General features: G+C 44.9%; 2 protein-coding genes across 3 annotated transcripts; one reads left to right on the forward strand and one right to left on the reverse strand.

Moving 5' to 3' along the window:
- Positions 1 to 41,476: 41,476 nt before the first annotated feature.
- SLC18A2 (solute carrier family 18 member A2) lies at positions 41,477 to 106,034 on the forward strand. 2 transcript variants are annotated; one of them, XM_077455445.1, is made up of 16 exons: positions 41,477 to 41,621; positions 51,260 to 51,400; positions 69,606 to 69,945; positions 72,125 to 72,183; positions 72,814 to 72,897; positions 76,496 to 76,588; positions 88,626 to 88,715; positions 89,325 to 89,368; positions 89,531 to 89,591; positions 91,136 to 91,231; positions 93,195 to 93,273; positions 97,810 to 97,861; positions 99,387 to 99,450; positions 104,190 to 104,309; positions 104,524 to 104,657; positions 105,179 to 106,034. In XM_077455445.1, exons 2-16 carry the CDS (start codon positions 51,280 to 51,282, stop codon positions 105,281 to 105,283), a joined length of 1,542 nt encoding a protein of 513 aa, XP_077311571.1. In that variant the 5' UTR covers positions 41,477 to 41,621; positions 51,260 to 51,279; the 3' UTR covers positions 105,284 to 106,034. The 2 variants fall into 2 exon arrangements, with proteins under 2 accessions (XP_077311571.1, XP_077311572.1); XM_077455446.1 differs by lacking the exon at positions 41,477 to 41,621 and adding an exon at positions 45,991 to 46,090.
- A 16,805-nt stretch (positions 106,035 to 122,839) lies between these two features.
- Positions 122,840 to 207,327, reverse strand: PDZD8 (PDZ domain containing 8). The gene is made up of 5 exons (XM_077455447.1): positions 206,575 to 207,327; positions 193,702 to 193,827; positions 170,287 to 170,389; positions 136,585 to 136,741; positions 122,840 to 133,227 (listed from the first exon to the last, which is right to left on the reverse strand). Exons 1-5 carry the CDS (start codon positions 207,276 to 207,278, stop codon positions 131,102 to 131,104), a joined length of 3,216 nt encoding a protein of 1,071 aa, XP_077311573.1. The 5' UTR covers positions 207,279 to 207,327; the 3' UTR covers positions 122,840 to 131,101.
- Positions 207,328 to 288,358: the final 81,031 nt, after the last annotated feature.

The raw sequence follows: 288,358 nt of genomic DNA on the forward strand, positions 1-288,358 counted from the left end.
TGCTAGACTTGGTGAGAGAAGGACTGTCCAACTTGAGTGAACATCCAGTTGCGAATGGCTATTCTCTGGATGCAGTCAAAGTTAGCAAGTTCTTCAACATTTTGACTTTGACATTAAGAGTACCTGAACTTCCTTTCCAACCTGCTCATCCCAATTTAAGAGACTGTTCATTGTCTACCTTTTTGCAAATAAAATCCATTCAAATGGATCTGTTGTCAGTCTCTCAAGTTACTGGCCATCTACCACAAGACACCCCTAGACGTGAAGCGAGTGGAACAGAAGGTAACGGTAAGCCCAAATCTAACCAGCAGCTCCTTCGGGGTAGTGCTACATTAAGTTGATATCTATTGTTACATTATTTACTATGAATCTCTGTATATGGACGAGGAATCATCAAACATGTCTTTGCATACTTTCCTTGCAGTTATGCTTCATATAAAGTGCCACAACCTTTTCCCCTTTTAATTATTAGAAAACCTGTTAGAGTCTGCAAATGACTTGAGACTGGGGCGAAGGTTCACATCCCAGCAGTGCAGTGACCCTAAACATACAGCCAGAGCTAAAATTAAATGGTTTTGATTGGGGTCTCCAAACCCCAGCTCGCAGGTGTGATTTGTCTGGCCCACAGCTTACCCAGGCTCTGCCAACACATCACTGCCGATTTGCTGGCTTTTAAAAGCAGCTGCTGTTGACGGCAGTGTGTCTGGCAGGTCCTGGGTGCAAAGCCACTCCCGCCACACCCTCCCGTGCTGCCAGGGGATTGGCTGCTGTGCTGTGGTTTGGTTGCTAGGCTGTGACGTCATCAGCATGGCACCTCCCAGCTTCCTGCCCCGTTTACAGAATTCCTTCCACCATACAGCCTACATGTGTAGCAGTGGGTGGAAGTCGGGAGGTGCAGGGGAGCTGAAGTCAGCTCAAACAGTGACAAGAGGCAAATGGGCACAAATCTGCAGACAAATGTACAGGGGACTCTGCTGGGGACACTGATAATTGAAAAAATTCTGCTGGAGACACTGATAATGGAAAAAATTCTGCTGGGGACACTGATGGGGAAAACTCTGCCAGGGACACTGATGGGGAAAACTCTGCCGGGGACACTGATGGGGAAAACTCTGCCGGGGACACTGATGGGGAAAATTCTGCCGGGGACACTCATGGGGAAAACTCTGCCGGGGACACTCATGGGGAAAACTCTGCCGGGGACACTCATGGGGAAAACTCTGCTGGGGACACTGATAATGGAAAAAATTCTGCTGGGGACACTGATGGCGAAAACTCTGCTGGGGACACTGATAATGGAAAAAATTCTGCTGGGGACACTGATGGCGAAAACTCTGCTGGGGACACTGATAATGGAAAAAATTCTGCTGGGGACACTGATGGGGAAAACTCTGCTGGGGACACTGATGGGGAAAACTCTGCTGGGGACACTGATAATGGAAAAAAATATGCTGGGGACGCTGATAATAGAAAAAATTCTGTTGGGGACACTGATGGGGAAAACTCTGCTGGGGACACTGATGATGGAAAAAATTCTGCTGGGGACACTGATAATAAAAAAAATTCTGCTGGGGACACTGATGGAGAAAACTCTGTTGGCGACACTGATAATGGGAAAACGCTCCTGGGGACACTGATGATGGGAAAACTCTGCTGAGGACACTGATGATGGGAAAACTCTGCTGGGGACACAGATAATGGAAACAATTCTGCTGGGGACATTGAGGGGAAAACTCTGCTGGGGACACTGATGGGGATAACTCTGCTGGGGACACTGATAATGGAAAAAAATATGCTGGGGACGCTGATAATAGAAAAAATTCTGCTGGGGACACTGATGGGGAAAACTCTGCTGGGGACACTGATGGAGAAAACTCTGTTGGCGACACTGATAATGGGAAAACACTCCTGGGGACACTGATGATGGGAAAACTCTGCTGAGGACACTGATGATGGGAAAACTCTGCTGGGGACACTGATAATGGAAAACCTTTTGCTGGGGACACTGATGGGGAAAGCTCTGCTGGGGAAAACTCTGCTGGGGACACTGATGGGGAAAACTCTGCTGGGGACACTGGTGTGGAAAACTCTAATGGGGACACTGATGGGGTTAACTCTGCTGGGGACACTGATAATGGAAAACTCTGCTGGGGACACTGATGGGGAAAACTCTGCTGGGGACACTGATGGGGAAAACTCTGTTGGGGACACTGATGGGAAAAACTCTAATGGGGACACTGATGGGGTTAATTCTGCTGGGGACACTGATGATGGAAAACTTCTGCTGGGGGCACTGATAATGGAAAACTCTCCTGGGGACACTGATGGGGAAAACTCTGCTGGGGACACTGATAATGGAAAACTTCTTCTGGGGACACTGATAATGGAAAACTCTCCTGGGGACACTGATGGGGAAAACTCTGCTGGGGACACTGATAATGGAAAACTTCTTCTGGGGACACTGACAATGGAAAACTCTGCTGGGGACACTGATGGGGAAAACTCTGCTGGGGACACTGATGGGGAAAACTCTGCTGGGGACACTGATGGGGTGAACTCTGCTGGGGACACTGATGGGGTGAACTCTGCTGGGGACACTGATTAGGGAAACAATTCTACTGGGTACACTGATAATAGAAACAATTCTGATGGAAAAACTCTGCTAAGGACACTGATGATGGGAAAACTCTGCTGGGAACACTGATGATGGGAATGATGATTCAATCAATTGATTTTATTTCGGCCCCTCGAATACTTGTAAAATCTACAATGTGGCCCTCGTGTTGAAAAGTTTGAAGACCATTGGTTTAGATGAAAGCATATTCATGTGTTAGCCCTTGTACACACGGTCGGAGAATCCGTCGGAATGTGTCCTATCGGACCGTGACGTCGGATAATCGGACTGGCATCGGACTGATTCCGTCGGAATATCCGTCGGACCCAATTTTCCAACATGTTGGAAATATTTCCCGACCAACTGGGCCGATCGGACATACTCCAATCATGTGTAGAGAATTTTGATCGGACCAAGTGCCACGCATGCTCAGATCAAATTCCTACATCAAAGCTATTGGCTACTAGCCTGAATGTAGTCCCATTGTAATGAAATGACGTCATCACGTTCTGAAAGATCGGATTTTTCGCCAACTTTGTCCGACCGTGTGTATGCAACAGTTTCGGACAAGATCCGACGGACAAAATCCGACGGACAAAATCCGACGGGCAAAATCCGACGGATTTGGTTGTGGAAATCTCTGACCGTGTGTACAGGGGCTTAGAAGGGCCCAGTCAGAGTCCAGACCTAAATCCAATTAAGAATCTGTGGAAAGACTTGAAATTTGCTGTTCACAGATGCTCTACCTCCAGTCTGACAGAGCTTGAGCTATTTTGCAAAGAACAATGAGCAAAAATGTCACCCTCTAGAAGTGCAAAGCTGGTAGAGACATCCCCAAAAAGACTTGCAGCTGTAATTGCAGTGAAAGGTTGTTCTACAAAGTATTAACTGAATACAAATGCACGCCTCACTTTATGGATATTCATTTGTAAAACATTTTCCTTCCACTTCACAATTATGGACCACTTTGTGTCGGTCTATCACATAAAATCCCAGTAAAATATATTTAAGTTTTTTGGTTGTAATATGACTAAATGTGGAACATTTCAAGGGGTGTGGATACTTTTTCAGGGCACTGTAGATCGATAGATTCATCAAAACAAAAGTTAAACAAAGTCTTCTTTAGAAAGGAGCCAGAGTAGAAAAGACTGCTGCATAATGCAGAGAAGGTGGGTAAGCAGTAGACATGTGCATTCGTTTTCGTCCGAACGCATTTTCGTCCGAATTTCAGCTATTTTCGTTTTCGTTTTGACAAACGATAACGAAAGCACAAAATCCGAAAAAAACGAAAATCCGACATAAATAAATGCTTTATTTTCGTTCGTTTTCGTTGTTACAACAGTTCGATATAGAATAGGAGATTGGGTCCTGCCCCAGGGGACATGTATCAATGCAAAAAGAAGTTTTAAAAACGGCCGTTTTTTCGGGAGCAGTGATTTTAATAATGATTAAAGTGAAACAATAAAAGTGTAATATTCCTTTAAATTTCGTAGGGGGGGGTTGTCTATAGTATGCCTGTGAAGGGGCGCATGTTTCCCATGCTTAGAATTGTCCCTGCACAAAGTGTCATTTATGCAGGAAAAAAAGTCCTTTAAAATCACTCGCGGCTATAATGAATTGTCGGCTCCGTAATACAGAGAAAACTCATTGAAAGTCATTGATAAAAAAATAAATAAATTAATTAAAAAAAAAGCGTGGGGGTCCCCCAAATTCAATTACCAGGCCCTTCAGGTCTGGTATGGATATTAAGGGGAACCCTGCCTCAAATTTAAGAAAAAATTTGACGTGGGGTTCCCCCTAAATATCCATAACCAGACCCTTCAGGTCTGGTATGGATATTAAGGGGAACCCCGCGTCAAATTTAAAAAAAAATTGACGTGGGGTTCCCCCTAAAAATCCATACCAGACCCTTTATCCGAGCACGCAACCTGGCAGGCCGCAGGAAAAGAGGGGGGGACGAGAGAGCGGCCCCCCCTCCCTCCTGAACCGTACCAGGCCACATGCCCTCAACATTGGGAGGATGCTTTGGGGGTCTGTGACCCCTCAAAGCACCTTGTCCCCATGTTGATGAAGATAAGGGCCTCATCCCCACAACCCTGGCCGGTGGTTGTGGAGGTCTGCGGGCGGGGGGCTTATCAGAATCTGGAAGCCCCCTTTAACAAGGGGACCCCCAGATCCCGGCCCCCCCCCTGTTTGAAATGGTAAGGGGGTACAAAAGTACCCCTACCATTTCACAAAGAAAGTGTAAAAAATGGTTAAATAAAACAAACACACTTTTGAAAAATTCCTTTATTAAAAATAAAAAAATAAAAAAAAGATTCCAGCGGCGGTAATCCACTCTTGCTATCCAGCGACGGACGGTCATCTCTCCAGCGATGTCTCATCTCATCCAGCGCAGCGCAGCATCCTTCTTCTGTCTCCGTGGAGGAGACACTGCAAGGATTCCGGCGGCTGACGTTTGTTATATACGGAGGGCGGGGCCACCCGCCACCTGACCCTGCCCCCCTCTGACGCAAGGGGAAACCCGGGGTTCCCCGTGACGTATAGGTGACCCGCACCCCTCTGATGTAACACAGGCAGGTTTCCGTTACATCAGAGGGGGGGCGGGGTCACCCATACGTCACGGGGAACCCCGGGTTTCCCCTTGCGTCAGAGGGGGCGGGGTCAGGTGACGGGTGGCCCCGCCCTCCGTATATAACAAACGTCAGCCGCCGGAATCCTTGCAGTGTCTCCTCCACGGAGACAGAAGAAGGATGCTGCGCTGCGCTGGATGAGATGAGCCATCGCTGGAGAGATGACCGTCCGTCGCTGGATAGCAAGAGTGGATTACCGCCGCTGGAATCTTTTTTTTATTTTTTTATTTTTAATAAAGGAATTTTTCAAAAGTGTGTTTGTTTTATTTAACCATTTTTTACACTTTCTTTGTGAAATGGTAGGGGTACTTTTGTACCCCCTTACCATTTCAAACAGGGGGGGGGCCGGGATCTGGGGGTCCCCTTGTTAAAGGGGGCTTCCAGATTCTGATAAGCCCCCCGCCCGCAGACCTCCACAACCACCTGCCAGGGTTGTGGGGATGAGGCCCTTGTCTTCATCAACATGGGGACAAGGTGCTTTGAGGGGTCACAGACCCCCAAAGCATCCTCCCAATGTTGAGGGCATGTGGCCTGGTACGGTTCAGGAGGGAGGGGGGGCGCTCTCTCGTCCCCCCCTCTTTTCCTGCGGCCTGCCAGGTTGCGTGCTCGGATAAAGGGTCTGGTATGGATTTTTAGGGGGAACCCCACGTCAATTTTTTTTAAATTTGACGCGGGGTTCCCCTTAATATCCATACCAGACCTGAAGGGTCTGGTTATGGATATTTAGGGGGAACCCCACGTCAAATTTTTTCTTAAATTTGAGGCAGGGTTCCCCTTAATATCCATACCAGACCTGAAGGGCCTGGTAATTGAATTTGGGGGACCCCCACGCTTTTTTATTTATTTATTTATTTATTTTTTTATCAATGACTTTCAATGAGTGTTCTCTGTATTACGGAGCCGACAATTCATTATAGCCGCGAGTGATTTTAAAGGACTTTTTTTCCTGCATAAATGACACTTTGTGCAGGGACAATTCTAAGCACGGGAAACATGCGCCCCTTCACAGGCACACTATAGACAACCCCCCCCTACGAAATTTAAAGGAATATTACACTTTTATTGTTTCACTTTAATCATTATTAAAATCACTGCTCCCGAAAAAACGGCCGTTTTTAAAACTTTTTTTTGCATTGATCCGTGTCCCCTGGGGCAGGACCCGGGTCCCCAAACACTTTTTAGGACAGTAACTTGCAAATTAGCCTTTAAAATTAGCACTTTAGATTTTGAACGTTGGAGTCCCATAGACTTTAATAGGGTTCTAAAGTATGCTATATAGTTAGCTCCGTCAAATCTTCTTTATACATTGACAGACACCATAAGCCTTCCAAGACAGATTCGAACGTAATTCATGAGGATTTTCGGACGAATGAAATTTTTGAACGAAAACGAAATAAATAAAAACGATTTTCGGGAGTAACTAAATAAATTAAGTTTTCGGACGAAAACGAAATTCCGAAACGAAATATTTTACTCTGCACATGTCTAGTAAGCAGTGGTCTATCTGCAGTCAGCCCAATAGCTCTCCAATCAGTAAAGCTCATGCTCCCTGTTGTTTGGACTCAGCAATGCAGCATGGGGAATGTTGGAGCTCTGCAGGAGGGCCCTTTTCTGCAGGGGACAGGCTCAGTAAATGTATACAATAGATAGAGGGTCAGCAACCTGTAGATCGTGATCTACCAGTAGATCGCGGCCAGGTGACTGGTAGATCACGGTCTGGGCTTGCTTACCCGCCATTCCAGAGCATCAAACAAAGTGCTATGCAGAGGGACTACTTGTAAATTTAGAGCCACATAAGCCAATGGCTTCTCTGTAGTGTTGGATTCTGTCCCATGCAGAGTGATATCAACTGCACTCCATCTCAGGAGGTGATATTTTGCCTCCTCGCTAACTGATTTAAACACGTAACTGCAACATGGTAGTATGGCAATTAGAGGATTACATTTGGTGTGAGGTGGCGACACTGTGCCCGGTGATCTAATCTTTGGCTTCTCCTATGTTGTTCAGATAGATCTCCACCTCATTAAGGTTGCCTACCCCTGCTATAGATGATTGCAAATACAATGTTTTCATCGTTGTACCTTGTTGCCTGGTTTACTTTCCAAGGCCGGAACCCTTAGAAATCCCCACATTATTGCTGCACTCCGATTTATGTTATGCTGATTTCTCTTGTTATTCTGGTAACCACTTTCCGACCAGCCACCGTCATTATATGGTGGCAGGTCGGCACGTTTCCACAAATCGCCGTAGCTGTACTTTGGCTCTTTTAAGGAGCCGTAGCAGGCACGCGCGTGCCTCCGGGGGACCTGATGCATGTGGCCACAATCACGGGAATGAGAGTCAGAACGGGGATCTGTCAATGTAAACAGACAGATTCCCGCTCTGACAGGGGAGGAGAGACAGATTTGCTATTCCTAGTGATTAGGAACAGCGATCTCTCTCCTCATCCAGTCAACCCAGCCCCCATACAGTTAGAAACACTGCCAGGAAACACACTTGACCCCTTGATCACCCCCTAGTGTTAACCCCTTCTCCTGTCAGTAACATTTATACAGTAATCAGTGGCTATTTTTAGCTCTGATCACTGTATAAATGTTAATGGTCCCAAAAAAGTGTAAAAAGCGTCTGTCCGCCGTAATGTCGCAGTCTCGCTAAAAATTGCAGATCACCATCATTACTAGTAAAAATAAAATAAAGAATAAAAATGCCATAAATATATCTCCTATTTTGTAGACACTATAACTTTTGCGCAAACCAATAAATATACGCTTATTGCGATTTTTGCAAATAATATGTAGAAGAATACATATTGACCTAAAATGGATGAAGAAATTAGGTTTTTTAAATTTTTTTGGGGGGGATATTTATTATAACAAAAAGGAATATATATTTTTTCAAAATTGTCGCTCTTTTTATGTTTATATCAGAAAAAAATAAATAAATAAGATCGCAGAGGTGATCAAATACCACCAAAAGAAAGCTCTATTTGTGGGGAAAAAAGGACGTCAATTTTGTTTGGGTAAAACATCACACGACCGCGCAATTGTCATTTAAAGTGACGCAGTGCCGTATCGCAAAACATGGCCTGGTAATTAAGGGAGAAAATCTTCTGGTCTGTAAGTGGTTAAAGACAAACCCAACAATCAGGAAGATGGGCCCCTGTACACAGATATCAATAATGTATCCACATCACACATTCTGAGGGGTCTGGGAGGGTGTAAAACTGTTTTTTTTAGAGATTTTGGTGTCGGGTCCGCCATCCTGATCTTCACCCAGGGCTGGAGTAAGAACATCATGGGCCTGGTGCTGAGGATTATGGTGGGGCTTATGGAGGGTATGACAGTGGGCATTATGTACAGGAGAGGAGTGTGGAGGGTATGACAGCTGGCACTATGTACAGGTGAGGAGGATGAAGGAATCTGGGAAGGAAAAATGTAAAGGGTTGTTGAAGGATGTTTAGGGACTGCGTAGTGGTTAAGCGGGCCATACATGGATTGAAATGAAGCCAATCAAGCAGAGACCAGCCGTAGTCGATCTATGTATGGGATATCTGGTTGTTCATAAGTCAATCTATTAATCGACTTGAGTACAACCAGCTTGTCAGTCTTTTCCCAAAACAATCAGTGCTGCCAGCTATAGTTAGCAACAATGATCATTGTATTGTGTGGGTAGGGAAGGCTCCCCACTGGCAGAACACAATAACACTGCGGGAGTGATTCCCCCATCCACAGGTCAGCAGGTGAGAGGGTGTGTGGGGATAGGCTGGGGAGGGAGGTCTGTCAGCAGGGGGATGTTCTAATCCTTCTCCACTCTAAACAACCAACAGGCGGGGGGGGGGGGGGGGGGGGACTATTATGGACTGCCTAGAAGTATAATTATTACAATAATCATAAAAAGTATAAATTTTATTTTGCACAAAGAGATAAAACAGATACAGCTTGGATATATTGGTTGTACACAAAGGCTTATTACAGCACTTGGTTCAGGAGAAAGTGATACCCTACATGTTTCGAATTCCCCTTCTTCCTCAGGGGTGCCGGATGAAGATATATATAATAAACTATAATTAAGAAATACAACATATTAATCTCAATATATTAAAAAATAAATGCAATGTAAAAAGATCACACATAATTTCATAGTAAGGCGAGAAAGTACGTAGGGTTCAATATTGAGTCGGCCCACCCTTTGCAGATATAACAGCTTCAACTCTTCTGGGAAGGCTGTCCACAAGGTTTAGGAGTGTGTCTATCGGAATGTTTGACCATTCTTCCAGAAGCGCATTGGTAAGGTCAGGCACTGATGTTGGACGAGAAGGCCTGGCTCAGTCTCTGCTCTAATTCTTTTTGAAATTCTTTATTTTGTAAAGGATATAACAGGCAGCCAACAAATCGCTTCAAAATCCAAACAGCATAACTGTAGTCTGATAAAATAAGTGTCTCGAATAGACAGTGACAAAAAAAAAACTACTATTTTGGCTAAAATGGGATTATGAAATAAACACAAGGTTAACTACCCAGATTTATAGTATAACAGGTAGAAAGGAGAGAATAGCAGAGAGGAGAGGGGTAGAACAGATGGGTGTAGGGGGGAGGGAAGGAGAGAAAAAAAAAAGGGGGGGGGGGGTTGGTTGGATAACGAACAAACACATGCACTGGCCAAGGTGGTAAATTGGTAAATATAAGGTGGCTGTATGGGGCTATCCAGTAGGGATCTGCCCTCATCTGAATATGTGAACATATTCCAGAGAAGCCACGTTTTCTTATAACGTTCATGTTGTTTTTATCTCTTTGTACAAAATAAAATGTATATATTTTTAATATTATTGCAATGATTATACTTCTAGGTAGCCCATATTAGTCCCCCCCACCTGTTGGGGGTTTAAAGGGGATCAGCATGAATGAAGCAAGGGATCAGGATGACTGCTCCAGAGCCACTACCTTTAGGTCAGCAATGGCCACCAGGTGAGGAGTACAAAGACAAGTGTTTTGCCAACAGTCAAGCATGTTGGTGGGAGTATCATGGTCTGGGGCTGCACGAGTGCTGCTGGTGTTCTGTCAAAAAGTGTCCAGCCATCGAATAGTTTCCGCCAGTTCCGAAACCCTCCTGGCCGATGTGATGGCCACTAGAAAGACCACCTTCTGTGAAAGGGTCTGGCTTCTGAAGCACCAACAACACCAGGTTCAAATCCCACGGAGGCAACGGAGGACGCACCGGAGGGACTACATGGCGCACCCCCTGAACAAAAGTACTCACTAGTGAGTGAGACGCTAGGCGTCGCTGAAAAAAGACAGCCAAGGCTGAAATTTGCCCCTTGATGGTGCTCAACGCCAACCTCTGGTCTACACCTTGCTGAAGAAACAGCAGGATCCTGGATAGGGATGAGCTTCGAGTTTGAGTCAAACTCATGTTCGACTCGAACATTGCCTGTTCGCCTGTTCAGTGAACAGTGAACAATTTGGGCTGTTCGTGGCCGGAAAACCCTGTACAAGACTATGGGAGAAATCTAAAGTGCTAATTTTAAAGGCTAATATGCAAGTTACTGTCCTAAAAAGTGTTTGGGGACCTGGGTCCTGCCCCAGGGGACATGGATCAATGCAAAAAAAAGTTTTAAAAACTGCAGTTTTTTCAGGAGCCGTGATTTTAATAATGATTAAAGTGAAACAATAAAAGTGTAATATTAATATTAATATTTCTCATTGAGTGTTCTCTGTATTACGAGAGCCGACAATGGAAAGTGATTTTAAAAGACTTTTTTTCCTTGCGAAATGACACTTTGTGCAGAGACAGTTCTAAGCACGGGAAACATGCGCCCCTTCACAGGCATACTATAGACACCCCCCAGGTACGAAATTCAAAGGAATATTACACTTTTATTGTTTCACTTTAATCATTATTAAAATCACTGCTCCTGAAAAAAACGGCCCTTTTTAAAACTTTTTTTTGCATTGATCCATGTCCCCTGGGGCAGGACCCAGGTCCCCAAACACTTTTTAGGACAGTAACTTGCATATTATCCTCTAAAATTAGCACTTTAGATTGTGAACGTTCGAGTCCCATAGACTTTAATAGGGTTCTAAAGTTCACACAAAGTTTAGGTCTGTTCGCAGGTTCTGGTGCAAACCGAACAGGGGGGGTGTTCGGCTCATCCTTAAATCCTAGATATAGAGAAGGAGTGCGGATGCCACCCTTTCTCTTCCCACATGGAGATATAGGCCTTCCAAGTACGATGGTATATCTTCCTGGAAGAAGATTTCCGCGCTCTCAGCATAGTCGGAATCACCGAGTCCGACAGACCCCGGTTCCTCAATACCTGGATTTCAACAGCCAGGCCATTAAAGCCAGCGATGGTAAAGCAGGGTGAAAGATTGGACCTTGAGATAGGAGGTCCTCTCGCAACGGCAGCCATCAGGGAGTGTCTGCCACCAGGCGCAACAGGTCTGCGTACCAGGCCCACTGAGGCCAATCTGGAGCAATCAGGATTACCAGAATCCCCTTGGCTCCCACTCTGCGAAGCAGACGTGGCAACAGTTTCAGCGGAGGAAAGGCGTAGATCAGCTGGTACTGATCCCACTGAGCCACCAGAGCGTCTAACGCGTCTGCCCATGGATCTCTTGTCCTGGACACAAATTTCAGGACCTTCCGATTGACCCGGGAGGCCATTAGATCCACATCAGGTGTGCCCCATTTCAGGCACAGCAGCCTGAATACCTCCGGATGCTATGCCCATTCTCCTGGGTCCAGCATCTGTCGACTCAGATAGTCCATCTGCCAATTTTCCACCCCCAGGATGTAAGTGGCTGACAGGGCCGGAACGTGTCGATCTGCTCACTGAAGTATGTGAGCGACCTCCCGAGCAGCGGCGGAGCTTCTTGTTCCCCCTTGTTGATTTATGTATGCCACAGCCGTGGCGTTGTCTGACTGTATCCTGGTCAGACGCCCTTGAAGACAGGAGGCACAGCCTGATCACTCTCAATTCGAGCAGATTGATCGGCAACTTGGATTCTTCCGTCGACTAGAGGCCCTGAGCCGACTGAATCCCCATCACTCCACCCCAGCCGGCCAGACTGGAGTCCGTAGTGACCACCGTCCATTTCAGAGGAAGGAACGATTTTCCGGCCGGAATCACCAGGGACCTCAACCACCAGATCAGGGAGTCCCTGATTGGCTGGCTCACCTGGATCTGCTGATCCAGGGACAATGGAGATTTGTCCCATTTTGTCAAGATCTCCTTCTGCAGGACTCTGGTGTGGAACTGGGTATAAGGTACTACCTCGAAAGAGGCTACCATGGGCCCCAGCCCTCGCATGCAAAAGTGGAGTGATGACCCTTGCGGATCATCAGTAGTTTGACCGTAGATCTGAGAGTCTGCAATTTGTCTGAGGGGAGAAAGACCCTCGCTTCCCTGGAATCCAATAGTAAACCCAGGGACTCCAGACGCTGGGTCGGCACAACCACCGACTTCTTTAGGTTCAACAGCCAACCAAATTCTTGCAGAGTCTGCATGGTGATCGCCACATCCTCCTCTAATTCTGAAGTGGAAGAAGCTCTCAGGAGGAGATCATCTAGGTAACCCACGATCGCGATCCCGCGTTGTGGCAGCAATGACAATACTGGAGCCAGTACTTTGGTAAAGACTCGGGGTGCTGATGACAGGCCAAAGGGAAGAGACACAAACTGGTAATGGGCTTCCCCGACAGCCAAACGCAGAAATTTTTGATGCCGAAGGCATATAGGTATGTGCAGGTATGCATCCTGGATGTCCAAAGACGCCAGGGAGTCCCCTTGATGGAGTGCAGCGACTACTGAGCGAACTGATTCCATTCTGAACCTCTGCACTTTTACAAAGTGATTGAGGGCTTTTAAGTCCAAGATTGGACATACCCCTTCCTTCTTGGGAATCACAAACAGATTTGAGTAGAACCCCTGGAAGCGTTCCGAGTCCGGAACTGATACAATCAACCCCTGATTCAGCAAGTCCCTTACTGCCCCTAGCAGGGCCTCCCGGCGAACCGGGGACGTGGGTATGCTGGAGGGGAAGAATCTGTTTGGCGGCCAAGAGAGAAATTCGGTGCAACCAGTGCGGTAGCACTTTTGTTCACAGGCTTGTTAGGCTTGCGGTTCCAGGGACGTGGATTTCCGGTCGGGCTGGTGTCCTTTTGGCAAAGTAACGGGCGCAAGAAAAAGCCACGTGTGAGCGGAAAAGGAGGGCCCTTGCCTGCGGCGTGGCTCCTTAACCTTCCTGGCCTGTGGGAGTAGTGTACTCTTACCACCCTTGGCGTTTTTAATAATGTCATCCAACGAGGCTCCAGAGAGCCATTCGCCAAGGAAGGGAAGATCCATCAGGGCTTTCTTGGATGCCTGGTCAGCAGACCAGCATTTCAGCCAAATAAGGCGCCTCAGCACCACGGCTGACACTGAGGCCCTGGATAGCAGAGGGAGAGTATCCAGGGCCGCGTCACAAACACACTTAAGGCCATGCACTAGTTGGTCTGCTGCTCTCCCAATTCGTGGTGCAAAAGATTTGCCCAGTCAGTCAGTGTCTGCGACACCAGTGCGGATGCCAGTACAGGTCACACAGCTGACCCCACAACCGTAAACAAGGAACGAGCCACTGCTTCCGCCTTCCTGTCCATGGGATCCTTGAATGCAGGAGTCTCCTCAACCCGGATCGTGGTTACTTTATTTAACCTAAATACTGGGGGGTCCACGACCGAAGGAGCTGACCACTTTTTGAGAAGCCTTTCCTCAAAGGGGTAACGCACCGCCAAGTTTTTGGGGACCAAAATGGTCCGTTGCGGGCGACCCCATTCCCTGTAGATGAATTTGTCAAAATAAGTCAAATACGGGAACACCTTAGGTGAACGTGCTGGCTTGTGGGACCCAAAAGGGACCGGTACATCAGCAGAGGAATCCGCTGGCTCCTGAATCTTCAGGGTATCACGCACAGCTGTGATAAGTGCTCCAACAAGCGCCTTGTCGTGCCCGGACCCGGAATCATCCTCACTGTCCGAACGGTCCTGGTCAGTCACATCTGATAGGTCAGAGCAGGGGTCTCCAGCTGCAGCAGGGCCCGAGTCTGCATCAGAGCTCTCCCCAGAGGACGGGGGGGAAGGTGCCTCTTATGTGCACCTTTCCTGCCACGTGCCACCTCTATCTTAGCAACATAGGAGTCAAGGAACGCTGTCAGGGTGTCCATGCGCACCGTACTAACCGAAGGTGACCCGGTTGCTATAGCCTGGATTTCGGGGGAAGAAACACCAGTTTCTGAAGCCATGCTGACCCTATCCTGTCTGCCACCTGCATGGGGACTTAGGACAGTGAAGGTCCCACCCTCCTGCTGCCGCCACGTGGGGAGTGGGGGGGGGACTTAGTGCTAGACTCACCACCCTGGGGCGTTCTGTGAATGCCAACAATAGTGTCTGTAGTCCCTAGGAGGTTCCCAGATGCAGAGAGGAGAAAAAACGGTGTCAGCAGCAGCATCTCCAACAGAGGTGCAACGATCTGCAGAACAGCTTCAGAGTTCAGCACAGAGCCATCCAGTGTCCCACACACACAGTGGATACAGGAAGTAACAAGAGAAAGCACATGTCATGCTGTCACAAGAGGCCAGCGGTGAAGAAAGCATTCAGGCTTTCACAAAATGGCCGCAAAAAGCAGCAAACCTGCAGTAAAAATATTTACCGAGAGGCCCGCAGGGTTTCCTAGGTCATTCTCCTTGCTAGGCAAAATAAAAACTGAAGCTGCTAGCAGCAGGAGGAGGGTTGATAGTTTAAAGTTCTGTGTATTGTGTAACAATTTTGCCTAGTTTCTCCTAATGGCAGGCTATACAACCCATGTAGTTACAGAGAGGAGCTGTGTCGGTCGGTGAATATAAGAGAAATAGCCACATGTATGGCTGGCTTTATGGTCACCAGCCACCAGGAGCCCCACAAGTGTTATTGCCATTTTTGAATTAGCTGAATTCTTCCATAAATCTGTCTACTATGGGATACAATTATATGGACGTTGAGAACATTCTGGAACATTTCCGTGTGATGTGAATTGCTCCCCTGTCATCATCCTGTGTATCTCATGTCATTTCCATCCCTCGCATCTCACAATGTCTCCTTTCATGATCTCCAATAACCCAACAATCATTCCCGAAGATAAAAGATTCAACCTCCAATCCTGACATCAAAGTCCCCTGTGAGTCTAGAGAAACACCGCAATTTACCCTCATAGGGATCATTATCCTAAAGATGCACTCCGCTAAGTGTGATTTGTATGTAGAATGTCCCAAAGCAAACAATCCTTCTATGCCACTCTGAAAACCCACCTGTACAGTCAGACAGTTCTATTCTAACTGACAGCTACATGTTCAGAATTATAATGTTTAGTACCTGGCCTGGCCCGAATCTGGAGCATGCAATTCTGCTGCCAATCAGTATGAAGTAATGGAGTTCATGGGCACAAACACAATGTATGTGAGGGTGACGGGTACAGGATTAGCAGAGTAACTGGTCCCCCATTGTAATGAAGGGAGTAAAATGTACAGTATGTAACTTACCACTTCAATATTCTACGTTTATTGCTCATAAATTATTCTTTATATCTGGCCACATGTTAGGGGTGATGGTAATAAATGTACACAGTTTAAGGGGTAATGATAATAAATACACACACTTTAGGGGTCATGGGGTGATAGTAATAAATATTCACACGTTAGGGTTGATTGTAATAAATGTACGTAAGTTAGAGGCAATAGTAATAAATATACACACTTTATGGGGTGATAGGTATAAATGTACACACTTCATGGGTTGTGGTAATACATGCATACACTTTCATGGGTGACAATAACAAATGTACACATTTTGGGGGTTATAATAATAAATATACAATATTTTAGGGTGACAGTAAAAAATGCACACATTATGGTTGATGGAAATAAATGGACACACTTTGGGGATGATAGTAATAAATGTACAAATTTTATGGGTGATGTAAGTAAATGTATGCATTTTAGAGGTTATAGTAATAAAAGTACACACATTTGTGGGGACAGGTAATAAATGTACACACTTTAGGGGTGACGATAATAAATATAGGCACTTTAAGGTTAATGGCAATGAATATACACACTTAAGGGTTGATGGTAATAAATGTACACGCTTTAGGGGTGACGATAGTAAATATATACACTTTAACGTTGATGGTAAAGAATGTACACACTTTAGGGGTTGATGGTAATAAATGTACACACTTTAGGGGTGACGATAGTAAATATATACACTTTAGGGGTTGATGGTAATAAATGTACACACTTTAGGGATGATGATAGTAAATATACCGGTATGCACTTTAAGGTTGATGGTAATAAATGTACACACTTTAAGGTTGATGGTAATAAATGTACACACTTTAAGGGTGATAGTAGTAGATGTACACACTTCAGATGGTGATAATAAATGTATAGATCTTAGGGGGTGATAATAATAAATGTGCACAGTTTAGGGGGTGATGCAAATAAATGTACACACTTTAGGGGGTGATGATAATAAAAGTACAAATTTATAGGGGTGATAGTATTAAGAATACACTTTTGGGACAAAGGTAATAAATGTGCACACTTTAGGGGTGATAATAATAAAAGTACAAGCTTTAGGGGTGATGGTATTAAATATTCACACTTTTGGACAATGGTAATAAATATGCATTTTTTTAGGGGTGATGATAATAAAAGTACAAACTTCAGAGGTGATGGTATTAAATGTACACACTTTTGGGTTGATGATAATAAATGTACACTTTGTTATTAATCATATACATTTTCCAGACACATTACTTCCACCATTCAATTCATCAATATTTTTTTATTCCATTTTTGCACCATACCCCAACCTCTGTACTGGTAACAGTCGCTCCATATGTGTCAGCCTACGTGCTTTATTATAGATAATTTCAGCTCTTTGCAAGTAGACGCTCCAATTATTACCATAACAAAACGCAGAGATGTTCCAGCAGCTGAATAGAGCTCATTGTCTCCGCCACTGTCCAGGAGGTGCGTTCAGAGCACAGCAACAACAAGAAGCTAAAAATACACCCCTACAGGTTGAACTAAGACCGCATGACGCATCTGGACCAGGGAAAAGATGGCCATCTGTGGTGGGACTATAAATCCCAGCATGCACAGCAGAGATCCTGCAAGTCAAAATCTGCTGCTGACCATATGTGACATAACCAGTATGAGAAGATTTTGGGCTTGTGTCAGCAGTCAATGTTTTCCTGCATCTAAAACATACATCAAACGCAACCCAGACAATTCCCATTGACCACCTTAGGATAGTATAGATGACAGGTCAAAGGCTGCACTTCATATGCTATGCATTACATATTATAATGTCCTATTGAGGTGTGTTTGGATAACAGTCAGAGCAGGTCAATTGCCTAAGGAAATATGAGTTTGAGCAGTGTTGCGTTCCAATTACATACAGTCTATATTCAACAAGAACATCCCATCTAAACTTATAAAAAATAAAGTATTCGGTGTGACAGTGACACCACATTGCAGATATGGAGATCCCACGTCTCTACCTCTACTTACTACAAAGACTAAAATTGGTATTTAATAATTTTAGTAGGTTCCTACGTATTTGAGATGAGAAGAAAACTCGCACAATACAGACTGCAATGAGATCGGGCACCCAATAAGCCATATACTCTGCTTCATTTCCGAGCCATCTGCGCCCACAGAGGATGATAGCATTATAACCCTGCAATGACCATAAAGTCTGCTTAATGCAATAACAGGACTTTTATTTCTCTATACACAGTATCCGATACCAAATATGATATACGGTAGATCAGATGCAACTTTTTTTCTAGGAAGTCCAATGTTTCTTAATAGCCTTCTGGACTTTGTATCTTCTTTTACATTTATGTAACTGCAGAAAGGCTTATTCATAGTAAGAGCTGTGAAAATGTAGAATAGATTCCCTCAGGAGCTGGTTCTGGCTAGATTAGTAGATTGTTTTAAAAAAGGCCTGGATTCTTTCCTAGATACGTATAATAAAACTGGATAGTAATATTTATAGGTACAATTATTCCAGGGAATATCCAATTGCCTCATGGGGAATCAGGTAGGATTTTTTTCCCCTGCTGGAGCACATTGGATCATGCTTTATTGTGTTTATTTGCCTTCCTCTGGATCAACTGTGGGTGTAGGATTGTGTATATATCATTGTATATCCCCACTTTTCTATTGGTTTAACTAGATGGACTTGTGTCTTTTTTCAACCAGACTAACTGTAACTACGTAACTATGTACCTTCTTTTTTATAAAAGTAATCCCATCGTAGCAGGAATTATGGCTTATATATAAAGAGTAGTTCAAAGAAACAGACTCATGGATGTGTATTATGCTGCGTACACACGTAGCCGACTATCCGGCGGACTTAGTCTGGCGAACTTCCCGCCGGACTTTCCGAACGAGCTACTTGCCAACACACGGCACTTTTTCAGCGGACTAATACGGCGTACTAAGTCCGCCGGACTATCCGCCGTACTTTTGAAATGAACGGACTCGCTCACACACGCGGAGGAAAGTCAGCTCATTTTGAGCACGTCTCCAGGTAGCGGGGACCAGCGAAGGAGGCGTCGCTGGTCCCGTCACCTGGTATGGACTTAAAGGGGAATCCCTACGCTGAAAAATCGGCGTGGGGTCCCCCCCCCAGGTCTATATCAGACCCTTATCCGAGCACGCTACCCAGCCGGCCAGGAAAGTGAGTGGGGACGAGCGAGCGCCCCCCCCCCCCAGCCATACCAAGCCGCGTGTCCTCAACATGGGGGGGTGCCTTGGGGAAGGGGGGCCACGTGGCCCCCCACCCCAAAGCACCTTGTCCCCATGTTGATGAGGACAAGGGCCTAAGGGCCTCTTCCCGACAACCCTGGCCGTTGATTGTCGGGGTCTGCGGGCAGGGGGCTTATCGGAATCCGGGAGCCCCCCAGATAGCGGCCCCCCACCCTATGTGAATGAGTATGGGGTACAATGTACCCCTACCCATTCACCTGTGAAAAAAAGTTAAAAAAAAAACACAACACACAAGGGTTAAAATTGTTTATTGCACAGCTCCGGGGGACTTCCATCTTCGGGGGTCTTCTCGCCGGACTCCTCCGCTATCTTCTGCTAGCTCTTTTACTAGCGGAGGAGCCCGGCTTTCTTCTTCACCGCCGCCCTCTTCTTCCAACTTCGGGGGTCTTGTCCCCCTCTTCGTTTCTTCTTCCCGGGCCACCGCACCTTCTTTTAGCTCTTTTACAAGCGGTGGCCTGGTCTTCTGTCTCCGCTGCTGCTGTCGCCTTCTTCTGTTCTTCTCTTCTGGAGATGTTGACTCGTCGCTGCCTCCGGTCACAATGGCAGGAACGTGGCGCGCGGCGACTTATATAGGGATATCACCGGATGATGTCCCCGTCCATTATGATGTCACAATCCCAGCATCCTCTGGGACTGAAATGAGTCCATTCATTTCAAAAGTACGGCGGACTGGCATACACACATCCGGATTGTCCGCCGAAGTGCGAGTCCAGCGGACAGATTGAAGTGCAAAAATACTTTCTTAGTCCGCCGGACTTTTGGGTAAAAAAAGTCAGCCGGAGCCCACACAGGGGGGGGATTGTCCGCCGGACTTTTCCACCGGATTGTTTGATCGTGTGTACGAGGCATTACTCAAACTATTCTCCAGGCCAGCTTTTCCCAACCTTTTTACCTTATGGGAACCCTTGAAATAATTTTCAGGTCTTGGGGAACCCCTGCTAAAACCAGTTAATTGGGGGTAAGTGGGAAGATTGCATCCTTAAAGTGGTGGTCGGAATGCCACCCTTTAGAGATACCTAAAAAAATCTGCCAGGTGGTGTTGGCCCTGGAACTATGTATGGCACCATTATATGAGAGGTCATGGAACTCCAAGCAACCTGTGGAGTAACTCTGGATAAGACTGGCTGTTTCAGACTTTTTATGACAGGGCCATTTACAGCAGGCCTCTTTAAGAGTATGTTGTTGACTCTGCTAGTGAAAGTTAATTGAAGTTTTAAATCTGATTATTTGTATTACTGTGTTGCAAGTTTTGGGGGAAATGAGGGTGGCACAGTGTTCAGTACAACTGCTTAATTCTCCCCACGCAGTTTGGGGCTCTTCAGACCACACAATCATAGCACACATAAAAACATTTTTTTACTGCAGCACAACTGCTCCCCTAAAGGCAAAACAACAGCTGGAGGAGGCTCTTCACATGCTGCAGCAAGTTTAATGCAACATGCCAAGCTGACATGCAGAACCATCTTTCAGACTCAACCATTAAAGTCAATGGGCCCCTGAGCGGTTGTGGCACATTAGCTCCATTATAAACTGCAGAAAAAAGGCATTCAAGAGGCAGCAGGATCACGTCCTAAGTGCATGATCGTGGCTGCTTAATCTCACTCAATCCACTGTGGATCGCTTTTCAGAGCATTGGCAGTCAATCCTGGGTACTGGATGATCTTGTCCTGGTGTAGCGCTACTCCTGTAGGAGCCACAGGAATTACTTGAAATTCAACCCACAGCCAGGCACATAACAGGCTCAATCAATTTCGGAGAACTTGGATAGGAAGAGAAGTGGTGGGATATTTCAAGAGAAGAACTATGTACAACTGAGGACTTGATCTTCCTTTCTGCTTAAGTGGTACTTGTAGTAATGCCAATAAGTCTCTTTAAGTAGCAAAGTATCTAGGCAGAGCTCTTCAGTACTCCAGTCAGTGCCCCCTTTAGCCACTTGACATCCGTGCTATGGCGGAATGATGGCCCACCAGTGGTGTCAATCAGTGCCACCTAGAAGTGCTGCCTATCGGTGTAACCGATCAGTGCCCATCACTGCCCATCACTGGCACCTATCGGTGCCCATCAGTGCCGCCTCATCAGCGTACATCAGTGACAGAAAAAATTAAAAAATAAATTTAATTTTTTTTAAAAAATTCGGTCTTTTACATTTAAAAAATAAAAATAAAAATCACACAGGTGATCAAATACCACCAAAAGAAAGTATATTTGAAAGTATTGGATAAAGATTAGTTCCATAGCTATAATATATGGTACCAACATCCCAAAGTTTAAGAAACATAGAAAAATTTTGGAGATGCGGGACTTTAAAAGGTACCTAATAATACAAGTAACACTTGGTAACAAATTAAAACAACAGATCATTTTTATTTAGAAAAAGTTAAAAAGAGAAAATGTACTGACTGCAATCATGCCTGCTAACATAGGTCTACACATAAAACCTATTACAAATAAACAGGAATTACAGCACTTAAATACATAAAACACTCTGTTCCCATTTTTTCGACATGTTTTGCCTATGTGGCTTCTTCAGAAAAAGGATGCAGAGTCCTTTTTCTGAGTGTACGGAGAAATATATCTCACTCTAGATGTATATGACTAGAAGAAAAAAACAATAATTAATACATAATAATGCATAAAAGCTATGTTGACACAGACAAAATAGAATAGGCATTTTTGCAGATGTGTGGCTTCAAACTACATACCCCCAAGAGAAATACTGAAAATATGTCCCACTACAAAACATGATATTGCATGTTCCCCCTACCTCCAAAACGGAGGGCATAAGGGTCAGATCCAGTATGAAAGTAATTCCTTAAAGATCTCGTTGTACACGCGAGCCAAAGAATGGTCCATAAAAAGAGCCAGAATACCCGTAGAGAGGGGTAGATTTGTTACAATTTTTTTCTATACCATGCAAGCGCAATACCTGTAAGAGCTTTAGGCAAGAAAAAAGAAAAAAGAAAAACAATCAAAAAGAAAAAAGAAACCAAAGAAAGAAAGAAAAACAATTCCTAAGACCATAGTTGGGTTTTAGGGGTAATTGTAATAAATTATAGTCTCAGTATCGGTTTGGCTGGACTGTATTGTGTTCTGCCTGGTAATAGGTGTGGGTTTCACCTTTGGCAGGCATCGGAAAGCAGTTCGGTTGGACGCATTGGGTGCCAATCTTTCTCGGAACCAATCAGTGGGTGCGTTGTCTCGCTGTGTATTCTGGGAAATGGTACTTAAGGTACTGAGGTCACGTGGTTCGAGGTTCCGGTCCAGAAGTATGTTCTGACTCCATGGTCCTGGTCCTTCTGACCAGCCCCCAGAGGCCCTCATGGCCTGGGGTGTGGATCCATCCTTTCCGAGTCTCGGGGCTGGCTAGCCCAAGGCACAGTAACTGGAAGGAGGGTTCCAAGGTGGTCCGGTGCCATCTCGCTTTTGGAGAGGCCCAGCAACTGAAAACGCAACCAGAGAAGGACTCTTCAGAAGAGGGTCATGCACAAGACTGGCTGCTCAGCAAGAGCCTGGAATCTAAGCTGGAAAGGACACCAGGTGTATGGTATGGTATTGCCGGACTGGCTGCAAGATACTGGTACTGTATGAGAGTTCTCTAATTTCATCCTTCAGTTACAACCAAGTCTGTGAGCGAGGCTTTTCATTCTAAACTTCTACAACCAAGTCTGTGAGAGAGGCTTTTCATTCTAAATTTCTACAACCAAGTCTGTGGCAGAGACTTTGCTTTATCTGAATCACCCGTTGGTTGCTAAATTCACCAAAAGGGGATTTATCCGATAGTTGTAATATCCAAACAGGCTGTGCATTTTACAAGTGCAGTTGCGCCAAAGCTTTGTAAATGAGCGGAAGCTGTGCCGATTTTCATCATACAATCATGTGCAAGCAAATATGCAGTTTTTTTTAATTTTTCTTGCATGTGATTGGGTATTTTTGGCAAAGTGAAGCTTTACTTAATTTACTAAGCACTGGAGCAACTGTACTTGCAGAGGTGCAAATACACTTGCAAAGTGCACAGTCTTTTTGTCTTAAAGCGGAGTTCCTTTTTTTTAAAAAGCCAGCAGCTACAAATACTGCAGCTGCTGACTTTTAAAATATGGACACTTACCTGTCCAGTGCGCCTGTGATGTTGGCACCCGAAGCCAATCTGTCCCTCGGGTGCTGCCGCTGCCATCTTCGGTAAGGGAATCAGGAAGTGAAGTTCCCACTGGTCCCTGCTGTCTCCTCGCGAACCGTGTGTCTCCCAGAAGAAAGCAGGGGGGGGGGGAGTGGCGTAGATACCAGCGGATGGCGCAGATATCTATGCCCGGAAGAGGGAGTTAGACAGGTATCTGCTCCCCCATGAAAGGTGCCAAATGTGACACCGGTGGGGGGGAGGATTCTGAAAAGCGGAAGTTCCATTTTTGTGTGCAACTACACTTTAAGTAAATCCACCCAAAAGTGTTATGGCTGATGGGTATATGTAGTAGTTTTCAATGTGCTGGTCCTCTGAGTACCCAGCTGTTGCCCAAGTATTGCCAGGATTGCTATTCTCACATCTTGTAAGGCTCCCATCATACCAAAATATTTGATTGCACATTAACACATGTACACAGAGCAGCCTGTTATGTGCCAAAAAGGTGCAAAATACACAATAAAAATCCTATTATTAAGGACAATTGTATTTAGTGTACTGGTTTTACACGCACTGCTCTGGCATCTCTCCATCCTCGCTTTTTAGGTAGTACAGTATATGCACACTTGGCCATGTTCCTCTCTCTGGTGGGTCAGGCGACCACTTTAAGTGTGTGTCGCAGACATCTATTAGTGGGGTTAATTGCAGCAGCTGCATCTGATGATCCTCTGCAAAAGTTAATGATTTGTGAAGATGGAGGAGATTGGTGCAGTTAGCAGTGATAATAGGTCTGCTGTAACCAGATTACCGCTGGACTGAACCTGCTAACTGTCACCTCAAAATATCCCACTAAAACCAGCAGATGAGAGGAGGAAGGATGGAGACTGCCTGGGCTGCTCAAAACAGCCAATCAAAATCCAGCTCACACCTCGCTATTCATAACAGCTCATTAAATTATGAAAAATCATTATTTCCTGCAGGATGTGTGCTCCGTCTCTGCACTGAATGCTTTCCATCACTCCGTGGCAGCTGAATAGACCAGTGCTTAAAGAAAGTGATAAATATACTATGTTCTCCAGCCCGGGTAATATGATTAGGAAGACAATGAGAAGATCAGAGCAGAGCGAGTCCCCAGGTAATACACAATGCAAATTATAAAGACATTTTATTACAGTCCGCTAACACAGGGATCAATGCAGCCAGCACTCTGCAATGTAGGGATGGAATCAATGGCATCTCAGTAAACTGAGTGTAAATTTTTGTTTATTAAAAAAAATCATACAAAACATACAGCTAATTAATAAAAACATATTTACACAAAAATAAACAACAACTAAACAAAAACAAGCATGCTTACATCAGCAAGTAAAGAAAACAGTTTCCCGACAAGATAACATAGAAAGAAACATATTTTAATAACAACAAAAAAAGAGGCTACAAACCCCCAACCTGAACCTAAACACAATCCAGACTAAGAAACATTTTGAAATTTAATCGCCATCAGGATGCGATTCCAACCCCAACCCCATTAACCCCTCCCCCCACATCATTCACCTCGACTTCCACATCATTCACCTTGTATTCTGCACCAGCCACTCTCATCCACTTCCCCTTCCCACCTCCCCCTCCACCATCATCCAATCCATCCCTCACTCCACCCCTTGATGTCTGTTGACCTCCAGGCGCACTCCTGCCATGCAGAGGAGGAGGGGTTAGCACCACCATACACGCTGGTCCAGCACCCTCCACTGCCTTCACTACACTAGGAGAAAAAATAGGTGCAGACACAGACCTGACAACCACACTTTGATACCGATTGGGGAACCACAGACTGGGGGGACACTGACACCATGTCTGGCCTCACAGACACAGATTCTGACAGGACAGAGACACTAGGATTTCCTGGTACAACCTCCGCCACCCCAGACTCTTCTCTATCCAGACGGAAAAGTTCCTCCACCAACTCTGACTTATTGTGCAAAGCACCAGGGTAACAGCTATATGGGTGACCAACCTTATCACATAGGTTACATTTAATGATGTTACAGCCCCTTGCCAGATGCCCTAGTTCCTGACACAAAGAGAATTTTTGTTCTGGACAGTTAGAGGAGAAATGTCCCTTGACTCCACATTTATGGCACAGCTTAGGTTGACCAGGGTAGAAGACAGTAGTCCTATCTCTACCAATAAAGGCAGAGGAGGACAAATACTGGACCACATTGCCACACACACTCCACCTCAATGACACTGACGCCCCACCCGTCCAGATTCCTCTATCATCCACAATATTTTTTAGGGCACACAACGTTTCACCAAACCTCCTCAACCAGACCCATAAATCCTGGGGGGGGGGGGGGTATAGACTCATTCCTTGTCAGGATAGTAATTTTTTTTTATCAAGGGCTGACGTGAGATTACCTTAGGGACCGGCTGGCCCCCATATACATTCTCAAACCGCTCCCAAAACAGATCCAGCGATTCTGGACACACAAATGACAAATCATATTCAAAGGAACCAGCCGGGCTGAAAATAGCATAAATATACCTCACCTTAAATTCCATGGCTAGGATCTTATTCACAACCACCCTCCTGATAGGTGGAATACCTCCTCCTTCCCACCTGAGCTGTACCACAATCCTGCGTTTAATGGAAGAAGGTGTGTTAGGTGAAAGTCGTACAACTGGCTCCCTTCCACCACCGGCAGCATGACTTTGTCCTGGCACAGCCTTAGCATAATTCCTAACTGGGACAGATGACACATTAACTGGTTGCACAGGAATGTTAACTGTCTGCATAGGAACCTCTGAAATCTGGTTTGGTAAATTACCCACCACTTGATCCTCCCTCCTTCCCTCCAGCACAACAGTCCTGCTCACCATAGTCCCAGAAGTATCACAGATACCAGCAGTCCCATCATTAAGTAAAGTCTTCTGTTTAGAAAAATCACCAGCTGTTTCATCGTTCATACGGCCCTCCTGCTCTGCACTGTTAGTTTCCATGTAGGACTCCTCGCAGCCAGCTAATCCTGCTTTCCCTGCTGATTGCAAGGATCTGTTGCCAGGTGCAATCTCAGAAAAGTCCTCCACACACTGAGAGAGATTTTCAGCAAGCACTCCTTTATCATAATCCTCATCTGATGAGTCGGTGCCACTCAAGGGAGATTCCATTCCTGTAATGTCCTGCAGCAATCCACCATTTTCCTCAACCTCCTCCTGAGATGACCCAGGCTGCTGGGGAGGGAGGGGGGGAAGATACTGACTCAGACATGACAGTACTGGGGTCATCATGTGAAGCCACTTCCTTACCCACCATCCATACTGTTGCCATTGCTCTGGCTGGTACTGGCACAGGCACTTTCTTCATCTGTTGGACTCTTTCCTCATTCTCACACTTTTCTCTGAACACACCGCTGCTCTCCTTCAGAGAGGCGACCAACTTCTCCTGCTTTTTCAAAACCTCTTCCAGAGACTTCAGCTTGGAGACTTCCCTCTCACTGTTTCCAGACTTACTGTGTAGCGATTTATTTTTCCTGAGATCTACTTTCATGACAGCAAGTTTCTGTTCCTCCTTAGCAATGCGGCGAAGTTTGTTCACCACTTTATCCTGGAAGACTGGTAAGGACTCCTTTAGCATAGGGACAGGCCCAGGATCCATTGCAGCTTGAGCACATGGAGTAGGCCTCAGTGCCTCTGGAGAGATGCCACCTTCATCTACCCCCACCCACTGCATGGTGGTTGAGAGAGAAGCCTGCAGGACAGGCTTGATGTTTTCTCCAACTGAGAGCAAAGCAGAGTGAGCCAACAGCACCTTGCAAAACAGCAACACTTGGTGGAAAAGCTCCTCATGGTTCAGAGACTGATGTAACTGGCTTAGTGTTTTCCGTGCAGCACTGCAAAATTTGTCAGAGCTATATAAATCTAAATTAATAATAATAGTTTTTGGCTGTGGTGAGACATTAGAATGCAAGCTCCCCTGTTGCAGTGACTAATATGATTGGTTAAGTGTTCTCTGTACAGCAGAATATATCAGAGCTATAGAAATGTACAGTGTGCAGCATAAATGAGTACACCCAAACAGATTTGTGAGAAAACCTTTAGTTTCCTTTCAGAATCAATGTTTTCTATGGGACACTATACTACTAAATACTCCCACAAATGCTGGCCATTGATTGCAACCAAGATTTGTTAATTTGCACACATAAAAAAGTATTTTCCTAACAAATTCATATAAGGCCATGTTGCAAAAATGAATATATCCCAATGAAAGTTTTAGGAGCAAAACTAAATTTTAGCCCAAGTTTACACTGCTGCGGAATTGAAATTGTGTGAGTTCAGCTGAATTCGCACAATTTCATTATCCCCATGTCAGTCTGACGATTTCAGAGACATCTGTGCGGTTTCCTGCACAGATGTCTATTGAAATTGCACCTGAAATCGCCAAAAGTAGTACAGAAACTACTTTTGGGAATCAATGCGGCGCCGCTAAGTCGTCGTTGCACCATTTTCGCGCAGTTCCATTGCGGGCAATAGCTGCCAATTTGGCATACAATTTGACATGCCAAATTGCATCAATGTGAACCAGGGCTTAGACAACAAAATCCTAATTAACAACAATTCAACTACAGGTGAGTCTAATTATTCATTAACAGGTGTCCAGCAGACATATACTGCGGTAGCTCAGCTCTATTGTGCAAAATGCAATAGATACTGTGGGCGAGCCGCAGGAGCGCACGTGCGGGTCTGGCAGATGTGATCACTCCACAGAGGCAGAACAGGGATCTGCCTATGTAAATAAGGTGGATCCCAGTTCTTACAAGGCACAACATGGAGATCTTCTGTTCCTAGTGATCAGGAACAGTGATCTCTATGTTGTCCCAGTGAGCCCATCCCCCACACAGTTATAACACACCCAGGGAACATAGTTAAAGGGGTTGTAAAGCCTCAAGGTTTTTCACCTTAATGCATTCAGGTGAAAAACCTTCTGTGATGCAGCAGCCCCCAGAGCCCCCCTTTTACTTACCTGAACCTGGTCTTTCCAGTGATGGGGACGAGCACACAAGCTCCAGCTGGTGTCTCTGATCCTGATTGGATAGATTGATAGCAGCGCAGCCATTGGCTCCTGCTGCTGTCAGTCAAATCCAATGATGTGGAAGCCGGAGGACAGGGCCGAGTCCTGCTGTCTGTCAATAGATGCAGCAGCAGGACACAAGAGTAAAATGTGCAAAATGCAATACATACAAATGCCCCGAGGGAGAGCACTTCTCTGACGTGGGGACTCAAGAGGAGGAGGAGCCAGGAGTGCTGCTGAGGGACCCCAGAAGAGGAGGATCGGGGCTACGCTGTGCAAAACCAACTGCACAGAGGAGGTAAGTATAACATGTTTGTTATTTAAAAAAAAAAATTAAGCTTTACATATCCTTTAACCCTTTGCTCACCCACCTAGTGTTAACCCCTTCCCTGCCAGTGTAATTTATAGGTCAGTGCATTTTTATAGCACTGATCACTGTATTAATGTTCCAGGTCCCCAAAAAGTGTCACTTGGGGTTAGATTTGCAATGTCGCAGTCCCGCTAAAAAATTGCAGATCGCCGCCATTACCAGTAAAACATTAAAAAGAAAGTCCAAAAATCTATCTCCTATTTCGTAGACGATATAACTTTTGCGCAAACTAATCAATACACGCTTATTGTGTTTTTTTTTACCAAAAATATGTAGCAGAATACATATGGGCCTAAACTGATGAATACATTTGTTTTTCTATATTTTTTTGGATATGTATTATAGCAGAAAGTAAATTTTTTTATTTTTTTTCTAAATCGTCTGTCTTTTTTTGTTTATAGTGCAAAAACTGCAGAGATCAAATACCACCAAAAGAAAGCTCTATTTATGGGAAAAAAAGGACATCAATTTCGTTTTGGGTCAAACAGCCCATGAACACGTAATTGTCATTTAAAGTGACGCAGTGCCGAATCGCAAACAATGGCCTGGTCATTAGGTTGGTAAATCCTTCCGGGGCTGAAGTGGTTAACAAAGAAAACCCCTTCCCATTTCATGCTGTCAGCAATGGCACCACATAGAGGAGAAATGTCACAAGGCCTGAGAAAGTAAATAATTTCTTTACGCAAGAAAGGTGAAGGCTACAAAAAGGTCAGCAAAGCTTTACTTATTATTTAGAATACTGTAGCAAAAGTGATACTAAAATGTAACAAAGATGGAACTGCAACCATCTCACAGGCTGTCCACAGAAGTTAACACCTCGACAGGAGCGTTTTTTCATGAGAAGGGTTGAAGAAAATCGCCATGCAAGTTCACTGCAGTTAGCTAAAGAAGTAGAAAGGCAAACTGGGGTGATTGTTTCCCGTGACACAATATGGCATACACTGCAGAGGAATGGCATGCATGGGCATTGTCCACAAAGAAAGCCTCTCCTAACGCCCATGCACAAAAAAGCCCACCTAGAATTTGCCAGGGCTCATGCTGATAAAGAAGGACTACTGGGACTCTGTACTCTAGACTGATGAGACCAAGATAAATGTTTTTGGAACTCAAAGGTAAGGAGATACAAAGACAAATGCATGGTGCCTACAGTGAAACATGGCAGTGTCCTTCTGTGTGATGCATGAGTGCTACTGGTGTCGGTGAGCTGCATTTCATTGATGGTATCATCATGACTTCACAGATGTACTGCTCTATATTGAAAAAGAAGATGTTACCATCACTCAGTGCCCTTGGTCGTCATGCACTTTTCCAACATGACAATGATCCAAAACACACATCTAAGGCCACTGTTGGATTTCTGAAGAATTCCTGAAGAAGAACAGGATGAAAGCAATTCAGTGGCCAAGTAGGTCTCCTGATCTGAACACAATTGGGGAACACCTATGGGGAATTCTAAAGAGACAAGTTGAGCATCACTCTCCAAAAGATTGTTGCAATATGTCGCCGACTTGTTCATTCCATGCCTAGAAGACTTGGTGCTGTCCTTACAAATCATGGAGGTCATACAAAATACAAGATGTAGTAGTTTTTGTTGTGGGGTGTATTCATTTTTACATCATCTAATTTGAACAAAACTGAAGATTTAACCTTTCTTTTATGTAATGAGCTAAACAAATGTTCTATAAAACTAGTTTTATCAAAAATTTGAAAATTGTTATTGTGTTCATTGAGATATTGTTTAAAATCTTGAGCACTGTATAATCATAGAGTGTAAGCTCCATTGGTGCAGAGACTGTATGACAGACTCAGCGTTCTTTGTACACTACTATAGATAATGTCAGAGCCATATAAATGTATAATAATTATAATGTGTGACTATGGTGGGACATTAAAGTGTAAGCTCCTCTGGATAAGACTGATGTGACTGGCTCAGTGCTCTATGTACAGAATATGTGAGAACTATATAAATATATAATATTACTAGGAGTGTTTAACAATGGTGTAAGCTCCTTTGGTACAGAGACTGATGTGACTTGCTTACAGTTTTCTGCTCAACACCACAGATTATGTCATAGCTATATATACATTAAATGTATAATATTAATAAGTGTGTGGCTTTGGTGGAGATATTAGAGGCTAAGCTTCTCTGCTGCAGAGACTGATGTGACTGGCTCAGTGTTCCCTGAACAGTGCTACGAAAAACATATTATTAGATAAAGTATTGGGCCGCCTGCCTGCCTTAGTCCGTAGGGTTCAATATTGAGTTGGCCCACCCTTTGCAGCTTTAACCATTTCAAATGGGCCACAAGGTTTAGGAGTGTGTCTATGAGAATATTTGACCATTCTTCCAGAAGCGCATTTGTGAACTGATGTGGATGAGAACAAGGCTTATCGCCGAAATTAGTCTGCTGCTGACTGTACTCACTGTGAAGGCTTGAAAATAAATACGCTTAATGGTATGGAGTTGCCAGCTGCTTTTATTCGATAACCAATGTGGATGCGAAGACCTGGCTCTCAGTCTCAGCTCTAGTTCATCCCAAAGGTGTTCTATTGGGTTAAGGTTAGACCAGTCAAGTTCTTCCACCCCAAACTCGCTCATCCATGTCGTTATGGACCTTGCTTTGTGCATTGGTCCAAATCATTTGGTGGAGGGGGGATTATGGTGTGGGGTTGGTTTTCAGGGGTTGGGTTTGGCCCCTTAGTTCCAGTTGTAGTAATATGACTGAACAATAGTGACCCCCATCTCTGCAAGTTCATATAAGATTAAACTTGGCTTAACCTACTAGTCAGTTTAAACTCTGTATTTGCAGACTGTGGCAGTTTTTCTGTAGACATGCATATAGGAAAATATAGCTTGCATAAGCAGTTTTATTCTGTACTGTCTAAATAGAGAAATTGTGTCACAATATGTCTGGGCCACATATCTCATGACTGTGATTCAGAAGCAGATGACATAATTAATGATATGTAATGATGATATGTAGTGTACGCCTTTGTATTAACCCCACCCATGTTCTATGCAATGATTGGCTGATAGGGGTGCATATAAAATGCAGCCCCTCCCAGAATAAACCAGACAACCGCTGAATTTTAATATTGACCCATCTCTTCTTGTTGTCTCCTTAATACTGCAGTGTTAAGTAAAGGGTTTCATGAGTATTGTAATTGCGTTAGTTATACCTCTAGCTGGTCTTTGTCAGGTATATAGAAATACCATTTTAATCACAACACCAGTGAAGGGAATTCTTAAGGAATCAGCATACCAAGACATTTTGGACAATTTCATGCTCCCAATTTTGTGTGAACAGTTTGGGATGGCCCTTTCCTGTTCCAACATGACTGCGCATCAGTGCACAAAGGTAGGTCCATAAAGACATGGATGAGCGAGTTTGGGGTGGTGGAACTTGACTGGCCTGCACAGAGTCCTGACCTCAGCCCGATAGAACACCTTTGGGATGAATTAGAGGGGAGACCAGGCCTTCTTGTCCAACACCAGTGCCTGACCTCACAAATGCGCTTTTGGAAGAATGGTCAAACATTCCCATAGACACACTCCTAAACCTTGTGGGCAGCCTTCCCAGATAAGTTGAAGTTGTTATAGCTGCAAAGGGTGGGCCGACTCAATATTGAACCCTACGGACTAAGACTGGGATGCCATTACATTTCAAGTGCGTGTAAAGGTAGGCGTCCCAATACTTTTAGTAATATAGCGTATGTCAGAGTTATGAGCATGAGTACATCCAACCTTGTCCTCAGATTCCGAGAGATCAGTCTTATTTCTACAAACAGCCTGAGACCCAATAAAATAGCCACTGCAATGGATAGGCACCTTAATACAGCCCGTCCCCCAGATCTTTGCAGCAGTGATAACCTGTATGGAAATGTGGGTATGTCAGGGGGTGATTCCATCTTATATTCACTAATTTGTCTGGCTGCTGCAGTTCAGCAGTTGATAAAGTAAACACAGGAAAGATTGTCTTCAATAGAGTAAATTGCTGCAAGCCCAGTATATGAAATCAAGCCATATCACACCATGCAATTGCTTTAGGGCCCGGAGCTGTCTGATCAGCGCTAACTTTGAAAAAGAAGACACAGTTTAATTTATTTATATATAAAGTTCAGGAATCTATAAAAAACTGTTCATATTACTGGAGATATTACCCTTGAGATGGAGATTAGACAGGCTGGGGGCCCCAGAGTGGCTTTTTTTGTAGGACCCCCAGCCCATATAGGTTTAGCCATGTTGTTCACTGTCCATTCTGATTGGCTGACCCAATGAATAGGCGTTTCCTGACTCCAATGATTTCTCTGGCTCCATCCTCATCGCTCAGTGACCCGCACTTTGGACATTTCCAACACAAAAATTATGAATGTTTCTCACCAGAAGGAGGAAAATTAGTGAGATTAGACGGAGGGGAACGCCATACATTATTAAATCATCTCATTAAGGCTGATTATTCATAGCGCGGCTAATAATATTCTGTACTATTCCCGCACCGGCTCTGCTGGGTTCAATTTACATAGAAGGCAGCGTGATGTGCATGGGGTGGGGGATCAGTGCCGCACACACACCCCTCACATCCTGGCTAATATCAGTCTAATTAGAAAAATCACCAAATACTAAAATTACTACAAAAGGGAAATACAGCCACCTCCGGAAACCTCAAAATAAGTTACTCCGCACCGTGGGAAATTGCACAAGACCAATAATGTTCCATTCTAGATTCAAAGCGGCTCCAATTAATGAATAAAAGCACTCCTACTCCTTGTCTTATGCCGCGTACACACGTAGCCGACTATCCGGCGGACTTAGTCCGGCGGACCCAGCGGACTTACCGCCGGACTAAGTCCAGCGGTAAGTCCGCCGGACTGTCCGCCAGACTTTCCGAACGGGCTACTTGCCCACACACGACACTTTTTCAGCGGACTAATATGGCGTACTAAGTCCGCCGGACTATCCGCCATACTTTTGAAATGAACGGACTCGCCCACACACGCGGAGGAAAGTCCGCTCATTTTGAGCGCGTCTCCAGGTAGACGGGGCCAGCGAAGGAGGCGTCGCTGGCCCCGTCACCTGGTATGGACTTAAAGCGGAACCCCAACGCCGAAAAAATCGGCGTGGGGGTCCCCCCCAGGTCCACATATGACCCTTGTCTGAGCACGCTACCCAGCCGGCCAGGAAAGGGGGACACGAGCGAGCGCCCCCCCCCTCCTGAGCCGTACCAGGCCGCGTGCCCTCAAGAAGGGGGGGATCCTTGGAGAAGGGGGGGCCGCACGGCCCCCCCACCCCAAAGCACCTTGTCCCCATGTTGATGAGGACAAGGGCCTCTTCCCGACAACCCTGGCCGTTGGTTGTCGGGGTCTGCGGGCAGGGGGCTTATCGGAATCCGGGAGCCCCCTTCAATAAGGGGGCCCCCGGATACCGGCCCCCCACCTTATGTGAATGAGCATGGGGTACAATGTTGTGGTTCGAGGTTCCGGTCCAGAAGTATGTTCTGACTCCATGGTCCTGGTCCTTCTGACCAGCCCCCAGAGGCCCTCATGGCCTGGGGTGTGGATCCATCCGTTTCCGAGTCTCAGGGCTGGCTAGCCCGAGGCACAGTAACTGGAAGGAGGGTTCCAAGGTGGGTTCGCCGCCGCCCTCTTCTTCCGACTTCGGGGGTCTTGTCCCCCTCTTCGGTTCTTGCCGGGCCACCGCACCTTCTTCTAGCTCTTTTACAGGCGGTGGCCCGGTCTTCTGTCGCCGCCGTCGCCGCTGTCGACGTCTTCTGTTCTTCTCTTCAGATGTTGCTCCGTCGCTCTCTCTGCTCACAATGACCGGGACACGGCGCGCGGCGACTTATATAGGGACATCACCGATGATGTCCCCACCCAGTATGATGTCACAGTCCCAGAGGATGTCACAGTCCCAGAGGACTGATCAACATGGGGACAAGGCACCCCCCATGTTGAGGGCACGCGACCTGGTACGGCTCAGGAGGGGGGGGGGGGCGCTCGCTCGTCCCCCCCTTTCCTGGCCGGCCGGGTAGCGTGCTTGGACAAGGGTCTGATGTGGACCTGGGGGGGACCCCCACGCAGATTTTTTCGGCGTTGGGTTTCCCCTTTAAGTCCATACCAGGTGACGGGGCCAGCGACGCCTCCTTCGCTGGCCCCGTCTACCTGGAGACGCGCTCAAAATGAGCGGACTTTTCTCCGCGCTGGAAAAGTCAGCTCATTTCAAAAGTACGGCGGGCTGGCATACCAACGGCCGGATTGTCCGCCGAAAAGCGAGTCCGACGGGAAGATTGGAGTGCAAAACTACTTTCTAAGTCCGCCAGACTTTTGGGTAAAAAAAGTCTGCTGGAGGCTACACACGGGGGGGATTGTCCGGCGGACTTGAGTTCGCCGGACTTTTCCACTGGATTGTTTGATCGTGTGTACGCGGCAGTAGTGTAACTCACCCAAACTCTTCCCCTTCTCTTACATTCCTACAGCCAGTCCTTGTTCTTTAAGTGTCACTTATGCCACCGACGCACAACCGGACTTTCCGGCAGACTAGGTCCGACGGAATCAGTCCGTCTGACAATCCAATTGCGTGTGGGCTAATCCGATCATTTTTCGCTATAAAAATCTGACGGACCTAGAAATAGAAACATGTTTCAAATCTGTCCGACGGACTCAATTCCTATCGGGAAAACGCAAGGGAAGCTATTGGCTACTGGCTAGTGAACTTCCTTTTTTTTTCTTACGTCATCACATTCAAAATGAACGGACTTTCGAACGGACTTAGTCCGTTCTTGTGTGGCCAAGTCCGTTAGTTTGGAAGTCAGTCGGAACTCCGCTGAAAAGTCAGTCAGGAAGACCGTCGGACCTAGTCTGCCGGAAAGTGTGTACGCGGCATTATACCCACTCTTCCTCTTTTCTCCCAATCTGCAGAAGATCCTTGTTCTATCAGAGCTACTCACCACTGCTCTTCCCCTTCTCTCCTTCATCCCTATGGTCAGTCCTTGTCCTGTCAATGTCATTCCCCATCGCTCTTCCCTTTCTCCCTCATTTCTACAGCAGATTTGTGTTCTATCAGTGTCACTCAGCCCTTCTATTTCCCTTCTCAGTCCTTATACTGATCCTTGTTCTATCAGTCATGCACATCCACGCTTCAATTTCCTTCTCAGTGTAACCAGGTGCTGGGCTACTGCAATATAGAAAAGGAGACATTGCCTTTTATTTTTCTCTCCTTCTTCTGAAATAATGATGTTATCCTGCAACATTCTACTCTGGTCTGCAGGGGGAGACCTAAAGCCAAGCAGGCCCATAGACATCTATTCAGAGCACTGAGAATCCTGGGAGTTGTAGTTTGAGGCAGTAGCCAAATAATGGGACCCATAGACTCTTTGGAACACAGATCCCAATGGACACTGTCCAGCAGGAGGATTGGCAAGACGATTTTTGTCAACCTGCCCAGAGAAAGTTCTTCCCCTACGTACCAAGAAGAGAGGGAGAACAGAGCACCTTTATCTGAGTATTCACCTGCCAGCGGAGATCCCAGCCTGAGAGTGAGAACGAGGACCCCCCAGGGAAAGAGCAACACCAGATCCTGCACCTCTGTGTGCTGGAACATCCACTCACCCTCTGATTCCCACCACTGATCAATGGAGGGAGACTGAGGGAGCCCCCTTCTACAGTGAGTGTCCACAGCAGCATCCCGGGAACTTGTGAAAGGGCTATCTGCCCATTTTTAATAGTGCTAGCAGTGACAATGAGTAAGACACCAAGTGTACCCAATCCATACCACACTCATACTGCACTCTATGCCACAATTATTCCGAACCCAGACTGCACCTATACCGCATTATATCAGACCTTTATTGCATCTGAACCATATCTACCCTGTACCGAGACTATATCGTATCTATACTGTACTTATACTGCATGCAGGTTAACTGGGACTGTTAAGTGCAAATATACTTATACAGTGCCCCAACGATAGCAGGCAGGAGAACTTCTCGAAGGAGATTCTATCAGTGTCACTTGCTCCCACCTTACCCCTTTTATCTGTGTCACTCACCCCCACTCTACCCTTCCTATGAGTGTCACTAATCCCCACTCTACCCTTTCAATCAATGCGATATGCCCTAACTCGTCACCTTCACTTTCATATTTCCAAATAGTTGATGTGATTCAGTGGTGTCTGGTGCACTAGGACCTAAGGCTGCAAACTTCCCACCGTGTAATTTAAATACTTATTAATTAGTTGCAGATACTTTTCCCTGGGTTCTTGAGGAATCCAGTGCTCCCACCTCCAAGCTTGTTCATATGTATTTCTACATTGATTGCTTATGAATGGGGAGGCAGCCAGGATGAGATCCTAAGAATTGACCACCCCATCAATGTTAGGGGACAAAATGATCAACACTCTAAGAGGACATGTTGACCACTAATTTAAGAGGAAACACTGACCACCAATGTAAGGGTACATATAATGACTACCAATGTAAAGGGACACATTGACCACTAATGTAAGGAAGCATAGTGACCACTTACATAAGGGGACATGTTGATTACCAACGTAAGAGGACATAATAGCGACCTACGTAAGGGGACACACTGACCACCAATGTAAGGGGACACAATAATTACGGACCACCAATGTAAGGGAACACACCGATCATCAGTATAAGTGGGAATGCTGAGCAATGACTACCACTGTAAGGAGGAACACTGAGCAATGACTGCCAATGTAAAGGGCACACTGATCACCAATATAAGAGGACACACCAACCAACAATGTAAGAGGCACACTGTTCACTGACCATCAATGTAAAGGGGAATGCTGAGCACTGATCACCAATGTAAGAGAAACACTTAGCACTGACCACCAGTGTAAGGAGGCACACTGGCTATCAATTTAAGGGGGTGCACTAAGCATTAGCCACTAATGTAAGAGAACACATTGAGCACTGACCACCAATGTAAGGGGGCAGGCTGAGTGCTAACCAAGTATGTAAGGGGGCACTGTAGGTGGACATGCTAGAAACCAGTGTAAAAGGGCATGCTGAAGAAGGATGCGAGCTAAGCCTAAATGCAATCTTATCCCATCTTATATCAATGCAGGCTGATGTGATAGTCTTAGTGGAAACTCATATTACTGGCCAGCTACAGCTTGCACTTAAAAAGACTTGGGTGGGCTGCGTGTACCAGGCCCCCTTTACCGCTCCAATTCTCAAGGAGTAGGAGTTCTTGTTGCGAAAAATATACAATTCCAGCTCCTGACAATGGGATCGTACTCCTAGGGCAGATTTATTTTTTATATGTTAGGATGGAGCGGGATTTAATTGCAATTACTGCCATATTACCCCCCCCCCATCCCAGTTTTCTGTCCTGCGTGTTGGCTTGAATTTAATATATAATTAAATTAAATTATAATTATATTAAATGTAATATTTAATGGCCCAGCATCTGACAACTTCAGCTATTTTGTTGGGGGACTTCAACATGGTGATAGACCCTTTCCTTGACAAATCGGGCCCTGATGTTCCTGCCCCGTGCCCGTCTACTTTAACAAGATTTGGTAGGTTGTTGGCGGAATTTGCCTTGCACAATATATGGAGACGCAGGCGCCCCACTTCCCATAGGTATTCCTCCTTTTCCGCCTCTCACTTCACTATGTCACGTAAAGGAGAACACTGAACAAAACAACATGGACACTTACTCCTGACTACTAACCTGCACAAACTGTGCAGTGCAATTACATCGTTTTGATGCTTTAGTTCTGTCTGCTGCACTATATGTGCAGCCATTGGCTCCTGCTGCTCTCAATTAAATCCAATGATGCGGGTGCCAGGGGGTGGGGCTGAATCTGGAATTCATATCTGTGGATGCAAATGCTGGACTCGGGAGCACGCCCACATGGTAACCCCCTCGAGAGAGCACTTCTTCTAGGGGGTTATCTGATGCGGGGAGGAGCCGCGAGCGCCGCCGGGGGACCCCAGAAGAGGATATTCGGGGCCACTCTGTGTAAAACGAGCTGCACAGTGGAGGGAAGTATGATATGTTTGTTATTTAAAAAAATAAAATAAATAAAACGAACGATCCTTTACAATCACTTTAAGGCATGACTCTTGTACTTTATACACTATATTGTACATTACATAGTTTTGATCATTCACTTCATATGTTATGTTGTATATTATATAGTCCTGACAGCTATACTCTATTCACTATGTTGCCCATTATAAGGACCTGACTGTTGCACTTTATATGCCGTGTTGTACATTACTTAGTCTTGAACAGTGCACTTTAAGTTTTATGCCCTGTCCTGACTGCTGCACTCAATATACTATATTTTGCAACATATACTGTAGTCCTAACTGCTCTACCGTAGATACTAGTTGCTCCTTACCTAGGTGTTTTTTTGGTCTCAACAGTCGCTGGTTGCATAGTAGCGCCTAGTTATTTTAACCACTTCAGCCTCGGAAGAATTTACCCCCTTCCTGACCAGAGCACTTTTTGCGATTCGGCACTGCGTCTCTTTAACTGATAATTGCGCGGTCGTGGGACGTTGCTCCCAAACAAAATTGACGTCATTTTTTTCCCACAAATAGACTTTTCTTTTGGTGGTATTTGATCACCTCTGTGGTTTTTATTTTTTGTGCTATAAACAAAAAAAGAGCGAGAATTTTGAAAACAATTCATTATTTTTTCCATTTTGCTATAATAAATATCCCCCAAAAATATATATAAAAAAAACATATTTTTTCCTCATATTTGAAAATGTTGGATAAAGATCAGTTCCATAGCTGCAGAGTATAGTATCAACATCCCAAAATTGAGAGACATAAGAAAAGCTTGGAGATACAGGACTTTTAAGGTACCTAATAATACAAGTAACACATAATGACAGATTAAAACAAACAGGTAATTTTTATTTAGAAAAAGTTAAAAGACCATGTAATGACTGCAATCATGCCTGCTAACATAGGTCTATACATAAAGCCTATTACAGAAAAACAGGGATTATAGCACTCAAATACATAAAACACTCAGTTTCCCATTTTTTCGACATGTTTCGCTTATGTGGCTTCTTCAGGAAAAAGGACACAGAGTACTTTTGCTGAGTATACAGAGAAATATACCCCACTCTAGATGTATATAACTAGGAAAAAAGACAAAATGTAATACATAATAATACATAAAAACAGTATTTATTGTTATTATGTATTCATTTTTGTCTTTTTTCCTAGGCTATATGTATAGACCTATGTTAGCAGGCATGATTGCAGTCATTACATTTTCTTCTTTTAACTTTTTCTAAATAAAGATTACTTGTTTGTTTTAATCTGTCATTATGTGTAACTTGTATTATTAGGTACCTTAAAAGTCCCGTATTTCCAAGCTTTTCTTATATCTTTTTTCCTCAGTTTAGGCTGATACGTATTCTTCGAAAATATTTTTGGTAAAAAAAAAAAAAAATCGCAATAAGCGTATATTGATTGGTTTACGCAAAAGTTATAGCGTTTACAAAATAGGGGATAGTTTTATGGCATTTTTATTCATTTTATTAATTCTTTTTTTTTTTTTTTTTACTAGTAATGGCGGCAATCAGCGATTTCTATCATGACTGCGACATTATGGTGGACACATCGGACATTTTTGACACATTTTTGGGACCATTGTCCTTTATACAGCAATCAGTGCTATACAAATGCACTGATTCCTGTGTAAATGGCAGTGAAGGGGTTAACCACTAGGAGGCAGTGTATGGGTTAAGTGTGCCCTGGGGAGTGTTTCTAACTGTGGGGGGCGTGGCTACATGTGACACATCACTGATCTCGGCTCCCGATCACAGGGAGCAGAGATTAACGACACTGTCACTAGGCAGAACAGGGAGATGCTTGTTTACATTAGCATATCCGCGTTCTCTCCCCCCCGTGATGCAATTTTGAGTATCCCCATGGCAATTGAGTCCGTGGGACCCGTTACCCAATTCACAAAGCTTGCCGCGCGCGCCCACTGGCCGCCTCTTAAAGGGCCATGCACAGGTACGCTAGTTTGCCTGTACGAGCCCTTCTGCCGACGTATATCGGCTTGAAGCGGTCGGCAAGAGGTTAATGAAGATCAGAAGTGTAAGCTCTCTGGGGGTTATTTACTAAAGGAAAATCCACTTTGCACTGCAAATGCACTTGGAAGTAAAGTCGCTGTAGATCCGAGGGGGAAATGCAAGGTAAATAAAAAACAGCATTTTAGCTTGCACATGATGGGATGATAATATCAGCAGAGCTTCCCCTCATTTCAGATCTACCCCTTTAGAGCGAGTGCAGTGCAAAGTGGATTTTCCTTTTGTAAATAACCCCCTCTGTGTATTATTATGTGTGCAGAAAAGAATATGTAATGGAAGTTTAGTTTTTATAAATGATTCTGAGCTTCACTTGCGGCACAGTAATAAGGCATATTTTGCACATGCAAAGATTTCGGCAGATGTGTGCAATGTCAGTGTATACAGCAATGGGCTCAGACTCTATTTGCCCCAGAGTGCCCCAGGTCTTTTATCATCCTAGTAATGCTAATGAAGTGACTCCATTTTCTAAGTATGTATGTATTTGTATGCCAGTTCCTTTCTGTCACAGAATATGATGGATGTATCCAGAAAGCAGCCTTTGACTGCAGGAACTGGCTGAAAATTTCCTATTCAGATGACTGATAGTTTCTATATCTAGAGTCATCCTGTGACCATTAATAATAACTGACACAGTGCGGTGTAAATGATGAGAGTCTGCCAGGTGCTCCATGTGGCTGCTGGCAGTGAACACACAGTTTGTGCTGTGCCAGTCTCTGAGGGGTTAAGTGACTGAAGTGCAGAGTGACGTCAGGAAGGAGCTGGGTGGGGGGGCTCCAAGTGCTGCCTCCCCTCCCTCTCCAGTCTCTCTCCGATCCCACTCTGCTACACTCACCTCCCATCTGCAGCCAACAGCTGGAGAGCAACTTCCAACAAGCTCAGGTAAGAGTCCTTCCTGCGCAGACCTCCAGACTGCACCTTCCATGGTCCCAGATCATCCGACCTATTCTTATCTGTCTACCCCACATCATCCGCCTGCTCCAAACCCTTATCCACCTGTCCCAGATCATCCTACCTATCCTTATCCACCTGTCCCAGATCATCCTACCTATTCTAATCTGTCTATCCCACATCATCCGCCTGCTCCAAACCCTTATCGATCTGTCCCAGATCATCCTACCTATCCTTATCCACCTGTCCCAGATCATCCTACCTATTCTAATCTGTCTATCCCACATCATCCGCCTGCTCCAAACCCTTATCCACCTGTCCCAGATCATCCTACCTACCTTTATCCATCTGTCCCAGATCATCCTACCTATCCCTTATCCTTCTGTCCCAGATCACCCTACCTATCCTTATCCATCTGTCCCAGATCATCCTACCTATCCTTATCCATCTGTCCCAGATCACCCTACCTATCCTTATCCATCTGTCCCAGATCACCCGACCTATCCTTATCCACCTGTCCCAGATCATCCTACCTATCCTTATCCATCTGTCCCAGATCATCCTACCTATCCTTATCCATCTGTCCCAGATCATCCTACCTATCCTTATCCATCTGTCCCAGATCACCCTACCTATCCTTATCCATCTGTCCCAGATCACCCTACCTATCCTTATCCATCTGTCCCAGATCACCCTACCTATCCTTATCCATCTGTCCCAGATCATCCTACCTATCCTTATCCATCTGTCCCAGATCATCCTACCTATCCTTATCCATCTGTCCCAGATCATCCTACCTATCCTTATCCATCTGTCCCAGATCATCCTACCTATCCTTATCCATCTGTCCCAGATCATCCTACCTATCCTTATCCATCTGTCCCAGATCATCCTACCTATCCTTATCCATCTGTCCCAGATCATCCTACCTATCCTTATCCATCTGTCCTAGATCATCCTACCTATCCTTATCCATCTGTCCCAAATCATCCTACCTATCCTTATCCATCTGTCCTGGATCACCCTACCTATCCTTATCCTTCTGTCCCGGATCACCCTACCTATCCTTATCCTTCTGTCCCAGATCATCCTACTTTACTTCATTCTTATCCATCTGTTCCAAGTCTTTCTACCTCTCTTATCTGTCTATCCAAGATACAGCTCTCCCCAACCAGTCCTTTTCCCCATTGCAGGATCACGATGACTACTTCCATATCTGGACCACATTCTACTCGTTGAACATAGACCCCTATTCACATGCCCCACATCCCTCCAACCTGATCATTCTGCCTAACTCCAGATACACCAGCAAAAGACTCTTCCCAACTTCCTCTGTTACCTGGGAACTTAATGTCTGTGCAAACTCTGACCTCCCGAATTCTTCCATTACCTTTTTGCTTCTGCTATTGATTATTTCAATTCTTTCCCCCCGGGAAAGACCACCATGTAGGGCTTCCTATCCTGGACAGGATTCTGTCCTCAGATCCCCCAAAACCTGTCTTTCTTTCTCCCTTCAAGGAAAACCCCCACATATCTTTCCTTAGTGGACTCCTCACTCTTTGCTATAGATGCAACCCTGCCTCACCCCGATCCTAAGGTTCCTAAGCAGAAAATCCCCTGGGAAAAGTTCCCCAACACTATCAGATCCTTTCCTTACTGCTGTGCCCCAAACCCTGATCGCCCACTATCTGCCTTACTCCTGCCCCTCTAGTTATTTTTCTGGCTCCCCAACAGAGTCCCTCTAGACGCCTTCTTTTGTAGGACCAAACCTTTACCTCTGCCGAATCCTCTTTTACTCCACCGTCTATTAGCTACCTCTTTCAGTCCTTTCAGAGTCATTTCTGATTTTCCAGCAGAATTGTTTTAGAAATTTTCTCCTGTAGCACTAAAGACGTTTAACCCTCTGCTCCATCTCCTTATTCTCCACCAACAACTCTACTCTAGCGCAAGTCCTCCCAATTTTGTTTTCCTGATCCCCCAAAAAAGATTCACACCCTAACCTCTCTGCACCACCTGCTGATCCCACACCATCCACCCGACTCCTGTTCCAGTCCACCTTGATTCCCACCAGATGTTCCAGCAGAAGTGCCCCCCCCCCCGGACTCCTACCCCAATGACTCACCTCCTCATCTTTAGCCAAGAAACCTTCCACCCTTATCCCTCTTTTCCAATTCCCCATCCTCTATTCTTCTCTGGCTTCATTGCTTTTATATCCCCTTCCAATACCCTGTTAGAAATTCCTCAGCCCTGTACCCCTCTTTCCCATCTCCTAGTACATCATCAGAGAACCCCCCTAACCCATACCCCAGACCTAAACTTTCTGTACCTTCTCCTGACTCGCAGCAGAGATCCAGACTTTCATACTCCTGCTCCACTTCCAAACCCGCAGCAGAGATCACCACCCCTAGCTAAGAGGTGAAAGACCACAGCACAGATCTCCCCACTCTTTTACTCATAAGTTCCATTCTTTGACCCCAAGAATGGATGCCCCAAATGCTTACCCTCTGCTTCATCATCTGACCCCCAGTACAGGTCCCCCAGACCCCTATCCCTCTGCTAGGTCCCTTGACACCAGTAGAGATCCCCTGACCCTTACCCCTTCGCTCCATGCCCTGATCCCCAGAAGGGAGGTCTCAAATGCTTACCCCTCTACTTCATAAAAAAAAAAACAGAAATGGAAGGCACGCACACCTAGTGCATTACCAGAGATAATCACCTGACCCCCACGACAGGTCCCCGAGAACCCTATCCCTCTGCTTTATCTGTTGTCACCAGAAGAGATCCCCTGATCCTTATTTATACCTCTGCTCCATCTCCTGACCAGCAGCAAAGATTTCTCTGGGTCCATATCCCTCTGCTCCATCTAACACCAGCAGAGATCGCCTCCGATCCGTAAACCTCTGTCCAATCTCTACAGATCCCCCAGACCCTTATCCCTCTGCTCCATATCCTGACCCACACCACAGATCCCCCAGACCCTTATCCCTCTGTTCCATATCCTGACCTACATCACAGAACCTCCAGACCCTTATCCCTCTGCTCCATATCCTGACCCACACCACAGATCTCCTCAGACACTTATCCCACTGCTCCATATCGTGACCCACAGCCCAGATCCCCCAGACACTTATCCCTCTGCTCCATATCCTGACCTACAGCACAGATCCCCAGACACTTATCCGTCTGTTCCATATCCTGACCCACAGCAGAGATCTCCCCAAATCCTTATCCATCTGCTCTATATCCTGACCTGCAGTAGAGATCTCCCAGACTCTTATCCCTCAGCTCCATATCCTGACCCAGAGCATAGATCCCCCAGACCCTTCTCCCTCTACTCCATATCGTGACCCACAGCAGAGATCTTCCAAGACCCTTATCCCACTGCTCCATATTACGACCCACAGCAGAGATCTGCCCAGATGTTTATCCCTCTGTTCCATATCCTGACCCACAGCACAGATCTCCCCAGATCATCATCCCTCTGCTCCGTATCCTGACCCACAGCACAGATCTCCTCAGACCCTTATCCCTCTGCTCCATATCCTGACCCACACCACAGATTTCCCCAGACCCTTATCCCTCTGCTCCATATCCTGACCCACACCACAGATTTCCCCAGACCCTTATCCCTCTGCTCCATATTCCAACCCGCAGCAGAGATCTCCCCAGATGTTTATCCCTCTGTTCCATATCCTGACCCACAGCACAGATCTCCCCAGATCCTTATCCCTCTGTTCCGTATCCTGACCCACAGCACAGATCTCCCCAGACACTTATCCCTCTGCTCCATATCCTGACCCACAGCACAGATCTCCTCAGACCCTTATCCCTCTGCTCCATATCCTGACCCACACCACAGATTTTCCCAGACCCTTATCCCTCTGCTCCATATTCCAACCCGCAGCAGAGATCTCTCCAGATGCTTATCCCTCTGCTCCATTTCCTGACCCACAGCACAGATCCCCCAGACCCTTATCCCTTTGCTCCATATCCTAACCCACAGCACAGATCCCCCAGACCAGGGACGTCATTAAGGCTGGACAAAAGGGGCATCTTCCCTGGACCCCATCATTGTTGTGGGGCCCAAAGCAGCTGCCTCATACTTGCCAACTATCCCAGTTCAAATTCCCTTGTCCCTTGAAGTTTTAGTCCCATGTTGTGTCCTCATATCTCAGTGTGAAGTTTTTACTAATGCTGCTCAGCTCTGCCTATTCCTGTGTTTACATGTAAATAACATGCATTGATATGTAAATAGCAGGGTCATTAATATGTAAATAGCAGCGGGCTGGCGGCATTGATATGTAAATAGAGGTGGCATTCATATATATATCATGCCCCCCTGAGGTCATATCTACCATCACTTCTGCTGAATGCTGCCAACCGGGGAGGTAAAGGTGCATGCTTGAAAGTATTGCCTACAACTGTGGTCATTAAGCCTAACATCAACCTGTCCTGCAAAGGTAAGCAAATTGGAGATGGAACCCTTTTTCAACATAACATGGTGCCACTGCACCGTGAATTTTGGTGCATGTGAATACGCACATCTCAGCAGATGCATGAGGGTGTCATTAACAATTAATGGAACTGCTGTGTATCGGCTAAAGGGCAGTATGTTTCTGTGGTGTTAGGAAAGTGATTTTGCATGTGTTCCCGAGACACACAAATGTGAACGCAGGCTAAATATCTCAGTTACATTAGTGGTCAGTGTAAATCTTCTCATTACATTGGGGCTTGGTGTACAATCTTTTCATTGAAACTAGCAGCCAATGCGAATGTCCCCCTTACATTGGTGGTCAGTTTAAATCTCCATTACATTAGTGGTTCCTGTGAATGCCATCATTACATTAATGGTCGGTGTAAATCGAAATTACATTAGTGGTGCATGTGAATCCCCATTACATTGGAGTTTTCTGTCTATTGATGGGTGCCCTCTCCTCCCCAGTCCATGGTATGCAGGCAGTGAGGAGATGATGTGCTGTAACCTTTAGCAACCAATCAGTGAGCAGTAATGATGTGCACTAACCCCTTGCAACCAATCATTGAGTGGTAAGGATATGCAGTAACCTCTAGTAACCAATTTGTAAGCAGTAATGTTGTGCAGTAATCTCTAGTAACCAATCAACAAGCAGAAGTCATGTGCTGTAACCTCTAGCAAATAATCAGTGAGCCATAAAGTGTGCTGTAACCTCTAGCAGCCAGTCAGTCAGTGAGCGGTTATGATACACTGTAACCCCTGGCAACCAATCACAATCGCTGCCTGATCTGATTCCGTAAACTGATTTTAAATCTAGCTGCTATTTATTGTAGACTCAGAGCAGGTGGAGAGCGACCTTGCATGTGGGGCAGCCCAAGAAAATCTTTGCCCAGGGTCCAATCAATATTAAAGATTGCCCTGCCCCAGACCCTCATCTCTCTGCTCCATATCCTGACCCACCATAGCACAGCTCTCCCCAGACTCTTATCCTTCTGTCCTATCTCAAAACTTCACCAGAGAAGCAGAGATCCCCCCCAGACCCTAAGCCTTCTGCTGCATATCCTGATCCCCTGACAGTCCTCCCGAATTCCTGGTCCCCCTGTCCCAGCTGCTCCAGCCTCCTTCAGAGTTTGATGTGGAAATCTCTGAATAGAGCCTGCAGCATCCTCAGGAAATCTCCAACCTGCATTGCCCTATATTCCAGCTAACCTCATTTCATGGCTCTTCATTCAACTGATCATATTCTGCAGACATCTTCCCTCCGCTCTCTTGTCTGGAGAAAGGAATGAATCTGGGCTGCTGAAGGCTTTCTAATTGAATTGTTTGATTTTCTTATCTCCCCCTCCTCCGTAATAGATCCCAATGTTGACTGATATACAGATTTCCCGCACCTTGCGGAGTCCCAAATCTCATCAATAGTCTTTCTGGAAAACTTTTATCCGCTAACTTCTAATCAGTGAATTCTTCTATTCCTGCCAGAGATTGCAGGGTGGCACAAAGTACAATACGGTGCCCCATTTCTGCAATAATGATAAATTACCTTTCAACCACACGTGCAGCACTGAGCCTGGGGTCACTGGAAGAATGGGCACCTCCGATGGGGATCAGTGCCCTCCAGGGATTCACAAGACTAGATTTATACAAAGAGTGTGTGTGTGTGTGTGTTAGATTTCACGGATCATTCTATTTATATATTATCACACTTACTACCAATAGGCAGACAATGGATCAGCCTTGCTAATGTTGACCATGGTTGCTATGGGTTATGAATGATATTGATGGTAGGTTGCTATGGGTTAGGAATGACAGTGGTGATTGGTTGCTATGGGTTACAGTTCATGCTGATGTTGTATACATATTGGTCACAATTTATGCTTAGAATAGGTTACAATTGATGCTGATGAGGGGTTGCTGTGGTTTACAATTGATGCAGATTAAAGATTGTTATCGGTTGGGAATTATGCTGATGGTGGGTTGCTTTGGGTTTTGTTTGAAGCTTATGATGGGTTGCTATTGGTTAGGGATGATATTGATGATGGCTTGCTATTGGTTACAATTGACGTTGATGATGAGTTTATGACTGCTGCTGGTGATAGATTGCTATAGGTGATGATTTATGCTGGTCATGGGTTACCATTGATGCTATTAATGGATTGCTAATGATGAGAATTATGCTGATAATGGGAGACTATGAGTTATGATTGATTATGATGACAATGGGTTAGGTATTGATCTCAATTTATGCCTATGAAAGTTTTCCAAGGTTTACAATTTATGCGAATGATGGGTTGCTATGAGTTACAATTGATGCAGAATAAGGATTGCTATTGGTTGAGAATGATGATACGGGTTGCTGCGATAATGGAAGGTTGCTCTGAGTATGGATTGATGCTAATGATGGGTTGCTATTGGTTAAGAATGATGCGGATAATAGGTTACGATTAATGGTAATTATGGGTTGCTATGGGTTATGACTGATGCTATTGATGAATTGCTATAGGTTGTGATTTATGCTGGGGATGAATTGCTATGGGTAACAAATGATAACGTTGGTGGATTGCTAATGGTGAGAATGATGCTGATAATAGCTTGCTATGAGTTATGATTGAAGATGAATTGAAGCTGATGATGGATTTCTAATGGTGAGAATTATGCCAGTAATGAGTTATTATTGATGATGATGATGGGTAGGTATTGGTCACAATGAACTTATGAAAGGTCTCCAGGGGTTACAGTTGAGCCTGATGATGGGTTGCTATGAGTTACAATTGTTGCAGATTAAAGATTGCTATTGGTTGAGAATGATGCTGTTGATGGGTTTCTATGAGTTTTGATTGACACTAATGATGTATTGCTATTGGTTAATATTGCAGCTGATGATAGCTTGCTATGGCTTACAATTGGATGTTCATGGTGGGTTGCTGTGGGTTATGACTGATGCTGGTGATGGATTGCTATGGGTTAAGATTAATGCTGGTGATGGGTTACTATGGGTTACAATTGATGCTAATGATGGGTTTCTATGGGTTATAATTGATGCAGGTTAAGGATTGCTATTTCTCAAGAATCATGCTGATGGTGGGTTGCTATAAATTACAATTGAGGTTGATGGTGGGTTGCTATGGCTGATGCTGATGCTAGATTGCTATAGGTTTATAATTAATGCTGATTATGGGTTACAATTGATGATGATGATGGATTGCTATTGGTGAGAATGTTGCTGATAATGAGCTTCTATGAATTATGAACAATGCTAATGATGGGATGCTATTGATAAGGCAGAATGCTGATGATGGTTTGCTATGGGTGATGGGTTGCCATTAGAAATGATGATGGGTAGGTTTGGGTTATGATTGATGCTGATGATTAGACATCGGCGCCGTGAAAAAATTAGTTTTGCTTCGTTCCATTTTGTTTCATATGAAAAAAAAAATGTATTTTGTAATTCGTGTACGAAATTTAATTAAATACGAATTTTCGTTAGATTCGTAAACTTGTCGTTAAAAGTTTGTTATGATGAATTTATCATTATGAGGGATTCCCACCATCCCTGTGCTGTGCTGACTTCCTGGGTTTTTAACTTTTAGGTTTGGGCGACACAGTGGTGTAGTGGTTAGCACTCTCGCCTAGCAGTAAGAAGGGTTGCTGGTTCAAATCCCAACCATGACACTACCTGCCTGGAGTTTGCATGTTCTCCCTGTGCCTGCGTGGGTTTCCTCCGGGTACTCTGGTTTCCTCCCACAATCCAAAGACATGCAGATAGGTTAATTGGCTTCTGTATAAAATTGGCCCTGGTATAGGACTGGGGACCTTGGATTGTGGGCTCCTTGAGGGTAGGGATGTGTGATGTGAGTGTGCAATGTACAGGGATAGGGGCGATTGTAGACACTCACTCAGGATGGACTGGTGTCTTTATTCAACCTTACTAACTATGAAACTATAACTATGAGGTTTGTTACATTTTCGTAAAAATAACGTAAGTTTGTTATGGTGAATTTATCATTATGAGGGGCTCCCACCATCCCTGTGCTGTGCTGACTTCCTCTGATTGGTGAACAAAACACCAGTCATGTTTCTGTTCATTTGGATCCGAAATTTGTTAACGAAATTTCGTATTTCGTGTGAAATTCGTAAGCATAAAAATTCGTATTTCGTATTCGTATGAATTTCCGGAAATTCGTACGAATTTTCGATTCGTACGACACTAATCACACATGTCTACTTATGATAGTTTGCTAAGGATGATGGGTTGGTTTGGGTTATGACTGATGCTGGCTTGCTATGGGTTAGAGTTCTTCGAATTTCAATAGACATGGTGGGATACCTTTAATACAGGCTACCTGTCTATTTTCACCTACACCAGAGTTCTGGCATTACCAGGTAGTTTATATTCCATTGCTGCATCTTCTGGGGGTCAGTTTTTTGTTTTTTGTTTTTATGGCCAAACTCAAGCCAATATTTTATTATTTTTTTGGGGGAAGGAGTGGGACAGGCCAGCTTTGTTAGGTTGTTATAGCTTTGTCCTCATTGATGAGATTTCTTCAGATTTTAGTCCCAGTTACGGTAGACATCTAGGGGTGGATTTACTAAAGGAAAATAGATTGTGCATTCTTCAAGTGCAGTTGCTCTATAGCTTAGTAAATGAGGGAAAGCTCCGCTGACTTCCATCATCCAATCAGGTGCAAGCAAAATTATTTTTAATTTTTTTTCTTACTTCCTTGCACGCGATGGTGCCGGTTTTCTTTGCAAAGTGAAGGTTTACCTCATTTACTAAGCTCTGGAGCAACTACACTTGCAGAGTGTACAGTCTAGTTGCCTTTAGTAAATCAAGCCCACATTGTCACCAGGACACCGTACATTTTTCCAGCAGAACACAGCAATAAAAACCTGACAGGCTCTCACCATTCAGTACCCCATATTTCTATACAACCAGCCCTGCTAGCCCTGTCAGTATGGCAGATTGATGCTCTATCTATGAAGCGTTCTGCGTAACAGAGTCAATCATGTATTTTCTATGGGGTCTGTGGTGTTAGAGGGGTGCTGGGTGGGAAGGATTGGACAACTTATTTGAATATAAATGAGGGTTATGGAAATCCCAGACCATTTTGTGACCACCTTTCATTGGCGACTCTCTAATCTCTCTCTCCATTTATAGGTGTGGTCCGGTTCTTCGCCATGTCGGCCACGGAGTTCAGCCTCTTGAGATGGCTGCGGGAACGGAGACAGTCACGGAAATTAATCCTCCTGATCGTGTTCATCGCCCTGCTGCTGGATAACATGCTGCTCACCGTAGTCGGTAGGCGCTACTCGCTTTGTGTGTGCTTGAGTGGGTGTGTGCGTTTGTGTGTAGGTTGTTGCACTTGGTGCAGGTGTGTGTTTGTACATGCGCATGCTTGTGCTAGCGCCACAAACTCTAGACCATGAAATTTTTAGAACGCACAGCATAAAAAATTAAATAACCACCTGAAATGCGTTTATAACCATACAGAAAGATTGAATCTTGTCACACTGATGTCAGATCTGTCCATGTCCTGCAATACTCACAGGCTAAACTTGCAGATCACACTGGTCCATCATTTATACACAATATTTCATAATAAGTCTACAGTCATTTCCCATTGCGATGAAGATGCTGGTTACTGACATTTGCTGCTTTCCATAAAGTTATCCTAATTCAAATCTGTTACATGTTGTGAAAGTCACATAAGGAGCCCCCATAGACATCTGATCTGCAATCCGACCACCACATCGCAGTCAGCTGCGCCTCATATTTAATGCTGCAGAGAGGTAAGACACGGACAGTGTTGTTCAGCGTGAAGAGGTACTATGAGGATTAAGTAACCAAACCAACTTCACCCTGAAAAGAGAAAGGGCATTTCCAGAACAGAATGTCATCCTTTCCTCTCACCCCATTGGAGAATACTGAAGACTGCCATTATTCCGTCCCTGTAGTTACCCATATCCAGATCAATTATTGAATCAGTAACCAATGTCGATACTATGCCAAACTCCAAAAGAAGCTGCCACGATGAATGGATATTTCATTAAAGCTTGCCATAAATATATCCAAACGTACTTCAAGCAATAAATGTCATCATCACAAAATGCCACCATCAATAGATACTACATTCAGAAGATGGTATCATCGGGAAATGCCAGCATCAGAATATGCAATCATCAGAAAATGCCATCATAGGGAAAAGTCTTCATCAGGAAATGCCATCATTGGGAAATGCCATTATCAGGAAATGTCATCATCAAGAATGGTCGTCTTCAGGAAATTTTGTCATCAGGAAATGCTATCACAAGGAAATGTCATGATCGGGAAATGCCATCTTGAGGAAATGTCACCACCAGGAAATGCTATCATAATGAAATATCATGATTGGGAAATGCCGTTTTGAGGAAATGTCACCACCAGGAAATGCTATCATAAGGAAATGTCATGATCGGGAAATGCCATCTTGAGGAAATGCCACCACCAGGAAATGCTATCATAAGAAAATTTTACCATCTAGAAATGCCATCTTGAGGAAATGTCACCATTCACCAACAGGAAATGCTATCATAAGGAAATGTCACCATCCAGGGATGCCATCTTGAGGAAATGTCACCACCAGGAAATGCCTCCATCAGGAAATTACACCAGCAAGAAATGTCACCAGGAAATGCCTCCATCAGGAAATGCAACCAGCAAGAAATGCCAGTGCCACCCTCAGGAAATTACACCAGCAACAAATGTCATCATCAGGAAATAACAACCTCAGGAAATGACACCCTCGGGAAATGACACCCTCGGGAAATGACACCAGAAATAAATATCATCATCAGAAAATGTCATCATCAGGAAATGCCATCATGATAAAACGTCATCAGCAGGAAAAGTCTTCATCAGCAAATGACGCCATCAGGAAATGTCACCCTCAGGAAATGTCGTCATCATCAGGAAATACTATCATGAAGACGTTTCACCAACAGGAACTGTCTTCATCAGGAAATGTCACCATCCTGAAATGACACCATCAGGAAAAGTCATCAGCAGGAAATGACGCCATCAGGAAATTACATCATCAGGATATGACACAATCAGGAAATATCACCGGGAAATGTCACCATCAGGAAATGACACCAGCAATAAATATCATCAGGAAAAGGCATCATGACAAAATGTCACCAGCAAGAAATGTCTTCATCAGGAGATGCCACCAACATGAAATGCCACCATAGGTCATAAATGTCAGAAAATATAGATCCCTTCAAATTAGTTTAAGAGGTCCAAGTTTTCTTCCACAAAATATTCGTAAACTTGATTTGACAAAAGAGAGGGTATGACAGGGTCACGTAAATTTGTTGTGCCACATCCTAAAACATCACAACAAAGAAAAGGGGGTCCCCTGGGGGTGGACTTTTAAGGCACGTACAAATTATAATAGTATACAAATTATTTTATTACATAAAACCAAACAAAAGGTAATTGAATATACAGTATATATTAAAAAGTACACCAACAGGTATATATACAACCAGTATTGATGCTATGTCATATCATTCATTTGAACAGAAAACACCCTACGTGTTTCGGAGCTTGGAAACGCATGTCCTTCTTCAGGGGTGTGTGGATACAATGTTTCTGTAGAATAATACTGTTAACATATATGACAATAGCCGCTGGGCACCATTTGATAAAAGAACAAACAATTGTACAGGACCAGGATGAGAGGTCTGTCCAGCCGGCCTCCTGCCAATAAGGTCCTGCAGACCTTATTGGCGGACCTTATTGGCAGGACGCCGGCTGGACGGACCTCTCATCGTCTCCCACAACTCCATATGGTGAAGTGTTATTCTGGGTAAAACAACTATAAAAGTCCCAGTTCATATGAAAAAAATCTTCTTCCCCAATAGGGGACTGCAGACCTGTTTTCACACCACTCCAGCAGGATCTCTACAACACTTTATTGAATAGAGATAGACTGGGGCATATACCTCGAGCATTGGCGGAGTCAAATATACCCATATGGTCCTGTACAATTGTTTGTTCTTTTATCAAATGGTGCCCAGCGGCTATTGTCATATATGTTAACAGTATTATTCTACAGAAACATTGTATCCACACACCCCTGAAGAAGGACATGCTTTTCCAAGCTCCGAAACGCGTAGGGTGTTTTCTGTTCAAATGAATGATATGACATAGCATCAATACTGGTTGTATATATACCTGTAGGTGTACTTTTTTTATTATTTTTTTTGCTACATCAGCAAATTGATCCGTGAGGCTCTAATCAACTTAAAGCGGGAGTCCACCGGGACTCCGCGTTTTTTTTTTTTTTTTAAAAGCCAGCAGCTACAAATACTGCAGCTGCTGACTTTTAAATAGTGACACTTACCTGTCCAGCGCGCCCGCGATGTCGGCACCCGAAGCCGATCGCTCGCTCGGCTGCCGGGTCCCGCCGCCATCTTGGGTATGGGAATCAGGAAATGGAGCCTTTCGGCTTCATTTCCCGGTTCCCTACTGCGCATGCGCGAGCCGCGCGGCGCAATCCGGACCGTCCCCGCTGCCTCTGGGAGCTGTGTGTTTCCCAGCAGGCAGCGGGGCACTTGCTGAAGGGGGCGGGCGCTTGCGGAACGGGGGCGTAACCCCCGTTCCGCAGAGAGCTAGCCCGGAAGTGGGTGCAGTTACCTGGATTATCCAGGTAACTGCACCCCCCTCCCCCCTGAAAGGTGCCGATTGTGGCGCCGGAGGGGGGGGGATTCCGATGAGCGGAGGTCCATTTTAGGGTGGACCTCCGCTTTAACGTTCATTTAGTTTTCCTCGTCTTCACATCATTGTAGCTTCATATTTTAATTATTTACATTAATATTACAAACAATGGTCTTTATTCAAAATCCAAAAGAGACCGACTATACCATACTATCCACGCTAGTTTGACCAGAAAACTATCTCTCTTCTTCTTTACATTATTTTCCCCCCACCCCCCCCCCTTTTATTTCCTATGCGGAGAAAGAACAAAAATGAAACTGCCTCCCATTATCCTTTTATATTCTGACATGCTCTGCGTAGCTCCAAGTTTTTTTTTTTTTTTCCACTTCTGCCAGTTATCTATCGACAGGTCCTTATCATCGTATCTGTCCCTACGCCTAACCATTCAGTAAGTTTCTTCTACTGCATTGATCCATTCCCAGATTGGTGGGCTTTCCTCTTTTTGCCAGTTCTTAGGTATCAGTCTTTTTGCTGCATTTAAAAGATGCGGGACTAATGACTCGATACTTTTTTATTTCTCCTTTGGTTCCATGGAATAAAATTATCCACGGGTCCTCAGGAATTATGATGTTAGTAATTTCTTTTACGTAATATAAGATCTTTTTCCAATAGATGTTAATTTTTGGACAACTCCACCACAAATGAGTCATCGTCCCTGCCACTTTACACCCTCGCCAACAGTCCCCTGACCTACTCGGTTGGAATTTATTAATTTTTTCTGGTGTAGCGTACCATCTTGAAATACATTTATAATTCATTTCTGCTGTAAAGCTATCCGCTGCCGATCTATGAGTAAGTTTAAAAAAATTTCCCTGTGTGCATTTATCACATTGTGTACCTAGTTCCCTTTCCCATTTTTGTATAAAAGGCGGACTCTCCAGCCCCTCCTCCTCGGTCAGGAGCCCATACAACCTAGAGAGAGTCCCCTTTGGGTTGTCAGTTAAGCACAACTTCTCCAGAGGAGATAGCTCGCTTTCCGTTCTCAATGGCTGCGGTAGGCTCTCGACAAAGTGGGCCAACTGGAGGTACCTCCACTCATCTATTTTTCCTATTTCTCCTTTGTGTTTTAACTCGTGCAATGACAACATCCTCCCATTTTTTTGTAATGTCTTTTACCTGTACCTTCCCCTTTTTTAACCAACTCCCACTATTCATTTTTAACCCAGGAGGAAAATATTCATTCTCTGTTAACTCTATAAGTGGAGAGTTATACTGACCGTTCAATTTCTTATATACCCCATTCCAAACCTGCATTTAGTGTCAAAACATTTGTATTCAAATCTAGTGTCCTATACTTTGGTGGATTCCACACTATCTTATTCAACTGTGCCTTACTAAAAAAGTGTTCTCTACATCAACCCATCTCTTCCCCTTATTATTTTCCCTAACCCACTCAACTACTCTTGATAGCACGATTGCTTTATAGTATTTTTGAATATCCGGTACCACTAATCCCCCTTTTTCCTTGCTTCGTTTTAATATAGTAAAGGGTACTCTCGGTTTCTTATTATTCCAGATGAACCCCATTAGTAAGGATTTCATCTTAGTAAAATAATACTTTGGTACCGCTTAAGGGGATCATCTGAAATTTATATAAAATTTTTGGCACAATAAACATCTTCAATGCGCTAATACGTCCCATCCAAGTTAATGATCTATTTACTAATCTGTTACTTTCTTTCTTGACTTCGTCTAATAAGGGGATGTAGTTTAATTTGTACATTTTCTCTATAGAGGTCGCTAATTTTATTCCAAGATAATTCAATTCCTTCAGCCAGGGAAACTCGAACTTTTTTTGGAGCTTCCCTTTTTCCAATTTACCTATATTTAAATTCAAAATTTCTGATTTTGCTTGATTAATTTTAAAATTCAAGAGTTGGCCGTATTGTACTACTACTACTTCCATTAATTTGGGCATGGAGACACCAGGGTTGCTAATGTAAAATAAAACATCATCTGCAAAAGCAGCCAATTTGTGTTCTTCCATTCCTATTTTAATTCCCTTGATCTGTGGATCATTGCAAATCGTGGCAAGCAGTGGCTCCAGGGACAGTACAAACAAAATGGGTGATAGAGGGCATCCCTGCCTCGTTCCGTTTTCCAACTCGAAAGGTGAAGACAACATACCATTGACCTTAACCCTAGCGGTCGGGTGGCTATATAGTGTCCTGATCCTCTTAACCATTTTGGGGCCCACCCCCATCACTCCCAATGTCTGAAAAATAAAGCCCCAGCCTACTCTGTTGAAGGCCTTCTGGGCATCAATCGACAAGAGCAGGCTGGGGCTTCTCCTCTCGTCCACCTGGGACAGAAGGAGCGCCGTTCTCACCCCATTATCCTTTCCTTCCCGCCCTGGTATAAAGCCCACCTGGTCTGGATGTATCAGTATACCCATGAAGGCCTTCATTCTCCCTGCCAGCACCTTAGCAAAAAGCTTTGTGTCGGCATTGAGCAATGATATAGGCCTATAATTAGAGAATATCGTCTCATCCTTCCCCTCCTTCCGGATTATGGTTATAGAGGCTGAAACGGCTTCTTTGCTCATCTCATATTCCATACCCAATCCATTCATATAACTGCATAAATACGGAATTAATATTTTCTTATATTTCTTATAATAATATAAAGTAAACCCATCCGGGCCTGGGCTTTTCCCCGTAGCTGAATCCATAAGTGCCTTATTTAATTCTTCCTCTGATATGGGTCTTTCCAAACTCCAACTCCGTAATTTTTGTTAGCTGGGCCTTTTCCAGGAACTCTGCTCTTTGTACTTCCTTTTCCTCCCTCGTCAGTCCCTCAGGCTGCTCTACTGAGTATACTTTCTCATAGTAGTTTTTAAATATTTCCGCTATCTCAGTTGATCTGAAAACCATATCACCCTTGCCTGATTGAATCTTTTCTATAAAGTTCCTAGATTTTTCCCTTTGTAACCTTCTTGCTAGATATTTGGTAGGTTTATTCCCCCCGTAATACCTTTCCCAGGCTCTCTGACTGAGGGTTTTTTGGGTTTCTTGTTCCATCAAAGTTTTCAATTCATTCCGTTTAGATATTAATTTTTGGAGGATCGTTTTGTCTTGATTCACACATTGTTTATGTTGTTTCTCGGCTATATGAATTTCCTCCAATATAGCACCTATTTTTACTGATCTCTCTTTTTTCTTCCTGGCTCCCAGAGATATCAGGATCCCCCTGATATAAACTTTGTGGGCCTCCCATAAGTTTTGCCTAGCTATATCCCCCGTATTATTTATCGCAAAATATTGTTCTAGTTCTTTCTCAATCTCTTTTCCTACCCTCATTCAAACGCCATGTAAAAGGTATCCTTTCATCTCCCCTTATTAACATCTTCATTCCCACCGGGGAATGGTCAGATAATGTAGTTGTCTCGATCCTAGTCTCCACTACCCTTTCTAAAATTCTATGGTCAACATATATATAGTCAATCCGGGAGTACGTCCTGTGTACAGGGGAGTAAAACGTATAATCTTTCTCGTTTTGATGTTGTACACGCCATGCGTCCACTAATTGGGATGCGTGTAATTTTTGTTTAGTTCTTTTAAGTTGTAGCCTACTAGTCCCCTGTCCACCGGACGTATCATCCAATCCCGGTTCCATACAGAAATTTAGATCTCCCATAAGAATTACCGGGCCTTTCTTAAAATCCATCAGCTTGCCCAAGAAATTAACCAAATATTTTGCAGAGTCACGATTGGGTGCATATAAATTAACTAAGGTGCACTCCATTTCTCCCAATTTCCCCTTTAAAACTAGATACCTTCCCTCGGGATCAACCAATCTATCTTCCAATTTAAACTGTATCTTCCTTGCGAACCCTATTGCCACTCCCCTACTCCTATTTGTTATAGTGTCTCCATAATACCATACTGGGAAGTCTTTGGAATATAGTTTAGTATTCGCTTCGTGGGAGAAATAGGTTTCCTGTAAGCAAATCACCTCAGCTTTATAATATTTAAGCTCCTTTAAAATCTTGTGCCTCTTACTCGGCGTGTTCAGCCCTTTGACATTATACGTCATAAAATTTATAACAGACATCTAATATCTCCTTTTTTGCCCTGTCGATTCACCTTTCCCCTTCTAAACCGCGATTTATTTTCTTCCCCCGGATAGGTTTCTCCCCTCTCCCTCCCCCCCAACTCCCCCTCCCTCCCCTCCCCGGCCCATACTCGGCCTTTAACTCGCTGATGGTTCTATACAACTTAACCATCGTTGAGTCTCCTCTCCAGGGTGAACTCATACATGTGTCTCCTCCCCCCTCCCGACCCCCAACATTAGGGGGGGCCGGGAGGGGGGATAGAAGCCCACCGGCTTTCCCCCCCCTCCGGCCCGTCCCCCCCCTAAGACCCCATCTCCCCCCCATCTCCCCATCCCGGAAGATCCGGCACCCGCAAACCCAATTTTTTACAAAAATCCTCTAATTCCTCCAGGAATCTCAGTCTCGCTGACACACCATCCCCAGTACCAATTAAACATGCCAGGAACCCCCAGTTATATCTAATATTTTGCTTCTTCATCTCTTCCAACAGTGGTTTTAATAATCTTCTCCTGGCCAGCGTCTCGGGGGCCAGATCCGTATATATTTGCAGTTCTATGTCCTCATATCGAGGAACCACTCCTCTCCTCAACTTCGCCCCTATATCCTCTTTATCCTCGTAAAACCTAAATCTCACGATTATATCTCGGGGTCTACCCGAACTATTATTTCTCAATTGACCGATCCGATGTACTCTCTCAATTGCTGGAAATTCTTCCTTTCCTTTATCTATAATGGACTAAATATTATTTTAATAATTTTGTTTAAGTCTTCCCCTCTGGATTCTGGTACTGATCGAATTCTCATGTTTTGTCGTCTGTTGCGATTTTCTTGGTCTTCTAATCTATATGATAATCCCCTCTGGTTTTGCTGGGAAAGTTTAACCATTTCCTTCAACTTCATGACCTCCTGGGCCTGGTTCTCTAATCTTTCCTCCGTCGCCTCAACTCTTGTTAACAGATGCCCCAAATCGACCCGTAGAAGGTTGATATCTGCTTTAATAGAATTTTCCATTCGTGTGAACATTTCCATCAAATCGCCTTTTGTTGGTAATTGATCCTCCGTTCTTCCTTCCTCTAATTTACTTATTTCTGTGTCACTGCCATTTAATGATTCTTCTAAGGACTGATCTGGGGTCTCCCCGGGTTTATCTTCCCGTCCCTTTCTCCTCACTGTCTTGGGGTGTTGGTGTCTGGTTCCTTCCTGGTTTCTAGGACTTAAGCCTTGTGTCATATACTGTCTTATTGAACTATCGTTCCCTCTATCCTTTGAGGTTTTCGGGGGGGCCCCCCTTTATTTTACTTGTAGATTTACTCATTATAACTTCCTTTACCTTTCTTATTCGCCTCCCCAGTTTCCCCCACCAATGGGCGTCTTTCCCCTTCTTGGACCAAGGGGGCCTTTTCCTTGCTTCTACTTTCTCCCCTGCATGCAGTCTTTCTCAACTATGTGTTGTTAGACTCAGTGTCTCTCTCGCAGGGGCCTCCTTAATATTAATAATTTTCCTGCGGTCTCTTTTTTTTTTTAATGGGGCGCTATCCAGGTACTTCCAATATCCCCTTCTTATCTCCTGTTGCTGGGCCACAGGGATTTAATAGATTGCAAAACAGTCCTCTTATAGATTCACCTCCTATATCCTTGAGCTTTTGGATGTTTAGACTTTCACTTCCTAATTCTTTTATTGACGGACGTGTTTTACTCGTCCAAGCAAGGTTATTTTATATTTTTACTTGTGAAGGGTTATTGGACGTCCAATTCTTTAGAGAGCCCTTAGAATTGCAAGAAACTTTAAAGTATACTAATTCCTTTCCTCTGTCCTTTTTTCCGTACCCTCTGCAGGAGAATCTAGGGCGGTGGGTTTAACTACAGTCCTTTAATATTCTGTCGGAGTGAAAGCAAAGACCTTCAGCTAGACCTCTTTTGACTTTCCTGTTTTTCTGAGCAGTTGGTGTACTTTTTAATATATACTGTATATTCAATTACCTTTTGTTTGGTTTTATGTAATAAAATAATTTGTATACTATTATAATTTGTACGTGCCTTAAAAGTCCACCCCCAGGGGACCCCCTTTTCTTTGTTGTAAACTTGATTTGAGGTCAGTGTGTGAAGATGTACTACAATGATGGATGGACTACAAATCCCAGCAACTCTAGAAGAGCAAAGACAGACAGCCAACGATGTAATATAAGCAGACCTGTGAGTGACTCTGTCTAGGATGAACTACAAATTCCAGCAATACTTATCCTAATAAACATCAAAGCAGAAGGCAGAGATCAGTTACAGGCAATGTCAGGTAATTTGATGATTTACAACACTCAGAAACATTGTTCTCTGTGGACAGCACGGCCCATAATAATCTGAATTTGCGTTTAGTATTAGTCTGGGATCACACTGCCACACGGAACGGCTCACAGCAGGGGTCCGTTGTGTCCCTATTCACCGTTTGAGGTCCGATTTCAGTCTGAATTTGGACCTGAAACGGACCAAAAGACGCACAGGAGTCATTCACAATCTCCTGCTATGCAAATTGAATGCGGTGAAACCCACATCAAATTCTCAATAGTGTGAACCCAGCCTTAATCAATACCATGAAATCTACAACTACCTGAAATCTTTATAATACCTTCCCACCATCAAACAGAAGGAACAACAGTGACATTAGGGGCACACACAACCCTCAACCAAGAGGACCTATTTAATCTGTTTCTAGTATAAAAACAGAGGTCTCCACTGCATTTGTATCAGAGTGTTAATCTAATCAGAAAGAGCAGAAACATCTGGATTTTCCCACAATATACACTGGCAGTATATTGACTTTACCCTTAAAAACCCAAGCTGGACATTTTCTACATGCTGCTGAAAAGAAGACACGACAGCAATTCCTAGAACACCAGAAATCAGGCTGATGGTGGGAGGCAACCACTGCAAGTTATTCAGCTGCTACTTCACAGGTGTGTTAATAACATGTTTTAGGCACTGGGAGTTGGAAGGGAAGGGACTTTGGTACTGGGGTGTTTCTGAAGATTACTGGGGAGGACTATGACCAGCTTTAGTGAATTGTCTTTACAGAGCTTGGTTAACTCTTCTTTCAGCAGTGAGTGGGTTAATTCTGCCGCCCTTCCTCCCCCCGGCTCGGCGTTTGTTTCCCGGCGGCACCTTGGATGTTTCCCTTTTATCTGAGCTTCTCTCATCATCTTCATATTAAATTCGTCACAATTTCCTGGCTGTGCCAACAAGCCTCAGTCAGCGCTATTGTGTGTCCATTGTGTACATAGAGCACAAGCGGCCCGACCCCCCCAGACCTAATCCTAATTCAATAACGCACAAACCGCTACAGACATCACATCCCCAACCAACAATTTCAGTCCAGGATTTTTATTTATTCCCCAATTATCAGAATAATAAAAAAATTATGTTTGATTGTAGTTACATTAGAACTTTCTTGCTGCTTTCTCTGCGTAACACATAAAACATCCCAATTTTCTGCATTTCTAGAGACAAATCACTACTTTTGATTTTGCCAACAATCGATCAAATCTGCAAACAACCGAATAGCCATAAAATTACCTTCCAATTGCTTTAGACTTGGTTCGGTCAAACTGAGTTGTTTGGCCAAGGTGGAAAATTATTGCTCAATCCGCAGCGATAATTTGTTTACAAAAATGATTGTATTATGAGAATATTTGGTTGAAACAGAAATGCAATTGATAACTAAGTTACGATTGTAACGAATGTAATAACTATTGATCAAAATCCCCTTCCCTGTGTGGTATGCTGATCGAATAGGTTGTCAGTTATAGATCAATTATTCCTATCAGAAGAGATCAATTATAAAATAAATTGGTTATTTATCAAAATGTGTATGGCCTCCATATGGCAGATTTCATCAAGTACAGCTTGGAGAATATTTTTTTTCTGTTGTATGTTTTTTTTTTTTATAGCATTTTAAAATAATGTTTGAAACCATTTACGCAGGCTTTGTAAATGGAAACATTTATTATAGTATAATGAATAATAAAATAGTCAGTAATTGAGCAAATATAGAGTTGTAAACCTTGAATTAAATGTTGTAGGAAAGAAATAGGGACGGGAACCCCACTACAGGGTACCTGCAAGTATATACTGTATCTACAGTATATATTTATATATAACTAAACTAGAGTTAGGAATGCCAAGGGTGCCTAGGTTGTAGGCTGGTATCTGTTTAAGATGGTGTGTATAGAGGTAAATAGTCTATACTTAAATCGAATATGAAGAGTTTTTTTGAAAACAATAGATTCATTCTGCATGAATCAATCTTTAACATTCAGAGTATAGGAACTCTTAAAGATTCCAATTAATTAATATAGAGGTAGGTCTCCTTATGTATGAAAGGAGACCGGATCCCTTTTGCAAATCGACTGCCCCCTTATTAAGAAGTGGGGATGAATTAGATGGCAACAGGAAAAAGAATATATATAGTGAAGCTAGGAACAGATTCATTTTAAATGAGGCTAGATTGATAAAATGCAGCAGCACACAGAAAAAAAGGAAAGGGGAGAGGAAAAGAGAAGACATTTTACTGATTTACTTTGCTGTAAGCTAGCCCTTGTGGTGTCTGATAGGGTGTGGGTGATGGAGGAGTGTATATATGTGTGCACACACCGTGCGAGTGATATCCAGCATCAACGTGTGATGCGAAGATGTACACGGCGCAGCACAAATTACTAAGTGGCATGAGGATCGGACACTGACAGCAGTACTACGATACCCATAAAGCCTTACGGCCCGAGGGCGGATAGGGAGGTGATGCAGCAGGAGCTGACATGCCCCAATCTGTGGGCGTGCGTCTTGCTCCCTTCCGCTCATAGGGCGACAAGTGACAAAAAAAAATCCCCCCAAAAAATCTTCCCTTGTCTACATATGCTTACAGGGATGATGGTGCCATATTCTTGACACTGTCCCCTATGCATACCATCGCTTCTTTATATACAGTATATACACACACACACACATATTATAATATTAGGGTTGCACCAATACCCCAATACCGAGCATTTGCAGGGGTACTTGTACCCCTGCAAATGCTCCCGATGCCTAGTCCGATAAATTGACAGCCACTTCTCCTCCTCTCCTTCTGCAGCTTTCAGCTGCTTTATTGTTCCTGAGTGTCCCCTATAGCCTCCTCCAACTCCCCTCTGTGTCCTCCTCTGAGCTCCTCCATGGACTCCTCCCCCTAGTGCTCCTCTGGCCCCCCCCCATCCCAGATCTTTCAGGATGTAGAGCAGAAGAAGGAGTCGGTAAATATGTAATTTACCAGCTCCTTCCTTTTCTGAATGGACAGAGTCAGTGATCATTGACTCTGTCCATTCATAACTGAGCATCGTAAACTGATGGTGTTATGATGCTTCAGTTTATGAATAGAGAGGTGCCGCTATCTCCTGTCCAGTCATATCCAGTGCAGCTGAGGTTGCTGAGAAAGGGACTAGGGAAGCTCTATCCTTAGTCTCTTTCCATGTCTCAAAGGGGAGATGTCAGGGGTCTGTTTAGACCCCTGACATCTCACCAAAGCCCCCCTACCCCCCAACAGGGTTGAATAAAAAAAAAAAGGAAATGTTTTATTAAATATTTTAAAGTAAAATTTAAAAAAACAAAAAAAAACAAACACAAACAAACACGAATTGTCCACCCAAAAAAGAAAGCAGGAAGTGGTTAAAACGCATTTTTTTAACACAAAGTTGTCCATTTATACAATATTTCTAACACATAGCATGTACATACCAAAAATGACACCCCAAAATAGATTCTCCTACTCCTCCTGAGTACGGCGATACCACAGCCTGGCCACATACAGAGGCCGAGTACAGCTGAGTATGGATGAGCATGGCTGGGTATGACTGGGTACGGCTGGGTATCGCCAAGCATGGCTGAGCATGGCCGAGCATGGCTGGATATCACCGAGTATTGAAGATTATGGCTGGGTATTGCAGGGTATCACCGAGTGTGGCTGGGTATTACAGGGTATCACCGAGTATGGCTGGGAATTGCAGGGTATCACCCTGTATGGCTGGATATTGCAGGGAATCACCGAGTATGGCTTGGTATTGCAGGGTATCACCAAGTATGGCTGGGTATTGCAGAGTATGGCAGGGTATGCTGGGTATGGCAGTGTATTGCTGTGTATTGCAGAGTATTTCTGGTTATGGCAGAGTATTGCTGGGTATGGCATAGTATTGCAGGGTATGGCAGGGTATTGGCAGGGTATAGCAGAGTATTGCAGGGTATAGCAGAGTATTGGCAGGGTGTTGTTGGGTATTGCAGAGCATTGGCAGGGTACTGCAGAGTATTGGCAGGGTATTGCTGGATATTGCAGAGTATTGGTAGGGTATTGCTGAGTATTGGCAGGGTATTGCTGGGCATTGCAGAGCATTGACAGGGTATTGCTGGGTATTGTAGAGTATCGGTAGGGTATTGCAGAGTATTGGCAGGGTATTGCAGAGTATTGGCAGGGTATTTCAGAGTATTGGCAGGGTATTTCAGAGTATTGGCAGGGTATTGCAGAGTATTGGCAGGGTATTGCAGGGTACTGTAGCATATTGGCAGGGTATGGCAGAGCATTGCAGAGTATGGCAGAATATTGGCAGGGTATTTCAGAGTCAATTGTTATAGAGCAGCGCTGTGGGCACTACAGATCTAGCCCACAGCATTGCTGCCACCAATCACTCCCCTCTCACACTGTACTGATTGGTACAAAGAGGGGAGAGAGGAACTGGCGTCATCATTAAAAAATAGTTTGTTTACAAGTGACCGCTACGTCATTTGACGGAGTGATCACATGGTAAACGACCACGGATAAACGGTCACGGATGTTCTCGGGTGCGTGTGAGAGTTGGATTCTGGGTGGACGTCACTGTATGCCCTCCCAGAGTTAAGCAACTGCCCTGTAGCTGTCATTCAGCTATGGGCCGGTTGTTAAGTGGTTAAACTATGTGCATGCACAGTGTGCTCTCTCTGTCTTTATCTGCAGCTGCTGAGCTCGGCTCAGCTTGTATTATTATTATTACTTTTTTTTTTTTAAAGATATTTTTATTGAATTATTCATCAACATACAAAAGAAAAACTTTGGTTATTCATAGCATTGTAATATTGCCGAAATACACTTGAGTGGTCAATAAACAGTTTTCATGTTACATGACTCTTGTAGTTATTAAGTGTAAAGATACAAGGAATGATCAATATGCACTGCTCTAGCTACGTAGCCACCAGGAAGGTGTGCATGGTTTAAGGTGCACTGCAATGTTTAGGAACATTATACAGCAGGTTATTTATCTGGTGAAAGGGTTAAAGGGCTGGCCAGCCATTTGACCCATATTTTATGAAAAGTTTGGGTTCTTTTCCTAACCTCAAATGTGAGTTTATAATAGAGGTATCAAGTCATTAATCAGTTTTAACCAAAGGGATTTTAGAGGTACCTGCAATCCTTTCCAGGACAGTAGTATGGCTTTCTTTGCATAGAAATGGAGGATACGAAGAAGTCTCTTTGCATGAGTTGAAATGTGGCGATCCCCAAAAATGCCAAGGAGGCAGTTTTTGGGGTAGAGAATGTTTGGGAGGCCCAATGCCGATGAAATGAAAGACCCTATCTCTATCCAAAAGTTCTGAACTATTGGACAGGTCCAGAAGCAATGTAGAAAGTCTACCGCTTGGCCACATCCTCTAAAACAGTCCGTTGTGGGAGCCAAACCCATTTGATGTAACCTAGCAGGGGTTAGGTGGGATAGATGAAAAATTGTCATGTCATTGATACGGTCCTTGGATGAGATCACTGAGGTCTTGTATGTATCACTGAATTCCGACCAGTCATCCTTTGTAAGTGTAGAGTCCATAGAGGTCCATTTTGTCTGGGCCACTCGAAATCTAGGGTTGCAGTCAGTCATATGGGCAGCATAGTATGTGGAAATAAGTTTAGTTTAGTGGCGTCGCAGTATTTTCTCTAACTGAGATATAACAATGGGATTTTCTAAGAGCCAAACTGGGTACGAATGGCGTATCGGTGTTGGTAGTAGTAGAACATATATGAGCGTGGCAGGTCAAAATCAGCCCCCATCTGTTGGAAGGATTTAAATCCCTGTGTATCATACCCCTTTGGAGTATTATTATTATTACTATTATTACTATTACTATTATTAATATTAAACAGCAGAAATGCATTTTAAGTATATGTAAACCCTTCACCAAAATCTCATATAATCTTCAACATGTTAATGTCATATTAAAGGTCATTTTCAATATTTTTAATGTGTAGATTTCATTCATATAATTCTGGTGATCCTGCCTGTTCAGCTTCTGTCCCTGTCAACCAGTTGTGCTCTTGGTTTGTCCCCCAGGCTTCTCATGGAGTCTACAAGTGGCTGTTTCAGCACCCATTACACAAGCATGGTCCATTGCTGTCACCATCAGGAAACCCAAGGGGAAATCAAGGGGAAAACCATAACTTTTCATGTTTATAATACACAGAGCGAACTAAGAGTAATTTAAAGCGGCGTTCCGACCTCCAGTTATAGTCACCGCTCGTTCTTCTACAATTGGCCATCTTCAAAACTGTCCCCTTTTCAGTAGTTGTGCAGCATTGATTACTTTGTTGTTCTTCTGCACAGCGTAGCCATCCTGGCTGTGTGCATGTGAAGCCCGCTGGGTCTCTCTTCCAGGATTAGGTGCATGCTGGCTACCCATGCTTATGCATGTGCGGTGTGAAGGAAGTGTGCCCCACTGCATGTAGATTACTACATGTGCAATACTACATTCCCTATTTAAAAATGGCGCCAACCTCTGCCTAGCATCATGCCACTTACGGTTATGAAATAATACAATGCTAGTGGAAATGACGTACCTCACGAGGTTAGGATGGGAGTATACATTCAAAACGCTAAAAGAAGATACAAAACAAATAGAAAAAAAAAGATATCCAAAAAAGGAGGGCAGTGGTCTATTGTTCAAGACCTAGTTGTATTTTTGCCTGGAACTCCACTTTAAGGCCCGTACACATCGTGCATCATATTTTTTCTGATTTTGTTATGGATTACTTTTATGTTATTGATTCCCCTAACTCAAAGCAACTTAAATCTAATACTGGTTCAAATCTTGGGATGGATAGATGTGCATAAGCAGAGCTCCACGTCAATAAACTTATGCTAGTCTATTGTTTTATTAACAAATTAAAAAAGATTTATTTATTTTTTTCAACTAAAAAAAGAAAAAATTGAATAGAAGGAAAGGTAAAGCCATTTTTGTGAAAGTGGCAGAAAAAAAATTAGCAGGGGAATTGGGGTTAAATTGTTAAAACCTGTTAAAAAGAAAATAGCTAAAACCAAATAATAAAGCATTTCTTTCTAATTCACTGGGCAGGTTAGATATTAGATAAATGCCCTTAACACTCTGCAAATCTCTTTGCAACATATTCCATCGCTCCACATAGCTTCTGGACTGAAAAGATTTTTCTTACACATATGTACAACAGGTTCAGTGATTACTTTTCCTTGCTACTTTATTTATATATTTTCTTTTTCATATTTTTATTTTATTTTTATCCTATTTTATTATACTCTAAATTACTCCCATTAGAATGGGTATTTGGCAAGAAATCTAGAATTGTTAAAATGTTAAACTGTAAAATGGTTCAACTGTTCATCCATGTTTAATGATAACCATTATGTTAAGAGTTCAAATTATTATCAGATGAACTGCACATTTGGTATTTACCATTTATCCATTATAAATGTTTGACACATTCTGTATGATAACTTTTTGCTTGAACAAATTATCCAGAATATAATAAAAATGTAAAAAAATATATTTAAAACCAAATTTCACTACATTGGCTGTGAGCGATCACATGACACTGCCAGTTTTCCCCCACAGTAGGATTTGAGAGGTCACAATCACCATCATACTACTGCCAGTACTCACTCTGTAAGCATCATAAGCACAATAAGAATATCAGACAAATGATTGTCCATTTTTTTTTCTTTGCATGCTAGTCTCCTATCGAAAACGAATAGGTTACTAAACTTATGAAAATTCTCGTACGACAGAATACAACTTTGGAAGTGATGTAATGTATTCATCATTTCTGAGCTTGCGTGGTCTTGGTCACACATTATATATATATATATATATATATATATATATATATATATATATATATATATATATATATATATATATATATATACACACACACACACACACACACACACACCATACTAATTACATGCAAATCGATCATACGAGAGAAATTTTCATGCTTGTCCCACAGCATGACTGTGTCCCTTTGGATATTTTCACATGAATGGTCATGATCAGCTCTTGAAAGCTGTGTACTAAGTGATTATTGGACAATTGCTCCGATTGTCCAATTTTCTCATCGTGTGAACTAGGCATTAGGAACAATAAGTCACATGACACTGCCAGCTTTTTCCACATTGGCTCTGAAAGAACACATGGAAGCATCATGCTGCCATTACTCATGCTATAGACTCTGAAAGGTCACATGACAATGACAGCTCTGTCTACATTGGCTCTGGGATGGTCACGTGACATTATCATGTTGCCTGGTTAAACTCTGCAGGCTCTGAATGCTTAAACCCACCTCAGCGAAATAGTTTAGTAGGTATGTATCTCTAATTAATGCCTCTCTGTTATTTCTGTTTACAGTTCCCATCATTCCCAGCTACTTGTACACCATGATGCATGAATCTAACAGCAGTGTCCACGAACAGGGGCCAAGTAGACTCTCCACACCAAGCAGCTTCCAGACCATCTTCTCCTACTACGACAACAGCACCCTGTTCATTGCAAATGCCACGACTGAGTCACTGCTCCAAGTCAAGGAAGCGACTCAACAACCTGCACTCCCCAGTGCTGTGCCAACATCTGACTGCCCCAAGGCTGACTCAAACTTACTCAATGAAAATGTCAAAGTGGGTTTATTGTTTGCATCGAAAGCCACCGTCCAGCTGCTGACCAATCCCTTCATCGGGCCTCTGACCAACAGGTATGACAGGAGTGCCACGTTCAACAAACAGGACTGAGAGGCCCTCATTTATCAATGTGCCTAATGGAAAAACCGTCTGTAATGCCTTTTGCCAATCTACCTCTCAAGCCCCAACTATTACAGTCTTCATTTTGATTGGTGGCTCTGTTGTTCACCACCCTTGGAGTCCAATGAGGATTACATTGGGCCAAGTACAGAGTTTGAGTTCTGTAGATAAAAATCTCTAAGCACAAAAATTCTGGGAGAAATACTATATGGAATACACTATATGGCCAAAGTATTGGGAAAGGTCCTTTTCTGTTTCAGAATGACTGTGTTCCTGTGCACAAAGCCAGATTCATAGAGACACAGCCTGACCAGTTTGATATTTGGAGCCCTAACATCAACCTTATTGATAGGTTTGGGTTAAACCAGAATGCCGATTGTGAGCCACGTATTCTCATCCAACATTAGTATCTGACCTCACAAATGGGCACAAGTTTCCATAGATATTCTCAACATTTTGTGGAAAACCTCCCTAGAAAAGTGGAGGCTGTTATAGCCACAAAGGTGGGGGCAATTCCATATTAATGGACTTGGTGTGATGGTCAGGGGGTACACAAATATTTGGCCATATACCGTATATACTCGAGTATAAGCCGAGATTTTCAGCCTCTTTTTTGAGGCTGAAAGTGCCCCCCTCGGCTTATACTCGAGTCATCGCCGTCTGACTGCTCGATCAGCGTATCGAGCAGACAGACGGCGGACATACTACAATTCGAAAGCCGCGCCTCCGCCTCCGCCTGTGATAGGCGGAACACTCAATTTCCCAGCAGTCAGTGTTCCGCCTATCACGGACATCCGCTCATCCTCGTACTACGGACGAGGATGAGACGATGTCCGTGATAGGCGGAACACAGGCTGCTGGGAAATTCAGTGTTCCGCCTATCACAGGCGAAGGCGGAGGCGCGGCTTTTGAATTTTAGAATGGCCGCCGAGGCGCCGACGAAGAGCGGCGATCCTGGCAAGGCACGGGACGGAGGCAAGGCAAGGCACGGCACGGGACGGGACGGAGGCAAGGCACGACACGGGACGGAGGCAAGGAGGCAAGGCACGGCACGGGACGGAGGCAAGGAGGCAAGGCACGGCACGGGACGGAGGCAAGGAGGCAAGGCACGGGACGGAGGCTCGGGACACAGGCTCGGGACACAGGTAGGCTGGACACACACACACACACACACACACACACACACACACACACACACACACACACACACACATGGACACACACACACAGGGATGGATGGATGGAGACACACACACACAGGGATGGATGGATACACACACACACACAGGGATGGATGGATGGAGACACACACACACAGGGATGGATGGATGGAGACACACACACACAGGGATGGATGGATGGATGGAGACACACACACAGGGATGGATGGATGGATGGACACACACACACACAGGGATGGATGGATGGACACACACACACACACAGGGATGGATGGATGGATGGACACACACACACACAGGGATGGATGGACGGACACACAGGGATGGACGGACACACAGGGATGGACGGACACACAGGGATGGACGGACACACACACAGGGATGGACAGGCATGTCTCACCCTCGGCTTATACACGAGTCAATAAGTTTGCCAGTTTTTTTGGGGGTAAATTGGGGGCCTCGGCTTATATTCGGGTCGGCCTATACTCGAGTATATACGGTAGTGTATCTATCAGAGTGTGGTCAACTGTATTTTACAGACATGGAAGGATTAAATTGTTCTGAGCCCATCAGTTTTCTGTTTTGAATGTCAAGGGGCCATACAGAGCAGAAAACTGATCGTAGGAAATAGAGGAAGATGTGCATTTATCTATATTTAGCAAAATGTGTTTTCTTTGTAAGACCATTAGAAGGGAAAGCTGCTGGCAGGATGGAGATAATGAATGGCCATGGCAGGCTCTTGGGCTTCTCTACTTCTTGGGCTTCTCTACTTCTTGGACTTCTCTACTTCTATATTAATTGGTTGGAATAAAAATATTGAGATAAACTCAACATCACATGGTAATCCCCAGCCTTCACCCAGTGAAGGATTGGGCTGACAGCTCCAGAGCTTGCAACTTTATCAAGTTAGGGCAGGAAATTGCATTCACCATACTATGTGTTGTATTGGCAGGATTGGTTACCAGATACCCATGTTTGCCGGTTTCTGCATCATGTTCCTCTCAACAATAAGTAAGTATTGCTCTGCTTGCCATCTCCTTCCAGAACATTAAATCTGATACCCCTAACAGGGCAATGCTGCAGGCATATTGCCTTAAGTTAGGTCATATCACATTGTTACTGGATATCAGCAGCAGATACATTGCAACATCTATTGTGCCTTCTTTATGACTCCCAAATGGAATTAAATAGATCCATTCTGATGATAACAGGCCATGTACTCCAGCTCTGGTTTATTGCCCAGAAAAGGTCTAAACAGAGAGCAAATTATCACACCATACACCTAGAGCCACTTGTTTATAGCCCAGATACAACCACAATACATAGAACATTTTATCCAATTGTACACCTAGAGCCACTTGTTTATAGCCCAGATACAACCTAAATATAGAGCCATTTATCCAACTGTCCATCTATGCTCTAGAGCCTCTTGTCTATAAACCAGATACATCCCAAACATAGAGCCATTTCTCCAACTGTCCATTCAGAGTCACTGGTTTAGAGCCCAGATACAGCCCAAATACGTAAACATTTATCCAGTAGTACAACTGGAGTTACTGGTTTAAAGATATACAACCTAAACATGGAGCAGTTTTTTACATGACATTATTATTTATACAAATATTTTTTCTCTTTCTACAGTGTTCGCATTTTCTGGGAGTTACGTTTTACTTTTCATAGCGAGATCCCTGCAAGGAATCGGGTCATCGTGCTCTTCTGTCGCAGGTTGGCTGTCAGTCATATAATGTTAATGTAAAATATCCATTATTAGAGAAACACAATTCTGTGCAGGAACAGAGCCTCCTGTTCATAAAGAATGTTCACTGCCCCCATAGAGAACAGACCCATGAATCGGCAGCATTGTGTACTACTATATGGCTAAGAGGGAGAATATATTATAATTTATATATATATATATATATATATATATATATATATATATATATATATATATATATATTGTGAGGGGTTAGCTCGGCAGCGGGTGTGTGTGACCCCCTGGATGGGTTCACAACACAAAATCAGGCACAGCAGACAGCGTTGTAGGTGCAAAAAAACAAAAGATGCGGTTTATTTATGCTACATGCAGTGAAACATATAACAGCCAAACAAAAATAAAACATGAAAATAAATCCTTGGTCAGCTTGGCCTCTAAATACACACATAGATTCCCTATCTAACAACTGAGTGCAGCCTTGTGCAGCACCAGTCCCTGTCTCTGTTGTAGAGGTTTGCCACACAGGCGTTAACTCACCGCACAGAACAAGTGTCACACTCCCCAGTCTATACAACACAAAACTGGTTCCAGGATGGAGCATCTCCCTAAGCATGCTGGGGTTTTTTGTAGAGGTCTTAATGAGCCCACTTACTTCAGCTGGGCTCATTAACTCTTCCCCTCTAGTTTTACAAGTCTGCATAAAGCCTGAATCTAGGGCACACATATTTCCCATCCTGGATACAACCAGGTGACTTTACCTGCGTGCTGCCACAATATATATATATATATATATATTATATATATATATATATTATATATATATATATATTATATATATATATATATATATATATATATATAGATATATATACATACACACACACACATACACACATATACATACATACATACATACATACATACATACATACAATCTCACAAAAGTGAGTACACCCCTCACATTTTTGTAAAGATGTTATATCTTTTCATGTGACAACACTGAATAAATTACAATTTGCTACAATGTAAAGTAGTCAGTGTACAGTTTGTATAACAGTGTAAATTTGATGCCCCCTCGAAATTATTTAACACACAGCCATTAATGTCTAAACTGCTGGCAACAAAAGTGAATATACCCCAAGTGAAAATGTCCAAATTGGGCCTAATTAGCCATTTTCCCTCCCCGGTATCATGTGACTTGTTAGGGTTACAAGGTCTCAGGTGTAAATGGGGAGCAGGTGTGTTAAATTTGGTGTTATTGCTCTCACTCTCTCATACTGGTCACTGGAAGTTCAACATGGCACCTTATGGCAAAGAACTCTGAGGATCTGAAAAAAAAAATTGTTGCTCTACATAAAGGTGGTTTAGGCTATAAGAAGATTGTAAAGACCCTGAAACTGAGCTGCAGCATGGTGACCAAGACCATACATCGGTTTAACAGGACAGGTTCCACTCAGAACAGGCCTTGCCATGGTCAACCAAACAAGTTGAGTGCATGTGCTCAGCGTCATCTCCAGAGGTTGTCTTTGGGAAATAGACATATTAGTGCTGCCAGCATTGCTGCAGAGGTTGAAGGGGTGAGGGGGGGCTCAGCCTGTCAGTGCCCAGATCATACACCGAGCACTGCATCAAATTGGTCTACATGGCTGTCGTCCCAGAAGGAAGCCTGTAAAGATGATGCACAAGAAGTCACAAAAACAGTTTGCTGAAGACAAGCAGACTAAGGACATGATTACTGTAACTGTGGTTTGATAAGACCAAGATAAACTTTTTTGGCACAGATGGCTTCAAGCGCATGTGGCGGCAACCAGGTGAGGAGTACAAAGACAAGTGTGTCTTGCTTACAGTCAAGCATGGTGCTGGGAGTGTCATGGTCTGGGGCTGCATGAGTGCTGACGGCACTGGGGAGCTACAGTTCATTGAGGGAACGATGAATGGCAACATGTACTGTGACATACTGAAACAGAGCATGATCCCCTCCCTTTGGAGACTGGGCCGCAGGGCAGTATTCCAACATGATAACGACCCCAAATATACCTACAAAACGACCACTGCCTGAGGGTAAATGTGATGGACTGGCCAACATGTCTCCAGACCTAAACCCTATTGATCTGTGGGGCATCCTCAAACGGAAGGTGGAGGAGCTCAAGGTCTCTAACATCCACCACCTCTGTGATGTTGTCATTGAGGAGTGGAAGCTCTGGTGAACTCAATGCCCAAAAGCGTTAAGGCAGTGCCGGAAAATAATGGCGGCCACACCAAATATTGACACTTTGGGCCCAATTTGGACATTTTCACTTAGGGGTGTACTCACTTTTTTTGCCAGCGGTTTAGACATTAATGGTTGTGTTTTGAGTTATTTTGAGGGGACAGCAAATGTACACTTTTATAGAAGCTGTACACTAACTACTTTACATTGTAGCAGAGTGTCATTACTTCAGTGTTGTCACATGAAAAGATAGAATAAAGTATTTACAAAAAAGTGAGGGGTGTACTCACTTTTGTGAGATACTGTGTGTAATATATATATATATATATATATATATATATATATATATATGTAACATTGTTTTTATTACCTGTTGATCCTGCCAAGAGATCTGTTATCCACTTCCTGTAATAAGGTGTCAATGCTGTTCTTTTTTGTAATGGAATCACATGGTAGTGTGGCCACCTGTAAGCAGAGGTGCCAAAGATAGACATGACATTTTGAAATGACTTTACATAAGTAACAAATTAATACACAACAGTTAATACTTTTTAGGAAGTTACAAGTTATTTTCTTTCCCAAAAAAGGTTTACATCCAATGAATGCAGTATTGTAGTAGTTTCTCTCTACACCTGTAAGGCTCCATTCACACCAGCTATAGTATTACAATACAGCGGCTGGTGGGCGGTGTGATCTGATTGAAAAACGACAGTGCTGTTCAGTTTTCTTTTTTTGTTTTTTTTGCATGACCTTTATTGAAATGTTACAGTGACATTTTATTGAGTTCTGTTGGTCACCACATAATACAAGGCGGTGGATTGCCACCCACTGCGCTGAAAAAAAAATGTATTGGTCGGCACATGTGCACCACACAAATGTAATTGAGCCTTTAAAGTGGGCTGTCAGTGCCCACACAGCCGCTGCAGCAGGCTGGAGATTTGATATTTCTGCTCTTCTCCTTTCTGCAGCACTTGTGAGGGGTGTACTCACTTTTGTGAGATACAAAATATATATATGTATATATTTATTGATTTTGCACACTTGATTTTGCACACTTTAAAGCTGGGCATAGATTAATTGAATGTTATCCAGGACAACAGGGACCAGCCGAATTATAACCTGTGTGTGGCACTTCCTATTAGATAGAAGTCGACTTCTGTCAAATGGACAATCTGGAAAACTGTTGTCAATCAGCTGCAGCCTCTGATTAGTGTTTTCTTACAGCGCTGTCAGAATACAATATCCTGGCGGGGGGGGGGGGGGGGGGGATTTTGTGTGAATGGAGAAAAACACTCATCTATAGCCAGCTTTATATCCAGATCTGATTATGCAGAACAATAAAAAATCAGCTGTAGCAGGATCCTACTGTGCACCCAGGACTTCCCTTCTCTTTCTAGGTATGGGCATGCTGGCCAGCATCTACACTGATGACGAGGAGAGAGGGAATGCCATGGGCATCGCGTTGGGAGGACTAGCGATGGGCGTATTATGTGAGTCAAATTATATCAATGTAATGGTCCTCAGACATGAAAACTGTACATTATACTGACCAACGGCTCAGCAGATCTTATTCTCATCCTGGTGGCCCCTGTCCTCAAGCTCTTGAATCTAAGACTATCCCCGTACAGCCTCTATGATCGCTGTATGATCGATCCTTCCTCATTTTGCCTCACTTACCAACACTGCAGCAGGAGAGGGAGGTTGCACGGTGCAGAATCATCTAACATAAGAAAAAAAGACCTTCCCCGAAGCAGGGAGAGAAGACAACTGCGGCTGAAATGGATTCTAGAATCTTTACATGGGGTGAAAAGGTTTCTAATTTCCATAACCGTGTGTCACAAATCAGGCAGATAATGGGGTGGATTTTATATTTTGTCACAGGGCTTCCATTACACTGAAGTGTTATTTTAGATTTTTAATTGTTATAGAAAAGAGAGAACGTGAAAACCAACCGGCAATAAAAAGCATCTACAACCCTGAGCAATATTAAAGGTGAATAGTGTTGCGCTAAAAAAAAAAAAAAAAAAGGAAAAAGAAAAAAAGGGGGGTATATATATATATATATATATATATATATATATATATATATATATATATATATATATATATATATATATAGTTCCCTAAGTGTATATTAAATAAGATAATTCATTTATTCCTAATTTATATATAATTTTTAGGGTGTCGATAAATGAATTATCTTATTTAATATATACTTATAAGTGTATATTAAATAAGATAATTCATTTATCAACACCCTAAAAATTATATATATAAAAATTAGGAATAAATGAATTATCTTATTTAATATACAATTAGTGCACTATATATATATATATATATATATATATATATATATATATATATATATATATATATATATATATATATATATATATATATATACAAACACACACACTTTTATTTTTTTTATTTTTTTGCACATTGTTCACTTGTGATACTTATGTGATTGCAATCACATGTTATAATTTGAAGGAGTATTGGAATACTTTTGGAGGTGTATCTTTTTTTTTTTTTTTAATATATTAGAACTTTATTTGCGATTTTGGCACTTAGCACTTTTCTAGCTGTACAGGCAGGGTTTTTTTGAAGATAGCACAACACTATTCACTTTTAATATTCAAATTTTTTGGTTGACTGACCTTTTGGATTGTTTGCAGCTGCTTTCTAAATAGGTATTATTTTCATTTATCATCCACATTTGCGCTTGAGTGTTTTCGGTTTTTGATTTATAATGTATAAAAAGAGAACCGAGTCTGGAAAAGGAAGAAAGAAGGAAACTTACAGGGAACTCCCAGAGGAGGGGGAGGGGGGCATCTCTTCCACTTCCAGCATGGTCTCGTCGGAGTAGGGTACTTTTAGAAATTCAGGAAGGCAATCCTTAAAGGGGTTGTAAACCCTCGTCTTTTTTCACCTTAATGCATCCTATGCATTCAGGTGATAAAACACCTGACATTCACCGCCCCCCCCCAGCTCTCCCGTTTTACTTACCTGAGCCCCTTCATCTCTTCGGCGGGGATGCGCTGTCCCTCTCTCCACAGGGTCCCGGCTCTTGCTTGGATAGATTGATAGCAGTGCAGCCACTGGCTCCCGCTGCAGTCAATCAAATCCAATGACACGGGCGCTGGGGCCGAGTCCAGCATTCATGTATGTGGACGCAAATGCTGCACTCGGGAGCGCGCCCGCAAGGTAATCCCCCAGGAGAGCGCTTCTCCTAGGGGGTTATCTGATACAGGGAAGAGTCACGAGAGACGCCGGGGGACCCCAGAAGAGGATGATCGGGGCCACTCGAAAATGAGCTGCACAGTGGAGGTAAGTATGATATGTTTGTTATTAAAAAAAAAAAAAAAAAAAAAGATCCTTTACAATCACTTTAAAGCTGAACGCCAGGCAGATATAAAATACATAAATAAATGCAGCTCTGTATGCATCAATACATTGTTCTTTTTTCTTTTCTTTTTTTCTATAGCCCAACTAGTATACCTGATTTTCACTTACTATTAGCCTCCTGCATCCATGTACAACAGAACTGTAATGCCGCGTACACACGATCGAATTGTCACCACAGTATGCCGAACAATTCGATCGTGTGTGGGCTCCAGCGGACATTTTCATCGTAAAGTCCGGCGGACTTAGAAAGTAGTTTTGACTCAAAATTTTTCCATCAGACTTGGCTTTCAGCGGACAATCCGTTCGTCAGTGTGCTAGTCCGTCAGACTAAGAATGACGCATGCTCTGAAGCAAGGACGAGAAGGAAGCTATTGGCTACTGACTATTGAACTTTCTTTTTCTAGTGCCGTCGTACGTGCTGTACGTCATCGCGTTAGAAATCGCCAGATCGGAGCGTCCGTGTGTGGCCAAGTCCGTTCGTGTGTACGCGGCATTAGAGAAGGAAGAGCAGGACTGGAGGCCAATCAGTTTTTATGCATGCATGAGTACATGACAAGTGTTGTATCCATTAGTCTGGGAGGGAGGGTAGTTGTAGAATGCTTTATTAACAAGTCCAGGCATCCATAACATACATGCAGGCTTCTGAGTATACCATAAGGAACATTTTGGGAAAGGTCCCAGAAAGAAAGCAGGTACTACAGGCAATCCTATTGGTTTGACTAGGAAAATGAATTAATTAAAACGGAACTTCAGTCATTTTTTCATGTTTCCATCTATTATATCTTCTGTTGTTTTAACTTTGTTTTTGTTTTAACTTTGTTTTAACTTTGGATAGTAAAACATTTTTTTTCCGCCATTAAATACCTTATACAGCCCACTTCCTGTTTCTTCTCTGGTCATTAGTCTAGGCTTATGAGATCATGCACAGCTTTCTCTCTCTCACATTCTCCTAAGGGTTTGCCAGGAAGGGAGGGGGGATGAGTCATAAGAGGGCCAATGGGAGCTGCAGAGCTGGAGGTGTGCCTCTGTGTAAATCCAAGATGTGAACAGGCAGGAGCTTCAGCTGCCCACAGTTAAAATGGATGCAGCCACACTCACTGGAGGGAGATTGCTGCAGCATGTTTGGCAAGTACAGAATCACAGTATACAGTTGTGCTCATAGGTTTACACACCCTGGCAGAATTTATGATTTCTTGGCCATTTTTCAGAGAATATGAATAACACAGAAACATTTCTTTCACTAATGGCTGGTGTTATTTTATTATTTATTTTATTTGATTTATTATCAATCAACTGTGTTTACTCTTTTTAAATCATAATGGCAACAAAAACTACCCAAATGACCCTGATCAAAAGTTTACACACCCCATTTCTTAATCCAGTGTATTGCCCCCTTTAACATCAATTACAGCTTGAAGTCTTTTGTGGTATTTGTGGATGAGGCTATTGAGGTCAGGAGCAGTGGCGGCTGGTACTCAACATTTTGGGGGGACAAAAACAGAAATATTCAGAAAAAAAAACCCCATCAATTGCAGCCTCACTGTGCCCATCAAACGCAACCACTGTTCCCATCGAATGCTGCCACTGTACCCACCAAATTCTGCCAATGTACCCATCGAATGCTGCCACTGTGCCCCTCCTTACGCTCGCCGTCTGCCCGACACTTACCCTATCTCGGTGGGGCAGTGGGTGAAGGTGGCGAGTGGCATCCTCCATGTTCCTTGATGTCTTCTCACGTCCTCTCCTATGATTGGACGCCTGACAGTTGTCCAATCACAATGCCTGTCGTTCTAGCCAATCAGCCAATGAGGAGCAGACCCAAGCACCTGATTGGCAAAGAGGCGGTTCAGTGTTAGGAAAGCCAATATTCATTTGCTTTTCTAACACACCTGGGTGAACTGCGAGCGCCAAGCAGCAGCGGCCATGGATAGATTCATACAATGCATGAATCTATCCATTGGTCATATGGGGGTGGCTGGGGAGAGGGGGCGGTGCCAGTGCGCACTTATGGATGCACCGCCACTGGTCAGGAGGCTGAGATGAACCTTCACTTTATTCTGCTGTAGCCAATGACAGGTCAACTCGGCCTTGTGTTTTGGATCATTGTCATGTTGGAATGTCCAAGTACGTCCCATGCGCAGCTTCCTGGCTGATGAATGCAAATGTTCCTCCAGTATTTTTTGATAACATAATGCATTCATCTTGCCAAAAATTTTGACCAAATTTCCTGTGCATTTGTAGCTCACACATCCCCAAAACATCAGCAATCCACCTCCGTGTTTTACAGTAGGAATGGTGTACCGTTCATCATAGGCCTTGTAGAGTTTATGGTTGTGGCCAAAAAGCTCAATTTTGGTCTCATCACTCCAAATGACTTTGTGGCAGAAGGTTTGAGACTTGTCTCTGTGCTGTTTGGCATATTGTAATTGGGATACTTTGTGGCATTTGCGTAGTAATGACTTTCTTCTGGCGACTTGACCATGCAGCCCATCTTTCTTCAAGTGCCTCCTTATTGTGCATATTGGAACAGCCACACCACATGTTTTCAGAGAGTCCTGTATTTCACCTGAAGTTATTTGTGGGTTTTTCTTTGCATCCCGAAGAATTTTCCTGGCAGTTGTGGCTGAAATTTTAGTTGGTCTACCTGACCGTGGTTTGGTTTCAACAGAACCCCTCATTTCCCACTTCTTGATTTGAGTTTGAACACTGCTGATTGGCATTCTCAATTCCTTGGATATCTTTTGTAAAGTTTGGGGGTTGTTTAGCTCAAGTGTGGCACCCGCTAGCGAGAACAGTCCACACAGATGATTCCTTTTCAGGGCTTTTTGGCCCACTTTAATTACAGAAAAACAAAGTTCCAGAAATTAAAACAAAAGTGGTTTCCCTCACAGGGGGTTTTCACCATCAGCTTTAAATAAAAGGATATTCAGTCTCCTGGCTTACACATGCAGCATTGCAAACAAAAATACAGAGCCACCTGGCTCTTTTCAGCAGCAGACGCACCACCGCTCAGAGCTCTCCTGACTACTGTCAGCAACCTCAGACTCGGGTCTCTGGCTTTCACAGTGCAGTCTTCACTCTCTGGCTACTCCAGTGCACACCTGCACTCTATGGGTTCTCCCTTGTAAGCCTGGACTCCTCAGAAGGGTGGAGCCCAGAACCATGGTACTGACTCTACTATCAGGCCCACACAAGCCTAAACAATCAGTGTGCTGGTGAGTCTCAAATTCCGGACCCAGGACTGGGGATTTCATCCCACCCGGATCTCTAAGAAATCCCTGGTAACCAGGTCCCAAAGCGGACTTTACTAAATGAGTAAACTGAAAAGCCAGTTTCCGCTCAAGCAAGTAAATACCCTGGAGCCCCTCAACCTGCCTGGTTGAGAATCCTGGACCCATATACTGGTGGGGTACCACAATACCACACTATTTATATCCCTTTCCTGTTGTATACAGTTCAACTACCTTTTCCTTCAGATCCTTAGACAATTCTTTTGCTTTCCAATGACTCCGAATCCAGAAACGTCAGTGCAGCACTGGATGAAAGATGCAAGGGTCTGTCAGGAGTCCAGAAACTCGTTGAGCTTTTATACACACACACACTAATTGCAAGCAAACAGAGCACAGATGAGGATAGTTACCTTAATAACCATCAGGCCAAAACCACCGGGGTGTGTAAACTTTTGATCATTTGGGTAGTTTCTGTTGTGATTATGATTTAAAAAGAGTAAACACAGTTGATTGATAATAAATGGCTCCAGCCAAACACTAACCATGAGTGAAAGAAATGTTTGTGTGTTATCATTCATATTCTCTGAAAAATGGGCAATAAATCAAAAATTCTGCCAGGGTATGTAAACTTATGAGCACAACTGTATATAAAAAAATAAGCAAAGTGGTCTGAAGCTTCAGAATGTTTCTATTACAAATTATGAGAGCAGGCTGCAGTTCCTCTTTAAGGACATCAAAATACTCAAAAATAGGTTAGTTAATTGTAGCCACCACCCAACATATACATTTAAAAATGACAGCAAAAAGTCAGAGCCTGGACTCAGATGTTAAAGGCTTGATCTGGTTTCTCGGAACAAAATTGTTCACTATCAGGAGAGGAAACCTCTGCAGAGAAACAAAATATCAATCCTGCCAACCGCTACAATTGTTTACAAATTAACCACTTTAGGCTCCATTCACACTTGTGCAACTTGTCATGCAACTTTGGACATCCATTATCACTGGCTTTGACCACCATTGGGATGAATTAGAGAGCAGACTGCGAACCAGGCCTTCTCATCCAACATCAGTGCCTGACCTCACAAATGCTCTTCTGGAAGAATGGTCAAACATTCCCATAGACACACTCCTAAACCTTGTGGACAGCCTTCCCAGAAGAGTTGAAGTTGTTATAGCTGCAAAGGGTGGGCCAACTCAATATTAAACTCTTTGGACTAAGACTGGGGTGCCATTAAAGTTCATGTGTGTGTAAAGGCGGGCGTCTCAATACCTTTGGTAATATAGTGTATGTGTTATGTGGGTGGCAAGAAGTTAAGCATATCTAAACCCCAAAAACAAAAATGTCATATATTGCAGCTCTCCAATCATTAGATGTGGTGGCTGCATTTGTTTTCTGTTTAACACTCGCAAAGCACTTCCATTAATCACTTGCCAACCGTTGCACGCTAATATACGCACAATGGCAGCGGTGGGCAAATGGGCATACTTGTACGTCCCCTTTAATTGGTGGGGCTACATACAGTGTGACCATGCCCGCGGACTCGATGTCCACCAGTGTCCCGTGATCATGTCACGGAGCTGCAGAACGGGGAGATGCTTATGTAAACAAGGCGTTTCCCTGTTCTGCCTAGTGACATGACAGGAATCTACTGCTCCTTGTGATTGGGAGCAGTGATCGCTGTCATGTCAGTGGTAGCCCACCCCCTCCCCCCCACAGTTAGAATCACTTTCTAGGACACACTTAACCCCCTGATCGTCCCCAAGTAACCCCTTCCTTGCCAGTGCCATATACACAGTAATCAGAGCATTTTTATAGCACTGATCACTGTGTAAATGACAATGGTCCCAAAACAGTGTCAGAAGTGTCCGATATGTCTACCATAATGTTGCAGTCATGATAAAATAAAAAAAATAAAAAAAATCGCAGATCGCCGCCATTACTATTAAAAAAAGTTAAAGCGGTTCTTCACCCTAAAGGGGAAGTTCCGCTAATCTGATCCCTCCCCCCCTCCGGTGCCACAATCGGCACCTTTCAGGGGGGAGGGGGGTGCAGTTACCTGCACCCACTTCCGACCAGACCGCTGCAGACCCCTGCAGATGCCCCCCCCCCCGTTGTGTTCTGGGAAACACACAGTTCCCAGAGACACAGCGTGGACCAGAAGAGACGCGCAGGGCGACTCACGCATGCGAAGTAGGGAACCGGGCAGTGAAGCTGTAATGCTTCACTTCCCGATTCCCTGACAGAGGATGGCGGCGGGGGCAGCAGCGAGATGAACGATCGCTCGTCATCTGCCACCGACATCGCTGGACCCTGGGACAGGTAAGTGTGATTTTATTAAAAGTCAGCAGCTGCAATATTAGTAGCTGCTGGCTTTTAATATTTTTATTTTAGGTGCAGAACTGCTTTAATAGCAAAAATACCATAAATCCATCCCCTATTTTGAAGACACCATAACTTTTGCGCAAAATAATCAATATACGCTTATTGCGTTTTTTGTTTTTTTACCAAAAATATGTAGAAGAATACATATTGGCCTAAACTGAGGAAAATTTGTTTTTTTTATATTTTTTTTTGGGGGGGGGGGGGGGTATTTATTATAGCAAAAAGTAAAAAAATATAGCTTTTTTTCTAAATTGTCGCTCTTTTTTTTGTTTATAGCACGAAAAATAAAAACCACAGAGGTGATCAAATACCACCAAAAGAAAACCATTTGTGGGAAAAAATGGATGTCAATTTTGTTTTGGTGTAACGTTGCACGACCGCGCAATTGTCAGTTAAAGCGACGCAGTGCCGAATCGTAAAAAGTGCTCTGGTCAGGAAGAGGGTAAAATCTTCTGGGGCTGAAGCGGTTAAAGGCAAATGGGACCAACCCGCAACCCTATGCCAAATGTTTGGCTTGCAGCATAGTATTTCAATGAAAAACCCCCATGTGATCCAAAACAGAAAAAAGTATTGGCCTCTGAACACCTGTATAGTAGCCATGGATCACTTTTCAGAGGTGTTAGGAACCACCACATGTGTGAATGAGCCTATAGTTGAATTTGTGACGCTCACATAGCTGATTCTCCGTATTCCCGCTTGCTGCAGATTGGATATGAATTCTTATGTCTGTCTAGGACTCTTGTGATTTCCTCTCAGCACCTGAGACTCAACTTCATTATTGGAAACGTATTGCAGCAAGAAGATGGAATTTAGATCAGATCTGGGCATTGTATTGGCTCCAATAACCGAGTTTATTTAGCTGAGAAGACAAATCCTTCCAAAGAGGTTCCTCCTGGATGTTTATTCTCCTAACTAATGACGGATTTACTAAAGGCGTCTCCAGGGAGTTTTCACCCAATCCAGCAATTTAGTCAGATCAGGGATTATTCATTTTTCGGCAGGCCCTACCAAACTGTGGTCAGGATTGAGCCTCCAAGGGGGCAATCAATTAGATTAGATTTTTTTTGGTTGATGAGTATTTTGCCCTTTAGAAGGCTGATGAACACATTATCCGCTAAGCGCTCCACTTCCCTTCTCCATAGGCACACATGTTCATCCAATCCTGATCTACTGGTAAAAGGATTTTTAGTGACCAAATCATGAAGGTCTGCATCTACATTAGGTAAATAAGGTCTATGAACCCCTGACCATCACACTTAAACAAGGTTGTTGGACATGCCATCAATATGGGGTTGGTCCCTTTTTGTGGCTATAAGAGCCCCCACTCTTCTGAGGTTTTCTACAAAGTTTTGGAGTGTGTCTTTGGGAATGTTGGATGAGAAGATCTGGCACACCATAGGAGTTCTTATTCATCCCAAAGGTGTTCAGTCAGGTTGTGACCAGGTCTTTGTGCAGGATAACCAAATTCCTCTACAGCAAACTGGTCAAACCCTCTCTTTATGGAGCCCTCTTTGTATAGAGAGGCACAGTCATGGTGGAACAGAAAAGGGACTTCCCCAACTGCGCCATGAGGTTGAAAGCCCACATCTGTCTAAAAGGTTTGTATGATGTAGTAGTAATGCCGCGTACACACGACCGGACTTTTCGTCGGACTAGGTCTGAAGGTCTTACCGACAGACTTTTGGCGGAGTTCCGACGGACTTTGCGAACGAATGGACTTGAACACACACTATCAAACCAAAGTCCGACGGATTCGAAGGTGACGACTGGACTAGAATAAGGAAGTTCATAGCCAGTAGCCAATAGCTGCCCTAGCGTCGGTTTTCGGCCGTGGGATTAGCATACCGACGAATGGATTTTTCGACCGGACTCGAGTCTGTCGGAAAGATTTGAAATATGTTTTATTTCTAGGTCCATCTGACTTTTGGAAAAAAAGTCTGCTGGAGCCCATACACGATTGAAATATCCGACAGACTGATTCTGTCGGACCTAGTCCGTCGAAAAGTCCGGTCGTGTGTACGTGCCATAACAGTTCCCTTCACTGGAAACACCTGAACTCAGTCATGTAGAAATGTTCCAAATGCTTTTAGCCATATAGTGTTGCTTAACACAGAGGAAGATCCAATAGCATATCAGAGGTTTATGTTGGATCTGATACCTCTATATGGTGGCAGATAATGCAGTCAAAAAACTGTGATCCCTTCATGCACCCTTTCAGTCTAATTAAAGAGCATTTCCAGGTAATCAATCAGTCCAATCAGTGAACAGTTTATTCCTTCAAGCAAACAATGCAGTTGTGCTAAAGTCAGTGAGTTCCTTAATTCCTTAATTAAAGCTCCATGAAATTCACTGTAGCCAGAGATCCCCTTACCGGTGTTCTGAGGGGGGAGTCGGCTTTCTGTATCTGTCCTCTGACTTTCTCTTTCTGCTCCATTTGTCGACGAGATTCAAACTTCCAAAGCAGAAATGTGATTGATGGCTGTGAAAAACATATCTGTATACTTTGATACATCAAACGTTTTGTGTGTCGGTAGCTGCACCGTGGTGCGGTGGCAGAAAACACAAAGAATCTCAGTGCAGAGATACAGAAATATATTGTAACTTAAGTTCGGCAATACAGAACAGGCCCGGCAAGAAGGCAACCCAACTGGGAGAACTCACATGGATGATTCAGTAGAAGTAGGCCTCAGGTGTGCCGACACCATCTGTCTTGAGGAGCAGTATACAGCCTGGCTGGTCTGTACCCAAGTGGGGAGGCTTCCCGACAGGATGATGGGTCCCAGCACTTTGCCTACTCCCCCGGCACCTCATCCTAAAGCTATGCTTTTTCCCTGCCAGACTGGTAACCTGTCCAACTCTAGCCACATGCAAAATGAGCACCAAGCCCTGGGAGCCAAGGTCTTAAACAGACTTCGACTGACCCAAGATGGCCACCAGGGTCACATGGGAAGCCAGGATACAATTAGATAGCTGCCCCCTGTGACCAGGGAACCATAGAGAAACTAAGTTGCTCTTGACTTCCTCTCCCTTGGCAAAGCCGCTGCAGTTGAGCTCCACCTGCAGTGGGGAAAGCAGACTGCACCTGCCTATTCCTATATAAGAGATGGCACGGAGCATGAAGGGGAGAATGTCTGGGAGTCCTTCTCACAAGCTGGGGTCCCCAAATCATGGATATAAGGCATTGGGGTAGTATTCTACAGCAATGCAGGGATGGGAGATGTTACCCAGAGTAGGTTGTGCTCCCTTTAGGTACCTTAGGGTTTAAAGCCCAACTCCGGGCACCATCATTTTGTTCATTGTATATAGGATATTATCAGTTGCCTTTTAGCAATACCATGCTGGCTTTTCTATACTCTCCCTCCCCCCCTCCCTTTCTGTCATCAACTCAGCAGGTATGATAGACCCCAGAGCTGGTGTCAAGTCACCTCTCCCATTCACATTTCAGCTATTCACAAACGACACAGCATTAGCATCATCAAATGAGTTCTGTGAATTGTCAAATGTAGACGGGGACGGGGGCATGGCACCAACTCTGGTGTCCATCACACCTGGAGAGCTGATGCCAGCAGTGGGTAAGCTGCAATATCTAGAAAAAGCTCTTGTTAAACTATATGATGAAAGACACCATGGAATTACTCAATGGTAAAAGTAAACAGATATTGTCTTCTCTAAAACTGAAAAAAGGGGAGGGTTTCACTTTAATTCTCAATTTTAAATGGGGTGTTTTCTTTAATACAAACCCTTCTGTCATATAGGGCTCAGATTCTTGTTTTGATTTCTATATATTGAGACTGACATGGAGTGTTGAGTAGCTGAAATGGTAGCAGGGAGGTTATATAATAAATACATATTTCCAGATGAGAGGTTGCATTGTCTGCGGGAACTCTTCATAAATCAAGAATTGGAGAATGTTCATGGGATTGTTACAGATGACTAGATTGCAGGAGAAATTGAACAATCAGCCAATTATTTCAGAACATAAATAGATGCCAGATGCTAATCCCACAAAAAATGGACACTGGGAAAGGGTTACCTCCATTATGGGTGAAAAACCCACACAGGTATAAGTCATCACATTCAAAGGACAATATCCATAAATCCAACAGAATTCCGCTGCTAATACGACTGTTACCATAGCAGCATACAGTACATATATGAGTGTAAAAGAACAAGTTGGGATTTTTCATCTGGTAGCCTATTATGCTCCAAGGTTAAAAGCAGCAGTTGAGCAGCCTCTTGGCCCACAGACATACATTCTTTTAAGATTACAGCATCCATGTCTAGATGCCCCTTCTGCAAGTTAAAGATACATCATTGGTCAGATTGTTTTGTTAATGTCCAACTAGCAACTGCGGTTGGTGGGTGGTATAACATCTCCTGTGATCTCAGGAAAAACCAAGCCACCAGGCCTATAGGCTAGCAGACCCAATCTCCTTTGACTGGGTGATGATGTAGGTAGATTCAGTCCTCCTACTCTACACTGATGACAGTTTTACTTGGCAGTGGGACCACCGTTTGGAAGCATCTTGTACGAGTTTGTGGGGAAGACGGCTCCATTCCTGGTGCTGGCAGTTCTGGTTCTCTTTGATGGTGGTAAGTCCAATTCTAGTTGTATGATGGAACAAATGTTCTTAACTTTTTTACCCTGAAGGAACCATTGAAATCATTCTCAGGTCACTGTTAAAATAAAATCACTGGGGATCAGCGGAAATAATGCTCCTTACATTGATGGTCAATGGGAATAATGCCCCCCTTATATTGATGGTCAGTGGGAAGAATGCCCCCCTTAATTGGTAATCAGTGGGAAAAATGCCTCTTACATTGGTGGTCAGTAGTAAAAATTCCCCCCTTAACTGGTGGTCATTGGGAAGAATACTCCTTACAGTGGTGGTCAGTGGGAAGAATGCCCCCTTGTTTTGTTGGTTAGTGGAAACAATCCTCCCCACCTTCTTGCAGTGGTTCAGCATGCCACCCTTACAGCTCAGAAGATCATAGGTGTCATGCCATTGGCTCTGCCAAGTGGCATTGGACCCATAACTATGCAGGCACCATTAGAAGAGAGGTCAATTAGCCACAGCTCAAGGAGCCACAAGCAGCCTCTGAAGGAACCTTAGGTTTCCACCGTACACCGGTTGAGAAAAACTGTTTTAGAAGGCAATCCATATCATTCTAAATAATTAAACAATTCTTTCCTCCCTGCAGCTCTCCAGCTCTTCATCCTGCAACCCTCCAGAGTTCAGCCAGAGGTGAGTTGGCCAACGTAATCACCACAGTGATCAAAAATAAATTCTTAAGTTTACACAAGTTGGCCAACGTAATCACCACAGTGATCAAAAATAAATTCTTAAGTTTACACATGGCCCATGTGTAAACTTAAGAATTTATTTTTGACTCTGTTCTTCTTTCAGAGCCAGACTGGGACCTCGCTGTTCGAGCTTCTAAGGGACCCGTACATCCTGATTGCAGCAGGTAGGTCTTTGTTGTGGTGGGGGTCACACCAGATGTCATGTTTGTGAACTGTAGATGGCGTCACTTCCACCCCTCCCAGATCAGATGTAGACAACTTTTTCCCTGCGTCAGTTTGTGTAGCTTTCAGTTCTATGCTAAACGATTTCAATTGAAAATCCTAGCAGTAGGAGGTGGAGGGGGGATTTTGGGAGATTCTCACAGTGTCACTGTTCATTTACTCAATAGCAGTCTAATGTTCCATATAGAAGAACGTTTCATGTAGTAACTGGCACCTCCCTCACCTCTATTTCCTCTAATATAGACACTCCAGTTAGAGACAGATGATGTTGGGTCTCTTTACTAGTTATCTTGCTTCACCCACCCAGTCAAGGATTCTTACTTCTAATGGCAGAAAAGTCATTGTCATTCTGCAATCTCAATGATGTTTTATTAATGAAACATACATCAGGCACTGTGGGTTCTCTAGTTATGTACCTGGAAGGTAGAGAGATAGAAAAAGCCACCAACCAGCCCTAACAAAAATGTTTTGGTGGGCTTACCCTTTAAGTATTATCTGAGATATTGACAGTTTTCCTCTGTATATGCTTAGGACTTTATGGTGGCTACAGTCAATTATGGGGTATAATAATATCAGATAAGGCCATGGGACAAAAAGGTGTGGGGGTGACTTTTAATATCCGTTATATATTAAGAAGAGATGCTTTATGTTTCTGCGTTGGCTTGACAACATTATGGTAGAGATTGCTTAGATATGACATGAAGGAAATTGTGAAGACATTTTTCCATTAAGATTAGAACACAAAACTATATCATTACAGGGTCAGTCAATAGGGAGTGCAGGCAAGCAGGGAGGCCAAATACTGGAGAATTTATAGCGAATGTTCCTTAAACAGGGTCACTTAGAATTACTAAGAAAAGTCTCCAACAAATCATCTTTAGCAGATAAGAACACAGATAGTCACACTCATATTGCACAAGACCAAGGGGGAGATTTACTAAAACTGGTACAGCTCTGCATAGTAACCAATCAGCTTCTAGGTTTTATTGGCAAAGCTTATTTGAACAAGCTGAATTTAGAAGCTGATTGGTTACTATGCACAGCTGACCAAGATTCTGTGTGCTCCAGTTTTAGTAAATACCCCCTTAAGCTCTTCTTGTTCACACCAATTGGATCCACTACTTCAGTGCAACTTCATGGGCTTCATGGGCTTGCAACTTCATGGGATTGCTGACATCTGTGCAACTTCATCTACACAGATGTCAATGCAAGTTGCACATGAAATCGCACAGAAATAGTGCAGGAAACGTTTGAGTTGCTGCGATTTGAACAGTATCCATAGTGACTGTCACCTAATTGGCTGGACTGATCGGGGTCAGATTTGGTACTGACAGGGCAACGGATGGTAGTCATAGGTGACAAAAGCTAGGTCAGGGCTCTGGAAGGTGCACAAGGCTCACAGAGGAATCAAAGACAGTTCTGGCACAACAGATGGGATTGGCCAATTTTTGGGGTGATTTCTAATTTCGATTCATTTATTTTTCAGGCTCCATCTGTTTTGCTAATATGGCAATCGCTATGCTGGAACCGGCACTGCCCATCTGGATGATGGAGACAATGTGCTCCCGGAAATGGCAGTTAGGTGAGATCTTTTCCCTGTCCTGTTACATCTTCTAATAATAAGATTCATCAGTAATTGGAGAGGATTCCTCTAGAGGTCCTCCTATTCTGACGGTGATTAAGAGTTCTCCTAATTAAAAAATCTTTCATAATGGGCAATCTATCATCAACTTCTTGGTCTGATCGTGATTGGCAGATTGGGTGGGCATTGGGTCCAGTCAGATTTCATGTGCCCACATATGGTGTCAGCATCCAATTATGTTCTGTGAAGAGAGCTCTTCATGGTGTGGCTAAATTTCTAGCTAAATTAACCACTGTCACGCTAAATCACCATTGGCCACAAGGTGCAGGCAGAGGCCACGGTTTTACTCCAGCTATAGAGATAGCATTCATTATTCAGATATATTTTATGTAAAGTTTTCTTGCAGCATTTTAGGCCTTTGAGAAAAACATTTCCTAGAAATTCTATATGACATACAGATGAACAGAGCATACTGACAGCTCCATATATATCACATATACAGAGTTTGTTAGATCACGCATTGAGAGCACACTGTGCAGATGGAAGCTGACAGAGGAATATTGTCAGAGCTGAGCGCACATCGCTTGCTGTTCCGAGAAGGACGCGAGATGAAGAAAATGCGTGGAAGAAATCAACCAAAGTGCCTCCAACCTTCCTTTGTCCCCAGTCAGTGAGAACAGGGCCTCCAATCTTCATCTACCCCAATCCCCAGGGCCAGGGCCTTTGACCTCCCTCTATCCCCAATTGAAAGAGTGTGGCCTCCAACCTCCACCTAAGCCCCCATTCACAGGGCCAGGGACTTTGACCTCCCTCTATCCCTAGTTTAGAGAGCGGGGTCTCCAACCTCCATCTACCCCCCCATTCACAGGGCCAGGGCCTTTGACCTCCCTCTATCCCTAGTTGCGAGAGCGGGGTCTCCAACCTCCATCTACATCCTCCGTGATAGCAGAACCTTCAACCCTTATGGTGAGGGGTTGCTTTTCAGGAGTTGGGCTTGGCCCCTTAGTTCCAGTGAAGGGAACTCTTAAGGTGTCAGCATACCAAGACATTTTGGACAATTTCATGCTCTCAACTTATGTTGGAACAGGAAGGGGTCATCCCCAAACCGTTCCCAAAGACTGCGTACCAGTGCACAAAGCAAGGTCCATAAAAATATGGATGAGCGAGTTTGGGGGTGGAGAAACTTGAGTGGCCTGCACAGAGTCCTGACCTCAACCAAATAGAACACCTTTGGGATGAATTAGAGCCGAGGCTGCCAGGCCTTTTCGGCCAACATCAGCGCCTGACCTCACAAATGTGCTTCTGGAAGAATGGTCAAACATTCTCACAGATACACTCCTAATCCTTGTGGACATGCTTCCCAGAAGAGTTGAAACTGTTCTAGCTGCAAAGGGTGGGCCAACTCAATATTGAACCCTACAGACTAAGACTGGCCATACACCTATAGATTATCTGCAGATTTTCTATGGTCAGATGGAAAAAATGGAACAGATTCCTCCATCTACGCTGAACTGTGTGGATGGAAGAATCTCCCACTTTTTCCATCGGACCATAGAAAATCTGCAGATCATCTATAGGTGTATGGCCAGTCTAAGACTGGGATGCCATTAAAGTTCATGTGTGTGTAAAGGCAGGCGTCCCATATAATTTTGACAATATAGTGTAGATCTCCTGACCTCTTCCCCCCCCATGTAGTTAAATCTGAGTATCAGCACCATGCGAAGTTCCACATTCTGAGCTGTAATTGGTGCAGACAAGACTGTCCCGGGGTTGGCGGTTATGTACTGCGCCGACTCCGCCAGTCACTCAATAAACATCAGTGAGATGGATGGTCGGTGTGCCGTAATAAAGCTCAGGCTCTGCTGCTGCAGGGTGATGGTGCTGCCGATAAGACACGGCGGATATGAAACCTTTTCATGAATGTTTCATCAATGCTGATAAGAGGAATTTTCTCCCCTCTCAGGTGTGGCCTTCCTCCCGGCCAGCGTGTCTTATCTAATCGGAACCAATATCTTCGGGCCTCTGGCTCATAAGATGGGCAGGTGAGTCTTTTCATTAGCTGCATATTGCTGTCTGCTGCAGATCTAATCAGCGGAAGGACGGGGAACATTCATGGTGCAGTGGGAGAGCGATGGGAGAGCGATTTCTGTGCGGCCGTCAGTCCCATCACTTCTTTCTCTTTATTGAAACAGTAGGGGAATGCTGCATGGCCCACTCTGGGGCAGGAAGGGTTAATGCGGAGACGGAAGCTGCGGTCGATGTCCGCTCAGCGAGAGGCCGCTCGTACAATCACAGTTTTATTGATTGGAGACACAAAATAAACAAATCGGACGTTTGACGAGTAAAGTGCTTGTAATTCGGAACGTTTCACAGCCGGAGCCGATCAATAAATCACAAATGACAACCGTAATGGGCGCTTTCTGCGGGAACATATTTACTATGCGCTGCTAACAGGCAAGATTGTATGGCAGGGCACTGAGTACATGTAAATGCACATGCATTGGTAGACTGCGTTGCTTTTTACCTTGCACTTTACGTTTTAGTTTTTTTACCAATTTTAGCAAGCTTTATTTGTTAGGTCCCCTTCACAGTGACTGCACACTAAATGCTCCATTCAGTTCTGGGCTGTAGTGAGGGACAGTGGGGATTGTTTTAGGGCATCACAGTTTTCTTTTTTTTAACCACTTCCAGCCCAGGCCAATTCTAACAATTCTCTCCTACATGTAAAAACCATCAATTTTTGCTAGAAAATTATTCAGACCCCCCAAACATATTTTATATATATCTATATATAGATATAGATATATATATATATATATATATATATATATTAGCAGAGACCCTAGGGAAGAAAATGGCAGCTGTTGCAATTTCTTTTTAAGTCACACGGTATTTGCGCAGCAATTTTCCCAAACGCAATTTTTTGTAAAAAATACAATTTAATGAATTTTAATACAATAAAACACAACAGATAATCAAATTTTTGGGTAAAATAGAAAAGATGATGTTACGCTAAGTAAATAGATACAACATATCACACTTTAAAATAGCACACACTTGTGGGATGGCGCCAAACTATGGTACAAAGTGATTGTAAAGTCTGGTTTAAAAAAATAAAAAACAAACATGTTATACTTACCTCCTCTGTGCAGTTGGTTTTGCACAGAGCAGCCTGGATCCTCCCCTTCTCGGGTCCCTCTTCGCCTCTCCTGGCCCCTCCCTTCTGGCGAGTGCCCCCACAGCAAGCAGCTTGCTATGGGGACACCCGAGCCGAGTCACAGCTCCGTGTGTCCATTCAGACACAAACCCCCGACCCGGCCCCAACCCCTCTCTTTCCTGATTTGCTAACTGACTTTGATTGACAGCCGTGGGAGCCAATGGCGTCGCTGCTGTGTCTCAGCTGGGGTGGCTGATACTCACAGGAAGCTGTTGCAGCAGCAAGCCGTACAGGGCATTGGTTCCAGTAATTGCCCCCCGCTGCATTGATCGCCCTGTGTGTGCACGAGCCCTAAAGGGAACTTCAACAGACTGTTTTGCGTTTATGCATGTTGCTGTTGGTTTACAGGCGTTTACACACATAGTGGGTTGCTGAAAGTAAAAGTAAGGGCTGTTCTACTTTATTTTTTCAGTGCAGGGCGGCGCACATCACACAGTACACAGGCATGAACTGCTCCTATTTAAAGCAGTATTAAACCCAAACCCAAAAATGTAACCTATTGCAGCTTACCAATCATTAGATGTGGTGGCTGCATGCGTTTTCTTTTCTTGTCACCAAAAAAAAAAAAAAAATCACACAAGACTTTTTGTCTCCTATGTGATAAAAAAAAAAAGAAAAGAAAAAAGTTTTTTTAATAAAAAAAAAAATGAAAGTTACACCTAAACACATATAATCACCCCAAAGGCCCCCTAATCCCCACATATAAGCACATACGAATGTAAATGCAAGTTTGCTGATTGTGATACACGCACACCTAAATGAAAGAAATATTTCTGGCACCAGACCAGCCTCTGTAACACTAAACACTAAACTGATGACCTATAGCAGGCTTTTAATGCGTCGCCTATGGAAAATAAAGGGTACTTAAGTTTGTCGCCATTGCACAGGCACACGAAAATTTAAGGTTTGACATGTTGGGTATCTATTTACTCAGTGCAACCTCATCTTTTATATTTTTAAGGTTGTGCCCTAAAATTAACTTTAGTGTAATTTTTTACAGAAATTTTGCATTTCTTTTCAATCACCCCATAACCCTCTTCTATCCTATCTACAAAACCCCACTTTTTATCCTGCACGAACGCCCCCCCCCCCCCTAACCTAACCTAACCTAACCTAACCTGGGCCCATAAATTCACGTCCCCTGACACCTTTAAGACATTCCCCACTCTTTATGAAACAAACGGAATCCCAGATTCTGAAACCTTTAAGACATTCCCCACTCTTTATGAAACAAACGGAATCCCAGATTCTGAAACCTTTAAGACATTCCCCACTCTTTATGAAACAAACGGAATCCCAGATTCTGAAACCTTTAAGACATTCCCCACTCTTTATGAAACAAACGGAATCCCAGATTCTGAAACCTTTAAGACATTCCCCACTCTTTATGAAACAAACGGAATCCCAGATTCTGAAATTTCCGCTACCTCAAACTTAAACTTTTTTTCTCTTAATGCTTACGCACAGACCCCTCCTTACCCAGCATGACTAACTTTGAACATAGATGCAATAAATATCCCCATGCACGGGGCCTAATCTCCTCTTTCTACTTACAGTTGTTAGATCCACCACCCCACACATCTCTATACTACGTAAACAAGTGGGAATCTGATCAGGGCCTTCAATTGGATGCTACTGACTGGTCCAACATTTGGTGCTGCTACAAAATCGGCCTTGCAGAATGTGGTAGCCTCTGAAACTAATTACAAAGTATTGATGCGCTGGTACCTGGTCCCATCAAGCAGTGGTCATCAACCCTGTCCTCAGGGATCAATAACAGGCCAGATTTTATGTATTACCTTGGGAAGATGCAGACTAAAATGCTGCAATCACTGAGCAGCAAATTAGATCACCTGTGATGTATTTCATTTATCTTGCAAAGCTGGCCTATTAGTGGGCCCCGAGGACAGGGTTGATGACCACTGCCTTCAAGGATTGCCAAATATCTTCAGTCATACTCTCCTGCTTGTTTCCACGGTTGACCGGACAAAGGCAAAGGCACTCACCTCCATACCTGGTGGAGTTGGCCGCTAGCTCAATCGTTTTGGGCCGACATTTTCCACATCCTTATTGGTAATACCATAGCCCCCGACGTAGATGTAACCTATCTCCAATTCAAGCTACTTTTGCAGGTTAAGACTGCTGTGACGCAAACCATTGCAAAAGCCTGGAAAACCCTCCACCTCACTGTCTTGGAAACAAAGAATAGAGTTACCAGAGCCATGATTCATTCAAAAATAGAAGCAGTTCTCTTAGACAGGGTTAAAACGTTTGAATGCCTTTGGAAACCCTGAGTCAACCATTACTTACCCCCTGACTTCGATAACGCTTTACTGCTACCTTGAATAACCCTATTTATCACTTTGTTTACCCATAGAGACCAGATCTCTATCTCCTCCCGGTGAGCTCCCTCCTTGACCTCCACCTCCTCCTGAGCTACCCTCTCCCTCTTTCTCAACTCCCCCCTTCTTTTCTCCTCTCCTCCTCTCTCTTCCCTCCACCTTTATCTCTTCTCCTCTGGATGTAAACCTCCCAGCTCCAACCAACTTAACTGCCCATCATGCGGAGACTGGATATTCCCCACTAACTGGAACCCCCCTAAGATCTATAAATGCTTTCAATGTCTAGCACACAATTTAATCTTTATCTGTTACGAGGACTCTTAGACACCCGTCTATTTGCGAGGCTCGGGGAAACGCCGTCTGGAGTCCTCTGTAACCAAACCTTTTTTTTACAGGAAACAAACTGGTTCCTGGCTTTCACTTCTCATTAATCCCCTAAGCATCCTCAAACTAACCCACAGCGTGTATCCCTATGATTTTTTAGTGCTTGCTGTTATTTTTTGTATGTTGTGATGCAAAGGGTTGCGTCCCTACCTCAGCATTGAGTTACTTTACCACTATTGCCTCCCCTTATCCAGAGGGAAGATTTTTCTGATGCATCCTGTTGAGACTTCTTGTTTTTACCTTCAATAAAAAATTTGAACAAGAATTTTTGCGTTTTTGTTTTTTGAATTTTTTTTTTTTTTTTATATCTATACAATAAAGTTTTGCCTTTCATTTCTATTTTTAACTAAATGGGTTGTTTTACAAGATGATCGTTTTCAATCACTTTAAGGTGTTTAAAAACAAAAAATAAATAAAAAAATAGCACAATATCTAGCACTACAAAATAAAACAGATCATAAAAAGTTTTTGGGGGGGTTTATGCTCAGTACCCTATGTGCACTGTAGATTCTCCACGTACAGGGAATAACCAACATAGCCACATACACAATCCTTCTCCTTTTCACATCAAAGCTTTAGCTGGCTGTGTGCACATGGATGTGTAATATGTGGCTGTCCGTCTTGTCTCTCTGCAGGTGGCTGTGCGCCTTTATCGGGATGATACTGGTGGGAGTAAGCATCCTCTGTGTAAGCAAAATTCTGAATATTTCTGTTCATAATTTCCCAGTCCAGGACCCTCCCTGCCCTTCACTCTCCATTGTATGATCGAACAATTAACTCCTTCCAGATTGTCAGGAAACCCCATTAAACTGCTTCTAGCATTAAGACTAGAAAATCAGAGATTTTCTGGTGCTCAAATTTTAAACATAAGTGAGGCTGCATTGCAACACATTACAGAGAGCTGCACAAGTCAACAAGTCATTACTGTTTAATAGTTATAGTTCTAGAGCTGGTTTTAAATTCAAAATGACCCCTCCAAACTAGCCTGGGGTCAGCTATAAATATGGATGACCAAAACTGAGATTTTTCTCTATTTCACAGAAATTTTGCTGGTTTGGAAAAATGCATTGGAGTTAAACAGGAAGGCGAAAATTAAGTGGAACTCCAGCATTTAAGGAGCATACCGTCACCCCTCCAAGCTCTAAAGCCCCATCACATGCCCCCCCCCCCCAAAAAAAAATATCATATGAGTGTCTCTTGTTTAGGGAGTACTGGGAGCCCAGCCTGTGTGATGGTATGTACCAGCAACAGGCAAGGCTCTCAGGAAATGGGCAAGATGTCGGTTGTCAGTCCTATCTGTATTCCCATTGCACATGTTCCTGGAATACAGGCTCACCGGTAGTGGGTGCTGTAGTGATTACCAGTTGGACACTGGATATATTACAGATCAATAGACATTGACTGGTCCACAGCCCAACTCCAGGATGATACTAGGGTGATGTCAGCAATACCAATACCAGGTGATGTCTGGTATACATGAGCACCATACCGATCCACAGCCCAGTTCCAGGGTGATGTCTGGTATACATGTGCACCATAGCAATCCACAGTCCAATACCAGGTGATGTCTGGTATACGCGAGAACCATAGTGATCCACAGCCCAGTTCCAAGAGTGATGTCTGGTATACATGAGCACCATAAATATCCATAGCCCAATTCCAGGGTGATTTCTGGTATGCAAGAGCATCATATAGCTATACAGCCCAACGCCAAGGGTGATCTTTCGTATACATAGGCACCATACCTACAGCCCAACTCAAAAGGATATGTTTGGTATGCATGGGCACCATACAAACCTACAGACCAGCTCCAAGGGTGATTTCTGGTATACATGCCCCCCAGAACAGGCCACAGTCCAAGTGTAGGGTCATGTTTGGAATACATTTGCAGGACCAATCCACAGCCCCACATCAGAGAGATGTCTGATATACATGGCCTCCAGACTGACCCCCAGCAAAGCTCCAGATCTACCAGAGCAATGCACCAGCCAGCTCCAGGGCAATATCTGGTACATATCTGCTGAACCACACCACAGCCTAGCTCCAGGGTGATGTGTTGTAAACAGGTCTGCCAGACCAATCCACCAGCCAAATCCAGGGTAAGGTCTAGTATACAGCCCAAAGCCAAGGTGATGTATGGTATACATATGCCAAGCAAATCGATCCACAGCCTGGCTCAACTACTAACTCTGAATTGTATGTTCACATTTAGGTGCCATTTGCCAAGAACATCTACGGATTAATAGCACCAACGTTTGGAGTTGGATTCGCTATTGGTAAGACCTGAAAACACAAGGGGCGATTGGGATATGTAACTTTAATTAGGACATCTCAGATGTTACTTACCATATAAGCACCTTAAAGTTATTAATAAATGTCCTACCATATACATAATTTAACTGCACAAAAACAAATTCATTATAATTTCCCCCTTTTTCGGAAAAGTGTCTAAAGCAGGAGTCTCCAAACTCTCAAAAAAAAGTGCCAGCTTACTGCCTTTCAAATATTAGGGGGGCCAGACTGTGACCAATGGGAGTAGAAACTGTTCCAGCATCGGTCGGAGTAAACAATGTCATAGGCTTGATGGTCAGCAGAAGTAAAAAAAAAAATACATTATTGGTTTCAGTGGGAGGAATAGTGCCCCATCACTGGTGTCAGTTGGAGGAATAGTGCCCCATATTTGGTGTCAGTGGGAGGAATGGTGGCCTATCATTGATGTCAGTTGAAGGAATGGTGCCCCATACTGGATGTCAGTGGGAGAATTAGTTCTCCATCGCTGGTGTCACTAGGAGGAATAGTGCCCCATTGTTGGTGTCAGTGAGAGGAATAGTACCCCATCACTGGAGTCAGTGGGAGGAGTGCCTCATCATTGATTACATAGTTAGTCAGGTAGAAAACAGTCACAAGCCCATCTAGTTCAACCATTAAAAAACAAAAACAAAACATAAATCCCATATAAACAATCCTTCACCCACAGTTAATCCAGGGGAAGGCGAAAAAAAAACCCTAGCAAAGCATGTTACAATTTGCTACAGCAGGGGAAAAAATTCCTTCCTGATCCCCCGAGAGGCAATTGGATTTTCCCTGGATCAACTTTACCTATAAATGTCAGTACCCAGTTATATTATGTACATTTAGGAAAGAATCCAGGCCTTTTTTAACTGGTTCCCGACCAGCCGCCGCAGTTATACTGTGGCAGGTTGGCTCCCTTGGGCGAGTCGTCGTAGCTGTACGTCGGCTCTATAAGACACTGTAGGAGGCACGCACACCCGCGTATCCCTGGAGCCGATGCGAGTGCCCGGCAGCACGATGACCACTGGGCATCTGCAATTGCTCGTTACAGAGCACAAATCTCGGTTCTCTCAAGGGAGAGAAGACAGATTGTGTGTTCATACCAAGTATGAACACCGATCAGTCTTCCCCCCTTAGTCAGTCCCATCCCCCTTACAGTTAGAACACACCTAGGGAACACGGTTAGCCCCTTGCCAGTGACATTTATACAGTAATTCGTGCATTTTTATAGCGCTGATCGCTGTATAAATGTCACTGGTCCCAAAAATGTGTCAAAAGCGTTCGATTTTTCCGCCGCAATAACCCAGTCCCGATAAAAATTTCTGATCTCCGCCATCACTGGTAAAAAAAATGAATAATAATAAAAATGCCATAAATCTATCCCCTATTTTGTGGACGCTATAACTTTTGCGCAAACCAATCAATATACGCTTTTACCAAAAATATGTAGAAGAATACATATCGGCCTAAACTGAGGAAAAGATTTGTGTTTTTTTTTTTAAACTAGAGATAATTATGATAGCAAAAAGTAAAAGATAGTGTTTTTTTCAAAATTGTTGCTCCTCTTGATTATAGCACAAAAAAATGAATACTGCAGAGGTGATCAAACCACCAAAAGAAACCTCTATTTGTGGGAAAAAGAAGAAGTAGATTTTGTTTGAGTACAGCGTCGCATGACCGTGCAATTGTCATTTAAAGCGACGGAGTGCGGTATTGCAAAAAATGGCCTGGTCAGAAAGGGGGTAAACTCTTCCAGGGCTGAAGTGGATAAAGCAATCTACTGAGCTGGCCAGAACCACCTCTGGAGGGAGTTTATGCCACATTTACACAGCTCTTACTATGAATAAACCTTTTCGTATTTGGAGATGACATTTTTTTTCCTCTAGATGTAAAGAGTGCCCCCTTGTCCTCTGTGATGTCTTTAACCGCTTAAGCCCCGGACCATTTGGCTGGCCAAAAACCAGACCACTTCTTGCGCTATTATTTTTTACCTCTTTGCTATAATAAATATCCCCAAAAAATATATAAAAAACATTTTTTTTCCCTCAGTTTAGGCCGATACATATTCTTCTACATATTTTTGGTATAAAAAAAAAAAAAAAAAAAATCGCAATAAGTGTATATTGATTGGTTTGCGCAAAAGTTACAGCGTCTACAAAATAGGGGATAGTTTTATGGCATTTTTATATTTTTTTTGCTAGTAACGGCAGTTATCAGCGATTTTTTTCATGACTGCGACATTATGATGGACACGTCAGACAATTTTGACACATTTTTGGGACCATTGGCATTAATACAGTGATCAGTGCGATTAAAATTGCATTGATTACTGTAAAAATGTCACTGGCAGTGAAGGGGTTAATATGTATCCTAGGGAGTGAAGGGGATGTGGATTGTGCAGGGAAACTAACAGATCGCTGTTCATACTCTGTATGAACAGAAGATCTATCAGTTCACTGCTCAAAGAACACAGCTCCCAGTTCTCCGTGTGCCTCGAGCGATTGGGGGAGCCCGGCGGTGATCGAGACCGCCGGGCACTCGCATCGGCTCTGGGAGCGAGTGAGGGGCGTGCGCAAGCGCCCCCTAGTGCCCGTTTATGTTACCGACATAGCATAACGGCGATTCGCACAGCCGAGCCATGCTGCCGCAGTACAACTGCAGCGGCTGGTCGGCTAGCGGTTAAAGTGAATAACTCAACACCAAGTTAACTATATGGACCCCTTATGTATTTATACAACGTGAGCATATCCCCCCTTAATCTCCTCTTCTCAAGAGAATAAATTCAGTTCCTCTAATCTTTCGTCATAGCGGAGTTCCTCCAGGCCTCTTATCAGTTTGGTTGCCCTTCTCTGCACTTTCTCCAGTTCCCAGATATCCTTTTTGAGAACTGGTGCCCAAAATTGAACTGCATATTCCAGATGAGGTCTTACTAATGATTTGTACAGAGGCAAAATGATCTCTCTCTTTGGAATCCATACTTCTCTTAATACAAGAAAGGATGTCTCACTTTGGAAACCGCAGCTTGGCATTGCTATTAAGCTTATGATCTACCACAACCCTCAGATCCTTCTCCACTATGGATTCCTCTAGTATGTATGATACATGCATATTTTTAGCCACCAAGTGCATAACTTTACATTTATCAACATTAAACCTCATTTTCCACACAGTTGCCTAATTAGACAGTGCATTGAAGTTGGAGATATCCTGTAAGGACGTTATCCCCCTCCATAGCTTGGTGTCATCTGCACACTGAAATGGTACTTTTAATCCCAGACCATATATAATTTATAAAGATATTAAAAAGTGTCAGTGGAAGGAATTGGCGTCAGTGGGAGGAATGGTGTCCCATCATTGGTGTCAGTGGGTGGAATATTACCCCATCATTGGTATCAGTGGAAGGAATCGTACCCCATCATTGGCATCAGTGGGAGGAATAGTGCCTTGTCTGTGTAAGGATTAGTGCCCCATCATTGGCATCAGTGGGAGGAATAGTGGCAGATCATTGGCATCAGTTCCAGGAATAGTATCCCATCATTGGCATCAGTGGGAGGAATAGTGCCCAGTTTTTGATGTCAGTGGAAGCAAGGTGCTTCGTATCAAGGGAAGGAATAGTGCCCAAGGGCCACATAAAGACAAGCAAAGGGCCAGTTTGGAGACCCCTGTTCTAAAGAATGTCAAAGTGTCTGAGGATCTGATTCCCACTGACCTGACACCCCTTCTTACATGAAGATTGATACCCTCTTTTCTGTTTACCAACCCAAGAAAATGATGCACTCCATACATGATTCTCTCCATACAAATCACTAATGATGATTATACCTTCCTGTCATAGTTAGTCTATAGATGCTTTGCCATGACAGAGGGAGGAAAAGTTCCCCTAAAATGGGAACCTTTGACTTTATGTGGCAAAGCTGCATACTTCCCTTCACAACATTAGACGCATTTTAGGATGTGCACACCTGGGTAACTGATAGTCACGCAAATAACAGTAATTAAAAGTCAGTATGGTCACGTGACCATGCTGACCAATGAGAATCTCTTCTGAGCCTCATTTCTTCTAAGAAGTTCTCATTGACTGCGAGCTGTTGCAAACATTATGATTCTACACAGCCTCCAGGGTTATGTAGTAAAGCCTTCAAGTGTCTGGCACATTAAAAAGGTTGGCATGAGCAACGAGGGATGAAATTTACAGCTGCTAAATGCAGCGTGATACGGGGGAGTGGGGAGGGTATTGTGAGTTATTTCACCTTTTCATTTTTTACGAAAAGGTGAAAGTAACAAGCGTATGTCAAGCCAAACACATTATTTCTAGCTTTACTATTATCCATAGCTTTGTTAGAGAGCTTTCTACTCTCCTCGTGACAACTGTTTCACCAGGCGGGACGTAAAAGAAAATCTGCAACAGGGACACAGACAGAAATAAAAACCTGACAGATTCCCCACTCCACCCAAAATTAAATAAAGATTTGTCAGAATTTAAAATAAAAAGTAGGCTTGTTCAAACCTACAAAAAAGTCATAATGGCCTACAAAAGCAAAAATGTCTATCCAGAAATGTTTTTTCATAATGCAAAAAAAACAAACTTGTGATCTTTAGGCCATGAAATGGTTAATACTGAAAGTAATTTCCCAGCATGCTGTATGATGTCACATGTGTATGTTCACTGTACATGGAAGAAACCATCAGCTCCAACAGCTGTGTTTGTTTTTCTGTTCCGCAGGCATGGTGGACTCATCAATGATGCCAATTATGGGTTATCTGGTGGATCTACGCCACGTCTCCGTCTATGGCAGTGTCTACGCCATCGCAGATGTAGCCTTTTGTATGGGGTTTGCATTAGGTAAGCCTTGTATCATCAGAGATGTCTCTAGCACACGGTACAGGTGACTAAAACCCATCAAACACTTCTTAATCGATGATAGATATTTGCACAGCAAACAGGCTGCGAGCTGAAGGCTGGAGCATCATTGTACACACATGTTCATGTTCCCACAGTTGGAGATACTCAGGTACCATTGTCCCATATGCCGATCTTCCTTTGTCTGACCTTACAGGGCCATCTGCTGGGGGCGCTATAGCTAAATCTATCGGATTTCCTTGGCTGATGACAATCATCGGAATCGTGGACATAGTATTCGCTCCTTTGTGTCTGTTCCTCAGAAGTCCTCCCGCCAGGGAAGAGAAGATGGTGAGTGACGAGCCATCCTTTCTTTGATTATACTGTATGTGGTTTTATGGTTCCTTCTCAGACAGACAACAAATCATTATTTTGTTATTATTTCTCACTGTTGCCTATTAAAGATACCGAACACTTTTTAATAGCACCAAAGTGTGGATTCAGCCCCAGATGGTCATACCTTGTCCTGTAAATATAATCATCGAGACAATTTTAAGAACCACTTCTTTATAGCTAGGCCTTATAGGAGGGAAAGTGGACCTGTCGCAAACATGGAAACTTAACAGAGCATATGATGTAGATATACATGAGCCAAGGTAATCTGAGAACTGCATGCCAACACCATCAGCAGATCTAGAGGTAGTGACAGCTAATCCTAATCTCAATTTCACTTGTAAAACATCAAGGTGAACCTCCTCTCGTGTCTACAGGTTCAATTGCTTGACTTTAAGGGTCAGTTTACATCATCGAAACGCAGTCCAGATGCATTCTTGATATCATTGTAGGGTAATGAAATGCTTTTATCCGTGTAGGCCATCCTCATGGAGCAGAATTGTCCGGTGAAGAAGCGGATGTACACCCAGAACAGCACGCAGTCCTATTACGCCGCTGCTGAGGAGTCCGAGAGTGACGAATGAGTGCCAACTCCACATTACGCAGCTAGTTGTTTCTACATTTCATTGTCGTATCATTGGTCTATCAGTGACTTAGTAACAAGCCAAAGGTCCCGTGTTCTAACCCGGCGGAGCAGCGTCTATATTGAACGGAGAACTGCGCACACACCTGGGGTAAGACTGAGGAGTCATTACACAGCATGTAGAACTGTATGGGGACCAATATTGTGCCACAATCCGCCGCGGCCTATGAAAGTGAACAGATCTGGCTACAATTTTAGATTTACTAGGGGAAGGGGATATACAAATTTCATTCTGTGTTATGTCTACGATTCCTGTGCTGTATACATGGCCAGCGTTTGTAAGTCCCTTCTGAAATGATCCATTGTTTGGTCCTCAGGTGTGGCCATGTTAGGCTGGATAGTGTATACAGGTACCCCCTAGGGAGGTCACTGGTGACCAATGGCCTCTGTGAAACACCAGAACCTCCCCTTAACGTTCAAGAAAAAACCCGCCACACTCGCTCTCCGCGTGCGCTCCGCTCCATCCATGAATACAACCACTTCTCATCTACGCTCCCCAATGTGACACATAAGAACTACACATTATTACCAACCGCCTTACCAAGTTTAAAGAGAAACAGACTTTTATAGACTCATTGCTATAAATATTGTTGAAAGATGTTATTTTATGTATTTAATTTTATTACATATTATGCAATATATTTTTAACTACTGTAATTGTAATGTAAATGTGTATAAAATGCTAAACGCCTGATCATTTTTATTTTTCAGTCTGAATGTGATGTATGAGAGAGGTAAAGTTTGCCAAGGTGATGGGAGATAAGTTCCTGGTTGGCTGATGTGTAGTTTTAGGATCACTGCATTATGCAGATCCGGGTTATCTGCAAGGCAACCTAGAACATGATGGAAGTCCATGGGGCCCAGCTACATCCTTCATGCTCCTGCAGTAATGACGGCAGATACTGCATTTGACGAAAGCTGTGCACCTGCCCCTGAGGTGTAACTAGACCCTTCAGGGCCCCGATGCAAGAAACCATGAAGGGCCCCTCCTGACCCCTGGCCAGGGCCCTTCCCTCCAAGCCTGGTGGCAGAATGCCAGGGACCAGTCACTAGTGCAACCTTTGTGACCCTGGTAGTTCCGCCACTGGTGTCAGTAGTTTTTTACTTTTATATATATTTTTTTATCATTTTATTTTTTACAATATTTTAGGAGGCTCGTTGGGGAGCTTTGGTGAGATATCAGGAGTATAAACAGACCTCTGATGTTTCACCTTGGAGACAGAGAAAATAGATTGAGGACACAGCCCTCAATCTTCATCTCTGCAGCCTCAGCTGCACAGAATGAATAGACAGGAATAGCTCTGTACAGAGCTTCTCATTCACCCACAAACTGAGGTATAGTAAACACAGTTTACTGTTTCAGTTATGAATGGAGTCAGTGATTGGTATGGATCACTGAAACTGTCCACGGAGACAAGGAAGTGGCCGGTAAATGACACATTTACCTGCTTCCTTCCCCGCTCTCCAGCCTAACAGCATCCCCGCAACAGCCGGCGGGAGAGGGAGGAATCCAGCAGAGCTATGGGGGGCAAGGGGGGAGTGACATCACAGGGTGGCCAGGAGAGAGGGCCTGGGGTGCATTGGGGAGATGGATTGGAGGGAGGGGCAGCATATGGATGAACTGGTCCCCTCGCTCCTGCATCTGCTGAATGCCTGCTGGAGGGAGAGGAGAAGTGGGCATTCAGCAGATGTAGGGAGGAGGGGATTGGTTCCTCCACCATCCCCTCCTATCCAGATGTACAGGGGGCCGGGTCATAATTGTGACCCCTGTAGGTAGGCCCCTGACCTGCCCATCATTCACAAGGGAAGATGAACATGCAGGCAGCTGGTGTCTGAGGGGGTCAGTACATATAACATGAAGAGGATGGCTTCTCTGTATTTATTGCAATTCTTCTCCATGTCAGTAGTAAGGATTGGGGGGGGGGGGGGGCTCCATTTTGCCTTAATCCATCTTTGTTGTTATTTATTATGTTTTCATGGAGAGACAAAAGCTGCTATTAATGAATTTTTAGCAACCACCTAAAGCAGCTGAACATGAATTGCGATCAGTTAGCATGGACTTCAACACAGTACTAATTATTATTAGGGATATTGTGAGCTCTTCAAAAGAAAGATTTTGCCTACTGTTTCAGTGACAACTATAACAAAAATTTCAGATTCGTCCAGAACAGGAAGTTGTAAGGAGTGGGGGGAGATGATCAAACCCTTCCTGCTTTATTTAAAACAGGATATTGCAAACAAGTGTTTCAGTTCCTTCCACCCAATATCTTCATGTCAATGGCCACAGAGGGAGGAATCCAGCAGAGCTATGGGGGGCAAGGGGGGAGTGACATCACAGGGTGGCCAGGAGAGAGGGCCTGGGGTGCATTGGGGAGATGGATTGGAGGGAGGGGCAGCATATGGATGAACTGGTCCCCTCGCTCCTGCATCTGCTGAATGCCTGCTGGAGGGAGAGGAGAAGTGGGCATTCAGCAGATGTAGGGAGGAGGGGATTGGTTCCTCCACCATCCCCTCCTATCCAGATGTACAGGGGGCCGGGTCATAATTGTGACCCCTGTAGGTAGGCCCCTGACCTGCCCATCATTCACAAGGGAAGATGAACATGCAGGCAGCTGGTGTCTGAGGGGGTCAGTACATATAATATGAAGAGGATGGCTTCTCTGTACTTATTGCAATTCTTCTCCATGTCAGTAGTAAGGATTGGGGGGGGGGGGGGGGGCCTCCATTTTGCCTTAATCCATCTTTGTTGTTATTTATTATGTTTTCATGGAGAGACAAAAGCTGCTATTAATGAATTTTTAGCAACCACCTAAAGCAGCTGAACATGAATTGCGATCAGTTAGCATGGACTTCAACACAGTACTAATTATTATTAGGGATATTGTGAGCTCTTCAAAAGAAAGATTTTGCCTACTGTTTCAGTGACAACTATAACAAAAATTTCAGATTCGTCCAGAACAGGAAGTTGTAAGGAGTGGGGGGAGATGATCAAACCCTTCCTGCTTTATTTAACCACTTGGGTACCGCGCTATTGCCGAATGACGGCATTAGCGCGGACCTAGATTTCCAGGACTACGTCTATTGACGTCGTCCTGGTTACGAGCGGCCTGCGCGCCCTGTGATCGGCGAGTCCGTGAGACTCGCCTGATCACCGATCCGTGTAAGGGGTCGATCCCGACCCCTTATCACGTGATCAGCTGTCAGCCAATGACAGCTGATCATGTGATAGAACGGAGCCGGTAATCGGCTATTATTCCTCCTCGCGCTGACAGCGCGAGGAGAAAAAAAAAAAGCCGATCACCGGCGGCCGTGATCGGGACATCAGTCCCGATCACGGCCAGCAATGAAAGGCACCACATGCCACCTGCCAGTGCCCACCTGCCTCCCGCAGTGCCATCCTGAAATATAACAAAGTAAAAGTAAGTGCCCCCCGTCTGTGCCCATAATGCCCACAGTGCCACCCCACAGTGCCACCCAATCTGCCTCAAAGGTGCTGCACCCCAGTGCCGCCCATCAGTGCCGCCCATCAGTGCCCAGCAGTGCCGCCCATCAGTGCCCAGCAGTGCCACCTATCAGAGCCACCTATCAGTGCCACCTATCAGTGCCCATCAGTCCCATCTATCTGTGGTACCTATCAGTGCCCATCCGTGCCACCCATCCGTGCCATCTTATCTGTGCCCATCTTTGCCCATCAGTGCCGCCTTATCTGTGCCCATCGGTGCCGCCTTATCTGTGCCTATTAGTGCCGCCTTAACTATGCCTATCAGTGCCCACAAGTGCAGCCTATCAGTGCCCACCAATGCAGCCTATCAGTGCCCACCAATGCAGCCCATCAGTGCCCACCAATGCAGCCCATCAGTGCCCACCAATGCAGCCCATCAGTGCCCACCAATGCAGCCTATCAGTGCCGCCTTATCAGCGCACTTCAATGAAGGAGAAAAATGACCCGTTTGCAAAATTTTATAACAAACTATTAAAACATGATTTTTTTTTTTTTTTTTTTGCATCTTTTTTTGTTTGTTTAGCAAAAAATAAAACTCCGAGCTGTAACTAAATACCACCAAAAGAAAGCTCTATTTGTGGGAAAAAAATGATAGAAATTTCATTTGGGTACAGTGTTGTATGCCCGCGCAATTGTCATTCAAAGTGCATCAGCGCTGAAAGCTGAAAATTGGTCTGGGACTGAGGGGGGTTTAAGTGCCCAGTAAGCAAGTGGTTAAAACAGGATATTGCAAACAAGTGTTTCAGTTCCTTCCACCCAATATCTTCATGTCAATGGCCACAGTTCCTTCCACCTTTTCTGAAACATTCTCATATTAACCAGAAACGTGACCCTCAGCCAGATTTGTAACTAGGACCTAACCACAAATCAATGCAATATGGGTACATCTGCAGCACCCTCGTGTAAGCCATGCAAAAGTCTGAACTAATATTTAAGGATACGTATTCAGGGTGTAACATGGATCTACAACACCCCCCCCCCCCCCATCAGCCTGAGTTCTCCTCCCCATGACAGCGGGTAGGGGTTCCTCTCCCCTGCAGTCACCGTCACATTTAAAATTGGTGCCCACATAATAAGATCATTCAGAGAGATCTGTGAATGAATGGGCTACAAGTCCCATCTGCCACAGTGGAAGACAGTCTTGTAGTTCTCAATAAGCTAGGCGAGCATTGATCAGCGCTCTTGTAGTCCATAGACACTTCCTGCAGGTTTGAAACCAATAGCCCATACAAAGGTACAAGCAGGGAGCTGTAGGAAGTGTCTGTGATCCACTGATTGTGGTTGTAATGCTCTGCAGGTTCCCGAGAAAAAAAAAAAAACATAATTAACGCACATTTCTTAATTACTTGCAAACTCATGTGCATTTTTTTTTTTAAATAACAGTGAACATAGCTTTTAACTGACAAAAAATGTGTGTGATATATTGTTAAAAACGTGTCCTCATTTGCCAACCACAGTACCCAGATCCAAATAATTGGCAAGACTAGCTGGATCAGAGAAAAGATAAGGACATGCAACTGTTTTTTTTTTAAAAAAAGCTTCAATAGTCATCATACAGGGAGACGGAGACGGCTCCCAAAATACCACCATGAAAATCATTAGGTGTCGTGAGAAGCCAAAAAAGCACCGTATAAAAAGAAAATTAGAAAAAAAAATTACAGTTTGAATTATGAAAAAGTTTTTCTTTACAATATCTTCATGTCAATGGCCACAGTATAATTCTGGTGTCTCCTCCACAAAGGCTACAAGAGTACAGAATTATCAAGTAAAATATATTGAAGATGTTGGATGGTTTCTAGGGACAGATCAACAATTCACATCCCTTAGTGAAGTATAAAAAGGAAGAAGATAAGAGAAAATCTCTTTTAGAGAATCTAAAACTAAAATCCAATTATTCTCTCTCATCTTCCTTCTAGAGCTGCACGATTCTGGCCAAAATGAGAATCACAATTTTTTTGCTTAGAATAAAAAGATCACGATTCTCACGACGTAAAATCTTTCACATTATACAAAAAAAAAAAAAAAAAAAAAGGGCTAACTTTTCTGGATAGTTTATTTTTTTTAATTCATCAAAATAATTTTTTCCAAAAAAATTGCACTTGAAAGACCGCTGCACAAATACAGTGTGACATAAAATATTATAGCCACCATTTTATTCTCTAGGGTGCCTACTAAAAAATAAAATTGTTATATATATATATATATATATATATATATATATATATATATATATATATATATATATATATATATATATATATATATATATATATATTGGGGGTTCTAAGTAATTTTCTAGCAAAAAAAACAACCAGTTTTCCTCTTCCTTTCTTTTGATGGATATGTGGTTTCAGAAGAGCAGAGAGAAAATTCTGTGCATAGAACGAATTGTGAAACACTTTAGTCGAGATCACGATAATGATTCTTGATGATTAATTGTGCAGCTCTACTTCCTTCAGAATTATCAAGTCATTTTTCCATACTTTTGTTGGGTAAACATTTCTATTATGGTGATTTGCATGTCACAAAATGTCAATGCGTGAACTAGCAAGTTTAATTTATCTAGGAATGTTCATTTCACACGTTGGGATTGTGTTGATTGACAAAATGTAGTGTGTTTCTGAGATTAGGAATTTATTGTAGGTGCAGTTGACTTGCTTCTGACCTGCTTCAAGCAGTTTTTTCATTATTTGGATTGTATGGGGAGAGGAACTGTTCTGGCACGAACAAAAGCTTGGAGATACTAGTCCTAAATCTGCCATTCTTGGGGGTCAGGAAGGAATATTCTTGCCTCACTGTTAAGTTGAAACAGTCTCTGCTGAGCTTTTCTTTACCTTCCTCTGGATCAATAGAGTTAAAATAGATGGAACTTGAACTTTGGTCTATGCATTTGTTTTGAACTAAAATTGCACCCATACTTCAAATAGTAACCTGCATCAAGGAATTCTGATAGGTGGATTTGAGGAGAAGGATGTTTATAGGCACTCCTAAGTTCAGTCAATTCATCCTATTTCCTGGTATCACCATTTTGAGAAACTCAACTGCGTCATTTGTTGGGGGAGAGAATAGAATAGTGTACTTAATCAGTGAAGGGCAGACAATGGAAGAGGCAAAATTCCTCAGCCTGCTTAGTGGAGACTAAAGTGGAAATAATACAGCAGTACAGTCCTTCCTGAGGCCTGGGGGCTTCTTGTGCAAGCCGCAATGGTCTTCAGCCATCAGTCGTCTACTGTTAGCCATGATTGACCAATCAATATCTGTCCAGCCATGTGCCCACTTATAACTAAATCAAGAGGATGTTTTCTTTCCTGCAGCTCAAATATCTTGTAGAGGAGACCTGACTGCACAAATGAACAGTTTTATATACATAAACATGGAATATGAACTTAAAGGTGACTTAACATATTTGATTTTTAATAAGCATTTTTTTCTTAATTTTTTATTTTTTAACACTGCCTTTTCAGAATCAAATTCAGTGCACATTATAAAAAACAAAATAAAAACAAAACAAGAGGCTACCACTTTGAAAATGCAGATCAAACGCTTCTTACATGATAAGATCATAAAGCACCTGCTATCTTAAAGTGGAACTTGAGTCATTTTTTTTCAACTTTCCATCTATTAAATCTTCTGCCCTTGTTTTAATTTTGGATAGTAAAACATTTTTTTTCTGCCAGTAAATACCTTATATAGTCCACTTCCCATTTCTTGTCTGGAAAAAAGCCTAGGCTTGTGACATCATGCACATCGCTCGCTCTCTCTCTCGTGAGTGTTTGCCAGGAAAGGAGGGGGTGAGTCATAAGAGGGCCAATGATAGCTGTAGTGTGCCTCTGTCTAAATCCAGGAAATGAACAGATAGCAGCTTCAGCTACCCACAGTTAAAATTATTGCAGCCAGACTCAGTGGGAGGAGATTTCTGCAGCATATTTAGCAGGTACAGAATCACAGTAAATATAAAATAATATGCAAAGTGGTTGGAGGGAAGCTTCAGTATGGCAAGTATGTTTTTATTAGAAATTATGTGAGCAGACTGCAGTTCCTCTTTAATGCTGGAAATGCACAAAGTACACTGCACCAAACAAATTAAAGGAACACTTTGAAAATACATAAGATCTCAATGGGGAAAAATATCATGCTGGATATACACACTGATATGGACTGGGTAATGTGTTAGGAATGAAAGGATGCCACATTGTTTGATGGAAATGAAAATGATCAACCTACACTACAGAGGGCTGAAATCAAAGACACCACGAAAATCAAAGTGAAACAAAAGATGCAGCATCCTGGTCTATTTTTCTGAAATTTAATTGCAACAACTCAAAATGGTACTCAGTAGCTTGTATGGCCCCCACATGCTTGTATACATGCCTGACAACGTTGGGGCGTGCTCCTAATGAGTCCGGGGTTATTTCCTTTTAGATTTGGACCAGGGCACCCGAGTTCCTGAACAGACTGAGGTGCAATCTGGCGGCATCGGATGGACCAACACATAACGTCCCAGAGCTGTTCTATTGGATTTAGGTCAGGCGAGCGTGGGGGCCATTCAATGGCATCAATTCCTTCATCCTCCAGGGACTGGCTGCATACCCTCGTCACATGAGGCCGGGCATTCTCGTGCACCAGGAGGAACCCAGGACCCACTGCACCAGCATAGGGTCTGACAATGGGTCGAAGGATTTCATCCTGATACCAAATGGTGGTCAGGGTGCCATTGTCTAGCGTGTAGATGTCTGTGCGTCCCTCCATGGATATTCCTCTCTTCACCATTACTGACCCACCAAACTGGTCATGCTGAACAATGTTACAGGCAGCATAACATTATCCACGGCTTCTCTAGACACTTTCAAGTCTGTCACATGCTCAGGGTGAACCTGCTCTCATCTGTGCAAAGCACAGGGCACCAGTGGCGGAGCTACCAATTCTGATGTTAAATAACAAATGCCAATCGCATCGCCAGGCAGTGAGCACAGGGCCCACTATAGGCTGTCAGGCCCTCAGGCCACCCTCATAATGTCTGTTTGATTGTTTGGTCAGAGACATTCTCACCAGTGGCCTGCTGGAGGTCATTTTGTAGGGCTCTGGCAGTGCTCACCCTGTTCCTCCTTGCACAAAGGAGTAGATACCAGCCCTGCTAATGGTTTAAAGTGGTTGTAAACCCTTACAAACCACTTTGACCTACAAGTAAGCCTAGATTAAGGCTTACCTGTAGGTCTATGAAATATCTCCTAAACCTACATGGTTTAGGAGATATTTGCCGAAAGACAGGCACTGCTGTCTACGGCACATGCGCTGTAGACAGCGGCGCACAGGCGCACTGAGTGCGCCGCAGTTAACGGCGATATGCCGCGAGTGGCGGCTCCCGTGCACATGCGTGGGAGTGACGTCATCGCGGCTCCGACAAATAACAGCGCCGGAGCAGCGAGACCCACCAAGAAGATGGAGGCTCCGGACTACAGGGGACAGCGGTGACTTCGCTGGCTCCTGTGTCAGGTGCTGACACATAATGGACTACTATGCGATGCATAGTAGTTCATTATGCTTTACTTTTGCAGGGAATCAAAGAGGAAGTAAACCCATCAGGGTTTACTTCCTCTTTAAGGACCTTCTACAGCCCTTTCCAGCTCTCCTACAGTAACTGCCTGTCCTGGAATCTCCTCCATGCTCTAGAGACATATTGATGTGCCATCCTGGAGGAGTTGGACTGCCTGTGCAACATCTATAGGGTCCAGGTATCACCTCATGATAACAGTAGTGACACTGATCCTAGGCAAATGCGAAAACTGTCAGAAAAGAGTAGGGGGGGGGGGGGAGGGGGTGTGGCAGTTTCATCCACCTGTAAAGCCATTCCTGTTTTGCAGGTCGTCTCATTGTTGCCCATTTAGTGCCCCTGTTAATTTCATTAACACCAAAGCAGCTGAAACTGATTAACAACCCCCTCTGCTACTTAAAGCGGGGTTCCACCCTAAAGTGGAACTTCCGCTGATCGGAACCCTCCCCCTCTCCGGTGTCACAATTGGCACCTTTCAGGGGGGAGGGGGGTGCAGATACCTGTCAAAGACAGGTATTTACACCCACTTCCAGGCATAGACTCCCACGGGAGTCTATGCCATTTCCTGTCCTGCCGCGCTGTCTGCTGGGACACACACGGGTCCCAGAGACAGCGCGGACAATTCCTATTGCGCTGCGCGACTCGCGCATGCGAAGTAGGGAACCGGGAAGTGAAGCCGCTTAGCTTCACTTCCTGATTCCCTCACCTAGAATGGTGGCGGCAGCAGCCGAGAACCGAGCGATCGATCGGCCTCGGCTGCCGGCATCGCTGGACCCCGGGACAGGTGAGTGTCCATTTATTAAAAGTCAGCAGCTGTAGTATTTATAGCTGCTGGCTTTTAATATTTTTTTCTGCAGTACAGTCCCGCTTTAACTGACCAGGTCAATATCCCAGGAGTTGAATTGACTTGATGCTATACTCTGATTAAAAAGTGTTCCTTAAATTTTTTTGAGCAGTGTATTTTGGGGGTTATCTGCTGCATTTAAAAATCCTTTGTAGCAAACAGTTATCTTACCCTGAATGGGCAAAAGATAAAATGCTGCAATTCCAAGCCACAATGTTTGTAGGGCTGAAACTAACAATTACTTTCATAAATCGATTAGTTGGCCGGTTATTGTTTCGGGTAAAAACCCTTAAAAAAAGTGTGGTGTATAATTTAGTTACCGTATCTTAGGTTACCCCTAAGTTTAGGAGGGAATTGTAACCACTTACCGACTAGCGCACGCCGATGTACGTCCTATTTTTGAAGAGGGATATCTCGGTAACGGCAGCAGCTGCTGCCACAAGCCAGATATCCATTTCTTCAGGCGCCGGTCATCTGTACGATAACGGTGGTCCCCGCGGCGGATTCGCTGCGAGATCACCGCTATCGGCGGTGGGAGAGGTGCCACCCCCCCTTCCGCCGCCCTCCTGCACCTTCCGCCGCTTACCGGAGCCGTCGGTAGCGGCGGAGGCGATCGGGTCCTTTTGCTAGCTGGGTATGGAGACAAGTGAGGCTAAGATGGGCACCACTCGTCTCTATACCATAGGAGGGCGGAAGCGACGTCAAAATGTCACTTCCGCCCATACCTCTTAAAAGGTATATATTTTTTTTCAATGTCATTTTTTCTTTTGTTGCATTTAGGCCAAATATGAGCTGAGGATTTTTGACCCCAGATCTCATATTTAAGAGGACCTGTCATGCTTTTTTCTATTACAAGGGATGTTTACATTCCTTGTAATAGGAATAAAAGTGATCCATTTTTTTTTTTTTTTTTTTTTTAACAGTAAAAATAAATAAAATCAATTAAAATAAATAAGAAAAAAAAGGGTTTTTAAAACGCATACGTGAGTAGCGCCCGCATATGAAAATGGAGGTCAAACCACACATGTGAGGTATCGCCGCGATTGGTAGAGCAAGAGCAATAATTCTAGACCTCCTCCCTAATGCAAAAAATGCAACCTGTAGAATTTTTTAAATGTCGCTTATTGAGATTTTTGAGGCTAAAAGTTTGACGCCATTCCACGAGCGGGCGCAATTTTGAAGCGTGACATGTTGGGTATCAATTTACTTGGCGTACCATTATCTTTCACAATGTAAAAAAAAATTGGGCTAATTTTACTGTTGTCTTATTTTTTTATTCAAAAAAGTGAATTTTTTCCCCAAAAAGTGCGCTTGTAAGACCGCTGCGCAAATACGGTGTGAAAAAAAGTATTTCAATGACCGCCATTTTCTTCTCTAGGGTGTTAGAAAAAAAAAACAATATAAAATGTTTGGGGGTTCTAAGTAATTTTCTAGCAAAGAAAACTGTTTTAAACATGTAAACACCAAATCTGAAAAAGAGGCATGGTCCTTAAGTGGTTAAGGAAAAAAAAAACAACTTACATTTAAATGTCCATCAATGCAGCCTTATCAGTGTCCATTTGAAGCCTTGTCAGTGTCATTTGCAGCCTGTCCATCATTGCAGCATTGTCATGCAGCCTGTCCATCATTGCAGCCTGTCTATCATTGCAGCCTTATGCATCGTTGTCCACTTGTCAGTGATAATTTCAACTTTTTAAAAATGGCGCCGCCGAGATGTCCTGTGTATCTTGGTGGCGCCTGGTAGTTCTCGGGCCACCTTCGGCCGTTCTTGGCGGCTTTCGGCCGCGCTCAGCGGCTTTAGGCTGCCTTCGGCCATACTCGTCGGCCGAAGGTGGCTGAAAGCTGCCCAGAGGCTCAAAAAACGCTCGGAAATCACGGAGGATCAGCGTATAACACGCACCTGCGTTTTCCCCCTGATTTTAAGGGGAAAAAAGTGCGCGTTATATGCCGATAAATACGGTAATATGTAAAGTAAAAAAAAAAAAGACAATTTATTCTTAAATATCTATATGCAGTGGTAAATATAAATAACCAACTATATGGTTAGGGAGCAAAATCTCTAATCCACTCTGAGAATACCAGACAGAAGAGATATACTGTATATACTACTAGAGGTTTAATCTGGTAAATATCATCAGACTCAGAGATCAAATTTTTTATTTAATGAAAAAAATAATAATTAAAAGGCGGTTTTGCAGATTTTGCATTTTTTATGCTTCGTTTTGTCCAATTTGTTGTTGGGCAGATTAAAAAAATGCAAATTGCTGCAAAAACACACTACTGATTTATAGCAAAAATGAGGGTTTCACCATATCAGGTTGACAGTGCAGTAGCCACATCCCTGGGATATGATGGAAAAAAAAAAAAAAAAAAAAAAGGAGAGATCCCCCTTCAGTGGGACTTTAAAGGCCACATACACTGATGTAATATGAAAATATAGTTTATTGGATATACATAAAAGTTTGCACTCAACTAGAATGATCAATATTAAAAAACATCAAAAATTCTTACAAAGTGTGCATGTATACAGTATCTCACAAAAGTGAGTACACCCCTCACATTTTTGTAAATATTTTATTATATCTTTTTCATGTGACAACACTGAAGAAATGACACTTTGCTACAATGTAAAGTAGTGAGTGTACAGCTTGTATAACAGTGTAAATTTGCTGTCCCCTCAAAATAACTCAACACACAGCTGTTAATGTCTAAACCACTGGCAACAAAAGTGAGTACACCCCTAAGTGAAAATGTCTAAATTGAGCCCAAAGTGTCAATATTGTGTGTGGCCGCCATTATTTTCCAGCACTGCCTTAACCCTCTTGGGCATGGAGTTCACCAAAACTTCACAGGTTGCCACTGGAGTCCTCTTCCACTCCTCCATGATGACATCACGGGTCTGGTGGATGTTAGAGACCTTACGCTCCTCCATTTTCCGTTAGAGGATGCTCCACAGATGCTCAATAGGGTTTAGGCCTGGAGACATGCTTGGCCAGTCCATCACCTTTACCCTCAGCTTCTTTAGCAAGGCAGTGGTCGTTATGTTGGAACACTGCCCTGTGGCCCAGTCTTCTAAGAGAGGGGATTACGCTCAGCTTCAGTATGTCGAAGTACATGTTGGCATTCATGGTTCCCTCAATGAACAGTAGCTCCTCATTCCCGACAGCACTCATGCAGCCCCAGACCATGACACTCCCACCACCATCTGGCAGAATTAATAATTTCTTGTCCATTTTTCAAAGAATATGAATAACACAAAAACATTTCTTTCACTCGTGGTTAGTGTTTGGCTGAAGCCATTTATTATCAACTGTGTTTACGCTTTTTAAATCATAATGGCAACAGAAACTACCCAAATGACCCTGATCAAAAGTTTATATACCCTGGTGAGTTTGGCCTGATAACATGCACACAGGTTGATACAAATGGGTTTTGAATGGCTATTAAAAGGCAACTATCCTCACCTGTGATCCATTTGCTTGTAATTAGTGTGTGCGTATATATAAAAAGTCAATGAGTTTCTGGACTCCCGATAGACCCTTGCATCTTTCATCCAGTGCTGCACTGACATTTCTGGATTCTGAGTCATGGTCAAAGCAAAATAATTGTCAAAGGATCTGCGGGAAAAGGTAGTTGAACTGTATAAAACAGGAAAGGAATATAAAGACATTCAAGGAATTGAGAATGCCAATCAGCAGTGTTCAAACTCTAATCAAGAAGTGGAAAATGAGGGGTTCTGTTGAAACCAAACCACGGTCAGGTAGACCAACTAAAATTTCAGCTACAACTGCCAGGGAAATTGTTTGGGATGCAAAGAAAAACCCACAAATAACTTCAGGTGAAATACAGGACTCTCTGAAAACATGTGGTGTGGCTGTTTCAAGATGCACAATAAGGAGGCACTTGAAGAAATATGGGCTGCATGGTTGAGTCACCAGAAGAAAGCCATTACTACGCAAATGCCACAAAGTATCCTGCTTACAATACGGCAAACAGCACAGAGACAAACCTAAAACGTGGGACAAAGTCATTTGGAGTGATGAGACCAAAATGTAGCTTTTTGGCCACAACCATAAACACTATATTTGGAGAGGAGTCAAGGCCTACGATGAAAGGTCCACCATTCCTACTGTGAAACACGGAGGTGGATCGCTGATGTTTTGGGGATGTGTGAGCTACAAAGGCACAGGAAATTTGGTCAAAATTGATGGCAAGATGAATGCCGTATGTTATCAAAAAATACTGGAGGAACATTTGCATTCATCAGTCAGGAAGCTGCTCATGGGACGTACTTAGACATTCCAACATGACAATGATCCAAAAACACAAGGCCAAGTTGACCTGTCATTGGCTACAGCAGAATGAAGTGAAGGTTCTGGAGTGACCATCTCACTCTCCTAACCTCACTATCATTGAGCTCTCAAACGTGCAATTCATGCAAGACAGCCCAAGAATTTACAGGAACTGGAGGCTTTTTGCCAAGATGAATGGGCAGCTTTACCATCTGAGAAGATAAAGAGCCTCATCCACAAATACCAGAAAAGACTTCAAGCTGTCATTGATGTTAAAGAGGAAGTAAACCCTAATGGGTTTACTTCCCCTTTCATTCCCTGCAAAGGTAAAGCATAATGGACTACTATGCATCGCATAATGGACTACTATGCATCGCATAGTAGTCCATTATGTGTCACTTAACTGACACAGGAGCCAGTGGCACACGGACATTGTGTGCCACTATTAGAGGAATTGGACGTTGGTTTGCGTGTTCCCTCCTCTCAATCCATTCCAGGAGTTATTATATACGCTGTTTAATCTTACAGATGTCAGGTAATTGTTGAATTCATACACTGGTTGGTGAACACTCTGGATGTTTTTGGCACTAGTCACTTGGTTTGGCCCAGATGAATAACTTCTAGCAATAACTCAAGGACTTTTCATTGATTGCTATATATATTGTTCTGCACTTTATGTGACACTGTTTCCTTTGCACTTATTGGGATGTATATCACGATATATACCGTATATACTCGAGTATAGGCCGACCCGAATATAAGCCGAGGCCCCCAATTTACCCCCAAAAAACTGGAAAACTTATTGACTCGTGTATAAGCCGAGGGTGAGACATGGCTGTCCATCCCTGTGTGTCCGTCCATCCCTGTGTGTGTGTCCGTCCATCCATCCCTGTGTGTGTGTCCATCCATCCATCCATCCATCCCTGTGTGTGTGTCCGTCCATCCATCCCTGTGTGTGTATCCATCCATCCATCCATCCCTGTGTGTGTGTGTGTGTGTGTGTGTATTCATCCATCCATCCATCCCTGTGTGTGTGTGTGTATCCATCCATCCATCCATCCCTGTGTGTGTGTGTGTGTGTGTGTGTGTGTGTGTGTGTGTATCCATCCATCCGTGTGTGTGTGTGTGTGTGTGTGTGTGTGTGTGTGTGTGTGTGTGTGTGTGTGTGTGTGTGTGTGTGTGTGTGTGTGTGTGTGTGTGTGTGTGTGTCCAGCCTACCTGTGTCCCAAGCCTCCGTCCCGAGCCGCCGTCGTCCCGAGCCTCCTCTGTCCCGTGCCTCCTCTGTCCCGTGCCTCCTCCGTCCCGTGCCTCCTCCGTCCCGTGTCGTGCCGATGGATCGCCGCTCTTCTCGGCGGCCATTCTACAATTCAAAAGCCGCGCCTCCGTCCTCCGCCTGTGATAGGCGGAACACTCAATTTCCCAGCAGCCTGTGTTCCGCCTATCACGGACATCCTCTCATACTCGTCCGTAGTATGAGAATGAACGGATGTCCGTGATAGGCGGAACACTGACTGCTGGGAAATTCAGTGTTCCGCCTATCACAGGCGGAGGCGGAGAAGGAGGCGCGGCTTTTGAATTTTAATGTCCGCCGTCTGTCTGCTCGATACGCTGATCGAGCAGTCAGACAGCGGTGACTCGAGTATAAGCCGAGGGGGCACTTTCAGCCTCAAAAAAGAGGCTGAAAATCTCGGCTTATACTCGAGTATATACGGTATTCACATTTTATTTATTCTACAGTTTTTTTTAGCTTATTTATTCACTATTGCACTTTATATTGATTCCTGGTATTTTTAGGGTTATATATTTTATTTACTTATTACCGTGTGTTTATTTTTACTATAGTTATTGTGTAATTTTGGTATTCTATTTTTTTATTCAATTGAATTTATGCCAGAGATGATCTTTGGATCCCTCTGAGCTTTCATCTTCACGGCAGAAGCGCAGCACCATTTCTATTTATTATTTAGGAACTGGGGTATATAAACTTTTAATCAGGGTCATTTGGGTGGTTTCTGATGCCATCATGATTGAAAAGGAGTAAACAGTTAATTGATAATAAATGGCTTCAGCCAAAACACTAACCATGAGAGAAAGAAACGTTTTTGTGTTATCATTCATATTCTCTGAAAAATGGCCAAGAAATCATAAAATTATGCTAGGGTATGTAAACTTATGAGCACAACTGTATGTGCTGGAATCCCCAAGTACATTTTTAAGGACTCCGAGTTGTTCAACATCCTTAAGTTCCCATTCACAACTGAGCATTTTGTAGCTTGAAGCCTAAAGCTACAAAATGCTGGGAGGGGAAAAAAATCTATTATTCTCTATAGCAGTGGTTATCAACCCTGTCCTCAGGGCCCACTAACAGGCCAGGTTTCATCTATTACATTGAGGAGATGCAGACTAGAATACTGCAATCACTGAGCAGCAAATGATATCACCTGTGATGGATTTCAGTTATCTTGCAAAATTGGTCTGTTAGTGGGCCCTGAGGACATCGTTGATGACCACTGCTCTATAAAGTTGGTTCACATCTCCACTCCAAAAAACGGCAGAAGCCAAATACCTGAAGCTTAAAAAAGTCCAGGAGCTCAGAAAAGTCCAGGAGCTCAAAAAAGTCCAGGAGCTCAAAAAAGTCCAGGAGCTCAAAAAAGTCCAGGAGCTCAAAAAAGTCCAGGAGCTCAAAAAAGTCCAGGAGCTCAAAAAAGTCCAGGAGCTCAAAAAAGTCCTGGAGCTCAAAAAAGTCCTGGAGCTCAAAAAAGTCCTGGAGCTCAAAAAAGTCCTGGAGCTCAAAAAAGTCCTGGAGCTTTTTTTGTAGCTCAACTCGGGCAGATTTGGGCGTTTTTCTTCTTTTTACATTGGTGACCTTTTGACCGGTACAAAAACGTGGCAAAATCGTGCGACTTTCTGCCTGAAAACGCTACGCTCAGGTGTGAATGCAGCCTGACAGCTTAGAAGAAAACGGACAGTAGAATGAGAGCTGCTCAGCAGTTGAGGTGTGCACCGAGAAAGTTAAAAAGTAAATTCACCCGTAAAAAGTAGCAAATATAATTCAGATGGAGTATACCTTTAAAAAGAAGCAAAGATCATTTTCTGTGGAAATCGCTCCTCGCTCTCGGGGGGACATTTTCAATAAAAGCTCCTGCAAAACACAATTCTCTGCATTCATTTTATAATCAAAAAGAATATAGGTTAACGCCAAACCCCTCTGTAATAACACAGATAAGGAGTCATCTAGATTACGTTGTGTTCATTTCCTGGCAGTGTGACAGCGAGGATACAGCAACAATAACGACAGACACAACACATCCCGCAATGCCTTTATTATTGAAGCTATGTACAATACAGCATTGTTGCAAAGGTTACATTATACATTTTTCATCCAGTACAACCCAGGGGTTAGAACCGCAGAAACTGCGCCATTTGTGGACATTCCCTTAAAACTTCTATTCCTCACTGCATGTTTATAAAAAATATTGCACTACATTTATTCTGCACTGTACAAAATATTAATGGAATTAGCAGCATTAAATCAACCGCAGATAACTTTTACCTAGCCCGTCCTGATAACACAGAAACATCTACAAGAGGACACAAAGTGACAGGTTCGTTCCACAGTGCCGGACCGTGATGGCAGAACAGCACGTAGAAAGAAACTTCACACCAGACAAGGGAACATGGAAGACAAAAGCCACAAATACACAAGTGTCCACTCATGCAATCCTTCCGACAAACACCATTGCAACTAGATTGGTCATGTTTGCTTTAACAAAGGGTGTTATACAAGTTGACTCGGCAAAACCAGAGTATTACGAAGGCCTCTCAGCATGAATTATCTAAGACATATGACTTTACCCATCGAATCTTCCTCCATATTATGAAGATTCTCTGAGAAGAAGATGACCAGCACACATAAGGGCTACCAATATAGAGAGCAAAAGTGGGTCATATAATACATTAAAAATATTTTACACATTCTTTTGATAGACATTTCTGATTTTCAGTCCTCAAGAACCTGAACAGGTACCGCTTTCTACATCTGCCCAATCATGGTGTGGTGAATGAAAGGAGTGCGCCATGTTCATAATTAGTCTTGTCACAACGTCACCATCTGCTGAGGAGCTATGAGGCCTGGGCATCAGAAACATTACCAGAGACTAAAAACTCATGTATCAAACTAGTCAGCCCAACTGAACTCCACTTTGCTTTTAGCTTTACTGGAAAAGGGGGAGATCATGTTTTAACTGCCAATTGTGTCCCAGTTTCAGAGGTTCCATCTCGCTTCCTGCTGGGTGTCACCAGGACTGAAGAAAGGAGAATCCAAATGGGATACTTGGCAAAAAAAAAAAAAAAAAGTTCTAATCTTTCTCCTTTCCGTCAAAACTGAGGAAACAAAATATCTTGGCTAGAGGTGGGCTTTGGCATGAACACATTTGTACAACATAAATGTCTAGAGACTCTTCCAAAAGTGTTTCTTAAAAAATAAAGGAAATGTGGTGTAGTCGAGAAGATTCCAGTTTTGCAAGGCATGTGTAACAAAAACATCACAAATATAATGCATTGGACAGTAGTGACAGATGTTAGCAGTGGAAAGAAGATGAAATGTAGTGTAAAGAACTTTTAACTACCCACCGCATAGGAGTGAGGAGGACAGAAAGAGTGAGGGCAAGAGGAAAGAAAGCAAGCGCGGGAGGAGAAAGGTAGAATGGGAGAGAGGAGGAGAGAAAGCGAGTGCAGGAGAGAAGAGAGAAGGCGAGAAAGCGAGTGCAGGAGAGAAGAGTGAAGGCGAGAAAGCGAGTGCAGGAGAGAAGAGTGAAGGCGAAAAAGCAAGCATGGGAGAGAGAAAGAAAAAAAGTGAAGGAAAGAAAGAAAAAGTGGAGAGAAAGAAAGAAAAAATACTGATAAAACATGGAAAGGGAAGGGTAGGGGTGGACTTTAAAAAAGGGAACAGAGAGGAAGGGGAACAGAGAGGAAGGGAAGGGAAAAAAGAGGAAGATGTAAGGGGGGGGGGGGGAGAAGACCGAGAGAGCAAAAGACAGAGATGGAGACAGGCAGGAGAGGAAGAGTAAAAATATGACCATAGGCGGGTCAAAATTTGGCAGGTGCAGCAGGGGCCGACTAAATTTAATCCGTGTGTATCTGTCTCTCGACTTCTGGCAAACGGTAAAGCCGGAAAACTTGGGCCGCTGATCAGTGTATTCTGATGGTGGAGCCTCGCTGTCAGAATACAATGTCCCTGCGGGGAACAGTTTCTCCCATCTACCTCACTTGCGTGGATGGAGGAAGTAAAATGAACCATCTATGGCCAACTTTAGAGAATGCATAGGGAGAGGCAAGGGATAAGTTGGGGGGAGAAAATGAGAAAGAAAGAGGTAAGAGGAGAAAACAGTCTGACATGTGTAGAAGAGACACAGAAATTGTGGTAGCGAGATCTTTCTTTTTAGTGTTTTGACACACGCAGCGTGAAGTTTTTAAAGTGGTATATTATAATATATATATGTATGTATGTATGTATGTATGTATGTATGTATGTATGTATGTATGTATGTATGTATGTATATATATATATATATATATATATATATATATATAAAAAAATCTAAAAAACAGGTCTTCATTTCTTTTCATGCAAAAACTGAACTAAAACACAATTTTCCACTACCTCACCCATTAGAATTAAATCTGCCAAATAACAGTATAGAATGCATTGTTTTTGTACCTTTTTATGGCAGTTTTTATAAAGCAGTAAAGGTGACTTTCTGCAAACACTCACTTGTGGCGGATCAATCACCCTCATTTAAAACACATGCGCCTACAAGATTTACCTGGTGTAATTGTTTGATGAATTTCAGTCTCACTGCTATATAAGTATGCCCCTTAGTGTGAAGAACTCTGTAGGTATTTTTTCACCGATTTGTAAAACACCAGATGACCCTCCTTGTAGCGTGCAGAAAATTACCCCATTGTGACAAAGACAGCCCCGCTCATAGTGGCCGAATCTGATCATCAAACAAACATTACAGCAGCTGCGGATGGGACTGGAGACACAGTATGTCAAACCACTCAGACACAACAATATGAAATTAAAGTGCAAGAAATTAAATAATGTATAGTAGATTGTTACAAATTATGAAAACTAATAAAATGATGTATTATAAAACTAAAAATTAAAACAAAAATTATAAAAAGGATCACATCCACCCATACATAAAGTATTATGCAGCTGTATATATCTGCAGTGTTTTCTGCCTCCACTGTAAAATGTATAATGCCAGAGGTGCCACTGACCCGTTATAATAGTAAGATTGGTACAGATGTAGTCTGAGCTTGTATTTTTTTTCTGCATCAAGTGGTACAGCAGACCTCAGAGAAGTTGGACATTCTGCTCTTAGAAACATGAGTACACCTCAAAGCAAGAAGATGCAAGCCCCAACAGGCAAATCCACCTTTCCAGAAAAAAGCCAATGCAGTTAAGGGGCCTCAGTAGATATTAAGAAAATGTGAGGCTTTGTAAAATGTTCAATAATAACTATTGTTATATCTGATGGCCATTTGGGTTCCTTCAGAAGCCTGGTGGAAACACCCCCATGTCACGTCTTGCTTCTAGGATGTGAAAACCACTGGATGCTCAATACCAGCATTACAGGAGTGAAAACCAATGGTTTTCACATCCAAGCAACAAGCCAGGACATGGGGGTTGCTAACCGGGAGTTTTTAAGCCAGGCTTCTGTGGTCCCAAATGGTATACTGATATGATAAAATTTCTACTGAACGTTTTACAAAGCTGCACTGTTTTTCAATATCTAATGGTACCCCTTGACGATATAGTATATTCTCTGGAAAAGGTGAACTTAGTCTTGAAGATCTTTCAACCATAAAGCAGCAGAAGTCATAATTTGCTCCATAAAATATTTGTTATAATTAGTCCCACGTTACTAGGCTGTAGTAAAACCTCCCGAATGCCCTGTAATTGTTAGTGGGACTTTGCGTAGTAAAGTGACTGATTAATTGTGCATAGGTTTCATTTCGGCAAAAACAATTTATTGAATAACCAACTACCTCTATAGCTATATATTTGTTTGTGCATAACAAGGGCTCCTTGGAAGCTAACAGACAGCCCTCCAAGTCTTCTTCATGGGGAGTGTTTGGTCTGTATGCGACGTAGATTGAGCAGCAATAAACAATTAAACCTCAGCCAATTACTGTATTCAGAAGCCAAAATGAAAGCAGAAGTCAGAGTTTTTGCAAGGAATTGGAAAGATACAAGGCAACCATTGCTTTCATTGAATGTTACATTTCAAAAGAAGAGAACATGAAAATTTAGAAGCATCTACAGGAAATTACTGTATTCGCAGGCAGGACAGGCAGAAGAAAACCATCATACAGTCTTCTACCTTCCCCTGAACTGCCCCAGAACGTCACTGCAAATCATCATGGACGCCACAATAGTCCCATCTTTAATGAGGAAGTAAAGAGATGAGCCGGAGCACACAATGGGTCACTCATCCTGAAATAGAAACCTTTTAAAGAATTTTAAAAACATCTATGAAAAGAAAAAAATAAATAAATTTGTGCTACCCCCGTGAAATTTTTTGTCGCTTTTTGTATGTCGTAATGTTACGACATACAAAAAGCTATTTTTAGATAATGATGTACTTTCAACCTCATGGTAGTAGATTGGTGAAGGCCCTTTACTGTTCCAGCAAGACTGGGTTCCTGTGCACAAATCTAGCTACATAAAGACATGGTTTGTCCAGTTTGGTGTGAAGGAACATGAATGTCCTGCACAGAGCCCTGACCTCAACCCTACTGAACACCTCTGTGATGAATTGGAACATGGATTGTGAGCCAGGTCTTCTAATCCAACATCAGTACCTGAGCTCACAAATGGGAACCAAGACACATTTCAAAATCTTGTGGAATGTCTTCCCAGAAAAAGGGAAGCAGTTAAAGCTACAAGGGGTGGCTGCTCCATATTAATGGCCATGGGTATGGAATGGGATGTCCAAACTTATTTAGGCCTACTGGTCCACAAACTTTTGGCCACATAGTGCAAGAGAAGAATTACATTTACGTGTAAGAGGTTAGGTGGAGCTTCAATAGAAGTTCTCACTTCTGTGGGACATGCTTGAAGAGCTTTAAAGGGAACCTGTAAAAATGGACTGTGCAGACTGCTTTTTAAAGGTTCAGGGTCCAGGGCTGTGATTCTAAGGCAAGCTCCTGTATTCTGTGACTGGTTCCCTTTAATGATTCCACTTTGGTCACTCCAGACTTTTCCAGTTCATGTGAATAGGATATATGCAGTACAGTAAAACACAGCTATTAAAAGGGGATTCCCAAATGGTTACTTATACTCATAGCACTACCCACATGACATTATTATTTGTGCGTTATAACCTAAACCAGGTGCAATTTCTGCCCACGTTACAGCAGAATTCTGGTCTAAACAAAAACCTATAGTTTGTAATGATGCGTCTGTTTAGATGTCCAAATAAAACCTATTAAAAAGGCTAATATTCTGAAGTTGATAGAAGTGATAATATTCAAAATTAGCTGATGTCCTGGACCAGAAATCCAGAATAATGGTCCTATCGCATACTGAACATCTCCGACACACTGAGGAGGGAGTGATGGGGTGGGGGAGCGCAGAATATTTCATTTGTATAACATAAAAATTTCAAAGTGTTTTTGTTAGAGTTTAGTTTAGAGGGATCTTTAATGTGAGATTAATGGCAGTAAAGTGCACCGGTCATGCTAGTAATGCAAGGATCTGTAAGCAGGCTTATTCTCCTGTCCTATTTACATGTTCCCTGTGGAAGGGCCACCTCTGTACTGAAGGCTTAATTTAATTCTGTCTGTAGCATCCGCCCAGCTGAATAGGAGAGTTCTCTGCCTATAAAGCTGTGCGGTACAAAGAAAGAAAAAGGCAAGCTAAGGAACAGAAGTGGTGCCCGGTGCACCACAATACCCAATCAAGACTCCACTCTCTTCATAAACCTCCATCTTCTGGCAGGAATAAAGAACCAGAAATATCTGACACCAACAAATGAATAACACAAATAACACAAATGCCAAAGCAAACATTCTTGAATACAAAATGTATCAAAACAGTATGTAACAAAGTGTAAAGTGCAAAAAGTGCCAAGTATAAAAACATGAATGGTTACAAAGCAACTAAAAAAGTCCAAAAGGAAAAAATATAAGGATCCCAATGCAATCACCGTGATCAAAAGTAGCAGTACCACCTTCCGTGCATCAATCACCAATATGTGACAAGCCACCATCGAAGGGGATAATGAGCTTACCAGAGCATGTGGACTTACCGTAGCACCACTTGAGTGTAACCTGAGTATGATGTTCAGAAGGCAGATCTAAGGGTCTCCCCATCATCTGGGAATGTCTGAGGATGAAACGAGTCAAATTTACACGCGCTTCAAGCCATTCCAATCCATAGATTATTTCTTGCTGGATCTTGGATAAAGACGTTTTTATCTTGGATATGATGTAAGTGTTCTACCTTTTTTTTTTTTTTTAAATCTACAGTTACAGTTTTACACCATGTGGTGTCTTTCTGTGTTTACATAGTCCAATGCAATAAATGATACAACATTGTGAACGGTGGTCCTGTCGTGAGGCTAGGACATCACTCAAGTGTTACTGACTGCTACTTTCGATCACTCTGATTGCACCAGGATCCTTATCTCTTTCCTTTGGACTTTTTTAGTTGCTTTATGGACTTTGTAACCATTAATGTTTTTATACTTTACACTTTATATGCAACATTCTGTTTTGATATATTTTGTATTCAACTATTTTTTGTATTCTTTAGTACTGCACTTTCACTTTATACATGCCATCACGTTTTGTTGATTGTAGTGTGAGCAGCTTCTTATATATTTCGATTTAGCGTGGTGTTCCTTTCACATTTAATCAAATCAAACATTGCCATATTACAGGCTCCTATCAATTCAGAAGAGGCCTTGAGGCTCTACTCCATACAACATTTTGTTTGGCTCTACATATAACGAGGAAGGGATACAACCTCCCCATAAAAAAGTGTCTTCTCTTACTGTCACATGTGTCACCTGATCAGGAAGTGAGGAAAAATCTCACTCACTCATGGTGACAGCAATATACTCCCGACGGAGATTCCTCACTCTTCCTCATTCTAATAGAAATGCAACCCATGTCACCTCACTGCCTGCTTTGTAACCCATCAAATCTTCTAAATGGGGACACAAATAGTAATAAAAAAGTATAATTACATAAGCTTCTCCATATGCTGCCTTTCAAGAGTGGATTGGGTGATGATGCAGCTTCTGGTAGATTGGTGGAGGGCATGACAATCCCAAATCAGTGCTTTCGGTGGACCAATGATTGGCAGCTTAAAATCTTTGCCCAATCACTACACATGGCCTCCCCTTTCACATAAATGTGACCACATCATCTCAAAATAGGTGGAGAGACCAGCCCAGGAGACATGGTGACCATCCCGTCATATATGACCATTCAGCCAGTCTCTAATATCTATGGCAAGCTTTATTCTAAAAGCAGCCAGTCAGAAGCCAGCTTTTAACTGATCTGACTACATTCACATGAAATGTGATTGGTTGTTATGGGTTCACTCGATCTTACATAGACTGCTCTCTTTATTGAACAGGTTGGAACTTCTCTTACCAGCCAGGGGAATACATACAGAATGACTCAATGGCAGCGGAACTAGAACAAATCTCACATTATCCTAAATAAGAGCAGACTGCTTTGCACATACCGTCTCATCTATACTCCTCTTTTCTGACACAGAATCTGATTGGTGAACATGAGAAAAGGTTTAGATAATGAATAGCTACTGGGCAACAGGCCACTTTCTGCATCTTTCTATGGAATGAGTTTTATATTAAATTGTCACTGGCCATCACACAGTGTGTAACATATCTGGGGCAGAATAGTTTGAGATGTCCCAGGAGATGAACACATATCAAATATTGAATATTTTCCCTTTAATAAGCCAACATATATGTGTAAATATATTATTGTGCCTTGTACAATCTCAGGGGGGTTTCTGTTCAGCTTCCTCCACAAACAAGTCATCTTTGGTGTTTGTGAATGAAGAATGAGGAAGCATGGCATCACACAAAGCTCCTTGTGTCCCAACAGCCTCCAATATATCCTCCTCTGCCAGCAAAGGTTAATATATTGTAGAAAGTGTCCGATTCTCCCCAAAAATACATTTTTCTGAAGACATGGACAGACAGGCAGACATAGTAAAAAATGGCAGCTGCAATGTAAAGGATACATTTATCAGCGCTGGACAAACAGTGTCTAAATCGGCTTCCATCATCCTCCCTTTTGCCTAAAGTTGGCCTAGGGGCCCCCAGTCTTCTAGCACCTGCATAACCCGAACAGCAGGCTGGCTGAGCCTTCGCTGAATAGCTAGTGGTGTCAACGTCCTTCTTTAAGTCCTTTAATTCAGTGTAAGTGAAAGCAGGTCAAGGTGCAGATCCATTCTTCCTCTCGGGTTTTACAGTGTACAAGCGGTGAGAAGATGCAATTTTTTTGGCCAAGTTTAACTACTCTGCCTCAAGGGCTTCTGGCAGGTTATCCTCAGTAGGGTCACTAAAAGTTGCCTTCATCTCCAGTGGTAGATCATCATCTTCATTATCAGCAGCTTCAGACACCACCACAGAGTCCTCCTCATATTTCGCTGTTTTTCTAGGCTGAGCTAAAGACGAGTTCTCCAGAGACTCAATGTCCTCAATTCCTGCCCGGTAATGAATCATGAGCAATGTGAGAGCCTGTAGTCTCTCACCAGACTTAGACAGTGCCGCAGACAAAAGGGCTTTCCTCCTGGCTTCTGTAGACTCTCGCTCTTCTTTAACAAGAGAATTGTTATGTTCCAGTTCCTGATCAATTTCGTTCTGGAGTTTATCCAACATGAACTCTAACTTTTGTGTCCTTTCATCAGTTGGCAAACCACGATAGAGATCGCGTCCGATCTCCTTGACAGCTATAAAAACACTGTCATCCAATCCTCCCTCTTTGCGAGCTAATTTTGATGAGCTGCCACTAGACCGTTTGGAAGGACTACTTGCCCCACCAGTCTCTGTGTCACTGCTTTCATTGTCTGAAGTGTTCGGCGTTTGCTTTGGAGAAGGCTCAACCAAATCACATCCTTGTTCTGGCTGTCTCGTTTTAGGCCCTGGTCTTAGGTTCAAGAGCCGGGAACTGGTGTTGATGATATGTCTGGTAATGCCCGCTGTTCTGTTCCCCACAGATTTAGACTCCAGGTCGGGTCTTTTCTCTAGAGACACACAGAATGGGTTTTCAGTAAGACACTTTTCTTGACATTTCTTATGGCAGACATAACCACAGTTCATGCACTGTGATGCAGCTTTGGTCCACACCTTCCTCTTACAGTGATCACACAAGGTGGAATTCTGAAACTGAGTGTCTTGGAAATTATGCTTCGATTCAGAAAAATTCACAATCGGGAGAGGAAACTCTTCTTTCGGCAGCAAGGTCGCATCTTCTGTAAAATCAGCATCTTTCTCTTTCTCCAGCAGAAGGCTTGAGTTCTCAGACTCGCCTTCCATCAGATACTTGAAGTTCAAAGTGACATCACCATAGCACAGTTTCTCATTGAACCCCTTGTGCATGCTCAAACTCCTCAATGCAGTTCTGCTGACATTGGCTTTGGGTTCTGGAGCATTTAACCGGAATCGTGTATGGTACTCCAGAGATGAGGTGGAAAGGCATTCTAAGGAAATGTCTTCTAATTTGATGCTGACATGCCCAACGCAACACAGGCTGCCAGTTTTAAATGTGTCCCGGCACCAAAGAGCTACATTCAAATATCTGTGGTGGTTTTCGATATCAAAAATGCAAGATGCCCTTGTCCATCGACCTTGCCGATTCTTGTACAAGGTCTCTGGAGATTCCCACACATATTGGTCTTCTAAACTCTCCCTGGTACTGGTAGAACCTTCGGAGGTCCTGTCCTTTGCCACCTCTGGCTTCAGGGAGCTTGGTTTCTGAATGGAGGGCTCTTCACCAACCTCTGCTTGTTTCCCAGACTTTTCAGATGGTTTGTCACCATTCACAGAGGGTGGAGGAACTTTATCCACTTTATCAATAGAGGGCTCGACAGGTTCCACAGTACTCTGAGCTTCACACGTAGTTAGGGTTAGCTTAACTTGAGGTCTCGGGGGTACAGGTGGCTTGATGCCAGATCCTGATGAAGTTCTGTTGAGTTGGGTAGTTTCTTGGTTCTCTGGACTTGCTTTCCCCGATTTTGCTGGAGCCTTTGCCGCTGTTTGGTTACTTGCTGCATTTGGTTTGCGGCTTAGAATGGGTGAGATAGACCCCAGAGATTTTGTTGAAAGGTTTCCTACAATCTGTTTTGGACTTTGATTTACTGACAGGAAATTGTCATCTTTAGTTTCCCCAGGCGGTTTCACTTCACTCGCCAGGTCTTCAAACTCTGAATCCAATTCTTTGTTTTCTGCATCTATCAAGAGGCCTGCTGCATCATCATCAAAGGTCTGCGGGAAAGCTGACTCTTCTAATGTTCCCATGTTCTCCTGAAGGTTGCCTCCACCTTGGTTCTGACCGGCTGGCCTCTCATAGAAGAGTTGCACTCTGTCCCCTGCTTGCTTGATTAGCTTGAATGCATGAATAGAGGAGGTAACCTTAATATCTGCAAGACAAAACAAGGAAAATGATTGGGGCAGCTTGGTTAAACAATTCCAGACAGCACTTATAACCATAAGACCCCTTTCACACGGAGGCGTTTTTTCAGGTGCTAAAGGGCTAAAAGTAGCATCTGTAAAGCGCCTGAAAAATGCCTCCCCTGCAGTCCTAGTGTGAGAGCCCGAGTCCTGCAAGCAGCGTCTTTCGGGCGGTGTGAGAGCAGTCTATACACTGCTCCTCCACCACCCCTGGTATTAAAATCAATGGGCACCGCTGCCGAAGCTCTTTGCAAGCACTTTTAACCCTTTATTTGGCCGCTAGCAGGGGTTAAAATCGTCCCACTAGCGGCCGAAAAGCGCCGTTATAACAGCAGTAAAGCGCCACAAAAAAGTTGAAACACTGTAAAATCTACTAAAAGACAGAATGCAATGATTTGCAAATCTCATAAACCTATAGATTTTTTTCTCACAACAGAAAACATAAAATTTTTAAAAACTGAGAAAATGGCAGCCTCTTCCCAACAACAGTATGCAGATATGGGGCCTCACAGAAGTGGGTCTTTATCCATGAGGCTGCATATATATAAAAAAATAGATCGATTCATCTAGGTCAATGCCTGTGTAAATTCTTATGGTCAAAAGGTTAGGGCCAATATTTTTTGGGTACTTTTTTTTGTTGGTTAGTGTCAGTGTGTTTTAGGTAGTATATATATATATATATATATATATATATATATATATATATATATATATATATATATATATATATATATATATATATATATATATATATATATAATGTGCACTATTGTGTCTGGGCCTTGCCTTACTACAGGTACATACAATATCTAGCATACACATATGTGGTATCGAAAGAAAGATGTGAAGGAATGAGTGGCATGGCACTACCTATATATCAAATAGTGCTCTACCAAATCACTCTATAGTGACCAATTATTAAAAGACACACTGTTATTGTGGAATACATTTTAACAAAACAGTTACCATAAAGGTGATAGTGTTATCACAACTCACCTACCCCAGTAGGCGAGTACTAAAACCCTCTAGGTGTGGATACCAATCCTACACAGGAGAGGTTATCTCCAAAAATATAATAGCTTAAAAATTAGTGTATAAAACATCCAGACATGAGTATCATAATAGTATAGTGAGCCTCTACTTGTAACAGAGTCTTTGTCTTGCAGGTTTTTTTTTTTTCTTTAGGGTTTACGACCACTTTAAGATGCCGGCGCCTCCACCCGGAGCTGAGGGACGGGTCGGCTTTGGGTGAGGACATCACGGGTGCCCTGGGCAGGTAAATGTCCTCATTTTAAAAGTCAGCAGCTGCAGTATTTGTAGCGGCTGGCTTTTAAATTATTTTTTCCCCAGCGGAACGCCACTTTAAGTTTAAAAAAAATATATTTCACACACACGTTACAGGAGGGCTGGAAATCATAAGAAAAGGGCCAAGAACTCTGCCTATTGGATAAATGCAAGAATACATCACCTTTATATAAAAGGTTTTACATTTACGTGACTAAAGGGCAAGAACATATTTTTTTATAATATTTGTCCTAACTATAATAAAACAAATACAAATTCACTATACATTCCCTATAAATAATAACTATGGATGTGTATAACTAGAATGAGACAGTTCTGGGGTGTCGGTATCTTCAGCGGAGTGGATTACAAAATTGAAACAAATCAGGAAGCAAATATACTACTGCTAGTAAATACACTATATTACCAAAAATATTGGGACACCTGCCTTTACACACACATGAACTTTAATGGCATCCCAGTCTTTGTAGGGTTCAATATTGAGTTGGCCCACTCTTTGCAACTATAACAGCTTCATCTCTTCTGGAAAGGCTGTCCACAAGGTTTTGGAGTGTGTCTATGGGAATGTTTGACCATTCTTCCAGAAGCGCATTTGTGTGGTCAGGCACTGATGTTGGATATGAAGGCCTGGCTCGCAGTATCCGCTCTAATTCATCCCAAAAGTGTTCTTTTGGGGTGCAGGTCAGTCAAGTTCCTTGACCCCAAACTCGCTCATCCATGTCTTTATAGATCTTGCTTTGTGCAGTGGTCCAAATCATTTGGCGGAGGGGGGATTATGGTGTGGGGCTGTTTTTCAGGGGTTGGGCTTGGCCCCTTAGTTCCAATGAAGGGAACTCTTAAGATGTCAGCATACCAAGACATTCTGGACAATTTCATGCTCCCAACTTTGTGGGAATAGTTTGGGGATGGCCCCTTCCTGTTCAAACATGACTGCGCACCAGTGCTTGACGCAAAGTCCATAAAGCCAAAGGCTGAGAGCTGACCTTGCTGTGCTAACATCAGATTGTTAATACAGCGGCTCCGACCAAAGCTGTCAGTTTTTTTTTTTTAGTTGAACGGAAAAAAAAAAGTGGTGTGTGTACTAGGCTTTAGACTGGGAACTGAGCAATCAAAGACCACTGATCACTCAGTTCTTGGTCTTCAGTGAGCAGAGAGCTGACTGTCAGTCACTGCCTCTCTGCTCTGTAGTATCTGGCTGTAGAGGAGGCAGGAGTGGCTGAGCTAGGTGCCACTAAGGGATCTGGGTGGATCCTGACATTCACGTCGGGATCACAGCACAGCCTGGAGCACCTGAGTGGCGTCAGACTATAGCAGACTTTAGCCCACTGTCGGCTGAATATGTATCACATGAGAGCAGAACGAAAGGCACTCAGGAGGAGAAGTATGGCCAACAGAGCTTTGGCCCTACTTCTCTTTTAAGTGGTCTGTACAGAGCCCTGACCTCAACCCTACTGAACACCTTTGGGATGACTTGGAATGTAGGTTGTGAGCCAGATCTCATCCAACATCAGTACATGACCTCACAATGGGCACAATTTCCCACAAACACACTCCAAAATCTTGTGGAAAGCCTTCTGAGAACAGTGGGGGCTGTTATAAACGCAAAGGAAGGCCAAATCCATATCAAGGGTTATGGTTTTAGTATGAGATATCCAACAAGATCATACAGGCGCGTTGGTCAGTGATCCACAGACTTCTGGCCTATACAGTACGTATATAGTGACTAATTGATATACCTTTTTTGTTCCTCCGTCAGCAATCCAGAATATATGAAAGACAGACAGCCAGGAAATAGGCATTTCCAGCCAGGCCTCAGGTAGGGGCAAGCCCCTATTTTGCTGCCAGTACCCAAGCAGGCAAAACATGACTACACTCATATGTTACCGGCAGAATAATGGTGGCATCTCCTACCTTGGCCTGTCCTCTGCTCTCTATGGGCTCAGACAGAAATTCAGGCATGAGCGGAGGCTTACAGCCTACACCCAATCACAGGACAATTGACAGCAACTTCCTTCTCATACCTCCAATTGCAATTATGCGATCGCCTTTCTTCAGGTCCATGCCCGCAGCGGGGGAATTTGGCATGACCGACTCCACACAGACATGTCCAGTGTCTCCATCTCTGGCCTGTACCAGGATCAGCCCAATGTTCTGTGATGTCCCTTTAATTAATGCCACCTGGAACACAAACACAAAATGGAGAAGTCTTTTAAAGTGTTATAAACAATAACCTGTAAATACTGAACACTATAACCAATCAGCAAAGTGAACGCTCCAAGAAAGGACTGAAATATAAACAAATGCAGTGAAGGTTTTTAGGGTCATAGGAAAGACACGCAACAGGGACAGCAATCTGGATTGAGATCTTCCATCCAATCCAATTGCTGCCGGCTGATCTGACGACACAATATAAGCGTACCGATAGGTGGGGGCATGTTTCACCAAGAGTAACAGGTGGTAAGACCTTTGCCTTTTCCCAAGCCTGCCATGTCATGATCCTCTAGGAGGTTGTACTGTCCTGTGGCAAGGGTCTTCTTCCATTTCCTCTGAAGCAGGGGTCTCCAAATTTTCTAAGCAAAAGGCCAGTTTAGGGGGGCTGGACTGTGGCCAGCGGGAGTAGAAAATGTCCAGACATCAGTGCCCCATCATTGATTTGAATGGGAGGAATAGTGGCTTTATATTGATCTCAATAAGAAGAGAAGTGTCCCATTGATGGTGTCAGTAGAGGCAACGGTGCTCCATCGTTGGTGGAGTAGTAGCCCAAGGGCCGGATTAAGGCAAGCAAAGGGCCACATCTGGCCCCCGGAACACAGTTTGGAGACCACTGCTCTATAGAAAAGAGAAGAAAAGATGCTCCCTCTCACGGAGATTTCCAATAACTGAGACAAATCTATGTTCCCAATTACTAGTGCTTCCACGGGTCAGAAGTACCGATTACCTCACTCTACAAAAAGAACGTTTTACAATGACCATACACAAGGATTGAATTGTTTGCTATCAATCTTTGCATTGAGATAATCCTCTGCTTTCTCACTGATCCCTGCACGCTGGGCCCTCTCCTGGATCTGCTGAGGAGCGCCCTGTCCTTGCTAATAAAGCTGAAGTTCAATCATTTTATATTTATCCTTTACTGGCTCCTCCCTTGCTCAAAACACTAATGATTTTTTAATAAAGCCTGTTTTTATTACATACCTTATTTTAGATCCAAAAATGTCATCACTGGGTCTCTACGCTTCGCTATGCAATGCAAGTAGATCATTGCTGGGGGCAGTAAGGTGGTTTACAAATTTTCCTGAAAGCATCACTGTGCCGTTCTTCAGTACTCCTCAGACATCAGCAGTGATGCACTTAAGAATTATGCAAATAAAACGCCTTGAACCGCAGATGTCAGTTTGAAGAAATGGCCATTCCAGGGCAAGTTGTATTCACATACACAATAGCCTAGGTAAAGCCCACATTAAGGCCCCTTTCACACTGGGGCAAGAGAGGCGTCGGTGGTAAAACTGCGCTATTTTTAGCGCCGTTTTACCGGTGGTATTCAGCCGCTAGCGGGGCGGTTTTACCCCCCTGCTAGTGGCCCAGAAAGGGTTAAAACCACCGCAAAGTCCCACTGCAGCAGCGCTTTCCCAGCGGTATAGCCGTGCTGCCCCATTGATTTCAATGGGCATGAGCGGTGAAGGAGCGGTGTATACACTACTCCAAAGATGCTGCTAGCAGGACTTTTTTTATCGTCCTTCTAGCGCACCACTCCAGTGTGAAAGCCCTCGGGGCTTTCACAATGGAGACACCGCAAAAAGCTGTTTCAGGGCCGTTTGCAGGCGCTATTTTTAGCGCGATATTGCCTGCAAAACGACCCAGTGTGAAAGGGGTCCTAGAGCTCATTTACACTTGCTTAGGCTTCAACACTCATTAACGGCTTGTTTACACTTGCTTCAAAACAAGGCTTCGGACAGGCTTTGTTAAGAGCCGGTTCACACAGGGGCGACCCGTCAGGCTACTTAGCCGCCTGACAAGTCGCGTCCCGCTCTGTGCAATGGACTGAAGTCGCTCTGACTTAGGAAAAGGTTCCTGTACGACTTTTGGCGACTTGCATTGACTTCTATACAGAAGTCATTTTGCAAGTCACCGCAGTGGTCGCATCCAGGTCGCCTGAGGCAGCCGCGCTGTAAATCGTGCTGCCTCAGTGTGAACCGCACCTAAAGCTCTCTGAATGTCAGTCAAAGCACTAAATAAAATGGTTAGCTTACAGTCCTGTTTACACCTTTGCATTGCTTCAGCTTCACTTCAAAAATGATACCCCACGTAGCTTTAGTGGTGCTTCAAAGCATCTTCAAAGCCTCCATAGAAGTCTATGGCAAAACTCGCTTGAAGCCCCACTGAAGCTCCACGAAGCACCAAGCAAAAGCAAGGTCTAAACAGGACTGTAAACTAAACCATTTTATTTAGTGACGGGGGGGTTTGACTGGTGTTCAGAGAGCTTTAACAAAGCCTTTCCGAAGCCTTGTTTTGAAGTAAGTGTAAACTAGCCCTTAAAGTGTTACTAACCCCAGGACGATTCACTATATCTGGTCTCCCACAGTACACAGAACATGGAAATAGTTTTTGTAAATATAAACTGGTAAACCGCTTTTCTCATCAGCAGTAAGAGCAGTCTTGCAACTTCTATCAGTGTCTGGTTAAAGCTTTAAGGAGGAGTTTTCCCGACTGTCCTATGAGACTGCAAAACCCCTGACCCTCTGTCTGGACAGTGCTGATTGGCCCTGAGCTGATCACACGCACCCTCCCAAGAAAAAGAAAAAAAAACTCTAGCAATACACAGCAAACTGAGCATGTGCAGCTTGTACCCAGCTCTGTACTATCAGGAAATGATTGGGGGAGGATAGAAGGGGAGGATCAGAGAAGACAGGATCAAACATCCTTTTTACACAATGTAGAGGATTGACCCCTTTAGGCTCCACAGCAGTGTTGCCAACCGCCCGTAGATTTATGGGCAGCCCGTAAATTGAACCCCTTTTTCAGGCTGCCCGTTAAAGTTGGCCGAGAGCCAACCATTCAACTGCGCATGCGCTGTTCTGAAGCCGGCCGGGCAGCGCATGTGCAGTAACGCAATTGTGCCACCCGGTGCCGGAGAGAGAGAGACCACCTCCTGCATCATGTCCGCAGCCTCTGCCCACCTCCTGCATCATGTCCGCAGCCTCTGCCCACCTCCTGCATCATGTCCGCAGCCTCTGCCCACCTCCTGCATCATGTCCGCAGCCTCTGCCCACCTCCTGCATCATGTCCGCAGCCTCTGCCCACCTCCTGCATCATGTCCGCAGCCTCTGCCCACCTCCTGCATCATGTCCGCAGCCTCTGCCCACCTCCTGCATCATGTCCGCAGCCTCATGCCCACCTCCTGCATCATGTCCGCAGCCTCATGCCCACCTCCTGCATCATGTCCGCAGCCTCATGCCCACCTCCTGCATCATGTACGCAGCCTCTGCCCACCTCCTGTATCATGTCCGCAGCCTCTGCCCACCTCCTGTATCATGTCCGCAGCCTCTGCCCACCTCCTGTATCATGTCCGCAGCCTCTGCCCACCTCCTGTATCATGTCCGCAGCCTCTGCCCACCTCCTGTATCATGTCCGCAGCCTCTGCCCACCTCCTGTATCATGTCCGCAGCCTCTGCCCACCTCCTGTATCATGTCAGCAGCCTCTGTCCATCTCTTGTCTTTTATCATGTCTGCAGTCTCTGAGGGGATCCTAGAAAGGAGTCAGGAGTGGGAGCGCCGCCAGGATGGGGGTTACGGGAAGAGATATACATGTGTGGACTGTGGAGGAGACTATATAGAATAAAACCAGAGCCGCCAATCTGGAACCATCTGACTGAGCCCTACACAGTGCTCCCGAGAGGAAGTCAGCCCTGCCAGGCCAGTCTGAGGGGGGTCACTGATGTAAGGGGGGAGTGAATACAATAATGTAAGGGGGCACTTTATCTTTCACCTTATCTTAGTTGCATAGTTAGTCAGGTTGAAAAAGACACTCCAACCTTACTGTATTCACTCTGAGGAAGGTGGTCTCTGTTCACCATCCCGCAGACTCTGATGTAAGGGGGAACTCTGTGCTGGCTGCGTTATAGTATCCTGACCTTCACGTGAATTGAGAAATATGTTTTTTGACTTGTTTAACTTGAACACATTGCTAATAGCACTAGCTATGTGTTTATAGTTCAAATATTGATATTTGCATACTTTTACGTACCTTTTTTTGCAGTGCAAGTAAAGAATGTGTATCCATTAGTAAATTTCACGATTTTTTTTGCCAGTGTCATTTGTAAATTTTGGTGTTCTGTCAGCAAATTTCACTTTGGGGGGTTGGCAACACTGTTCCAAACTGAGTATAACAAGCATGCTTTACTGCATATGCAGACTGATTTTACTGTTGCAGGTTTAGTAGCAGTTTAAAGCCTTCACGATTAAAAAAACTGAAATCCAATGAAGAGGCAGGCCAGGAACAGCCAGGATGAGGAAAGCCCTAGACCAGGGGTCAGCAACCAGTAGATCTCGGACAGGTGACTGGCAAGTCACAGTTTGGGCTTGTTGACCTGCCATTCCAGAGCAAAATTCCCCCTTCTCCCAGTACAAAATCAGCCCCCATGCTGAAATCCCCCTTACCAGCACAATTTTTTCCCCCCTCCAAGCTCAGATCCTCCCTCTCTGCAAATCCACTCAGCACAAATCCCCCCCCCCAAAAAAAAATCACCCCTCTCAGAACAAAACCTCTACCCCACAATTGTCCCCTTAAAGCACAAATCCTCCCCCCTCCAAATCCCCCCTCCTACTCCTAACACATTCTCTGCCTACCAAGCACAATCCCCCCCCACCAATTTCCTTTCCTAGCATAAATACCCCAATCATTCCTAATAGCATGAATCACCCCCCCCCCCACCATATCACATTTTTTAGCACAAATCCTCTCCCCCAACTACAAATCCCCCCTCCTACTCCTAGCACATCCCCCCCACCAATTTCCTCTCCTACCAAAAATACCCCCCAATCATCCCTAATAGCATGAATTCCCCCCCCCCCCCCAAACATATCACCTTTTCTAGCACAAATCCCCCCCCCCCTACCCACTAATTTCCTCTCCTAGCATAAATACCTCCAATCATCCCCAATATCATGAAACCCTAACCCTCTACCAGATCACCTTTTCTAGCATAAATCCCCCCTCCTAGCACAAATCTTCTCCCCCCCCCCCCCCCCATGCAAGGGCTCATTCACAAGTGCAGCAGGCACTGCGGCTGGCCTGAAAAGTGGTCAGTGTATGTTTGACAGGTGGTGTAGAAACGATATGTTGCCTCCTCACCACCTGATTGCTGTACGATGCATGCGATTGCAAAACGGTAGTACTGCAATTAGAGGTTTTAAATCAGGTGTGAAGAGGCAACACTGTGCCCGCTGATCTTTGACTTCTCCTGTGCAGGTAGATCTCCACCTTTTTAAGGTTGCCTACCCCTGACCTAGACGATGCTGGACGTCCTCCAGCCATGAAATGAGGCGGACTATCTGGCTTGCTGTAGCTTTTTATGCACATTGTGAGAAGCTCACAGTGTGCAGTGAAATCAAGGAATTTCAGTACAGGAGAGGAGCCTGTACAGAGGAAGGTTGGAGTTCAAATAGAAAAACAAACTGTACAAAGAATTCTATATATATATATATATATATATATATATATATATATATATATATATATATATATATATATATATATATACATACATACATACACACACACACACACACACACACACACACACACTGTAGATGTCAGGTCAAGAAGCTCCAAAGACTAGCAACTCGCCAGCAACAGAAATCACTAAATAAAAGCCTGACCTGTTCCCAAGCCCTCGCCCTGTTACTGGCTGAAACAATGCAGAGTCTCACTAGCCGGTGAGGGAGTAGCAGAGAAGTGGCACCTCGTGGGTTGGCCCATCAAGGAAGCAATGTCATAGAAGCAGGTCAGTCTCCACCTCTTAAAAAGAATTTTGAGTTGCCACTCAAGGCAATACAAGCCATACATGAAATGGGCCCACTGGTTATTTTAACCACGTGTGATTTTATGTATAAAAAAAAAAAAAAAAAAATCCAATAAAAATCTTTGGTTTGGTGGGAGAGAACGAAAAAAAAAAACAAAAAAAAAAAACGTGTTAAATATCTAAAAATTCAATAAAAATCTTTGAATTGGGGGAGAACGAAAAAAAAAAAAATCTTTTGTACACTAAGACCCCTTTCACACTGCCGTTACTTCGAAGTTGTACGATTTTGATGGGATTTCAGATAAGGCCTGTGTAAACTGGAGGTCTATGGACCTCAACTGGCATCAATGTCGGCCCAAAGTAGTACAGGGACGACTTTTGAAGTCTCCCAGGTATGAATAAGAAATGGTCATCATTGAGAATCATGGGCTATGACTTGTCATGCGACTCTGTCCAAAGTCGCAGGAAAAGTCGCACAAGTGTGAAAGGGGCCTAAAACTCTTCAGGTCATGAAGTGTACAGTTATTGAATTTTGATCCATCTATAGCCAGTCGATAGATAAATCGAATTAGGTGCAATTAGTCTGCCCATATATGGTTCAAATCTCAGTTGGTCCATGCTGAACCAGTCGATTCGAACCATCTATGGCCAAATTAAATGTGTTGCAGTGACTTTGAAAATGAATTGCACTGCGATGCATGTAATGTGCGTTGCCACACATTACTGAGATACAGAAGTCAGAACTGGCCCTAAGAATGACCACGATGTCCACTGTCTGGAGACCAGATTCTAGGAGTGGAGACTCCATCTACAGATTTCATATCAAAGGGATTTTCTTATCACTAAAGTACATGAGACCGCCCATGGTCTTCCTGACGGTTTGCCGCGGTGGACGTAAGAGATGGACTCTGCTGGCCATTCTTGTTGCCGTATCACCAATTAACATCTTAAGAAATTGGAATTCTGGGAAATGAGAGCGAGGGTCCCGATCTGAACACATGGGGAGTAATTATAGGGAGGATGCCCTGTATGAAGACAATCTGTCACTACACACCCCCCACCCAACCCCCTACATAATTCACACCAAATCTTTTCCGGGAAGAGACAGATCTCCGCCGCGTCCAATTCACTCTAAAAAACAACATCTACTTTACACAATTGCCACCAATCTCGTCTCCAAACATGTCATGCTGCAGGAAAATAAAACGTTTAGCAATTATGAAGACATTTTAAATAAAAGCCAATTACAAGAGGCAAGTCAAAGGAAGCAGCTGGCATTTATCATGTTCAATAATCCGCAGACGGAGACCCTCCCCTCCCCCCCTCTACACTACGTGCCCCCATCCCAGAGAGAGCAATTTACAGAGCACTGCCAGCGGCTTCTAGAGGCCGGATCCTACAGGCAGCTAATCAGCGTACCGGCCACTTCCACCCAGAGCCGCGGACGATATTGATCTCCGCTATATTGTGTCTGCATTCACATTACTCGTCAGTGGGAGGACAGAGGCACCAAATCGCCCTCCTCTGATGCGGCCAGGACTCCATCAAGGCGAGAATTCGGAAAGAGGACTGTCACACATAAGGATGTGGTCACACCTGCTGGAAAGTGACACACAAACATACTACACATCCTATATGTACAAATGTATAGAACAGTCAGCAGGCCAGTGTGGCCAGGCGACGGGCCCAGAGGCAGCAGGCCAGTGTGGCCAGGCGACGGGCCCAGAGGCAGCAGGCCAGTGTGGCCAGGCCACGGGCCCAGAGGCAGCAGGCCAGTGTGGCCAGGCCACGGGCCCAGAGGCAGCAGGCCAGTGTGGCCAGGCCACGGGCCCAGAGGCAGCAGGCCAGTGTGGCCAGGCCACGGGCCCAGAGGCAGCAGGCCAGTGTGGCCAGGCCACGGGCCCAGAGGCAGCAGGCCAGTGTGGCCAGGCCACGGGCCCAGAGGCAGCAGGCCAGTGTGGCCAGGCCACGGGCCCAGAGGCAGCAGGCCAGTGTGGCCAGGCCACGGGCCCAGAGGCAGCAGGCCAGTGTGGCCAGGCCACGGGCCCAGAGGCAGCAGGCCAGTGTGGCCAGGCCACGGGCCCAGAGGCAGCAGGCCAGTGTGGCCAGGCGACGGGCCCAGAGGCAGCAGGCCAGTGTGGCCAGGCGACGGGCCCAGAGGCAGCAGGCCAGTGTGGCCAGGCGACGGGCCCAGAGGCAGCAGGCCAGTGTGGCCAGGCGACGGGCCCAGAGGCAGCAGGCCAGTGTGGTCAGGCGACTGGCCCAGAGGCAGCAGGCCAGTGTGGTCAAGCGACTGGCCCAGAGGCAGCAGGTCAACTGGTTAGTCACTAGATGCTCCTTATTCCTCCATATCAAATGTTGATATCCCATAAAGATTAAATGTACATCACAGTATGTTTGATATGGAGGAATAAGGAGCACCTAGTGACTAACCAGTTGGAGGAACACCAGGCTAGTGGAGTGGTTATCCCTATATGAACCAAAGGCAAAAAAACTTTTTCTAGGCTCTGGTGAGTGACCATTTTAGAAGGTGGTGGTGGCACATGAAGCGGTGAAACATTTTAAAAGCACAGATGAAAATTGAAGCGAATGATCATATGGAACGCTTATGACTAATGGCATTGGAGATTAATAGCATATGTTATATTCTAACATTGTGATAGATGAACGTTATATTGGCACCTTTTTGTCAAGTTGCATTTTATACATTTAAAAGAGTTAGGCTGGTATGCAACACACCAACACTGCACTAGTGGAAACATGCCATGGTATGAACCCTTGCTTGAACAGCGCAGTTACAGTTAGTATTTGAATTTATTGGTCAGATGAAGTGCCCAGAGGCAGCAGGCCAGTCTGGCCAGGTAATATGCCCAGAAGCAGCAGGCCAGTGTGGGCGGGTGATGGGCCCCCAGAGGTTGCAGGCCAGCGTGGTCAGGTGTCATGTACCGAGGCAGCAGACCAGTGTGGCCAGGTGAAGTTCCCAGAGGCAGAAGGCCAGTGTAGTCAGATGAAGTGCCCAGAGGCAGCAGGCCAGTGTGGTCAGGTGATATGGTCAGTGGGCAGCAGAACAGAGCGGTCAGGTGATATGGTCAGTGGGCAGCAGAACAGAGCGGTCAGGTGATATGGTCAGTGGGCAGCAGAACAGAGCGGTCAGGTGATATGGTCAGTGGGCAGCAAAACAGAGCGGTCAGGTGATATGGTCAGTGGGCAGCAGAACAGAGCGGTCAGGTGATATGGTCAGTGGGCAGCAGAACAGAGCGGTCAGGTGATATGGTCAGTGGGCAGCAGAACAGAGCGGTCAGGTGATATGGTCAGTGGGCAGCAGAACAGAGCGGTCAGGTGATATGGTCAGTGGGCAGCAGAACAGAGCGGTCAGGTGATATGGTCAGTGGGCAGCAGAACAGAGCGGTCAGGTGATATGGTCAGTGGGCAGCAGAACAGAGCGGTCAGGTGATATGGTCAGTGGGCAGCAGAACAGAGCGGTCAGGTGATATGGTCAGAGAGCAGCAGAACAGAGCGGTCAGGTGATATGGTCAGAGAGCAGCAGAACAGAGCGGTCAGGTGATATGGTCAGAGAGCAGCAGAACAGAGCGGTCAGGTGATATGGTCAGAGGGCAGCAGAACAGAGTGGTCAGGTGATATGGTCAGTGGGCAGCAGAACAGAGCGGTCAGGTGATATGGTCAGAGAGCAGCAGAACAGAGCGGTCAGGTGATATGGTCAGAGAGCAGCAGAACAGAGCGGTCAGGTGATATGGTCAGAGAGCAGCAGAACAGAGTGGTCAGGTGATATGGTCAGAGGGCAGCAAAACAGAGTGGTCAGGTGATATGGTCAGTGGGCAGCAGAACAGAGTGGTCAGGTGATATGGTCAGAGGGCAGCAGAACAGAGTGGTCAGGTGATATGGTCAGTGGGCAGCAGAACAGAGCGGTCAGGTGATATGGTCAGAGGGCAGCAGAACAGAGTGGTCAGGTGATATGGTCAGAGGGCAGCAGAACAGAGTGGTCAGGTGATATGGTCAGAGGGCAGCAGAACAGAGTGGTCAGGTGATATGGTCAGAGGGCAGCAGAACAGAGTGGTCAGGTGATATGGTCAGTGGGCAGCAGGCCAGTGTGGCCAGCTGATATACACTGATAATCAACCTTCCACCAGGCACTTCAGCTGTGCCAAAAGCCCAGCTGAAACACCCACATGTACCCAGCCTAAATGTTGGTCTGCCATCACAAGTGTATTAAAGGGCCAGTACATACCTACTACCAGGCCCAGATTTAGGGTGGCTTTACACTGACCCGCTGCGGTTTAGCCACATCACAGTGTATCTGCGGTTTTCTTGCAGCTTTATCCTACAGTTTTACTGATAAGTAAATTTAAAAAACTGAACAATGAATTCATGAACAGAAATACTCTCTTCTCCATTCGCCATATAAAACAACAAAACACCGCCCCTATGTGTTATAGATGAGGACAGGTCAATGCGTTCTATTGCCCTGTCTTAGGGAACAGACACTGATCCTCCACAGAAACAATCTAGTGTGTGCTGTCACCCTAGAACAGGAAATGTGTTACTGGCAGGATCGTCAGGTAAAAATGTGGAAAAAGCCTATAAAAAAAGAAGACTAATGCATCCACCACATCTAGGGAGCCGTGAGCAGCAATGTGTTACATATGTTGTTCTAGGGCCAAGTTATCTTTTAAAGTGATTGTAACATTCATTTCTGGTGATGTCAGGGGCCGCAGCTGAGGCCCCCATAGCTCATAAGTTGACAGACACTGGCTTACATACTTACACGTGTATTACATCCATCACGAACGTATTGCAGCATTATTACACACAATGCAGAGTTCCCCTGTGAGCTTCGGAGATCCTAGAGAACAAATTCCAAGCGAGGAGCCACAGAGAGGTAAGTGGTCACATGACTCATATGTGAGCCACTGCAGGACTCAGGTCACGGTGTCAGTCCGAACAGCCGTAGGGACAAGACGAGGGAGCTCTGAGAACGGCTCGTGTCACCGTGGTTCGTCGATCGTTAAAGGGCAATGGTGGCTGGCAGCCAGGGGAGCAGCAGAGCCGTGTCATGTCCACTTAGGAGAAACTGGCAGGAGATTGGCCCCAGGGTCCAGCTCACCATAATAGTATCAGTCACCTGACTAGAACACACAACCTCTAAACCAATTAGTTCAATTTCAGGAAATTGACGGTGAGCGCAGGACATGCGGATTTACACGATCGCCTCAGCCAGGGAGAAACAAAGTTCTGGCAGGGAAAGGGTTACCGCATGGCCGAGGCACAACGGCCCCAACGCAGGAGTTGTGCACAGAAAACACCAGTGTCTGTAATGACCCCCGACATTCAGATGGCACAATATTCCAATTCGTTATTTATTTATTTTAGTTTTTATATAAAAGAAGGCACTTCTGACAATATCATCCATCTATATTCTGCTCCAGGCAATTTCTTCAGTTCTATGCAACACAACTCACTGTAAATCTCTCACAGAAAATGTATTTATAGATAATCCCCCTCACTCCAGCGTCATCCGTTACCTTCCCTGGTGAGAAAAAGCTGAAGGAAGCATCAAATGCCACGCTGTGTTATATTACAGGGGTTGTGTAGGGTAGGGGCATCTCATATGGTGCCCAATGGGAGATCTATCCAAATCACCCACATGCTGCATACGGACCTGGAACATGCTTGTACTAAAGCCAGAGGATCAGCATGGCAGCTAGGCAACTTGTATTATAACCTTTGGTAGCCTCGGTTTTATTTCTATAATGTGTGGCTGATGCACGGCACAGACACATTGGTGGTATTACAGGAATCTGCTTCCATGGCCCCAAGAGCACTGGTGGTATAAGTGGGCCCTTCTCTCTTCCTTCCAATAAAACTCCTTGGTTATTAGTCATACCCTCTCCCCTCCCCCCTAGGAACACTGGTAGTAGTGTATGAGGAACCCTCTCCCGGGCCCCCAGGAATACCGATGGTATTAGAGGGACCCGCTCCCCCCCCCCCCACCTAGGAACACTGGTAGTAATGTATGAGGAACCCTCTCCCGGACCCCAAGGAATACCGGTGGTATTAGAGGGACCCGCTCCCCCCCCCCCCACCTAGGAACACTGGTAGTAGTGTATGAGGAACCCTCTCCTGGACCCCAAGGAATACCGGTGGTATTAGAGGGACCGGCTCCTCTCCACAAAGGAATACTAGCGGTATTGAAAGGACCTACTTCCCTCCCCCTAGGAACAGTAGTAGTAGTATTTGAGACTCTCTCCCCACCCCCAAGGAATACCAGTGGTATTAGAGGTACCTGACCCTCTCTCAAGAACACCAGTGGTATCAGAGGGACCGACTTCCCTCCTCTAAGGAAAACCAGTGACATTAAAAAGGACCTGCTTTTGCCCCCCCCAGGAGCTGGTGGTATTATAGGGATCCGCTCCTCCCCCTCAAGTCACTGGTGGTATTAGAGAGACCCACTCTACTCTCCAGAAGAACACTGGTTGTATCAAAGTGACCCACTTATCTCTCCCCAAGAACATTGGTGGTATCAGAGCTACCCTCTCCCCAAGAACACTGGTGGTACCGGCTCCTTCTCAAGAAGACAGGTGGTGGTGGCAAAAGAGTGATCTGCTTCTCTCCGCCAGGAACATTGATGGCATTAGAGGGATCTGCTCTCCCCCCCCATAAGAACAACAGTGGTATTCGATGTACCCACTCCCCGACCCCCAGGAACACCGGTGGTATTGGCCCTCTTCCCTCTTATGGGGCACCCCAGTTAGTAGCTGGCCCTGCTCCACTCCTCCCAGGAACACCAGTGGTATCAAAGGGATCCCTTCCCCCAAGAACACCAGCAGTATTAGCATTTGGCGGCAAGGAATGGACATATATTTGCACCCGGAATCTGCCGCTCGTCTATCCGACCCTGGTGAGACCTATTGGAAAAGCAATACTGGCTTCTGCAAGCTGCAGAGTAATTGTGTTACAGTATTGATTCCCAATAGCTCCGTCCGCCCAGCGCCCTCACGACAAATGACGGCTGATCGTTCGGCCAGCGCCCTCTGCCAGCTGGCTGCCTGCGTAATGATCTGTGCCTGACAAGCCTTTAATTAGCCGCTAATTTCTGCCCTGCTCCTATTTACTTCACAAAACGAGTGTTTGAGGGGCTAAATATAGACGTTGCGTAGATTGTACGAACGTTAACCCTTTCCTAACCAGGAGAGAATCAGAACAGCTTACCAGTCACCACTCAGACACCTGTTGGGCCCTGTCAGGTTATACTGCTGTGTCCCCGCTGGAAAGATTTCACCCCCAGTCCGGTGAGGTCATTGCAATAGGAAGTAAAGCAATATCTTCCTAACATATGCAATACAAACCTAATAGAAGTTTTAATCTCTTCTCATCGCAACCAAAATAAAACTATTTTGGCTGCTGATCCTCTGCCACACTTGTGCAAGAGATCTGACTCCACCCTAAATCTTTCCAGAGATTAATCCTGTAGGGGGCGCTCACCATGAACACAAGCATAGATTAAAGTAAAAATTCAAAAGAGAACCGTATTTCTTACTCATTATTACAAAGCAGAGAAGAGTAAAACTGGAACCGCCCAGTACAAGAGGGAGATGGGCTACAGTGTTACCAGTTTAAAGGAGTGCTCCGAAAAAGCAGAATATTATTTTATTGGAAGGATATAGACACTCAGCTTCTCCAGAACTGGCAGTGAATGGGTGAAACCTCACATACTATGTATTTTGCTCTCCCCCAATACATACACACTTGGCTCAGCTCTGCCATGCTGAGGATGAGCGCACACGTGGCTCAGCTCTGCCATGCTCAGGATGAGCGCACACGTGGCTCAGCTCTGCCATGCTCAGGATGAGCGCACACGTGGCTCAGCTCTGCCATGCTCAGGATGAGCGCACACGTGGCTCAGCTCTGCCATGCTCAGGATGAGCGCACACGTGGCTCAGCTCTGCCATGCTCAGGATGAGCGCACACGTGGCTCAGCTCTGCCATGCCGAGGATGAGCACACACGTGGCTCAGCTCTGCCATGCTGAGGATGAACACACACGTGGCTCAGCTCTGCCATGCTGAGGATGAACACACACGTGGCTCAGCTCTGACATGATGAGGAGGGGCAGACACTTGGCTCAGCTCTGCCATGCTGAGGATGAGAAAGGGCACACACTTGGTTCAGCTCTGCCATGCTGAAGATAAGGAAGGACACACACTTGGCTCAGCTCTACCATATTGAGGATGGGGAGGGGGGCGCACATGGGGCTAAAATTTATTTTATTTAAATCTATGTTGGTTTAATAACAGATCGAGATATGCAGCTCTGCTGTAAACACAAATATTCTTACACCCTTTCCATACAGAAGTCTAATGAAAAAGAAGGCTGAGCATCACCAATGACAGGTCTTCAGCTGTAATCACATTCTGCTTCTCAATAATCGCTAATCATCAGATGACGCCAATGAAAATGCCACAACAAGTTACAATTCTCTGCAGCAGATGGAAGGACGGAGAGAACCGAGACTCTCCATTAGAACACCTTCTGCCATCACTCAGCACCGCGCCCCACTTTTACGGGGAAATATCAGTATATATTATATATATATATATATATATATATATATATATATACACATATACACACACACACACACACACTATATTTCAATAATAACACCACCACCACACCACGCGCACCCATCCTGACCCAACAACTCATCACGTGTGGATTTAATGAGACGACTGACATGGAACAAATAAGCGGATGCCAATAGCTCCTCTTCTCAGCAGGTAATTTGTGCACCAGAAAATTAAAGCACCACTCCAGGCAAAGATACGAATGCTCTCTTTAGACCACTGGTTGTTATCAAATAACATGAAAAGTGCATTTCAAAAGCAAGTTCACCAGATACTTTGATGTTTTGTGAAGCCGTAGTATATGAAAAATGAAAGAAAACTGGGCTGTGAAAAAGATTGTGCTATGTGTAGCGTAAAGAGAACCTGTATTATTGTATACTGTACGCTTGCCACCTCGATCATTCTGGGAGCCCTTGTATGCCAGGCTCTTAAATGAAAACCAGTTGGGAAAAATCTGCCCATCTTGGGACCCACCACAATGTTCCAAGTTTATATAATGCAACATAGACAGTAATGGTAATCAGCCACTAGTAATCCTTGTAGAGCAGAGCTCAGACTGGGAGAGAAAGAAGCGGTATAAAAAGGAATCAGTTAGTGCACGCCAACAAATATTTGCTGATAGAAGAAAAGAGCAGACTGTCAAAGAGATAGGCTCATCAGTCTTCTGCTTCTCCTTTCACTGTTCAGTCACACTGTGGGGAACGAACAAGATCTGTAAGTGATACTTAACTGCATAGAAATATCAGGCCCCCCGAGTTGAAAGGGCGACCCCCCCCCCCAGTTGACCCACGCATCTGGGGGCTGAATATCAAAGATATACTGATACATCCTCATATAGTCACTGCAAGAGGTTAATAGTATATGGTAGATTGCCATCATGGCAGCCAGAAAGGGGTAGTCCCCCCTATGTGCCATGTTAGCAGTTGAACAGAGGATGGGAATAGCCCAGGGGCACAGGCTTTGTATGCCGTTATCGGCTCAGTGAAACCGCCACATCCAGACGGACAGCAACAGCCGCTTCCCAGCAATGCTACAGGAGAGAATTATTCCAATGAATGATCAATCAGGAATCCATGTCAGGATCAATCTCGTCTGCCTGGGAGAAATATGAGGGGGAGATGCCGGAGCCACTAGACTTGGAGAGTAACATCGACACAGGAAGAAATAAGATTGCTGCACCGATCGTAGCGGCTGATACTGAATTCTCCTGTATGTGTGCGACACCTGTGTGTGATGTCAGTGTATACCTGCCTGCATCTACAGAGAGATATCAATGTGTACACAGATATGGTATATCGGTGCTCTATACTGAAATACATACAGTATGTTGAACACAGCGGTGAAGGCGTTACATTGAGGAAGGGGTCTCGGCCCTCACTATATTGTAAAGCAGTGGGCAGAAGGGTCTTAGTCAACAGTATTTAGTTAAGCAGCAGGCAAATGGGCTTTAGTCAGCAGTGGATAGTAAAGCGCCAGGTGGAGGGTCTCGGTCCTCAGTAGATGGTGAGGCAGCAGTCAGAGGGGTCTTAGACCCAAGTATATGGTGAAACGGCAGGCTGAGGGGTCTCGGTCCTTGGATAGAAGTGGTGAGGAGAAGGGTCTCAGTCCTCAGATGGTGAAGTGACAGGTGGAGGGTTCTCGTTTATAACTAAACAATGAAGTAGAGGTGGGGTCTCAATCAGCAGTGGATACTGAAGTGGTTTGAGGTGGGCCTCAGTCGAAACTAAAGTGGAAACCTGAGGGGTCTCAATCCTCAATAGGATTGAGAAGCAGAGGACACTGGGTCTCACTCAGCAATAGCTGAGGGGTTTTTGTCCACTGTAGTAAAGCAGTGGGCAGATGGGTTTAATTCGGGAGAAAACAATGATGCAGTGTATAAGTATTTAGGGGGAACAGAGGCCAGCCAGAAGTTAGACATGGTCCTCATTAGATTGTGAAACAGAGGGCAGAGCGGTCACTTTTCTCAGCAGATGGTAAAGGGTGAGCAGAGGGGTCGCGGTCACCAGTAGATGGTGGAGTGCAGAGGGGTCTCAGTCAGCACATAATGCAGCAGCAGGCGGAGAGGTCTCAGTCAGCAGAAGATAGTAAAGCAGCAGGCTGAGGAGTCTTGATCCTCAATATGTGGTGAAGTGGTTGGAAGATGGGTCTCAGTCAGCAGTAGTTGGTGAAGCGGTGGACGGGAGGGTCTCGTTCAGCAATGGATGGTAAAGCAGTGGGCGGGAGGGTCTTGGTCAGCAGTAGATGGTGAAGCGGCAGGTGGAGGTGGTCTCAATCAGCAATAGATGGTGAAGTGGTGGGCAGGATGGTTTCTGTCAGCAGTAGTTGGTGAAGAGGTGGGCAGGAGGGTCTTGGTCAGCAGGAGATGGTGAAGCGGTGGGCAGGAGGGTCTTGGTCAGCAGTAGATGGTGAAGTGGTGGGCAGGAGGGTCTCTGTCAGCAGTAGATGGTGAAGCGGTGGAATGAAATGTCTCGGTCAGCAGTAGACGATGAAGCAGCAGGCTGAGAAGTCTCGGTCCTCAGCAAGTGGTGAAGTTGTTCATAGATCAGTCAGTAATCGGTGAAACCACCAGCAGAAGGGTCTTGGTCAGCAGTAGATGATAAAGCAGCGGGCAGAGGGTTCTCAGTCAGCAGCTGGCGATGATGCAGCATAGAAATGGTATTTAGGGGGATCAGAGGCCACCCAGGGATTAGTCTCCCCCTCATACAGCACTGTGCGGACATTTCATACACTGACATTTAAAGATAGCGGAGATGTTTGATCAGGATTTCGCTACTGAAATTAAACACTTAAATGTCAGGATCTTCAAGTCTACACATCACAGAGGCGTCTAATACACTGCCGATTAACAGCATTCAGTAACACCCGCTGACTGCCATACAGAACATAGACTATTTCTTTAATAACCCTCCAGGGCGATTCATCTGAGAAGGGTGATGGGCGGGGAGGAAGAAAAATAGACAGTGTATGGGGGAGAGAGAGAAAGAAATTGTGGACTTCTAAATCCCCTACCTGGACTTAACTCCTATTCTCCTTTATATTATCCCTTAACTAGACAATTCCTGGACCCTGCACTCACCCATCACATTTACATTACCTTTTACCACAGACAATGTCCTCCCTAGACTTATTCCTTCCACACCCTCCCTTCCATCCATTGGTACCCCTATGACCTTATGGCCTCCTACCCCCTTTATATTATCCCTTACTCCTGATAATGTCCCTAGAGTAATCTCCTATGCCCTTATAATTGCTCACCTCTGCTAATGTCTCTAGACTTGCCTTCTAGCCCCTTATATCATCCCTTACCCCCGATAATGCCCCCGGGCACACCTTCTGTCCACCAAATATTATCCCTTACCCCGATAATGTCTCCGGGCACACCTATCCACCTAATATTATCCCTTACCCCGATAATGTCCTTGGGCACACCTTCTATCCACCTAATATTATCCCTTACCCGGATAATGTCCCCAGGCACACCTTCTATCCACTTAATATTATCCCTTACCCCTGATAATGTCCCTAGAGTAATCTCCTATGCCCTTATAATTGCTTACCTCTGCTAATGTCTCTAGACTTGCCTTCTAGCCCCTTATATCATCCCTTACCCCCGATAATGCCCCCGGGCACACCTTCTGTCCACCAAATATTATCCCTTACCCCGATAATGTCTCCGGGCACACCTATCCACCTAATATTATCCCTTACCCCGATAATGTCCTTGGGCACACCTTCTATCCACCTAATATTATCCCTTACCCGGATAATGTCCCCAGGCACACCTTCTATCCACTTAATATTATCCCTTACCCCTGATAATGTCCCTAGAGTAATCTCCTATGCCCTTATAATTGCTTACCTCTGCTAATGTCTCTAGACTTGCCTTCTAGCCCCTTATATCATCCCTTACCCCTGATAATGTCCCCAGGCATGCCTTCTATCCACCTAATATTATCCCTTACCCCTGATAATGTCCCCGGCCACACCTTCTATCCATCTATTATCTCATACCCCTGATAATGTCCCCGGGCACACCAACTATCCCCATTATAATAGGAGATATTCCTTACATGCCCCCCCCCGCCCCAAATCCAACCCATCCTCAATAGCTTCGGCAACACCAAAATGTATTTGCCCCACAAATTTGGCTTATTTGGATTTTAGAGAGAGAAAGGGAGAGAGAAGCATTAAAGTGGTTCCAAAGCCAGAAGGTTTTTTACTCTCATGTATTCTCTGCATTAAAGTGTAAGTTCACCTTTAAAGAAAATCCTCCCTGATCCAGCTGTACCGGAGTCCTGCGATCCCCCACTGGCAGACATCGGGACGCCGCTTCACTGGTCCGATGAGTTAAAATCCTCCTGGATTGCTTGGTGCTGCCCAATTAGAATGCTTTCTATCCATACACACTGAGAGGTACGGATAGGAGACGCAGCATCAGGGATTTAAAATCCCCGGACAAGTGAAGCAGCACCCCATTGTCTGACAGTGGGGGACTCCAGTACAGTGGAACCAGGGGGGGGGGGTCCAGAGCAAGTTCACCTTACAGAATTTCTATAAAAGGTGAACTTACACTTTGAGTTACAAAACCTTCTGCATGCAGTTGCCCCCCCCCCCTTAGTGTTACCCGAGCTAATCCGGCAATGTGCATGAGAGCAGAGTCTCTCTTGGCTCTCTCCCTCCTCATTGGCTCAGGAGATAGTAGTGAAGGCCATTGGCTCCTGCTGCTGTCAATCACAGCCAATGAAAAAGGAGAAGGGGCTGGGCCATGTCCCGCTGTCTGTGTCAATAGATGCAGAAAGTGAGGCTCAAGAGTGAACCGTCACGAGTGCCCCCAAAGAAAGTGGCTTTCTATGGGGACACTTGGAAGAGACACTTCTCTCAAGCGGGGGACCCCCAGAAGAGGAGGATCGGGGCTGCTCTGTGCAAAACTACTGCACAGAGCAGTTTGTTATGTTCAAGAAAAGAAATGTAGGTTTAGAATACCTTTGGGTCCAGAGGCGTCAAACCCAGTCCAAAAAAAGAAGCTGATCAAGCACAGTCTTCAGTTGCAACAGAAAGCAGAGGTGACATTAGGGGTCTGATGTCTCCTTAAAGAGAATTTGTCGCCTGCACTATACTATTACATAGGGGGCTTGTCAGCTCCCTTGTAAAAGCAATTTTTATATATATTTAAAAAAAAATGAAACATTTTTAAAGTACTCCCATTCCTCGGGTGGGCACATGCAAAAATTAGGAATGCGTCACACATATCAAGTATCACCACACACATCAGTGTAAAAGCCCGAGCAGGAGTGGGTACCTGTTAAAACTGGGTACCCCGCTTTCCCCCCAAAAAATGACATGCCAAAAGGGGGAGAGGAGTACTTAAAGCTCAACTTCCCCTTTTGGGTGGAGCCCTGCTTTAATTGCTCATTTAGGTCTAGGGGAACAGTAAAGAAAGTATTTACTCAATCCTCCCTGATGCTAGACCGGTCCCCGCAGATTAACCCCCCCCCCATGCTCCAGCAGTTCAGGATACTGATGGCACCAAGACCAAAGCAGGGGCCACAGCTCTGCATTGGATGTGATGATGGTGAAGGACAGTCCACCTCTGGAGCATGGGGGGAGCGCCATCTGCTGGGGGAGTGAAGGATAAAGTAAAATGTTTATCTTCTTCCCTAGACAAAACAAGCAATTAACCCTTGCAGTGTGGGCACAGCCCCATTGCAAGGGGTATTTTAGTTGGGCTTTTGAGAGATGACATATTTGGTTTTGCGGCGATTTTACCGTGCTTATGGTGCGTACTTCATAGGCTGTGTGACTATAAAAAAAAGCATCAAAAACGCACCACATGTGCATTTAGATGCGTTCTTGCTGCGTTTTTAATGCATTTCAATGGAGAGGTGTATTTTTGGTGCTTTTTTTTCTTCTAACTGACCAAATATGCAGAAATGCAGCAAGCAGGAATTTTAACACCACTTCAAAAGATGATATAATGGCTGACAATAAATGAATGATCATAATTGAAAATATACTTACAAAACTAAAATGTTTTTTTAAAAACTGTCAGTTTCGGCCAAGCGTATCCAGAATTTTCATATCGGTGCACCTCTAGTATTAGTAAACATGTAGACTTAATAAACTGCAGTGCATTAATCATGTGACAAACGTTTACAACCTTTACCAATTTATTCTACAGGGTCTCTGCTTTCAGAAAACACAGCAAATAAAAAAACTTCAGCAGCACAAGGGTTAATGGGTGCGCTATTCTGCGATGTCTATTGGTTTAATTTGAATCACATTAAAAATAAAAATAAATGCTTTTCGTTCCTATCAAAAAAGAAAATCGTAAAGAATGGTCCACATCATAAAAATAAGCTGTATATACCAGGTACAGGACATATATACGGAAAACCACTGGATACAGTCGAGTATTTTAGCATCAGCTGCCAGTGGATGAAGCGCGTGGTGAGGGCGCCCCCTGGTGTTAATGTAAGCTTGTTACACGTTAAGGAAGTTTGACCACTAAATAGAATTTTTAGGGCACAGTACAGAAGCGGAGTCCCTCGTGGGTGAAGGCTCTGGGACAGGGTGTGGCAGAGGTGGAGCTACTGCTGAAAAACTGAGATGGTATAAAAGGTGAGGTGCAGTGATTTTTTTTGGATTCACATATAAAGTCTGAAGTATCTGGCCGTCCCGAATTACACTAGCAGAATGAAAGGCAGAACATGATTGGCTGCTCTGAACATAGCCGGACATCTCCAGATAGAACAGAGCCTTTGCAGTCACTCTGCATATGCTCAGTTTGGTGTGTATTGCTTAAGGGTTTTTTTTTTATTTTTTTATTGGGAGGGTGCATGTGATCAGCACAGGGCCAATCAGCACAGTCCAGACAGAGGGTCAGGGGTCATTCAGCCTCATAGGACAGTCAGAGTAAATTGAAAAATCCTCCTACAAGCTTTAACCAGACACTGATAGAAGTCACAAGACTGCTATATACTGCCGATGAGAGAAGATATTTAGCAGTTTATATTTACTAAAATAATTGCATTTTCATGTTATGTGTATTGTGGGAGACCAGATATAGTGAATGCAGAGTCCTGGGTTTAGTAACACTTTAATGTCATTAGCATGTGGATGAGAGAGGAAAAGAGGAACCAGGGAAGGCAAAAAGTAAGCACAATACACTTCAGCTGTAAGTACATACCAGTCACATATTTAAACCTCTAAATCTGACAATAAAGAGTACAAGTGGTGTGTAGTGATGTCTGTACCCTACAGAGCACGCTAGACGCCTCCAGATCTGGGGTGATCATAATGTAAGCCATTATATCTGCTCGCCTCAATATATTAATGCAATGTGCATATCTCTCCGACACCAACAGAGGGCAAACACGCAGCAAGGGGGAGGTTTGTTGTCAACTCCGCCTCCAGGGCTGAAAATCACCATTTACATAGAGGAGACCCCAGTCTAGAGATACAAAAAGGTTGCTGGGAGAGAAGGGCAGGGTCCCTGCTTCTTATAGTGCATCCAGAAAGTATTCACAGCGCTTCACTTTTTCCACATTTTTGTTACAGCTTTATTCCAAAATGCATAAAAATCATTATCGGCCTCAAAATTCTACAAACAATACTCCAGAATGACAACATGAAAAATCTTTATAAATGTATTAACCACTTCAGCTCCGGACCAATAAACACCTTAAGGACCAGAGGTCTTTTTGCAATTTCGCACTGCGCTGCTTTAACTGGTAATTGCGCGGTCATGCAATATTGCACCCAAACGAAATTTGCGTCCTTTTCTTCCCACAAATAGAGCTTTCTTTTGATGGTATTTGATTGCCTCTGCGATTTTTTTTTTTTGCGATATAAATGGAAAAAGAGCGAAAATTTTGAAAAAAAAAGAAAATTTTCTTCTTTTTGTTATAAGAAAAATCGAATAAACTAAATTTTAGTCATACATTGAGGGCAAAATTTATTCAGCCACATGTCTTTAGTAAAAAAAATGTCAATAAGCGTATATTTTTTGGTTTGCGCAAAAGTTATAGCGTCTACAAACTAGAGTACATTTTCTGGAATTTACACAGCTTTTAATTTATGACTGCTGATCTCATTTCTTGAGGTGCTAAAATGGCAGGGCAGTACAAATCCCCCCCCAAATGACCCCATTTTGGAAAGTAGACACCCCAAGGAAATTGCTGATGGGTATGTTGAGCCCATTGAATATTTATTTTTTTTGTCCTAAGGGATTGAATAATGACAAAAAAAAAATAAAAAATTTTACAAAAAGTTGTCACTAAATGATATATTGCTCACACATGCCATGGTTATATGTGGAATTGCACCCCAAAATATATTCCGCTACTTCTCCCGAGTATGGGGATACCACATGTGTGGGACTTTTTGGGAGTCTAGTCGCGCACGGCACCCCGAAAACCAATCACCACCTTCAGGATTTCTAAGGGTGCAAATTTTTGATTTAACTCCTCACTACCTATCACAGTTTCGAAGGCCATAAAATGCCAAAATAGCACAAAACCCCCCAAAATGACCCCATTTTGGAAAGTAGACACCCCAAGCTATTTACTGAGAGGCATGTTGAGTCCATGGAATATTTTATATTTTGCCACAAGTTGCGGGAATATTACAAACTTTTTTTTTTTTGCACAAAGTTGTCACTAAATGATATATTGCTCACACATGCTATGGGCATATGTGAAATGACACCCCAAAATAAATTCTGCTGCTTCTCCCGAGTACGGGGATACCACATGTGGGGGACTTTTTGGGAGCCTAGCCGCGTACGGGACCCCGGAAACCAAGCACTGCCTTCCGGATTTGAATATAAAATGCTACCAAAAAACCTGTTAGCGATGGCAGGGATCAGGCCTGACTCTGCGATCGCTGCAGTTATGTGTTTAGTGTTTTGTAAGTGACAGTGATCGATCGATACTGCACTTGGGTGGGCTGGGCAGAGGGGCAAAACGCAGGTGCTAGCAGGTATTTGGGCTGATCCCGCTAACAATGCGTTTTTTTGGAACCCTAAACTGCTGGGGACGCTAGTATAGATCTGATCAGATCAGATATTGATCTGTTCAGATTCTATACCACTACGGGAGGTGTATGCTTTGCGTGTGGGTGTTAGCGGTACTGGCACTAACCTAGCGCTGCCTGGGGCGACGCAGACCCTGACCCTAAAACCTAATTGATATCACCCGCCGGGTGATCAGGGGGTTAAACCTTTATTGGGTAATAAATGGTGGGTGCCCTGATGCTATAAAAAACAAACTAACCAGAGTCACCCGTAACACTTATACGGTGATCAGTGGTGAAAGGGTTAACTAGGGGCAATCAGGGGGTTCAAATTTTTATTAGGTAGTATATGGGGGTCCCTGGCGCTATATAAAAACCTGACGGCGAACCTAAATAACTAACTGGCTAACCAGCGTCACCAGTGACACTTATACTGTGATCGCTGGTGAAAGGGGGTGAAAGGGTTAACTAGCAGCAATCAGGGGGTTAAAACCATTATTGGGTAGTATATCGGGGTACCTAGCGCTATAAAAACCTGGCGGTGAACCTAAAAAAATAACTAGCTACCTAGCGACTGTAGCGACACTAATGCAGCGATCAGAAAAACGATCGCTTAGTGACACTGGCAAAAGGGGGTGAAAGGGTTAACTAGCGGCAATCAGGGGGTTAAAACCATTATTGGGCAGTATATCGGGGTACCTAGCGATATAAAAACCTGGCGGTGAACCTAAAAAAATAACTAGCTACCTAGCGACACATGCAGCGATCAGAAAAATGATCGCTTAGTGACACTGGCAAAAGGGGGTGAAAGGGTTAACTCTAGGGGCAATCAGGGGGTTAAATCTTTATTGGGGGTGATAGGGGGCTACCCTGGACCTAACACTAACTGTCCTGACAGTTTTTACTGTCACAACTGACACTGAATGCATTGATCAGTAAAGAAATGATCAATGCAATCAGTGACACTGTGACTGGGGGGGGGGAGGGGGGGCGGGGGGGATCGGGGGGCGATCAGGGGGGGGGGGGTTTGTGTGCCTGTGTGTACCTACATGTCAGTGTAGTGTTGGTGCACACTTACTATTAGTCTTCTCCTCGTAGTCCGGTCAAAAAGACCGCCCCGAGGAGAATGACATCACTTCCTCCTTCCTGTGTAAACAATACACAGTGGGAGGAAGCTTCTCATTGGCCAGGAGCGATCCAGAGGGGGTGGCCGAAAACCAACGGCCATCCCCTCATCACGGAGCACTCCTGGAGCGAACCGGACCGCCGTAACCAGCGGGAGGGGGTCCGATCGGACCCCCCACCCACTGGAAGGCAATCACGTACATCTACGTGATTGTGCCTGCCTGTGCCATTGTGTTGACGTACATTGGCAATACGGTGGTCCTGAAGTGGTTAAACAATTTTTTTTTTTAAATCCCATGTATATAAGTATTTACAGCATTTGCCTTGACACTCAAAACTGAGCTCAGGTGCATTCCGTTTCCACTGATCATCCTTGAGATGTTTCTACAACTTGATTGGAGTTCATCTGTGGTAAATTCAGTTGATTGGACATGATTTGGAAAGGCACACACCTGTCTATAGAAGGTCCCGCAGTTAACAGTGCATGTCAGAGCACAAACTAAAACCATGGCGTCCAAGGAATTGTCTTGTAGACTTCCAAGACAGGATTGTACTGAGGCACAGATCTGGGAAGGGTACAGAATAGTTTCTGCAACATTGAAGATCCCAATGAGCACAGTGGCCTCCATCATCTGTAAATGGAATTAGTTTGGACGACCAGGACTCTTCCCAGGGCAGGCTGCCCACGAAAGCGCTCTGGGGGAGACGAGCCTTCATTAGGGAGGCGACCAAGAACTCGATGGTCACTCTAACATTTCTCTGTGAAGAGAGGAAAACCACCATCTCGGCAGCACTCCCCCAATCAGGCCTGTATGGTAGAGTGGCCAGACGGAAGCCACTCTTCAGTAAAAGGTACATGACAGCCAATCTGTAGTTTGCCAAAATGCACCTGAAGGACTCTTTGACCACAAGAACCAAAAATTCTCTGGTCTGATGAAACAAAGATTGAACTCTTTGGCCTGAATGGCAAGCGAATGGCCTCATGTCTGGAGGAAACCAGGCACCGCTCACCACCTGGCCAATACCATCTCTACAGCGAAGCATGGTGCTGACATCCTCATGTGGGGATGTTTTTCTGTGGCAGGAACAGGGAGACTAGTCAGGATCGAGGGAAAGATGAATGCAAAAATGTACAGAAACATTCTGATGCAAACCTGCTCCAGAGCACTCTGGACCTCAGACTGAGGCAAAGGTTCATCTTCCAACAGAACAACAACCTTAAGCACACAGCCAAGATATCAAAGAAGTGGCTACAGGACAACTCTGTGAATGTCCTTGAGTGGCCCTTCCAGAGCCCGGACTTGAATCTGATTGAACATCTCTGGAGAGATCTGGAAATAGCTGTGCAGCAACGCTCCCCATCCAACCTGATGGAGCTTGAGAGGTCCTGAAAGGAAGAATGGGAGAAACTGCCCAAAAATAGGTGTGCCAAGCTTGTAGCACCATACTCAAAAAGACTTGAGGTTGTAATTGGTACCAAAAGGTGCTTCACCAAAGTATTGAACAAAGGCTGTGAATACTTATGTACATGGGATTTTTATTGTTTTTTTATTTTTAATAGATTTGGAAAGATTTCAAAACAAACTTCTTTCACGTTGTCATTATGGGGTACTGTTTGTAGAATTTTGAGGAACATAATAAATGTAATTCATTTTGGAATAAGGCTGTAGCATAACAAAATGTGGAAAAAGTGAAGAGCTGTGAATACTTCCTGGATGCAGTGGGTAATAAATTTTTTATATATATACATATATATATATATATATATATATATATATATATATATATATATATATATATATATATATATATATATATATATATATATATACACACACACACACACACATATACACATATATATATATATATATATATATACACACACACACACACACACACACACACACAGGTTGTATTCCATTCTGTCCTTTGTGTGATGGGAAGGAGTGTGGCGTGGCTGTGTGTGGCGTGGCTGTGTGTGGCGTGGCTGTGTGCGGCGAGCATAAGTCCAGATTGTAATGGAGTGAAAAGCGACGAGCCCCCTTTTATGTGCCCCTCTGATGTTCTCTCACTTTTCTATAATGGGTCCGATTTCCATCGCTTCCGAAATAAATTCCACCCAACCGTCTCCCCGCTTGTCCACTGAGATGTATTCATTGACCATCACTAGAATTGTGTCTACGGGTAGGAGGGGCTTGGCCCGGACATTGGGTCCCAAGGAACAGAGTGAAAGTAAATACAGAGAGGTGCACAGAGGGGTTTCTGGCTAATACAAGTAATACCCAAAACGATGTACAGGCAATAGAGGTTATCTTGTCGGGGGGGGGTCACCTTTAAAAATGTACATGGTCTGACATTCACTTCTCTACAGCCCACATTTACCAAAATATCTGAAGGAAGAACTAGCTGTGACGTCCCCGAAAATCACGATTTATACAGTTACTACACAACATAACAAAAACGCAGCAGAAGAAACACTTGTGACTGATTGAGGAAATCCCATTTCCATCTAGTGGTGAGTGATGGAACTGCAGTCAATTAAACCACATATAAAATGACTTAATACCTGGACACCAAAGAGCATTTTTTTTATCATCACCAAGGTGACTGGGATATTTCCAGCCCCGTTCCTCCCTCAAACAGTCATTGTGCAGTTTTGAATGCGACTGGTAGATGGGAGGATCTACAGACAATTCTTATTTAGAGGTCCATGGGAAGTGAGTGGGTATAGCAATGATGCAAAAGAGACCTTTGCTGCCCCCTGCTGACTGATGATGTACCACATAGAAGACGTGATGGCAAAAGGTGTCCTCCTCGCAGCCTCCCCTCCTTCCTAGTTCTATTCTTAGGGATGTGGACAGACAGACCGCACATTGTTATAAAGATGACCAACAGAGAGGCGAGGGGATGGCTTATCAAACAAACAGTCTAAATTATAACCTGTCTGTACTGTAAGAAGTGGTGGCAGTTTTGTCAGTTCATAACCAACAGAGGAAAATTCATTCAGGCCCCTTTCACACGACCGTGACTTCAAAGTCGTGCGATTTTGCCGCAATTTCAGGGAATGCCTCTGTAACTCGCATCAAAGTCGGACCAAAAGTAGTACAGGGACTACTTTGAAGTCACACATATATGAATGGTTATTATCATGGGAAACTACTTGTCATGCAACTTTGCATTCCCAAGTCACAGGACAAGTCACACAAGTGTGGGAGGGGCCTCAAGGCTGCAGTACATAGCACATAAATTATAAAAAAAATAAAATCATTTCCATTCAGCCACCAGCTAGGAGGACTTGTCCAATTTTTAGACCCCTTTCACACCAGGGCGTTTTGCAGGCACTATAGCGTTAGAAATAGCGCCTGCAATCCGCCCTCAAACTGCTGCACCATTGTCTCCAGTGTGAAAGCCCGAGGGCTTTCACACCGGAACAGTGCGCTGGCAGGACGTCAGGAAAAGTCCTGCCATCAGCTTCTTTGGAGCGGTATGTTTACCGCTCCTCCACCGCTGCTCCCCATTGAAATCAATGGGGCAGCGCTGCAATACTGCCGACAAAACGCTGCTATTGTGGCGTATTGCGGTCGGTGGCGTATTACCGCCGGATTTGCAGCGCATTTCGGCTGCTAGCGGGGGGTAAAAGCACCCTGCTAGCGGCTGCAATGCGCTGCAAATCCGACGGTAAAACGCCACTAAAAATAGCTGCGTTTTTACCGCCAACGCTATGGGCACGGCAGTGTGAAAGCCCTCTTAAATACAGTGGATATAAAAAGTCTACACGCCCCTGTTAAAATGTGATGTAAAAAATGAGACAAAGATAAATAATTTCAGAACTTTTTCCACCTTTAAATGTTACCTATAAACTGTACAACTAAATTGAACAAACTGAAATCTTTTAGGCGGAAGTAAAAAAAAAAAAACTAAAATATGGTTGCATAAAAGTGTGCACACCCTTGAAGAGGAAGTAAACTCTCCCACTCTGTAAACTCTACAACTGAAGTTATAAGCAAACATCACCCATTGTAAATAAGCCTCAGTCGCATATTACTTACATTTAATTAAATCTTTTAGAACGGATTTCTCCAGGGATTATTAGGCTGTGCCATTTTAGGTATTGTTTCCCCGAGTCTGCACTGCAAATTACTTCCGCCCTTCCATGTATGTCTTGCCATATTCTCGCACATGCCTTCGTTTCGATCCACCGTTGCTATGGCGACCGTGCTCCACCACTCATAACCGACCTGACAGTGCAGAATTACACAGTAGTTTTGCCATTCTCATACTGTGTGCCCGTCAGGCTGCTGTATGCTGCGGCTAAACACTGCTATGCTAAGTAGTCCGATGGCAAACTATACACGCCATGTGATGTCATGCGGTCACACGGGGTGTAGCAGGAAGTTCAAAAATAATCTGAAGTCTTGTAGGTTTTGATCGCAGTGCCACTTCCACGGCATCCTGTCAATGGATGTGTAACAGCACTAAGAGCGTACGTACAGTGAAAAACTGGAGAGATGCGCATGCGCCAGTGACGTCACGGATTACAACTAAAGTAAGCAAGTAAGGAGACCTCTACAAGCAGCAACCATTAGGGTTTTTTAAGCAGGTTGAAATGTGATAAAGTTGTGGGGGAGAGTTTACAACCACTTTAACCACTTCCTGCCCGGCCTATAGCAAAATGACGGCTGGGCGGTGGTTCAGTTATCCTGACTGGGCATCATACGACGTCCTTCAGGATAACAGCCGGAATGCGCTCGTGGGGGGCGTGCATCGCGGCGATCGGTGGTGCACCGACACACTGATCTCGGTAAAGAGCCTCCAACGCAGACTCTATACCATGTGATCAGCCGTGTCCAACCATAGCTGATCACGATGTAAACAGGAAAAGCCATTGATCGGCTTTCCCTCACTCGGGTATGACAGACGCGAGTAGATGAGAGCCGATCGGCGGCTCTCCTGATGGGGGGGGTCTGCGCTGATTGTTTATCAGCGCAGCCCCCCCTCGGATGCCCCCACTGGAGCACAAGGGAAGCCGCCAGGACCACCAGGGAAGTGAGCAACATGTGAATGGCCAGGTATGTACCCCATGGCCATCCACATGTGCCCACTCTGTGCCAATCAGTTCCAACAAATGGGCACTGACTGGCACCATAAAGTAACAGATACAATGACTAATTCCCAGCAATGCCACCCATCACTGTCAGTGCCACATATCAGTGCCCATCTGTGCCACCTATCAGTACCCATCAGTGTCACCTACGAGTGCCCATCAGTGCCGCCTATGAGTGCCACCTATCAGTGCACTCTCATCAGTGCCACCTTAATCGGTGCCCATCAATGCCCGTCAGTGCAGCCATATCAGTGCCCGTCATTGAAGAGAAAAAAAAAAAAAACACATACTTCTTTACAAAAATTTTTTTACAGAAACAAAGAAAACACAAAATGATCAAATATATGTTTGGGTACAGTGTAGCATGACCGTGCAATTGTCATTCAAATTGCAACAGCGCTGAAAGCTGAAAATTGGCTTGGGCGGGAAGGCGTCTAAGTGAATTAAATTGAAGTAAATAGAAGTTTTTATACTAATACTCTGAGTGCTGTAATAAAATCAAAAGGTGCTTGAACAGTTTTTTGGGGTATGAGTCTATCAGCAAGATGAAGTTCCTCTTCATGTTCAGGTTTCTAGCAGAAGCCTGAAGGGTTTTGTAACAATATTGACTGGTATTGGAATGGTTCATAATTCCCTCTACCTTAACTGTTCCAGCTTAAGAAAAACAGCTCCAAATCATGATGCTGCCACCACCATGCTTCACAGTGGGTATGGTGTTCTGGTGATGTGCAGTGTTTTTACGCCACACATCTTTTGGAATGATGGCCAAAAAGTTCAACCTTGGTATCAGACCAGAACACATTTTCCCACATGCTTTTGGGAGACTTCAGACGTAAGAAAAGGCTTCCATGTTGCCACTCTACCCCATAGCCCAGGTATATGAAGAATACGGAGATTGTGTGGTACATGTGACAACAGCCAGTACTTGCCAGATATTCCTGCAGCTCCTCTAATGTTGCTGTAGGCTTCTTGGCAGCCTCCCTGACCAGTTTTCTTCTTGTCTTTTCATCATTTTTGGAGGGACATTCAGTTCTTGATAATGTCACTGTTGTGCCATATTTTCTCCACTTGATGATGACTGTCCTGAGTTCCATGGTATTATCTAATGCCTTGGAAATTCTTTTGTACCCTTCCCCTGACCAATACCTTTAAAACCCCTTTCACCCTGGGGCTGCTAGTGGTAAAAGCTTTGCTTGTTTTAGCTGTGCTTTACCCAAGTTTAAGCGGCGCTTTTCAGTCGCTTGCAGGGTGCTTTTAACCACAAAAAATGGGTTAAAAATTTCCGTGTTGCGCACTTCCGAAAGGCGCATTTCATTGCAATGGGCAGGGGCGTTCTGGGAGCACTGCATACAGCGCTTTTGCTGTAGGATGTCAGGAAAGACCTACTAGAACAGCTGAGCTTTATTTGGGGTTAATCAGAATGAACTTTAAATGATGGCAGGTGTGTACTGACTCCTATTTAACATGAGATTGAAAGTGGTTGCTTAATTCTGAACACAGCTACATCCCCACATATAAGAGGGTGTGCACACTTATGCAACCATTCTTTGAATTTTTTTATTTTACTTCCCCTTGTCTTACATCACAGAAACCTGACATTTTTATATCCATTGTATGTGCCTCTGCCAAAGAAAGGTTTTCTTTATGTACTATATAGATTACACACCAATCAGTCGGTGACATTCCAATCCATACTGCACTGGTATGAACATGGCTGTCCAGGAAGGGTCAGCAGACAGTGTTTTTTTTTCAGATTTTAAAATAGCTCTCAGTGTCCCTCTTTATTGCTCCCGTCTTCTCTGTGTTTAATTATAATAGTGAGCAGGCTTTTAATTAACAATTCATGGAAACAGAGTCTGCCTAGCAGAATATTACACACTGTGATTAGAAAGGGAAGGGGGCTCCCGAAGCACCTCTCCCTCTGTAATCCAAAATATCCCACCTCTTCATTTATCCCACGTTTCCTGCGATACCCCAACACCCCCCCCCCCATGTTTTTCTACTCCCCCCAGCTTCACCATGTCCCTTCTGATGACCCCCCCCCCCCCAGCTCCCTCTCATCTGATCCCCCAGCTTGCCCATGTACTCCTCCTATATCATCCCCCCCCCTCCCAACTCACCCATGTCTCCTCCAATCCCCCCGGCTCACCGCCGTCTCCTCCAATCCCCCCGGCTCACCGCCGTCTCCTCCAATCCCCCACGGTTCCCCCGCGTCTCCTCCCGCCCCCAACTCCCCCATGTCTCCTCCAATGCCCCCCAGCTCCCCCAATCCCCCCCCTGGCTCCACCGCGTCTCCTACAATCCCCCCTGGCTCCCCCGCGTCTCCTACAATCCCCCCGGCTCCCCCGCGTCTCCTACAATCCCCCCGGCTCCCCCGCGTCTCCTACAACCCCCCCGGCTCCCCCGCGTCTCCTACAATCCCCCCGGCTCCCCCGCGTCTCCTACAATCCCCCCGGCTCCCCCGCGTCTCCTACAATCCCCCCGGCTCCCCCGCGTCTCCTACAATCCCCCCCCCCCCGCGTCTCCTCCAATCCCCCCCCCCGGCTCCCCCAATCCCCCGCATTTCCTCCTATCCCCCCCCGGGTTCCCTCGCATCTCCTCCAATCCCCCCCGTATCCTTCAATCCCCCCCATCTCTCCCGCGTCTCCTCCAATCCCTCCCGTCTCCTCCAATCCCTGCGTCTCCTCCAATCCCCCCCCTCTCCCCTGCGTCTCCTCCAATCCCCCCCCTCTCCCCTGCGTCTCCTCCAATCCCCCCCCTCTCCCCTGCGTCTCCTCCAATCCCCCCCCTCTCCCCTGCGTCTCCTCCAATCCCCCCCCCCCCCCGTGTCTCCTCCAATCCCCCCCCCGTGTCTCCTCCAATCCCCCCCCCCCCGTGTCTCCTCCAATCCCCCCCCCCGTGTCTCCTCCAATCCCCCCCCCGTGTCTCCTCCAATCCCCCCCCGTGTCTCCTCCAATCCCCCCCCCCCGTGTCTCCTCCAATCCCCCCCCCCCCCGTGTCTCCTCCAATTCCCCCCCCCCGTGTCTCCTCCAATCCCCCCCCCCGTGTCTCCTCCAATCCCCCCCCCCGTGTCTCCTCCAATCCCCCCCCCCCCCGTGTCTCCTCCAATTCCCCCCCCGTGTCTCCTCCAATCCCCCCCCGTGTCTCCTCCAATCCCCCCCCGTGTCTCCTCCAATCCCCCCCCCCCGTGTCTCCTCCAATCCCCCCCCCCCGTGTCTCCTCCAATCCCCCCCCGTGTCTCCTCCAATCCCCCCCGTGTCTCCTCCAATTCCCCCCCCCCCGTCTCCCCCGCGTCTCCTCCAATTCCCCCCCCCCCCCCCCCGTCTCCCCCGCGTCTCCTCCAATCCCCCCCCCCCCCCCCCCGACTCCCCCAAGTCGCCACATGTCCACTGATTCCCCCAGCTCCCACATGTGTCCTTTCATCCCTTCCGCTCCGTCACGTCCCCTCCAATCCTTCCTAGCTTCCCTGTGTTTCCTTCCATCTCCCGAGCTCCTTCATGTCTCCTGCAATCCCCTGTGCCCCCTCTGCTCCCTTCAACTACCCCATGTCTCCTCCAATCCGCCAAAAGCACTGGAGTCTGTATAGCCCGATACATTCAGCTGTCCCTCACCTCCAGATTGTAGATACAAAACTATGGCTGCCATCTGCCAGGAAGCGAGTGCAATACCCTGCGCTATACTTGGTAGCTTTATTAGAAAGTATGGGAGAGCCAAAAGTGAAAGATGGAGAAGCTTTCCCACTCACCAGACACTCCAAAGAGCAGATGGGCAAACTGAAATTTCTTTTTCAATGACAAAAAGGTAGCATAAGGAATCTTACCATTTTGATGGACGTTCTGGTCTTCTCCTTCCAGGGGGCGCTGCTGATGTCCAGTGTGCATTGAATGTACGTTTCCTGGTCATAGGAGCCAAACATCAACAGCCTAAGGAAAGAGAAACTGCATGATCAGCACAATGCACTGAGGACATTGTACCAGCAGGTGGCAGCATCATACATTACACACCATTATCCCCTATGATTATGAGAACTCATCTATTATTCATCTACAGCAGGGATATGCAATTAGCAGACCTCCAACTGTTGCAGAACTACAAATCCCATGAGGCATAGCAAGACTGACAGCCACAAGCATAACACCCAGAGGCAGAGGCATGATGGGACATGTAGTTTTGCAACAGCTGGAGGTCCACCAATTGCATATCCCCGATCTACAGCATTACACATTTATATGGCTCTGACATATTTCATAGTGCTGTACAGAGAACATCGAGTCAGTCATATCAGTCTCTGCACCAGAGGAGCTTACACTCTAATGTCCCACCACAGTCACACACTATTGTTATAATACATTTATATGGCTCGGACATATTCCACGGTGTTGTACAGAGAACACTGAGCCAATCACACTTCTACACTCACTTTATTAGGTCCACCTTACTAGTATTGGGTTGGACCCCGTTTTGCCTTCAGAACTGCCTTAATTTTTCACGGCATAAATACAACAAGGTGTTGGAAAAATTCCTCCCAGATTTTGGTCCATACTGACATGATGGCACCACACAGTTGCTGCAGATTTGTCGGCTGCACATCCATGATGCAAATCTCCCATTCCACCACATCCCAAAGGCGCTCTATTGGATTGAGATGTGGTGAGTGTGGAGGCCATTGGAGTACAGGGACCTCATTGTCCAGTGGTGAGATGATTGGACCTTTGTGACATGGTGCATTATCCTGCTGGAAGGAGCCATCAGAAGATGGGACACTGTAGTCATAAAGGGCTGGACATGGTCAGCAACAATACTCGGGTAGGTTGTGGCGTTTAAATGATGCTCAGTTGGTACTAAGGGGCCCAAAGTGTGGCAGGAAAATAACCCCCACACCATTACACCACCACCAGCCTGAACTGTAAATACAAGGCGGGATGGATCCATGCTTTCATGTTGTTTACACCAAATTCCGACTCCGCCATCTGAATGTCACAGCTGAAATTGAGACTCATCAGACCAGGCAACGTTTTTCCAGTCTTCTATTGTCCACGTTTGGTGATCCTTTGCGAATTGTAGCCTCAGTTTCCTGTTCTTAGCTGACAGGAGGGGCACCCGATGTGGTCTTCTGCTGCTGTAGCCCATCCGCTTCAAGGTTGTATGTGTTGTGTGTTCAGAGATGGTATTCTGCATACCTTGGTTGTAACGAGTGGTTATTTGAGTTACTGTTGCCTTTCTACCATCTCAAACCAGTCTGCCCATTCTCCTCCGACAGTAACAAGGCATTTTCCTCCACACAACTGCCGCTCACTGGATATTTTCTCTTTTTCGGACCATTCTCTGTAAGCCCGAGAGATGGTTGTGTGTGAAAATGCCAGTAGATCAGCAGTTTTTGAAAAACTTAGACCAGGCCGCCTGGCACCAACAACCATGCCACGTTCAAAGTCACTTAAAGCGGAGTTCCACCCACCGCTGCAAAAATGAAAAGCCCCCAGCTACACATACTGCAGCTGCTGACTTTTAATAATCCTGAACGTACCCTTCATCCAGCAATGTCGGCACCGCAGCTGAAGTTTCAATCTGTCAGGTGCATGCCGCCTCCATTGCGAGTAAGGGAACCCGGAAGTGAGGGCATTGCAGCTTCAGGATGGGAACCCTACTGCGCATGCATGAGGCTCTGCTCCTCCTCTCTCCTACTGGCCCAGCGGACCTTCAGTCTTTTTTTATCTTTTCATCTATTAAATCTTCTGCTCTTGTTGTTTTAACTTTGGACAGTAAAACATTTTTTTTCTACCAGTAAATACCTTATACAGCCCACTTCCTGTTTCTTGTCTGGTAAAAAGCCTAGGCTTATGACATCATGCACAGCTCTATCCCTCACTCTCGTGAGAGTTTGCCAGGAAGGGAGGGGGGGGGGGGGATGAGTCATAAGAGGGACAATGAGAGCTGCAGAGCTGGAGGTGTGTGTGTCTGTATAAATCCAGGAAGTGAACAGGCAGCAGCTTCAGCTGCCCACAGTTAAAATGGCTGCAGCCAAACTCCGTTGAGGGAGATTCCTGCAGCATATTTGGCAAGTACAGAATCGCAGTATATATAAAATATGCAAAGTAGTTGGCGGGAAGCTTCAGAATGGCAAAGATATTTGTTAGTACAAAATTACGTGAGCAGACTGCAGTTCCTCTTTAAATCTCCTTTCTTCTCAATTCTAACGCTCGGTTTGGATTTCAGCAAGTCGTCTTCACCACGTCTAGATGCCTAAATGCATTGAGTTGCTGCCATGTGATTGGCTGATTAGCAATTTGTGTTACCAAGTAATTGAACAGGCGTACCTAATAAAGTGGCCAGTGAGTGTAATGCCTAGTACACACAACCGAATGTCTGGAGACATCGGCCGAATCAAGAAAAACCGGCCGACGTTCGGCTCGTGGGTATGTCAGCCAGTCTGACAAAAGTCGGCTCGTGTCTGACTGGCTCCCAATCAGCACTCTCCAGCCAATGGCTGAGATCGCTGATCGGAGTGTTCTGATGGGGGGTAGCGTGGGGGCATTCTTACACAACAGCTTAGCGGGGGAGATCGCTGTACTAACATCAGACAAGAGCAGTCAGTCAATTTCTTTTCATTCAACCCGCTGGGTAATTATTTCATTTCCCACTGTGGTGGTGGAATGTGGAAGGTCGCTGGGACATATAGAATGGTGTCATACCTTGTGGTATGACATCAGGGAAGTGGAGATTTATTACATTGATAATACATGCTTATCTGTGCTGTACTTTGCTCTATATAGAGATATTATTGCAGACACTGACAAACATGACACTACAGCCCGAGTGCTTTCACACTGGAGCGGTGCGCTGGCAGGACGCAAGAAAAAGTCCAGCAAGCAGCATCTTTGGAGCGGCGAATACACCGCTCCTCCGCCGGCCTGCCCATTAAAATCAATTGGCAGCAGCGCTTTTCAGAGGCATTTAACCCTTTCTTCTGCCGCAATCGAGGTTTAAAGGCACCCCGTTAGAGGCCAAAAAGCACCGCTAGAATGACGGTAAAGTGCCGCTAAAACCAGAGTGTGAAGGGGGTCTTAGTAAATCCACCCCATAGAGTCCCTGGAGTATTCTGTAGAGCATTCGTATCAGATTATTAGGATTGGAGACCCACAAAGCTTCAGTCAGTCCAGTAACAATTCTATTTTTCACCTCATGGTAATCCAAATAACCGCAGTTTAAGGCCCCCCCCCCACCTTCTTTATGGCAGATTCCAAATTGTACTGATGGCAAGAGATCTGGGCCACAAAAACTGACAGCCACTGACATTGCTAGGGGCGGACTGACCATTCGGCCACTTGGGCACTGCCCAAGGGCCCCGGGCCACTAGGGGGCCCCATCAGGGTTGTCAGCCTCAGTAAAACCAGGGACAGTATGTAAAAATCTGTTTTATTTACATCGGTCTCTGAAATGTCCCTTACCGACATCCTTTTGGTCTAAAAATCCTGAGATTATAGCTGCCCCACCTCTCCAGTACCTTCTCAGCCAATAGAAACATGTCTGTGTATACTGTGTGATTGTATACTGTGTGATTGTATAGTGTGTGTGTGTGTGTGTGTGTGTGTGTGTGTGTGTGTGTGTGTGTGTGTGTGTGTGTGTGTGTGTGTGTGTGTGTGTGTGTGTGTGTGTGTGTGTGTGTGTGTGTGTGTGTGTGTGTGTCCCCATATTCTCTGATTGCCCGGAGGCCCCATGAGTTGTCAGTCCGCCCCCGGACATGCATATACAAGAAGAAGAAAAAAAGTTTAATAGGTTTGGTATTGTCCAGTACAATTGTGGGGTTTTCTGGTAGCACACAAGCCCTGACGAAGGGGCAGTGACTTTTTAATAAACACATGGGGAAAAAATACTATTTTTTACTTGATTGAACCATGCGATGCGGCGCTCTCAACCTTCTCACATAACCCATCTCTGAGCTGATCCACGTGGACAACCTATGATGCCACGTCTCTACATGAAGGTATGCTCAGCAAGTGGCCTTCATTCCCTCAGTGATATTTCCATATGGCTTGAAAAGAGGGATTTGCACCAAAACTTAAATCGGTATCTAGCGGGACTTTTCTGAAAGTTTTCTAGAAGAAATGAAAACCTTCTAGTTCCCGTCTTCATACTACTGCTTCACGTCCATCCTGCTTATCTTGTAATGGAACTAAATCCAATCTGCTCATACAGCAAATGTCTTGTGCACCAAATGACAGCCTAATAGAATAAATTCGGTATATCAATCCAATATTTCCTAAATTGTCTGCACAATGAACTTATAAATCCGATGATTCATTCCATATACACTAGATTGTCAAAAGTATTGGGACACCTTCCTTTACACACACGCATTCTCTTTAAAAAGATGAGTTCCACCCATTTTTTTTTTTTCTAGTTTATTAAAAGTCAGCAGCTGCAAGCAGCATAGCTGCTAACTTTTAATAAACCGACACTTAACTGCCCCATGGTCCAGTAATTTGGCTGCCCGGAGGCTAGCTCCTCTTCCCCTCCTCTCCTCAGCGCCGGTAACTGTGGGCACCCGGCCGTGACAGCTTACGGCTTCACGACCGGCACATGCGAGAGTCTCGCTGCACTCTCCTATTGGCCAGCCGATCTTCTGGGACCTGAGTTGTGTCCCAGAAGAATGCTGGCAGGGAGGGGCCACCTAGGGCGAGAGGAGGAGTCACCTAGGCAGCTGAAGATAGGAAGCAGGAAGTGAGACAGGGAGTCCCATGAAAAAAGGATACACAAATGTGGCATGTCAGGGGGCGAGGAGTTCTTAAAGCGGCAGTTCCACTTTTGGGTGGAATTCCGCTTTAATGGCATCCAAATCTTAGTCCATAGGGTTCAATATTGAGTTGACCCACCCAATAATAACAACTTCAATTCTGGGAAGGCTGTCCACAAGGTTTAGGATCCGCTCCAATTCATCCCAAAGGTGTTCTATAGGGATGAGGTCAGTCAATTTTCTCCACCCCAAACTCGCTCATCCATGTCTTTGCACACCAGTGCACAAAGCAAGGTCCATAGTCATGTTGGAACAGGAAAGGGGCCATCCCCAAACTGTTCCCACAAAGTTGGGAGCATGAAAATGTCCTGGTATGCTGACGCCTAAGAATACCCTTCACTGAAACTAAGGGGCCAAGCCCTACCCCTGAAATAACCCCACACCATAATCCCCCCTCCACCAAATGATTTGGACCAGTGCACAAAGCAGGATCCAAAAAGACATAGATGAGAGAGTTTAGGGTGGAGGAACTTGAGTGGCCTGCACAGAGTCCTGACCTCAACCTGATAGAACACCTTTAGGATGAATTAGAGCAGAGACCGCGAGCCAGGCCTTCTCAACAAACATCAGTACCTGATCTCACAAATGCGCTTCTGGAAGAATGGTCAAACATTCCCATAGACACACTCCTAAACCTTGTGGACGGCCTTACCAGAAGAGTTGAAGCTGTTATAACTGCAAAGGGTGGACCAACTCAGTTATGAACCCTACGGACTAGGATGCTTTTAAGGTTCATGTTTGTAAAAGGTAGGTGCCCCAATACTTTTGACCATATAGCGTTTCTCTGAGGTCAGCCATGTGGACAATCTATGATGCCACTTTTCTATATGAAGGCATCCTCAGTAAGTGGCAGGGCCCTCCAACACCCGTTAGCAACTCCACTTTTCCACCCTATTGGTAGACTCTTTCTCTTCAGGGCTTTCTGCAGCTCTACAGGGAGTATGTCCCTGTCCAATTTTCATTGCCTAAACGCTTATCAGTAAATGGGGACACGTCCTTCAGTCCGATCTAGGACAAAACTCGTCAACATCATCTGATGTGCCACGCCCCTCTCCTGGCATGTGGTGCCCCCCCCCACTCTTGGATTGGAACACAAGACTGGGGTACATGCATCCTATTGATGGCGCTAAACTCGTATAGTTACTGGGATTCAAGGCGACAGATTGCGTTACACACGAGACAAGTGAGCCATTCAAGTATAACCTCAATCACAACAGATTGTGGACTGTGAGCACATCTAACATAGTGTGCGGGGCGGAGAAATATGCCAGGACCTGATTTACAGGTTCATGTCAGATGCCGCCTTCATTGTTCAACCATATTGCTATGCTGGGTGTATTTGCTTTTCACCTCCCACCTAAAACATTTGCCGCTTTCCATTTATCTATATATACACTGGATCAACTTCTGCTGCGGAGTTCTCATTGGGAATTAAATGGGCACTTCAACCATTCAATTTGCAAGCACATGGCAAAGGTTGTCGTCATTTGGTTACTGGACCCAATGTGGGCCATTTGTCATTGTAGCCGGATCAGATATGCAGGTCGATCACGAGAGGTTAGGGGCCTGTGTGTGTGGGAGAACAATGTTGTTCCATTTTTATTGGCATGGGGGATTTACATTTGAAACACATCCTTATACGTTTCATTTAAATAAAAACTTTAATTATTATTATACAGAATTTATATAGCGCCAACAGTTTGCACAGCGCTTAACAAAGTAAGGGCAGACATTACAGTTACATTACAATTTGGTACAAGAGGAATCGGAGGGCCCTGCTCATTAGAGCTTACAATCTAGGAGGGAGGGTCAATTGATACAAAAGGTAATAGCTGTGGGGGATGAGCTGATGGTGAAAGTAAAACAATGTATTAGTTAGAAGCAGGATGAGCTTCTTTAGCCACTTACCAACCAGCGCACGCCGATGTACGTCGGCAGAATGGCACGGACAGGCAAATGGGCGTACAGGTACATCCCTTTAAAATTGGGCGCCGCACCATCGCTTGCGCGCCGGTCAGGACATCCGCAAGTCCGATCTCAGGTCCCGCGGACTCAATCGCCGCGGGGATACCCGCGATCGTCTCACGGGGAGGAAGAACGGGGAGATGCTAAAGTAAACAAGCATCTCTCTGTTCTGCCTAGCAACAGTGACACTCATCTCTGCTCCCTGTGATTGGAGCAGAGATCAGTGATGTGTAAAACACAGCCACGCCCCCCCCCACAGTTAGCAACACTCCCCTAGGACACATTTAACCCCTACACTGCCACCTAGTGGTTAACCCCTTCATTGCCAGTGTCATTTACACAGGAATCAGTGCATTTGTATAGCACCGATTGCTGTAGAAGTTAATAAAATTGCCATAAAGCTATCCCCTATTTTGTAAAAGCTATAACTTTTGCGCAAACCAAATGAATAAATCGCTTATTAGAGAGCAGGAGGTCTTGGAAGGACTAAAGAGAGCAGCTTGGTTGGCATTTTGAGACTAGGTTAGTGATGTAGCTGGGGGGCAGAGTTGTGGGTGGCTATGTAAATTATTGTTAGTACTTTGAATTTTATTTGTCGGGCGAGTGGAAGCCAGTGCAGAAAAGATAGAGGAGTCTGGCAGCAGCATTCATTATGGACTGAAAGGAGGATCATGTATGTAAAGGTAATCCAATGAGGAGGGAGTTGCAGTAGTTGAGGCGAGTGATAACCAGGGTGATCAAGGTGGTTATTCTCAATGAGATGGTCACTCAGTCAGTTGTAGACGAAACGCTCAAGGAGTTTGGAGGCAAAAGGGAGTAAGGAGATGGGTCTTAGGTTGTTAAGATTGGTGGGGTCCAGTGAGGCCTTTTTTGGTATGGGAGTGACTAGCGCATGTTTCAGAGGGTTGAGGAAGATGCCGGTAGAGACAGAGAGGTTGAAGATATGAGTTAAAGAGGAGTTCCCACTTAAAAAAATAAATAAAAAATTTAAAGTCAGCAGCTATAAACACTGCAGCTGCTGACTTTTAATAATCGGACACTTATCTGACCCAAGGCCCAGCGATGCGGGGGATTGAAGGCCCGCTTGCCTCTGTTCAGCGGCGCCGGTATTGTAACTGTGGGCGCCCGGCTTCATGATTGGCCGCGCAATCATCTGGGACCTGTCACGTATCCCAAATGATTGACAAGTAGGAGGGGGCGGAGCCGAGCCCTTCCTGCGCAGAGAGGAAATGACGTCAAGAGCCCTGGCACTGAAGGAGGCAGACTATGAGGGACCCCTAGCAACAGCCATTTAGAGGCGAATAAAAAAAAATCCAAATTTTTAATTTTTTTTTGGTGTGGAACACCACTTTAAAGAGGGTAGGATAGAGTCAGAGGGTGACCATAGTATTTGAGAAGGAACAGGGTCCAGCGGGCAGGAGGTTAGGTATGCATTAGAAGACACCTGGGAGCCAGAAATTTTACTGATAGGGGACCAAATACTTATTTCACTCATTAAAATGCAAATCAATTAATAACGTTTTTTGAAATGCGTTTTTCTGGATATTTTTGTTGTTATTCTCTCACTGTTAAAATAAACCGACCATTAAAATTATAGACTGATCATTTGTCAGTGGGCAAACGTACAAATACTTATTTATTTCCCTCACTGTATATAGTTGGCACAGGGGGCATTTCTGTATTATCAATGTTAGAATAAGTTTACATTTGCATTACCATCTGCAGCCGCTGTGATTTTTTTAGAACTGAACATTCAAATGTCACGTCCCGGTATAACTGCAACCCAGTCCACAGTGCAGAGGCGTAACTAGAAACCTCAGGGCCCCGGTGCAAGAAATCATTAAAACGCCCCCCCCAAATGCAGCCTGTGCCCCCCAAGTGCTGCCTACCTGTGCAGGGGAAGAGAGAGGAGAGCCGCTGCCTGGTTGATCAGAGCCCCAGGGAACATAACTGCTTTCATTTCAATAGCTGTGTGTTCCCCGCCACGCGCTGTCATATACAGTCCCTCTCCCTTCTACGGGGAACTTTGATAGACAGATCACCTGTCCCAGGATTGGGAATTACTTGAGGGGGGTGGCTGCGGTGGTAGTGGGGGGGGGGGGGGGTTTCGGTCAATGCAGTGGTACTGGGGTGGGGGGTGGGGGGGAGTGGCTGCAGTGGCACTGGAGGGGGGGTGGCGGTGGTACTGGAGGGGGGGGGGGATGTAGTAGCTGTAGTACTTGAGGAGGGGTGGCTGCAGTGGTATTTAAGGGGGGTTGTAGAGGTGGTACTGGAGAGGGGGTGGTGGCGATGGTACTGGAGAGGGGGTGGTGGCGATGGTACTGGAGAGGGGGGTGGTGGCAGTGGTACTGGAGAGGGGGGGGGGTGGTGGCAGTGGTACTGGAGAGGGGGGGTGGCGGTGGCAGTGGTACTGGAGAGGGGGGGTGGCGGTGGCAGTGCCATCCTCTGCCACCACAACCTTTGCCTCTTACTGATCACATCCCCCAACACCGATCTCATCCCTATTCTGTTGGTGGTGGTGATGGGGGGGGGGGGTTAGGGTAGATAGGGATGAGATCTGCGGTGGTGGTGGGGGGATGGGATCAGCAAAGGGCAGAGCAGAGCCGCAGAGGTGGTGGAGGTTGGGAATCGGATCGATTGCAGTGCAAAATGGTGACTTACCGCCAATTGATCAATTCCCCCTCACAGTTGATCCTTCACCAAGTTCACAGTGCCTCCTCCAGAAATGCCTTGCCTCACGTGGGTAGACAGTAGGTACTCCAGGTAGTGGCAGAGGGGAGAGCTCCTCCCCCACTTTCACTGAATTGGTCTGCTGACTGTTTTTCAGTGACCGCCCCGCCTCCCAACATTCTCTCTGTCTCTGGATAGGTGGGGGCGAGGTGGTCCACACAGTCTATCAGTGCTGCCTCTGCCTTATCTTTCACCTCTCCCTTCAGGCTCAGTGGGCGAAAGCCCCGTGCCCCGCGGCATGGACCCGACAGTCCGACACACACTGGACAGTCGGGTGGGCTGACCCCGATAATCCCGCCACTGCCACAGTGACAGAACACCCTCCAAAGAAAATCTCCCTTCTTGTTTGGGCGATTCGTTTATTGCTTTTTCCAGAAATGTACACAGTGCCTGAAGTCAAGATACAGGCATCTTCTGCAAAATAATTTCATTTTTATTGAGATATTTTCTTGTGCACCTAAAAGGAACGTCGAGGCCGATTGGTTTCTATTGACGTGATCTGGTGGCAATAACAAAGGCAGATCCTCCAACACAGAAGTCAGTTGAGCAAAGAAAAGCAAACAGCAACTTTTCAGAACAGGAACTGGTACGGATAGGCAATTATGTTGTTAAAGCTGAACTCGGGGAAGGTTATTAAAGTGCTTGTAAAGCTAGAAAGTTTTTTGCATTCTATGTATTAAGGAAGGGCTTAACAGATTTGCCTGGAATCTAGGAGCCAGCTAAAAAAGTTAGGAGCTAGTTTTTTTTTTTGTTTTAAACAAATCTTATATAACATGTTCCCGAAGGTGAACTTATCCTTTAACGCTTTAAGCCTTTCACAGCCAGAGACGTTTTTGCATTTTTTGCAAGCATTTAAAAAATAATTTTAGGCCTGGAGATTACATAAAACCCCCAAACATCATATATTTTCTATAAGCAGAGAATAAAATGGTGGTAGTGCCAATTTTTTATATCACACGATATTACTGCAAAAAACAAAACAAAAAAACACATACATTAAAAGTTAAGAGAAGAATGGTTTATTTTTTTCAGATTCATACTTACCTAGGTGGATGCAGTATCGGTCCCCTGTCACCTCTAACACTGAGAACTGAGCGATCGAACACAGTCGCTCGCTCGGTTCTCACAGCTCCTGTTCACTGGAGTACTGGGCTGTGGAGGGGCGGGAGCGGCTCTCTGAGAGGCTGAGCCGTGTGTCGGTCCAGGGATCTGGGCGGATCCTGGCTCCATGGTCGCGATGACACAGAGCCTGGACCGGCTCTGACATCAGCAGAGAGCAGATTTCAGCCCGCTCTCTACTAAAAACGGGTCACAGGAGTGCAAAACCAACTGCACTCCTGTGATCCAAATTTTCCTTGATTTTATTGGGCATAAAAACGCATTAAAGTACAAAATTTTGGGGTAAAATTTACAATTTTGGTAAAATTGAAAAAAGCTGTGGCTAGTAAATAGATACGCAATATGCCAAACCTTAAATTTGTGTGCGCTTATGAAATGGCGACAACTTAAGTACCTATATTTTTCATAGGCTACGCTTTAAAAGCCCCTTTTAGGTCATCAGTTTAGCATTACAAAAAGGAGGTCTGGTTCTAGAATTACTCCTCTCATTGTGCAGCGATATATGTAACGTGTATCGCAATAAACGTTTTCAGGCATAGGCACCCTGCTGCTTGCGTTTATGTTTATACGTGTGTGTATATGTGGGGGTGCTTGGGTGTAACTTACATTTTTTGGGCAATTAAACATTTTTTTTCCCTTAACTGCTTGACGACCAGCCGCTGTCATTATACTGCGGCAAGGTGGCACGATCCCGCAAATCGCGGTAGGTGTACGTCAGGGTGGTAACTCACTTTTGTGGGCACGGGGGCTCCCATTGGCCAGCGGGGGAGCCAATCAGCGGGTCCGGCGGACTCTATGGCCACCCACGATCGTTCCCCGCAGTGACAGAATGGGGGGATCTGCCTGTGTAAACAGGGCAAGTCACACAGATTGTGTCTTTCTGCTATGCAGGAAGACGGTTCTGTGTGTTTCCCCAGGCAGCCCATCCCCCATACAGTTATAAAACACAGAGGGAACACATTTAACACCTTGATCGCCCCTGATTTTAACCCCTAACCTGGCAGTGTCAGTACAATAACAGTGCATATTTTTAGCACAGATTACTGTAATAATGTCACTGGTTCCCGAAAAAGTGTCAAAAATATCAGCTCGTCGTCTAATCTGTCCGCCGAAAAAAAAAAAAAAAAGAAAATGTATAATTATATTATTATTATTAATATATATATATATATATATATATATATATATATATATATATATATATATATATATATATATATATATATATATATATATATATATATATACACATATATACACAGTGGTGTGAAAAAGTGTTTGCCCCCTTCCTCATTTTCTGTTCCTTTGCATGTTTGTCACACTTAAGTGTTTCGGAACATCAAACCAATTTAAACAATAGTCAAGGACAACACAAGTAAACACAAAATGCAATTTGTAAGTGAAGGTGTTTATTATTAAAGGTGAAAAAAATCCAAACCATCATGGCCCTGTGTGAAAAAGTGATTGCCCCCCTTGTTAAAACATACTATAACTGTGGTTGTCCACACCTGAGTTCAATTTCTCTAGCCACACCCAGGCCTGATTATTGCCACACCTGTTCACAATCAAGGCATCACTTAAATAGGAGCTGCTTGACACAGTAAGGTCCACCAGAAGATCCTTAAAAGCTACACATCATGCCGAGACCCAAAGAAATTCAGGAACAATTGAGAAAGAAAGTAATTGAGATCTATCAGTCTGGAAAGGGTTATAAAGCCATTTCCAAAGCTTTGGGAATCCAGCGAACCACAGTGAGAGCCATTATCCACAAATGGCGAAGACATGGAACAGTGGTGAACCTTCCCAGGAGTGGCCGGCCGCCCAAAATTACCCCAAGAGCGCAGCGACGACTCATCCAAGAGGTCACAAAAGACCCCACAACAACGTCCAAGGAACTGCAGGCCTCACTTGCCTCAGTTAAGGTCAGCGTTCATGCCTCCACCATCAGGAAAAGACTGGGCAAAAATGGCCTGCATGGCAGAGTTCCAAGGAGAAAACCACTGCTGAGCAAAAAGAACATCAAAGCTCGTCTCAATTTCTCCACAACACATCTTGATGATCCCCAAGACTTTTGGGACAACATTCTGTGGACCGATGAGACAAAAGTGGAACTCTTTGGAAGGTGTGTGTCCAAGTATATCTGGCGTAGAAGGAACACTGCATTTCATAAAAAGAACATTATACCAACAGTAAAATATGGTGGTGGTAGTGTGATGGTCTGGGGCTGTTTTGCTGCTTCAGGACCTGGAAGACTTGCCGTGATAAAAGGAACTATGAATTCTGCTGTCTACCAAGAGATCCTGAAGGAGAATGTCCGACCATCTGTTCGTGTACTCAAGCTAAAACGAACTTGGGTTCTGCAGCAGGACAATGATCCTAAACACACCAGCAAGTCCACCACCGAATGGCTGAAGAAAAACAAAATGAAGACTTTGGAGTGGCCTAGCCAAAGTCCTGACCTGAATCCTATTGAGATGTTGTGGTATGACCTTAAAAAGGCCGTTCATGCTCGAAAAACCCTCTAATGTAACTGAATTAGAACAATTCTGCAAAGATGAGTGGGCCAAAATTCCTCCAGGACGCTGTAAAAGCCTCATTGCACGTTATCGCAAACGCTTGGTTGCAGTTGTTGCTGCTAAGGGTGGCCCAACCAGTTATTAGGTTTAGGGGGCAATCACTTTTTCACACAGGGCCATGATGGTTTGGATTTTTTTTCACCTTTAATAATAAACACCTTCATTTACAAATTGCATTTTGTGTTTACTTGTGTTGTCCTTGACTATTGTTTAAATTGGTTTGATGTTCCGAAACACTTAAGTGTGACAAACATGCAAAGGAACAGGAAATGAGGAAGGGGGCAAACACTTTTTCACACCACTATATATATATATATATATATATATATATATATATATATATATATATATATATATATATATATATATATATATATATATATATATATATATATATATATATATATATATATATATATATATATATATACCCACTTCCCACCCGGCCACTGCATATAAACGGCCAGGTGGGAGCTCTCTACTCCTGACAGGACGTTTCTGAACGTCATGTCAAAGAAGCGGGATCGCGCGGGCGCGCTCCCGCGCAGCTGCGCGATCCCGGTGCGCGCGTGTCCCCCGCACACGCCGCATCTCGGATCGGCAGGGGAGCAATGTCATTTGCCCTCCTGATCCGCACGATGGCTGTGTCTAATCACAGCCATCGTAAGGTAAACAAAGGGGGATGGGCGGCAGATAACCGGTGATCGCGCCGCCACGTGCCCGCGCAGCGGCGCGATCCCGATCTGCCTGAGACCCCCGGAGACCGGAGAGAAAAATACAACAGGAGGGCCATGTGATTGGCCCTCCTGATCACATGACGACTGTGTCCAATCACAGTCGTCATGTAATGTAAATAGAGAGCAGTTGTAACTGCTCTCATCTCTTCCTCTCCTCACACAGAACCTGTCAGTGAGGAGAGGAAGAGAAATCTTTGCTTCAGCCGGGAAGATCAGTGAGTTTTCTAGCTGTTTGTCTGCTGTTTACCCACTGATCTCCCAGCTAGTGTCCCCCAAAACACAGTGTCCCCAAAAACACACAGTGTCCCCAAAAACACACAGTGTCCCCAAAAACACACAGTGTCCCCAAAAACACCTGGCACATCGGCCCGCCATCTGACACATCAGCCACCCGCCATCACCAGGCGCATCTGACCCGCCATCACCAGGCGCATCTGACCCGCCATCACCAGGCGCATCTGCCCCGCCATCACCAGGCGCATCTGCCCCGCCATCACCAGGCCCATCTGACGCCCGCCATCATCAGGCCCATCTGACGCCCGCCATCATCAGGCCCATCTGACGCCCGCCATCATCAGGCCCATCTGACGCCCGCCATCATCAGGCCCATCTGACGCCCGCCATCATCAGGCCCATCTGACGCCCGCCATCATCAGGCCCATCTGACGCCCGCCATCATCAGGCCCATCTGACGCCCGCCATCATCAGGCCCATCTGACGCCCGCCATCATCAGGCCCATCTGACGCCCGCCATCATCAGGCCCATCTGACGCCCGCCATCAGGCACATCTGACGCCCGCCATCAGGCACATCTGACACCCGCCATCTGACATCTGCCCGTCAACATGACTAAAAGGTCGTACAGAGCAGAGGAGGCTTTCCAGATGCTCCAGAGTATGTCGGACGAGAGTAGCGGGGAACTCTCTCCGTCAGACTCGGATAGCGATTATGAGCCAGTGGAAAGCAGTGGCTCCGAGATGGAAACCGAGGAAGATAGAATCCTAACAAGGAGAAACAGGAGAAATGAGCAGGCGCAGACATCAAACAGCAGCGCACCACTCCAGGATGATATGCAGGCATCCACCAGCAGCGCAGCACTCCGGGATAGGCAGGCATCCACCAGCAGTTCTGCAACCTTCCTTGAAGATAGGCCAGATACTAGCAACGGAGCATCCCATCAACGAGGCAGTGCCCATACTAGCCTTCCACATGTTCTGCTGTATCCAACATGGCTGCCCGATACGTCAGTAGAACCTGTTATTCCCCTTTTTACATCCCAGCCAGGCCCTCAGATACAGACGGAAAATGTAACCCCACTTTATTATTTTCATTTATTTTTTACCAATGATCTCCTAACTGACATTGTGGAGCAATGTAATCTATATGCCAGCCAACATATAGCCAACAATCCCAGTTCCTCCTATGCCCGTCCTTTTTTTTGGAAACCCCTCACCGTGGAAGAATTAAAAATTTACCTTGGTCTAACCCTCAACATGGGGCTAACAAAAAAAAATGAAGTCCATTCCTACTGGTCTACCCAACCTATCCACCACATGCCGGTCTATTCATCAATTATGTCCAGAAACCGTTATGAGATGATCATGAGATTTTTACATTTCAATAACAATGCCCAATGCCTCCCTCGAAATCATCCCAGTTATGATAAATTATTCAAAATTCGGCCCCTAATCAATTTTTTTTCCGCCAGTTTCAAACAGATGTTTACCCCTGATAAAAATATTTGTGTGGATGAATCCCTATTACACTTCACTGGGCGACTTGGAATACAACAATACATGCCCAGTAAAAGAGCCAGACGTGGGGTAAAATTTTATAAGGCGTGTGACAGGGCCACGGGTTACACATATGACTTCATAATTTATGAGGGAAAAGACAGACAGCTAAACCCCCCTGGATGCCCTACCTACATGGGAACAAGTGGCAAAATTGTCTGGCAGCTGATCCAACCATTGCTTGGGAAAGGTTACCACCTATATGTAGACAATTTCTACACAAGTCTCCCACTTTTCCGCCATCTATACCTAAAGCAGACTGTGGCCTGTGGGACAGCACGGACCAACCGCAAAGGTTTCCCACAGGTGTTGGTCACCAAGAAATTAAAACAGGGTGAAATGGCCAGTATGCGGACTGACGAGGTACTAGCGGTGAAGTGGAGAGATAAAAAAAGAGATGTCTACATCCTTTCCACAATACACAATGACACCTTGGTGGAACTGCAAAGAAGAAAAGGCCCCATCCAGAAGCCAAAATGTATCCACGAGTATAACTTATACATGGGGGGGGTGGATATGAATGACCAGATGATGCAGCCCTACTTGGCCACCAGGAGATCACTGTTTTGGTACAAGAAAGTCGCCGTTTATTTGATGCAATTGGCCATGTTCAATTCTTATATTATTTTTTCTAAGAGCACCCAAAGTTCCCTGACCTATCTAAGATTCCAAGAAGATGTTATCACAGACCTTGTCTATCCCCATGGCCAACCCACTCAACTAATTCGCTCTGATGCAGTAGCCAGACTCCATGAAAGGCACTTTCCCGACATCCTCCCTCCTACCCAAACAGGTCGCAAACCCCAAAAAAGATGCCGTGTGTGTACAAGTAGAGGAATTCGCCGTGACACCCGATACTACTGTCCAGACTGTCCCTCCCAGCCAGGCCTCTGCATTGGAACTTGCTATCGAAGCTATCATACTTCACTAAACTATTAGTAAAGTGAAGATGATTTCTTTCCAGTATCCACTTTCTGCCATTTCTGTGTATGACCCGGACTGTTAAATGACTATGCCTCTGCCAAACATATTTCTGCCTTCAACGTGAATTGACCTCGGCCTGTTAAATGACCATGCTTTTTGCCTGCCTCCTGAACTGATCATTTGCCCTGCCACTGTACAGCACAGGGGTCTCACATGTGAGGGGCTCCAGAAAAAGTTTTCCGAGTGGAGAAAACCTTTTTTTCTCCAGGTTTTTCGTTTTCTCGGATTAGGGTCTGGAGACTCAGAGGCTTCGTAGAGATTTGGGTGGGAAGAAGCCTCTACCCCTGTCCTCGGGTCTTACCTGACCAAGGCCCAATGTACAAAGTGCCGCCTGCTGCCATCTGAACTGGCCCTGCCTTTGCCTGCCACCTAAACTGGCCATGCCTGTGCCTGCCACCTGAACTGGACATGCCTATGCCTGAACTGCCTGCTAAACCTTGGACTGTACTGAACCATGTTCATAATTTTCCATATCTGTCTGCTGCCTGGACAATTCCTGGACATTTCCTTTGGCTGTCTAGAAAATGCTTTGACTGCTCTGGAACGGTGTCCCTGTCTGCTAAAACCACAGGTGAGCCTTTTTTTTACCCTTTGCTCAGCAGAATGTATTTTGGTGTGTAATTCTTGGTGTGTACATGCTATATGTTAGAAGCCTGAAGGTGGTACTTGTATGTTGGGCTTCTGTATGCGGCCAGGCTGTGGAAAAGTCTGACACATGGAGTATCGCCATACTCAGGACGAGTAGCAGAATGTATTTTGGGGTGTCATTTTGGCTATGTACATGTTATGTGTTAGAAAGATCTTCTAAATTGACAACTTTGTGAAAAAAAAATAGGTTTTTATTTTCTTTCCACATTTTCCAAAAACTTGTGGAAAGAAATTATATGTTCAAAAGACTCATTATGCCTCACAGAATATACATTGGGTTGTTTTCTTTCCAAAATGGGGTCACTTTGTGGGTAATTCCATGGTCCTGGTGCTCCAGGGCCTTCAAAAATGTAATAGGTACTCAGGAAATGAAATGTGTAATTTATGCCTTTAGAACGCCTGATGGTGCTATATGGATGTTGGGCCTCTGTATGTTGCTAGGCTGTGGAAAAGTCTGACACATGGGGTATCGCCATACTCAGGACGAGTAGCAGAATGAATTTTGGGGTGTCATTTTGGCTATGTACATGTTATGTGTTAGAAAGATCTTCTAAATTGACAACTTTGTGAAAAAAAAATAGGTTTTCATTTTCTTTCCACGTTTTCCAAAAACTTGTGGAAAGAAATTATATGTTCAAAAGACTCATTATGCCTCACAGAATATACATTGGGTTGTTTTCTTTCCAAAATGGGGTCACTTTGTGGGTAATTCCATTGTCCTGGTGCTCCAGGGCCTTCAAAAATGTAATAGGTACTCAGGAAATGAAATGTGTTTCATGTGTTGAAATGTGTTAATTTATGCCTTTAGAACGCCTGATGGTGCTACATGGATGTTGGGCCTCTGTATGTGGCCAGGCTGTGGAAAAGTCTGACACATGGGGTATCTCCATACTCAGGACGAATAGCAGAATGTATTTTGGGGTGTAATTGCAATTATGCCTGCACCATGTGTGAGAAATAACTTGTAAATAATATGATAATTTCGTGAAAAAAAATATATATATATATATTTCTTAATTTTCCAAAGCATTGTGGGGAAAAAATTGCAACTTCAAAAAATTCACTACGCCTCTTACCAATTACCGCAGACTGTCTTCTTTCCAAAAAGGGGTCATTTGGGGGGTTATTGTACTGTCCTGACATTTTAGGGCCTCAAGAACTGAGATAGGCCATCAGTGCATTAGGATTGATACATTTTCAATTATGCATAGCATGGCTTGTAGGCTCTATAACTTTCACACAAACCAATGATCATACACTTATCAGGATTTTTTTTACCAAAGACATGTAGTAGAATACATTTTGGCCTAAATTTTCGCCAAAATTAGATTTTTTTGGTTTCTTTTAAAAGAGAAAGTAGAAAATTTTGTTTTTTTTTCAAAAAATTCGCTCTTTTTTCGCTTATATTACAAAAAATAATAAATGAAGTGGTGAATAAATACCACCAAAAGAAAGCTCTATTTGTGTGAACAAAATGATAAAAAATTCATTTGGTTACAGTGTAGCATGACTGAGTAATTGTCATTCAAAGTAAGAGAGCACTGAAAGCTGAAAATTGGTCTGGGAAGGAAGGGGGTTTAAGTGTCCTGTATTGAGGTGGATACATACCATAAATTGACCCCCTATTTTGTAGACAGGATAAACCTTTGCGCAAACCAATCAAGATGCACCTCTTGTGATTTATTTTTTTTTACCAAAAATATGTAGCAGAATACATATCGGCCTAAACTGATGGATGCATTTGTTTTTTTCGGAAATGTTTTATAGCAAAAAGTAAAAAAAAATATTTTTTTTGTTTTCCAAAATTGTCACTCTTTTTGTTTATAGCGCAAAAAAACTAAATCGCAGACATTATCAAATACCACCAAAAGAAAGCTCTATTTGTGGCAAAAAGGACATCAATTTTGTTTGGGTACAACGTCGCCTGACTGCGCAATTGTAAGTTAAAGAAACAGTGCCCCATCGCAAAAAAATGGCCTGGTCAGGAAGTGGGTTAATCTTCCGGGGCTGAAGTGGTTAACTGCATCCCTTTAGTCACGATTTCCTATCAGAAATATCTCACCAAAAGTGAAATTTTTGTTGCAGGAGATGCTGTAAATCTGACTTGTATCTTAGTGCAGAGTTCAGCCAATCACACAAACAGGAAAATAATATTTCTCGGGGGCGTTCACTACACATTTTGTATACAGAACACTTTCAGGTTGCCATATTGCATTTTACAGAAAATTACAGCGGCTGCAGATTGAAAAGAAAAAAAGATCAATTACAATATGATTTGATTTGCAAACGTATACACTAAACATTTTTTTTTTTTTATTTGCTATTCCCCCCCCAAAAAGTGGAATTACCCTTTAAATCACGGTGGAGGACACACGTGACATGAGCCCTTATTATGCATGTTTCTGGCAACGATTCCAGATTGGTCGCAGCACTGGATTATTATTTGTTGAAGGTTAGCAATGTCATTTCTAAAACCGATTTTAATTTTGTGCCCAGAGCTCAGCTTTAAAATCCTTGCAAAGTATTTTGTTCATGAATAGGGAATTGCTGAATTGCTGATTTGACCCAACAAAATTGGAGCAATAATTGAAGATGCTATGTGTGTATGATGCAGCTGCCAAGCAATCTTCCATACAAGAGAGGTTTGTACAGAGCACACAGCCTGTGGATACAGGAAAGGAAACCGTCATATTAGAGTGGAAACCCTCAAATATCCAGAAAAGACCATCTCTCAGTGGCGGTGCATCCATAAGGGCTCATGGGCGCCGCCCCCTCTAGCACGGATAGATTCATGCAATGCATGAATCTATCTATGGCCGCCACTGCCACCCCCTAATCAGGTGCCCGGCCCCTGTTCGGGATGCAGGGCGCCTGAATTACAGCGGTGGGGGCGTTTTAAAGCACCTGATTAGAGCCATAGGCTCTAACAGGCATCAAAAAAGATGACCCACAAGAGCCATGCTGGGCGCTCGCAGGTCACTCAGCTGTGTCAGAAAAGCGAATTAATATTCGCTTTCCTAACACTAAACCACCTCTCCGCCAATTAGGTGCTCGGATCTGTTACCCGTCACCTGATTGGCTGAAACGACAGGCGTCCAATGATGGCAGAGGATGGGAAGAGAGGACGGGAGAAGACATCGAGGAGTTGTCCCACCGAGACAGGCGAGTGCAGATGGCAGGCCGGCAGGGGGCACGGCGAGGCTGCCACTGATGGGGCACAGCGAGGCTGCCACTGATGGGTTTTTTTTCAGAATTATTCAGTTTGTTTGGGGCCAAAAAAAATTTGGGAGCACGAGCTGCCACTGCCATCACTGTGTGGGAAGAACTTTTGAACTTTATGAGCATGGAGGTCACCATACATGACCCAGAACTGGCCTGGAACCCAGTATTTTCATCTTCTTCACCTCCTCCTGTTCTCCTCTTCTATCAAGGCTGCTGCTGTAGCAGTAGCAACTGCCGCCGTGACCAAGGGCATAGAGGAGTACAGAAATACCAGGAAGAGGACATCCTTTAGTTGACAAACATGAGTATCCATTGACCAGAACAGAAAAAAAAAAAAAAAAAAAAAATCACAGCTGCATCCAGTGTCCAAAAAGCATCAAAGATCATCAGAACCGCATCAAGCCACACTGCAACTGCCCTCTGAGGCTAGGTTCACACTGATGCAATGTGGAAAAAGCACAGTAATCGCTGCATTTCCTGCATTGCACTGTATAGCAACTGCTATATTCATGCGATCTCCTTGGAACGCATGGTGCAGAGTCCAGAGTGGGAAAAAAAAAGAAGGGGCCTGCACCTTTTTCCATGAAAATGCGGTGTGATTTGAACCACACAAAATGATGGCCTCAAATTGCATTGCACGTGTTTTGCACAGGAATGCGAGTGCAAACCGGGGCTTAGGAATCACACTGAGAAACTGAGATGAGAAATCGTATCGTGACAGTGTGAACCGGGACTCTGTCAATTTCTGCGGGGCTTTCAAACAATCAATCCCCAATCTGACCATAGTTATCTAGGTCATGCGACTGCAGGAACATTACATGGCGGATTCTCAGGTAATAGGGCAACTGACTTCAGGCAATGACGACAACCTTGTATCGTCTCCTGAGACTGTGGCGCACATATCTGCAGCACAATGATGCATTTGCTTTATCACAATCTAAGTGGTATAACCCAACTCACCTTGTCATTACTGCCTACATCATGAAAGGGAGTCGTGGGGGGGGGGGGGGGGTGGAAACATTGATAGGTGATTTGTTTCCATCAGGACGACGGAACGCCATAAATCAATTTGGCATAGCTGCACGCCACCCTTCTGTCTGAGGTCAGGGAGTGAATTATAAACGCTTTCCATGAAATTTTAATAATGCTGGAGACCAGACTCTACATGCAGGACAATGAGATCCCGCGCTCCGCCTGAGAGCAGATGGTAGGCGGCACGTGGCACCAGGTAACAGACACCGTTTGAAGAATAAGAGAGGCCTTATTAGCACAATGGATTGTGAAATCCCCCCCAAGCAACCGATACAAACACAAAAGGCGGTAATGAGATTAGGAGCCATTATGGGAATGGCAACACTCTGCCAAAAATCAATATTAATCCCGTTACCTCCTGACACTCACCAGCTGAGGAGTTTACAGCCAGGCAGTGCTCTACAGTGTTTTAACTCCTACTACACCATAAATCTGCCACCTCCACCCAAAACACCCGGACAGAAGGATTTTTTTCACCATTTGGAAACCCCAGTGTAAAGACTGTGCCCCTCTCACAATAGGGAGGTATCCTCACACTAGTTTGTGTTTCTGCCCCTCCTACAATGGAGATTTCCCAATAGCAGTTTGCATCTCTGCCCCTCCCACAATGGAGATTTCCCTGAAGTAGTTTGTGTGTCTGCCCCTCCCACAGTGGAGATTTCCCAATAGCAGTTTGTGTCTCTGCCCCTCCCACAGTGGAGATTTCCCTGCAGTAGTTTGGGTCTCTGCCCCTCCCACAGTGGAGATTTCCCTGCAGTAATTTGGGTCTCTGCCCCTCCCACAATTATGTCTCAGCTCCTCCTACAACGGTGAGATTTCCCCACAGTAGTTTGTGTAGCTCATATTAAGCCCCAGCCAATCCACAAAAATCTGTTAGGAAGTTTGGCTGTGGGGCAGTTAGGTGTCGCTAACAGACATGTTCTGAGCTTTGGATAGAACCCAGCAGGTGATCAGCCCCTTGTGTCACCTGCCCTGTTTAGTTTCTTCTTTCCCACTCAGCACATGAGATGCAACTGTCTTACCCAACTGTCCCACATCCTAACCTCCAAGTGTCAAAGTAACATGCACACAGTATAGAGATAACCAATTTTGTTGGTCTACCGCCTCTCACAGCACAGATAAAATACGGGTGCTTAAAGTGTTACTAAACCAACAGTAAAATCAGTCTGTATATGCAATAAAGCATGCTTGTTATACCCACTGTGGAACCTAAGGGGTTAATCCTCCACATTGTGTAAAAAGGCTCTTTGAGCCTGTCTTCTCTGATCCTCCCCTTCTTTCACAGTCCCCAAGAGTTTTTTTTTACTTTTCTGAGGAGTGCATTATATCAGCACAGGGGCCAATCAGCACTGTCCAGACAGAGGATTGGGGGGGGGGGGGGGGGGTGGTTCTGCAGCCTCACAGGACAGTCAAAAGAGAATGAAAACTCCTCCTACAAGCTTAAACCAGACACTGATAGGTCATATAAACTGCTAAATACCTTTTCTCATCAGTATATAGAAGTCTTATTTACTAATAATTGCATTTCCATGTACTATGGGAGATCAGATAAAGTGAATGCAAGCTCCTGGGTTTAGTAACACTAATAGTGGAAGAAAATAATTGAATGTACCAGGGATGGGAGAAGGGGACACTTACCTGCTGCAGTCTATTACTGACACCTTCAGTCGCCCCTCCGCCAGCCCCAGGTCCTGCAACGTCAGCGTCCGTTCCTCTGGTTCCTCCGTTACGGGATGTATCTGATATGGGAAAAACGGCTTGTACCTGTCAAAAGAAGCAGATGAAGCAAAATTACGAAGGCAATACCGGTAATAACACTTTATCGATAAATCTGATGTACACTGCATCCAGAAAGTATTCACAGCGCTTCACTTTTTCCCACATTTTGTTATGTTACAGCCTTATTCCAAATAGAATTAAATTCATTACTTTCCTCAAAATTCTACAAACAATACCCCATAATGATAACACGAAAAGAAGTATGCTTGGAATCTGCAAATTTATTAAAAATAAAAAACAAAAAAAATCCCATGTACATATAAGTATTCACAGCCTTTGCTCAAATACCTTGTTGAAGCACTTTGGCACCAACTACAATCTTAAGTCTTTTTGAGTATGATGCTACAAGCTTGGCACACCAGACCTCTCAAGCTTCATCAGGTTAAAAGTGCTGCCTATCAGTGCCCACCAGCGACCACCTGTCCATGCCCACAGTGCCGCTGCACATCAGTGCCATCAGTAATACCCATCAGTGCCCATCCATGCCACCCATCAGGGCTCAGCAGTGCCGCCTTATCTGTGCCCATCAGTACCGACTTTTCTGTCCCCATCAGTGCCCACCATTGCAGCCTATCAGCGCATATCAATGAAGCAGAAAAATTACCTGTTTGCAAAATCTTATAACAGACTATTAAACATTTTTTTCAACATTTTGCATCTTTTTTTGTTTGTTTAGCAAAAAATAAAAACCCCAGCTGCGATTAAATACCACCAAAAGAAAGCTCTATTTTTTTTGGGGGGGGGGGGGGGGGGGATTCATTTGGGTACAGTGTTGTATGCCCGCGCAATTGTCACTCAAAGTGCATCAGTGCCGAAAGCTGAAAATTGGTCAGGGCAGGAGGGGGGTTGAAGTGCCCAGTAAGCAAGTGGTTAAAAAAGGCCTGGATTCTTTCCTAAATTTACATGATATAACTGGATACTAACATTTATAGGTAAAGTTGTTCCAGGGAAAATCTGATTGCCTCTCGGGGGGGATCAGGAAGGATTTTTTCCCCCCTGCTGTAGCAAATTGGATCATGCTTTTCTGGGGGGGGGGCGCTTCCGCTGGATCAACTGTGGGTATATGGGATTATATGATATTTTTTATTTTATTTATTGTTTATGGTTGAACTGGATGGACTTGTGTCTTTTTTTCAACCTGACTATGTAATTATTATGGCGCGTACACACGATCGGACTTTCCAGCAGACTGGAACCGGACCTAGAAATAAAACATGTTTCAAATCTATTCGACAGACTAAAATCGGGAAAACCGTTAGTCTGTGTGCTAGTCCGACAGACCAAATACGACGCAAGGGCAGCTATTGGCTACTGGCTATTGAACTTCCTTGTTTATTCCCGTTTACGTCATCACGTTCAAAATGAACGGACTTTCAAACAGACTTAGTCCGGTCATGTGTGTCCAAGTCCGTTCGTTCAGAAAGTCTGTCGAAAAGTCCAGTCGTGTGTACGCGGCTTAACTCTCACCAACAATGGCGGCGATACCTCACATGCGTGGTATGAACACTGCTTACATTTGTGGGTGCAACTTACATATGCATTCGATTCTGTGCGCAAGCATGGGGCGCTCATTTTATTTAATTTTTTCTTTACACTGTCCCTTTATTTTTTTCCTTTCTGATCACTTTTAGTTCCAATCAGAAGGAATGAATAACTTTTCCTGTGACAGTAATAGGCAGTGACAGGTACTCTTTATGGAGGGATCTGGGGTCTATAAGACCGTAAATAGAGACAAAGTGAGACATTAGGCTCCAAAAGTGCAATCACCTTATTGCAGAAGACCAAATAGAAGTATAATTATAGACGGATATTACAATAAACTGTAGCTCAAACATAGCTCAGTTACATGAAGAAAGAGAGAAAGAAAGAAAATAAAAGCAAAAAAAAAAAACAGAAAGAATATATTTATATATATATGTGACAGGTCAGTACAATGCCGTTTTTAAATATATTCTGTCCCATCACCAAACAGACAAGACTGAATATTCTAATCCAGAATCAGCAGACCTTTGGACAGTACCACCAGACATGGAAGCCATCGCCCCCTTGCCCACATCTCCAGAAGCAAAGGGACGAAGTGACAGGGTAAAGTTTTGCAGCCTCAATAGAACAAGGTACCATTGAGATAAACCTTGTACAGGCGGTCGCCGGGTTACAAACAAGATCGGGTCTGTAGGTTTGTTGGTAAAGCGGAGTTCCATCCAGAAGTGGAACTTCCGCTCGTTTGTCTCTTGCTCTCCTCCGGTGCCACAATTGCCACCTTTCAGGAGGGAGGGGGGGGACAGGAAACCTTTCTTAGACAGGTATCCTGTCCCCACTTCCGGGAGTCCGGGCCGCAGCCCATGACATCACTGCGGGGCTCCCTCCTCCTCTCCCCGTCGCTGGCCTAGTAGGAGAGAGGAGCGGGGCCTCGCGCATGTGCAGTAGGGTTCCCGGCGTGGAGCCGTAAGGCTATACTGCCAGGTACCCTTACCCACAATGGCGGCGGCAGCACCCCACAGCTGATGGAAATATCAGAGGCGGTGCCGACATCGCTGGACTCCAGGACAGGTAAGTGTCCTATTGTTAAAAGCCAGTAGCTGCAGTATGTGATGCTGCTGTCTTAATTTTTTTTTGGGCGGACCACCACTTTAAGTTGAATCTGTAAGTCGCAACAGCTGCAGCCAGCTTTTTGGATAGCATAGGGAAGGGTTAACACCCCTGTAAAGTTTGTTTTGCTGTCTGTGCCCCTGGACAGAAAATTTTAACTCACTTTCTGTGCCAAAGACAATTGGATTTTGAAAACTTTGGGTTGTTGTGGAAACAAGGATTGGCGATAAAGCTTCAGTGGAGACACCATTTTTTCCCATGATAACTCTTACTGAAGTGAATTTCCCTTCCTAGGGGGAGATTTCCTCTCTCTTCCTGTTGTCTCCCTCCGCTTGTAAGTCAGATGTTTGTAACTAGGGGACCGCATGTAGTTTGCTTCTGCCCTTGTTCACCATAGGGCTCCTCAATAGTCTCACCCAGGTCCGGTTCCAGTGTCATTTGATAGGATGGCTTGTTACCTTGGCTGTTAAACAGAGCATATAAACGCTGAAATTCCTCAGTATGAATCGGGACCATGTAAGCATTTATTTTCTAATAGAGTCCTAGTAGTTATGCTAACCTGGGACTTACTTAGAGTCTGCAGCCTGATGAGTTCTAAAGGCCTCCAGTTTGTGTTCCAGTGGGTGGTGGAAGTTAAAGAGCAGACACCAGTCTGTGAGGGTGGGCTTTCTATAAACATCAAAGTCCCCCCCCCATCCCTGACATGCAAGACACAGTCCAAAAACAGTAATTTGCTGTACATCTTCATGTTATTTCATAAGGATATTTATGTATTCCCTGCATGCATTACAACTGAGGTAGCCGCTGGGTCGAGCGATTGCGGCTTTGCCATTAGGTAAAAGCCCTGGACCTGATGGTTTCACAAATATGTATTATAAAAAGTTTCCTCAATCCTGTAGGTTCCTCTTTGCAGATACCCTAATCCTATCATGGTCTCTAACCCATTGCCTCCAGAGGCACTGTTGGCTTATGTGGCGGTTCTCTCGAAGGTAGGGAAAGACCCTCAGTGCCATGCCAGCCACAGACCCATCTCCCTCCTTAACTCTGACACTAAGCTCCTGGCTAAAATTCTGGCCCTAAAGTTACAAAAGCATATAGTTCAATCGATTCACCCAGATCAAACAGGGGTTATGAAGGGGCGAGAGGCTAGAGACAATACTATTCGGGCCTTGCATGTATTGCATTGGATGCATAATGGACCAAACCAGACCCCGAGTGTAGTCATTTTTCAATGGATGCGGAAAAAGTATTCGATAGGGTAGGGTGGGAGTTTATGGTCACAGTTCTGAGGGAGATGGGTCAGAGAGCGGATGATGGGTTGGGTGATGGCACTGTATGCAGATCCTAGAGCAAGGGTTAAAAGTTAATGGTAGACTATCAGATTATTTTGAGATATGGAATGGGACTAGGCAGGGATGTCCACCGTCCCCATTGTTATTTGCTATGGTGCTAGAGACCTTTCTGTGCACGATTAGGTGAAATAGGAAGATTAAGGGGATTTGTATTGGATCACCGGAACAGAAGATCTCAGCTTACGTAGACCATCTACTGTTGTACCCCTCTTCTTCTAAAGAGTCTTTGACGGAACTGATGCTGGAAATAGACAGGTTTGGCCTTATATCTAATTTTAAAACAAATATTGAGAAATCAGTGTTGATGCCGAGCCATGTGCCTTTGAGGGTGAGGACTACCTTGCAACAATCTTTTCCTTTTGTTTGGCACTTTGATTCTATTTAGGGATCTATACCTCTTCAGATATAAAGTGCCTATATGATCTAAACTATGGACCCTTGATGGTATCCATAATAAAAGACTTGCAAAAGTGGAGAAGTCGTAATCTGACATGGCTTGGCAGGGTAAACGCACCTAAAATGAGTGTAATTCCCAGGCTTATTTAAATTTTACATACCGTATCCATTACACTCCCACAGACATTGTTTAAACAAATACGAAGGGCTTTTATGACCTTTGTGTGGGGAGATAAACATCCCAGGTTGGCACACGAGATTTTGAGGAGACCAAAACAGGAGGGTGGGGTGGCACTGGTTTGTATAATGAACTGGTGCCATGACTGCTAGTAAAATTTGGGCGCCCTTGGAGAAAACATTAGCAGGTAGTAACTTGGCCGGAGCCCCCTAGGTTTCCAGTTTCTTATTGGGGGTTGTCGGAAAATGCATCTCCACTGACGAAGACAGGATTTGCGATAGAATGAACAGTACGGGAAAGTTTGCCCCCCCCAATATCCCCTATAACACCATTGGAAGGATTTCCCTGGTTTTCCCCAAGAGAAAGGGAGTTTAGATTGCTGGGGAACGAACGGGAAGGGTAATTGCGCTGGTGTGGCCCCACAAGGTAAATTGCTTCCATTGGTGGATTTGGTTTGAATACTGGGGGGGGGGGGGGGGTCTGTATAGGTTGGTTCTGAGCGCCCAAAATACGACGACTCCCGATTTCATTTGAGAATGGGAAAGAGAATTGGGCTATAATTTTACATCAGAGCAGATTAAAAGGCTGATAGGAGCGACACACCATACTTCAATAAGTTCCCATATACAGGAGATGTCTTACAAGTTCCTGACAAGATGGTATCGTACACCAGTTCGATTGGCTCAGATATATCCATCGGCGGATGTTAACTGCCGGAGGGGATGTAACCAAAGGGGTTCATTTCTGCATTTATGGTGACATTGCCCAAAGATTAATGTTTTCTGGGAGGAGATAGCCCCTTGGATTAAGAAAATGACACTTGGAAGTCTCTCCATTACATTTTCTTTTTCATAGGATGCCATCATCTGCTCGTGTTTTGTAAGAGAAGTGTTACTCCCCATTTGCTGAATGCAGCCAAAATATTGGTACCTAGATTGTGGAAACAGTCTGGATATCCCACTATAATGGATTGGAAAAAGGAGGTAGAAAAAAAATAATGGAAGCAGAGAGATAGATACATATGGTTAAAGATCAACAGATTAAACATAAAGATACATGGGCAGGATCGGCTGCATTGCTCCTCAGAAATAAGGGTGGATTCAACCCTTTTGGGGGCAATGCTGCGCTATGGATCGGATAGTCTGCGGGATGCATCTGGTGGGAGGAAATTGGGAGGAGGTGGGGGGTTTTTTTTTTTTGTTTTTTTTTTCCTCCTCTGGGAGGCACAAATCCCCATCAGCAACACACACACACACACACACACACACACACACACACACACCTCCGTACAGCCGTCTTCAGCTCCCTGACTCCCGCCTGCTGCTTCACACGCTGGATCGTTAATAAAACACTGGGCAGGAAGAGGGGAGGTGCCGCGCCAATGACGTCACTAGTTGCTGGGACATCAGCATTCTCAGCAGCCAATCATAAGCACGTCGTACAGCATGGGTGTGCTGCTTTGTATTGCAGGACCTGCCAGCTGCGGGCGGGCTGGTTTAAACGCACAAGCGGGCCGGATGTGACCCGCGGGCCAGGGTTTGGAGACCCCTGCCCTAGAGAATAAAATGGTGGTTGTTGCAATACTTTATGTCACACTGTATTTGCGCAGCGGTCTTACAATCACACTTTTTTGGGGGAAAAATACACTTTTTTGAGTTAAAAAAATAAGACAACAGTAAAGTGAGCCCAATATTTTTTTCGATTGTGAAAGATAATGTTAGGCCGAGTAAATTGATACTCAACATGTCATTCTTCAAAATTGCGCCCGCTCGTGGAATGGCGACAAACTATTACACTTAAAACTCTCCATAGGCGTCGTTTAAATTCTACAGGTTGCATGCTTAGACTTACAGAGGAGGTCTAGAAATGATAGAGATATAATATATATATATATATATATTATTATTTATTTAAGAGCTATGGGCGGACGTGACGTTTTGATGTCGCTTCCGCCCTGCATTGTCATGGAGACGGGTGGGGGCCATCTTCCCATCACTCGTCTCCATGCCCAGCAAGGGTAAGAGGCGGAGGAGGGCACCGAAGCACGGCGGGGGGGGGCCCTCTTTCGCCGCCGATAAAACTGATCTTGTGGCAAATCCGCTGCAGAGACCACTTTTATCTTAAACCGGACCGTTCACTGAAGATGATACCGGGGTTATGGCAGCTAACAGCTATAACAACGGTGGGTGGTCCGGAAGTGGTTAAAAGGAAGAGGATAAGTTAAAATAGTAAATTAGGCAGGGGCTGGCTAACAGTCAATGGAATCACATAAAGAAGGGTAGATTGAAATGAAAGGTGGAGAGGTATAAAAATGATTTAGTAGAGTGAGATTATACTGAATTAAAACACTAAACATAAACGAAAATAGTAATTTGAAATTATAAAAAAAAAAAAAAAAATTTTGTATTGTTGGTTGTTAGACACGTGTAATAGGGCGCTCAAAGCCCCATTCTTAATTATACTTTGAATAACGTTTTGCATGAATTGAGTTTTGGTTACGACGAGTAGGTAAGTGGGTGGGCTTTTTCCCCCCTTTTTTTTTTTCCTCTCTTCTGAAGAGGACATGATCAAGGACCCAGTGTGTTTTCTTGGGGTATGTTAACCACTTCAGCCCCGGAAGAATTTACCCCCTTCCTGACCAGAGCACTTTTTGCGATTCGGCATTGCGTTGCTTTAACTGACAATTGCGCGGTCGTGCGACGTGGCTCCCAAACAAAAATTGACCTCCTTTTTTTCCCCACAAATAATTTTGGTGGTATTTGATCACCAAAGAAGAGCAACAATTTCGGAAAAAAAATGCATTTTTTACATTTTGCTATAATAAATATCCCCCAAAAATATATAAGTTTAGGCCGATACATATTCTTCTACATATTTTTGGAAAAAAAAAAATCAAAAAAAAAAATCTAAAAAAAATAAAATCGCAATAAGCTATTGATTGGTTTGCGCAAAAGTTATAGCATCTACAAAATAGGGGATAGTTTTATGGCATTTTTATTAATTATTTTTTTACTAGTAATGGCGGCGATCAGCGACTCTTATCGTGACTGCAACATTATGGCGGACACATTGGACATTTTTGGGACCATTGTCATTTATACAGCAATCAGTGCTATACAAATGCACCGATTCCTGTGTAAATGACATTGGCAGTGAATGGGGTTAACCACTAGCGTGCAGTGTAGGGGTTAAGTGTGTCCTGGGGACTGTTTCTAACTATGGGGGGCGTGGCTATGTGTGACACGTCACTGATCTCTGCTCCCGATCACAGGGAGCAGAGATCAGTGACACTGTCACTAGGCAGAACGGGGAGATGCTTGCTTACATTAGCATCTCCCCGTTCTTCCTCCCCGCAAGGCGATTGCGGGTATCCCACGGGACCTGCGACCGACTCATGGAGCTTGCTGCGGGCGCGCGCCCGCTTGCTGCCTCTTAAAGGGCAATGTACAGGTATGCGATTCTCCCTGTACAATAGGTACATGAGGAGGTCGGCAAGCGGTTAATAAAAAGGATTTATATCGATATTTTGTGCAATGTGTACTTCTATGTTGGAATTTGTCTTAATAAAGAAAAAGTGATTATAAAAAAACAAACAAACAAAAAAACACAACTGAGGTAGCAGCCACTTAGATGATGGCAAAATGTCTTCAACATCACAAAAGTCCAGCTAAATGGAATCATTGCCTGGGAATCTGGGATACATGGTATCCTTTGCTTTATCTCAGAGTTCAGCTCATGGTTCGGGGAGGATTGGCAACAAACATTTTGCTGTGTTTGAATCACATCTACAAATAGTAATGGATTGATAAATCCTGCTGTAATGCTGTGGGTGGTTTTCCAGTGGGATCTTTGGAAAATCTCCACCCACATGCACCATGTTCATTTTGATGAAGTGTCATACACACACATTACACATTTATGACTTTATAGTAAATTTTTCTTCAAAGGGGTTGTAAAGGCAGAAGGTTTTTTTTTTATCTTAATGCATTCTATGCATTAAAGTGGCTGTAAACCCAATGCGAAAATAAAAATAAATAAAAACTAACACCTGCAAGACAAAGGCATAATAATGAGCATACTAGCTGATTATGTAATACTCACATAAGATCGGTGAGAGGGGGCGGGACCGGAGCTCCGTGTCTGAATGGACACAGGGAGCTGTAACTCAGCTTGGGTGCCCCCATAGCAAGCTGCTTGCTGTGGGGGCGCTGAACAGGAGAGAGGGGCCAGGATCACAGAAGAGCGACTGAAGAAGAGGAGGATCGGGGCTGCTCTGTGCAATTCCACTGCAACAGAGCAGGAAATAACAGGTTTGTTATTTTTATAGGAAAAAAAAAAAGACTTTACAAATCACTTTAAGATTTTCAACTGATTATTAATTCGTTTATACGTAAATTTCAAACAATATACATATATATACTGGAATTAGGAAGTTAATGGGGTAGTAATGCCAGGGTCTAAGCTTTATTTGATCTTGTAGCTGGGAAAGTGAACTTGTTAGGGGCAGTGGTATTAGGGTTAGGGGCAGCAGACAGGGGTGATAGTATTCTGGTTGGGATAGGAGTAACAGTTAAATAGATAGGGGTAGCAGTACATTGGATAGGGCAAGTGGCATACTAGTTTTGGGCTTCAGTACTGGAGTTTGTAGCTTTACCTTCATGGAGAGGGTAAACTGGTTAAAGGTAGCAGTACACTAGGACAGTGGTGGCAGCTCCAAAGGTTCTGATCAAGCCTGATATTGTAGTTTGAGGTGACTGGGGTAAAGGTCACTAAATAGGGATAGTCTTACAATGGGTAAGGGTATCTGCTCCGAGGTTCTGATCATACCAGATCCTGTTGTTGGGGGAGGTGACCCAGGAAGACATACTAGTACACCAGATAGGGGTAGCGGCACCCCGGAAGGAAGTGTGGGGGTTTTTGACTTCTTAATTTTGTGGTCGTAAAAGGTGACCTGGAGAGGAGTGGTGGTCAACAGAGAATGGTAGCAGTAGGTCAAACAGGGATAGCAGTCCTAGGATTCAGGAAGGTGAAGCGATTAGGAGTACCGATATACCAGATGTAAATAGCAGTGCCGATGTTTTGGTCATACCTGATAGATTTCTGATAGACGTGGTGGCACTCTGAATAGGGTGGCAAGTGCCAGGGTTATTGCCATACCAGATTATGTGGTTGGAAAAAAAAAAAATTACCCAGATAAGGGTAGCAGAACACCTGTCAGCAAGGGGAAAGGATGTGGTGGGTTGGAACTGGCCAGTGATGTGGGGTCCTGGCAGTACCTGATCTTGTAGTTGGCGATCTAGTGCTGGGATTCCAGTGGTACCTGGAGACATTTAAGCCAGCCAGAGACAAATCAAAATTAAGCAGGTTCAAAAGGAACTGTCCAAATGTCAATCCATCTATGGGCAGACTGGTTGATCTAACGATTGACTTCCGCACAACCAGCCTGTTGGGTTTCTCGCACAATCGCTGCTGCTGACTACAGCCAACAGCAGTGATCATTGTATTCTAATGGCAGGGAAACCTCCCGCTGTCAGAATACAATAGCGCAGTGGGAAAACCCCCCCCCCCCCAATCAACTGACTGTGTTGATGGGAATTTAGTGATTTTTAAAATGGATTCAAGTGTGCGATAAATCTTTTCTTCTCTTCCAGGGAAAGAGAATGGGTTGGTTGTTATAGAACTGGATCAGGGTAGCAATGCCCAGGTTTGGCCATACCACAACTTGTAATTGGGGAAGGTGAACTGGTTTGGGTTATCAGTACATGGGATAGGCTGGCAGTGTTGGGATTCTGATCGCGCCCACTCTTGTGGTTGGAGAAAGTAACACCGGATGGGGGGTAGCCACTCCAGGGCTCTGGTCATCCCTGATTTGTAGTTGGGGAAGGTGACTCCAAAAGGGTTAGCAGTACACTAGATAAGGGTAGTTGCAAGCTTGAAGTAGGAGGGGGGCTGCAGGAGTTCCCACAAAACCTGTGCTCAAGTTGCAAAAGGTGCCCTGATCACTGGAGATGGGTGGCAGTAGACTGGGCTTAGATAGCAGTACAAGGGTTTGGGAAGGTGAACTAGTCAGGGAAGAACCTATCACTGTACCTGATCTTGTAGGAGACTAAGGTAAGGATCACAGACACCAGGTAGGGGTAGCAGTACATTTAATGAGAATGGCAGTGACAAGGTTTGGGATGAACCTGATCTTGTGATTGGGGAAGGGGGGAGGGTGTAATGGTGCACCGGATGTGGAGGAAGTGCTGATATTTAGCCATAACTTATCTTGTAGTTGGATCGATAGGAGTAGCAATACATAAAATGCCAAGGTTTGCGCTACCTGATCCTGTAGATGGTGAAGGTGAACCGGTCAGGTGTATGAATACAACGGATGGGGTGACAATTTTCAGCTGTACCTAATCTTGTAGTCTGGGAAGGTGACCCTGATGGGCAATTGGTACACTAGATGGGGTGGTAGTGCCGGTGTCAGCCATACCTGAACTTGTATTTGGGGAAGGAGACTGGCGGCAGGGAGTTGACAGTACACCTGATAGGACGGCCACACCGGGGTTTTGGCCATACTCGATCCTGTAGTAGAGAAAGGTGACCCTAGAGGTAAGGGGTATTAGTACACCAGATGGTGTTGTAGTGCTGGGATCATCCATACATGATCTTGTAGTTGGGGGAAGGTGAACTGGTTAGGGGTACTGGTATACTGGATGGGGCTGGTAGAGCCAGGGTTTCAACTGTACCTGATCTTGTATTTAGGGAGGTGACCCTAGGAGGTGGAAGGGGTATCAGAACACTAGATGAGGTTGGGTAGTGCTGGGGTCAGCCATATCTGATCTTGTAGTTGGGGAGGTGACCTTGGGGGGGGGGGGGGGGGGGTTATAAATACATCAAATGGGGGTGGTAGTGCCGGGGTTTAAGCCATACCTGATCTTGAAGTTGGGGAAGGTGAACTGGTTAGGGGTATTGGTATATTTGATGGGGGTGGTAGTGCTGGGGTTTAAGCCATACTTGATCTTGTATTTGGGGAGATGACCCGGGGGGGTATCAGTACATCAGATGGGGGGCGGTAGTGTCGAGGTCAGTCATTCCTGACTTGTAGTTGGGGAGATGACCCGGGGGGGTATCAGTACATCAGATGGGGGGCGGTAGTGTCGAGGTCAGTCATTCCTGACTTGTAGTTGGGGAGATGACCCGGGGGGGGTATCAGTACATCAGATGGGGGGCGGTAGTGTCGAGGTCAGTCATTCCTGACTTGTAGTTGGGGAGATGACCCTAGGGGGGTGTATTAGTACACCAGATGGGGGCGGTAGTGCCGGGGTCAGCCATACCTGATCTTGTAGTTGGGGAGATGACCCTGAGAGGGTATTAGTACACCAGATGGGGGGGCGGCAGTGCCGGGGTTAGCCATACCAGACCTTGTAGTTGGGGTGGTGACCGTGGAGGAGGTATCAGTACACTAGATGGGGGGGCAGTAGTACCGGGGTTAGCCATACCTGATCTTGTAGTTGGGGAGGTGACCGGGGGGTACACGTACACCAGATGGAGGGTGGTAGTGCCGGGGTCAGCCATACCTGATCTTGTAGTTGGGGAGATGACCGGGGGGGGGGTATTAGTACACCAGATGGGGGGTGGTAATGCCGGGGTCAGCCGTACCTGATCTTGTAGTTAGGGAGATGAACCCGGGGGGTATTAGTACACCAGATGGGGGCGGTAGTGCCAGGGTCAGCCATACCTGATCTTGTAGTTGGGGAGATGACCCCGGGGGGGAGGGGGTATTAGTACACTAGATGGGGGGAGCGATAGTGCCTGGGTCAGCCGTACCTGATCTTGAAGTTGGGGGAGATGATCCCGGGGGGGGGGGGGTATTAGTACACCAGATGGGGGGTGGTAGTGCCGGGGTCAGCCGTACCTGATCTTGTAGTTGGGGAGATGACCCTGGGGGGGTATTAGTACACCAGATGGGGCGGTAGTGCCGGGGTCAGCCGTACCTGATCTTGTAGTTGGGGAGATGACCTGGTGGGTATTCGTACACCAGATGGGGGCGGTAGTGCCGGGTCAGCCGTACCTGATCTTGTAGTTGGGGAGATGACCAGGGGGGGTATTAGTACACCAGATGGGGGCGGTAGTGCCGGGGTCAGCCGTACCTGATCTTGTAGTTGGGGAGATGACCGGGGGGGGTATTAGTACACCAGATGGGGGTGGTAGTGCCGGGGTCAGCCGTACCTGATCTTGTAGTTGGGAAGTGTGTGCTTCTTGCGGATCACCCTCTTTAGCTGTGTGATGATGATGGAGGTGAGCTGCGGCATGGGTCGCCCCTCGAACTGGCTGTGGACCTGGAAGTCGATGAGCGGCTCCTCCAGGAAGCAGACCGACCAATGGCTGAAGGGCAGGCGGCTGAGCACCAGGCGGACTCGGCCCTGCAGACGGGCCAGCCGGACGGCCAGGAAGGCATTTTTCCCAAACAGTAGCTCCACGTCGATGGCCAAGCGGAAGCCTCCGGAATAGTCCAGCTCCAGCTCGAAGCTGAGCTCTGGGGGAAGGGATTCCGCGGGGGAGGGTCCCGGGGAAAGTAGGCGGATCCCACTGACCTCAGGCACCGCCTCCCCCAGGCTGAGTTCACGGACACTGAGCCCCTCTAGCAGGCGGCCAGCCGTACGGGACAGCAGCAGCTCTTCCAGCTCCACCCGGATCTTGCGGAGCATCCAGCGGCGCAGCTCGGCCGTGTCACGGAGCTCCCGGAACAGAAAGAGGAAGATGGCATTGAGGAAGTGGCAGCTCTCTGCCCCGGCCTGGCCGGACACATCGTCCCTCATTAGGGGCTCAGAGGATGGGGGAGGGGCCCAGGCCGGCCGCCGGTACACTGACAGCAGCACAAGTACCGTCAGCAGGCAGCCGGCCAGAGCGGCCAACACCAGAGCCAGCACCATCCCGGCCCGACACTGCGGCCCCGCCCACACTGTACGCCTGGGGAGGAGCCGGTCCGATCACATGACCCATACACCCACTCTGTACGGCCGCAGGAGTGAAGTCACATGACTCCCACACTGAATTCTTACTGGATGAGAGCTCGTGAGGGCGGAGTAACGGAGCTCAGTTGACTTCCCTGTCAAAAGAAGGGTGGGGCGTAATATGTCACATGACCCGCTTCCTGGAAGGTCACTGGAGGGGAGGCCGGGGACACAGAGGTCAGCTGACTCATCCTACGCTCTGTCACCGGAACGCATACAAGGAGGGCGGAGACGATGCGTCAGCTGACTTAAGCTTCAGCCCTTTCATTGGCCGGCATTTTAGAGAGGCGGGGCTGTTTGGTGGAACTGGTGTTTCGTCAGATTAGCCGACCTGTCAGATTGTGTAACGAAAGTGACGTTTCGTCACCGCCATCCTTCTACACCCCCTCCATAGTAAGGATACACTGAGAAGGGGGAAAGCGGACATCTTGTTACACCCACCGGTATTTTGCATTTTACACTTAACAGTAAACGCAGTTTATTTAGTGAGATACAGTACTCAGAACTCCGTCTGACTGGTAAATTGTTGAATTTTAAAAGAAGCGGCAAGCTTGCTCATCTCATAGCTTTGCTAATCTGACAGAAATTCACTTCTTTTACAATTCAACATCTAAACATTCATACGGAGTTCTAAGTACTGTATTTCACTATATAATCTCAGTTTACTATTAAAAATACGTGTAAAAAGCAACACTCAGGTGTCATAAGATGTCCGCTTTCCCCCTTCTCAGTGTATCCTTATTGTGGAGGAGTGCGGGGTGTAGCAAGATGGTGGCGACTAAACGTCATTTCCGTTACAGATTCTGACGGGTCGCCAAATCTGACGAAACACAGGCGGGTTGATTTTATTACGGTTGGATTTCTGAGGCATCGGTCGGGGCGGGCTCAGCAACAAACGTGAAGAACGTGCTGCCATGGAGACGCAAGAAGCGACGCTGGTGCGCGCGCTCCGCGTGTCCGACGACCCGGAGAGCCTGAGGGGCGTGAATAAGAGGGAGTGGCCTCAGCCTGGAGGGGCGGGGCGAGCAGGAGGCGACGTATCCCTCCTTGAAGCTGTGTCCATGTTAACAGACCCGCCCTCTCCCCCACAGCCATCCAATCATAATGCACAGCTTTCGGTTGGCTGTAGTAAGGGGGACACCCTCTGTCAGCTCTCATTGCTGTCTGTGTCCCCGCTGGGGAGATTCACTCCTTTATCTGTACTGGTGTCATCGAAACAGAAAGCAACGGGAAAATGTCGCCAGAAGAGGAACATCGGGAAGAGCTGTTCTGGTGACACGGGAAGGGATTTTCCCTCACTTCCTGTTGTGTCTCCGGTACAGGAAGTGAGAGAAATTCCCTCATGGGACCAAGTGACCAAAAAAATCAGGCCCCGGTCTGCGACCGAGACCGAGCGGATCCCAGGATGTGTTCACCGGGGAATCCCATCTATGGACTGCAGGGGGGGGGTCCTAGTCCCCCACCCCAGGTAATAATAATCCAATAATTGTGTAAAACAATTGAATATCAATTGCGTGAACTCCCCGCCAAGAAACCAATAAATAAATGTAAAACAAAAAGCTGCACCCTTAGTGGGGAGTGTATAAAAAGTAAGTCAAACAACGCCTGTATAGGTTTGTGCCTGCTCACATGAATAATGGCATGGGTACATAGGAAAATTCTCCCTCTTCACAGACTCAAACGGGATATATGGAAAGAGCAGGAAATGTCCATAGCGTAATACTGTTTTTATTTACAATAAAAGGTTTAAAAGATAGCCAAATGTACGTTTCGTCATCAACGTCTCCAACTGAAAGCCGAGCAGCCCCAGTGCCGGGTCGGCCAACACGACAATGTAAGGAGCCATTTGGCTATCTTTTAAACCTTTTATTGTAAATTAAAACAGTATTAAGCTATGGACATTTCTTCCATATATTCCTTTGAGTCTGTGAAGAGGGAGATATTTTTCCTATGTACCCATGCCATTATACATGTGAGCAGGCACAAACCTATACAGGCGTTGTTTGACTTACTTTTTAATTAAAGTGGTCAAACAGATCTGGTAAGCAGACTGTGTTTTCAATCACGATTGGATGTCGTTTGTTGGGCCCAATAATCCAATAATACTTACCCTCCCTACAGGTGTCACAGTACGCTGTGCGGCTCGCGCATGCGCAGTACGTGCAGGGCGCCCACAGTGACAATGCCGCCACCGCAGAGAGGAGGGGGAGACGGGCGGGGCTTTGTTCCACCCACATCACTGAACCCTGGGACAGGTAAGTGTCCGATTATTTAAAGTCAGCAGCTGCAGTATTTGTAGCTGCTGACTTTTATTTTTATTTTTTTTAAGCGGAACTCCGCTTTAATACCCCTTTCACACTGAAGCGCTGCAAACATTGCAGATAAAACGACAGCTCTTTTGCGGTGCTTTTTTAAGGTCACATGACAACAAGACCTTTAAAAGAAAATCTTTTAAAAAAAAAACGCAGTTTTTCAGCTCTTTTGAGGCACTTTGGGAGCGCTGGCCATTTATTTCAATGGGCAGGGATGTTTTTTGAGGCACTTTTTAAAGCACTCCAAACATGTCCCAAAGATGCTGCTTGCAGGACTTTTTTCACTGCCCCACAAGCGCACCACCAGATGGTGAAAGCATCCATTGAAATGAATGGGAGGCAGTTTTCGGGCGCTATTTTTAGCGCAAAAGCGCCTGAAAAGCACCCCAGTGTGAAAGGGGTCTAATTGAAAAAAACTGAAGTTAGAAGCTGATTGGCTACCATGTAAAGCTGCATCAGATTTTGCACTTCGCTTTTGTAATGCACCACAACTGGTTAAAGTAAACACTAAAATCCTATATACTTGTTGGCATGTTTTTTTATCATTTCAGACCTTCTTATCATTTTTAAAAAAAAAACTACAGCTTTTATTAGAGTAATGCCTGGTGATCCTGCCACAGAGATCCTTCTTCAGACGCTTCCTATTATAGGGTGACACCGATCTGTTCCTGTCTCCTAATTCTGCTCCTGCGTTGTCACCCTGTCAATGGGCTTCCAGCTCAGGCTACAAGTGGATATTTCAACACACAGGCATGTTCCACTGCTGTCACCATCAGGAAATACACCCTGAGAAGCAGTGCTAGGACAAGGTCATCTAGAGCCCAGGGAGAACATGCCAAGATGTATGAGCATTATGTGTCAGCCAAAATCCCCCCACAAAAGCACAGAGCACTCATCTGCATGCTTACCCCCTAAGCATAAATCCCCCCCAGTACAAATCTGCCCCCCCCCCCCCCAGTAAGAAGATCCCCCCTCTCAGCACAATTTTTTCCTACATCTCCCAAAACAATTGAATCCTCCTAACACAAATTCTCTAAAATATCTATACCTAGTACACAGCTTCTCAACCCCCCACTTCAAATCCCCCCCCCCCAGCTCAAATTTCCTCTTCTAGCACAAATTCTCTCCCCCATCCATATAAATCACCACTCTTGGCACACCCCTCCCAAAGCTTCCCTCCGAGAACAATGCTTACCCCAGGCCACCCCCCAAATTCCCTCTTCCAACACAACTCCCCCCAGGGGGGGTAACGTGGCAATTGCCCCCCCCCCCTAGAAATTAGATGTGGGTGAGAGAGCGGGCATATCAGAGAGTGGGTGGCTCAGTGGGTGGGTGAGAGGATGGGCCGGGCAGCTGGGAGGCTCGGTGGGTGAGAGAAGGCGGTTGGCCAATTAGCGAGCCGACGGGTGGGGGAGCAGAGAGATGACATCATCTCTCACCACCTGCCCTGCAGTTCCACCATCACTGTGCAGGCAGCCGCGGGCAGCAAAGAGATGACATCATCTCTCTGCCGCCTGACTCTGGGACACAGCAACAGACAATCCCCACCTTAGCAGTGACAATCGGCAACGAGTGACGGGTGACGTGGCAGGTGACAGTCCGCAACTTGGCGACGGTGATAAGTAACACACTCAGGGCTCCCACTGATTCTGCATTGTGGTGAGTGGAATTATTTCATTTTATATTACAATTTAATAATACAAATAATGCGATTCAATCATCCTGACACCATAACAACCATGGTGTCGGTGTAGTGTCATATTTTGCTGCCTATCACAGGATGCTGCGGAAGTGACGTTGCCGCCAGAAATTGCGTACTGCGCATGCGCAATGCGTTCCAAACACTCGCGCCGTGCGTTCCAACATAGTTTCGGCAATACAGTTCAGCGAAACCATCACATAATGTTACGGAAGTGATGTTACACACAACACAAACACTGGGCCGTGCGTTACAACACTAATACTTCCCTTGTTACCTAGTATCATTTATTACCAACCATGCTGAGCTACGTGCCGTGTTAGGTTTTGCATTGCTGGGACTTGTAGTGCCTATCCTGAGCTACATGCTTCAATGTTCAGTGTTCTCAATGTTCAGTGTCCTCACCCTTATCCCTGTGCTTCAATGTTCAGTGCCTCATCCTTATCCCCGAGCTTCAATGTTCAGTGTCCTCATCCTTATCCCTGTGCTTCAATGTTCAGTGTCCTCATCCCTATCCCCGAGCTTCAATGTTCAGTGTCCTCATCCTTATCCCCATGCTTCAATGTTCAGTGTCCTCATCGAAGCAGGGGGATAAGGATGAGGACACTGAACATTGAAGCACAGGGATAAGGATGAGGACACTGAACATTGAAGCAGGGGGATAGGGATGAGGACACTGAACATTGAAGCAGGGGGATAGGGATGAGGACACTGAACATTGAAGCTCGGGGATAAGGATGAGGACACTGAACATTGAAGCAGGGGGATTGGGGTGAGGACACTGAACATTGAAGCAGGGGGATAGGGATGAGGACACTGAACATTGAAGCTCGCGGATAGGGATGAGGACACTGAACATTGAAGCTCGGGGATAAGGATGAGGACACTGAACATTGAAGCTCGGGGATAAGGATGAGGCACTGAACATTGAAGCACGGGGATAAGGATGAGGACACTGAACACTGAAGCAGGGGGATATGGATGAGGACACTGAACATTGAAGCAAGGGGATAAGGATGAGGACACTGAACATTGAAGCAGGGGGATAGGGATGAGGACACTGAACATTGAAGCTCGTGGATAGGGATGAGGACACTGAACATTGAAGCTCGGGGATAAGGATGAGGACACTGAACATTGAAGCTCGGGGATAGGGATGAGGACACTGAACATTGAAGCTCGGGGATAAGGATGAGGACACTGAACATTGAAGCTCGGGGATAGGGATGAGGACACTGAACATTGAAGCTCGGGGATAAGGATGAGGACACTGAACATTGAAGCTCGGGGATAAGGATGAGGCACTGAACATTGAAGCACGGGGATAAGGATGAGGCACTGAACATTGAAGCTCGGGGATAAGGATGAGGACACTGAACATTGAAGCTCGGGGATAAGGATGAGGCACTGAACATTGAGGACACTGAACATTGAAGCATGTAGCTCAGGATAGGCACTACAAGTCCCAGCAATGCAAAACCTAACACGGCACGTAGCTCAGCATGGTTGGTAAAAAATGATACTAGGTAACAAGGGAAGTATTAGTGTTGTAACGCACGGCCCAGTGTTTGTGTTGTGTGTAACATCACTTCCGTAACATTATGTGATGGTTTCGCTGAACTGTATTGCCGAAACTATGTTGGAACGCACGGCGCGAGTGTTTGGAACGCATCGCGCATGCGCAGTACGCAATTTCTGGCGGCAACGTCACTTCCGCAGCATCCTGTGATAGGCAGCAAAATATGACACTACACCGGGATGATTGAAGCGCCAACACCAGCCATTTCCCCGATAAATTGCCCGCAAAAAGACATATTTTCTGGCAGTGTCCCTCTCAAGAATGGACTCTGTATCTGCCCTTGCCCCCCCCCTAAATGATACCACAGTGCCCGGGGCAGCCGCTTCTCCTGCCCACCCCTTGTCCCAGCCCTGCTGAGAACAGCCATGTAGCCATCACTGTAACGCATATACACAGGAAGTGGCTGCAAAGAAGCTGCATGGGATCAACAACACAAAGCTGGAACAAAGGATGACAAGAAAGGGAAATCAAGGATTTTATTACATAGAATGCAATTGCCTGTGTCCCATGGGGCACAGAGAAGGCTAAACGTCAGATAATTTGGGTTTACATTTATTTTAGGACCTTGGGATCCACGTGAGGTGCTGTCGATTATACATGTGATTTTCTTGCAGCTTTCCCAGCCGCGGGCCCCGGTGGGCGCCGATCCTTTCCTTTTACCTGTCTTTATTTGCTGGAAGCCTGCTGGGACGGATCTATTAATCCCTCATAAAATGTAAATTCCCCCCCCCCCCCCCACGCCCGCGCTGCAGGGAGATTCGCTGTCTGCCATTGGAAGGACAGAGGACTTCCAGAGACATTTCCAGCCTGTTCTGTGTACTTTGGCTGCAAGTAGCAGGGCGAGTTTACACAGTGACGCAGCGCTCAGCACATCCGCGGATTGTTTGTACAAAGTATCGGCTTTTTGTGTACTTAGCCGCAGAGACGTCTCACAAAATGACAGCGAGAGGTCAGAGTTCAGGCAGAGAGGCGATTATTACCTCTATTAGTGGTGTCATTCATCTACGCTAAGACATCTCTGACGTAGGATGATAGTCTGCTGATACAAACATTTTCTATGTCTATCGAATGAACGACACACAACAATACTCGGGGAGGAACAATCGATTGACCGGGGCCTAAAAACCTGCTGGGATTGGCGATGGCTCACTACAGAACAGTAATAAAGGGGAAACCTTCCAATGGGGACACTAGTTCTGGTGGCTCTGGGGACACACCAGGTATTTCCTCTCACTTCCTGTTTTGGCTATGGGACAGGAAGTGAAGGGAAATCTCCCAACAGGCCACAGATGGGGAAAAAAAATCTGACAGGGGTTATAACCCTCCCTTACTCTATCCAAAATGAAAGAAAATTGCCATAAGTTACAGTTTAAAGGAGTTGTAAAGGCAGAAGGTTTTTCATCTTAATGCATTCCATGCATTAGGATAAAAAGAAAAAACACATAGTATAAAATCAATGGTATCCAATATATATATATATATATATATATATATATATATATATATATATATATATATATATACACATATATATATATATATATATATATATATATATATATATATATACATACACAATATATATATATATATATATATATATATATATATATATATATATATATATATATATATATATATATACACACAATATATATATAAACAATGCTACTCACATGCTGTTGTATATGAGCCAATGAAGAGCAAGAAAGCCGAAAGAGCCTCAGCTCTTGTGCACATTGCTGGATCGAGATCAGAATTATTGGGGGGGGGGGGGGGGTTTCTGCAGGGTGAGTGAAGTTTTTTTACATTACTGCAGGTTAAAAAAACTTCTGCCTTTACAACCACTTGCATTAAAAAAGTGTGACATTGAAAAAATAAAAAAGTTTTTTTTAGTTTGTAAATAACTTTGCAATCCTTTGTATCAGAATCAAATGTTTAGTGACATTTTAAACATGATAAATGATAGAATAAAATATCTCATTTTAATTTTGTTTTAAATCAATCAATGTAGAAAACAAGTGTCTTTTTTTCTTTGTTGTGTTACATTTTTATTTGTGGATTGCAGAAAAATTAAAATGAGCTTTTCCAGACTAGAGAGTCTTGTTTGGCCCTAAAAATCATGTATATATGTATTACATTGTTATCTTAAAGCAATATTAAAACCAAATACAAACATTTATTATACTGCACCTTACCAATTAGACGTGATTGCTGCATTTGTTTTCTTTTTAGGCTTGCTTTCTTCTATTTTAATCTGGCCGGTAAATCTGTTATTTTTCAACAGAACAAAATCTCCTGCAAAGTTAGCAGTTAGCCCTTGTACACACGATCGGAGATTCTGACGGAATTTGTCCGATCGGAGCGTTTTGTCGCATATTCCGACTGTGTGTGGTCTGCATCGGACTGTTTCCGTTGGAATATCCGTCGGACCAAATTTTACAACTTGCCGGAAATATTTTCCGACAAAATGCACCGATCGGACATACTCCGATCATGTGTAGAGAATTCCGATCGCACAAAGTGCCACGCATGCTCAGATCAAATTCCTACATCAAAGCTATTGGCTACTAGCCTGAACGTAGTCCCGTCGTAACGAAATAACGTCATCACGTTCTGAACGATCGGATTTTCCGACAACTTCGACCGACCGTGTGTATACAACAGTTTCGGACAAAATCCGTCGGACAAAATTTGACGGATTTGGTTGTCGGAATCTCCAATCGTGTGTACAAGGGCTTAGAGTGTTACAACAAACCATTTACCACTGACAGGGCTGCTTACAATGATCAGGTTTTATTTATTTATATAAAACCTTTATCCAAAAAGAAAAAAAAACTGTTGCTATAAGACCCCTTTCACACCACGCGGCCCATAGCGTCGGCGGTAAAACGCCGTTATTTTTAACAGCGTTTTACCACTGGATTTGTGGCGCATTTCAGCCGCTAGCGGGGTGCTTTTACCCCCCGCTAGTGGCTGAGAAAAGGTTAAAACCGCCAGCAATACGCCGCAATAGCAGCGTTTTGCCGGCGGTATTACAGCGCTGCCCCATTGATTTCAATGGGGAGCAGTGGTGGAGGAGCGGTAAACACACCGATCCTTCACCGCTCCAAAGAAGCTGTTGGCAGGACTTTTCCCTGATGTCCTGCCAGCGCACCGCTGTAGTGTGAAAGCCCTCGGGCTTTCACACTACAAACAATGGTGCAGCTTTTTTAGGGCGGATTGCAGGCACTATTTCTAACGCTATACTGTACTGTGAGCTGGAGTTTGGCTTCAGCTTGTTAGTATATCTAAATCTGCTTGTACATCTAGGACTCCCCTTACACCAGACTGACAATGCTGCTGTCAGTGGCGGAATTATAGGGGTCGCCAAGATCGCCATGGCGACCGGGCCCCTTGCTGCAGGGGGCCCTCAGGCCCCCTGTACTCTTCCATAGGAGGGGAGGCTGAGAGGAGCTCCTCTATCATCAGCCGAACTGAAATCGGCACTGTGCGGGAGCTCCTCACATTAGGGTAAAGTGTGTGCTCTTTGTCTCCCCCTACAGTGCAGTACCCGGCAGGAAGAGCCAAGGTACTGTAAATGTCTGCCGTTTTTATTTTATAAGACTAGCTACTGCATTTGTGTTTATATGTGTGTGTGTGTGTGAGCATGCTTGTGTGTGTGTGTGTGAGAGCATGCTTGTATGTGTGTGTGTGAGCATGCTTGTATGTGCGTGTGTGAGCATGCTTGTATGTGCGTGTGTGTGTGAGCATGCTTGTATGTGCGTGTGTGAGCATGCATGTATGTGTGTGTGTGTGTGTGTGTGTGTGTGTGTGAGCATGCTTGTATGTGCGTGTGTGTGTGAGCATGCTTGTATATATGTGCGTGTGAGCAAGCATGCTTGTATGTATGTGTGCGAGCATGCTTGTATGTGGGCGTGTGAGCATGCTTGTATGTGAGTGTGTGAGCATGCTTGTATGTGCGTGTGTGAGCATGCATGTATGTGTGTGTGTGAGCATGCTTGTATGTGAGTGTGTGAGCATGCTTGTATGTGCGTGTGTGAGCATGCATGTATGTGTGTGTGTGAGCATGCTTGTATGTGTGTGTGTGAGCATGCTTGTATGTGCGTGTGAGAGCATGCATGTATGTGTGTGTGTGAGCATGCTTGTGTGTGTGTGTGTGTGTGTGAGCATGCTTGTATGTGTGTGTGTGTGTGTGTGTGTGTGTGTGAGCATGCTTGTATGTGTGAGCATGCGTGTGTGTGAGCATGCATGCATGTATGTGTGTGTGTGTGAGCATGCATGTGTGTGAGCATGCATGTATGTGTGTGTGTGTGTGAGCATGCATGCGTGTGTGTGTGTAAGCATGTATGTGTGTGAGCATGTATGTGTGTGTGTGTGTTCATATATGTATGTGTATGTATGCATGTGTGTGTGCGCATGTATGTGAGTGTGCATGTATGCATATGTATGTATGTGAATGTGCATGTGTTTATCAGTGGCGGTGCATCCAAAAGGGTGCACAGGTGCCACCCCCTCTCTCCAGCCACACCCTCTATGACCAATGGATAGATTCATGCATAGCATAGCATGAATCTATCGATAGCCACCGCTGGTACCCCCATATTTAGGTGTCTGGCCCCTTTTGGGGTGTCAGGCGCCTGAATTACAGCGGCGGGGGGTGTTTTTGCAGCACCTGATTACAGCCATGGGCTCTAATAGGCTTCAAAATAGGTGAACTGCGAGCGCCATGCTTGACGCTCACAGTCTACCCAGGTGTGTTAGAAAAGTGATTTAATATTCACTTTCCTAACACTGAACCGCCTCTCCACCAATCAGGTGTGCGGGTCTGTTACCCATCACCTGATTGGCTGAAACGATAGGCGCAGCTATTGGACGCCTATCAGGAGGAGAGGACAGGAGATGAGGATGGCAGGAGATGCATGGAGGACCCCGCTCATGGCCGTTACCCGCTGCCCCACCCAGACAGGGTAAGTGGCGGGCAGACAGCGAGCGGGTGGTGGGGATTCACAGTGGCAGCATTTGATGGGCACACCAACAGCATTTGATGTGCACAGTGGCGGCATTTGATGGGCACAGTGGCAGCATTTGTTGGGTACACTGGCAGCATTTTATGGGCACAGCGGTGGCATTTGATGGGCACAGCGGCAGAGTTTGATGGGCACAGCGGCAGAGTTTGATGGGCACAGTGGTGACATTTGATGGTACAGTGGTGGCGCTTGATGGTACAGTGGTGGCGTTTGATGGGTACAGTGGCTTTAATTGATGTTTTTTAAATCGGTTCCTTTATATGCGGCCACCCACTTGGGACTGGGCCCTGGTGTTCCACCATCGGGCTCAGAGAAAAAAACCCTGTCCGGAGGTCGGGGGGGGGGGGGGGGCCTCCAAGGTTTCCTGCATCGGGGCCCTGAAGGTTCTAGTTATGCCACTGGCTGCTGTCCAAAGGTCCCCCTGTGCTCCTTCATCCCAAGTGGGAGCACTCTAAAGCCTCGAACACACGATCGGATTTTCCGATGGGAAATGTGTGATGACAGGCTGTTGGCAGAAAATCCGACCGTTTGTACGCTCCATCGGACAATTGTTGTCGGATTTTCCACGGACAAATGTTGGATAGCAGGTTCTAAAATCTTCCACGGACAAATGTCTTTTGTCTGATTTTCCGATGGTTGCCACCACGAATAGCGGTGGCAACACTTGAGAGCCGATCGGAAAATCGGCTGAGGTGACGACATTGCGGGATTCCCTGAACAGGTAAGTGTCCTAATGTTAAAAGTCAGCAGCTACAGTATTTGTAGCTGCTGACTTATCATTTTTTGGTGGGGGGGCTGGACCTCCTCTTTAATAAAAAACATTTTGCTGGCATATAAATTTTTTTACCTATACTCACCTTATAACCCCCCCCCCCCCTGCATCCTGCACGCTCTGTGATCGTGATAAAGGGACAATCACAGCTGCCATTTACCATGTGATCAGATCAGCTGTGTCCAATCACAGCTGCTCACATACTTGCCAGTTATCAGCAACCAAGGGTTGAAAGGGGAATCCTTTGCGCTCCGCTATTGTTTTCTAACAGAAAGAGGTTTCCCCACCATCAGAATACAATGGTTACTGCCAGGGCTATTTATTCGTAAGAATAGATCAACTTCAGTACAACCTTCCCATAGATGGATCAAAACTGGATGAATTTCAATCCATCTATTGCCAGCTTAAAGTGGTTGTTAAGCCACTATAGCAGCCTTTCTCAACCTTTTCAACACAGAGGAACCCTTGAAATAGTTCTCTGATCTCGGGGAACCCCTGCTAAAAATGAGAAATCTATAACTCATGATACATTGGTGTGATGGTCAGTGGGAAGAATGGTCCTTACACTTGTGGTCATTGGGAAGAATTACCTCCTTACAGATAGCTAAAAATATCAATGGTGTCAGTGGGAACCTGAGAGGCAGAAGTTGCCCAATGCTGAAGGCATCTCTAGCAACCTCTGGAGGAACCCTAGGATTCCATGGAACCCTGATTGAGAATCACTGCACTACAGTATAAGCATGCCATCACCTCTGTTAACCACCTGAATACCAGGCACTTAAAGCGGGATTCCACCCTAAAGTGGAACCTCCGCTGATCGGATCCCTCCCACCCTCCGGTGTCACAATTGACACCTTTCAGGGGGGAGGGGGGTGGAGATACCTGTCAAAGACAGGTATTTACACCCACTTCCGGGCATAGACTCCCGTGGGAGTCTACGCCATTTCCTGCCCTGCCACGCTGTCTGCTGGGACACACACGGGTCCCAAGTGACGGCGCGGAGATTTCCTATTGCGCGGCGCAACTCGCGCATGCGCAGTAGGGAGCCGGGAAGTGAAGCTGATTCGCTTCACTTCCTGATTCCCTCACCTAGAATGGTGGCGGCAGCAGCCGAGGGCCGAGCGATCGATCGGCCTCGGCTGCCGGCATCGCTGGAACCCGGGACAGGTGAGTGTCCATTTATTAAAAGTCAGCAGCTGTAGTATTTATAGCTGCTGGCTTTTAATATTTTTTTTTTTGGTGGAATCCCTCTTTAAACACCTTCCCGCCCAGACCAATTTTGAGCTTTCAACTCTGTCGCAATTTGAATGACAATTGCGCGGTCATGCTACACTGTACCCAAATGAAATTTTTATCATTTTTTCCCCCACAAATAGAGCTTTCTTTTGGTGGTATTTGATCACCTCTACGGTTTTTATTTTTTGCTAAACAAATAAAAAAAGAGGCTATGTCACGAAACGCGCGAGGTTACATAGATGCACGTTCACACCTATTATGGATTAATCTTTGTAACACTGTACCTGGCTAACAGAATAATATGTATATATTGACCAATCTGCTTGACTATATAGCAATTATGTTACTGTTGATCTGTTGGAAATAAATCTTTACTTCATTGATTTTATTACTGAGTGTGTTGCGCCTCTAAAGTCCCACGGGCAATTCAAGTTTCTTTTTAAGTACCTTTGCCATTCCACAAGCATGCGCAATTTTAAAGCATGACATGTTGGGTATCTATTTACTGGGCATAACATCATCTTTCACAATATACAAAAAATTGGGCTAACTTTACTCTTTTGTTTTTTTATTTATTTAAAATAAAATATATTTTTTCCAAATTACGGTGTGACATAAAATATTGCAACAACCACCATTTTATTCTTTAGGGTCTCTGCTACAAATATATAATGTTTGGGGGTTCCAAGTAATTTTCTAGCAAAAAATACAAATTTAAACTTGTAAAAAAGGTTCCAGAAAAGGCCTGTCACTTTGCATCCAGGCCAATTCTGACATTTCTCTCCTACATGTAAAATTCATAACTTTTTTGCTAGAAAATTACATAGAATCCCAAAACATTATATATATATTTTTTTTTTAGAAAAGACCCTAGAGAATACAATGGCGGTCATTGCAACTTTTTATCTCGCACGGTATTTGCGCAGCAATTTTTCGAACACGTTTTTTTCAAAAAAAAAAAAGTTTCATGCTTTAAAAAAAAAAAACAGTAAAGTTAGCCCAATTTTTTTACATAATGTGAAAGAGAAAGATACGCCGAGTAAATAGATACCCAACATGTCACACTTCAAAATTGCGTGCGCTCGTGGAATGGCGCCAAATGTTGGTATTTAAAAATCCCCATAGGCGACGCTTTACATTTTTTTACTGGTTACATGTTTTGGGTTACAGAGGAGGTCTAGGGCTAGAATTATTGCTCTCGCTCTAACGTTCGCGGCGATACCTCACATGTGTGGTTTGAGCACCGATTTCATATGTGGGCGGGACTTCCGTATGCGTTCTCTTCTGCGTACGAGCTCACGAGGACAGGGGTGCTTTACATTTTTTTTTTTTATTGTTCATTTTATTTTAATTTTTTTACTTTGACACTTTAAAAAAAAAATACAAATTTTGATTACTTTTATTCCTATTACAAGGAATGTAAACATCGGATATAGGAATATGGCACGATCGGACCTATTTACAGTGAGATATGGGGTCAATAAGACCCCATATCTCACCTCTAGGCTGGGAAGCCTAAAATAAAAAAATAAAAAAACGATCATGGCTTCACAGCCAAATCGGCGCCGTTATTTTGAATGCAGAGGCCGGGTGTGACGTCATAACATCGCGCCCGGCCTCCGAACAATCATAGAGACTCCGGGGACGATCTGGTCCACTGGAAATCTCTATGGCATTATCCGGGGGCCGGCGGATCCTGTGACCGACTCACCGATGGAAGCGGTGAGTCAGTACAAGCACCGGAGGGCGGTGGGAGGGGGAGCGTCCCCTCCCGCCGCCCGTAAGAACGATCAAGCGGCGGAACAGTCCTGATCATTCTTATGGTGCAGGGAATCGCCGGCTGAAAACGCCGATATCTGAATGATGTCTGTGGCCTCAGGCATCATTCAGATATACCGCCACAAAACCCACAACGTCATATGATGTAGTGTGGGCGCCAAGTGGTTAAAGTGGTGTTTCCACCAAAAAAAAGCTTAAAATTCATAAAAAAATAAAAAAAAAAAATGATTGAAAAAAAAAATTATTGGAAAAAAAATTATTGGAAAAAAAAAGTTTTACTCACCTCTAAACGCCTGTTGCTAGGGGGTCCCTCGTAGTCTGCCTCCTTCAGTGCCTGGGCACTGACATCACTTCCCCTCGGTGCCGCACAGTCATGTGGGACCTGTCACGTGTGCCAGATGACTGTGTGGCGTATCACGGCGTGAGGCGCCGCTCGCGCATGCGCAGTGGGTGCCCGACTGTGAAGCCACAGCCGGGTGCCCACAGTAAGAATGCCGGTGTCTTGTCTAATAACGTCCTCCATCGGATAGTGTCCGCTGTGTGCTGCGCATGCGCAGTACACAGCAACACAGATTCAGAAAATTGCAGAGGATGAACGGCGCCTGCGCCGTGAGTCCAGGTTCTATCCCCACTATCCAAGTGGACATAGAGTAGGAATAAAAAAGAGCCGAGCGCAGCGAGGCCGAGCCCGAAGCGTGGCGAGCGAAGCTCACCCGCGAGGGGCCCTTTAATACTCACAACCCTGTGTCCGCTTGGATGGTGGGGCGACCACCTCCACTCACGGCGCAGGCGCCGTTCAGCTTTGGAAATTTTCCGAAGCTTCGTCTGCTCCGTACTGCACATGCGCAGTACGGGGCGGACACTATTTCATGGCCGGACACTATACGGCAGAACACCGGCAATGCGAGCGGAGCGGGGAATGAGGGGGGGCTTCGTTCCCCCGCATTGCTGGACCCTGGGACAGGTAAGTGTCTGATTATTAAAAGTCTGCTGACTTTTACATATTTTTTTTTAGGGGGCACCCCACTTTAACTTTTGCAAAAACAAAAAAAAAAGGGAGATGTCGAGACAACATATCTGCTGCCATCTACAGTAATGTACAAGTACTGCAAAAGATCAGGCTTACTATGTTTGTATGTTGTGTATCTGAGTAAAGTTGTTGTTACATTGACCTGAGCCACATTAAAGCAGTGTTCTGCCCAAAAATGGAACTTCCGCTTTAAGGGAAGGTGACCCCCTGACATGCTACATTTGGCATGTCATTTTTTTGAGGGGGCAGCAGATACCCTCTTTTTAGGGGCACCCAGCTCCTACTTCCTCCAACGGCTCCGCGGAGCCAGAAGGAAGTTCACCTCACCCCCTCCTTCCCTGCAATCTTCTGGGACACGTCACAGGTGGCAGAAGATTGCCCAGCCAATCACAGCGCGCGGCTCGCGCATTCGCAGGGCGTGCCCGGGTGTGAAGCCACAGCCGGGTGCCCACAGTCACAATGTCAGCGCCGAGGAGAGGAGCGGGGCTTCATTCGCCCACATCACTGGACTGTTGGACAGGTGAGTGTCGATTATTAAAAGTCAGCAGCTACAATTTTTGTAGCTGCTGACTTTTATATGGGTAGAACTCCACTTTAAGCAGAGTTAAGCCTCGTACACACAATCACATTGTTGGCCAACAAAACCGTGGAATTTTGTCCGAAGGGCGTTGGCCCAAACTTGTCTTGTATACACATGGCCACACAATTGTTGGCCAATAATCACGAACATAGTGACGTACTACGTGGTTTTTCAGCTCCTTAGCGCCACCCTTTGGGCTCCATCTGTTCATTTTGTGTTAGAAGTTTGGTGAGTGTTGATTCGCGCTTTTAACTTTGCACTTTTCAGTTAGTTTCTGAGCGGCCGTTCATCAACCAGACATGTTGCAGAATCGGAGGAGATAACGTGTTATTTATTATTGGCCTTGGAGTTATTGCTTTGACATTATTTTTTTGGTTGAATAATGGTTTGATTTGGTATATTTTTGGATGCATAGAATGCACTTTTTGGTTAAAGCGGTGTTCCGCTTAAAAAAATAAAAATAAAAGCCAGCAGCTACAAATACTACAGCTGCTGACTTTTAATAATTGGACACTTACCTGTCTCAGGGTCCAGCGGGGGATCGAAGCCCCGCTCATCTCCCCATCGGCATTGTAATTGTGGGTTCCCAGCTGTGGCTTCACTTCGCATGTGCGAGTGGCGCTGTGCGCCGTGATTGGCCGCGCAATCATCTGGGACCTGTGACATGTCCCAGATGATTGACAAGAGGGAGGGGGCAGAGCTGATCTCCGTTCCTGCGCCAAGGGAAGTGACGTCAAGAGCCCAGGCACCGAAGGAGGCAGATTACGAGGGACCCCCTAGCAACAGGCATTTAGAAGTGAGTAAAAAAAAAATATTTTTTAGGTTGGAACTGCACTTTAAGTTCTATTGGCAGATAGCATGTCTAATTTTATTTGTTTTCTTTTTTTAATGCACAATAAAAAAAATGATGTAGAATAATACTTGGCTATGTGTTTTACTTCAAATGACAGTTTGGGAGAAGCAGTTACATTTAAAAAAATACAATGTAAAATTGACAAGGGACACCAACATAGTTGTGTCTTTACTAAGGGATAATGGTGTTGTGGTAACTTGCCCAAAAAAAAAAAAAAAAAAGCATAATAATATTATTCTTGATATCACTAGAAAAAAAAAGCCTTTAAAAATTAATTTGCAATAATTCCATCAGTATCACCAGCAAAGCAGCTTCATTATTATCCCATTAAACAAGAAGAGAATTGTGCGCTGCATTTCGAGATTTCATAATTTGCCGCGTCACCAATGTTAATTCTCCATTACGATCGCTAATTTACAAGACCGACCGCTTCCAGTTTGTCCAAGCTTCCAAGCATGCGTGTTTGTACTTTGAACTTTTGTCCAACAGACTTGTGTACACACGCTCGGAAAATCCGGCAACAGACATTTGTCCGTGGAAAATTTTAAAGGCTGCCATCTAACATTTGTCCGCAGAAAATCCAACAACAATTGTCCGATGGAGCGTACACACGGTCGGATTTTCCGGCAACAGCCTGTCATCACACATGACAGGCTGTTGTGTACGAGGCTTAAGTAAAACAAAATCACGGAGACTTGGGTACAGTAAAAACCTGCCAGGGATTCTAACCTTTCTCAACTCCATCCAAAACTAAAATAAAAGTTTAGTCTGCATACACACTCATAAAGTAACTTGGGTATCTGTGACTCCCGGAATTAGCTGTATATTATCTACCACAGAGATATATAGATCTACCTATATTGGGGGTTTCCTGCACATTAGGGGGTTAATGTAGGAAAGTAGGGGTCGGAAACAGAGCGCGATTCATGGTGGTGCACATAGACGGGCCATTAGCCAGGCGCGGGAATATATTGGCATGTTTCAGACAAATGATAGCAATCATCTTAATATAAGTGTTCCAGTTGAGTGGCGCTCAGGCTGTAATAATTCACAAATTGCTCCCAGCTGTGTACAGCTGTCAGACGGGCTCACTGGGGCCGATTGTCAGCAGATTCCTGTCTAAGAAATGTATTGGGAGCAGCAGAAGTCAAGCAAGAAACAATTGGCGCAGTATTGGGCGCCTGACAAATCGCCCAGAGTTTCCGCGCAGCTTCTCGCATCAAGTGTTTTTTCTCCTGACGGGGGGTTAATTGGGGTCCTCCTCCCGGGTAGGGCAGGATGAGGGGGTCCCTGGCAGGGTGTTATCTCAGCTTGCAGTGGATGGTGGCCCTTATCCTGCAGAGGAGCACTCCCGCCTAATACCTCCAACTGTCTGAGATGGGATAACTTTCACAGCCAAACATTGGAATAAAAAGACGTGCCCCTTGACACTCCCACAGTTACAAGAAACAACAAACCATCTACACACCATATACAAAAAGTGATAGCAAACCAATAAGAAAAAGCTCTACAAAGTACTTATACAAAAGCAGACTCTTAACCTTTCCCTTTGAAGTAGAAATAGATGACGGTTAGCTCTGTGCACTGTGCATTATAAACATTCAACCCCTTTCTTACCTCTCAGTGATGTTGGTCTCCCGCATCCTATTTGCAGCCACTTCATTTCTACTTGTACTCCAGCGATGGCTGCATGGCATTTCTCAGGACAAGTTTTCCTGATGGTGACAACTGCAGTCCATGTCTGTGTAATGTGACTTGTCATTTCCATATAAAGCTTGTGTAATGCGGTGACAATACAAAAGCACAGTTTGGAAACAGGGACAGAGTGTTGTCACCCTACAATGGAGGGTGTTTGAGCAAGGACCTCTAGGCAGGATCACCAAGGATTATTTTATATATTATATATATATATGTATATATATATATATATATATATATATATATATATATATATATATATATATATACCGTATCTCACAAAAGTGAGTACACCCCTCACATTTTTGTAAATATTTTTTTTTATCTTTTCATGTGACAACACTGAATAAATGACACTTTGCTACAATGTAAAGTAATGAGTGTACAGCTTGTATAACAGTGTAAATTTGCTGTCCCCTCAAAATAACTCAACACAGATATATATATATATATATATATATATATATATATATATATATATATATATTATATATATATATTTTTTTTTTTAAATTATTATTATTCATTTATTTCAGGTACTTATATAGCGCCATCAATTTACGCATCTGTGTGTGTGTATATGTATATATATATATATATATATATATATATATATATATACACACACACACACACACACACACACACACACACACACACACAGTTGTGCTCATAAGTTTACATACCCTGGCAGAATTTATGATTTCTTGGCCATTTTTCAGAGAATATGACTGATAACACTAAAACTTTCCTTTCACTCATGGTTAGTGTTTGTCTGAAGCCAGGTATTATCGATAAACTGTGTTTAGAAGAAATAAATGCAATTGGGACTTTATATGAGCCGTGACCATCCAGTACACAAGACTCCATCCCCGATATTTGGTAAAAAGAGGGGAAAAGGGGCAACAAGATAATTGGGGTAAATTAATTCAATCAATATAATATGTTAAATTACAAATTTATTGGGAGCACATCAAGAGGTAGCACAGTGGATATATTAATAATAATAAGATGTAGTAAGCAAAATAAAACAGTATGATCATCGCATAGCACAATAAAATTCATAATACGATGGGATTATTACACATGATAAAGTAAACAATAAACCAACAGTACATTCCAAAGTGTGTATACAGTAATAACCAATAAAATGAATTAATGATTGAAGTAGATCAAACCCATAATAAGATCATGACTAATGGGGCATGGCATCCACTGGTAAAAATCTTGACGCGTTTCGTGGATTGTCTCCACTCATCAGGAGCAGCTGTATATTGGAAACACCTGTGATAGATCATATATTAATAGTAATAATCAATGGTAATTGATTATACACATAGAAAAAGGGGGAGCATATCAATGGATGCCAATATACACCTCCCAGTGCCTCTGATCTATACCATTACTACCATCTACTATATATATTACTTGTCATCCATAGGTAAGAGTGGTTAGGACCATTGATATGCTTCCCATTTTTCTATGTGTACAATCAAATACTATTGATTATTACTATTAATATATGATCTATCACAGGTGTTTCCAATATACAGCTGCTCCTGATGAGTGGAGACAATCCACGAAACGCCTCAAGCTTTTTACCAGTGGATGCCATGCCCCATTAGCCATGATCTTATTATGGGCTTGATCTACTTCAATCATTAATTCATGTTATTGGTTATTACTGTATACACACTTTGGAATGTACTGTTGGTTTATTGTTTACTTTATCATGTGTAATAATCCCATTGTATTATGAATTTTATTGTGCTATGCGATGATCATACTGTTTTATTTTGCTTACTACATATCTTATTATTATAAAAGCGGAGGTCCACCCTAAAGTGGACCTTCCGCTCATCGGAACCCTCCCCCCCTCCGGTGCCACAATCGGCACCTTTCAGGGGGGAGGGGGGTGCAGTTACCTGGATAATCCAGGTAACTGCACCCACTTCCGGGATAGCTCTCTGCGGAAAGGGGCGTAACTTACGCCCCTTTCCGCAAGTGCCCGCCCCTTCCCGTAAGTGCCCCGCTGCCTGCTGGGAAACACAAAGATCCCAGAGGCAGCGGGGAGCGTCCTTATTGCACAGCACGATTCGCGCATGCGCAGTAGGGAACCGGGAAATGAAGCCGAAAGGCTCCATTTCCTGATTCCCATACCCAAGATGGCGGCGGCAGGACCCGACAGACGACCTAGAGATCGGCTTCGGGTGCCGACATCGCGGGCGCGCTGGACAGGTGAGTGTCACTATTTTAAAAGTCAGCAGCTGCAGTATTTGTAGCTGCTGGCTTTTAAAAAAAAAAAAAAAAAACGCGGAGTCCCGGTGGACTCCCGCTTTAATATATCCACTGTGCTACTTCTTGATGTGCTCCCAATAAATTAGTAATTTAACATATTATATTGATTGAATTAATTTACGCCAAGTATCTTGTTTCATATAAAGTCTCGCAGCCCCTTTCTGCCACTTTTCCCCTCTTTTTACCAATAAACTATATTTACTCTTTTTAAATCATCATGACAACAGAAACTACCCAAATGACCCTGATCAAAAGTTTACACACCCCAGTTCTTAATACCATGTATTGCCCCCTTTAACATCAATGACAGCTTGAAGTCTTTTGTGGTATTTGTGGATGAGGCTCTTTATCTTCTCAGATGGTAAAGCTGCCCATTCCTCTTGGCAGAAAGCCTCCAGTTCCTGTAAATTCTTGGGCTGTTTTGCATGAACTGCACGTTTGAGATCTCCCCAGAGTGGCTCAATGATATTGAGTGCAGGAGACTGGGATGGCCACTTCAGAACCTTCACTTTACTCTGCTGTAGCCAATGACAGATCGACTTGGCCTTGTGTTTTTGGATCATTGTCATGTTGGAATGTCCAAGTCTGTCCCATGCGCAGCTTCCTGGCTGATGAATGCAAATGTTCCTCCAGTATTTTTTGATAACATACTGCATTCATCTTTCCATCTATTTTGACCAAATTTCCTGTGCCTTTGTAGCTCACATATCCCCAAAACATCAGCGTGTTTCACAGTAGGTTTGAGGCTTGTCTCTGTGCTGTTTGATGTATTGTAAGTGGGATACTTTGTAGCATTTGCGTAGTAATGGCTTTCTTCTGGCGACTCACCCATGCAGCCCATCTTTCTTCAAGTGCCTCTTTATTGTACATATTGGAACAGCCACACTGCATGTTTTCAGAGAGTCCTGTGTTCCATCTGAAGTTATTTGTCGGTTTTTCTTTGCATGCTGAACAATTTTGCTGGTAGTTGTGGCTGAAATTTTAGTTGGTCTACCTGACCGTCGTTTGGTTTCAGCAGAACCCCTCATTTTCCACTTCTTGATTAGAGTTTGAACACTGCTGATTGCCATTCTCAATTCCTTGGATATCTTTTTATTTCCCATTCCTGTTTTATACAGTTCAACTACCTTTTCTTGCAGATCCTTTGACAATTCTTTTGCTTTCCCCATGACTCAGAATCCAGAAATGTCAGTGCAGCACTGGATGAAAGATGCAAAGGTCTGTCAGGAGTCTAGAATTTCATTGACCTTTTATACACACACTAATTACAAGCACACAGATCACAGGTGAGGATGGTTACCTTTAATAGTCATTCAAACCCCTTTTGTGTCAACTTGTGTGCATGTTATCAGACCAAAATCACCAGGGTATGTAAACTTTTGATCAGGGTCATTTGGGTAGTTTCTGTTGTGATTATGATTTAAAAAGAGTAAACACAGTTGATTGATAATAAATGCTTCAGCCAAACACCAACCATGAGTGAAAGAAATGTTTTGGTGTTATCATTTATATTCTCTGAAAAATGGCCAAGAAATCATAAATTCTGCCAGGGTGTGTAAACTTATGAGCACAACTGTAGCGTGTGTGTGTGTGTGTGTGTATATCTATATATATATATATATATATATATATATATATATATATATATATATATATATATACTGTACACTCACCGGCCACTTTACTTTTTGCCTTCAGAACTGCCTTCATTCTTCATGGCAAAGATTTAACAAGGTGTTGGAAACATTCCTCAGAGATTTTGGTCTATATTGATGCAGTTGCTGCAGATTTGTCGGTTGCACATCCATGAAGAAATCTCCCGTTCCACCACATCCCAAAGGTGCTCTATTGGATTGAGATCTGGTGACTGTGGAGGCCATTGGAGTACAGGGACCTCATTGTCATGTACTGTATAAGAAACCAGTGGTGAGATGATTGGAGCTTTGTGACACGGTGTATTATCCTGCTGGAAGGAGCCATCAGAAGATGGGACACTGTAGTCCTAAAGGGATGGACATGGTCAGCAACAATACTCAGGTAGGACATGGCATTTAACTGCTGCTCAATTGGTACTAAGGGGCCAAAAATGTGCCAATAAAATATCCCCCACACCATTACACCACCACCACCAGCCTGAAGCATTGATACAAGGCAGGGTGGATCCATGCTTTCATGGTGTTTATATAAAATTCTGATCCGACCATCTGAATGTCGCAGTTGAAATTGTCCATGTTTGGTGAGCCTGTGCGAATTGTAGCCTCAGTTTCCTGTTCTTAGCTGATAGGAGTGGCACCCGATGTGGTCTTCTGCTGCTGTAGCCCATCTGCTTCAAGGTTGGATGTGTTGTGCGTTCAGAAATGGTATACCTTGGTTGTAACGAGTGGTTATTTGAGTTACTATTGTCTTTCTATCATCTCAAACCAGTCTGCCCATTCTCCTCTGGCATCAACAAGGCATTTTCCTCCACACCACTGCCGCTCACTGGATATTTTCTCTTTTTTGGGACATTCTCTGTAAACTCGAGAGATGATTGTGCGTGAAAATTCCAGTAGATCAGCAGTTTTTGAAATACTCAGACCAGCCCGTCTGGCACCAACATCCATGCTACGTTCAAAGTCACTTAAATCCCCTTTCTTCTTCATTCTGATGCTCGATTTGAACTTCAGCGAGTCGTCTTCACCGCATCTAGATACCGAACTGCTGTGGTTGATTAGCAATTTGTGTTACCATACCAAGCAATTGAGCAGGTGTACATAATAAAGTGGCCGGTGAGTGTATATAATGTATTTTTGCTGGTTAGTATGGATATTATTTATTTTTTCCTGATACTGATGGAGACCCACAATAATCCACCACCGCCCAGTGATGTGATTTAAAATCATTTACATTTTGATATTACTGTGTTAAAACTTCTATGAGATTTTACTTCAGCCCCGGAAGGATTTAACCCCTTAATGACCAGAGCACTTTTTGTGATTCAGCACTGCGTCGCTTTAACTAACAATTGCGCGGTCGTGCGACGTGGCACCCAAACAAAATTTATGTCCTTTTTTTCCCACAAATAGAGCTTTCTTTTGGTGGTATTTGATCACCCCTGCAGTTTTTATTTTTTGCACTTTAACCACTTTCAGACCGGACCAATTTGCTGGTCAAAGACCAGACCACTTTTTGCGATTCGGCACTGCGTCGCTTTAACTGACAATTGCGCGGTCGTGCTACGTGGCTCCCAAACAAAATTGACGTCCTTTTTTCCCACAAATAGAGCTTTCTTTTGGTGGTATTTGATCACCCCTGCGGTTTTTATTTTTTGCGCTATAAACAAAAATAGAGCAACAATTTTGAAAAAAAACGCATTATTTTTTACTTTTTGTTATAATAAATATTCCCCAAACATATATAAAAAAACATTTTTTTCCCTCAGTTTAGGCCGATACGTATTCTTCTACATATTTTTGGTAAAAAAATCGCAATAAGCGATTATTGATTGCTTTGCGCAAAAGTTATAGCGTTTACAAAATAGGGATAGTTTTATAGCATTTTTATTAATAATTTTTTATTATTTTTTTTTACTAGTAATGGCGGCGATCAGCGATTTTTATTGTGACTGCGACATTGTGGGGGACACATCGGACATTTTTGACACATTTTTGGGACCATTGTCATTTATACAGTAATCACTGCTATATAAATGCAGTGATTCCTGTGTAAATGACACTGGCAGTGAAGGGGTTAACCAGTGGGTGGCAGTGTAGGGGTTAAGTGTTCCTAGGGGTGTGTTACTAACTGTGGGGGGGTTGGGCTTTCATTTAGTGAACACTGATCTCTGCTCCAATCACATGGAGCAGAGATCAGCGTCACTAGTTGCTAGGCAGAATGGAGAAATGTTGTTTACAACGGCACTTCTCCATTCGGCCGCTCCGTGAGACGATCGCGGGGATGCCCGCGGCGATCGAGTCCGCGGGTCCTGCGACCGGACTCATGGGGGTCCCGACCAGCGCGGGAGCGCACCGCCGGCGGCACACTCCCGATGGCAGGGCGGCAAATTTAAAGGGACGTACATGTACGCCCATTTGCCTGCCCGTGCCATTCTGTCGACGTACATCGTCGTGCGCTGGTCGGCAAGTGGTTAAACAAAAAAATTGCAACACTTTTGAAAAAAAGCAATATTTTTTACTTTTTGCTATAATAAATATCCCCCAAAAAAATATATATAAAAAAATGTATTTCTCAGTTTAGGCTGATATGTATTCTTCTACATATTTTTGATTAAAAAAAATCGCTTTGCGCAAAAGTTATAGCATCTACAAAATAGAGGATAGATTTATGTCATTTTTATTATTCATTTTTTTCTCTTTTTTTTTATGCGTAATGACAGCGATCTGTGATTTTTAGTGGGACTGCAACATTGTGGCGGACAGATCGGACACTTTTGACACTATTTTGGAACCATTGACATTTATACAGCTATCAGTTCTATAAAAAATGCACTGATTACTGTAGAAATGTCACTGGCAGGGAAGGGGTTAAACACTAGGGGGCGATCAAGGGGTTAGGTGTGTTCTCTCAGCATGTTCTAACTGTAGGGGGGGTGGGCTCACTAGAACATGACAGAGATCACTGCTCCCGATCAGTGGGAGCAATAGATCTCTGTCATGTTGCTAGGCAGAACAGGCAAATGCCTTGTTTGCATCTCCCCATTCTGTCTCTCTGTGCCATGATCGGGGGCCACTAGCGGACATCGAGTCTATGGGACTTGCGGGCACGCTCCCATGATGTGCGTACTGGTACACCCATATGCGCAGCTGTGCCATTCTGCCGACGTATATCGTGCAGTGGTCGGCAAACCTAAACTTTTTTTTTTTTTTACCTGCAGCACTTTGAGATCTTTTTGATGAAAATCGCTTTATAAATACAATTTATTATTATTATTATTATAAACTTCACCCAACCAATAATCTGACACCCAACACATGCCAGAGCATGGGAGCTGCAGGTGTCATATTCAGCCAATCACACATCTGTTCTCTCGTGAGCAACAATGCATTAGCATTCACTCATGTTTGTGCATACAATGTATTTCCTGAACTCCAACTTCCATGTTCAGGAAATATGTTGTATGTGTATGCACAGTTAAAGCAGTATTAAAGAGGAAGTAAACCCTTCCAAACAACTTGGACCTACAGGTAAGCCTAGATTAAGGCTTACCTGTAGGTCCAAGCAATATCTCCTAAACCTATATGGTTTAGGAGATATTTGCCCGAAAATGGGCACCGCTGTCTACGGCGCATGCGCCGTAGACAGCGGCGCGCAGGCGCACTAAATGCGGCAAGTCCAAGAATGGATTTGCCTAATTTGTCGACTCCCGTGCGCATGCGCGGGAGTGACGTCATCGCGGCTTCGCCGAATGGCAGCGGCGGAGCTGCGAGACGCGACTCCCGTGCGCATGCGCAGGAGTGACGTCATCGCGGCTGCGCCGCTGTGATTCGTCGGAGCTGCGAGACGCCACCAGCAACATGGATGCGGCGGACTACAGGGGACAGCGGTGACTTCGCTGGCTCCTGTGTCAGGTAAGTGACACATAATGAGCTACTATGCGATGCATAGTAGTCCATTATGCTTTACCTTTGCAGGGAATGAAAGAGGAAGTAAACCCATCAGGGTTTACTTCCTCTTTAAACCCAAAACTAAAAATGCGACATATTGCAGCTTACCAATCATTAGCTGTGGCAGCTGCATTCGTTTTCTTTTCTTTTTTTTAAGCTTTTCCCTTTTGTTTTCACCTGGTAATCTGGCCAGTAACACAGCTCCTGTATTATGCCTTGTACACACGGTTGGAGAATCTGACAGAATGTGTCCGATCGGACCGTTTTGTCGGATATATATATTGTGTGTGGTCTACATCGGACTGTTTCTGTCGGAGTATCCGACGGACCAAGTTTTCCAACTTGTTGGTAAAATTTTCCTACAAAATGCTCCGATAGGACATACTCCGATCATGTGTAGAGAATTCCGATCGGACAAAGTGCCACACATGCTCAGATCAAATTCAGACACCAAAGCTATTGGCTACTAGCGTGAACGTAGTCCCGTCGTAACGAAATAACGTCATCACGTCGGATTTTCTGACAACTTTGTCCGACCGTGTGTATGCAACAGTTTCGGACAAAATCCGTGGTTGTCAGAATCTCCGACCGTGTGTACAAGGGCTTAGAGTGCCCCCACTCTGGATGAAGGAGCACAGGGGCACAGCAGACAGCAGCATTGTTAATCTGGGAGAAGGGAATGTTATTCCGTGTACACACAACTGAAATTTCTGGCAGAAAAGGTCAGACTAAATCATTTCATCAGATATTCCGATCGTGTGTGGGCTTCAGTGGACCTTTTTTTTCATAAATTCTGATGGACCTAGAAATAGAACACGTTTTAAATCCTTCCGACAGAATAAATCCCAATTCCTATTCCGACGGACCAAAAACGACGCAAGGGCAGCTATTGGCTACTGAACTTCCTTTTTCTAGTCCCATCGTACGTCATCACGTTCTAAATGAACTGACTTTGGTGTGATCGTGTGTAGGCAAGTCCGTTTCAGCGGAACTCCGTCAGAAAGACCGACAAAGTTTATTCTGATGGAAAGTCCGGTCGTGTGTACGCGGCATTAGATGTACTATCAGATTTAGATACACTATCAAATTGAAGCCAAACTCCAGCTCAGACTGCAGTTACACAAGCAGTTACAGCAACGTTTTTTTCTTTTCTTTTCAGATACTTACTTGAATAAATAAAAGCTGATCATTGTACGCACCCCTGTCAGTGCTAAATGGTATGTCTCAACCCTCTAACTCAGGAGTAGGGAACCTTGGCTCTCCAGCTGTTTTGAAACTACAAGTCCCATGAGACATTGTAGTTTCAAAACAGCCGGAGAGCCGAGGTTCCCTACCCCTGCTCTAACTGATGCATTTGCAGGACAGCCTGTTCTTTTGAAATACAACAACAGACTTGCTGGCTGGATTACCAGATGAAAATAGAAGAAAGAAAGCCTAAAGCCTTTGCTTTTGCTTTTGGGGATAATACTGCTCTAATCACCAATGCAAACACACATCTCCATATGCAAGAGTACAGCTGTGTACAGCCTGTATGGCGGGCTGTGAGCAGAATCTGCAGCTCCCTGGGGGCGGGGAAACACACTGATTTTTACTCCCATCTTTTTCTTTGCCTCTTACTGTCCATTTGCAAGAAGTCATTACATATACATCCTCTCCCCCCTCAGAGGGTGGCTGTGTGTTAAATACTTGTCGTAGGTTGTCAGTGATGCTCGGTTTGGATCGGTTTGAGAGAAGTGGTACTGTGCAGAGTCCAAACATACAGAATAAGAACAGATACTGAGAATTACACCCAGAATACAGGACAAGAGAAGTGGTACTGTGCAGAGTCCATATATACTAAATATATACTGCTATTCAGAATTTCATCCAGTATTACAGAACAAGAACAGATACTAAACATTTTACCCAGCATACAGGATGAGAGGAGTTGTACTGTGCAGAGACTGTAGAAGCTGCTGCTGCCACAAAATTGGACCACCTAACAGTGTTTATAAACATTGTTACATGGTTTATATGGTTGAATAAAAGCACATGCCCAATCGGTTCAGTGTGTGTGTGTGTGTGTGTTGCTATAAATTCCCATATAAATTCCCATATCCCTATATGTATTTTGTTCACTTAGAAACACATCTAAGCCCTTGTACACACAGTCGGACAAAGTAGTCGGAAAATCCGATCGTTCGTAACGTGATGAAGTTTTTTCGTTACGACGGGACTACGTTTAGGCTAGTAGCCAATAGCTTTGGTCTAGGAATTTGATCTGAGCATGCGTGGCACTTTGTCCAATCGGAATTCTCTACAAATGATCGGACAAAGTCCAATCGGATCATGTTGTCAGAAAGTTTTTATATCCAGCTCTCAAACTTTGTTGGTCGAACATTCCGACGGAAAAAGTCAGATGAAGCCCACACACGGTCGGATTATCCGACAACGCGGTCCGATCTGACATTTTCCTTCGGAATGTCCGACCGCGTGTACAAGGGCTAACAGTTTTTTAGAAATCTTTTTAGTCTATAATTTTCTGGCAGAAGACCTCCTGTGCCATAAAATATTAAATCATGTCTCGCCCAACTTCCTTGTATGCCCTGGTGTCTTCTTCAGAGACCTTAGGTTAAACAGTTTCTTCCCAATACTACAGTTACCAATGAGATATTGCAATCATATCCCCTCTTAAGTGTCTCTTCCTCAGGTAGAATACATTTAAAGCAGTGGTGGTCCATCCATAGGGGGCACCTGGGCGCCGCCCCACCCCTCCAGGCAGTCACAAAAAAAAATGTCAAAAAAATAATAATAATTTGTTAAAGCTGGCCCTTTAAAAAAAAATAAAAAGTCCTTAAGTGCACTGTGTTCGGACACCGGATACAGTGCACCTATGGGAAGAGCCACGTCTATGCAATCATGAGATTGCAGACGTGGTGCTTCATTTGCGGGCGCTTAGCCCGCCTTGCGGCTCTTTCTGAAGCGCCAAGTAGCTTCCACCCGTCCGTAGTATATATTACTATGGCCGGGTGGTTTGATTGACATCTGAGTTGATGTCACTTCCTGTTTTCTCTCTCCAATTGCACCCAGGAGAGAGGAAACAGGAAGTATGAGAGGACGGACCTCTCCGCTGGGAGAGGACAACACACTGCAAGGTAAGTAAGGGGGGGATTTGATATGAGGCTGCTGCAATTGATGGTGACACATTCTGCTGCAATTTATGGTGACACATTCTGCTGCAATTTATGGTGACACATTCTGCTGCAATTGATGGTGACACATGCTGCTGCAATTGATGGTGACACATGCTGCTGCAATTGGTGTTGACACATTCTGCTGCAACTTGGTGGGACGCATGCTGCTGCAATTGATGGTGATGCATGCTGCTGCAATTTGGTGGGACACATGCTGCTGCAACTTGGTGGGAACGAATAATTTACTGACTCTGAATCCTGTGAGCTCCTCAAGGCCTTTGTGGTGGTATCCCCCTTAAGCGTCACCCACGCTTCCCTGCTGGGTTCCTAGCTTGGCACTTTGGATACCTTCAAGCTTCACCCCTGCTGACCAACTCGGTCCCTAGCCTGGCACACAAGGCTGCTCTGCAAGCGTCACCTCCGCTGGTTGGGTCCAAGACTTGGCCATCACCTGAAGTTTCCCGATTCTCCATCGTGCCCATTCAGTGAGAATACTGCTCCGGTACTTGCTTCAGTTACTCACTGTGGTCCCTGGTAAAGGCAATTGGTCCCTTAGTGGCATCAGCTTCCCTTCTACCTCCGACCACGGCAGATTCTCCGACCCGCAGAACCGTCACATTTGGTTTGACTGCAAGCTGCAGTCCCAACTCTGAGCTGCTCTTTTACTCTGGATAGGCCCTCACACAGCCTGGCAGCCTGATGCCCCTGGTATATACCCAATCTTTGGCCTTGCAGCCCGGGGCAGACACAACTCATCTACCCAGATGGCGGTCTGGGTGGCACACAAGAACCTGAATCCCCTGACCTCACCCGAATAAATATGCTCTCTGGGCAGACCAAGAGATTCAACAAAATCCCTGCCCATTGGCTGAGATACCCCATACACCCATAACCTGACCTTGAGTTATCCTTCTCAATCTAATACCTCCAAGTGCCCGGCCACCTGGTGGTATAAGAGGAAAGTACAACCATGCCAAATTTAGGGAGAAGTCAATGGATCCCTAATAATTAACTACAGTAGCTACTTCTGACAAGGAATTTGGTGAGGAGCTCCCTGACTAAACCCCAGGGTGCTACATGATGCATACTAGCTCATTATGCCTTTGTCTTGCAGGGTTTTTTATTTCATTTTTTTTTTTTCTGAGGTTTACAATCTCTTTAATTCCTCCCAATGAGTAACTTGCTTACATATTTTTAGCTCCCAACTTTATAGTTTTCAATATTAAACCTGATCTGCCATGGAGCTGCTCATCCCTCCAATTTATTAAAGTCCTCTTTGCTTGCTCTTTTGCTGTATCCTGTGAAGGTGTTCCCCTGCTTGGTCTGGTATCATCAGCAAACTCTGAGATTAAACTGTTTATTCCAAGCTTTATATCATTTATAAAGAAGTCAAACAGAAAGAGCAGCCATATATCACCGCTCTCTGGACAAGCCCTTGTAAACAGTTTTCACATACTTCCCAACCTTTTGAGATGGGAATGAGGGACACCTATCAGCAAAAGTATGCAGGCATAGGACACACCCCCTGGCACGCCCCCTTAAAGGAGAATTGTACAAAAAAACAAGATTGGTTAAACCCACAAATGCTTTTTTACCACTACTGTTCCTTTAAATTGGCTTTTGAAATGTACAAATGCAGCAATTTAGAAATCAGATGAAAGGTTTAGCACTGGGGAACACTTTTTGATAGATAAAAAGTGCATTGTAAATACATCTATATAGATCAGACTAAAAGGAGGGACAAATGAGGAGGAATGAGGGACAGAGGGACTTTTTTTTCCTCCAAAACAGGGACAGTCCCTCAAAATCAGGGACGGTTGGGAGCTATGGGTTTCAATCCAGATATGTGCAATACAGACATACCCCACTTTTAAGTACACCATTGAGGGCCTGGTCATTGTATTACACAATGGCCACCTTTTCACTCTCTTTCTTCACTATCCCTTCCCCACTTTATTTATTTATTTTATTTGTGTGTGTTCTGTCACGTTTTATGTTTGTCACTTGCACGTTTGATGAGTAGGGTGTCGGTCCTTGGGCCAACCCTGAAAGTCTTGTGGGAGGGTGGACATAGGTCTTCTGGCTTGGTTCGTCCTCTCTTTGGGGGGTCTTTCTTCGGGGGAGCCCCTACCCAAGTACCTGGGTGGGTCTGTTTCCGTAGACCTTCCGGAGAAAGGCGGTCGTCTGGTTTCGGCCAGATGGGCCATGTATTGGTACCTCAGTCCCCATCTGGAGCCTAACGCCCTGGGGGATCAGGGTAAGGTCCTTCCTAGTGGATGACAGTAGGACACCCGTTGCACGTTTTTGTGTTCACTCTTGATGTGTGTGCACTTTTTTTGGCACCGGGTGGAAGTTTTTGGGTGTGTTTTGCACGCCACAGGCTTTAAAAAAATAAATAAAGAAAATTGAATTTATTTACTAAAGCTGGAAAGTGCAAAATCATGCTCACTTCTGCATAGAAACCAATGAGCTTCTAACCCCAGTTTGTTCAATTAAGCTTTGGTAATAAAACCTGGAAGCTCATTGGTTTCTATGCAGAAGTGAGCCTGATTTTGCACTTTCCAGCTTTAGTAAATAAAGCCCCATTGTGTACTTAAAAGTGGGGTATGCCTGTATCATCAATGCGAATAGACCTTAAAGAAAACTCAACTGTATCTGAACACCACAAACTGAAAACACTATTTATCTCATTTTTTTAATATTCAAAGCAAACTTCCTCATCCATCAATGTCTCCATGCTTTATTATGTTGAGAAATCACTTTGACAAACATCACCCCCCCTCCCCCCCTTGCATATCTAGCCACGGCAATCTTAAAGAGCAGCTAATTCATGTAACATTTACTTCCTGAAATTAATCTGCCCTTAGCTCAGGCATGCTGGCAGGAATGTGTGCTTATTGGAGAAAGCTCCTTCTCTCCTCCAGATACAGTAGAAGAAGAAAATGCCTATGAGGACTCCTGGGATGTATATGACATAATTTTGGCCTAGGCCAGAAACCAGGACGCAAATGAAAGATATGTTAAAGTTTAAAACAAACAACAAGTTTAAAACTGCAATAAGGTCTAAGTATAACTAATTAGCTGTAAGTATAACTACTTGGACCTAAGCGCTCTTATGGGCCTTATTGTAGCCTTTTTCATGGTTCTTCTCCCCAGAAGTTTATCCTAGCAGGTAAGGGCCACAGGATTGGTTATTGTTCCTTCTGCAATTGTTGTTCCTTCCAGCAAGCGCCTGATCTTTTTTGCGGCTATAACAAGTTTAAAACAACCTTCCTATCCATTTGCTAAGGTTAGCAGCATAAGAATTAAAAATAGTTCATGTTGATTGTGAGAGAATTTAGTTCTGCTTTAATTTTTAAACTAAGCAATCATGGGGTACCTTGAACCTTGAACTCCCCTTTCAGCCCCACATCCAATCACTGTCCAAATCATGCTGCCTCAATCTCTGCAATATCTCCAGAATACACCCATTCCTAACCAATGATATCACAAAGCTACTAATTCACTCCGTGGTCGCCTCTCTCCATGGTTATCCGCTTCAGCCCCAGAAAATTTTACCCCCTTCCTGACCAGAGGACTTTTTGCAATTTGGGACTCCGTCAATTTAACTGACAATTGCGCGGTCGTGCGACGCTGCACCCAAACAAAATTGATGTGATTTTTTCCCCAGAAATAGAGCTTTCTTTTGGTGGTATTTGATCACCTCTGCGGTTTTTATTTTTTGGCCTATAAACAAAAAAAGAGCGACTATTTTGAGAAAAACGCAATATTTTTTACTTTTTGCTATAAGAAATATCCCCCCCAAAAAAAAAAAGAAAAAAAAAAAAATATATATATATATATATATGTGTGTGTGTGTGTGTGTGTGTGTGTGTGTGTGTGTGTGTGTGTATATATATATATATAATATAAAAATGTATTCCTCAGTTTAGACCGATATGTATTCTTCTACATATTTTTGTTTTAAAAGAAAAAAAAGTGCAATGTGTGTATATATATATATATATATATATATATATATATATATATATATATATATATATATATATATATATATATATATATATATATATATATATATATTGATTGGTTTGAGCAAACGTTATAGCGTCTACAAAATAGGGGATAGTTTTATGGCATTTTTATTATTATTTTTTTTATTAGTAATGGCGGCGATCTACGATTTTTAGTGGTACTGCGACAATGTGGCGGAGAGATTGGACACTTTTGACACTATTTTGGGACCATTGTCATTTATACAGCTATCAATGCTATAAAAATGCACTGATTACTCTGTAAATGACACTGGCAGTGAAGGAGTTAACCACTAGGGGGTGATGAAGGGGTTAAGTGTGTCCTAGGGAGTGATTCTAACTGTGGGGGGGGGGGGGGCTTTAACTCACATGACAGCGATCACTGCTCCCAATGACAAAGAGCAGTGATCTCTGTCATGGCACAAGCCAGAACAGTGAAATTCCTTGTTTACATAGGCATCTACCCGTTCTGCCGCTCCGAGACATGATCGCCGGGAGACCGGTAGACATCGAATCTGCCGGTCCCACGGGCACGATCACGCTGTATGCGGCGGGTGAGAGCGCCTGCTATCCCCACCTCTTAAAGGGGATTTACAGGTACGCCCATTTGCCCACTGCTGCCATTGTGCCGATGTATATTGGCATGCAGCGGTCAGCAAGTGATTATTGACACTCGTTCCTCATTGGCTTACCTCTCCGCAGGCTATCCCATCTTCAGTCTATCATGAATGCTGCTGCCAGACTCAGTCACCTTACCAAACGCTCAGTGTCTGCCACCCCTCTCTGCCAATCCCTCCACTGGCTTCTGCTTACCCAACTAATACTATTAAAAAGACTAACAGTCTAAAAAGCCATCTACAACCCTGTCCCCAGCTAAATCACTAACCGTCTCAAAATATCAACCAAACTGTTCTCTTTGTTCCTCCCAAGACCTCCTGCTCTCTGGTTCCCTCCTAACCTCCTCCCATACTTGCCTCTAGGACTTCTCCAGGTCCTCTCCAATCCTCTGGAACTCCCTACCCTAATCTGTCTGACTATCCCATACTCTGTCCACCTTTAGGTACTGAAAACCCATCTCTTTAGGGAAGACTATCCTGCCTCCACTAAAACCTAGACTTTTATTTTCTAAATCAGCTCATCCTCCATAGTTATCACCTTTTGTATCACTTCCCTCTCCCTTTTAGATTGTAAGCACTAACAAGCAGGGCCCCCTGATCCCTTTTGTATTTAATTGTATTTTAACTGTACTGTATGTCTTCATTTAGTAAAGCAATGTGCAAACTGTTGGCGCTACACAAAGCCTGTATAATAATAATAATAATAATAATAATGAATAAAAAGATTGGTAAAATCCCTACTAAACGAGCTAACAGTACATCACCCCCTCCTCCATTTACAACTTTGTTACTGTAATAAATATAACAATCAGAAAATCCAGCACTAGACGGAGCAAACAGCCACATCACTTTTTATCTTTGTTACTGTATTAAAGGGGCGTTCCGGCCAAGAATTTTTTTTTTCTTAAAAGTCAGCAGCTGCACACACTGTAGCTGCTGACTTTTAATAAGGACAACTACCTGTCCAGCGATCCCGCGATGTCGGCCGCCCCGAGTCCGATCCGTCCATCGGATCGGCTGCCGCCGCCTCCATCCTAACGAAGGGAAACAGGCAGTGGAGCGTTGCGGCTTCACTGCCTGTATCCTACTACGCATGCGTGAGTTGCGTGGCGCTTTGTGAATGGCCCCGTTGTTTTCTGGGACACACACATCCCAGAAGGCAACGGGGCCGCTCAACGAGGAGGAGGAATCACCGCGGAATAGGAAGAGGCAGATTAGGAAGACTGCATAGTGTTAGGTGTGACCTCAACAAGTCACCTATTTGTCAGGTTATGTTACCGTTTCCCAATTGTTAGTTAGAGTTCTTATCCAAGCAAAGAGACACGGAGATATTATTCAGTATTTCTGCTCAGAAGTCCGTCGTTAACTCTGACTGTCTCTGACTTTCTCTGGCTCTGAGGCTTCTTTATTACATCTTTTATAGACAGAAAAGAGCAAACATCAGCAAATGTAAAAAAAACAACATTTTCAAAGTAAAGACAATTCTCCGGGTGTTATCAGCTGATAAGACAATCTTCTGGGCGTAGACTGCTTTTTAGGGCTGATGCGGCCTCTTCTTGATGAGTACGTGACAATAGATGACGAATCCTTATTTTACAGAGAAGGATAGGAAAATACAAGTATTTAGTAAGACATAAGGTCAACCATTTTGTTTTGACACCCCTTAATCCTTACATTTCCCCCTTTGACATCACCCCTCCCTCTTGCCCTGGGTCCACCTGAACAAGTTCTAGTCGGCCTATATCCAGAGTACTCTCCCTGACCGCGAGTTGTCAGAGGGGTATACACCCATCCCCCTGGACAGTACCAACATCTAAAATTCAGGAAGAGTGGCTTTTCTGACAGATGGGTGATGTCAAGAAACTAAATCTACCTATCTTCACAAAAGTTCCATCTTTTCCGCATCATTTACCTTGGCTTTCTTGCAAAAGCACATAAACAACTTAAAGCATGCATAAAAGAAAAATACGAATAAGAGCACCACTATAATCGTCATTGCTGCCTTCTTAACCCAAGAGAATAACCCTGAGAAACTAAAAGTTCCACCAAACGGATCCCAGTCGCGACCAATATTTCGGGCCTTCTCTTGTAAATTCTTTACTTCCGTACGGTGTTGTGCAATGATGTCATAATAGTCAGGTACCTCAATGCTGGTGTTATGTATCCAAGTACAGCACTCATAGTCCTCAGTAGTTTCACAGAGTCCTGTCAGTGCTGCACTCATACTTTCAATTGCTAATTCATGTAATTCTAATTGTTGTCTGATGGCTCTGGTCTCCAGATTTAACTTAGTAATGTCATCAGAGTTTTTCTCCAAAACATCATTAATAATTCCTGTATAGTTATTTAGTCTTTTCATTAAGTCTATACCCCATCCTGTCCAGGACGGGAACCAAGCCCATGCCATGTCCTTCTTCAGGAATATTTCTCTTTTACGACGATACCTGAGGGGATATCTAGGGTGCATGCTAGCTTCTAATAGGTGATCACCTCGTTCATCACCTACTACTCCCATTACTGGTACTAAACTTGCGAGGTAGCACCATCCCTGAGCTCTTCTAGGTATCCAAGTATAACATTTATCCTCACAACAGATATATATATTGTTTCCCAGTGCTACTGATCTTGAACTGATATCATTTCTATAACGAGAGGTGTATCCATAGAGGGATAAGTTGGATACTAACCACCTAACATTATTATCCACAATGTTAGTGAGGAAGTCAGATAATGTCTGGTGTGTGCTGGAATTACTGGGGTAGAAGCTTCCATTTAATACGACAATGGACAAATTAAACTTGCTGTCTTGGCATTCTCCATTTCCTCCCGTTGTGTTCCCTAGGTTGAAACACCAATCAGGGGAAAAGGCGAGACCATTTGACTTAAACATTACTGTCTCACTGGTATTTGTTTTAATTATGTTAATGCTACTGTTAGCAAGATCAGTATAGTTTATAGGAACTGCCATCAGTGGTATACTTGCTGTGCTGGGGTGTAATTTGCTACAAATCCAACATTTCTCATATCCTGACTTCTGGGCATAAGCATATTTAAACTTCAGTAATAACATTTTTTTAGAAAATCCTTCATCCTTGTGTATTTTATTCTGTGAGGTAACCAAACTATTAGCCAGAATTACTGAAACAATAAAAAGATACATGTTGTCATTTGCCAACTGGCTCCTTTTTACAATGAGAAGCGTGGATCCAGGTAGGTTTCCCTTCCAATTTCACTGAGGTTGCTGTAATCAATAGCACCTGGAAAGGACCTTCAAACCTTGGTTCCAGTGTCTTTCTGGTATGTTTCTTTACATACACATAGTCTCCTGGTTGTAGATCGTGTGTACCTGTGACAGAATTAGGGTCTGGAAGAGAAGAATACACACTCTTGTGGATTTTAGTCAGACGCTGTTGCAACTGTATTACATACGTAGTTAAACTATCACATTGTAATTGCATACTTTGAGGAAAATATAAACCTAATCTAGGTGCACTTCCAAACAGTATTTCATATGGGGATAACCCTGTTTTTCCTGTTGGGGTGTACCTAATAGAGAACAAAGCTAAGGGTAGGCACTCAGGCCATGGTTTATTTAACTCTTGCATAGCTTTTTGTATTTTCAGCTTGATTGTACCATTTACTCTTTCTACTGATCCTGAACTCTGTGGGTGGTAAGGAGTATGAAAACTTTGTTGAACCCCTAACATTGCCATCACATTTTGCATTATTTCTCCCGTGAAATGTGTCCCCCTATCTGATTCTATTGTTTCTGGGAGACCAAACCTAGGTATCAGCTCAGTAATCAGTTTCTTGGCGGTGGCTTTTGCCGTAGCTGATTTCACAGGATAACTTTCGGGCCAGCCTGAAAATAGGCAGATGCACACGAGAACAAATTCAAAGGGGCCGCTCTTAGGCATTTGTATGTAGTCAATCTGCAGTCTCTGAAAAGGATATTGGGCCCGGACCTGATGTTTACGTGGGGTTTTCACTCTCTGTCCTGGGTTATTAATCAGACAGATTTGGCATGCAGCACAGTAGTTCCTTGCAGTACTACTGAATCCAGGGGCTAGCCATCCTTGGCTTACAATCCTATACATAGAATTGGAGCTGACATGAGTGGGTAAGTGAACAGCCGCTGCCATTGCTGGGTATAGAGAACCGGGTAGACATATTTTGTCTCCTTCTCTCCATACATTGTCAAGGCCTGGTGCAGCTCCCTCCTTAACCCAACGGTCCTTCTCAATAGCCCCTGCTTGTTCCTGTAGTTCCATTAGCTGCTGCCATGTGGTTTCGGGCATACTCACCTGTACCGTGGCTAAGGTCTCAGGGCTTACTTCCCCTAGAGCTGCCTTCTTTGCAGTTAAATCTGCAAATGCGTTTCCTTTTGCCTCAGTTGTTTTTGCGCTCGTGTGTGCCGCTATCTTCATGATGGCTACTCTTATAACCTTTTGAAGATTGTTCAGGACTCTTTTGATTCCTTCACCATGTTTAACAGGTGTGCCTGCTGCTGTAAGGTAACCTCTAGCTTTCCATATGTGGCTATAATCATGTGCCACACCGTAGGCGTATGCGGAATCAGTGTAAATGTTCCCTTCTTGTCCCTCCAAGTGTTCTAGGGCTTTCTCTAGAGCGGTTAGTTCCGCTTCTTGTGCCGACATGTGTGCTGGTAGTGACTTTGCCTCAATTACCTGTGTGTCCGTTACCACAGCATAACCTGTGTGATATTTACCTTTGTCATCGGCAAATCTACTACCATCTATGTACAGTGTGTGTTCTGCATTTGCAATGGGTATGTCTGTGACATGTGGGAACCCCGTGGTTTCTTGTTCCATAAGTTGAAAACAATCGTGTTCATCAGATGTTATGTCATGAAACGAAAGTGTGTCAGAATCCTGAGTATCTTGTGCTGTATCTACACCATTATCATCATTACTCCCCCCTGTCAAATCTGTCTGTAATGGTAAAAGCTGTGCTAAGTTAAAAGAAGTGCATCGCTGAAAGGTAACATTGGGGGGTAGGAGCAAAGTGCATTGTAGACGCAGCTGCCTTGCCATTGATATGTGTTTTGGCTGGACCTGTGACAAGATGGCGTGTATGTCATGTGTGGTATGTACCACTACAGGATTGTCTAAGACAATTTCTGAGGATTTGTCAATGATAATTGACACTGCTGCAACTGCTCGTACACAGGACGGTGATCCTCTAGAGACAGGATCGAGAGCCGCCGAGAAGTATGCTACCGGCCTTTGTTTGATGTGTTGTTGTGTCAACACCCCTGTTGCGTGTCCCGTGATTTCAGCAATGTACAAATGAAATGTTTTGGTATAATCAGGGATCCCGATCGCAGGTGCCGAAATTAGTAACCTTTTTAAGGTGCTAAAAGATTCATGACCTGCTTCTGTGAGTACATAGGGTACTATTTTCAAGCAATCATATAATGGCTGCATCAGAGAACTGGCATGTGGTATCCATTGTCTACAATATGATACCATTCCCAGAAACATACGAAGTTGCTTAAAGTTGCGTGGGATATTCATTTGTCTTATGGCCTGGACTCGGTCTTCAGTGAGATGTCGAGTACCCTGGGATATACAGTGGCCCAAAAAGACAACCTTTTTCTGACATACCTGTAACTTAGTTCTATTCACCTTGCACCCTTTTTCAGCCAGGAATTGTAACAATGATAGAGTGGCTTTTAAACAAGTATCGTTATCCGGACAACATAACAATAGGTCATCTACATATTGCAACAATACACAAGTGTCAGGTGGTTGCCATTCTCCTAACACTGTCTGCAGGGCTTGTGAGTATAGAGTTGGCGAATGCGCCATTCCTTGAGGTAGGCGTGTCCAGGTTAGCTGACGGTTTCGAAGGCGGAACGCGAACCATGGTTGACATTCCTCCGCCAGGGGTACAGAAAAGAAAGCATTTGCCAAGTCTACAACTGTAAATGAGGAGCTATCTGATGGTATTTCTGACAGTAAGGTATGCGGGTTCGGTACTAATGGCGTTATTGGGGCCAATATTTTGTTTATTGCCCTTAAGTCCTGTACCATCCTATACCTTATTGGGCCATCCCCCAATGTCTTTTTCTTAACTGGATACAATGGGGTATTGGCTGGTGATTGTATTTCTTTTAATGCTCCACTTTTAAGTAGAGCCTCCACTTGTAGTTCTATAGCTGCTTCCTGGGGCGCACTGAGTGGGTACTGTTTCTGCTGAGGGAGAACTGCTCCTGGAATCAGCTGTAGAGTAACCGGGGGTATGGGCAGAAGCCCAACGTCTGCTGGATGTGTTTCCCATAACCCTTCCGGAAGGCTAGACAGAATTTGGTCTATTTCCGGTGAGGGCGTATTGGACGGTTCTGGTTCTTCTTCCAAGCATTGTATTTTACTACAGATTTCTATACCCTCTGGGTCATCTCCTATTGCTAGGGTGACCATGCCATCTGGGTGATAAGTAATGTTCGCTCCTATTTTCTGAAGAATGTCTGCTCCTAATAAATTAGTGGGAGCTCCTCTGGAAATCAAAAAGCGTGACAAAAACATGTGATTTCCTATCTTTACTTTTAGTGTTGAAAATATATTTATTGAACATTTCAAGTAAAAACAATAATAGACAGTAACCTTCATGAAGCAAATACAAGCAGGAACAGTAACAGGACTACATTTATGAATGGACGGCTAACGACTATCAACCACAGTCGGCCCCGTCGGAAAGTTTGGAAAACAGGGAAAACAGCCTGTTCCCGATCCACAAGGCCACAGTAGGGAAAAAATACTCATGGGTTACTACATGAGACAACGTGTAATTAGCATTACGAAGAAGACAGAAAGAAAGAGAGAAAAGAAAGGGAAGAGAGGAGCAAAAGAAAGAGGAACAGAGTGATACAGGGAAAAATGAATATCAAGATGAGAGGAGAGGGAAAAGGGGGGAAGGGGAAGGGATACGGGTAGGGGGGGGAAGGGTAGGAGAGAGCCCACAGCGTCCTTATGCATTCAAAATTTGTTCCATTAAGGTGTCAGAGGAAGAGAAGCGGAGCCAGATCGACCATTGAGATATAAACTTGGTGTAAGTGTCATTGTCCAGTGCCAACATCTCCTCCATTCTCATGGTGTCATTCATAATGGATACCCACCGTGACAATGGGGGGGTAGTCGTCGTCTTCCAATAAGCAGGTATCAGCTGCCTAGCAGAGGACATAAAAAAACGAAGCAATCTTTGTCTCTGCGATTTAATAGACCCGGGCAATATTGAGAGTAATGCAATTTTCGGAGAGATAGGAACTGGAGTATCAGCTAGAAGATTATAACATTCAAAAACCTGTGTCCAGAAGGGGCGGATCCTCTCACAGTCCCACCAGACATGTAGATAGGTTCCGACTGAGGCTTCACAGCGCCAGCAGGTGGCTGGCGTAGACGGGAAGATTTTGTGTAAAGTAGCAGGGTCTCTGTACCATCTGGACAGCAGCTTATAGTTCTTCTCTTGAGAGTAGCAGGAGATGGTCGACTTGTGTGTGAAGTGGAAAGAAGTTTGCCGGTCCGGCACAGTGATGTCTTCACCCAAATCCGCAGACCACAGCCTAGTATAAGGTGGGAGCTGATCATGCGCTAAAGTCTGTAGTAAGTTATATAAGGAGGATAGCAGGTGTTTGGGGGCTTCTGGGAGCGAGCACAACACCTCAAAGTCGGTAAGCTTGCGGTGTATTTGAGAGGAGGAGTGTAGGCGTTTGGTAAATGCGGACACCTGTAGGGCCGTGAGCCAATCTCCAGAGTCTGCCAGGGGGACCGGGGTCCCCTGAGAGGGATGCACAAATGTGTGAGCTTGCGGCCACTCCGCACGCCTAAAGGGTCCTAGGGAGGCTGCCCCTGTACTTTGTGGTAAAGCAGGATGGTCAAAGAGGGACGTCAGGGGGCCCGGATCAGAGGAAAGGGTGGTGTTTAGCCCTGTCTTATACCATAATTTCAAGGAGGCCAAGGTCAATGGGGATAAGGATGTCATACTAGAGTAGTCCTGATTGTATCCCCATAGAAGAGCTCGGAGATCCACAGGAGAAAGGTCCTGTTCAACGGCCACCGAGGCCTTGCAAGGAGGACGGGGGAACCATTCTATGATGCGAGTCATATGAGCAGCTGCATGGTAAGTCTCAAAGTCAGGGAGGCCTGTTCCCCCCATAGTCTTCGGGAGTGTAAGCAGTTTAAATTTAACTCTGGGGAGGCCCCTGTTCCACATGAATCTGATGGCTATCGAACGCAGGGAGATGAAAAATGATTTGGGGACTTGGATGGGGATGGTTTGAAATAAATACAGGAGCTTGGGCAGGATGTCCATCTTTAGGATATTAATCCTTCCGAACCAGGGCAAGGGAGACCCCCCCCATTCCTCAAGGTCCTTCCGTATACGGTTAAGCAGGGGAATATAGTTCAGGGAAAACAGGTTAGCTAGGTTGGAGGGTATAATAACCCCTAGATAAGAAATCCCCTTGGTCTGCCATTTAAATGAGAAATTGGATTTTAGAAGGGACAGTGTGGAGGGGGTGAGGGATATGTTAAGGGCTTCAGTCTTAGTAATGTTGATCTTGAAGTTACTATGGGTACCAAAACGTTTAAATTCTCTGAGTAGGGATGGTAGGGAGGTGTGCGGATTCTGAAGGTACACAAGGAGGTCATCAGCATACAGGGAAAGTTTGTGATGCGCAGACGGAGTGTGGATACCTAGAATGGAGGGGTTTTGTCGTATGGCACAGGCTAAATGTTCAATAATAATGACAAAGAGGAGGGGGGACAGGGGGCAGCCCTGGCGGGTACCGTTTGCAATGTCAAAGGGGGCTGATGTGGTACCGTTGACTAGGACCGTAGCCGAGGGTCGTGAATATAGGGACATAACTTTAGAGATGAAGGGAGTTCCGATGCCAAGTTGTTGTAGAGACAGCTGTAGGAACCTCCAGCTGACCCTATCGAAGGCCTTTTCAGCGTCAAAAGATAAAAGGCAAGCTTTCAGGCCTTTACGTTGGATCAGGGAGATAAGATGTATCGTCTTGGAGGTGTTGTCCCTCGCTTCTCTGCCAGGGACAAAACCCACTTGATCGTTGTGAATAATTTTAGGCAATAAAGGGGACAGACGGGTAGCCAGAACTTTCGCAAATAGCTTAATATCTATGTTGAGCAGGGATATGGGTCGATAGCTGCTGCATTGGGATGGGTCCTTGCCTGGTTTAGGGATAATAGAGATGTTGGCAGATAAAGATTCCTTGGAGGGGAGGTTAAGACTGTCTACCGAATTAAAGGCCTTTGTCAGAAGGGGTGCAAGTTGTGGGGCAAATGTCTTGTAGAACCGGGGTGTAAAGCCGTCAGGACCCGGGCATTTGCCCACTTTAAGGGCTTTGATGGCCTGCAGAAATTCAGAAGTAGTTAGGGGCTCATCTAGGGATGTCGCGTCTGCATCATCAATAGTGGGTAGAGCAGTTTCCATAATATAATCCTGTGTGGGGTCGGGAGAGGGGGGGGACCGATCGGAGGGGTTTGCACGCGGGAGGTTATAAAGCTGTGAATAATATTGCCGGAAGGATTCAGATATCCCGGAGGTGTTAAACGTTTTCCTAAGGTCCGATTGGACGATAAAGGGGATAGAATGTCGTGGGGGTCTAGGGTGAATAGTTCTGGCCAGGTGTTTACCACATTTATTCGCCAGGGAGTAGAAGTGATTCCGCGCTTTATCCCGGGCAATGAGGGAGTGCGCGTCTAAGAGCTGTAGCAAGTCTCTGCGGGCGTTGGAAAGCCGGACAAAAACCGTAGGGTCCAGGTCTTTTTTATGAAGGGATTCAAGGTCCGCTATGGTAGAAAGGAGTTTGCGTATATCATGAGCGCGGGCCTTCTTAAGGCGGGAGCCGTGTTGTATGAGGGTACCCCGGATCACACATTTGAGTGTGTCCCACTGGTTCAAAGGGGAGGTTGTGTCCGCGGAGTGGTCACCTATGAAATTTTTAATGACTTTGGAGACATCCGCCACGCACACGGTGTCCCGCAGCAGATTGTCATTAAGCCTCCAGCTCGCCCCCCGGCGGGCAACAGGGGGGCGGACTAGAGTCAGATAGACGGGGGCATGATCGGACCATAGGAGGTTACCGATCGCCGTTTGGAGAGGCGTGTCTAGAAGTGATTGCGATATGAGAAAGTGGTCCAATCTACTGTAGGAGTTGTGTGAGACTGAAAAATAACTGTAATCCCTTTCCGTGGGATGCTGGACTCGCCAGGCATCCACCAGATGGGAGGAATGGAGGAGTGATTTAATACGTGTCAAGGTGGAGCAAGGTACAGAAGACTTACCCGAGGATGTGTCTGCGGATGGGGAGAGGGCAACATTGAGATCACCTCCAACAATAAAAGCCGACCCTCCAAAGGAGGATAGTCTGGTGAGGACTGAAGAGAGGAACCGAGCCTGGCCCACGTTCGGCACGTAAACGTTAGCTACTGTAAAGAGAAAATCGTTTAGTTTCAATTTCAAAAATACATAGCGGCCTGAATCGTCTATGAGAGAGTCCAGGACCTCCGGGTTAAAAGATTTATGAAAGGCAACAGACACCCCCTTGGATTTGGCCTGCGGATTAACACTGTGGAACCATTGAGGGTAGTACCTATTGCGCAGTGCCGGAATAGCTCCAGCTCGAAAATGTGTTTCCTGGAGCAACAGAATTTTCGCGTGCTTTTTGTGAAAATGGTAAAGTGTCTGGCTCCGCTTCTCGGGAGTGTTGAAACCCCTACAATTAAAGGAAGCAAAAGTTATCGAATCGTCACTAGCCATGGGGGATCATTAGGGTGGAGCTCGGGATCAATAGGATAAGTGACACTATGGGCAAACCCCATTGGGGTAAGGAACAGGAATAGAGGATGTACAGGGGAGGTAAGGGAGGGGGGGAGGGGTGGGAGGGTAAAGGCAGAGAGAAGGTGAAGGGGAGAAGAGAAGAAAGAATAGAGAGAAAGAACAGTATGACAACCTTGCATAAGTAGTAACAACAGTGGCAGGTATGGTAACCCGTTCCCAGCACAATAAGCAGGGGGACATGAAACTGGGCATTTAGAAACATCAGTGATAGGAGACGGGCCCAGTAGGTCAGGCAGAAAAGAGGAGTAGGCAAGAAAAGTAAAATAAAAATAAAAAAGGCCACTAGGTGGCTCCAAAAGGCAAACATTACAAAGAAAAGAAGCCTGTCATAAAGGCACAAATCAGTGCATCGCACAGTGATCATAGGATCACCGTGGGGCGCACAAAAAAAAAAAAAAAAAAAACCCCGTAAAAGGGGGGGGGGGGGGGAGTGTGGGATAAAAACACAGAGTCGGGCAGCTCCCAGCACCCCGGCCCCATGGGTAAACCAGTATCAGTTGCGACCTAAAGAGTAAACTAAAGAACATAGTAAGCATAAACATCTTAGTGGTCATCAATAAATGCAATTGTAAACCGGCATAAAATAGAGAACATCTATGAGTCATAGGGGGAAGAACATGCAATAGGCCCAACAAAGGGATCAGATTAAACAAAACAATAATCATAAAGTATGTCAAGGGCAACACGGAGGGGACCGTTGTATACAGTGGGTTGCAAAGACAAGTCTTGAGATCAGTCCAGGAACTATCAGCACAACGGATAACCCCAACTATAGGGAAAGGGGGGAGGGGAACACAGCAACGGGGGTTGTAAAAGATATGCAAAAAACCTGTAAACAAAAGGGTTAATCAACATGTGAGATATTCGACCCATACGGGTCCAAGGCCATCACAGGGGAAGGCCCCAGCGGCGGGAGGAGAAAACAGGCCCGGGGGGCCCACTGGATCGGGTCAGTCGTTGGGATCCTGAAGCTGCGGGGACCGAGTGGTGCGCTTGCGTCCTTGCTTCTGCCATTGCGGGGTGTAGGGTAGACCTGGAGTGGTCGGTGCAAACGGCCAGTCAGGCAGGGCAACTTGGGGCAGTTCAAGCGTACTAAGAAATGTAGGCAGGTCCCCCAACGTACGAAATACAGCGGTTTTACCCGCGTGGTGCACTCGAAGATGGAACGGGAAACGCCATTGGTATTTGATCTGTCTTGCTTGCAGGAGTTGCGTGAGGGGTCGTAGGGATTTCCGCAAAGCCAGTGTTTGGCGAGAGAGATCAGGAAGGAGCATGATGGGTGCGTCATTAAAGAGGATCGACTGCTGCGTGCTGGCGGCCCTCATAATGTTCTCCTTTATTTTGTAGAAATGGACACGGCACAACGTGTCACGAATGAAGGAGGGGTCAGGGGTACGGGGACCCGATGTACGGTGCACCCGGTCCAATTCGATCGGGTCATCCTTGGGTCGTTGGAGCAGTTGGTTGAAGATAGTCGTCACAGCTGCAGGCAGGTTTTTGGGGTCAACCGACTCGGGTATCCCCCGTATACGGATGTTGTTGCGGCGACTGCGATTTTCGAGGTCGTCCTGTTGGTATGAGAGCTGCTGAAGCAGGACAGTGTGGGTATTGAGGATCTGATCATGTGATTGTACAGTGTCCCGCAGGCTATCTACTGTGCTATCCACATCATCAAAGCGCACCCCCACATCTTTTCTCAAGTCAGAGATTTCCTTGCGGTATGTTTCCTCGATCCGGAGTACACAGTGTTCAAAGTCAGCTTTGGTGGGTAGAGACCTCATGTAGCTGTGCAGAGATCTAATCTGCGATTCCATGTCCCATCCATCCCCCGATCCTAGGGAGGCATTAGAGCGGCTTCTGGTAAGCCTGGGGGAGAGGGCAGTGTCCTCAGAGTGTGAGAGCAGGCTGTGGGGACGCACCTGAGACTGCAGAGCTGATTCAGAGCGTGCCGGGGATGGAGGGGCCGGCGTCCCTTTGGATGCCGGTCGGTGCTGAGAGGACGACCGTCCATGGCCAAAATAATCATCGAGATCCCCTCCCGGGTGACGGTTATTGCCACTCTTGTGTGCTTTGGGCTTGTCTTTCCCCATGGTGCTGTGTATAGTCCGGTTTACTGTCCGAAAGAAGGGCCGGGGGAGCCAGGAGCTGAGTATAGGCCCGACCTACCTCTCCATACGTGGGGGCAGGTCCTTAGAGGTGAAAGTCCAGATCATTCAGGGGGGCTTGCATATAAAGCAGAACGTGGTTCTATAGGTACAATCTTGAGATAGATCAAGGTGACCCCCGCCGTAGCAATTCTGTGGGGTATAGTGGCTGATTATCTGAGAGGATTAAAGGATCATCCAGGTAGAAGGAATGTAAAGTGGTCAGTCCCCTGCTGCAGTAGAGTAAATGAATAGACAAGGGAGCCAGAGCAGAGTCTGTGTGCAGAGGGCTGCAGGGGATGCCTGGAGTAGTGGACCAGGAGAGCAGGCTGGGGTCACAATCAAAGGTGGATGGGGGACCACAAGCAGAGAGATAAGTCTACTAAAGCAATCCTCCGTGAGGGGGGGTTTTCAAGCAGGCAGACCGCAGATGCGAGCCAAAACATCCGCGGAGCACGTTTCTGGGCAGCAGTTGCAGGAAACCCTGGGGATCCTCAGGCCTCAGTAGGCCGCATTAGGCCGGGGCCGGCCGCGGGCCCCCCGAGGGCCGCGGAAGCTCGAAACCACCCCAAATAGGATCCGGGCGGGGGGGGGAGACAACTGGAGGGGACCGATGACAGCCCCTTACCTCACCCGCCGGCGTGGCTCCGATGGCTTCAGGCGATCCCGGAGGCCCAAGATGGCGGCGGCCGGCGGAGAAACTAGTGGCAGGTCCGGGCGGCTGGAGGCCTCAATTCCGAGGGAAAATCGTCCAGGACCCCGTGGCGGCACAGCGCGGACCGGGCGCAACAATTTTCTGGGCAGATTGTGCTCGTTGGCAGGTGGATGGCGACGGATTGCTCCGTGACCGGCGGGAGCTCCTCAACTACACGTCCGCCGCCATTCGCGTCAGGCCACGCCCCCCTATCTTTACTTTTAAAGGTTTAGTCAGTGGGGCATCAGTCAGGAGTCCGTCATAACCACTTATGGGTATGGTGTCACGGGACGTCATGTGTGGAGGGACTACTGAATCAGACAACAGACTGCGTGACGCTCCTGTGTCAACCAAACAAGGAATATGTTTACCTTCCACCTTCATCAACATGTGGAGCATTTTGTTCTCTGATTCAGCTAGGACTGGGGCAAGTCATGCGGTCGGATCGTCCCTATCATTGGTACGCCTCTGTCTGTAGTCCCTCGTGTCTCTGTCCGTGTTTCCTTCCTGTTCGTCTTTTATCCTTTTCCTACAGTCTCTTTTTATATGTCCCACCTTGTTGCAGTAATAACAGGTAAGAGGTTTACGGGAGGAATTCCCTCCTTCATTGACCCGGGCAACAGTGTTAACTCCCGGTGTCCTTCTGGGTTTAGTTTCTGCTAAATCAGCCTCTATGCCTTGTGCTTTCTGCAACAATGTTCCTCTGTCCCGTATGGCTCTCCATTCGGGAGTACATGCCTTCAGTTTGTCACCTATTTGGGGTACTAGTCCTTCCATAAACTGTCGATTGAAAGCCCTAATGGTGACGGGTAAGGCTAAATCTAGACCTTCGTCAGCCATCATGCTTTCCATGTTGAGGTAAAATTCTGTAACAGTCTGACCTGGGGCCTGTTTTATGGGCGCTGTCGAACCCCTTTCCTGCTGTTTCCCTTGGCAAAATTCTCGTAACTGAGCAATAAACAGGGGTCTAGAGTCTATATGACGAGGGTGTACTCCTGGCGGATCTGTGGTAGGATCCCCTTGTGGTCTATGTGGAGCAATTTCATTCATAAATTGATTAAACATCGTTAGTGTCATTTTATGTCTACACAAATCTTCCCCATCTTGCCAAGTTGCTTCATGTGTGTCTAGTAATTGTGTCACGAATCTACAGAATGCGGCAGGTTTTGCTACGGGATCAGGAGCATTCTGTATTAATGCCATAAGAGTGTCAGCCGACCAAGGTGTCCATGTCCTCAGAACGACTTGTCGGGTCACTGTAGGTGGCTGTCCTGCTTGACCCGCATTTGGATTATTTACTTGTATTACCCTAGTCCGACTATGGACTGGAGCTACGGGCTCTGGTCTTTGAGCGCCGCAATGTACACATTCCTGTGCCCAGTCTGTATTCTGGGTACCGCATACTCGGCATACCCATCCTCTTCCTCTTAAGGAAGGATAAAGTTTTGGTCTTTCATTACCTGGTGTGGTGATGTTATAAGGAGGTGGAGTATCTCCCGTATTTACCCTATCGCCGGGAGCAGAAGGAAGACTTTTGTGTCGGACCTTCATATCCCATCCACCCTTTTCCTGACAATACTCCCATCCCTCCTCTTCAGCCCTGTTGGAAACCTTAATTAAACATTGTATTTGTGATACCCATCTGTTCTGCAATATCTCTCCCTGTCTGTCTCTCTTTATATTCTCCCAACCTTCTACACTTAGCCCATTTTCTCCATCCATCCCCAATTTCTTGAGAATCCTATTTGTGCCCTGTGCCTTATCCTTCCCATACAACATTGTAATTATGTCTTTAACAGCATAACATTTCTGAGGTTCCTCCTGGGGTTTACCATGTGTCTGGCCCATTTTGACAGTCCTGCCTAGGTGGCGTTTGGATCACTTACTAAGTGTCTCGTTGCCTTCTCCTCCTAGGGTGCCAAAATACTAAAAACCTCTCCTAGATGAGATTTCTGAAATCGAATTACCTTATATGCTAGCCAACTGACAAATATTATGACCAGACTGACGGCTACAACATATACAAGCATTCCCTTTTGGTGGCCAAACACATATGACTAGGTCTCCGGGACTTTGTGGAGACCTTATTTCCGTCCCATTACCATGGAATCTCTCAGCATTCGTTTCTTATTCCTGCTTTATCGAGGCAGTCAGGACTTATACTTTCAACCCGTTTTTAGGCTCATGAATCAAAAAGCGTATATCAAACTTAAGTGTCGGACCCCCAAAGTACTCTTACGAGTTAAGGGCGCATTCCGTTACCCATTGGGATGATATATGTTTCAATTCACACCATACAAACAGGGCTTATTTCATTCACAACAGACAGATGACAAGTAGACAGACAAGAAACAACGGTAACATAAGCCAAAATATTAAGTTCAAGACCCGCTTACTACAGAGGTTGGTTTTTACCTGAAGAACAATTCAGACAGATCAGGTGGGCACAAATCTAAGAAGCACAGAGTTTATAAGAAAATAAAGCTTTTCTTACCTGCGCAGGATTTGTCTGTGGTTCTTTGATGTGCCCGACCATTTCGTTCCGTCCTTATGTTCGTTCGCCTCTTGTAGTTTCTTCAGCGAGTCCCTATTCGCGGCGCCAGAAATGTTAGGTGTGACCTCAACAAGTCACCTATTTGTCAGGTTATGTTACCGTTTCCCAATTGTTAGTTAGAGTTCTTATCCAAGCAAAGAGACACGGAGATATTATTCAGTATTTCTGCTCAGAAGTCCGTCGTTAACTCTGACTGTCTCTGACTTTCTCTGGCTCTGAGGCTTCTTTATTACATCTTTTATAGACAGAAAAGAGCAAACATCAGCAAATGTAAAAAAAACAACATTTTCAAAGTAAAGACAATTCTCCGGGTGTTATCAGCTGATAAGACAATCTTCTGGGCGTAGACTGCTTTTTAGGGCTGATGCGGCCTCTTCTTGATGAGTACGTGACAATAGATGACGAATCCTTATTTTACAGAGAAGGATAGGAAAATACAAGTATTTAGTAAGACATAAGGTCAACCATTTTGTTTTGACACCCCTTAATCCTTACAATAGCAACAGCGGTTTCAGGTAAGTTAAAAAAGTAATAATTTTTCTTTTTTTAAGAATATTAATGCATTTTTTTTATGTGGCCCTCCAGGAATATTATTATTATTATTATTACTATAATACAGGATTTATATAGCACCAACAGTTTGCGCATTGCTTTTCTTCATGAGGGCAGACAGTACAGTTACAATACATAAAAAAACTTTTTATTCATTCTCCTTGCTGTCAGTGGACACAAATGCGTTTTTATAGCCGATGTTAGTGAGAAGAACCTAGACACTTTTCTGTTAAAGCACTTTGAACCTCGACATATTGCACAACGAAGTGTCTATGTTTATATCTATGTGAGATTTGATTGATCCTTGGGAAGGAGACCATACCTGACAAGCTTACAGGTTGCGGACCTGGAGGAGCCTCAAAGCCATATTTAAATAACGTGGGTTTGGCTGCTCTATTTGGGTAGCCCAACACATAGGATAAGGGTCCTCCCTATCGATGGTGGCTCTCAGTATAACACCTATCACTTTGGATTACTGTCACTGGAGCTATTTGGACTTTTTATAGTATATGGATTTATATTTATGTAACACCGTATCACACTTGATGGTTACTATTTTATAAGTGCTGCATCTTTATCGTTAGTACAGTTACAATACAATTCAATATAGAGTGATTAGGGACAGAAATGATGTGCCCCTACTATTATAATTGAATATAATACATTAAAGTCTCTCTTCTCCGGGCCTGTGATCAAAGATGTGTAAACATTTTAAAAGGATTCCTCAGAGGTGACAATTTTGCCTGGACTTTACCTCCTAGTCAATTAGCCACCAAAACACTCTTATGCCCTGTACACACGGTCGGACATTCCGACCAGAAAATCCGTTGGATTTTTTCCCGACGGATTTTGGGGCGAAACTTGTTTTGCATACACACGGTCGCACAAAGTTGTCGGAAAATCCGATCGTTCTGAACGAGGTGGCGTCAAACACATACGACGGGACTATAAAGAGGCCAGTAGCCAATAGCTTTTGTCTCGTAATTTATTCTGAGCACGCGTGACACTTTGTCCGTTGGAATTCTCTACACACGATCGGAAAAAGTCCGATCGGATTTTGTTGTTGGAAATTTTTTTTTGACAGGTGTACTAACCTGTCTCCACACTATCCAAAAAAGAAATAAAAAATGTTACCTCCTTTATTTACACTTTAACCACTTCAATACAGGGCACTTAAACACCTTCCTGCCCAGACCAATTTTGAGCTTTCAGCGCTGTCGCACTTTGAATGACAATTGCGCGGTCATGCTACACTGTACCCAAATGAAATTTTTATCATTTTTTTCCAACAAATAGAGCTTTCTTTTGGTGGTATTTGATCACCTCTACGGTTTTTATTTTTTGCGCTACAAATAAAAAAATACCAAAAATTTTGAAAAAAAAAATGTTTTTTTTTGTTTCAGTTTCAAAACTTTGTAAATAAGTACGTTTTCTCCTTCACTGATGGGCACTGATGGGGCTACACTGATGGGCACTGATAAGGCGGCACTGATGGGCACCAATGTGGCACCAATGAAGTGGCACTGATGGGCGGCACGGATGGGCGACACGGATGGGCGACACGGACGGACACTGATAGGTGGCACAAATTGGCACTGATAGCTGGCACGGATGGGCGGCACGGATGGGTGGTACGGATGGGCATGGATAGGCGGCACAGGTGGGCATGGATAGGCGGCACAGGTGGGCATGGATAGGCGGCACAGGTGGGCACTCATAGGCGGCACAGGTGGGCACTCATAGGCGGCACAGGTGGGCACTCATAGGCGGCACAGGTGGGCACTCATAGGTGGCATCGGTGTTATACTATAGTAATGGATGCCAATCAGTGCCAAACAATAATGCATGCCAATCAGTGATGCCCATTGTGGGCACTGATTGGCATCCATTATAGGCACTGATTGGCACCCATTGTGCTGACTGGCATCCCTGGTGGTCTAGGGAGGATTATGACCTTTATTACCTTTTCCCTGGTGGTCTGGTGGCGTCCCTGGTGGTCCAGTGTGGGCATCCTCGGGGGGGCTGTGCTGATAATCGATCAGCACAGACCCCCCCTGTCAGAGGAGCAGCCGATCGGCTCTCCTCTACTCACGTCTGACAGACGCGAGTGAGGGAAAGCCGATCACCGGCTCTTCCCATTTACACTGTGATCAGCCGTGATTGGACACGGCTGATCACATGGTAAAGAGTCTCCGTCGGAGACTCTTTACCGAGATCGTAGTTGCCGGGTGTCAGACTGACACCCCGCAACAACGATCGCCGCGATGCGCGCCCCCGGGGGCGCGCAGCAGCTCATAATCCTGATCACGTCATATGACGTCCGGTCAGGATTATGAAACCACTTTGCCGCCGTCAATTGCCTATAGGGCGGGCGGCAAGTGGTTAATGCCCCATACACATGGTCGGAAATTCTGACGGAAAAAGCCCGATAGAGCCTCGGATTTTTCGACAACATAATCCGATCAGACTTTTTCCATCTGAATTTCCGACCATGTGTACAGGGCATTAAAGTGTAACTACAGGAGGCAACATTTTTTATTTATTTTTTGGATAGTGTGGAGACGGATTAGTACACCTGTCAGTTTTTATTGCTCTCTGGGCCTCTGTTAGGGAGAGTCACTGTCTATTTGTCCTGTATACTGTTATTATCGAAAGTGAAAATAAAAGACAATCCCAAATTTTGGGTTGACACCAGAACAGTAATAGAGGGGAAATCTTCTAATGGTGACCCCCCAGGATTCCCTCATTTTGGGGAGATTTCCTCCCCCTTTCTGTTTTGGCTATGAGACAGGAAGTGATGAGAAATCTCCCCAATGGGGCACAGATGGCAAAAGAGAAAAAAAAAAAACTGGCAGGGGTTTTATTTCTCCCTGTTACTCTAGAAAAAAAAGGTTTTCCTTTAGTTAGACTTTAAGATTTGATTATTATTATTATTAGTATTATTATCATAATACAGGATCCATATAGTGCCAACAGTTTGCGCAGTACTTTACAACATGGAGGCAGACAGTACAGTTATAATATAATTCAATACAGGAGGAGTCCGTTATAAATATATTCATACTTTTTACAATAACCATCACTATTTAGGTAAGGCAAAAACAAAAGTTGTATCTCTTTGATGGTTGTTCTTCATTACTTTTCTGATGTATGGACATTTCAAAAGAAGTATCACTGGGGGAGTGAAGTGTGCCTCGTTTCTTATCTTCGAGTCAATTTCCCCATCTTCTAAATTGATCTTTTTCTGTATAAATTAATCCTTTACAACAAACTTTACCCCTCATATTTTATTTTCCCAACTCTGTGTATACATTTGTGGCTTTTAGAACAATTTCTAGAAATCTGTTAAAGAAGAGAACTAAGTTCTCTTGAAAGCTTGCATCCAATGCTCCGTACACATGGTCAGATTTTGCGACGGAAAATGTTCGATAGGAGCTTTTTGTCAGAAATTCTGACCGTGTGTAGGCTCCATCGGACATTTTCCATTGAAATTTCCGTCACACAAATTTTGAGATCTGGACAAATTTTCCAACAACAAAATCCGTTGTGGGAAATTCCGATCATGTGTACACAATTCCGACACACAAAGTTTCACGCATGCTCAGAATCAAGCAGAAGAGCTGCACTGGCTATTGAACTTCATTTTTCTTGGCTCGTCGTACGTGTTGTACGTCACCGCGTTTTTGACGTTCGCAATTTTCAACCAACTTTGTGTGACCGTGTGTATGCAAGACAAGTTTGAGCCAACATCTGTCGGAAAAAAATCAATGGATTTTGTTGTCGGAATGTCCGATCGCGTGTACGGGGCATTGGACAACTTGTAAGCCAAAAAAGGTAAAGGGCATCACTTAAACGCCAAACTTTCTGCATTAATCAATGGCGAACATGGTACAATACTCCACTGTTACTGATCTATAAATCCACCACTAGAGGGAGCATAGAGTGTCCTTACCATCACTTCATTCCATAACTTTATTATGGAATTATTACTATAATGCTCTACATATAGATCAGTAAAAAAAAAAAAAAAAAGAACCATGAAAAAAAATAAATCTGTGCTGCTGCATACATGCATGCATACACTATATAAATCCTGTATAATAATGATTAATAATACTATAATAAATATAATATAATAAATATAAGGCCTCTTGCACACGGACGCCTAAAAATGCCACGATTTTAGGCATTAAGGTTTTTTTTTTTTTTGCTTTTTTTTTAACTGATCTAAATGCCACTCATTGTTTGGGCCTGTACAAACAGATGCATAAAAGTGCTCTGCATATAGATCAGTAAAAAAATAGATCAATAAAAAAAGAAAAACCTGCGTTGCTGCATACATACATGCATACAACATAGCTAGAAAAATATTTTCATGCGTGTGCACGTACGCGTGAACATGCACATTTATTATACAGCCCATCCTTGCATTTTTACACAGGATTTTTCTGCCAGGAATCCGATGTTCATACATCAGTACCGTGTGCAAGTACTCTAAACATTTGTAAATCCACCACTAGAGGGAGCAAGAAGTCACATCACTTCCCCTCCCTTTATAACCTTGTAACTGTAATTAATACAGGGATTTATATCTAGAGGCAGCAAACCAGCATCCCCCTCTCTTCATAACTGCTGCTATCAGCCACACAAGGAGTGCATTGTTTTGAATGAGTCATCCAACTCAAAAACCTGTATTGTAAAGAAGAGTAGTAAATGGTGTAGTGCAGAAAATAGAGCCTGAGCATGTAACAATGAAATGTGGCCACCCCCTGTCATTTTATGAATTGTACACTACACATACAAACAAGGTTTATAAGACATTATCACACATTAATACCATTATTTACAGCTAGCTCTCTATGACACACAGGTAAAAACCAAGACTCCACATTCCCTTTATGGTGTAGTTGTCAATTGCTGATGTTACAGTTGAGGTGTGGGGGGTATTTCAGTGTTATCTGGTTTAGTGTCAGGTGCAGATGTTGTCACTATTAAGATTGATGCCTAATGTAAAGTTTAGGACTTGTTAAGGTTACAGGTAAAGTGGTAACCGCAGCAGTCTAAAAAACAAAACAAAAAAAATGTAAGACAATTGCATAATGTGCTAGTATGCATTGCATACTAGCACATTATGCAATACTTACCTTAGAACGAAGCCCTCCAGTGGCACGCTGTCACTGCTGAGAGGGCTGACATTTCCCCCGGTCTTTTTTCCAGGTTTGTGGGCTTCGGTGATGTGAGTGGCCGGAGCAACGATGGCGTCACTTCTTCGGTTCTGGCACGAAGCTCTGAAGAGCACATGCGACGTCACCGGCTGCATCCAGGGTGAATATCTCCTAAACAGTGCACATTTAGGAGGTATTCATTTTACCTACAGGTAAGCCTTATTATATACTTACCTGTAGATAAAAATAACAAAGCGGGCTTTACTACCGCTTTAATGGGTAGAGATAGGTTAAAGGTCATGGAGATTGCTCCACCTTCTTTAAAGGCAACCTGTACTCCAGCTGAAAGTTCTGCCTGACAGCTCTGGCTGCCATGTTCATCCCTTGGTTTTAATTCTTTAAGGGGCCCATTCACACCAGTGTGAGCACAGGAACTTCTTGTCATTGCTAGATAGATTCTCGTGGGAGCCATTTATGCCTCATGCACACTGGACGTTTTTACAGCAGCTGTTTTTGGCTGTAGATGTCTTTTTCTACAGTCATTAAACTCTCCATCATGTTATCCTATGTGTCCATGCACACATAGGCTGTTATCAGCAGTTTTTGAGCAGTAAAAAAACCCCAAAACTAATGGGTTCTGAGAGACGTTTTTCAACTGTAAAAATGTTCTAACACTGATAAACGTCACTCACCAGCGGTTTTAAACAATTTTGATCCATTTAAAAGAAAAAAATTGTTAAAAAAAAAAATGATAAAAAAATGCTAAAGCGTAAAAATGCTAAAAATTTGAAAAACTCACTGCAAAGCTACTGATGTTTTTATAACGTTACTTTAATTTCCAGTGTGCATGAGGCCTAAAGTGTGCCTGTCTTACTTTTTTGTGCGTTCCTGTGTGTTGGGCAGCCCATTGAAATGAATGAGCTGTCAAAAATGTGACACGCAAAAAATGCGTGAGCCAGCCCTGAGTCACTGACCCATTACAAGTATGCATGTAATGACCTTTGACTTTCCTGTTACTTGTTCTGGGCCGCTGCTGAAGCCAGGGGATAGACATGACTGCCAGTCAACTAGCAAGTTCAGAAGGAGCTCAGGGATAGCAGCTGCTGTTTTTACTTGACTGTAAAGGCCCAGATAGTCTGTATAAGCACATGCTGTAGATATATTATAAATCGGATCGGTGCAGAATAGATGGGGTCTGCGAAGGACCCTTGGAAGTGAGATAACCAGAACCTAATAGAGGCCCTAGGTATTGAGACAGCTAGCGGCCATGAGGTGCTGTGACAGCTCTGACCACAAGGTGTCAGTAACGCTCCACCCTGAGCAGCGTCCCCTCTCCTATTTCAGAGTGGAGTCAGTCTCAGTAGTTTTATGATATGATTCTCCTTTATTAGGAATCCCGCCGTGTTTATTGCTGAAGGAAATCACTGAACACGCCGTCATTTACGGCTCTCTGGCCTAAATTGCCTCCCAGGATCAGCCATCATAAAATCTTTATTTTCCCTGTAAAGCTTAGTGACACAAGCGGAGTCGCTGCATCGCGCCCCAAGCCCGCAGTGCTGAGACTCAGGGTCATGGCCTGCGGAGCGCCAGAGGTCACAGGGTCATGGGTACGGCCTGGATCGGCACCTGTGGCCCCCCTCCTCTATACTCAGGGGCCCAAACCCTACCAACATTCCCACTCTCTGTTTGTTTATGGAAGATGAGCGGCTCTGATTAGCCTTGTTATGTGGCCTGCCAGCGGTTCAGTCTTGAGCAGCGCCCAGGGCCGGGAAGCAGCTGACGGTGTCCTGCGCGGCAGGTGGTCATCTAGAAGCAACATGGCCGCTGGAGCTCCATAATGAGCTGATTATAGACAGGCACGGGGCTGTGGCCACCTGTTGTGTGGAAGCAAACAAACTGCAGGCGGTCGAATACATCATCACTAATAATCATACACGTGTAATAATACTCAGGGGAGGCCTCTATGATCTTTATGTAAAAATAATCAGAGGGGGCCTATATGATCTGTAGGGCTCCATGTATATATGTAATAATACTGGAGGGGTGCAGGATCCATAGGCCTCTGTATACATATGTAATAATACTCAGAGGCCCTGTATGATCTGTAGAGAACCGTGTACATGTGTAATAATACTCAGGGGCCCTGTATGATCTGTAGAGCACCGTGTACATGTGTAATAATACTCAGGGGCCTTGTATGATCTGTAGGCCTTTGTATACATGTGTAATAATACTCAGGGGCCTTGTATGATCTGTAGGCCTTTGTATACATGTGTAATAATACTCAGGGCCTGTAGGATCTGTAAGGCTATTTGTGCATGTGTAATAATACTCAGGGGGCCCCGTATGATCTGTAGGCTCTTTGTACATGTGTAATAATACTCAGGGGGCCCCGTATGATCTGTAGGCTCTTTGTACATGTGTAATAATACTCAGGGGGCCCTGTATGATCTGTAGGTCTCTGTGTACATGTGTAATAATACTCAGGGGACCTGTATGATCTGTAAGGCTATTTGTACATGTGTAATAATACTCAGCGGCCCCCTATGATCTTTATGTCTCTGTGTACATGTGTAATAATACTCAAGGCCCCGTATGATCTGTAGGCTCTTTGTACACGTGTAATAATACTCAGGGACTCATATGATCTGTAGGCCTGTGTACATGTGTAATAGTACTTAGGGGCCTGTATGATCTGTAGAGTATCATATACATGTGTAATAATACTCAGGGGCCCCGTATGATTTGTAGAGCATTGGGTATACGTGTAATAATACCCAAGGGCCCCTATGAGCTGTAGAGTTACATGTGTGAACCAGAACCAGACATACCTCTTATAGAGGTAATACTCAAGGCGGGTGCCTGCACAGAGACCGGCGCAGCAGCAGGGACAGCCTGCGACTCAGGTTGTACCGGAGCAGCCACCATGGAGGATTCCAGGTGAGCCGTGCGATTCAGGAGCGTTTGTAATGCCAAGGCAAACTGATCCATGTGGTGATCTTGCTCATCCAATCTGGAAAAAATATTACCAACAAGTGGATTGACTGTATCTTCTGAATGCATGGCCTTCACGTACTGTCAGAAACAAGAAACAGACAGACAGAAGTACAATCAAATCACACTTGTTTATAAATAAAAATAAAAAGGTAATTAGAAAAACGCGTAGTCAAGCATAGCCAGAGTCCTGTAGCCAGGTCTTGTAGTCAGCCAGTCCAAAGTTCATTAACCAGATCGGGTAATCAGCCAGGCCGGAAGTCAGGGATCCATGGAGAGCAACCGCAAGCAGGACAAGAAGCCAGGTGGGATGTCAGCAAGCCAGTCTTGAAACAAACAGCAGGAGATGGTTCCCTGTGATGTGACCAACGTGAAGGCAAAGCAAAAGTGAGACGGAAGGCTTTAAATAGGCAGGTCAGACGAGCATCATCGGGAACAGCTGGTAACTGTGGAAAGAGAAGAGAGCTGGCAATTAGCCGACAGCTGAGTGGCCAGCCCAGAGGAGGAAGGGCTACGCCAGCCCTGACAGTGGGGAAATCCAAGTCTTCTAGCGGCCGCTGTCGAGGACACTTCATGAGTTCGATTAAACCTGACCGGAGAAAGGAAGTCGCTTCGGGGAGGGTCGGCCAACACTGATGGTGAGTAGGGATGAGCTTGGTGTTCGATTCGAACACATGTTCGACTCGAACATCGGCCATTTGTCTGTTCGACAAATTCAGAACTTTGTGGACAGTTCGCACCAAATTCGTGTGGCACGAACAGTCCACAATGCACTACGGCATTGCAGTGCATTGCTGGCTCATGATTGGCCAAGCATGCACTGTGACCCGGCATGCTTGGCCAATCACAGCGCCGGCAGCGAGGATAGACATAATTGGCCACAGGCAGGATGCCTGTGGCCAATTATAGCTCAGGGGGTTTAGTACACGCCCCACACTATATAAGGCCGCCAGCGCGGCGGCCTTGTTTAGTGTGTTGGCGTGCAGGGAAAGTGCTAGATAGGCAGGGACAGTGTGTTCTTTTCTCAGCCATCTGCAGGAGTTAGTGGGTGTTGTGTGCCTCCAGCGCAGTATACACATGTATCTACCCTTTATTGCTGTTGCTCTCTAATACAGCCATCTGCAGGAGTCAGTGGGTGTTGTTTGCCTCCAGCGCAGTATACACCTGTATCTACCTTTTTATTGCTGGTATTCTCTAATACAGGCATCTGCAGGAGTTAGTGGGTGTTGTGTGCCTCCAGCACAGCGCAGTATACACCTGTATCTACCCTTTATCACTGGTGTTCGCTAATACAGGCATCTGCAGGAGTTAAAGTGGGTGTTGTGTGCCTCCAGCACGGTATACCCCTGAAGATACCCCTTATTCCTGGTGTTGTCTGTTGCATAGCTTGCATATTAGCCTTTAAAATTAGCACTTTTGATTTTGAACATTCAAGTCCCATAAACTTTAATAGGGTTCTAAAGTTCTTACAAATTTTAGGTCCGTTCGAAGGTTCTGGTACGAACAGAACCGGAGGGTGTTCGGCTCATCCCTAATGGTGAGAGATCTGGGGCCATTGTGTTGGGTGGGACTGTGAGGAATTATCTCCCAGCGGAGGAGCTGAGAGATTCGGAGTTTGACTCTCTCTCTGACACTGGAGATGACGACCTCTTTGAGACTATGTCGCAGGAAATGCTCTGGGCTAATTCAGACGATGTTGCCGCAGCTTGCAGCGTCTCCGGGTGGCTGGCCCTGAATTCGGGGAGTGGAACATCACGTGCGGAAACCCCCGACAACAATAGACTTAACCTTGCCCAAGCCCGTAGCTTTGACTACACCCAAAACAAGTTTGGATACTCTAGTAAGCAAGGCCCCTGACTCCTGTGTAACTCTTGGAGATGGGAATGCCAGAGCCTTGCCAAAGCTTGCGAGGTCTCAGAGACTACTTAATAAGCGGGTGGCATCAGAATATGGGGTTGAATTCCCTTATGTGCCCAGGGACATTATGGATGTCATTGAACAGCACGTGAGGAGTGGTATGCAGAGGACGTCGTTTGGAACTACCTAAAGGTTCCAAAGCCGTTCCGGAAGAAGATTTTCTCCTTGGACATGTATGAGCGGTTTACAGGGTACCTCCAGCAGTGGAGTTATGGAAGGCACGTATATGCAGACAAGGTGGTGATCTGTAGACGGAGGAGGGACAATGTTGTTTATTTTGTTACAATGATAGATGCCCAAGGGAAGTCCATGACCTTACCAGATCCCAGGTTCTAATGGTGAGGACAGTTACCAGAACTGTTTTGTTCTTTGAAAGAAAAAAAACTTTTGCTCCTCCTACTTTTTGATTGAGATCAAGGACTGTGGGTAGACAGCTAGATAGTAGGTTTTGAAGAGACTACGTGTCAAGCTCTACACAGCACGGGGGGGGGGGGGGGGTGGACTTGAACTTATGACTTTCGCCACTAGGTGGTGCAAGTTTTATATGTTTTTCGTTGCAGGAGAACTTCTATCAAGCCACTGGAGAGAGGGTGGTATAGGTAGATAGGTCTTGGGCTGCATTGTGTGCGAAGATGATCCTGTGTTGCTAACCAATGTTTTTTTTTTATAAATGTTTAACATTTATTGTTTTCCTTCCCTTTCCCCCATTCCAACCCTAAAGTTCAGGTACTCAATTTTGATTAGATTTAGAACAATTTTTTTGGGGTCTCCCTTTCTTGCCCAGACGATGAGGACATCGTCTAAATTGGAAGGGGAAGTATGTAGCGTCGGCTCCTGAAGAGCACACGCTATGTGTTTTGTCATTTAACTTTTCCTAGAGACAGAGTTTGGTTTTGGGTTTAATTACTCTAAATTTTGACCTCAGTACCAGTCTGGCTGGACTACATGGTGTTCTGCCTGACCATGGGTGGCACTGTCATCCCTGGCAAGGTCAAGAACGCAGTCTAGTTGGGTGCATTAAGGGTTTACTCTCTCTCGGAACCAGCCCAGTGGGAGTGTCACTCATACTGTGCATTCTGGGAGAGGGTACTTAAGGTGCTGACATCATGTTCTTTGGAGTTCCGGTCCAGAAGTGCTTTCTGGTTGTTTTGGTCCTGGTCCACCTGACCAGCCCCCAGGACTCTCATGGCCTGGGGTGTGGATCCACCCGACTACAAGTCTTGGGGCTGGCTAGCCCGAGGCAAAGAAACTGAAAGAAGGATTCAGTGATTCGGTGCCGTCTCGTTTTGTAGAGAGGCCCAGCAACTGTGAAGGTTTATAGGGGAGGACTCTTCGGGAGAAGGCCACGCAAAGGTTGGCTTCTCAGCAAGAGCCTGGACAAGTTGAAAGACCCCAAGTGAATCTAGTCTCGTGTGGTATCGCAGGTCCGGTTGCAAGACACTGGTGCCATACAAGGGTTTTCTGAGTTGTCTACATCTTTCAGTTCTGTTAAAGTGTTTTACAACAAGTCTGTGGCAGAGATTTTAACCAAGTGTTCTACAACAAGTCTGTGGCAGAGATTGTATCTAATAGAAACACCCTGTTGGCTGCTAGGCCTGGTGAGAGAAGGACTATCCGATAAGGGTGAGGATCCAGTTGTGAATGGCTATTCTCTGGATTTCCTAGTGTGAGAGACTTTTCCTATTTGACTTAGCACTAAGAGTACCTGGAATTTCCTACCTAAACCCTCTAACCCTCTGTTCAGCGACTGTGTTCATTAACTATTTTTGCAAATAAAAATCCCTCTAAGTGGATCTGGCATCAGTCTCTACAGTGCTTGGGCCATCTACCTCGGGAAACCCCTAGACACTCACAAGGGCAAGAAGGTAAGGGTAAGCCCAATTAAATCAGCCGCTTCTTCGGGGGTCAGTGCTACAGTAGCAGTGAAAAAAGCCATTGTAGATTTGATCATTCATTTTTACAATATTCCCTTGACTAGGGGTGAGGCAGATGTGAGTGCATTGCCCACTTAGACTACCCATATACTAATTAATGAGTGATGTGGATGAAGGAATCCTCCTCACTCAGACAGTGGGGTTGATCTACTAAACTTGCAAAATCTGGTGCATTTCTGCATGGTAGCCAATCGGCTTCTAACTTCAGCTTATTCAATTAAGCTTTGATCAAAAAAAAACCTGGAAGCTCCATCTATGGCCAGCTTAAAGCAGTATTAAGCTTAAAACCAAAAATGTAATATATTGCAGCTTAGCAATCATTAGATTTGGTAGCTGCATTTGTTTTCTTAGGCTTTTTCCCCTCTGTTTTCACCTGGTGATTTGGTGTCAGGGCTGGGCTCAGCCCTTTCGCCTCTGAGCTGGCCGCTCAGCTGTTGGCTAATTGACAGCTTCTATCTCTCCACAGTTACTCAGCTGATGATGATTTCCTGCTCGTCAGTCCTGCCTACTTAAACCCGTCCAGCCCAGAGGATCTCTGCCTTCACCTTGGTCAACATCAGAGACTATCTCTGTGTAGAAATGGGAACAGAGGGGCGCCAGACTGAGTGCAGTATAAATCATATATTTAATAAAAACAAGTAGTAACTCACAGGTTAAATTAAATGAGTTCAGTATGTGGTGAAAATCCCCAGTCCTGGAGTCTCATAAAAGTCTTCCCTTTGCAGCCTGGGGCACTGGTGTGATCTTACAGGGATCCACCTCTATTTTCACAGAGACTATCGCCTGTGTTCCTGTTTAAAGACTTGCTTGGCTGACATCTCTTCTGGCTCCAGATCCTGCTTGATGTTCTACTACACTGATCCCTGACCCTCTGGCTTGGCTGACTATCCATTCTGATTACCGAACTTGCTATGTTTTGACTACGTTTGTTCTATTTACTTTTATTATTAAACAAGTGTGATTTAACTGTACTTCCGTCTCAATCTGATTTCATGGTTTCTGACATCTGTCCAGTAATACACCTCCTGAATTAGAGTGCAACCACTGTGGATGAAGGAGCACAGGGGGCACCTTTGGACAGCAGCATTGTCAGTTGGGGGAAGGGGAGTATTAGGTGGGCTAGTAACTGGTTGTCAACCTTCTCGGACCTCCTGGACCTCTAGACTCACAGTTTTGAATCCCGCGGACCACTAACATGAATTTTTCATGCCTTATACACACAATGCTTTGGCTCTCTGCCCCCTTCTCCCTGGATCACACTGCTGCCCTATACACACAATGCTCAGGCTCTCTGCCCCCCCCCCCCCCCCACACACACACTCTGGATCACATTGATGTCTTACACCTCCTTATTAGGGATGAGCCGAACACCCCCCGGTTCGGTTCGCACCAGAACTTTCGAACGGACCCCGTGTTCGTAACGAACGTTAGAACCCCATTGAAGTCTATGGGACTCGAACGTTCGAAATGGAAAGTGCTAATTTTAACGGCTGATATGCAAGATACTGTCCTAAAAAGGGTTTGGGGACCTGACTCCTGCCTCAGGGGACATGGGTCAATGCATTAAAAAGTTTTAAAAGCGGACGTTTTGGCGGGAACACTGATTTTAATGACGATTAAAGTGAAAAAAAAAATGAAATATTCCTTTAAATATGGTGCCTGGGGGGTGTCTGTAGTATGCCTGTGAAGTGCCACGTGTTTCCCGTGTTTAGAACAGTCCCTGCACAAAATGACATTAAACGGAAATAACACCATTTAAAACTGCTTGCGGTTTTAATGTTATATCTGGTTCCTGCAATATGGTTGAAAATCATTCAGAAAAATGGCATGGGTAGCCCTCCCTGCCCATTACCAGCCTATTTGGGTCTTGTACGCATATTAAGGGGAACCCCGTACCCATATTAAAAAAAGGAAATGTGTGTGGCCCCCAGGCCCTATATACTCAGAACAGCAGTATACAGGTGGTGCAAACAAGACAGGGACTGTGTAGGTTTGTTGTGTTAAGTTGAATCTGTTTGTAATTTTCAACTGGTACATTTTTAAAGTGTAGCTCCAGTCAAAAAAACTATTTTTAAGCTTTTTGGAAAACATAGGGAGGGGTTATCACCCCTGTATAATTTGTTTTGTCGTCCATCTTTTTTCATCTCACTTGCTGTTGTCTCCTTCCGTTTGCAAGTAGGAGATGTTTGTAAATTGGATGTTTGAAAGTAGGGGCCTGCCCTATATGCTCTGCAGAAATGGCGGAACAAGGTGTTGGTTTTGCCACAACATTGTAAGCCCTCAAAGTGACTCTTGGTGGGCGCTGGAGCGCCCTGCTGTGAACGATTATATCAAGAATTGTAATTACATGCCATTGTTGAACAGTGGTAGAAGAATTGACCTTTGGTGGTTGTGGTGCTGGTGCCACAACACTATAAGTCCTCACCGTTACTCTGGGTGGGCACAGGAAGGGGCCCTCCTGTGAAATATTATATCAAGAATTGTAATTACATGTCCCTGTTAAACAGGGGCAGAAAAATTGGGCCTTAGGCACTGGTGCCATCACACTGCAACCTCTGCCATATACTCTAGTTTTATTGCAGGAATTAGCCCTGCTGCAAAGCATTGCATCAAAAATTGTACTTAAACGCCCCTGTTAAACAGGGGCAGAAAAATTGGGCCTTAGGCACTGGTGCCATCACACTGCAACCTCTGCCATATACTCTAGTTTTATTGCAGGAATTAGCCCTGCTGCAAAGCATTGCATCAAAAATTGTACTTAAACGCCCCTGTTAAACAGGGGCAGAAAAATTGGGCTGCTGGCATCACCCAGAACCAAAAATGTTCTTCCAACATATCAGCGGAGGAGGAAGAGGATAGACAATCAACATAACAGGACAGTCACTCAGCATCAGCATAGGCAGTCTTGAAGGGATGTGGTATTTCAAAAAAAAGATTATTCGGTTACATCAGCTTCAGGTGCTTGGTAGCTGTGGGTGATCCAAGACTGATTCATCTTGATGAAGGTCAGTCGATCAACTGATTCGGTGGACAGGCGCACCCTGTGATCGGTAACGAAGCCACCAGCAGCACTGAAGGTGCGTTCCGAAAGAACGCTGGATGCAGGACAGGCCAGTAGCTCAATTGCATACTGTGCAAGCTCTGGCCAGTGATCCATCCTCAAGACCCAGTAAGCCAGAGGATTTTCAGTGGGAAAGGTGTCCAAGTCTGACCTTGCCCCTAGGTATTCCTGCACCATGTAAATTAGACGCTGGCGATGGGTGCTGGAACCAATCATACCTTGGGGCTGCGGACTAAAAAATTGTCTGAAAGCATCAGTCAGCCGGCCACCTTCTCCACCTCTCCTTCTGACTGATGCCTCAGCAACACGTTGTCCAGGACCAGGAGTTTGTGACCTCCCAGTCGCTGGGAACGCGTTGCACAGAGCTTTCTGCAAGGCCTCCCGGAGATGTCTCATCCTCTGCTCCCTCTGCGATGGCAAGATAAGGTCGGCAACCTTACCCTTGTACCGTGGATCAAGGAGAGTGGCCAGCCAGTAATGGTCCCTCTCCTTGATCCGAAGAATACGAGGATCCTTCCGCAGGCTTTGCAGGATCAGGGAGGCCATGCAGCGTAGGTTAGCTGAGGCATTCGGTCCGGAGTCCTCTGGGTCACTAAGGACAACATGATCCGCAGCTACCTCCTCCCAGCCACGTACAAGTCCACGTGTTTCTTGGGACTGTAAATCATCCCTATAAGACTGCTGCTGCTGATGCTGATGCTGAGTGCCAGCCTCCACCTCCATGCTGACACAGTCATCCTCCTCCTCCTCTTCCTCCTCCTCACCCTCTTCCTGTGTGATGGGTGGCACAGCAGGAACACTGTCTGGATAAAGGGGGCCTTGAGAGGCAAGGAAGCCCTCCTCTTCCTGCCTCTGTTCTGCCTCAAGTGCCCTGTCCATTATTCCACGCAGCGTATGCTCCAAGAGGTGGACAAGAGGTACAGTGTCACTGATGCATGCACTGTCACTGCTCACCATCCTTGTGGCCTCCTCAAACGGTGACAGGACAGTGCATGCATCCCTGATCATGCCCCACTGGCGCGGTGAGAAAAAACCAAGCTCCCCTGACCCTGTCCTGGTGCCGTAGTCGCACAGGTACTCATTGATGGCCCTCTGCTGCGTGTGCAGCCACTGCAGCATGGCCAATGTTGAGTTCCATCTGGTGGGCATGTCACATATAAGGCGGTTCTTGGGCAGGTTCAACTCCTTTTGGAGCTCAGCCAGCCGAGCACAGGCATTAAATGATCGGCGGAAATGCACACAGACTCTCCTGGCCTGTTTCAGGACATCCTGTAAGCCGGGGTACCTGCCCAAGAACCGCTGCACCACCAGGTTAAGGACGTGAGCTACACAGGGCACATGGGTCAGTTGTCCCTGTCGGAGGGCGGAGAGGAGGTTGGTGCCATTGTCGCAAACCACCATTCCTGGCTTAAGCTGGCGTGGCGTCAACCACCTCTCGGCCTGCCCCTGCAGAGCTGACAAAACATCCGCCCCAGTGTGGCTCCTGTCCCCCAAACAAACCAGCGCAAGCACGGCATGGCATCGTTTTGCCTGCGTACTTGCGTAGCCCCTGCAACGCCTACGGAGCACCGCTGGTTCTGAGGACAGAGCACTGGAAGAGGCCATGGAGGAAGAAGAAGAGGAGGGGGTGGAGGAGAGAGGTGTGTCACAACCAATAGTAGCATTTTGGAGGCGTGGTGGCGGAACAACCTCCAACACTACTGCACCTTGTCCTGCATCCTTCCCAGCAGCCAGAAGAGTGACCCAATGGGCCATGAAAGACAGGTAACGTCCCTGTCCATGCCTGCTGGACCATGAGTCAGCGGTAATATGCACCTTACCGCTGACCGCCCTGTCCAGCGAGGCAAGGACATTGCCTTCCACATGCCGGTAGAGAGCCGGAATCGCCTTCCGTGAGAAAAAGTGGCGTTTGGGGACCTGCCACTGAGGAACCGCACATTGTACAAACTCACGGAAGGGGGCCGAGTCTACCAACTGAAAAGGCAGCAGTTGAAGTGCTAGCAATTTAGCCAAGCTAGCATTCAACCGCTGGGCATGTGGATGGCTGGGAGTAAATTTCTTCCGCCGGTCCAGCAGCTGGGGCAGGGACATTTGCCTGCTATAATCGGACGTGGATGTACCACTAGCAGAGTTCCCGGAAGCACTTGGCTGTGACACACCTAATTCTACACCTTCATTCCTCTCAGAGCAGGTTTCAGAGAGGACTGAAGGTCTAGTGGGGTTGGAGATGCCAGCTGATGAGGAGCAAGGAGAGGTCCGCTTTGTTCTTTGGTGTGGGTCTTTGAGGTATGCTTGCCAACGAGCTGCATGGCAGGTCAACATATGTCTGGTCAAGCATGTGGTGCCCAAGCGGCTGATGTTTTGGCCACGTGAGATACGCTTGAGACATATGTTGCAAATAGCAGCGGTGCGATCTGATGCACTCGTCTCAAAAAAGGCCCACACCAAAGAACTTTTAGAATAACGCGCAGAGGAAGCGCTCTGCGCAGGCGGAGCTCTGCGGTGTGATTCAGTCGGTGTGCTGCCCCTAAGCTGGCCCCCGGAGGGCATCCTGCCTCGTTGGACATGTGCCTCCTCCTCCTCCTCCTCCCTCCTTCCAGGCACCCACGTGGAGTCAGTGCCCTCATCATCCCCTCCCTCTTCATCGCTGTAGCAAACCTGGCAGTATGCTGCAGCTTGTGGAACATGACTGCCAGATTGCTGTGCTTCTTGAGCATCCTCTCTCTCTGCGCTCACGCTACTGCCTTCCTCTAGCTGAGTGTCATCATCAGAGCCCACCAAACACTGGGCATCCTCCTGGAGCATGTACCCAACACTGTGCTCAAAGAGTTCAGGAGACTCCTCAGGAGGACGTGGTGGGTCTAGGGAAGGAGTCACTGATGATGACATTGAGAGGAGGGACGACGATGTGTTGGCAGCTGCTTTTCTACTACCCTGAGACTGGGTGAGAGAGGATGAGGAGGATGAAGAGGGCTTGGTCATCCACTCTACCAAGTCATTGGCATGTTGCGGTTCAACATGTCCAGCTGCAGAAAAGAAGGACAAGCATGTCCCATGGCCACGTGCTGATGACAATGCACCGCGTCCACGACCAGCACTGTTGTCTCTAGACACAGAGCCTGCTTGCCCTCTTTTATCGGCTCGCGCCTGTCTGCCTCTCCTTGCTGGCCTTTCAGACATGGTAATGGCCTGAAGGGAGTTGGGTAAAACAGTAGTTGGGTAGTTTATATTGTGCTGGAGGCACACAACACCCACTAACTCCTGCAGATGCCTTTTTTATAGAACAGCAGAGTTAAAGGGGTATATACAGATGTATACTGTGCTGTGCTGGAAGCACACACAACTTCCAATAACTCCTGCAGATGACAATCGGGCCCAAATAGAGAACAGCTATGTAGGTGGATTATAGCGGTATGTACTGGGTACAGAGCACGCACACAGCACGCACTATCTCCTGAGTGACACTACTGACTGCAAGCTCTATTGTTAAAGATGGACCACTAGCTATATAGGTGAGGTGAATATCACGGTGTATACTGCGGTCAGGGCACGCAGACAATAACCAGAAAACAGCAGAGTTAAAGGGGTATATACAGATGTATACTGTGCTGTGCTGGAAGCACACACAACTTCCAATAACTCCTGCAGATGACAATCGGGCTCAAATAGAGAACAGCTATGTAGGTGTATATAGTGGTATGTACTGGGTACAGAGCACGCAGACAGCACGTACTAACACTACTGACTGCAAGCTCTATTATTAAAGCTAGATCACTAGCTATATAGGTGAGGTGAATATAGTGGTGTATACTGCGGTCAGGGCACAGACAGTAACCACTACACAAGAGCAAGATAGTAAATCAGCCAAAAACGATTGGTGTGTAACTGTGTTGAAGGTACACAGAACACCCACTGCTTCAGACGCCAACACACTACACGAGGCCGCCTTAATGGCGGCCTTATATAGTGTGGGGCGTGCACTACACAGCCTGAGCTATGATTGGCCACAGGCAGGATGCCTGTGGCCAACCATGGCTCTCCTCGCTGCTGGCGCTGCGATTGGCCAAGCATGCGGGGTCACAGTGCATGCTTGGCCAATCGTGAGACAGCAATGCATTGCGCCATCGCAGTGCATTGTGGGCCACACGAATTTTGCCGCGAACGGCCCAAACGTTCGGAATTTGGCGAACGCACGAACGACCGATGTTCGAGTCGAACATGCGTTCGACTCGAACACGAAGCTCATCCCTACTCCTTATCCAGTCATGTGCTCAAACTCCATGCTCGCTCCCTCAGTCTATGGTCAGCGCTGCCATTGGAAGTCCCCTGCTTCTTTACCTCCTGCTCTCTGCACTACTCCCGGTGTTCACAGGAGCAACAGGATACCTATTGGGGAGGCAATGGGTATCAATGTGTGCTGACAGTATTGACAACAACAATGGAAATACCATTGGGCGGTATACATCCACCACAATGTTGATTGGCTACCACTGGACTAGCAGATTTAAAAACATCAACAAATTGAAACCAAACTCCAGCTAATACTATATACTATTGGGATCAAATGTCACACGCATTGTAAATTTAGTTTTTGCCTCAGGACCCTATGGTACTGAGGGTTAATTGTGTAGGTAGGCCTTAACACCAGTCTGGCCAGGCCATGTTTGAAGTTCTGCCAAGTCATGTGAATGGTGAGGTGCACATGACAGGCTAGAACCAGGCCTGATTGAATGTTTGGGTATGGCCCTCTCGGAGCCAATCAGCGGGAGTGCCGGGCCCGCTGAGGAGTCTGGGGGGGTACTTAAGCAGGTGTGGGTCATGTGTTCGGGGTTCCGGAGTTGTTTGTGAGACCCGTGTAGTCTGTTCTGGTTCCAGGACCGGGATAGCCCCGTGAGGGGTCATGGTCACGGGGTGTCTGACATCCCACAGCATGTTCCTGTCAGTGGCCCCTGATAGACCCGTCTGGTCTGGGGTAGGGATCCGTCTGTTCCCGAGTCTCTGAGCCGATTGCTCCAAGGCACTGTAACTGAAGGAGGATTCAAAGTGTCTGGGTGTGCTCTCGACTTGGAGGGACACCACAGCTTGTGGAAGTGACCGTGGGAGAACTCTTCGGAGGAGGGCCGGCAAGTGGCATCCTGAGAAGTTCCTGGTTACTGAGTTGGGAAGGACATTGATGAGTTCACACTTTTCCAGTACCACAAAGGAAGCGGGAAACGTTCCAGGTACGGGTGGAAAAAGGTTCCTGTACACCTTCAGTTGATTGTTCAAGTTTTGAGTCAACGTGCTGACTGCCATGATCTCTGGCTAGAGGTCTGTTCAGCCTTGAAGTACCCAGCTGCGAGTGGCTACTCTCTGGGTAGAAGTGGAGACTTTGTTAGACCTGCAGTTCAAGGTACCTGAGTTCTTCACCCGTGCCCTCTGTTCCCTAAGAGACTGTGTTCTGTGAAAGTTCCACTGCAAAATAAAACCTTTTAAAAGGACTTTATCTGTGTCAGAGTGCAAGTCGTTGGGTATCAACCCTGGGAACCCCTAGACGCGGAAGAGCAGGCCAGGAGAAGGTAACCGGTAAGCCCATTCAGTCAAGGCCGCCCTGCAACGGGTTATGGCCGCTACAACTACCGTATATACTCGAGTATAGGCCGACCCGAATATAAGCCGAGGCCCCCAATTTACCCCCAAAAAAACTGGCAAACTTATTGACTCGTGTATAAGCCGAGGGTGAGACATGCCTGTCCATCCCTGTGTGTGTGTCCGTCCATCCCTGTGTGTCCGTCCATCCCTGTGTGTCCGTCCATCCCTGTGTGTCCGTCCATCCCTGTGTGTCCGTCCATCCATCCCTGTGTGTGTGTGTGTCCATCCATCCATCCATCCCTGTGTGTGTGTGTGTGTCCATCCATCCATCCCTGTGTGTGTGTGTGTCCATCCATCCATCCATCCCTGTGTGTGTGTCTCCATCCATCCATCCATCCCTGTGTGTGTGTGTCTCCATCCATCCATCCCTGTGTGTGTGTGTCTCCATCCATCCATCCCTGTGTGTGTGTGTGTATCCATCCATCCCTGTGTGTGTGTGTCTCCATCCATCCATCCCTGTGTGTGTGTGTCCATGTGTGTGTGTGTGTGTGTGTGTGTGTGTGTGTGTGTGTGTGTGTGTGTGTCCAGCCTACCTGTGTCCCGAGCCTGTGTCCCGAGCCTCCGTCCCGTGCCTTGCCTCCTTGCCTCCGTCCCGTGCCGTGCCTTGCCTCCTTGCCTCCGTCCCGTGCCGTGCCTTGCCTCCTTGCCTCCGTCCCGTGTCGTGCCTTGCCTCCGTCCCGTCCCGTGCCGTGCCTTGCCTTGCCTCCGTCCCGTGCCTTGCCAGGATCGCCGCTCTTCGTCGGCGCCTCGGCGGCCATTCTAAAATTCAAAAGCCGCGCCTCCGCCTTCGCCTGTGATAGGCGGAACACTGAATTTCCCAGCAGCCTGTGTTCCGCCTATCACGGACATCGTCTCATCCTCGTCCGTAGTACGAGGATGAGCGGATGTCCGTGATAGGCGGAACACTGACTGCTGGGAAATTGAGTGTTCCGCCTATCACAGGCGGAGGCGGAGGCGCGGCTTTCGAATTGTAGTATGTCCGCCGTCTGTCTGCTCGATACGCTGATCGAGCAGTCAGACGGCGATGACTCGAGTATAAGCCGAGGGGGGCACTTTCAGCCTCAAAAAAGAGGCTGAAAATCTCGGCTTATACTCGAGTATATACGGTATATAGCTCCCAACCATCCCTGATTTCGAGGGACTGTCCCTCATTTGGAACAAAGTCCCTCTGTCCTCCTTTCCACCTCATTTGTCCCTTATTTTGGTCTGATCTATATAGTTGTACTGTAAATAAAATGCAGTACTTATCTATCAAAAAGTGTTTCCCAGTGCTAAACCTTTCATCTCTTTTCTAAAATGCTGCATTTGTAAATTTCAAAAGCCAATATAAAGGAATAGTAGTGGTAAAAAAGCACTTGTGGGTTTAACCAATCATTTTTTTTGTACAATTCACCTTTAAGGGGGGTGTGGCAGGGTGTGTGTCCTATGCCTACATACATTTGCTAATAGGTATCCTTCCTTCCCATCTCAAAAAGTTAGGACTTATGCATAAGCAGTTACAGCAAACAGCTTTTTTTTTACTACTGGAATAAAGGTTTGGCATAAATAAAGAAAAGATGATCATTGTAAGCACCCTTGTCAATGGTAAATGGTTTGTCTCATCCCTGCTACTGATACAATCTGCAACAGAGCTTCTTCTTTTGAAGAACAATAGACTTTTTGGCTGGATGAAAATAAAGGTAAGAAGGCCTAAAAAAATAAAACAAATGCAGACACTACATCTAAGCCCTTGTACACACGGTCGGAGATTCCGACGGAATGTGTCCTATCAGACCGTTTTGTAGGATATTCCCAATGTGTGTGGTCTGCATCAGACTGTTTCCATCGGAGTATCCGACGGACCAACTTTTCCAACTTGCCGGTAAAATTTTCCGACAAAATGCTCCTATCGGACATACTCCGATCATGTGTAGCCTACTCCGACGGACAAAGTGCCAGGCATGCTCAGATCAAATTCCTAGACCAAAGCTATTGGCTACTAGCCTGAACGTAGTCCTGTCGTAACGAAATAACGTCATAACTTTATGTACAATCGGATTTTCTGACAACTTAGTCCGACCATGTGTATGCAACATCACTTCCGGACCTCTTCCGGAATTAATCCGTCGGAATTACTCCGACGGATTTGGTTGTCGCAATCTCCGACCGTGTGTACAAGGGCTTAGAATTGGTAAGTTGCAATATAATAAATATTTGCTTTTAGGTTAAATACCACTTTAACGCTGTGGTATAAGGTGTCCCTCATTCACATTTCAGAAGGATGGGAGGGATGCCTTTAGGGCTCATGCACAAGAAACGCTGCCTTTATATCTGTATAGCTTTTTTTGGGGATCTGAAGTTTTATTATAGCCAATTTGTATATGCTTATAGCATTGTTTAGCCCAAAATAGAAGAAATCTTGCATTCAATATGTACATTATATAGTATTTTGACTTATTTTACTACTTATAAATGCATATAAACCGGTGTACATGCATACGTGGGTCAAGGTATTCTATTGGATAAAGTGGAATGGATGAAGAATTACACAGCTCTAGGCACTGTACTAATGTTTATGCATTGAAATGCGCACAAACAAAAGTATTTAACACACCATTACAAGCATTTATTATATTGGATGTTTCTGGCAGCAAGATCCAGCATAGAGATGAGTATTTTAACTATCCCTGTAGGCATAAAGCTGACCATACTCTAGCATATCTCCCAACTTGTTGAGATGGAAACGTATGTAGGTATAGGACACACCCCCTGCCACACCCTCTTAAAGGAGAATTATACAAAAAAAGAAAAATATTAGTTAAAGGGTTTGTAAACCCTTGTGGTCTTTCACCTTAATGCATTCTATGTACGGTATTAAGGTGAAAAACCTTCTTCTGTAGTGCAGCACCCCCCAGACCCCCCTTTTACTCACCTGAGCCCTGTCTTTCCAGCGCCGAGCCAGTGTCTCGGATCCTGATTGGATAGATTGATAGCAGCACAGCCATTGGTTCCCAATGCTGTCAATCAAATCCAATGATGCGGGGGGCGGGGCAGAGTCTTGCCATCTGTGTCAATGGACATAGCAGCAGGACACAGGAGCGCACCCGCATGAGTGCCCCGAGCAAGAGCGCTTCCCCAACGGGGCACTCGAGAAGAGCAGGCGCCAGGAATGCCGCTGAGGGCCCCTAGAAGAGGACGGTTGGGGCCATGCTGTGCAAAGCTAACTTTTAAAACAAAGGTTTAGTTATCCTTTAAACCCATAAGTGTTTTTTTTATTTTTTTATCTTTACTATTCCTTTTATATTGGCTTTTGAAATTTACAAATGCAGCAATTTAGAAACTGTATGAAAGGTTTAGCGCTGGGAAACACTTTTTTGAATGATAAAAGTGCATTTTATATTATTCTTTATAGATAAGAAAAAAGGGGGACAAATAAGGAGGACAGAGAGACTTTGTTCCAAATCAGGGACAATCCCTTGAAATCATGGATAGTTGGGAGCCAAGCACTAGTAGAATTTTGTTCAGAAATCTTAGCGTTAAGAACATTCGTTTGATTTACTAAACGTAAGTGGGTCAAATCTATGTTCGTTTTCGACCACAGTGACAAGAAAATTTGAAGGAGCAGGATGGAAAAATTTTCTCCACTGATCGAATTTATAACAGTAAGTGCCCGTTCACACAGGGGCGACGCGACTTGCAGCGCGACTCACAGACGCGACCTGCACACAACTTCAGCGGCGACTTGCAAAATGACTTCTGTATAGAAGTCAATGCAAGTCGCCTGAAGTCACCCCAAAAATAGTACAGGAACCTTTTTCTAAGTCGGAGCGACTTGAGTCGCTCCTATTAGAACGGTTCCATAGTACAGAACGGAGTGCGACTTGTCAGGCGGCTAAGTCGCCTGACAAGTCGCGGTAGTGTGAACGGGCACTGAATGTGGTTATTATTTGGGAACATCAGTTCTCTCCATAAGTGAACGTTAAAAGGAAATCTTTTACAGTGTTACTAAAGGCTGCTTTTTAATATAGACAAAAAATATAGACAAAAAACATATTATACTGCTCTGTGTAATGATATTGCACAAAGCGGCCCTGAACCTCCACGTCTGGGGTCCCCTGCCAGCACTCTCAGCTCCTTTTCTTCTCTGTGTGCCACCACAGGAAGCCATTTTCTATGGTGGCACATGTGCTGGCACTATCTTGAGCTAGGCTGTGTGTGCCTATTGACACACACAATGCAGCTGGGCTAGGCTCTCTCCCCGCTGAATTTGATTAACAGCAGCAGGAGCCAATGGCCGCCTCAATGTCCAGTGAGGGGAGAGAGAGAGCTCAGCACTGAAACGAAATCAGGCTCAGGTATGTATTTAGGGGGCCAATGATGACAGAATGTCTCCTGGGCATAACTGTGATAGCCTGACTGATACAGGGGACGACACCACATCACTGGGGAATGCTTCAAGTCTTGCTGCCTGTTGGACAGCAAGCATAATACTCACAAACGTGAAATAAAATTGCTCATTGAGCTACTCATCTATAGCCCAATAGTTGTAGACTTGGCACACTCCAGAGTGCAGAGGGACCTCACCGGGATCCTTTATGGCTAACATGTTTCAAGGGTAACCCTTTCTTCATCAGAGCCAAGATGGAGTGACTCTGCAATGTGCCAAGTCTAGGATTACTGGGTTATAGATGAGTAGCTTGATGAGCGATTTTAATTCACAAACATATTATTCTTATTGATCTTAAAAGAAATGCTGTGGGATAATGCACTAGGCTGGTGTGCCCTCATTTGTTTGTTTCTTGAAGTATTTAGAGGGGGCTGGGGGGAGGGGCTAATCTTGAAAGTTTTTTTACCTTAATGCAGAAAATGAATTTAGGTTAAAAAAAAAACATCCTTTAAAGGGGTTGTAAAGGCAGAAGGTTTTTATTTTTTTTAATCTTAATGCATTCTATGCATTAAGATAAAAAATCTTCTATGTGCAGCAGCCCCCCCTCAGCAGACAACAACTAACATAAACATACTGTAGTACAATTTGATACAATTAGAACAGATTGTTTAGTTTGCCCTTAGGGCCGGTTCACACAGCGGGCGATGCGAGGCGACACGACTCGCCTCGCTCCCGCAAGTCGCCCCCGTTCTGTACAATGGAACCGTTCTGAGAGGAGCGACTCGAGTCGCTCCGACTCAGAAAAAAGGTTCCTGTACTACTTTCGGGCGACCTCGGGGCGACTTGCATTGACTTCTATACAGAAGTCATTTGCAAGTCGCCGCCGAGGCCGCTGCAGGTCGCGGCGAGGCAAGTCGGAGTCGCCTCGCCTCGCCTGCAGTGTGAACCGGCCCTTACAGTGCCTTGAAAAAGTATTCATACCCCTTGAAATTTTCCATATTTTGTCATGTCACAACCAAAATTGTAAATGTATTTTATGGGATAGGAAAATACGAAAAGCTGCGCCAACAGGAAATGGTCTATACCTAACTACCCAGAACATAAAATTTTTTAAAGGTTATAAATAATTAACACATTCATTATATATTGAAATAAAAAAATGACAGTTAATATGATTTCTTAATTGAAGAGTTCATAAAAAGTCCATAGACAATCCACAGTTGCGATCCTTTATGAGAACACCACGGTGGTTACACACACACACACGAATGCGCACAAGTGCCCGTCACCGTGAAGTGAGTGCGCTTACTGGATGGAAGCTTAGTTAAAGCGTTGTATGTAAATCCTCAGTCTCCTCAATATACTCCTCCTTATAATGGATCAGCTAACCGTAGTGAAAAGCAGCATTCACATATAAGTATCTCATTCAGCGATCCCAAAAAGTACTACCAATGGTCATCATTAGTATCCATGGGCTGCTCTGATGTCTCATGAGGCCTTGCTGACCTGCTGTGCACATGGCAATTTTATGTGATAGACCAACACAAAATCGCACATAATTGTGAAGTCTAAGAAAAATGATAAATGATTTTCAATATTTTTTTTACAAATAAATGTCTGAACAGTGTGCATTTGTATTCAGCCCCCCGAAGTCTCTGCAGCACATGTGAACAAGCCCTTACATAATGGAGGGGATTGTGGGCAGACTGCCACTAATATGTTGGTAAGTATTTAAAGGAGAGGAAAAAAAACTCCTCGAGGAAGGTGAGTGATAGCATGAAAACCTGAGCACCCGAGGAATTGCTCCATTTACATATACTATTTGCACATGGCTGCATATTCACACTGAACAGGAATTTTCTTCTTTTCTGATGATTAGATAATTGAAGTAATAATTTATTAAATAAAGATTCTTACATCAGCCTCTCCATCTCCCAAGACAACGTTCTGTTTTTACATGCATGCCCTTCACAGCTTATCACCTAACTGGTATTTCGGGTGTTGTGCCCCTTTAAGCGTTGCTTACATTTCAGCTGTGGTGGGAATCCTGTATTCCGGGAAGATCTCCGCCAGTAATCAGCAGCAGCATGTCAGCAGCATTTAAAATCTTTATTGGGAGGTTAAGTGTCATCGCCATTATTAGTTAATAACTATAATCATTGTGAGCCGCTCTGCGCGGCGTCTTCTGCGTTCCTGGCGGTGTGGAAATGCAAGCTGTGCCAGGAGCCATCTCACCGCTGGGTTGCCGGTAGGACAGGTATGGGGCGCCATTGGAGGTGGAGTACACGCTCCGCCCTGTCTGTGAACTCCTGGCCTCTGCTGCCACAAATACGCCATTTCCACTAATTGGCGCCAATAGGAAGGCTGGCAGGTAATAAATCTTAATTTCGATGTTTACTTTTTATTTCCTCCAAGTAAAACATTATCATCGGACTTCCAGCTCCGCCCCCTGCTTCCTAATAGTTTAATGTAGGCGATGATCCCATGATGGTGTCTCTCCATTCAGACACTTCGCAGCTGCTGGAAACTGTTCACAGTTATCGACATTTTTAACCACTTACAGGCCAGAAGTTTTGCCCCCTTAATGACCAGGCCATTTTTTGCGGTATAGCACTGCGTCCCTTTAACTGACAATTGCGCGGTCGTCTGTCGCTGCACCCAAACAAAATTTACGTTCTTTTTTTTTCCCACAAATAGAGATTTCTTTTGGTGGTATTTGATCACCTTTGCGATTTTTATTTTTTGCACTATAAAAAAAAAAGAGCAACAATTTTGAAAAAAAAAAGAAAAAATAATATTTTTTACTTTTTTGCTATAATAAATATCCCCCCCCCCCCCCCAAAAAAAAAAAACAAATATGAATTTCTTCATCAGTTTAGGCCAATATGTATTCTTCTACATATTCTTGGTAAAAAAAAATCGCAATGAGCGTATATTGATTGGTTTGGCAAAAGTTATAGTATCTACAAACTATGGGAAAGATTTATGGCATTATTATTAATTTTTTTTTTTTTTTTTTTTTTTTTTACTAGTAATGGCAGTGATCAGTGATTTTTAGCAGTACTGCGACATTGCGGCAGACAGATCGGACACTTGACACGTTTTTGGGACCATTGACATTTATACAGCAATCAGTGCTATAAAAATGTGTGTAAATGTCACTGGCAGGGAAGTGGTTAACATTAGGGTGGCGACCAAGGGGTTAAGTGTGTTCCCCCGTGAGTGTTTCTAAAGCCTCGTACACACGATCGGATTTTTGGCAGGGAATTGTGTGATGAAAGACTGTTTCACTAAAATCCGACCTTTAGTATGCTCCATCATACAATTGTTGTCCAACTTTCGGCCAACAAATGTTGAATGGCAGGCTAGTAAATTTTCGTCAGAAAGGTCTGTTGTGAGATTTTCATATCGTGTGTACACAAGTCCGTCACACAAACGTCCAAAGTACAAACACGCATGCACGGAATCAATGCTCACCAAACACGACATTAGCAGAAGGTGCCCATAGGGTGGCGCTCAAGTTCTAAAATTCCACTTTGAATGACAATTGCGCGGTCATACTACACCTTACCCAAACAAAATGTTATCATCTTCTTCACACAAATAGAGCTTTGGTATTTAACCACTTCAATACTGAGCACTTAAACACCTTCCTGCCCAGACCAATTTTGAGCTTTCAGCGCTGTCGCACTTTGAATGACAATTGTGCGGTCATGCTACACTGTACCCAAATTAAATTTTTATAATTTTTTTCCCACAAATAGAGCTTTCTTTTGGTGGTATTTGATCACCTCTACGGTTTTTATTTTTTGCTAAACAAATAAAAAAATACTGAAAATTTTGAAAAAAAATGTTTTTTTTTTTTGTTTCAGTTTCAAAACTTTGTAAATAAGTAAGTTTTCTCCTTCACTGATGGGCACTAATGGGGCTACACTGATGGGCACTGATAAGGCGGCACTGATGGGCACTGATGAGGTGGCACCAATGAAGTGGCACTGATGAGGTGGCATTGATGGACACTGATATGTGGCACTTATAGGTGGCACTGATGGGCGACACGAATGGGCACTGATAGGTAGCACAAATTGGCACTGATAGCTGGCACGGATTGGCATGGATAGGCGGTACAGATGGGCATGGATAGGCAGCACAGATGGGCATGGATAGGCAGCACAGATGGGCACGGATGGGCACTGATAGGCGGCACAGATGGGCACTGATAGGCGGCATTGTATTGTATTATACTGTACTAATGGATGCCAATCAGTGCCAAACAATAATGCATGCCAATCAGTGATGCCCATTGTGGGCACTGATTGGCATCCATTGTGGGCACTGACTGGAATCCCTGGTGGTCTAGGGTGGCATACCTTGTGCTGGGCATCCCTGGTGGTCTGGTGGCGTCCCTGGTGGTCCAGTGTGGGCATCCTCGGGGGGGCTGCGCTGATAATCGATCAGCACAGACCCCCCCCCTGTCAGAGGAGCAGCGGATCGGCTCTCATCTACTCACGTCTGACAGACGCGAGTGAGGAAAAGCCGATCACCGGCTCTTCCTATTTACACTGTGATCAGCCGTGATTGGACACGGCTGATCACGTGGTAAAGAGTCTCCGTCAGAGACTCTTTACCGAGATCGTAGTTGCGGGATGTCTGACTGACGCCCCCGGGGGCGCGCATCGGCTCAAAATCCTGATCACGTCATATGACGTCTGATCAGGATTTTGAAACCACTATGCCGCCGTGTTTTTGTTATAGAGCGGACAGCAAGTGGTTAATCACTGCTGGGTTTTTTATTTTTTACAAAAAAAAAGAC

The sequence above is a fragment of the Lithobates pipiens genome, unplaced genomic scaffold (assembly GCF_037356315.1).
Source record: "Lithobates pipiens isolate NorthernLeopardFrog02 unplaced genomic scaffold, aLitPip1_a1.2 Scaffold_25, whole genome shotgun sequence".
Taxonomy (NCBI): Eukaryota; Metazoa; Chordata; class Amphibia; order Anura; family Ranidae; genus Lithobates; species Lithobates pipiens.

Bases quoted from the DNA above. Each gene is read 5' to 3' on its own strand.
- SLC18A2 (XM_077455445.1), top strand. From the start codon at position 51,280: ATGTCGGCCACGGAGTTCAGCCTCTTGAGATGGCTGCGGGAACGGAGA. The intron at 76,589-88,625 runs GTGAGTCAAATT...TTTACTTGGCAG, and splicing joins ACTAGCGATGGGCGTATTAT to TGGGACCACCGTTTGGAAGC. The intron at 97,862-99,386 runs GTAAGCAAAATT...GTTCACATTTAG, and splicing joins TGGGAGTAAGCATCCTCTGT to GTGCCATTTGCCAAGAACAT.
- PDZD8 (XM_077455447.1), bottom strand. From the start codon at position 207,278: ATGGTGCTGGCTCTGGTGTTGGCCGCTCTGGCCGGCTGCCTGCTGACG. The intron at 170,390-193,701 runs GTAAGTGTCCCC...CTCTTTCCTTAG, and splicing joins TCAGTAATAGACTGCAGCAG to GCTGTTGATGTTTGGCTCCT. The intron at 133,228-136,584 runs GTATGAGAAGGA...TTTGTCTTGCAG, and splicing joins TCGCATAATTGCAATTGGAG to ATATTAAGGTTACCTCCTCT.